General features: G+C 50.7%; 49 protein-coding genes and 17 pseudogenes across 49 annotated transcripts; 32 read left to right on the top strand and 34 right to left on the bottom strand.

Moving 5' to 3' along the window:
- Window positions 1–6352: 6352 nt before the first annotated feature.
- Window positions 6353–8419, bottom strand: SAPIO_CDS6764 (putative dihydroxy-acid dehydratase, mitochondrial; the record flags this gene model as incomplete). Its single annotated transcript, XM_016788784.1, has 5 exons — window positions 6353–7809; window positions 7876–7983; window positions 8037–8044; window positions 8103–8200; window positions 8264–8419. 5 exons carry the CDS (start codon window positions 8417–8419, stop codon window positions 6353–6355), a joined length of 1827 nt encoding a protein of 608 aa, XP_016641583.1.
- A 1563-nt stretch (window positions 8420–9982) lies between these two features.
- On the top strand, window positions 9983–11400 carry SAPIO_CDS6763 (uncharacterized protein; the record flags this gene model as incomplete). Its single annotated transcript, XM_016788783.1, has 4 exons — window positions 9983–10082; window positions 10140–10638; window positions 10861–11003; window positions 11102–11400. 4 exons carry the CDS (start codon window positions 9983–9985, stop codon window positions 11398–11400), a joined length of 1041 nt encoding a protein of 346 aa, XP_016641582.1.
- Window positions 11401–13976: 2576 nt separating this feature from the next.
- SAPIO_CDS6762 (uncharacterized protein) lies at window positions 13977–16436 on the top strand (the record flags this gene model as incomplete). The annotated part of the gene is made up of 4 exons (XM_016788782.1): window positions 13977–14082; window positions 14175–14197; window positions 14400–14504; window positions 14778–16436. 4 exons carry the CDS (start codon window positions 13977–13979, stop codon window positions 16434–16436), a joined length of 1893 nt encoding a protein of 630 aa, XP_016641581.1.
- A 370-nt stretch (window positions 16437–16806) lies between these two features.
- Window positions 16807–18617, bottom strand: SAPIO_CDS6761 (Retinal dehydrogenase; the record flags this gene model as incomplete). Its single annotated transcript, XM_016788781.1, has 6 exons — window positions 16807–17006; window positions 17091–17475; window positions 17543–17585; window positions 17649–17968; window positions 18063–18518; window positions 18579–18617. The coding sequence occupies 6 exons, from the start codon at window positions 18615–18617 to the stop codon at window positions 16807–16809; spliced, it is 1443 nt and encodes a 480-aa protein (XP_016641580.1).
- An 898-nt stretch (window positions 18618–19515) lies between these two features.
- On the top strand, window positions 19516–21381 carry SAPIO_CDS6760 (uncharacterized protein; the record flags this gene model as incomplete). Its single annotated transcript, XM_016788780.1, has 6 exons — window positions 19516–19694; window positions 19784–20082; window positions 20160–20518; window positions 20587–20729; window positions 20797–21200; window positions 21257–21381. 6 exons carry the CDS (start codon window positions 19516–19518, stop codon window positions 21379–21381), a joined length of 1509 nt encoding a protein of 502 aa, XP_016641579.1.
- Window positions 21382–23910: 2529 nt separating this feature from the next.
- SAPIO_CDS6759 lies at window positions 23911–25257 on the bottom strand (annotated as a pseudogene; the record flags this gene model as incomplete).
- Window positions 25258–26143: 886 nt separating this feature from the next.
- On the top strand, window positions 26144–28268 carry SAPIO_CDS6758 (uncharacterized protein; the record flags this gene model as incomplete). Its single annotated transcript, XM_016788779.1, has 5 exons — window positions 26144–26188; window positions 26501–26518; window positions 26576–26758; window positions 27037–27434; window positions 27530–28268. The coding sequence occupies 5 exons, from the start codon at window positions 26144–26146 to the stop codon at window positions 28266–28268; spliced, it is 1383 nt and encodes a 460-aa protein (XP_016641578.1).
- A 12391-nt stretch (window positions 28269–40659) lies between these two features.
- On the bottom strand, window positions 40660–42064 carry SAPIO_CDS6757 (uncharacterized protein; the record flags this gene model as incomplete). The annotated part of the gene is made up of 2 exons (XM_016788778.1): window positions 40660–41244; window positions 41297–42064. 2 exons carry the CDS (start codon window positions 42062–42064, stop codon window positions 40660–40662), a joined length of 1353 nt encoding a protein of 450 aa, XP_016641577.1.
- An 857-nt stretch (window positions 42065–42921) lies between these two features.
- Window positions 42922–45003, top strand: SAPIO_CDS6756 (annotated as a pseudogene; the record flags this gene model as incomplete).
- Window positions 45004–46315: 1312 nt separating this feature from the next.
- On the top strand, window positions 46316–47233 carry SAPIO_CDS6755 (annotated as a pseudogene; the record flags this gene model as incomplete).
- A 2958-nt stretch (window positions 47234–50191) lies between these two features.
- SAPIO_CDS6754 (Alcohol dehydrogenase) lies at window positions 50192–52243 on the bottom strand (the record flags this gene model as incomplete). Its single annotated transcript, XM_016788777.1, has 3 exons — window positions 50192–51633; window positions 51724–52106; window positions 52176–52243. 3 exons carry the CDS (start codon window positions 52241–52243, stop codon window positions 50192–50194), a joined length of 1893 nt encoding a protein of 630 aa, XP_016641576.1.
- Window positions 52244–56374: 4131 nt separating this feature from the next.
- On the bottom strand, window positions 56375–56858 carry SAPIO_CDS6753 (uncharacterized protein; the record flags this gene model as incomplete). Its single annotated transcript, XM_016788776.1, has 3 exons — window positions 56375–56589; window positions 56664–56779; window positions 56845–56858. 3 exons carry the CDS (start codon window positions 56856–56858, stop codon window positions 56375–56377), a joined length of 345 nt encoding a protein of 114 aa, XP_016641575.1.
- Window positions 56859–59742: 2884 nt separating this feature from the next.
- Window positions 59743–61041, bottom strand: SAPIO_CDS6752 (annotated as a pseudogene; the record flags this gene model as incomplete).
- Window positions 61042–61687: 646 nt separating this feature from the next.
- On the top strand, window positions 61688–62818 carry SAPIO_CDS6751 (putative Aldose-1-epimerase; the record flags this gene model as incomplete). The annotated part of the gene is made up of 2 exons (XM_016788775.1): window positions 61688–62226; window positions 62299–62818. 2 exons carry the CDS (start codon window positions 61688–61690, stop codon window positions 62816–62818), a joined length of 1059 nt encoding a protein of 352 aa, XP_016641574.1.
- An 865-nt stretch (window positions 62819–63683) lies between these two features.
- SAPIO_CDS6750 (uncharacterized protein) lies at window positions 63684–65874 on the top strand (the record flags this gene model as incomplete). Its single annotated transcript, XM_016788774.1, has 7 exons — window positions 63684–63907; window positions 63968–64385; window positions 64468–64900; window positions 65033–65187; window positions 65286–65597; window positions 65653–65749; window positions 65813–65874. 7 exons carry the CDS (start codon window positions 63684–63686, stop codon window positions 65872–65874), a joined length of 1701 nt encoding a protein of 566 aa, XP_016641573.1.
- A 918-nt stretch (window positions 65875–66792) lies between these two features.
- SAPIO_CDS6749 lies at window positions 66793–67995 on the bottom strand (annotated as a pseudogene; the record flags this gene model as incomplete).
- Window positions 67996–68944: 949 nt separating this feature from the next.
- On the top strand, window positions 68945–70913 carry SAPIO_CDS6748 (uncharacterized protein; the record flags this gene model as incomplete). The annotated part of the gene is made up of 6 exons (XM_016788773.1): window positions 68945–68987; window positions 69206–69454; window positions 69508–69660; window positions 69734–69999; window positions 70057–70154; window positions 70214–70913. The coding sequence occupies 6 exons, from the start codon at window positions 68945–68947 to the stop codon at window positions 70911–70913; spliced, it is 1509 nt and encodes a 502-aa protein (XP_016641572.1).
- Window positions 70914–75599: 4686 nt separating this feature from the next.
- SAPIO_CDS6747 (uncharacterized protein) lies at window positions 75600–78681 on the bottom strand (the record flags this gene model as incomplete). The annotated part of the gene is made up of 4 exons (XM_016788772.1): window positions 75600–77731; window positions 77855–77908; window positions 77973–78379; window positions 78452–78681. The coding sequence occupies 4 exons, from the start codon at window positions 78679–78681 to the stop codon at window positions 75600–75602; spliced, it is 2823 nt and encodes a 940-aa protein (XP_016641571.1).
- A 3914-nt stretch (window positions 78682–82595) lies between these two features.
- On the bottom strand, window positions 82596–83826 carry SAPIO_CDS6746 (uncharacterized protein; the record flags this gene model as incomplete). Its single annotated transcript, XM_016788771.1, has 4 exons — window positions 82596–82777; window positions 82851–83085; window positions 83181–83353; window positions 83442–83826. The coding sequence occupies 4 exons, from the start codon at window positions 83824–83826 to the stop codon at window positions 82596–82598; spliced, it is 975 nt and encodes a 324-aa protein (XP_016641570.1).
- Window positions 83827–84860: 1034 nt separating this feature from the next.
- On the top strand, window positions 84861–86921 carry SAPIO_CDS6745 (Uncharacterized protein; the record flags this gene model as incomplete). The annotated part of the gene is made up of 4 exons (XM_016788770.1): window positions 84861–85253; window positions 85317–85558; window positions 85651–86267; window positions 86344–86921. 4 exons carry the CDS (start codon window positions 84861–84863, stop codon window positions 86919–86921), a joined length of 1830 nt encoding a protein of 609 aa, XP_016641569.1.
- Window positions 86922–87423: 502 nt separating this feature from the next.
- On the bottom strand, window positions 87424–89863 carry SAPIO_CDS6744 (Uncharacterized protein; the record flags this gene model as incomplete). The annotated part of the gene is made up of 4 exons (XM_016788769.1): window positions 87424–88461; window positions 88526–88665; window positions 88737–89601; window positions 89750–89863. The coding sequence occupies 4 exons, from the start codon at window positions 89861–89863 to the stop codon at window positions 87424–87426; spliced, it is 2157 nt and encodes a 718-aa protein (XP_016641568.1).
- A 1181-nt stretch (window positions 89864–91044) lies between these two features.
- Window positions 91045–92880, bottom strand: SAPIO_CDS6743 (Uncharacterized protein; the record flags this gene model as incomplete). Its single annotated transcript, XM_016788768.1, has 5 exons — window positions 91045–91071; window positions 91133–92035; window positions 92100–92118; window positions 92220–92539; window positions 92623–92880. The coding sequence occupies 5 exons, from the start codon at window positions 92878–92880 to the stop codon at window positions 91045–91047; spliced, it is 1527 nt and encodes a 508-aa protein (XP_016641567.1).
- Window positions 92881–93530: 650 nt separating this feature from the next.
- Window positions 93531–94852, top strand: SAPIO_CDS6742 (Uncharacterized protein; the record flags this gene model as incomplete). Its single annotated transcript, XM_016788767.1, has 3 exons — window positions 93531–93887; window positions 93964–94121; window positions 94252–94852. 3 exons carry the CDS (start codon window positions 93531–93533, stop codon window positions 94850–94852), a joined length of 1116 nt encoding a protein of 371 aa, XP_016641566.1.
- Window positions 94853–95752: 900 nt separating this feature from the next.
- SAPIO_CDS6741 (2-oxo-Delta(3)-4,5,5-trimethylcyclopentenylacetyl-CoAmonooxygenase) lies at window positions 95753–97649 on the top strand (the record flags this gene model as incomplete). Its single annotated transcript, XM_016788766.1, has 4 exons — window positions 95753–95985; window positions 96066–97063; window positions 97135–97278; window positions 97330–97649. 4 exons carry the CDS (start codon window positions 95753–95755, stop codon window positions 97647–97649), a joined length of 1695 nt encoding a protein of 564 aa, XP_016641565.1.
- A 392-nt stretch (window positions 97650–98041) lies between these two features.
- On the bottom strand, window positions 98042–99157 carry SAPIO_CDS6740 (uncharacterized protein; the record flags this gene model as incomplete). The annotated part of the gene is made up of 2 exons (XM_016788765.1): window positions 98042–98204; window positions 98265–99157. 2 exons carry the CDS (start codon window positions 99155–99157, stop codon window positions 98042–98044), a joined length of 1056 nt encoding a protein of 351 aa, XP_016641564.1.
- Window positions 99158–99899: 742 nt separating this feature from the next.
- Window positions 99900–100819, top strand: SAPIO_CDS6739 (2-(S)-hydroxypropyl-CoM dehydrogenase; the record flags this gene model as incomplete). Its single annotated transcript, XM_016788764.1, has 2 exons — window positions 99900–100520; window positions 100586–100819. The coding sequence occupies 2 exons, from the start codon at window positions 99900–99902 to the stop codon at window positions 100817–100819; spliced, it is 855 nt and encodes a 284-aa protein (XP_016641563.1).
- Window positions 100820–101424: 605 nt separating this feature from the next.
- Window positions 101425–102879, bottom strand: SAPIO_CDS6738 (uncharacterized protein; the record flags this gene model as incomplete). The annotated part of the gene is made up of 7 exons (XM_016788763.1): window positions 101425–101690; window positions 101751–102098; window positions 102168–102342; window positions 102403–102468; window positions 102540–102610; window positions 102673–102742; window positions 102817–102879. 7 exons carry the CDS (start codon window positions 102877–102879, stop codon window positions 101425–101427), a joined length of 1059 nt encoding a protein of 352 aa, XP_016641562.1.
- Window positions 102880–103567: 688 nt separating this feature from the next.
- Window positions 103568–105697, top strand: SAPIO_CDS6737 (Uncharacterized protein; the record flags this gene model as incomplete). The annotated part of the gene is made up of 7 exons (XM_016788762.1): window positions 103568–103610; window positions 103671–103906; window positions 103974–104342; window positions 104400–104657; window positions 104724–104886; window positions 104964–105298; window positions 105365–105697. The coding sequence occupies 7 exons, from the start codon at window positions 103568–103570 to the stop codon at window positions 105695–105697; spliced, it is 1737 nt and encodes a 578-aa protein (XP_016641561.1).
- Window positions 105698–109115: 3418 nt separating this feature from the next.
- On the top strand, window positions 109116–109408 carry SAPIO_CDS6736 (uncharacterized protein; the record flags this gene model as incomplete). The annotated part of the gene is made up of 2 exons (XM_016788761.1): window positions 109116–109283; window positions 109349–109408. The coding sequence occupies 2 exons, from the start codon at window positions 109116–109118 to the stop codon at window positions 109406–109408; spliced, it is 228 nt and encodes a 75-aa protein (XP_016641560.1).
- A 2404-nt stretch (window positions 109409–111812) lies between these two features.
- SAPIO_CDS6735 (Cyanide hydratase) lies at window positions 111813–113345 on the bottom strand (the record flags this gene model as incomplete). Its single annotated transcript, XM_016788760.1, has 7 exons — window positions 111813–112097; window positions 112194–112755; window positions 112816–112925; window positions 112990–113021; window positions 113089–113182; window positions 113236–113253; window positions 113310–113345. 7 exons carry the CDS (start codon window positions 113343–113345, stop codon window positions 111813–111815), a joined length of 1137 nt encoding a protein of 378 aa, XP_016641559.1.
- A 5339-nt stretch (window positions 113346–118684) lies between these two features.
- Window positions 118685–120130, bottom strand: SAPIO_CDS6734 (uncharacterized protein; the record flags this gene model as incomplete). Its single annotated transcript, XM_016788759.1, has 3 exons — window positions 118685–118752; window positions 118862–119815; window positions 119980–120130. The coding sequence occupies 3 exons, from the start codon at window positions 120128–120130 to the stop codon at window positions 118685–118687; spliced, it is 1173 nt and encodes a 390-aa protein (XP_016641558.1).
- Window positions 120131–121196: 1066 nt separating this feature from the next.
- On the bottom strand, window positions 121197–122062 carry SAPIO_CDS6733 (uncharacterized protein; the record flags this gene model as incomplete). Its single annotated transcript, XM_016788758.1, has 3 exons — window positions 121197–121514; window positions 121593–121849; window positions 121915–122062. The coding sequence occupies 3 exons, from the start codon at window positions 122060–122062 to the stop codon at window positions 121197–121199; spliced, it is 723 nt and encodes a 240-aa protein (XP_016641557.1).
- A 737-nt stretch (window positions 122063–122799) lies between these two features.
- Window positions 122800–124834, top strand: SAPIO_CDS6732 (uncharacterized protein; the record flags this gene model as incomplete). Its single annotated transcript, XM_016788757.1, has 4 exons — window positions 122800–123059; window positions 123131–123363; window positions 123426–123622; window positions 123689–124834. The coding sequence occupies 4 exons, from the start codon at window positions 122800–122802 to the stop codon at window positions 124832–124834; spliced, it is 1836 nt and encodes a 611-aa protein (XP_016641556.1).
- Window positions 124835–125667: 833 nt separating this feature from the next.
- SAPIO_CDS6731 (uncharacterized protein) lies at window positions 125668–127873 on the bottom strand (the record flags this gene model as incomplete). The annotated part of the gene is made up of 12 exons (XM_016788756.1): window positions 125668–125769; window positions 125841–125964; window positions 126045–126080; window positions 126160–126328; window positions 126386–126541; window positions 126606–126848; window positions 126908–126961; window positions 127024–127202; window positions 127280–127371; window positions 127431–127517; window positions 127577–127652; window positions 127722–127873. 12 exons carry the CDS (start codon window positions 127871–127873, stop codon window positions 125668–125670), a joined length of 1470 nt encoding a protein of 489 aa, XP_016641555.1.
- A 2875-nt stretch (window positions 127874–130748) lies between these two features.
- SAPIO_CDS6730 (uncharacterized protein) lies at window positions 130749–133086 on the bottom strand (the record flags this gene model as incomplete). The annotated part of the gene is made up of 3 exons (XM_016788755.1): window positions 130749–131617; window positions 132619–132744; window positions 132810–133086. The coding sequence occupies 3 exons, from the start codon at window positions 133084–133086 to the stop codon at window positions 130749–130751; spliced, it is 1272 nt and encodes a 423-aa protein (XP_016641554.1).
- Window positions 133087–133869: 783 nt separating this feature from the next.
- SAPIO_CDS6729 (uncharacterized protein) lies at window positions 133870–135372 on the bottom strand (the record flags this gene model as incomplete). Its single annotated transcript, XM_016788754.1, has 6 exons — window positions 133870–134151; window positions 134201–134326; window positions 134393–134685; window positions 134756–135078; window positions 135129–135169; window positions 135226–135372. The coding sequence occupies 6 exons, from the start codon at window positions 135370–135372 to the stop codon at window positions 133870–133872; spliced, it is 1212 nt and encodes a 403-aa protein (XP_016641553.1).
- Window positions 135373–137071: 1699 nt separating this feature from the next.
- On the bottom strand, window positions 137072–140882 carry SAPIO_CDS6728 (L-aminoadipate-semialdehyde dehydrogenase large subunit; the record flags this gene model as incomplete). Its single annotated transcript, XM_016788753.1, has 5 exons — window positions 137072–137824; window positions 137889–139438; window positions 139571–140043; window positions 140100–140195; window positions 140251–140882. 5 exons carry the CDS (start codon window positions 140880–140882, stop codon window positions 137072–137074), a joined length of 3504 nt encoding a protein of 1167 aa, XP_016641552.1.
- Window positions 140883–142380: 1498 nt separating this feature from the next.
- Window positions 142381–144171, bottom strand: SAPIO_CDS6727 (uncharacterized protein; the record flags this gene model as incomplete). The annotated part of the gene is made up of 10 exons (XM_016788752.1): window positions 142381–142414; window positions 142482–142564; window positions 142640–142976; window positions 143062–143271; window positions 143360–143400; window positions 143461–143527; window positions 143614–143655; window positions 143746–143841; window positions 143912–143946; window positions 144043–144171. The coding sequence occupies 10 exons, from the start codon at window positions 144169–144171 to the stop codon at window positions 142381–142383; spliced, it is 1074 nt and encodes a 357-aa protein (XP_016641551.1).
- Window positions 144172–145662: 1491 nt separating this feature from the next.
- SAPIO_CDS6726 (uncharacterized protein) lies at window positions 145663–146755 on the top strand (the record flags this gene model as incomplete). The annotated part of the gene is made up of 3 exons (XM_016788751.1): window positions 145663–145717; window positions 145789–146372; window positions 146426–146755. The coding sequence occupies 3 exons, from the start codon at window positions 145663–145665 to the stop codon at window positions 146753–146755; spliced, it is 969 nt and encodes a 322-aa protein (XP_016641550.1).
- Window positions 146756–151033: 4278 nt separating this feature from the next.
- SAPIO_CDS6725 lies at window positions 151034–151894 on the bottom strand (annotated as a pseudogene; the record flags this gene model as incomplete).
- Window positions 151895–152874: 980 nt separating this feature from the next.
- SAPIO_CDS6724 lies at window positions 152875–154461 on the top strand (annotated as a pseudogene; the record flags this gene model as incomplete).
- A 1283-nt stretch (window positions 154462–155744) lies between these two features.
- Window positions 155745–156401, bottom strand: SAPIO_CDS6723 (annotated as a pseudogene; the record flags this gene model as incomplete).
- A 677-nt stretch (window positions 156402–157078) lies between these two features.
- SAPIO_CDS6722 (Nrps-like protein) lies at window positions 157079–161125 on the bottom strand (the record flags this gene model as incomplete). The annotated part of the gene is made up of 5 exons (XM_016788750.1): window positions 157079–157309; window positions 157415–158806; window positions 158876–159872; window positions 159961–160357; window positions 160447–161125. The coding sequence occupies 5 exons, from the start codon at window positions 161123–161125 to the stop codon at window positions 157079–157081; spliced, it is 3696 nt and encodes a 1231-aa protein (XP_016641549.1).
- A 740-nt stretch (window positions 161126–161865) lies between these two features.
- On the top strand, window positions 161866–163025 carry SAPIO_CDS6721 (uncharacterized protein; the record flags this gene model as incomplete). The annotated part of the gene is made up of 2 exons (XM_016788749.1): window positions 161866–162200; window positions 162389–163025. The coding sequence occupies 2 exons, from the start codon at window positions 161866–161868 to the stop codon at window positions 163023–163025; spliced, it is 972 nt and encodes a 323-aa protein (XP_016641548.1).
- A 219-nt stretch (window positions 163026–163244) lies between these two features.
- Window positions 163245–166070, bottom strand: SAPIO_CDS6720 (Fungal specific transcription factor domain-containing protein; the record flags this gene model as incomplete). Its single annotated transcript, XM_016788748.1, has 3 exons — window positions 163245–163295; window positions 163370–164282; window positions 164392–166070. 3 exons carry the CDS (start codon window positions 166068–166070, stop codon window positions 163245–163247), a joined length of 2643 nt encoding a protein of 880 aa, XP_016641547.1.
- A 648-nt stretch (window positions 166071–166718) lies between these two features.
- SAPIO_CDS6719 lies at window positions 166719–168620 on the bottom strand (annotated as a pseudogene; the record flags this gene model as incomplete).
- Window positions 168621–169999: 1379 nt separating this feature from the next.
- On the top strand, window positions 170000–171863 carry SAPIO_CDS6718 (putative MFS alpha-glucoside transporter; the record flags this gene model as incomplete). The annotated part of the gene is made up of 4 exons (XM_016788747.1): window positions 170000–170180; window positions 170343–171344; window positions 171428–171680; window positions 171737–171863. 4 exons carry the CDS (start codon window positions 170000–170002, stop codon window positions 171861–171863), a joined length of 1563 nt encoding a protein of 520 aa, XP_016641546.1.
- Window positions 171864–172461: 598 nt separating this feature from the next.
- SAPIO_CDS6717 (uncharacterized protein) lies at window positions 172462–173576 on the bottom strand (the record flags this gene model as incomplete). Its single annotated transcript, XM_016788746.1, has 3 exons — window positions 172462–172509; window positions 172580–173082; window positions 173174–173576. The coding sequence occupies 3 exons, from the start codon at window positions 173574–173576 to the stop codon at window positions 172462–172464; spliced, it is 954 nt and encodes a 317-aa protein (XP_016641545.1).
- A 681-nt stretch (window positions 173577–174257) lies between these two features.
- On the top strand, window positions 174258–175199 carry SAPIO_CDS6716 (annotated as a pseudogene; the record flags this gene model as incomplete).
- A 177-nt stretch (window positions 175200–175376) lies between these two features.
- SAPIO_CDS6715 (Bacterial alpha-l-rhamnosidase domain protein) lies at window positions 175377–178196 on the bottom strand (the record flags this gene model as incomplete). The annotated part of the gene is made up of 2 exons (XM_016788745.1): window positions 175377–176282; window positions 176397–178196. 2 exons carry the CDS (start codon window positions 178194–178196, stop codon window positions 175377–175379), a joined length of 2706 nt encoding a protein of 901 aa, XP_016641544.1.
- A 578-nt stretch (window positions 178197–178774) lies between these two features.
- Window positions 178775–180384, top strand: SAPIO_CDS6714 (Beta-glucosidase 1B; the record flags this gene model as incomplete). Its single annotated transcript, XM_016788744.1, has 2 exons — window positions 178775–180158; window positions 180236–180384. The coding sequence occupies 2 exons, from the start codon at window positions 178775–178777 to the stop codon at window positions 180382–180384; spliced, it is 1533 nt and encodes a 510-aa protein (XP_016641543.1).
- A 3201-nt stretch (window positions 180385–183585) lies between these two features.
- Window positions 183586–185073, bottom strand: SAPIO_CDS6713 (annotated as a pseudogene; the record flags this gene model as incomplete).
- Window positions 185074–187487: 2414 nt separating this feature from the next.
- SAPIO_CDS6712 (uncharacterized protein) lies at window positions 187488–190027 on the top strand (the record flags this gene model as incomplete). Its single annotated transcript, XM_016788743.1, has 3 exons — window positions 187488–187558; window positions 187614–189621; window positions 189842–190027. 3 exons carry the CDS (start codon window positions 187488–187490, stop codon window positions 190025–190027), a joined length of 2265 nt encoding a protein of 754 aa, XP_016641542.1.
- A 468-nt stretch (window positions 190028–190495) lies between these two features.
- SAPIO_CDS6711 (uncharacterized protein) lies at window positions 190496–192195 on the bottom strand (the record flags this gene model as incomplete). Its single annotated transcript, XM_016788742.1, has 6 exons — window positions 190496–190834; window positions 190921–191191; window positions 191288–191478; window positions 191681–191843; window positions 191912–192049; window positions 192119–192195. The coding sequence occupies 6 exons, from the start codon at window positions 192193–192195 to the stop codon at window positions 190496–190498; spliced, it is 1179 nt and encodes a 392-aa protein (XP_016641541.1).
- Window positions 192196–193833: 1638 nt separating this feature from the next.
- Window positions 193834–199449, bottom strand: SAPIO_CDS6710 (uncharacterized protein; the record flags this gene model as incomplete). The annotated part of the gene is made up of 5 exons (XM_016788741.1): window positions 193834–194183; window positions 194747–194811; window positions 195551–195581; window positions 195726–196789; window positions 196856–199449. The coding sequence occupies 5 exons, from the start codon at window positions 199447–199449 to the stop codon at window positions 193834–193836; spliced, it is 4104 nt and encodes a 1367-aa protein (XP_016641540.1).
- Window positions 199450–200634: 1185 nt separating this feature from the next.
- On the top strand, window positions 200635–202530 carry SAPIO_CDS6709 (annotated as a pseudogene; the record flags this gene model as incomplete).
- A 260-nt stretch (window positions 202531–202790) lies between these two features.
- SAPIO_CDS6708 lies at window positions 202791–203279 on the top strand (annotated as a pseudogene; the record flags this gene model as incomplete).
- A 2007-nt stretch (window positions 203280–205286) lies between these two features.
- Window positions 205287–206093, top strand: SAPIO_CDS6707 (uncharacterized protein; the record flags this gene model as incomplete). The annotated part of the gene is made up of 2 exons (XM_016788740.1): window positions 205287–205603; window positions 205679–206093. 2 exons carry the CDS (start codon window positions 205287–205289, stop codon window positions 206091–206093), a joined length of 732 nt encoding a protein of 243 aa, XP_016641539.1.
- Window positions 206094–207469: 1376 nt separating this feature from the next.
- Window positions 207470–208322, top strand: SAPIO_CDS6706 (uncharacterized protein; the record flags this gene model as incomplete). The annotated part of the gene is made up of 3 exons (XM_016788739.1): window positions 207470–207592; window positions 207678–207808; window positions 207893–208322. 3 exons carry the CDS (start codon window positions 207470–207472, stop codon window positions 208320–208322), a joined length of 684 nt encoding a protein of 227 aa, XP_016641538.1.
- Window positions 208323–208845: 523 nt separating this feature from the next.
- Window positions 208846–209526, top strand: SAPIO_CDS6705 (annotated as a pseudogene; the record flags this gene model as incomplete).
- A 1856-nt stretch (window positions 209527–211382) lies between these two features.
- On the top strand, window positions 211383–212060 carry SAPIO_CDS6704 (annotated as a pseudogene; the record flags this gene model as incomplete).
- Window positions 212061–213488: 1428 nt separating this feature from the next.
- Window positions 213489–215336, top strand: SAPIO_CDS6703 (annotated as a pseudogene; the record flags this gene model as incomplete).
- Window positions 215337–215351: 15 nt separating this feature from the next.
- SAPIO_CDS6702 lies at window positions 215352–216074 on the top strand (annotated as a pseudogene; the record flags this gene model as incomplete).
- Window positions 216075–219093: 3019 nt separating this feature from the next.
- Window positions 219094–220708, bottom strand: SAPIO_CDS6701 (uncharacterized protein; the record flags this gene model as incomplete). The annotated part of the gene is made up of 4 exons (XM_016788738.1): window positions 219094–219529; window positions 219617–220292; window positions 220400–220535; window positions 220598–220708. The coding sequence occupies 4 exons, from the start codon at window positions 220706–220708 to the stop codon at window positions 219094–219096; spliced, it is 1359 nt and encodes a 452-aa protein (XP_016641537.1).
- A 3265-nt stretch (window positions 220709–223973) lies between these two features.
- Window positions 223974–226999, bottom strand: SAPIO_CDS6700 (uncharacterized protein; the record flags this gene model as incomplete). The annotated part of the gene is made up of 4 exons (XM_016788737.1): window positions 223974–224027; window positions 224222–224289; window positions 224354–224605; window positions 225307–226999. The coding sequence occupies 4 exons, from the start codon at window positions 226997–226999 to the stop codon at window positions 223974–223976; spliced, it is 2067 nt and encodes a 688-aa protein (XP_016641536.1).
- A 7645-nt stretch (window positions 227000–234644) lies between these two features.
- Window positions 234645–236086, top strand: SAPIO_CDS6699 (uncharacterized protein; the record flags this gene model as incomplete). Its single annotated transcript, XM_016788736.1, has 4 exons — window positions 234645–235100; window positions 235152–235193; window positions 235352–235840; window positions 235892–236086. The coding sequence occupies 4 exons, from the start codon at window positions 234645–234647 to the stop codon at window positions 236084–236086; spliced, it is 1182 nt and encodes a 393-aa protein (XP_016641535.1).
- Between the last annotated feature and the right edge of the window lie 247 nt (window positions 236087–236333).

Here is a 236333-nt window from a genome sequence, read left to right as displayed (position 1 = left end):
TATTATTAATTTTTCTAGTAATAGTAATATAGAAGTATATAGTTTTAATACTTATAACTCTACCTTTATATTTAACTAGTATTCTATTATATATATTTAGAATATAAAGCTAGTTTTTTATAATCTATAGGAATTTTAACTTATTAATAATTTTTAATAAAATAAAGTTTCCTTATACTTTACTATTTACTAAAGCTATTAACTTTTAGCTATCATGACATAGCTACGACTAGGTCATGAGGAAGCGGTGTAGTATTATAGAATAAAAGATTATATGATAAAGGAGTTAGATGGGACCAAGTCTGACTGATCAGTCGAATAGAGGATCGACAGAATAGTCGCACCTACGACCGACCGACTGGTCGATCAAAGGTGTAGCTAACCTTAAGGAGAGCTTAAAAGGGAAATGTCTATATAAACTATAGTTTGCTCTATGTATCTAGTTTGTTTTTCAAGACTCTCTAGTAGTTAATTTAAGTATAACTATACCCTTATACTTAAATATGTACTTCTTACCTATATCTTATAAATACTGCTTAACTACTTTACTCTACTATTAATAGATAATATTTTAATCTTATTACTAGTTATATCTATTTAATATTGTTAATAAGCTAGTATTAGAATTATAATATAGGTTAGTATTTTAGAGGGTATAATATAGTTAGTTAATTTATCTTTATAAGTTAATTAAATTACTTTCTATATCTATATTTCTTTCTATCTATATAAGATCTCTTTTACTAATATTTCTTTTTACTTCTTTTTATACCTATTCTCCTTATATAGCTATTTTAGACTAATACTATTTTCTTTTTATTTAGACTTTTTATTAGTAGTCTTCTTATCCTTTATTATATAATTAGTAACCTATTAGTAGTTCTAAAGTATTTTTCTAGGTCTTAGTAGTTTATTAGTATAAGCTTTTTAGTTTATCTTTATTTAAGCTAAATTATTAAATAGGTCTAGTATATAAGGTTGTCTTCCCTCTAGTTTTTACTAATTCTTCTAGCTCTAACTTATATATAGGTTATTATAGTAAATATAGTATTTAGTAATAATATTAGTATACTTCTTTATAGTATTACTTATAGGATAAGTCTTCTAACTTTAGAATTTTAAACTTTCCTAGTAGTTTTTATTAGGTTTTTTTAATATAGTTCTTTATTTCTAGGATTTTAGTAATTTCTTCCTATTATATTATTTTAAAAGTTTAAGGTTTCTTAGGATATTATCTAGCTTTATTTTTTTTATTTTAGTAGGTGGTATAGTTATTATTATAATATATAGTCTATAATAGAGATTTATAATTAGTTGTACTAGTTCCTAGTTATTAAGCTTTTCCTTTAAATATTAGCTTCTAAATTTTCTTTTTATTAGGTTTTTTATAGCCTGGCTTGGGCTTGTACTTTATTTAGTATTCTTATATAAAATATCTATACTTTCTATATAGGAAGTACTTACTAATTTTATCTTTAAATAACTTAAAAATAATATTCTTTTTACTAGTTCCTAGTTCTATAGGTTTTAAGTAGGTTCCCTATAAGGTATTATTATTACTTCTCTTCTATTTAATATTAATAGAAGCTTATAGTTTATAGGTTTTTATTATAGTATTATAATTATACTTCTATTATCAGCATTTATATAGTTAGTTATTAATCTTAATAATACTTTCTATATACTTAGCTAATTATACTAGTTTTTTAAACTTATAGAATTTATTTTTAATTTCTTCTTTAAGCTTATTATAAAAATAGATTATTAAGGGTTTATCTCCTTAGTTAAAGTATATAGTAATTTATTTAAATTTAATAATATATTTAGCTATAGATCTTTTTTAGTTTAACTTTTTAAGTTGTCAAATTATAGCTTATTATTTATTAGGTTCTTTAAAAGCTTTTTTAAGGGCTTCTTTAAATATTTTATAGTTATTAAAGATTTTAATAATCTTAGCTTATTATCTAATTTCGTTGTTTTCTAAGTAATCTTGAAAAGTTAGTTTAAACTAGGTAAGTATTTAGGTAGATATAACTAGTAATAGGATTAAGGTATTATCTATTAGTAGTAGAGTAAGATAGTTAAGTAGTATTTATAAAATATAAGTAAGAAGTATATATTTAAGTATAGGGGTATAGTTATATTTAAATTAACTATTAGAGAGTCTTAAAAGATAAATTAGATATATAGAATAAACTATAGCTTATATAGATATTTCTCTTCTAAACTCTCCTATATAGGTTAGTTCTTAAGTTAATTAATTAATTACTTAGGTTTATAATTAATTAGTTACTTATTAAGTTAATTAATTAGTTACTTCTTAGTAAAAGCAACTATATAACTTATAATTCTACTATGCTACACCGCTTCCTCGTGACCTGGTCGCGGCTACATTGTAATATTTAAAGGCTATATAATAACTAATTAGTAAATTAGTAAATTATTTTTCTTATTTTTAGTTTATTCTTTTTATTAAGCTTTTAATCTTCTTCTTAAAAATTTCTTAAAACTTTATTAATTTCTTTTTAATACTAGTTCTAGTACCTTTTATAAAATTAATCTATTCTCCTAGGTCATTAATTTATTATTAAAATTCTATTTAAAGGTCTTTACTATAGAATATTATTTCTAATTAATTAGCTTATTTTTAAATATTAAAAATAACTTTCTATTATTTTTAGACTTATAAATTAATTTCTTAAAGGGTATAATATAGTTAGTTAATCTATCCTTATAAATTAATTAAGTTACTTTTTATATCTATATTTTATTTTATTTATATAAAATTCCTTTTATTAATACCCCCTTTTACTTCTTTCTATACTTATTCTCTTTATATAGCTACTTTAGATTAATATTATTTTCTTTTTAATTAAACTCTTTATTAGTAGTCCTTCTATCTTTTATTATAAAGTTAGTAGCCTATTAGTAACTTTAGGGTATTTTTCTATATCTTAATAGTTTATTAATATAAGCTTCCTAGCTTATCTTTATTTAAGCTAAATTATTAGATAGGCTTAGTATATAGGGTTATCTTTTTTTTAGTTTTTATAAGTTTTTTTAATTTTAACTTATATATAGGTTATTATAGTAAGTATAATATATAGTAATAGTATTAGTATACTTCTTTATAGTACTATTTATAGAATAGGTCTTCTAGTATTAAGGTTTTAAACTTTCTTAATAATTTTTATTAGATTTTTTTAATATAGTTTTTAATTTTTAGAATTTTAGTAATTTTTTTTATTATATTATTTTAAAAGTTTAGAATTTCTTAAAGTATTATCTAGCTCTATCTTTTTTACTTTAGTAAATAATATAGTTATTATTATAATATATAATCTATAATAGGGATTTATAATTAACTATACTAGTTCCTAATTATTAAGCTTTTCCTTTAAATACTAGTTTCTAAGTTTTCTTTCTATTAAGTTTCTTATAACCTGGCTTAAGCTTATACTTTATTTAGTATTCTTATATAAAATATCTATATTTTCTATATAGAAAATATTTACTAATCTTATCTTTAAATAACTTAAAAATAATATTCTTATTACTAATTTCTAGTTTTATAAGTTTAAAATAAATTCTCTATAAGGTATTATTATTACTTTTTTTCTACTTTATATTAATAAAGGTTTAGGGTTTATAAGCTTTTATTATAATACTCTAGCTTTATTTCTACTATTAATATTTATATAATTAGTTATTAATCTTAATAGTACTTTCTATATACTTAGCTAATTATATTAGTCTTTTAAGTTTATAAAATTTATTTTTAACTTTCTCTTTAAGTCTATTATAGAAGTAGGTTATTAGGGGATTATCTCCTTAGTTAAAATATATAATAATCTACTTAAACTTAGTTATATATTTAGTAGTAGATCCTTTTTAGCTTAGCTTTTTAAGTTATTAAATTATAGTTTACTATTTATTAAGCTCTTTAAAAGCTTTTTTAAGGGCTTCTTTAAATATTTTATAGTTATTAAAGATTTTAATAATCTTAGCTTATTATCTAATTTCGTTGTTTTCTAAGTAATCTTGAAAAGTTAGTTTAAACTAGGTAAGTATATTATCTATAAGGTACTAAGCTACTATAGTAACTTTATTAGCTTTAGTATAGAACTAGTTTTTGTAATATTATAGGAAAGTTTTTATCTAGGTTAAGAACCTTTATAGTTTCTACTAGTTCTTTTTATACTTATTAGGTATAGTAATCTTAAGTTTAGGTATTATAGGTATATTTAATATAGGGAGGGTACTACCTCCTTTAGCTATAATATTAGTATTTAACTATTAGATTATCTACTCTAGCTAAATAATTTATTATTTTGTAAGGATATACTGTGTATAGCTCGAGGAAAGGCCAGTGTCACTTAGAATCGTGTTCAACCAAAAGTCAATTGAATATGTAAACTTCAACTTGCTTCCTGGATTCCTTGTGTACTGCGTGAGCCCCCTTTTCTCCGACCACGCTCCGACTGGGCTCCGCAGCTGAGTCATCCTGGCAGCAAGTCCCGTGATACAGTGTGCTCTCGCTTGTGCCTTACATATTTAATCTAGAGGTTAATATTTTACTACTAAATAGTAAAGCTTTTAATATCTTTTAACTTATTCTATTATCTACTTATAGTACTGTAAATCTCCTAGATATCTTTTCTATACTTATCTTCATTATTAAAGTTATTGTTAACCTCTATAGTAGATGTAGTTACTTTATATATTTCAATTTCATTATCTAACTTAAAAGGTGTCTTTTCCTTTATAGGTATTATAATTTTTAGATATTAATACTACTTAATAAAGTTACTTACTAAATAAAAGTAGTTAATATATTATAATCCTAATATTAGAGACTAAAATATTAGGTAGGTATAGCTAGTATTAGGGTTATAGGTGCCTGTTATGAAGTAAGTAAGGTAGTTAAGTAGTATTTATAAGATATTAGTAAGAAGTATATATTTAAGTGTAGGGGTATAGTTGTATTTAAATTGACTACTAGAGAGTTTTAAAAGATAAATTAGATATATAGTAGAACTTGTAGTTTATATAGATATTTCCCCTCTAAGCTCTCCCTTAGTTAGTTGCACTCCTACTTGACTAATTAGTTAATTGGAGGTTTGATTGTTCTATTAGATTTTTGTTTGACTGACTAGTTGGACTTGGTCCTGTCTGACTCCTCTGTTATGTGATCCTTTATTTTGCTGTGCTACACTGCTTCCTTGTGACCTGGTCGCGGCTATGTCGTGACAAGAGACACCGGCGGCCCGCAGAACGATCTCATTCAGAGGACAGCAACTAGCAAGACTGCTTAGGAAACTTTGGCTAATGAATTGTTAGACGCGCTTCGAGATCGCAATTCAAATGGCTATATTGTGATGATTGCCTACTTACAAGGCTGTCTCTTATTAAGGCTTGTGCTGTAGGACTTTATAAGGGATGATCAGTATCGGGACGCAATGGCAAAACGACTAAGAGTCTTCACTTTCGGGAATCCGAGCATCGACTGGATGGCTATGAGCTACGAAAACAAGATCCCTATCTGCGACCGCGTTAACTATACTGAGCATTTCGCGAACCAGAAGGATTTTGTTGTAAAGCTTGGAGTGCTAAGGACAGGTCGGGAGGAAGACCTACAATCGGCCGGCTATACGCACGAAAAATCGTCGGTGTTCGTTAACACCTCTGAGGACTGGGTAGGTTATATGTTTGGGACCCAATACAGTCTTAGATCGGAAGAGTATGATAATGGAGAAAGGTCTAAGTTGTTGGCATGTGTTGGTGGGAGGCCTATGGAATGACAGGGCCGATGCATCAACCCTCCTATTCGTTAACTCAAAACCGAAGGACAGGCTCTTAAACCTGTTTCAGTTCCATCCTCTGTTTTCTTTTTGTATGCCGTGTTGCGGCTAGGCTGCACTGGTCCATCTCATTATCATCAGGAAGAAATTTATCTACATGACCATAGTACTTGATATAGCGGAGGCGTACCGAATACGAATGGAAGATGGAGGTTGCCGTCCACTACATGATTAGGCTAATATGTGACGGATGGGAATGTAAGGCAAGTGCCTCTCTTCTCCAGCTTGATATTAAAGGCGCCTTCGATGGAGTCAACTATACTCGGTTGCTTGATATGCCACGGCAACGAAGCTTCCCTGTGTGGCGCGCAGCCACCGTACAGGGTGGGCAGGTAACCTAGGTTAAACCTAGAATCTGGAGAGTTTGCCAAGGGTTACGGAAAATGGTGTACGTAAGTGAGACACGCCAATCATTAATGGTGATCTAGTCACTGCAGATATGCTTCGTATCACTTATCTTGCTACATCTATTTCTTAGTCGTTGACCCCTTTTACCAAGAATCAGTAACAGCCCCATGACTAGCATCTCCAACTAAGCATGCATACTTCGCGAGAACACCCCTCTTCGGTCTCCTCTCCGGCGCTTTCCAGCTCTGCGCCCTCCTCAGCAGCTCCTCTGCACTCACGTCCATGTCAATGCGATTCTTCACGGCATCAATTGTCACCACATCACCATCCTGCACCAGTGCAATCGGTCCGCCCACCTCTGCCTCGGGGGTGACGTGGCCCACGATGAACCCGTGCGAAGCGCCGCTGTAGCGTCCGTCGGTTACGAGGGCCACGTTGGTTAGTTGCGCACCCATTATCGCTGCTGACGCGCGCAGCTGTTCTGGCATACCGGGGCCGCCTTTGGGGCCCTCATAGCGCACGATGAGGACTAGGTTGCCGTCCTCGCGTTTGATTTCGCCCTTGGAGAGCGCCTCGTCGAGTTCATGTTCCTTGTTAAATACTCTAGCCTTGCCGGTGAAACTCAGCCCTTCCTTGCCTGTGATCTTGGCCACGGCACCGCCAGGCGCGAAGTTCCCCTTGAGGATGCGAATGTGCCCACTCGCCTTGATAGGATCTTCTAAGGGGCGGATTATCTGCTGGCCAGGATCTAGGCTTGGCCAGCTTGCAACGTTCTCTGCGAGCGTCTTTCCAGTAATAGTCATGATGTCGCCGTTGAGGACGTTTTTGGCAATCAGCATCTTGATAATGGACGGTGTGCCGCCAACTTTGTATAGGTCTTCCATGTAGTATTTCCCGCTAGGGGCGAGGTCTGCTAGGTAGGGCGTACGATCACTTATACGCTGGACATCGTCAAGAGTCAGGGGTACATCTGCCGTGTTAGCCATAGCGAGGAAATGTAGGACGCCGTTTGTCGAGCCGCCGAGGATCATGGTTAGGGTTAGGGCGTTCTCGAAGGCTGCACGTGTCATGATGTCTCTCGGTCGAAGGTCCTTTTCCATTGTAGTGCGAATCACCTCGGCGGCTTGTTCGCATTCTCTTGCCTTCTCGGGGGATTCAGCAGGAAATGAAGATGAGCCAGGCAGACTCAAACCCATAGCTTCAATAGCAGTAGCCATTGTATTGGCAGTATACATCCCACCACATGCACCAGCCCCAGGACAAGCGTGTCGTATAATATCCTCCATGACATCCTCACTCTCCCTCCCGTTTGCCCCCGGGTTTGTCTTTGCATTCAGACGGCCGTAGGCGAGCGCTCCGGAAGCCTCGTAGCAGGTACTGATGTTGATGTGATTCTCCAGGAGTGATGAGTGACCTTTGCGGATGGTGCCGCCGTAAATCATGATGAAGGGCCGGTTGTGGCGGGCGGCGGCCATGACGACGCCGGGCATATTCTTATCACAGCCGGGAATACTGATATTCGCGTCGTGATGCTGCGCGCACGTTACGGACTCGATGGAGTCGGCTATGAGTTCACGGGTTTGGAGAGAGAAGCGCATGCCTGGTTTCATTAGCATCTTGCTCTTTCAGGGAAGACGATATATCAATAGGAAGGGGAGGAGTTAACCTTCGCCGCCCATGGTGATGGCGTCGGACACACCGACTGTGTTGAACTGCCACGCGATCATATTCTCCCTCTCTAGGGCTTTCTTGACGATGCGTCCGAGATCGAGGACTGAGATATGTGAGCCAAGTATTCATGACGATCTTATTAAGTGCGTCACCTACGATGAGTGCTGTTTCATCTTTGTTAGCACGCTAGAGTTCTCAAATGTTGGAGAAAAAAAAACCCACTTGCAAGGATTGCCCTCCCACCAGACTGTGGCAACGCCAATTTGAGGTGCATTCTTCATTATTTCCCGGTTCGGCACACCGGCTCCGTAAAGCATGGCCTGAGCCCAATATCAGCTGAAGATCTTGAACGATTCGAAGCTGAAATGGGTGACTGTTCGTACCTGAGCGCCGGGGTAATCATGTCCTCTTGTAATCTTTGTCGACCATCGGTTCAGAGGGCCACCCGGCGGCAGGCATGGGAATTGGATGTAGTCACTCGATGCCTTGGGGTCCTGAGTAGGGGCCGGCTGGCCGTTTGTGGGCTGTTGGTCCGCCATTATGGATCCGAGTAGTCGCAAGTTCGCGTTGCGGTTGTATTTGTAGAAGGAAGAAAGAACGTCGTCAAGATAGTGAGGTGTTTTACGGTGAGATTACGGCGCATCTGTATTCGCTTGCCACTGTCTGCTTCAAGTCAGTACCGTTGGTTCAGAAGGTAGTTATAGTTCGAGATATGGGAACGAGTTTGATGGCCAGTGACGGGTGGCAAGATTTCACCTTAGAATTCCTTCATTCAACTTGGGATAGTTGAATAAGAATAGAGCTGGTGAAAGCTTCGACTGTATGCAGACTTTATGGTAACAAGGCAAGTTGCGCAGAACATATGTGCTATAGGTCAAACATGGCAGAGAAGTGTTCTTGGACAGGCATATACATTGTGCAGCTAGCGTCCCAGTTCGGCCATTAAAGGCGATGGACTGCCGTGTGATATTCGTCATCCACGTGGCTAGAGGATATAGGATACTTGGACTGTATCATTTCTTGAATCTGGTGGCGAGAGACTCCGCTACTGGCCTCATCTCCTACAGTCTAGCAACACGAGGAGTTGAAGCCAGAGTGTACTGGATTAGTGAACTTATAGACGAATCCAACAAATGACGAGCTAGTGACGAAAACAGCGAGCGAGATGTATAACTGGAAGGACGACTTCAAGGAAGCCGAACCCTAGAAGTGGCTGGATCACTCTCCAGAAACAGATCGAGAAGACGGCCGCCCATTATCTGATTCTCTAGGAATGATCATAGTGCCCCACTTGAATGATAGTTATGACACAGATCTGGAGAAAAGTAGCTGCGAAATGGAGCAATCACGAGGTCGCTAGTCGTAAGACTTACGTGCCGGGATTGCAAGCTATCCCGGGAACCGAGCATTAGCTCGACATCAAACCGGGCTTGTCACTCGATGATCTGCAAACCCCGCAATCCTGAGGTCCCCCCACAACCAAACTTACCGTAATTGCGGAGATCCTGGGGGGTTTCTCTGATAGAATTTCCCGAAACGCAGATTCGGAGCGCCCAAAAGGATCCCGCAGTCCGGAAGTCAATTTGCCTAGCGATTGAATTGTGGGGATTCTGGGGTTTCGCCTGTGTCGCTTGACAGAAATTTCCTAAAATGGATATTTGGGGCGCCGAGAAAACTCTCTCAAATAGGATATTTCAGACGCCAACACTAATGCCTGCCTTGTGGAGCCCGAGCACATCGTTTTTGAGAGAAGAGCGGATCCTTGGGAGGGTCCTCGGAAACTGTTTCCATCCTTGCAGGGTAGGCCTGAACTTCAAGTTGTCATCAAACACAGCTAGTCCCGTCTGAAGCGCGCTCTCTTATGGTCACCGGCATATTTTGGATTGGGAAAGCTGTTCACGTACCTCGGCCGCTACTATGGAAGGCTTCCCCACGTACTTACTATTTATTTAAAAGGAGGAGGGGAAAAGAACAATCCTCTGACTTCTGATGCTCAAACTGCCTCCTGGATTGACGTCGACGAGTAAGAACTAAGAACCGAAGAGCCACTTGCCTCCCCTTCTGTCGCAACCACCCATTGATCCGGCCCAACACCATTGATGATGTCTGTCGATATTCCGAGGCAAGGATGGGCCGGTGTTGTCGTCAACGAGGGCCCGGACTTCACTGTTGAAGTTCAGAAGCTCGACGTTCCAGAGCCCAGTAAGTGCGCTACTAGATCTCGATCAGGACACCCAAAGAGCTCTAACCCATGTCCAGAGGATGATGAGCTCCTTGTGCGGCTCAATGTTACTGGTTTATGCATGTCTGATGTCCACTACATGCTAAACGACTGGGTAGCGCCCAAAATGTCTGAATATGGCGTTAGGTGTGCTGGCCATGAGGGAGCCGGTGTTGTTGTCAAGGTTGGCATAAAGTGTCAGGACTTGTGGAAAGTCGGAGATCGTGTTGGAATCAAGCCGTTTCTTGATGTCTGCCACAATTGCGAACAGTGCTGGAATGGTCGTGAAAATTATTGTGTGAAGCCTAACTACACTGGCCTGATGTCGCCTGGCACATACCAGCAATATCTGGTAACACCGGCTATCTACACAACCCGAATCCCTGACGGAGTTCCTGATGAGGTGGCTGGCCCAATTATGTGCTCAGCATCGACAATGCATCGTGCTCTTATTGATTCAGGTTTAAAGCCTGGTAACTGGGTTGTGTTCCCAGGTGGAGGTGGTGGAGTTGGTATTCAAGGCATTCAGCTTGCAAAGTAAGTGTCTTTCCCTTGAATTGTTCGCATCTGTTAAAGGAGAAAAAACAAGGAATGCTAGGGAAACATTAAGAGTTATCTTATTATACCTACTACAGAGTCTTAGATAGACTCGTGGCCGGCTATTTACAGACCTCATGTAGCCGCTGTCTAGAGTTCGGCGAGGAAATCGACTGATGTGGAATAAGAGGTATATAATTTTATAGCTAATAACATATCTAGGGCTATGGGAATGCGGCCGATCGCGATTGATGGCGGGGAAGCCAAGAAGAACCTGTGCCTTAGTATGGGTGCCGAAGCTTTCGTCGATTTTAAAGAGACTACTGAAGTTGTAGCCGAGGTCATCAAAATTGCTGATGGAATCGGTGCGCATGGTGTTTTGGTGACTGCGTACCAAGCATACAAAGGCAAGTCTGTACCAATCCCTTACAAGTGAAACAGGCTAACAAGCCGCCCTCCCCAGACGCTATAAAGTTCGTGGGTGACAGAATAGGGGCCAAGATCATGTGTATTGCTCTCCCTCCAGCCGGCGAGGTCCAACTCAGCAGCGAACCGAGTACGTGGGTGTTCAAGAACTTGCATGTCATTGGCACGCTCGTAGGCACGATGCAGGATACTGCCGCTTGCCTTGATTACGCTAAACGCGGGTTACTGAAGGGAATTTCTGAAGTACGAGGAAGGTCCCAGTGGGCTGAGAGCGTGCAACAGCTGAGGAGGGGTGAGGTTGCGGGACGTGTTGTGATAGACTTCAATAGGGAATAAGGGATGGCTCTAGGGTCTTGTCAGTCGTTGGCTTATAAGAGCAGCAACGATACAAGGTTGGCAGAAAGCAATTCGCATGTAGAGTACCTTTCGTGTCCACAGCCCCTGCTGAAGACAAACTCGCGGACGTCTGAGGCTCTTCAGTCATCAAAACCTGCTTCTCTAAGTATCTCATAGAGGAGCACCACAGTTTAATATTCCTCTCATCCAGACTTCCTCCGCGATTTCCCGTGCTTGACAGTAGGTGTATATGAGGGCCGTAAAGTCAATACAATACCGCTCTTGCAAACTCAGATGGTTTATATCGTGGTTCAAGACTCTAGAGGTCTGTGCTTCCGCTTCTTGTCCTACGAAGCGCCTGGGACCGTCTTCGCTCACGGGTTGCTTCCGTCGTTTGGCGAATATGCATGGCTCTTAAGATCAGGGACTCGGCGAGAGACACTACACAGGTTTAATATAGTTCTATAACATTTCATTCTAGACCAATCCACAACACGAACCAGGGACATAGAGCCGCTGCAACAAACCGCAGCCAGTGATTCAAGTGTATATAAAACGATAAAATGACGCGTAACAAGCTGAACTTTACAGGGATACGCAGTGACAAGGAGTCATAGAGCTGCATCTGCCACCTTCTCTGACTGCGAGGAAGAATGCTGGGCAGAATGTAAAGTCGCGTATTGTCACGCCGGTAGTCATCATAGGCGAGAACAAAATAAAGTGATATAATAAACCCGACCTGCTTGATGCCGACGAAAACACCTATTCTCATTCTCTTAGTGGTCACTTGAGAGAGAGAGAGAGAGAGAGAGAGAGTGCGTGTGAGTGTGAGAAAGAGAAGCAGAAAAAGAAAGGGGCGAGTCAATACCTATTTCTATCTCTCTTCCGCCTCTTCCGCGCGTGGAATTTAACGTAGCCACTATGTCTAGACAATGTAGATATCAATCAACCAGCGCCTTCTATAGCGGAGTCAGACAGCGTCGAGGAGCACATTCACCGACTTTATCGATGAGGCTCGGACGTATTTAAATATATTTTAAATAGGGGGGTTTTCTAGTGGTATTCTTTGAAAGGAAATTAGAAAAGTCTATCAGAGAATAGAGGAAACAGAACTTTGAGGTTGTGCTTTATGTAGTTACTATTGTAGCTAGCAAGGTTTATATAGGGCATAATGTTATGGCCTGGCCACGATTTCGGCCACGCCAGAGCGGTGAGACACAGCGGAATGTCACGGCCACAGATGGCCCAGACCTGAGGCCAGGTAGTCAAGCCCGGCAGAAAAGGAATCACGGGAAGGATAGGTCACCCACACTCACGGTGATCCACAAGTGATCCAAATCGAGCAGAATCACGGTGAGCTAAAGTGATCTAGGGAGAGCTTGGAAGGGAAACGCTGCGGCTTCTACCATGTGTCTAGTTTGTATTCCAAGACTCTCTAGGAGTCAATTCAAGTACAACTACACCCCTACACTTGAATACACACTTCTTACCCATATCTTGGTGAATACTGCGTGATTGCCTCACTTACTTCATAAGAGGCGCCCTTTGACACTACACCAGTTGTATCCACCTGATACCATCAACGGGCTAGTGTTAGGATCGTAACAATCTAGAGAGTATGGTTTATACTGTTACTGCTATGGGCTGTGAGGTCTATTAGGAGGATGAAGATAGTAGACGTTGCCGAGTTGAGATATGTTGTGATTAAGTCTCAGTTTAGTTCTACATGTTCTATATACGACGAACCTTATCGCTTACGCTTCTATCATGGCCTGTACGATCTACCGTTCCACTTGCTCAGGCCTTCTCGAGCCGGAATAAACTTTACTTACGCTTACTGCCGGTTTAAGGAGGGTTACCGAGGATACTACAGTAATTTAAGACCCGCAGGCTACTGCCACCCAGGACGGAACCACGAGTGAGAGGCTGCCATTCGACAGCTCCGCGTAAGAAATGCGCAATACGCAATGAAGACCACACAGGCAGCTAGATATTTAAAGAAGGAACTCATACGGATCCTCCTCGGAGCCTCTACAAAACCACTAAGACCCCTTCTAGATAAGCCACCCGGAGCGACAGAGCGAGTGTGTTTGTGTGTGCGTCTGTGTATATGTGTACTAGATTATACGTCTTGCCGTTGTTACCGGGAAGCATATCTAAAGCTCTGAGTAGACTTTGTTCTAAATGCTATCCCACATAAATTTGATTCTCGAGTGTCGATCCAAGGAACCGGTAGCTTTTACCATGCGATTATTCTTGAACCTCGACAGGGGACCTTACCAGATCCGGTGCTTGATGCGGGGCTTCGCTAACAGTTTAATTTCAAAAATGACCTGGTTTTTGGTCGGTAAGTCGGCATCGGGTGGAGAGAGCTTCGCCAGATTGCCACTATTGGCTCTGATCATGCCTCCTTTAGCTTAGCTCCGCGACTCTGTCCCCAGATTCCCCGCATTCCCCAGCTTTACCCCAGTTCCAAGCATGAACTACCACAAGCTGCACTGAGCAGCGATCTGCATGATGCCTTTTCTTGCTCTCCTCGACTCTGCTTTCACATCATACAAGAATCGTCAGCTTTGATGCTCTTCCGGAACACCATACCACTTTCATCGAGACATATTTGGTCATGCCATCACCAATTCGTGAAGATCCTCCAACCACTTCAGCAACGCGAGGCCGATCCGGGTGCTTAAACTGTCGCAAGCGAAAAAAGAAATGTGACCAATCGCAAGCTGCCTCCCCCAACCTCTGTTTTCCGTCTTCTAACATCTCCAAAGGCGACGAAAGGAAGCCATCTTGCGTGAGATGCCAAAGGCACGACGACGACTGTCAATGGCAACCCGATTTCGCTTTTCGGATCGGCGGCGTCGATGCGCAGCATCCTTCCATGCTACAATCGTGCTCGCGAAAGAGGCTATCATATGCGGATTTGAAGGAAAGCTCATCGGCCGGCTAGTAGTACGAATTCCATAAAAATGCTAACGGATTTAACTGTACATTAGATCGTGGATGTGACGTTTGGCCCCGGAGGCCCGAAAAGAACGCGGCGACATCTTGTCCAGGTGGACCCGACTACCGACTCCGATGATGCTGGGTTCGGTGTGGAGGTAATTCAGTCAGAAGTCGAGCACCGCGATACAGAGGATTCGCCTTTAGCAAGAGAAAGTTCACCATTTTCTCTGACCCAAGGCGAATGTCAGCCTACCAGAATTTTTCCATCAGTCGAACAGCAAGCGCCTATTGACAGCAACAGTGACGAGACAAGACAAAGTCGGAGCGCAGTACGATTCAATGTATTATTAAACGACATATCCACCGAGTTTAGGTCTCCCGTGGTCCCAGCCCAACCCACCCTTGGTGATAACAAAAGTCACCAACAGAATAGTGCGACCCCTGAGCAGAGTTCATCATTCTTGAGCACCGTGCTCGAACAACGTGCGCTTCCAGGGTCGAGAAATGCAACGAAATCAATATCTCTGCCCGATGAGGCCAGTCCTGCGAGTCGTGAATCCCTCGATCTGGAGGTTTTGGACTATCTCGCTTCTAACCCCTTCAATCTGGATCTCCTGGCTGAAAATCCCTCTCCCAAACATGCAGTCGCTTCGGAGGACATGAACACGACTCGAGTAATGCATGGATTCCCTCCCGTAACTCCTGAATCTGCCGCTGGAAGCTCTCCCGATCTCTACATGGCATACTGCCACGACCCCGCGTACAAAGAGCTCCACTCTAGCTTCCACGATCACATGGTGAAGACTGCGAGAAACATAGCTTTAACACGTCAGGGGACCCCGGAAACGTTCCCCAGCACGTTGGAGAAGAGTCCAGAGCAGCCACCTGGGAGCCAGGCAAGTGGACGGGACTTTTCTCACGGTCCCTCGGGCGGCCGAAGCCGGTTGGTCAACTTCCACATGACCGAAGAGCGCTACGTCGAGCTTTGGCAGAATTACCTCGACGAAATTGCGCCCTGGCTGGACATGTTCGATAACGCAAATAACTGGCGCACAACGGTAGCTCACATGGCACAACGTGAAGACTGTCTTCAATACTCACTTCTTGCTCTCTCCGCACGCCAGCAGGAGCGGAAGAACCCTGGAAAGCCGCACACCGAAAGCTTGAATCTGTACCAGGAGGCCATCAGACTCATAATGGTGAAACTCCCTACGCTGCGCACCGAGATTATCGCGGCATGTGTATTGCTCTGCGTACTCGAGATGATGTGTTCGTCGCCGCGCGCATGGGGAAAACACTTGGACGGTTGTGCCATGCTACTTGAGGCTGCAGGCGTCAATGGCGTCGTGGGCGGAGTGAGGGAAGCTCTTTTCTGGACCTTTGCCCGGATGGATGTTTACAAGGCCCTCATTGCAGACACCATCACGACTTTCCCGACGAATCGTTGGTTTATCTCGGCCGACTCCATGTCTGCCGCTGTTCGCCTATTCAAGGGCAAATCGGGAAGCGACAGCTACGCCAACTATGCTGTGTTCCTCTGCGCCGGCGTGGTGAACATCTTGTCCAACAACGGATCGCCCCGTGCCCTGTCTGACCGCAACAGCTATGCGACCTTTGTCTCTCGCTGGAAAGCAATGTATGACCTCCTTGAGGGCTGGTATAACGACAGACCAGAAGAGATGAGGCCGTTGATGTACGTCCCGTCCTCGAAGGGAGAGACGAATTCGCCCTTCAGCACGATTTTGTACAGCACACCGCCCGGTATAAGTAGCAATCAAATGTATCACGCCTCAATGATTCTACTGCTGCAAGATAAACCCAAGGAAATCGTCATCCCCAAATCGCGCAAGTCCATGTTGTGGCACGCCCGGCAGATATGCGGAATCTCTTTGTCGAACAGCGATCATGGGGCGTTGATCAACGCGCTGCAGCCCATCTGGATAGCGGGGAGGTTAATGTCCCATCATTCCGAGCACAAGGCCATCTTGGATACCTTGAAGTATATTGAAGAGACAACGGGCTGGGCGACTTCATGGCGGGCAAAGGATCTTAAAGAATTCTGGGGAGTTTGTGACGAGGAGCTTTGAGTTAATACGCGAATTTCTGTCGCCATTTACGAGGCGCTTACTTGTGCTTTTTTACATGGGGCAAACAGATCTAATTCGGTCCCGTTTCTGTTGCTTCAGGAAGTCCCCGAACACTAGCGACCTTGTTCCATTTTTTTTTTCTTTTTCTTGGAGCTGATGACGATTTATATTAATGGTCGAGGACATCAAATTCTGACCTATGTACCGCTATATTGCAAATCCTCCGAACGATAACTGTAACCTTCAGTTTCCTGTCGGTGATATAACGCACTCCAAGTCGGCTATGATCAATGCTTACGAGGCATGGATACTTTTTTTTCAAACGATCCGTCAGCATGAGGCTCCCTGGGATATTGACAAGAGGTGGTCCTTACCTGATCTGAATTGTCTTGGTTTGGATATACTCATTGAGACCTTCCAATCCACCCTCTCTGCCGTAGCCCGACTGCTTTACGCCGCCAAAAGGCGTGTCAGGAGCAGGGAAATACCAGTCATTAATCGCAACGGTCCCGGCCTCGATCTCCCTGCTTACGCGGAGCGCTCGGTTGATATTGTTGGTGTAGACGCATGCTTTTCAAGCGTTTTGTTAGAAAGACGTGTAGAGACAACAACCACTGATTTGATTTAGAGTGTGTCCAAAGGATGAGAACTTACCCGACAATCCAAAGACGGTATCATTAGCCAGCTTGATGGCATCCTCTTCCGTCTTGAAGGTCTGCACGGTGACGACAGGTCCGAAAACTTCCTCTCTCACAATCCTCGAATGTCCTGGGGTGTTCTTGAAGATTGTAGGTTCAACGAATAGGCCCACATTGCCCCGTTGCACGCCTCCGGTCACGAGTTCTCCGTCTTTCTTTCCGACCTCGAAGAACTCCATGACGCGATCGAATTGGGCTTTATCCGCGAGGGGGCCGACCTGGGTGTTCTTGTCCGTGGGGTCACCGATAGCGCCGCTCTTGCTGACGGTCTCGAAGGAGGTTTTTAGAAGGTCGATGAAGTTGTCGGCGATGCTTTCTTGGACGAAAACGCGTGATGCCATCTAGTTATCACCGCGTTCGATTAGACTTTATAGTGAACGCTACTGAAGGAATGAAAGGGCAACGTACTGCGCAAATTTGACCGGTATTCGCGAGGATACCATCCCGAGATCTGACTTTAAATTAGATGTGTTTTTTTCCTATCGGTTATTATTAATAGTGGTTCCAGACTTACCTTGCAACGGCAAGTTCAAGGTCGGCGTCTTCGAAGATGACAGATGGAGATTTGCCGCCTAGCTCGAGAGATACACGCTTCAAATTGCTCTTCGCGGCGTATTCCTGGATCTTGCGTCCGGTCGCCGTACTTCCTGTGAAACCGATCTGACGGATCTCCATGTGCGAGGCCAGTAGCTGACCGGTTTTCCCACCACCGTTGACGATGTTGATAGTGCCAGGAGGAAAGCATTCCTTGATGAGCGGCCCCAGGGCAAGAGACCCAAGCGGGGCTTTTTCGGATGGCTTGAAGATGAAGGTATTTCCGGCAGCCAGCGCGGGCTAATTAAACACGTCGCGAGATAGTATTAGCCAAAAGAACCAACCTCTTGTGTCGACAAAAATGCTCTGTAATATCCAAGGCCAGGACACTCACAGCTGCTTTCCAAGCGAAAAGAATGGCAGAGACATTCCAAGCGCCGATGCCAGCACAAACGCCAATCGGCTCTTTCTGAATGATCTTGTATCTGCCAGTCGAAGTCGGGTACGCGGCCTCGCCGAGGATCTTGTCGGCCAAGCCAGCGTAGTACGTGAACAGGTCGGCGCCCTGCTTGTAACCGCCGCTTTGCATCGCGACAGCAGATCCCATGGCCCGGGTCTCTAAAAGTCCCAGCTCGTCTGACTTTTCGCGGATCAAGTCGGCGAACTTGAGCATGGCTTTCGCTCGATCAGTCGGGTCCATCCTTCCCCAGGAACTCTTGAATGCTTTCTGTGCGGCGTCTACGGCGGCATCGACATCTGCCTCGCCTGCTGAATGAATCTTGTCGGATACGAGAGTGCCATCTGCGGGATTATACACTGACAGGAACTCGCCGGACTTTGCGTCCACGAACTAAAGGAGAACGAGGTTTGCGTTAACGAACTGCCAGCGAGCAGCAACGAAAATACCTACCTCATTATTGATGAATAATTGTGTCTCGAAGGTGGCCATTATTATGGTGATGGTTCTTAATCACAATTTTCTATAAAAAATATGGAAGTCGCTTGAAGCGTATATTCTCTCAAACAGTTGACAGTCGTCTCAAGCACGTCTCTCCTGATCGCACGTAAACAAGCACAGGATTTGACAACTTCCTGCAGTACATTCCCTTCTACTTTATCTTTTCAGTGTCCCCTCTTTTCTCCCCTCTTTTCTCTCCCCTTTACCCCATGCCGGGGTCCCGAGCTAGAACTTCGTGGAGCTTCGGATTTTGCGAGCGCGCCCGCGGAAACCCACCTTCCCCGCACGATCCGGGGTTTAGTGTTTCTAGTTCTCACGGGAGATAGAAGGCGCTACGAATCTCCGTTTACAGGAATTCTAAATTGCCGTTTCTGGCTAGTGTACCGCCGGCCAGAGAACAACCCTGCCTCAAAAACCACCGTGCTGTGCTTCGAGGCCATTGGGCCGAGGTCTCCATCCCCCGTATTAACTACAATTGGTAATTGATTCGGGACAGATCCAGGGCCCACTTACATCTCTTAGTCGCACCCGAAACGATGCTTAGCTCGGGGACGAGACCGGGGGTAACTTCATTGACAGTCTCGCTTGCCTTTTGAGGCTTGAGCACTCTCGGCAACTAACCCCGCCAAAGGTTCCAAGGGTCTGTCGACTGTGGTTTGATGGATCACCCGCCCCTTGCCCTACCCCCGGGACAACCCCGGACAACTCCAGAATCCTTCGTCTAGATCTGGTAAGATGTAAGGATGGATTGAATCGATGAGATAGATTTATACGGCATGATCTCTGCTGTCCCTTTTTCAGCTCGACAGCGGCTCACTTCGTTTACGAACCTGTAGAGGGCACAATTTCTCAACCCAATAGCCAAAACGCCAATTCACATCTAGCAGCCATGGCCATCAAACTTCGTGGCCCGGCGTTGTACCGGCTGATGAAAATCGTCAGCGGCCTGTCATTCTGCATGTATGGCTACGACGCCGGTGTGTTAGGTGGCATGCTCCTCCACAAGCCTTTTCAAGATGCCATGGGTAATCCGACCGGTGTCTGGATCTATCCCATGATTGTCGCATCGTAAGTCTTCGCGGACACACACCTATTGGCAGACAGACAGCTTCCGGCCTAGTCTTAGACGAACACATTCCACTGATAACCTAGCACAGGTACGATCTCGCGGCGTTTGTCACGTCCATCGTGATTGCGACCTTCACGATGAGGATTGGGCGCCGAGGCACCATCATCATGGGTAACGTTGTGGCTGTCTTTGGAGCTATCTTGCAGGCAAGCTCCTACAGCGTCCCTCAGATGATTGTGGGAAGACTCTTGACCGGTTTCGCCATTGGATCCATCTCCAGCTCTGTGCCGACCTATCTGAATGAATGTGGTAGCAAGATCCACGACCGTGGTCCCGCTAATGCAATCAATGCCATGTTCTTGATGGGAGGCGTGCCTCTTGCGTATTGTACGTTCCAAGAGCCTTCTCGGACGGCTTCCCTCGCCTCTGCCCCCATTTAACAACGCTTCTAACGTGAGGTCAAGGGATCGACTACGGCTTCGTTCACTGGGGACACCAGGCCAGTTGGCGCCTTCCTGTCATTCTGCAGTGCTGCTTCGCGATCCCTGCAGGCTTGACCATGTTCTTCCTCCCCGATACGCCTCGATGGTACTACGCCCGAAATAGGGTGGAAGAAGGTGATGCTGCACTCGCCCAGCTCTACGACGAGGACATCGATTCCCCGGCAGTTCAGGAAACGAAGAGGAACATTATGGCCGCTATTGAAATTGAGCTGGAAGCCAACTCGAGCATCTCGTGGCATCAATTCCTGACCCTTGGCATCGTGGATAATACAAAGCTGAAAATCATCCGGCGTCTTGTTATCTGCTTCTGGCTTCCTATGGTGAGTAATTTAGTGGTTACCCTTTCACCCTCTACTCCTAAGAGACATTTTCTCTGACAGTAGAGCAGCTCGGAGAATGGCAGGGAATCAGTTTGCTTGCCTACTTTGCACCGGTAATTCTGAGCGGCATCGGAACGTCGCCAGGCACTGTTGCTGTTATCTCAGGCGTCCTCAGCACTTGCATGTTCCTGGGCACAGTCCCGCTCTACTGGTGCGTATACCGAGGTCGACCGCGTCCACTACTTTGTTTGAATGAGCTTACTGACCCCTCTGCACAGGACCATTGAAAAATTCGGCCGTAGGTCGACCATGCTGTATAGCGCCATAGTCTCGTCGCTGCTCTACATCGTCTTCATTGTCCTGGTGGCAGTAGGCGGCCGAGGAGAGCAATGGGCGTCGGTCGTGATGCTGTTCCTCATCGTACCTGTCCTGTCCTACGGTTGGCAGGCGAACAAGTTCCTCTACAGTAGCGAAATCTCACCGCTTGAGTATCGACATATTGGTGGCGCGTTCTTCTCCAGCGGCGAATGGTTGATGGTATTCATCACTGTTTTCGCCTCGCCGATTGGCTTGGATACGTGTGGTTGGCCGTTCTGGTTCTTCATCCTGGCAGGCAACATCTTGTCCGTCATCTTTGTCTGGTTGCTTTGTCCAGAGACGGCTGGCAAAACGCTCGAACAAGGTAGGTCGAGGTCTTCTCCAAGTATGACAGAGGTTCAGAAAGTTAACGGAAAACAGTGGACTATTTGTTCATTGGCAAAGGCTTCGCAGGATTGCGAAGGGATGGCGACCACGATATCGGCCAACCTGAGAAGAAGCTGGAGCATACTCACGTTGAGGACCGAGAGGAATCCGGTGAATGAACTCCTACCAGGAAAGAACATAATCCGGAAGGTGAAGGATGCTATAGTGCACCGGAGCGCTTTTTTTTTTTCTTCTCTTGAGATTGGCGTATGTTCATTGGACTTAATGTAGTGGATGTAGTATCCACCCAAATCGCGGCCAAAAAGGTCGGGCGCCAAGCAAGACGCCAGGCCCTGACTCTATCGAGTGTTGATTATGATGAAGCCCCAGGACGAAATCGATCTTCGCCGGACCAATCACGAGGTGTTTTACACTGTATTCAATTTTACAGTTCTTAATTCCCAGAATTTGCAAGCATCCAGTATGATATACCAACCTCTTCAAGAAGAGGCACCAATGTTAGCGGCCATGTTTCCCTACGGCGCGTCGGACGAGCAGCGGGTACGACCGCTGAACTCGGTGTCGTGTTACGCCCAGATCCTAACATGGCTTAGTGTCTGTAACTGGGGTTGATGTTTGCAGGAGTCAAGGATGCAACTGAGTGGAGGCGTAAGACATGGTGTCTCTTCAATAATGAAATGAAGACTTAGATCGAAAGCTGCCTAGGTAGAGACAGTGAGTTCTAATTTAAGGAAACTATTTTTCTTATTATTCATCCCGCTGGGCGATCGTTGCCCTGGATCACGCTGGATCTGGGTTTGTCGGCCATTGAGTCTCTTCTTCGGCGGTCAGCCGGGCGGTCGTCCTCGCGGAGCAGCTTGTTGAGCAATTGAAGGTGGCTGTAAATATATGGTGGCGATCTTGTGGATGGATGGCCAGGTCGGCGTTTTTTGCGTTGCCAATAGGCCGGTTAAGGTAACACTTAATGAGGTAGACAGCGGCAACTTGACTAAACGATTACTTTGCCCTCGTGGCGTCGTCGTCGTGAGCTGAGGTAGTGCCACGAAAGCCTAGGCTGTGGGGAGGATCCATAATTTCACTTCAAGCCTAGACCTCCAGAGAACCGGCCGGTCTCCAGTGCAGTGCTTCGATCAATGCAGCTCACCCACTACAGATGCACGCCAAGACGAGCGTATAGGATACCATAGTAGCTAGATACATGTCGTGCCACGGAAGAAGTTCTAGGTTGACGTGAGAGAGTTCCCTTTTTTGGAAAGGAGGGCAAGATGTATGCTTGGGAACGTTCCTGACCTTTCCAACCCATCACGCGTGTCTTCCCTTCTACGGCTGAGACAGGGTAGTATCGGACCTGGCCTCTTCAGTATCAGACTCTCGAATTCAGCATCGTTGCTGTATCAAAATGTTTGAATGCGGCTGAGCTGCAATGATATCCTTGGCCGGCCAACCCAACCGAGGGCTCATGAAATCTCATGGCTCTCGTTAGCTCTCCAAGAAAATCATTTAACCCACTTGCGGTTTGCCGGTTCCTGGCATCTGGTCGACTACTCAGAGGGCGGAGTCCCATCTTCTTGTCGAATTATCAGTCGTGGGTACTTTTTTCATCAGACTCTGGTGATAGAATTGCGTATACTAAAGGTATATCTCCGGCCTGGTCTGCGGCCTTTATGCCCAGACCTGTCCGCACTAGGTATGTGATAAGATGTTTAACGCTAGCGGCGACGGCGATGTGAAGCGCCATAACTCCATCTCTTAGAAAAGGTGAAGCGCCACGTTCCATCGGAAGCTTGGCAGTGAAAACCTGCCAATGGCGAATAGAAAAGAGCCATGTATTGACGACTTGTTCTATCTAAAAAGGCGCGGAAAGTGTTGCCCTTTTATTTCCACATGGGTCCACCATTTCCGACTTGTTTTCACTAACCTTTTCCAAGACAGTTTCACTGCTGTAGATCAGTTTACTAAAAGCGTAATGGCTGTAATGCACCAGGTAGCTCTCCTTCAGGCAGGGAATGCCTCGGTCCGCAAGGCCAACGAGGCACTAAGCAAGCGCCGACGAGCTGCTAGAACACGCCTAAGACTCGGAGGATCACTTATTATACAAAGGATCACTTATTATACAAGAGGAAAAGGGTCTAGTGGATCAGAAGGCTAAAAGTGGGGAGGCAGTGCAACAAACGCCGCCGGATAGTAGTGATACAGGGGGTCTCGCAAGAGCAGTGCTATAGCGCATGCGGCAAGCCTGGGCATAACGCACGCACTTGCCAGGAGGCCGCAGAATCATCTGATTTAGCTGTTTCTGATGTAATTATAGTTAGTTCCTGGTGTTTTTAATAATTGAGGATAGTTATTATAGAGTAGTGGGAGATGGGTCACTCACTTGTCTGGGTCGCTCGCTTATCATGTACGTTAAGGGCTGATTAAAGAATGGCTTGAGCCTGCGTGGGCAATTATAGCATGAAGAGTGGTATTGACGGGAATACTGCAGGGAAAGCTTGACATTTGTAGGATATTGTATACTTAGTATAGAATAGTCCTGCCGCCTGATATTCCAATAGGGATGCCGACATGCCCCCGTTTTCCGGCCGTATGGCGTTAAATAGATACACACGCACACCCTAGTAGAATAGTTATCCCTGAGGGTAGGATCGATTCCCCATCCACGCTATGCTACCCTCCATCGCGAAGGCTTCTTAGTCCTCGTCGTCACTCCACTCTCCCTCGTCAGACAGATCGTCAAATTCTGCATCTTCTTCTTTCGCCCTTTCCCAAGCTTCCCTCGACTCTAGTGTGTACCGCTCGGAGGGCCGCTCAGACCAGGGACCCAGGTATGAGGCGTTCTCGACGGCCCAATCAAGGTATCCCCAGATCCGGTTCACACTCACATCGGCCAGCATTTCCTCAAACGTCCGATGGCCGGCAGCGCATGGCCTTGATGCATCCTCCTCCAACATGTCCTTAATCTCGTTCTCCGAGTCTCGTGCCGCACACGCTCGCGCGTCATTCAATAGATCCAGAATACCCTCCGTCTCCCACCAGGCAGCGTACGAGTGCTGCAGCGCCATCGCCACTTCCTCCCAGGAGCCACTCGAGGTGTACTCTGGCTTGTCGGAAAGCGCCTCATCTGGATCAAAGAGGCGGAACATGAAACCGTGGTTGAGCTTATTAATGGTCGCGCCGAGCAGGCGGATCTGGCTCAGGATCGTCTTCTCGGTCCGAGAGAGCGACTGAGAGGACTCTCTCAGGAATCGGGCGGACAGGGGACTCCGGATCACCGCCGACCCGAATTGTTCCCACAGATCCAAGGGGACCGATCTTAGGGCAAGGATCTTGCGGGTAACTTTGAGGTTGCGAATGTCCACCAGCAGCTTCAGTTTCAGCAGCAGAATAGCAACAACGTGGTTGAAATCTGGGTATTTGTCGAAAAAGTGCTCGTTCTCGAGGACGTCTGCTCCGTGGAGGTCAAGGTACGGCAAGGTGGTATCACCCCAGTCATAACGGCCGTCTGGGTCACAAGTCGCCCACCACTTGATGAAGTCATAACACTCCTGGTCAAGATCGAGTCGGAGCATGATCGCCGGCACAATGTCTCGAAGCGCCAAGTTGTCGCTGCGGCAGAGCCTCAGCAGGTCCCACATGTGTTCATAGGCCTCCTGGACACCATCGAGCGTGCCTAGCCGAAGCAAATTCCCTCCAGCCAGCGCGAGCCGCGCACGCATATAGTCGCGAGTGCTCCAGATGCCCCAGAAGCGGCCGACGCTCGTCTCGAACGCATTGGCGGGGGTCATGATGTCCGGCTCGGCGTTGCGAACGCGGTGTTCCTCCTCGGCGAGCTTGTCTCGCGCTTTCTTGATCTTGTTGCACGCGCCTTTGTGTTGGGCTCGGTGGGCGATTTGGTGCTCACGGCCGCAGTAGCGCACCGCGCGGCAGCCGCCGCATCGGAGGAGAGACGAGTCTGTTGCTGAGCACTGCGCGCAGCGATGGCGCAATGGCCCAACTGGCCCTTTAAACGCACTTTGGATGTCGGGCACCTCGGCCATGTCTGTTGTTGCTGATTGTTCACCGGGATGTCGAGAAATGTCGGTCAGTCGACGCGGGACAGAAATGGTCACAAAACAAAACCCAGCCTAGTCCGGTTAGGGTGGGGCGGCAGGTTGAGCAAAATCGGCAGAACCTATTAAGTCGTCACCCTAGTCAATTGGCCACCGCCTCAACTGGGCCACACTTTCACACTACCTGGATCCAGCTTCTATCCAGCCTCTGGCATGTGCTTTACCACCTTGAAGCAGGAGCAAGTAAATCGAAAGATGAACTCAACGCTGCAATTGTGCTAGGAAAGTGGGTTGCCTGGGATGATGATATTGGGAAGGAGTAATCATCTCACTATCATCCTCATGTCCTTCCCACAGGATAGCCCTTTCCCTCTCCTCCAGCCTCAGCCATGTGCTGTCATGTGCTTTTCCCCTTAAGGCAGGAGTGATACTCAATGATTCAGGATTTTGATTTTGTTTGGGATGATTTGTGCCTCAATGTTTGCAAAACAATTCACAATTAATAAGCCATTGGTGCTACGTACTGTGTGGTCTGTCCATAAAAAGGATGCCTCCCTCCAACTTCTCAGTCCCCTAAACTCATTCCTCAATCCCTCCTTTCCTTGGCAACTCACTGTGTTGTTTTCATTTTCTCTCTCTCTCTCTCTATATATATATATATATATATTCTAACAGACGGCCCTATGTGGGCATCCGTATCGTGTTCCCAAGGTCGACTAGCGCGGACGTCTCGGTCTTTGACGCGGAGGGTCATCTGAGCGCCGCACTTACAATCGAGATTCGACTACACGCTGGCACATGGGCGTCGACGGCCGAGGTAATATCTCCCGAACTGGAGAAGAAATTGCCTAAGCCCGAAGGCAAGACGAACCCAATGTGTCTCCTACGGTTCAAACTCAAGGGTGGCGAAACCGCGTCCGTTGACGGCATTGGGCTTCCATTTGTTGCAGAATGTGAAGACGACAACCTCATTGTGAACTGTGGTCATCCTCTGGATGGCGTCTAGACACTTCGGGAGTTGAGTGCCTGAAAAGAACTTGTAGTTCTCTTCAGGGGCCGCAGGATGATGACCGGGGGGAAAACAAATTTTGCTGAGGACTTCCCGGATCCAATCCAGCCTGTATTCTCATACAGCACAGGGTAAGCCTGTATCGGATTTTTCTCTTACTTCATCGTCGGTCTCTATTTCCTGTTAATTCGTTAATTTTCTAACCCCCTTCTTTCCTTTTAGACCTTGGAGTATGCCCCGGTACGCAAGCGAGGTTCCTGCAAATGTGAAAGCCCTTCCTTTTACGCTCTCCTACAGGTTGACAGCCACCGTGACTACATGGCGAGCGTCGCGCAAGGAGTGGTGCAGGATGCTTTCCAGTTGGCAGAGGATGCCAGGGCCATTCGACAGAGAAATGTCGTATGCCTATTCTTGCTCGCCAGCGACAAGCCCGACGACCTGGCTCAGGAGTTGACTGTCCTTGTGTGGCACGGTTTTACGGTATGTGGTTTTGTAGATTATTCCTGTTCTTTCGCTTTCGATTTTTTCTAACTGTGGCGTAGGAACGAGACGAGTTTTAGCCGTCTCTTTCACGCCTCTTGTCGCCGGACTCCCGCATTGCCTTCACCTTTGATCTGCCACCTCCGGATGCCAAGTATGATGATTCCGAAGAAGGGACCAAAGACAGGGACTTCTAGGAGGCGAGACAAGTTCCTATGGAGGACGAGTGAAAGGGCGGTAATTGTGATTGGGCCCTGAGGATCCATTGCCCCCGGCAGAAGGATATTAACTCCATCGCCCTCAACCGCCCCATCCGAGCTTACGACGACTTCAACGCTGGCCAGATGGTCGGGTACGACGGTAATAAATATCGCCTGAAGCTCGATGCTGGTTTGCATGTAGCTCCACGTCGAGCTGAGGCTGTCCATGCCGCGTTGGAGGAGAGCGACCCCCTTGATGAGCACAAGCACAACATCAAGAAGGAGTTCCAAGCCGGCGCCGGATTCCGATCCCTGCCGGGCAATCACGCCTTGGCAAGTGGTCCTGGTGGAGATGGCGTCGAATCTGCCATGACCTCCTTCGCCGATATGGCTTTGGCTGCCCCTCCCGCTCCTACCTCTGCCTCTCCCGTTCCTCCCTCTCTTTCCCCCCTCTCTATCCCTCGAGATTGCTGGAGGTTGGCATCGTCGACCCTGTGAACCGCAAAATTAGGGGAGCAGTTGGGAAAATGGTCAGCGACAAAGCGCGCCTCCCATTTTTGGCGTATCTCAGAGCTACTCGCCTCGGCATTGTGGGAATTATCGGCTTCGCTAGGTCTGGAAAGACCCAACTCCTAGCTCTAACGGCCAGACTCTATATGGCACAACCGGAGATCAGCAAACTAGCCTGCAGTGCCCCCACTCATGTTGCTACGAGCAACTTTGCCGCCAGCCTACACCATTTAGGTGTAGAGATCGCCAAGGAAACAAATACTCCTTTCCCGCTCGTCGTGCGTGGCTACGCCATCAAGACCGAGATTGCGGCATTCATTAAGATCGCAGCAGGTCAATCCCGAGGTGCAGAGGCGGAGGAGGACATTATCGATGCCTACAAGGCTCGCAGCAGGTGGTCGTTGAACCTCTCACCTTGTGAGTGGCTCCTCAAAGTCGTCGGAGCCAAAGGTTTCTCCGTCGCTGCCTCCGACCCCGAAGCCCTACGGCCTCTCCAACGTCCTATTGAAACCGACCGCAAGTTTGAAGGCCTTCGCCAGTTTGTAGCTGGCAAGATCTCATTTGCCGAGGTTGGAGACTACACTCCGAACGATGTGCACGCGGAAACCGCCCGCCAGATGGTGCGACGCCTCCTTGAGGACATCGTCATGGCCGCCGACGCCGTGTGTGCCACACCTTTCGGCTTGAGTCAGGCCCCATACGCGCAGTCCAACCGCGAAGTGGCCAAGGCTGTAGTTCTGGACGAGGCTGGGTCCATGCCGCAGGCAGACGCGCTTCTTGTTTGGGGCGGCGGCTGCTGATCTTGTATCATAGCCGGTGATCCTAAGAAGTCATGAACTTCGGCAGGAACCGTGACGGAAATTTAGGCAATATGTTCTATTATTTGGCCAAGGTTTCACAGCTGGAGCATGTGATGAAGATGAGTTGGCCTTTGTTTTGTACACGATGATTGTGGGAAGGTACAATCAAGCGGGCTGGGAAGTGGCGTCCGATTTAAACGGGCTGGATCACCCTGTTACCTTGAGGAAAAAAAAAAAAAAAAAAAAAATAAAGTCTTCTTGTTGTCAAGTCCTTCCGTGCTTGCCGTTATTTCCTTCCGTGGTAAATGGGGCGTCCCTTCCCTTCGTGGTTGCGTAATTCTCGAATGATTCACAGCGAAGCGGCGAAAGGGGAAAATCAATGTCCTCAACGCGACAGGATCTAACAAGAAACCATCCCTCCGACACACCCAACCTAGTCCCGTCCGATACCGCATTCCTGTCGGCATTTATCGATCAAACAACCATGCAGGCTTTTATATCATAGTCGTCCTCTATCAACACCGCGATCGAAGCCCTTCAGGACAGCGCAACCAACCGACCAGGAGGAATAAGTCCGCCGCTCATTTGCGTTGATGAGTGTGATGAGTCGAGCTCCGCCACAGGAGGACCTCGTGTCCGCGTATGAGCGCGCTGAAATCCCAGACTGGAAGAACATCGCAGCGAACCCTCACATGCCCGAATTTCAACTGAAGCCGCCCTAGATAATCGACGCCACCTGGATGCTCGACATGGAGCAGGGACCCCTGAAGGGTACTGCGGGCACCTTCCTCGCCGAAACCTCCAATTGTACTGATTCATGGCTTGTGATCAATCCGATCCTCAAATACAAAAAGGCTCGAATCCTCTCTCTAGAACGCTCCCCTCTTTGTTCTTTTCTCATTCATCTTAAACCCGGATAACCAACTCGATGCGCTCTTCTGTGGACGTAAATCGCGCTCATCTAAGTCCGGCCTCGAAGAGCTAGACTTGTCGATCCGTTCCGCGGCACGTCCGACACGATCAGTCCATGGCTACAACATCAATACAACTGTCTCCTTCAGCCTTCACAGTAACGACAATACAATGAATTCTCTTCGTCGAGTTGTCCCGGCACGCAAGCAGTCCCTGCCACCCACGGTGCCTGCAGCATTAACAGTGTATCGTCCCGATCTTCAAAGCAACAATAATTCGTCGGTTGTATCGCAGTCACAGAAATTGGTACGATCGTTGCACCTACAGAGCCAGAGGGATCGGTACCACTCGGGACCAATAAGACGGCCAGTCCACGCCTCCGTACCCCGGCAACTTTCGTACGGAGGGTCACAAGATCGATGGCAGAGAATGCAATCGAGCCTGAACCCACACCAAACAAGCCTCAACTCAGCAGGGTAGGCTCCTTGAGGAGCAGCTCCCGTTGGAGATGCTCCGTCCATTCTCTCCCAGACGAATGCGGTAAACGCCCGCAGCCGGAGGCAAGCGAAATGGAAGATGTACAACGTCTAACTTTCGTGCGGGGAGTCACGAAATCGATGGCAAGGAATGAAGTCAAGCCCAAGCCTAAGCTATGCAGACAGAGCCACACCGGAGCCGAAGCCGCGTTTTTCTAAATCTGGGCCAGAGAGCTAGACTTGTCCACCCATTCCCCGACGCGTCCGACCTACAGACGAGACTTTCCACATGGCCATGAGATCATTCCAACGTCCAGCCACAGGAGCCTCTGCGGCTTTTATGCCATAATCACGAGCTTGCAACCACAACACCCTGTGGCGCCAAAGCCGACAGCGGATGAACTCCGTGAAATGGCTGAAAGCGACGCGATGAAGGACATCGTGGAACTCATTAAACTCGCCAGCGAATACCAGTGAAAGATCCGTCGTAGAATGGATCGACTTCCCACATTGGCGGAAACATCAGTTGGTCGAAAGATTAGCCCGGGAGAACGGACGGTATCGGGTCAATTTCACAGAGATAGTCAATTACTCGTACTCTCTTGAGGAGACTCTGGCCCGGAGGGCCTGGTTGAATCAGGATGAGGTGGATGCCGGATTCATCTTTGCGACCTTGGGACTGTCTAACATTACCATTGCCCCACTGTACTGCCAACTTCGACCAGATGACCCCTCCTATTCGGCAGGTGTCAAGTTCACGGCTCAAGTAGGAAGGCGGGAGAAATCGTACCGAGCCCTATGGGCGGGAGGTGAAAGAGCCTGGCACACTCGATACCTGGTTTCCTGCCTGCACTTCGATGACCCGGCCCATTGGACTACCATGATCTGGGACCGACCACGAGGAGAGCACTTCCGATTTCCTGGCAGATCACCTGGCTGTCATGACACAGGAGTAGGGTCGGAATGCCTGGCTCAATACTATCCATTCCATCCGGAGAGATGCTCAACTCCAACTGATCTTGGGCTCGGGGACAATCACGACCACCACTACGACTGTCTTGATTCATAACGACGACGCAGCGGATCGAGCCAGTAACACCCTGGGCCGTTACTCCAGGATGGCGCGGAAGGCTCCTCAAGTGATTGCGGATACTGCTTTCACCCGTGAGCATCGGAAGGAACTTTCAGGCGATTTCTGGCAAGACAAGTCCTGGTCGAGTCAGCGCCTGCTCCAGGCCTAACCACAGGATCGCTGTCGTAGCTGACAGCGCAACTAAGTGGGACAAGAGTAAGGTCCGGGAGCGTTTGAAGAGTACAAGAGTCATTCACCAGATTGCTGGGGCCTTACCGGATAATATCAACGATCTGTCCCTGAATAGGATCCTTTCTATTTTCGTGTATTCCCACCCCAAACTTGCCCCGCGCCCTGACCGTGACTACAGGGTCGAGGTAATTCGAGTGTTAAACCCCGCGGTTCGCCTCCAAAATAGGACCTACAAGCCATTGGGAGGAACTAGCGCCAACGGTTCTGCTAGCTTCCGGTAATTGAACCCCAATTGCCGCCCCTTACGATCGAGATGAGGCCTTGGTAACATGCGAAAAGTTGGCTGACACCTTAAACCGATAACGAAGACACCATCTCAAGCGGCGGAAAACTCGGAACACTGCAGAATTGTACGTTTCGAGCTCTGGTCGTCGATGCTCGCATGCTAGTACGCTGCCTATCAAGCCCATCGAGCGCCCTTGGCCATCGTTTGAAAACCGGCCTAAATCTATGGACACTGCGGCATCTAGATCTAGAAACATTGGAGGGTGGTGTGATGACTATCGCGTCCGCAGCCAGAGCACCAGACCCAGGAGATATCGTGTTCTATACAAATGAACTGAAAAGGCAGTGCTCATGGGGCGTCTTTCTGACCCAAGATCCTTTGATAAGGCACAGATGGCAAGATTTCGGGATATCATCTGGAGAACAAGAGATCAGTGTGTTGGGGGTCTCCTTTCCGCCACCTTCGGCGCCTGGAAAACCTGCACCATTTGTGTTGGACCCGGACAGACAGCTCGCAAGAGCATCCCAGGAACGCTACCATGGCCGAAAATCGAGTCTTTGGGTCTGCCCTAGATCAACTCACCCTACAACACTGAGGGCTTTCGAGATGTATGGGGTCGGAAGACATTCTCGACACGTGGATGCTTCTTGCAAAGGCTGCGGATAAAATAAACGCAAGAGTCGTTGCAGGGGAGCATTCACCCAACTTTTGTGATTGCGTGGGCGAGTGCACGCTTCAGCATCCATACAGCATGTGTGGTGTGGACAGATCACGCACTTCCGTGACGACTTACCGGGACGAAGACCGAACATGCCTGATCTGCCCGACGCAGGACAGTTGTTAGCTTCCCGTAATATCAGCGTAGATGCCATCTTCCTTTCACGCTTGACAACAAACGCAAGACCGCAATTCACTGGGCAGATAATATTGCCCTAGTTCTGGAATTGCCCTCAATTAGGGGAAGCATACGCATCTCCCAATCTTCTTCCGAGGGCTTGGAGATTGTTTTCGGATCTCCCAGGGACCCGCGTGGGAAAACCACTTAGTCTATTTGTCGGCCAGGGTAAATAATCAATATACCGACCGGATCCTCTTGGGCCCAAGGGCAAAAGCCGACTGGGCTTGACTGTCAGCACTGCGCAGTTACAGTATTACTACAAGGCAAATCGGTACGCTCTTCATTGTCCGGGACACCAACATCCTTCGACTTCAGACCAACAAATATGCCAACAATCCAAGAGAAAAAACTATCAATTGTCTCTGGAATGGGCCTCGGGGAGACTACACCCTGGCAGGCCAATCTCGCCTGATGCAGCGATCCCAAGAACCCCCAATAATCCCCGAAGTAAAATGCGTTGGTTAATAGAAGGCCGAGGGAAGGTCAGACCGCTACGGATCGAAGCTGAGCCCCGGCTTCATACTTCACTTTGAGGAAAACTACCCGCATGTCGCGGGCGCCATAAGTGACGCCGTAAAGAGGCATATACTCATAATACCTTGCATTTGCTGGCCTAGGTTCCAATAGCCGCTGTGAGGAAGGAAAATGCTAACTGCCTGTTAGGAGGATGACAAGCATGCAGGCAATCACTAATAACTGGGGTGCAGATGTGGAGGCCTTTCTAACTGCCTTTGTGAATGAGTTGCCAACCTTCTGGCAGGCTGCACATGCGCTCTCCCGCGACTGCCGCGACTTCGGCACTGAGCAAGGCGCCTTATGCACCTCATATACAAATCGGTGTGCTTTAGCTATCTCGGGTTGTAGCGTAACCGCCCACGTCACGACCGGGGATGTCTTGGTAGCAAGAAAGCTCCTAAAGTTGGAGGAATACCTGCTGTCAGCCCACGGGGCAGCCTGCGAGGCTGTAAGCAACAAGCTGACCGGCCTCATCTTATAAGGGGGCCCTATTTGCGACATCCCCATCACAGCAGATAGGGTCATCGTGAACGCCGCCCTATGTAGAAACGCCCCTGCTAGGTATGCCTCCCTTTCCCAAGTTTTCCATACAAACAGATTGCCTCAGTTACACCTTGAAGGCCCTGCTCCACATTGGATCTCAAATTTCAAGTGCGTGGACTTTAGCCACAACTACACCCGGTTCTCATAGTACCACCCCCAACCATCCCCGCCGCCATACCCAGGAAGCCCCAAACCCAATCCTGATACCGCCGAGGTTAGGGTAGTCACCTTCAGATCCCGCCCACCATCCGCCTCTCCGAAATACCCCTGCAGGCCAAACCCCCCTTGCAAGTCGAATCCCCCCCTCACACACACCCAGGGCCCAGTTACCCACACAAGGAGAATCAACTGTTACGCCTGGCCAGAAGAGGACATGGCCCAGCCCTCAGCCGTCTTCACCTAACCAGGGCATCCCAAGCAGCAGAAAGAGGGGAAGGAAGTGGAGGAGGAGGGGCAGGAGGAAGAGGTGGGAGGCCAGAAGCAGCAAGCTACCCACCAAGCCCTCACACCCCACAATACCAAATACCAGAGCTGCTAGCTATATAGTCGGTTTGCCTTATCCACCATAGTTAAGGAACTCGAGGACAGAAGTAGCTAGCCTCATAAGCCCAAGAAAATCCAGTTTAGTAACAGCAGCCCAGCAACCTTTATCACCATCACCGCCAACCATGGAGAGTTCTGCCATCACCATCTACACCACACAAGCAGCTACTTCCTTATGCAGACAAAACTCAGCTCCAAGAACCTCAAGTCTGACATTCTCGAGTACAGCACTACAATCAAGTCAGGGCAGGAGGTGCAATTCCACATAAGCTGCAGCTCGGGCTTCTGCAGCTCCGAGCTTTCCCTCCCCTCCCTGACAGGCCTTGACCTACTTAAGATGTTCATCAACCCCCTAGCTGACAGGCCTAGCGGATGTGCAGGGCGAGTAGGTGATGAGTGGGAACCTTATGCTTGCCGATACCTTTAAGTATTATTGGTATGAGCCTGATGCATGTGGCTCTCCCTCCGACCACGCCTGGAACCTGGCTAGCTATCCGTGGCACCTTGTTGGAGAACCATAATACTGGACAGGTGTTCAACTAATAGCAAGACGTGGCTGTCCTTACTTCCAGTGCCCGACCACAACGCCGGACAGTTGGAGGTGGAAGATGGCTTCAGGCGTTTTGTGTGATCGGCACCATCGGATGAAGATTCGCTGCAACGCAAAACACGTTACGGTGGACAGTACAGAACACCGTTTTCTTTTTCTGGGGAGTGTCTTCTAGTGCTGTGTGCGTCTGATGGGATAGCAAGGAACGACTCCGAAGAAGAAGGGGCTTCAAAGAAACCCGCCTCACTGGTGAACTAGTAAGGAATGTCCCCCAAACTTTCGCCAAAAGCGCATCGGGTACGTGGTTCCAGATGCTGGAGTTATGTGGATGTAATTACCTACTAACCTCGATCCTAGGTCCACGGGCAACAGATAGTAACAGGGTGGCCTCTCATGCCGCAGCGTCTTCAAGTCAGAGCGGCTCGGCGACTGGAGAGATGAGGACAACAACATTTTAGTCGAAACTTGCACGAGCAAATTATTTTGAAGTTCGATTTCGAAGAGTTCCGCCACTCGTCACTCAAAGCAATCACCACCGGTGTCCGTACCATATGCCGATGGAATTTGCGAGCTCAAGGTTGGAGATTGGACCGTATGACGCGAGGCTGGAATGGGACTGAACTCTGTGAGACAGGGGAACTTCTGGATCTTGTAAGGAGATGGTGAGATGAAAAATGACGAAAACACCGGTAGGAATACGGATAACCGCACAAGTTGAAAGGGAACAATTGGGCCGTTTGTTTGTTTCCTCTGGTAGAATTTAGACCTTACAATAATAATACAATTTCGTCATTTTCTTCATAGCCATGCATGGTAATTCAACCGTCACACGAGCAAAGCAGGAGTGAATGGCTCTGGCGACAACCTTGAGAAGCCATACCGTTATTCCCGCTCATTCTATCTCCATTGACCGGTGTCATTTGCCTGTCACAGCAAGTCTCCACGGGGCACTATTACGTCTTCGGGATCAACTTATTGAACGTGTCATATGGATACACGCCATTTGCATCGACCAAGGCAACACTAAAGAACGTGGACATCAAGTCCAGTCCATGGCAGAGATCTACTGTATTAAAGCGAACCGAGTAATTGTATGGCTCGGAGAAGCGACAACCGATAGCGATCGAGCTCTGAAGGATATACGCATCGCTGCGGACGAGGAGTCCAAAAGCCCTCAAATAACGAGACGAACCAGCAAGCAATTTTCGCGCTGCTTCAACGACCATGGTTTCGGCGCATCTGGGTAAGGGCGCAGACTCAGTCCAATCAGCGGCAGATATTGACATTCGGTGCAGGTGCTTCAGGAGATTGCCGCCGCTCAGCATGTCGCAATCATGTGTGGTTCGATGAAGATTGACGGATACGCTTTCTGCTTAGGGTTGCCATTAGAGCTCTCCCACGTCTAAGTTACCTTCCATTCGGCCTGCCTTGGGGGCGGCCATCTCGGCCGCCAACAGCAAAATTCGTCAGCTACCTCACCCACCACTGCCGGTAGTATGGCTTGGTGAGGCTGGCTTTACATGACAACACGCATTAGTCCCATTTAGCGGTTTTCTTAGTCCTGGCTCCTGAATTTGGTAAAGTATGTCATGGTCCTAGCTGGAAAGGAGGTGTACGCGCCAGCTACAGTCAGTGCCAAGGTCTCCTGTCACACCGAAGAGGTCTAATGGAGCTAGGAAATGCTGGAGGGTAGTCTGAGCATGGATTTCAAGGTTTCTCCATACGGTATTTGCCGCTTCAATGCTCATCATCGACAGTAGCACAAAACGTCAGAATGAAGTGATGGTTTAACATTTCTTTGCCTCCCCGTCTCCGCTCCTCCAATAGGGAGTTGTGTTTCCACCCTTTGGGCCTCCCCGCTAAAGCCCACTTGAAGTCCCCTCCCCATCCACCCATCCATAAGCCTTCCCATCCAGTCGACGTGGCTCTATAATATGTAATGGCCCAGAATCAGACCTCTGGCCGGGAACGAACATCTATCCAACGCGTTACCTCCATTTCAATCTTCATGCGGACCGAAATGACGTTGGTCCTGGAGGGGGCTTTCTGCTACTGTCCTGTTGCTTAATATAAAGGGATAGACACGTCATGCTGAAACCTAAGTTGATCTTAAAGTGCCCCAAGGCGGACTACACTAACCTGTCATCTCAACTATTTTAGTTCGAATATCCCCAGCCCTTATTAACAATTTTTTGACATCTTTACAACTCTTATCCTCATTATGTCGAAGCCGTGCATTCCTACATCTCCTCATCCTATTCCCGACGAAGAGGTTATCTCTGACGTATATAACCTCCCCGTCCTCTCTTTTGATGGCAAGTCTAGTCTATTTGGCGAATTAGTCGCTGCAAGAGATGATGTTCTCAATGTTGTCGTGATATTCAGTAAGTCCTTTACTTAAGACCTCGACGTTTGGGAAGGTGATATTTAATGAATAATTTAGTTCGCCACTTCTTCTGCTCCTGCGATCAAGATTATATCCGTTCCATAGCGCTGTACTTTACCCCGACTGTCCTCTCTACTCTACCCATTGGGTCGTCTAGACTCATTATCATCGGTTGCGGCGACCCGTCCCTCATCCTCCCTTATGCTGCAGAAACCTCCTGCGAACTCCCAATATTCACAGATCCTACTGGCCGCATATACGAAAGGCTCCAGATGAAAAAAAACTTAACTATCTCCCGAAGACCATCTTATGAGAAACAGTCCTTACTCAGTCTCATCATTAGAAGCGTGAACCAAATGGTTAGGAGCGGGTATGGTGCCTTTAAAGGAGGAGACTTTCGCCAGAATGGTGGTGAGTGGATTTTTAGAGAGGGAAGGTGTGTATGGGTGCATAGGATGGAAACAACGGCAGATCATTTAACAGCGGAGGAATTAGTAAAAGTTCTGTCGGGAGATAAATACTAGCGCCCTGCGACTTGAGAGGCGAAGCCAGGCGGTGCCGGATTTATCAAGACACCGCGGAGAATCTTTTGTAGGATACAAGGTGTCACAAGTCGAGAGGACGCTAATAAATCGGAATAAGTAAATAAGGATGATATATTTGACTGTGTCGAGCTCGTTCCATGGAGGAGCAATGTGGAATCTATATGTAGGGCCTATGTATGCTTGGTATCTTTTGGGAAAATACAAGTTACATTCCCTCCACGACGGTGGCGTGCGGCCGTCATCACTCCATAAACCTAAGCTTCGAGTTCCCAGTGAAGAGGGAGTGGCGCAAGGTGGTAGATAGACGGATGTACGCCCCAACCAAAGGTATGACAATCTTCCGTATATCAAGTCTCAGCCGAAGATTGCCAATGAGCGAGGAGAAGCTCAAAAAGGGCCAGACCCCCGTTCCCAGCAGCGTACGATAGTGGGGTCCGGCCGTTACAGCTTCTTCTTCTACGGCCAACGTTGATTCTGATGCGAATATAGTAGAAGATTATATACTCCATGAAGTGCGTCTCACAAAATCGGGAATATTATCGCACTCCTCTTCACTACTATGCTCTGAGAAAGGCTGGCTACCGTATTTGAGCACTAGATGACCGGCGAAGCGCAAGAAGAGATCGAAGTGCTCAAAGGGCCAAAGAGGAGAGTTAAAAGGTTCCTTAACGAGGAGATAGACGGAAACCAGCACTGGACAGCTGGGTGGTGGATACTATGAGTTGGGAACTATCGATGTGTTTGAAGAGAGTGCCAACCTTGTATGTGTTCAGCTGCATGCTCCTCCCCACTCCGCCGGTTGTCGATTATGTCTGCAGCCACTCTAACAGGATGAGCACTTTCTGCTGCATTACTCGCCATGCTCTTTAGTGGCTTTTGTGATAGGAAATTATATTGAAACTACATGGTTAAAGATTTTGCAACAAATGTAAGGTCAGGACATGCAACCTATAATAGGGGTTGGGATTTCCAACTATTATCGAAGCCAGGCTGATTTCCTTGTAGGGTGCAAGCCAACAGGTCTTCAGTTTATTCACTAACCACAATGGGCGAATTATGTGCCCTCAAATATGAGACTGGGCTGCTCCCTGCATCAGCTTCCCCGAAGTCTGCCTCGCCTGTGTGTGCCGTATGAGCTCAGGATTCATGCATATGCATCCCCTTCCATGCTGGAGGGATCAATGAGGCATTCGAAGGGAGTTTATGTCAATGAGATGGCCTCAGTTGGTTCCAGCGGACCACAGAAGCCCCGGGGGCAATGATGAATCCAAAAGCATGCTGCTTGGACATGGATCCATTCGCAGAGAGGGCGGCGTCTCGGCTTAGACTTTGGTGAGTGACCAGCTAAATAAGCAGCTAACCAATCCCTAAATGAAAGCCAGATATTAGTAAAGCTCCCTACTGCCCTCCATATCAGTGCGCGCTGCGAGAATTGGGTGCCTACTTCTTCACATTCACCCTTCTCATCACCATCGTTTTCCACATGCCATTTCCTTCAGATTGCTTTGCGATCATTCACGAGTGTTGAAAGTTCATGAGGATCGCCCGTTCAGAGATATGACCGGCTTTCAGGAGCTGCAGGAGATGGCCTAAAGATGCCTAGAGATACGGAGAATAGGAAGAGAAAAGCTGGCTTGGGAGATTGTGAGGCTACGAGGACCTAGTTGATAGATCGAGGACTAGCTCTCCTAGTGACAATGTAGTTTCTGTCGCAGATATTTATACAGGCAAGTAAAGTAACTGGCAATAGAAGAAGTTGGGGACAGTTGTTGACTCCTAGCGCCTTGATAATATTTCCCTGGGTTCATCAAAGTGGAAGATAACTCCAGAGGTTGCTATGTATGGTGATTTAAGTGTCAAACGAGCAAAGGTGGAGTAAACAAATATAATACTTCCAGAAGCTTGGTATCTTGTTGATGGTCCAATAGCTAAGCACTTACGGCGTCTCGAAACCTGCTCGCCCTCTTCATAGCTGAACCTCAGAGTTGGTCTAGGTGCAGAGTACGCTAGCCCTAGGCAAATTCTGTAAGGTGCGCTGTTTCGGATGGAGAGCTGCCCTGTAAGGGCTACTGAGATGGAGGTCCTCTGATTGGATGGTAGTTGTGGTGGATATATCTCCAGTTGCTGCAGTAAGCCTTGAGGGGACAGGGGTTGATGTTGGTGAGAGAGATGGATGGATCGATTGGATGCTGCGTTCTGGGAATAAGAGGGCTGCACTGGGTTCTGGCCTGCGGCGGAGGCATGGGCGTTAGACTATCGCTAACATACATCTTGTACCCAACAAGCAGGTCCTTGCACTTTGTCCAGGCCTAGGTCTTCCCACGATTCCAGCTCTCGATATTTGCAACCGTAACTCCGAATCATTTACTTAAGATATCATAATTGTCTCTATTAGAGATGAGGTGTGTAGTGCAGGTGCTGTCTGGGTTTGGTTTTGGCGGGTCTGGTTTAGGCTCTTCATAAGGGTCCCCAGCAGAGCAGCATATATTGTCCCCGGCCTGGATAGTGGCGTATAGGTTAGGCTTGGGGTTGTGTTTCTCGATATCAGCTGCCGAGATCCCACACCTTTCGGCAATGCTCCAACACCCTTCACCGGACACCGCCTGGGTGTAACGGCAGGTGGCGCGTTTGTCGAAAAAGGAGTTGAGTCGACTGGATGCCCCTACATATCTGGGGGATATAGAGGCTGTACCATTGCTTCCGATATTAGTCCCATTCCCTTTCCCCCCAACTGTATTGGAATCATCATGTATCTCAAACACACCGACACCAGCTAGTCCGTCGAAATACAACCGAAAGTGCAAATACGGAACCGTATTTTTTTTTTCTCCCACTGGATGTATCGCGGGTAAGATTCCAATAACAGGTCTCAATGAGACTTGAAGAAACAGAAACAGAACCTCACGAGGAAGGGGACGAAGAAACTACTGGTTGGCTGAAACACCAAAGGATGAACATAAACACAGGGAGTGGATATGCGTTCAGGCAAAACTACAAAGAAACTCGCTGTAGTGGAGAATATTTCGCCTGATCGGGAATGTTCGAGACATGAAAGTAGAAAGAATCTGGACTTGGGCTCGGGGCGGTGATGAATGGGCGAGATGCCAATCGATGTATGGCTCTGAAATACATGGCTTAGAACTGAGTGAAGGAATTTCCCTTTTGCACGGCCGTCTGAGCCATTCGCCGCTTGACCAGGCCATGAAGCTCTCGCCCAATTACGTTCCCGCCATCATTCGAGAGGAGTAGATGGCAGACGAGGTGGTCGCCGTAGGTTACACTGGGTATTTGGGTGAACTAAACATTAAATGAGCTAAAATACATGCAATTACTTGTTCCTCTCTCTTCCAGACTTGATAGTACATTGTAACTGGGGGCCAGCCCCTGTCCTTGGCGATTACCCCTTGCCCTACGAATTCAGCCGACACAAGAGGACCAGTGTGCTTTCAAAGGGTCGTCGTGGGCTTTCGCATCATAGATCAAGGCATAGTGGTAGCATTTGCGCGGCGGAAGGACGGTTCTCCGGGTTTACTTGCGCCATCGGGGCAATTTTGCCAACTTCGGTAACCTTCGAGGCCTGTTGAATAAGGTTTATGATGTCGTCATCAACTATGTCCCGGTTCGACTTCTCGCGGAATCCGTCAACGTTCAGGGTCCATAGCATCGTCACAAACAGCGACCACACATCGACTTTAGGGGTCTGCCGGTGACTGCCAGAAGTAATCTCGGGAGCCCGGTAGAGCGGCGTTCCCACGCGTCCGAAGGCAAATTCGGTGTGGCTGGCAAAGCCGAAGTCCCCGAGCTGAAAGCAAGGGTGTGTGCTTTGGTTGGGTGGGCGAACGTAAAGGATATTGTCGGGCTTCACATCACGGTGGACGATGCCCTGTCCCGCAAGAAATGCGAGGGCCTCAAGCATGTGCCTGCTAAGAATCTCGGCAAGGAATTGGGTACATCCGTCCTTCACCAATTGCGTCAAGGTGCCGTCTTTGAGACCCATGAATATCTTGGGATGAGGCCCGTGGCGGTCTTCGGACGAAATGTAGTCGACGATCCGCGGCTGGAACACCAACATTAGTATATAGGAATGAAAACTATGAATCCTCACTTACGTGGCGCATCTTGGAGAGAATTTCAATTTCACCCGTCAAGATTTTCCACTGCTCCGTAGTTGTCACGGGGCGCTTGAAGACCTTGACGGCCATCAATTTACCGGTGTCCCAGTTGAAGGCTGAATGCACGCTTCCGTATTGTCCGGCACCAAGAATCTCTCCCATTTGATATCGTAATTTCGGCTCGGGAACGTGCGTGTGAATCCTGGTCTGGCGCTGAGATGGCAAGACGGTATCAGCCTCAGCTGCCGTCCGTGCAAGGCGTGGGTTTTCTTGGCGAGTAGCGGCTTGTCCGTTCTTGACCATCTCCCTCATGGCCTCAGCAGGATTCTCAACGTACCACCTTAGTCTGAACCGGACGTAGTCTTGCTGGCGACCACCCATGCCGATGGTAATGTCCATGGTGGTTGGCAGAGCGAGCCTGCGAGGTCGTCCACTGACGAATTGAGCCACATTATCCCCGAAGACCTGAGAGGTCTGCCCATGCGACCTATCGTAAAACATGACAAAGCTGGATGTCCCTTCTAACTCAAAGGAGCACTGGATCTTGGCGATCATGGAGCCTTCCACAAACACATCGCCGTTACGACCCAAAGTTGCGAGAGTCATGTCAGCGCCGGACATGGAGCGAACCCGCCCGACGTCAAGAACATACGTGCCAGCATCAAAGCGCATAAGATGTCGGTTCGACACATGCATGACGACGTCCGTTGCTCGTTGATTAGCGGGCACAAGGGAAAAGAGGGTCCAAGGGTCGCGCTGAGACATGGTGAAATTAGGTGAGGTATCGGAGTAAGAAGACGAACGACCGGAACACGGGAATACGCATAAGCTGAGGGATGGGTGAGTGTGATTCTTAGGAGATCTCGAAACAAGGCAAATCTGTGTCATCCATCCATGAAGCACGCACAGCAAGGGGACCTCTAAATATACAACATCTGGATAGATTGAAATCTAAAGGAATCAGGAGGTGAGATACGCGGCGGCATTGCTCTATTCCTTCTCTAGAGTTCTCATTGCTTCTGGCTAAGAGGATATTTGAAACTCTACAAAGTATCATTAGATGGTGGTCGTCGACGGCCGTGAAAGAAGATGTTCTTGTTTGAATATGTGATTTTATGATACCTAAGGATTATGGATCTTCGGAGGTCTTCTATTTGATCTCTCCATGGCCATGAATGCGATGGGGTGGTAACAGCTAAGAGGCCAAGAGAAGGGAGGCTGTAGATAGGTGTCACAGGTAGCTATTCAATTGAACGGAGGAAAGTGGCAGGGCATTCGAAACAGGGCAGACGTCGACTGGAGGATGTAAAAGGGCTAAACCCTTCATCGGGTCAGAACCCACAGGAGGCCGTTTTCTCTTTGTCTTTCGTTGTCTCTCTCCTGGCGGAAAAAGGGGGGAGGGGGAAGGCAATTGGATAAGAGCATGGAGGAAACAGACTACCACACAAGGAATGCACTGGTCCGCATTGGAAAGGCCGTGGAATGGGGCTCGTCCGGAAACAGATTGTCTCTAATGTCCAATGCAAGGATGTAGCAAAATACCAGGTTAGCTGAAAGTAGCTGTTGAAACTGCGGCTGAGTGAGGGGGCAGGATGCAAACAAAGGATGAAAGAGCCCGAGCCATGGATGAGGAGGTTAGGTGGTGGGTATGTAATGCTACATGCGGGAAAATAACAAAGAAAATAACAAAGAAATTCGTTAGCAAGGGGAAATATTCTACTCGGTCAGGAAGGGGTCCATCATGACACAAGACACGCGGGAGGTATGGGGAATTCCGATTCCGCGTCGCGTGATGGGCTCAATGTTGTGACTTATCTCCCTGGCGGAATCCAAGCTTGAGGCTCATCTCGATGTGGTCGAAACTAGGGATGCAACTGTCCGCTGACCCATAAACGCCAACCAAAACCGCAATAATACACAACCACAGTTTCAGCACGTAAAGGGAGAAAACTCGCCATCACCATCCGCGGCGTTCCATTCCATTCCGCCCTTCTCTCCCTTGTTCAGTCGGCTCCCCACCTTCTTACAAGTCCTGCTTCTACTTTGTTCAACGACAGAGCTCCCTCTATGGCCGAGTCAATTGAAGGCGATGGGCTAACACTGCTCCATAGAGCGCTTGATCCACTCGCAGACAACGCGGAACTGCTTGAGCGCATTCGCAGCAGACGCTGGAGCCATTCCCCGCCGGCGAACAAATATTTCCTGTCAGGGACCACCACTGCATCCGAGGCTTCTGAACAGATGACGGAAGAAGAGCGGCTCCGCGACAAGAGGAAATTTCACCTCATCGGAGAACGGAGCGCGTCGTATCCCTCTCAGCAATTCGACAAGCAAGTCCTCGACGAGGCGCAACGTATCCAAAGAGAAATTTACGAAATTCACGGATATTCTCTACCGGCCGATGAGCCCATCCTCCTGTTCGGCCGGGACGCCACAAAGCGAGCGAGGGAGAATGTCAAAAAATGTTGGGTCGAGCAAGGTATCTGGAACGAAAAGTGGAAGCAGATACACCCGCTTAAGCTGGACATCCCATCTGGGCCGTGGAAGCATGAAGAACTGCTGGACACTGAATCCGAATCCGAAGGCAACAATCCTCTCCCTTCCTCGAGGATAGCAGAAGAGAAACCAGGACAACCGAAGAGTGCCGAAGAGCTGCGTCTAGCTGGGGAACGGCGTGCGATACGTGAACGCGAGCGAGAAGCGTCCCGGCCATTCCACCAGTTTATATATCAGGTTTCACGACAACGCGAACGAATTCAAAGGGAATTAGTTCCCGAAGAAGCCGCTGCGATTAACACGATGGCCTACGAAATCGTGAGGAAAACTTGGGTGGAAAGGGGACTTTGGAGTAGGAAGTGGGGAGTTCTTCCCGGGATGTCGTGGAAACATGAGCAACCGATCGACGAGATGTTGGCGCAGGAGATGGGGCCCGATACACCCCCTCAAGAGAGGCTGCTCGAGGAGGGGAAGAGTGGCCGCGGGCTGAGAGAATCAACTCCCGACCCTACTGACCCTATCGAGAAGGCATTTGGGTCTGTTTCGCCCCCACGATTCAGCCGCAGTCCGAAGTCATTCCGATCCTGTAAGATCTATTCCCTGTCCTCCACGTCCTGTCCGCAGTCCCCTCAAGCAAGGGGGAGACAGTGTGCTCGGTCTCCAGTCAGTCAAAGACCCCAACAAGACGAAACAGCGCCATTTCCGGACGATAGACGGGATCAACAAACGCCAGGCGCGGCCCTAGGGCCAGCCCACCCAGTGAAGATATCCGAGGCGCCATCCGGAAGGAAACGAGGTCTGTTTGGTCTGTTTGGGCCAGAGGGAAATGTCTCCAAGTTGCCCTCTCCTAATACGCCTCAACCAGATCCAGCAGACTTGAAGTCAAGCTTTGGTGCCTTGGCTATGCTACCAGTAGGCCACTCGACCTTCCAGACACGGCCGAGCGTGGGCGCCGAGGTTCCGGAACTTCCTTCGCCATCGTCCGTAACTTCAGCTGCTTCCGCACCGCGGCGGATAAGCAAACGGTTACAAGAGAAGAAAGAGAAAGTAGCGCCCAATGCCAATGCGGTTAATGCTTTAGCAGACTCGCTGCCTAGGCCGGCCGCCGCCCCAACCCCGAGGAGGAGATTGAAGCTATCAGGTTCTGCAAAACCCCGTGGAGCGTCCAAAAGACAGCACCGGAATACCGGGCGCCGAGGCCAAAGTAACACGAGGGCTTCACATTTGTAGACGCACATCTATCAGCTGTTTTAGGAGGCAAAGGTAGGCTATCGTTTATATAGGGAGAGGGAGTAGGGTAGAGAGAGTGTCACAACTGTCAATGACGCAGCCATCGGACTTGGCCCTTCAATAAATGTCAGTATCGTCGCGCGGATGTGAGGGAGGCCAGGGATTAACGAGGCTCTAGATTGTACAAGTATTTCAGTCCTACGGTAATTGCCACCTCTTTGCTTAGAGAATATGTCAAGATCGAGGAAATTCAAGATCTTGTTGACCTTGGGATTAGTCGCTTGGGAGTTTCGTTCTTGTTGAAGCTTTGAACTCAGCGAGGGCTGAGAGATCAGCTAACCTGCGAGTATGAGTTGACGAGAGCAGATTTAAGACGCTGTAGAGCTTCACGCTATTTCTATAAAGAAGGATTACGCCCACTAGGAATTATCCTAGACCATTTACAGTTTATTCCGAATTTATGAAATCTGTAATACTGGAGGGGAAGACTCGATCATTCCTTCTATAAACGGTGTCCTTGATTTTCCTTAGTTATAGAAGAATGTTACGATCCTAACACTGGTTTGGGGTATATCAGGTGGGCACAACTGGTGTTGGGGTCGAACGTGCCTGTTATGAAGTAAGCGAGGCAGTCAGGCAGTATTCACAAGATATTGGTGAGAAGTGCCTATTCAAGTGTAGGAGTGTAGTTGTTCTTGAAGTGACTACTGGAGAGTCTTGAAAGACAAACTAGATACATGGTAGAACTCGTAGTTTCTATAGACGTTTCCCTTCCAAGCTCTCTAAGGTGATCGGAGTTCTTTCCTGACTGATCGGAACCGATCGTTTGGTGATCGTTGTGATCACAGGGGTGATCGCCACCGATCACTTCCCTGTCGCCCGTCAGCCGGCCGCATGCAACCGTCCTGCTATTCCTTTTTCTGCCGTGTCTTACCGCTTTTTGGGCCTGCATAAAGGTCGGCCCGTGACAAGGGCGCGGACGAGACCCTCTATATTCTGCGAGCTATGGCCGTATGTGCTTGCATTAGATGCTGGACGTCCACAAACCTCGGTCCCGGTCCAGGTCAGTCGCTGTGGGCGGGGCCACAAAAATTCCTGCATTTCGCTTGGGTCTCCTCGTCTACGTCGTAGCCATGTCTGGCCGAAAGCGTGGGGGACTATGGGCTTCGTGCCCAACTGGGTTCTTACAAAGTGCCCTTCATCTGTGCTTCTTCGTTCTCCACTCTCTCTTCCCATCAATTTCCCGAACCAGCTCTTCGAACGAACGGAGCGAGCCTACCATCAGCAAAAATGCCCGAGCTTTGTGATGTTAGCTACTCGCGCGACGAGTGCATCGCCGCTATCCACAATTACTACCAGTTCCTCACTAAGATGTATCTCGACGAATCCATGGTTATATACCCACCACCAGAGGGGTGGCCGTTTGATGCTGAGGCCCTCCGAGAGTTGGGCAAGTCAGGCGAGGTTATAGCGCTTCTTCGCCACCTGCCGTACATACGCGAAGGTCCCGACGCTTCCCACGCAGAGGCGGCATCCCACTGCTGGTTTGCCGACTGGCAAGACTTGGCCCAGCGTCTAATCGGGGGGCATATTAGTGGTGAGGATATCAGATTAATGTCTGAGGGATCTGATCGCTATAAACTTGTACCTCCCTATGTCGTCAGTTTGACATGTGGCGGTCGCGATAATACTATTTTTCTACTCGATACCAAACGAGGGACTGTAGTATGGTGCGAATGCCCTCAAGAAGTTTGGCAAAACCCCACGCGGGAGGGCATCGTGGATTTCCCCTTTGGCTACGAAGACACAGACGAAGATGAAGACGAAGACGAAGACGAAGACCAGGACAAGGAAGAGAATGAAAAAGGAGAGAAAAAAGAAGAGAGCAATGAGGACAGCGATGAGGACAGCGATGAGGACAGCCATGGCGACAAACCTGATAAGATGGAATGGCTTGGGTGTACCAAAGCCTGGGCCGTGGCCGACTTCTTCAACCTTCTCCAGGATTTGCTCCGCGACCTCAAGTTCATACCAATCAACCCACTCAGTGTGAAGGACGTTTTCAGCATATATCATCCCAGCTTCCGTGGCATGCTACCCATGGCTCAGGCAATCTACCGCCAGCACGGATGGCCGGATCTCCAATCCTTTCAGAAACAAAAGTGTCTTGAGGCCATTTCGAAAGCAATGAAGGAGCGGTTTCCTTGATCGTATCATCTACTGATTTTGTTCTGCATACGAAGACCGTACGCAGGGGTGGGTGCAGTGGGACATGTTGGAGCTGGAGCAAGGGTCTCGGCATGGTGGGATGGGATGGGCCTAGTATTACTAGTCCAGGGTCCAGGAGGCACATAACACTTCCCCATTAGTTAGTGATATTCGGTAGTTTATCCTTTTCTGCTGGGTCTCACCGCCCTGGGGCCCCAATGAAGGTCGGCCCGTGACATAAACAAACACAACACTTTTAGAAGCCTGGTATCTTGTTGATGGTACAATAGTCAAGCACTCACGGCGTCTCGAAACCTGCTCACCCTCTTCCTGGCTGAACCTCAGAGTTGGTCCAGGTGCAGAGCAGGCTAGACCTGGGCAAGCCCTATAAGGTGCGCCGTTTCGGATGGAGACCCGCCCCGTAAAGGCCACTGAGATGGAGGTCCTCTAATTGGACGGCAGTTGTGGTTGACATATCGATGAGCGAGCCATTGTTCTTGTCACCGGGTGGTTAAACATATATTTGGCTGGATGCATCGTCCCGATGCCATCCGTTGGAACCCCCCTTTTCTGACATCCCCATTTTGTGACCGCCCCAAATCCCTCAATATAAGTTTATTTCGTCTTTGTGTCCGGCAAGCACGGCCGAGACCACACTCGAGATCAAATCAGGGAATATGTACGTTCGCGGAAGTTGTATACAGCTTGACTCGTCTCTTGACCTCAGCCTTGCCTTATTTCGATTAACCTCACTTTCCCTTAGAGATTTGCGGTCGGCAGGTTAGACATATAGATGTCGAGAAACAAGCGCAGGGCATCCAATCGAGCGTTCTATTTGAGCAAATTAGTGAAACACTGAAGAGATGATCTCCTCTTTTTAGGGGTTTTATACCAAGCGTATCAAGACCACGACTAATTTTTCTAAGCTTGACTTATTGTGCATGGGTTGGAGGAAGTCATAGGGCTCCCTGGAACATACAAAGCCGGCCATTCTGCACTCTAGAATGCCTCTTGGGATTAGCATGTGGCGGGCCTATAGATAAGAACTGTCCAAACTCTGACGATCACGGACCAGAGCATATTTATCGGCACGAGTTCCTCACCCTCATTCGAAATCAACTCGCCACGGATGGAGGCCGTGATGTGGATTGCGCGCCACTGCACCGATCTGGAGCACTGGGGTCCCTTTTCAAGGTGCGACTATCGAAGTGCGGATACACGCTCGTTGCCAAAGGCGTAGAAGGTGTCGACTATGCCCGCCAGCAGCACGAGAACAAGATCTACGACCGACTCCAGGCTATTCAGGGAAAGCATGTCCCGGTATGTCTCGGCAGTATAGACTTTAGTCCTACCGTACTATTACAACAGTGGCGTTTACAAGCACTTCATGTTTATGAGCTGGGCTGGCGGCCTTTGTTCGATTGCTCCAAGGTCCACCAGGCAGCGGCCTCGTTAAAGAGGTAACCAGGATATTCAAGACAGTACACAGGCAAGGCGTTTTTCGTCGTGATGCGGAGGCATGCAACATCCTGTACGATGCACACCGTGGTACTTTTATGGTCGTGGATTTCGAGCGTGCGGAGTTCCGCGGCCGCCAGACTCTCGGCGCCATAGGCTCGAATACCCAAAATCGAAAGAGGAAACGCGGGGTAGCTCTGAAACGAGAAGGACGATTTTGCGCGAGAACTGGGCTCTGCCCTGAAGAATGTCTCCAGGTTTGCCACACACTAGTAAATCATCCGCTCTATAAGCTTTTCATGCACCTATGGCGATTATCGACGTGTTGATGCTAACACAAGTTGGTTGATAGATGCGGCAATGATCCTGTAGACCAAAGTTTGAGCGTATTAGAGCCACTTGTTCTACTGCGTGTGTCCTCCGCTGTTGAATACGGCATGAAGTGTGTTGGTTCGGCGTGTTTGATGCTCAGGAAGTGCCCGGATAGCCCAAGTTCTTATCGGAGGGTTGGGCTCAGAACGGCAAAAAACCAGATATTCGAGGATGCCGAAGAATACGAGATCCGCATTCAATGAAATATGTAAAGTAACACTGAAGTCTCTAATATTGATTCCTCTCTCTAGAGTCGAAGAAATAGCGAAGACCTCTGCATTTCTTTCGATGCACATAGACGAGTAGTTCAAGCACGGAAAAACATGCATCGCTTGAATAGGGGGGTTGGCCCGTTCGCTTCCTCGAAGGATTCTCTTTAAGTCTGTATCACAACGGCCATACGGGTCTCAACTGACATTCCCTTTCTTATGGCTGCCGCAAAGAAAAGGTGTGCTGGGGAAGAACTAGTAAGAGAAATATTGGAGGCCGCGAACCCAAACCAAGAGTATTACCTCAAAGACGCGAATGTGCTCGTGCATGCCGCACACCGACAATACTTCCACCTTCCACCAGGTCGAAATAACCTCAAAACTATCTCAAATCTCTCAAACCAACACTCCTCCGACTCAGGCATCCTCATCAACAGCTCATACTACCATATAATACATCTGAACCAAAAGATACTGACTTTCAAGTTTCCTTATCTCCGTCTACTTCCGGCTTTCACGAAGCATGCTGGCAGCGTGTTATATGTGGACAGACGTAAGAGATCAGCTTTTCGGTTCTCAGTCATTTACTCTAATCCTTTAGTAATGCCTCAGTCGGCTTCCAGCGGTGCCGGTGCACATGCACGTGCGTCCCGCTTCATGCAAACGGAGGTTTCGATGAAAGAAGAATCGCAAGATTAGCTCTCTATTAGAGCATATTTCGGCCATTTGTACCCTTGCTCCCTTGTATCTTATTACCCAGCTATTGGCGGTTTAATCATGGGCTCGTCATTTGATGCCCATCTCACCGTTTCCCCCGTCCATTTCCGGTCGTTCGTTATTATTACCATGGATGCGATGCGATATTTTACAACCTTTGTTCGATTAAGAGACTTTGATTATTATCAATTACCTGATTAAATTAGAACCCCAATATTACATCTGCCGCCTTTTCACTAATCATATACACGGGCACCGCAATATAGAACCCGGGGATTTTTGGGAAAACCGAAGCATCGACGACACGTAGACCGTCCGTTCCCCTCACGCGAAACTTAGAGTCCAAGACTGCCATGGGATCACCATCTTTTCCAATGGGACATGTACAACTTGCGTGGTGGCCCCAGGCTTCATTCTTGACAAACTGTGAAAGCCCTGCGCCACTGACCTTCGATCCAGGCCAGACCTCGTCGAATCCACCAGTAAGTGGAAGGACGTTGTTAAGCATCTTCCGCGAGAGCTCCATTCCTTCGACAAGAGCTTTGACATCCTTGGCCGCGTCAGCCTCGTCACTAAAGGAATTAAAGTCGATCTGAGGCATGTCCCGGGGATCGGTGGATCGAAGGGTGATATTTCCCGCACGATTTCGCGTGTGGGCTTTTAGGACGATCCACGTCCAGTGACGGGCATCAACAGTACCGTCTACCGAATACCCTGGATAATAACCAGGAAAGCCGACAGGAGCACCGGCGATGAAGATGTCTGGGTCCCCCTCGGCGACGGATGACTTTTTGACTACGCCCAAAGAGACGCCGTTGGATGCATAAATTCCCCGTCCATTAGCACCGCTCTGCCACGATTTAAGGCAAGGGTCATCGGCAGAGCGGAAGAAGGTACAATCCTCTGTAATCTGGAAGTCTGTCGGCGTCTTGCCAATAACAGATGTTTCATATCTATCTTGGAGATTTGTGCCGACCCCAGGAAGGTCAACAACGATGGGGATGCCCAACGCGGACAATTCCTCTACTGGTCCAACGCCACTGAGTTTGAGAAGCTGGGGGGTATTGAAGGAGCCAGCTGAGACGATGACCTCGGCCGAGACGTTTACGCTCCCCGGTTGCCCTACGGAGGAGCCTTGGAAGCGAGGGTCTGCTTTGTAGAGACTTTGGCCAACGAGAAAGTCCACGCCCACTGCACGAGGTTTCGCGCCGCTGTTGTCGAATCGGATCTTGGTCACCAGCGTGTTGAGTTTTATGTCGAGGTGGTATTTCCTCGAGCCGTCGGGGTTTACGGCATTTGCGGTACTGAGAATGATATCCCGAGGCCCAACGCGCACGCCATTCGCGACGGAGATGGGGACTTGGTAGAGGCCTTCCGCAGAGTCACGGCCATTCGTGTCGACGTTCAAATCACGTAAAAGCACCTGGCCAAGCCCAGCGACTGTAGACAAGATTGCCCCAAGGAGGTTTTTACCCATCGACGAAGCAGCCGAGAGGATCACGGTGAGAAGTTTGATGTCTTTGATGATGAGTCCAAGGTCCGTTACGGTCGTGGTCAGCCAGCCGTTAAAGCCGTGGCCGATAATACCGTTAGGGAGATACGACGCCTTCTCCAGTCGTACGAAATACTTGCGCATGTTTGAGGCTGACCAAGTATTGTCTCCGGTTAGGCTGGCGATGCCATCCCAATCACTTCGATGGGGATAGACAGATATCAAAGCATTGTGTGACCCACATCCACCGAGTGTCCCTGCACGAGGGTACAGGACGCCCAGTGGGGTCGCCCCGGACGGAGGGTCAAGGCCAACATACAAATCTCCGTTATCCTTCCGGTATGTCATTTTTGAATCCTTCTTCTGCACGGAGAGGTCGCTAAAGTGGTTGACGTAGTAGTCCCACCGCATCGGCTCGTACTCGGTCGATTGCAAGTTGAGCGCAGGCACTTGGTAGGGTATCGATTCTCCTTGGTCGTCGCCCGCTTCGACTAGCAAGACCTTCTTGCCAGCAATGGCAAGCCTGGCGGCCAAGGGACCTCCGCCCGGGCCGGAGCCAACCACAACATAGTCGTAGACGCTGGGGTTGTTGTCGGTCTGCCGTGTCGCATGGGGCGCTTTCGATCTAAATAAACCCTAGTCAGTTGACGCGACGCGAGATAGGTATGGATCTGCATTGTCACGTCGTACTTACACAGACGCTGCCGAAGCTGAGTAGAAACTACTCAAGAATAGCAGGAGGGAAACAAGCTGCGGATACATCTTAAGCACCACTCCAAGAAATCGGCTCTGACCTAGGAGCTCACATTATTTTGTGCATGTTGTCTGTCGACTCCAGGACCTTTTTAAAAGGTTCTACACGCAGAGCATCGCCGAGCCCTATTAACCCCGCGAAAACACCCATTGCTACCCTTTCGGCTCTACGAACCGAATTGGATACGGGCTCGAATTAAGCGATATTTCCATATCTAATGCGACTGCTAGTTTACGGAGGACAGGGCGAGTTTGAGCAAGTGAGTGGCATGACACCACCACTACAGGATGGAGGAGGAAGGCGATGTAGTCGCTGCATTGCCAAGGAGATTTCAATCTCCGAAATTCTAGCACAAAGAATGTAACAATAGATTGAGGGGGTCAAGAAGTGGCACAAAACCTGCCATCTGCACGTGGCACCGGACCCTATTAATCTATGGAACTGCTCTTATTGACTGCGGGTGTTGCGTCCCACCTACACTTTCTAGAGGGGGCCTGAGCGTAAGTTCGGGCTGCTCTGTGTGGCAAAATTCGGTTTCCAATGGCGGAAGGACGGAGTGTAGTTTAGATTATAAATCTGTGTGCGTTCTTCGTGATCTAGATCTAGATCCCAGGGTCGGACTTTTGTCTGACCATTATGCAGTGCTTGGTAGAGTGGGGCATGTATTGTCGCAATTCCCATAACGACCGGAGAAAATAGCCCGATTTGGACGGTCCTGGAAGTCGAAATACGGGTCGCAGGTCTGAGAGAAGGAGCAAAAACCGAGCCTTACCCACTTTTGAAACGAGTTCTCGGCACATTTTCCAAAAAGGAGCTGTTGGAGGCTAGCTCAATCAATTATTTCCAAGGCAATACTTCGTAAACTCGGTGACATCCAGGAGTAAGCCAGGGCTATGTACATATACCACCTGAAGACGACCTAGCTTCCCACGTTGGTCCCCGTTCTTCGCTCGCTTCTACGTCTCGTACACTTTTTTTCTTCAAAATCGCTACTGCCGTGTCAGAATGCTTGGAACATGACTATTTGTACTTCAGTATTTATACTTTCTCCTTGGCTTACCAGAGTTGGAGTGGGTGGGTATGTCTAGTAGATGAGACGTCAAACTAGTGCAATAGGTGGATGGGCGATCTTGAAGTAATCCAGCTCGTCCGTCCCTCTCGCCAGGGGCATATATGTATGGCAGAAAACTCGCATGGTAGATCCAGAAACTCCCCCCTTCCATCTCCTCAACCGGGGAGCCGGAGATTTGTATTTTCGCCCGACCCGACATCACAATGTCCGCGCAGTGGGTCTGCTTCTTCGTATGGGTCTGGGCAGTTGCTTCCAGAATAGCCACCGCGCGTGCCCAGGACCTAGCCACAGTTGCAATTCTACAGCTTGTGCCTGATTGCGCAGTAAGTGAGCTTGATGATTTTTTTCGCGTCCTGGGTTGACATTCCGCTGAAACCGGTCCAAGACCCCCTGCATACTAGACGCATTCACGGAGGGCAATTGCACATTGACCAATCTGTCAAGTTGTGTATGCCCCAACATATCGTTGCAGGCCGGCGTATCCGAGTGCGTACAACAACATTGTCCATTTAACGATCAAGTTGGTATGAACCCCTTCCATTTTCGGAATTACGAAGCAACTTTGAACCCCGAGTCCTCAGCTGATATATATAATCCATTACCGAAATAGCTGTTGCAGAAATTTCAAACCAGCTTTGTGAAGGCTATCCTATTGAGTCGAGAGAAGGGGAGGTTATCAACACAGCCATCGCTTGTGCTGCCATAACCTTTCCTATTGTCTTACTGCGATGTATATCACGGTTTATCGTAACACGCCGGCTCTGGTGGGATGACTGGGCCGCTGTTGGCGTTACTGTACCATCTCTCTATCCCCCTTTTCTTGTTCGGGGTTAGCTTCTTATTCCTGTGCTGACACACGTTTTCCAGATCTTTCTCGCAGCACTCTTTGGTCTACAGATCGAGAGTAAGCCTTTAACCCCCTTACCCTAACGCGGGGCCCTCCATTCAAGGAGCATAACCACTAATACAAATGTGAACAACCTCAGGTGCTCAGCTTGGATTTGGCCTTCACTATTGGAATACTAATCCCGCCAATGGCCAAACGATTCGACAGGTCAGTAGAGCAATCACAACTCTTATTAACTCCTTACCTGTAATTCTGTTAGTTATGTTGACAGAGTGATGATCCAGATGTTTTATGCAAACCAGATGCTCTATATTTTCATACAAGTAACTGCCAAAGGCTCGTTGCTTGCTTTCTACTTGCGTGTCTTTACCGGCCGCAAATTCCGCATCACAGTTTGGGCGGCTCTTGTATTCCTCATCGGCCACGGCGCTATCTTCCTCGGCTTAGTCATTTTCCAGTGCCTTCCCATCGCTGCTGTGTGGGATCAGACACTATCGAAAAAATGTTTAGATCTCACCGCTATAGGATATGCTGGCGCTGTGTTCAGTATCGTCGAAGATTTGGCCATATTGATCATGCCGATTTCTGAGCTTGTAAAGCTGCAACTTAACTTGAGGAAGAGGCTTGCTCTCATATTCTTGTTCAGTCTTGGATCATTGTAAGTCAGCCTACTTCTATACTACATGTGAAAGCTTCAAAATATGTAGCGGCTGCTAAACAAATATGTCCAGTGCATGTGTGACAGGTATGGTACGCCTGAAGTACATCGTCAGCTTTGCCAATTCACTTGATACAACTTGTAAGTTACAACTCTGCAGTAACGTGCTGGTCTTGTGTCTGACATCGCTGGTGTGAGGAAAGGGGATAATGTGAGCGTTGTCATATGGTCAATGATAGAGCTCTCATGTGCCTTGATTTGTGCTAGTCTTCCTGCTCTACGAGCCCTCCTACAAAAAGTGCCGGGGTTCCTGAGTTCAGGAAGGAAAACCACTGCAGTAAATACTGGAAGCGCAGTGTTAGACTTTAGTGGCAGGTCTCGAGACAGAAGTTCAGCAGGCGATTTAATACCGCTGAAGACATATCATGAGATAAGCGATAAGAAAGTAACTATATAAACAAAAGAAGAAAAAATAGTTAACTGATTCCACATTCTTCTGCATTCATGGAATGTACGGAGTTTTATTGAAGATTCGGCTCGAGACCTCTGTGATGACATCTGCTCCCCAGCCTTTTTCCCTCCACGGAAAGAGCGGATCACTGCAGATCGCGGTTATTACTCGGCTCCTTTGGCTGCCTGATATGGCGCTCGGAAACCTATGCAGCATCTAGCCAGTCTGCTCCTGCAGTTAGTTGTCGTCGGCATTGCGGGGCATGACCTGCTCCCTAGATGATAGGGTGTCTGGTGCTGGGGAGGCCTTTCCTGGCTGGTGTACTATTTCGAAGTGAAGTTGTACTGGCTCATCATCTCCTACCATCACATCTGTCTCTTAAAGAGCTGCTGGCGAGTAGTAAAGTATATGAGGTTCTTGTAACCTATCAAGATAGTAAAGTGTTCTACAGATCTCAGTTCACCCCACTGCTGCTCTAGGCACTATATAACTGCTAGTAGCTCCTTATTGTAAAATGGGGTAGTTTGCCTTAGCAGGAAGCATCTTCTTTGACGTGTAGGTGACTGGTCTGAGTCTACCTGTCTTATCTTTTTATATTAGGGTTCTTTCTGTAGTATATCCTAAGGAATCTGCTTCTACTACTGTCTCCTTATCAGGGTCTAAGTGTGTTAGAACAGGGGCTCTAATAAGTCTCAACTTCAGCTCGTCGAACACTTGCTGGCAGGCCAGGGACTATGTAAGATGATTTCACGGGAGGTCCTGAGGGCGGGCAACCGTGTGGAGAGCCACCTCCGGTCGGGTGTTAGTCTGGCTCTGTCTACCTGACGGAGTGTTGTAGCTGTCAATAAAAAGTGTTGTATATGAGTGTTAAAAAATTATGGTAATAGGATTGAAGTTTAACCCCGAAGGAACCCAACTCTGAGAAATAGTCCAATTCGGGCGTGGCTCTAGTTATGAGCCGATAACGAACGGACAAAATCTCGAGAACAAGAATTGAAAACCATCTCACAACCGCCCCGTCTATATAATTGATACGCCTCAGCCAACCTACCAACCTCCTCCCCGTGCCCCCTTCTCCTATTTTGCCTTGCTAGTGCCAGCCATCGTTTTCTCAGTTCAGATGCTCCCCGAGGAAGTCAGTGATGACCTTGTAGGCGCCCGTCGCGTTGTGATGAAAATTGAAGTTATGGCTCGCGTTGGGGTGCAGGTACGGAATAAACGGCTGAGCATTCCTATAAAACGTTGATGCCGGTTCGTCGAAGATGCCCTCGCATTCGCCATCACAGACGATGTAGTCTTGCTTTCCAGTAATTGTGAGGGCAGGGCCTGTGAAGTTACTAGCATCTACCATTAAGAAAAATTAGTGACCGAATAACGAGATAAAAGGGCTTGATACTTACCAAAGTTTCCTCCGTTGCCGAGCGGGAAAGTGAAGAATTCGGTGAAGCCAAAGGGTTGCTTAGCCTTCTCGGCAAATACAGCGGCTTCTTCATCATAATAGGGCTGCTTGAAATACCTATGGTGCACTGTAAGTCCTGCAAAAGTGGGTAGATAGCCAATATTTCAAATGCATCATCTCACCCGGACCGGTCCATATTCTTTCTATCGAAAGGAAATAGGGCCTTTTGTCAAGGACCACCATCAGCCTGATGTTGCAGTTCACATGCAGGCTTCCAATATTTGAAGTGAATCACTTGACCCGGATCGTGTTCCTTCTATCGAGAGCCAACGGTTTTTCCCAAGAGAAGCAGCCTATGGATTGACTTTCCACGGAGACTGGACCTAATTAGATTGACTGCCTTTGAGTCTGAAGAGCCCAAAACGTATGTGCTCGATTTGGTTGCATATTGAGTTGAGAGCCCACTTTTGATGGAGAGCGAATCATATCAAGGTCCATCTAAATGAATCTTCCCCATTGAGCAAGGAAGAAAAGTCTTGCGTTCGAAACGTATTGGGCCTGGCTCGGTGGGAAAAAAATGAGGACTCGGCGATGTGGATTTGGGGGGTTGTCCAATGTTGGGGCGAGACCAAGAGGGGATGTCCCATCCCTTCTCGAATCAAAAGGCGAGCCCCGGAAACGAGGTTTGTGGCACCCGAGTAACTGGAGAACGTCGCATTTGCCATGCGCAGTGAGATGGGATGATATCAGCTGCAGTCAGCAAGTCAGCGCGGTCCGCTGCTTGTGATCTGACTCCTAACCTAATCCGGCGTCCTACCCGGGTGTCCTAGCTATATTACGAAAAGATTGCTAAGGCACCAAGTTAAAAATAATGGCGAGTGAAAAAGGAAAAGAAACCGGCGGCGATTGCGAACGTCAGGAGCTGAAATCCGAGCCTGTCGTCTTCAGCCTTCCACAGCAGACGGCCGAGACGTCTTGCCGAGATCACGGGTGGCTTCACGAAGATAGATCTCACGTAAGAACGGGATTGCCCACCGGAAGACGGATGGGATCAATGCTTGATTCGGCTAAGCCTGTAAGCTCGAACCGACGCAAGCTGCATATCCTCGGCCGTACCCTTATAAGGACTGCAACGCAAGGCCATCCTTTCAAGCCACACATGCATCATGATACGACTGAATAAAGAAGGACAATACTTTCATAGAAATGCCTGGGGCCCGACGTCTATGATGGTAGAAAGCAACTTGCGGAGAAGGCGGTACATCCTACAGCAATTGTCACCCGAGGTGAGATTTGCTCTTACAGTAGAAACCAACAGAAGGCTCAATCTAAATGACAAGATCTGTGTTTACGAGTCGCCTAGGACGCCGAAATTTTGGATGGGTGATTTGTAGGGAGTTACTGCAGAGTACCAGGCCCACATGAAGGTGTTCCTTTCGGTCTCTCAGATCAGCGACCAGAGACTTCTTCTATCTTTTTGGGTGTGATTGTGCCCTAACCGTCCGTCTTCTTACTGACGTGTTATTCCTGTTCTTCTGGGACCTCTATTCCCCGTTTTCAGCATTGTTTTCCATTGATCAACGAAGTCCGCGTCTGTCAGTTCTTGCAGGAGCATTGCAGCGGCCCTGGCAAGGGCTGGTTTTCGATCAGTGGCCACTTACTTGTCTCTTTCATACGTGTGATGTTGCGGTCAGAGCTGCACTGATCAGTCTCAATGGGATTGGGAGTTGTGAAAAATCACGTTTCGTACGATTGATACAGATACTACTACGCCCTTACTCACGTCTGGTCAACGTCAGGATATCAATCGGTATCTAGAGATATTCCGCAACCGTGGTACTGACAAAGACAAATAGGGAATATGCACCAAAGTTAGAGATATCTGGGTATCGTAGGGTTTTCATTCAACAGCTTGTGTATCGGGAAAGAAGCAAGCGACCTCGGGCCCATTTTACCTCGACAGCTTCGGTCAATTAAGCATGCCTGGAGTCCAACGGAGTCCCTGGGCCAATCCTCACGAGAATGTCCATAGGAAATATTTTGATGGCCAACTCAATGGGCCGGGTATCTCGAAGAGTGTGGATTTTGTAATTGTCGAGAATTCCGAAATCTAGGGATTGATAGACTCGGGGAAAGCTCGCTGAGGAGGCAATCTTCAGACCTGATTGGAATGCCAGGCGGTTGATCCCAAGTCTGGAAGCCGTGATATCTGTTGTAATTACTTGTATAGCATTAATTCATCGGTCCTAGGTACAATAACGTCAACTCACTTCTCTGGAAGTCAAGTCCTGAGATATATCATCTGACTTCTCTTCCAATCATGTTCTGTCCGAGGAACAATGTTTGCCAGCGGCGAATCCGACAGCGAAAAGGAGAATCCCGACGCTTGGACATCAGGTTTATTTGTGACCTGTCAAGTTATCAGCCAAATAGAGGAACAACATTGGGTCATATGTGGAAGTGAGTCGATGTCGATGAAATAGTCCAAGAATTCCTCCGATTCCGGCTCGTATAATCCCAATTCCGTTATTTCCCAAAGAGCTACACAGCAATTAAAAAGTTACCCCGTGCCCCGTACTCTCCGTGTACCTGGGTGCGACGACACTCAGAGTGTCGGGGCGCAACGTTGAGGAAACCTCCACAGCCACCTTTTTAAGTTCTCACTACTCGCATCTCGTAATGATTCTGAGCAGCCCCCCCCCCCCCCCCCCCCCCCCCCCCAAAAAAAAAAAAAAAAAAAAAAAAAAAATTCCCCGCGCCGGTTTTCATGACCGTCGGGTCCTCTTTTTCAGGGGTCGGGTGTATAATTTTCAAGCCTCACTGGCATCTCCATGGTCCCACGCAGGAGAAGTCATGTTATAGTCCATCTTGGGAGCGGCGCATAACTGCTAACCGGTTGGATGAAAAGAGATAAATGTGGTCGGTTTGTCTAGCCAAAAGCACAGACTGATATGGTCGGGCCTGGGCCTAAACAACTTTGGCAGGCAGCACAATAATATTTCAAATGGCGATAGTACCATTATTTGTACGTCTGTCTAGATACGCTAATATACAAGAGAATGAACGTTCAAGCCTGGCTCTTATTGAAGATAGCCAAGCCACTTCGGTTGCAAAGAAATCATGGTGTCCAACATCTCCTCGGCTGCATGGACATTGTCGACAACGGGGTCAACAAGAAGCGCCTGAAGAGCGACTTTCTTGGACTTGGTTAAGATGGCCTCTGTCGTAAGGTCGTTGACGGCAACCTGAAGCCGAAGGAGTCCTGCAAATCCCTTGGGGTAGTGGTCAAACCCGATGCCGTGGACACCATCCTTGTCAATGGTGGCAGGGACTTCAACTGGCTGGTTTTGCGGTAGGTCCTTAATGAAGCCATCGTTGGGGATGTTGACAGACATCTCAAAGTGGCCATCGTTGGTGATGATACCTTCAATGATGGGAACCACACGCCAGTACTCCTCCACCGGTGTACCCTTCGCAACACGACCTAGCGCATCGTCCCGATTCGAAGACATTTCTGATTTGTAGCTATTATAGAACTCCATGATGCCCCGGTGATCAACAGCACTCTGGGCCCACTGTATGTACTCGCCAAAGTGGCTATCGGTAGTGATGGGTAGGTAGTCGAAGCGCTTAAGAATTTCCTGGAAGAGCTTGCGCTCACCGACATAGCCGAATGTCGATGGTGCCTTTGTGAAATAGGCGGGCGCCTTCTCCCTGATATCGGGGTATGCGTCTTTACAAGTGTCCTTGTATTTGGCCTCGACCAGGATACTGAAGTGGTTAAAGCCACCGGCTTTGAGATCGAGGTTCTCGATAGGAGTGTTGAGCATGATGGGCAGGTGCTCAACGAGAGAAACGACTTCGTGGCAGATTCCGGTGCACTTGAGCTTGGGGAACTTGGTGTTGATGGCGTGCATGATGCGAACCATAGGGTTGCTGAGGTTGATAACTTGGGCGTCCGGCGTTATTCGGTTGATCTTGTCGCAAATGTCCAAGATGGGGGGAATGATACGCATTGCGTGGAAGAAGCCACCAGGGCCGCCGTTCTCGCCGTAGACCTGCTTGAAGCCATACTGCAGGGGGATTTTCCAATCCTGCTCCCACAAGGTATGCCGGTCCCCCACTTCAATGGAAATGACGACAAACTGAGCGCCGACCAAGGCTTCGTCGAGACTGACGGTAGCCTCAACGGTAAAAGGGAGGCTGTTGTCCTTGATGTAATTCTGGGCAACATCCGCAACGAACTTGACAGCTTCGGGATTGATGTCATTGAGGACGATGGTGCTTCCTTGAAGGGGTTTTGACTTGAGGATGTCGCCGACAGCGCCGAGGCCGAACATGGCGCTACCGGCGCCGACAAGGACAATCCTAGAGGCCATGCTGGCGATGTGCGAATAGGCGGAAACAAGGTGATTTGAGAGATGTGTATGTCAATTGTAGAGGAGTTGAAGGGAAGGCATATCCTGGCCGAGAATGCGCTCCAAACTGACTTTTATGTAGCAGATGAGTGGGCCCGTTCTTGCATCGTGTCTGACGTACTGGTCCACGCACTGCTGACTCTCATGCCCGCAAATTCGTGACCGGAAGTGTTGAACTCTGGGTGAACATGGCCGGGGGGGCTAGGCTTGAGGACGAGAATGTGACTGGGGCTATCTTAGCCCTCCAATCGGAATCGTCGGTAACGGGCCCGGCGACTCAGACCGCTTCGGCGACTGAAACCCGCTAAACTGCTAAACTGCTAAACTCGTCTGGTTGTAAAATTACCTGCAAAACTGCAAAACTGCAAAACTGCAAAACTGCTAAACTGCAGAATTATAGACTGCGTGCAGTTTTACTACCAATATAACGATCTGCTAATCGTTCGCGTTACTTTGATTGGTGCAGCCGACGGCTGGGCGGATTGAGGACGTTCTGCGTCCTCTTCGCGAATTTGATACAAGACTGCCAGAGCCAAAGGGCGTGCAAACCCTTGGCAGGATCCCCCCATCCTCCGGCTAGGTAAGCCAGAGCTAGAAGTTTGATACAATGACGTCCTCCGACAGCTTCGCACCTTTCAGGTTCCTCCGCACGGGAGCCATCATCCAGTCTTGGCGCGTCGGCGGTCTCAACATCGTGCTCGGCTTTCCCACAGAAGACGTCTACGAGACACACAACGAGTTTTATTTTGGCGCCACCCTGGGTCGCGTTGCCAACCGTATCAAGGGCGCCATGCTCACCAATTTGAATGGAGCCCAGACATACTCGCTCCCTGAGAACGAGGGGCCAAACATTCTCCACGGGGGCAACAAAAGCTGGGGGAAGCGCAAGTGGGATGGGCCTAACAGAGTCGAGGTGAGGAAGATTGAAGGCCTCTTCGACGTCAAGGGGGAACAAAGTCTGCAGTTCTCCCTCCTGAGCGAGGACGGGGACGAAGGCTTCCCCGGGTCGGTGGACGCGCGCGTCACGTATACGGCCGGCTGGCAAACAACCGAACGTGGTGAGCAGGTGAGCGTGCTTCAACTAGAGTACGAGGCCGAGCTTGCTGGGGATGCTGAAGAAACAGTTATAAACATGACAAATCATTCGTGAGGCTCCCGAGGACTCACCCCTTTCCCCAAATTATACATGACGAGTCAACTGTTGAGACCAATGGGCAGTTACTTCAACCTTACGGGGGCGTCCACCATCACCGGAACCCAAGTTACGCTATGCAGCGCCCAGCACCTCCCTAAAGACGCAGAGAACATCCCCGTTTCAGGCCCGGAGCCCTTCCCCGCCATCAAAGCAAACGAGGCGTTTATTCTTTCCGACACGGCGCCAGTTGTTGACCACTGCTTCGTTATCAACGAAGCTCCTGAGACGATCCCCTTGGACACGCGCTGCTTACCTCTACAAAACATGGCGCAGACCTACCACCCGGAGTCGGGCATCCACGTAGAAGTCTGGGGCACGGATCCGGCGTTCCAGTTCTACACCGGAGAGAACACCAACGTCCCCGCAGTGGCGGGCATGGGGGCAAGAGGTCCGCGGAGCGCGTTTTGCGTAGAACCATCGCGCTATGTTAATGCGCCGGAGGTGGATGAGTGGAGGGGAATGGTTCTCATGAAGAAAGGACAGCGGTATGGGAGCCGCATCGTTTACCGGGGCTGGGTGGATAAGGATGGTCGCCAAACCTAGGCTAGGGATGGACAGTGAATACGGATCTAACCTATTTGGTGCAAGAGTGTCTCTATCTTAAATATATGTAAAAGGAATTCTAGAATTATTGAGGGTATTTACAGAAGGCACAGGCAGGATCCAAGTCCTGCGAGTCCGGCAGCTTATGTAGTGAGCGAAGCGCACAAATCGAGACATATGAGGTAGGGGTGGAGGAACTGCAAGCTTGAAATCATCCATATACCTGCTGGATGCGGTATAGCTTTATATAAAACAAGAGGGACTCCCCTATTAGCGTATATGCTGATCACTTTGGAGTAGCTGAGAATGAGAGGAGAGTAAACCCATCCTAATATGTCAATAACAATAATTATTCGTGGTAGTTCAGGTTGGAGAACACGGGGGTGTCGGAGACCACCTAACCAAACCAAAGCACGTGATGGCGAGCGGCCTAATCATCCTTAAATTGCTCAACACCATTGTGCAGCAATCATCGCCGACACCAGAGGGGACTTCTCTAGTCACGGGCGGGCCAAGAAAACCCAGCTTGAACTCGTGTACGATGTACCATGGCGGACCCGGAAGAGCCTCACGCGGAAGAACCTCACGCATCTACGAAGAGGAGGCGAATAACAGTCAGCCCACTCACCCTTCATCCCCTCCATCCCCTCCATCCCCTCCATCCCTTCCATCCGGTCGAGTACTAACTGCAGGTATTAGAGAGCCTGTGACAGATGCCACCGCTGCTGTCTCAAGGTATAGGTGAACTCCAGATTGACGCATGAATCCTACAGCCCACTAACTCTAGCAGTGCTCGCCGAGCTCGACGCCGCAGACGTGCCAACCCTGCGCTTCCTACGGCGTAGAGTGCACTTATAATCGTCCGATGAAACGTCGCGGCGTATGCCTCATAGAGCCCTACCTCGTCGTCTGTATCATCCTGCTGACTGGCCCGCAGCCGTCTGCAAAGCTCCAAACCTGGACTGCTGCCTGCACACCCGCGGAGCCTGCATCGCAAGCCGTGTCGGCAGCCTGGGAGTACCCTGAGATTGCCGATCCGTCCGTCATTGAGACTCTCGTAAACGTCTACCACAACGTCGTCCATCCTATGTACGAGACCCTATAATCCCCAACGAACCATAGCCCCGCAGTTACTAAAACAGCTTCTAGTCTCCTCTACTTCCATTGGCCAACCTTTCTAGCCAGCATCCGTTCCAAACGTTACATGCATGATCGCACCTTTTACGTCTTGACAATGGCCGTTTGTGCGACGGCTTCCACGCGTATCCACAACAGCGCCTCTATTGGTACACCGCCCGGTGTCTCCCGCGCCGCAGCCCCGTCATCTAAGGCGTTCTATCAAGCTTGTCTCGACGCACTCCCATCGCTGATTATGGAGACAGCCGACTTTGACTTGATGCGCACAGAGGCCCTGCTTGGGATGCTCTGCCTGGAATATAACGACATACGTGGCTGTTACGCGCACCAGCATCGGTACTTGGCTATGTGTTCTGAGATGGGCTTTCACGATGAGAAGCGATGGCCGCCTAATCTTTCTGAGATCGACATACAGGAGCGACGTCGCCTTGTGAGCTCCCTACAGCCCGGCACCAGCCCTTGCTATAATCTACCGGGGAGGAGTTTCCTCTACTAACCCTCTTTTATCGTAGTTCTGGCAGCAATACCATTTTGATATATACTTGGCCACAATTTTCGAGTCCCCGATACGGCACCGCAGCGAGACTCAATGCTACGTATTATACCCAGCAGAAGTGTTTGACGACGAGGACATCTCTGCCAGTGAGGTCACCATACGCCCTCCCGAAGAATACGTATCTTTTATCCGCGGGTGGAATTTTGTCACCGATCTTTATCGCATACTCGAGCGTGTCAATGAGCGCACACGAACACGGCAGCTAAAGGATGGCCATCCAGGCGGGCCAGTCAGCCAACTTTTTGCGAGAACGAGCTCCCCAAACGACAGCCCGAGCGCAAAGGATGTCTTGGCCCTGGCACAGGAGCTCTACGACAAGCTGCCCCCCATGTTCAAGCAGGCGAATCCCATATCGGGGAATCTGCGCGAGGACAGATATGGTTACCAGTGTCGGTTCTTGATTTCTCTCTCTCTCTCTCTTTTTTTTTTTTTTTTTTTTTTCGGGGGGGGGGGGGGGGGGGTTTGCTTTGCCGTCTCTCTGGCGCCGCGGATGGACTTTGAAAGCTGACTTTCAGCGATAGCCGCCAATATCGTTATCACAATGACAACGGTCGAGATTGTTCTGGCGGGATGTGAGGAGCAGAATGTTTCGAAACTGTGCGCCATGGCTGGCGAGCTTCTTGATCAGCTGTCCACCATCCCGACTGCATACATACAGTCCACTTCCTCCGCCATGGTAAGTCTGCCTGGGACATGCAGTCATGTGTCATGTACTAGGCGAGAATGAAACCGGGTGACGGACAAGGCGGGCGAGAAAACTCACACTGTTTACAGATACACCACCTAGCTGGAGTAGGGCATGTCCTCGGTCGTGTAGTCAATGCACCACTTTCGCAGTGGAGGTACATCCAGATCCGATCTACTCTTCTCGCCATGGCCGACCTTGTGAGCAGCTTGGAGACGGCGATTCGATCCACCGTCGGCATAGCCCCCAGGCTGCGCGACCATGTGAAGCGCATCGACTGCTACATGGCCGATGCTGCTAGGACGGGGAAGGACGAGCACATTCTGCATAGTGCGCTGCCGCCGGATTCATCATCCAATACGTCATTAAACCACATCCAAGGTCATGGTCAAGACACAGCGGTACGTCCAGCATCACCAAACTAGTCTCGAGTTGAAAACCACTAACGATACCCAGTGCGAGAAGGGTTCTAACTTGCCCGCCAGCTCCAAGCCTCCCCTAGACCCTGCCATGCCGCCACAGTCCTCAGATAGGTCGATTTCTACCGTAGATGGTCAGTCAGCTTTTATCCTGTCGCCGGAGGATTCTTTTCATTTTCAACTCCCTCATGACTTAGTTATGGATTGGCCTTTTGATTTTGGCCAGGGACCTGTATTTAATTTCCTTGGCTTCGACTAATCTCATACCCTGTCCGTCTGCGAGACTGCTCAGTGTCAGCACTTGTTCGCAGTCTCTATTTTCTTTGCTCTATCCCACTCAGCCTTTGCATCATTCGTTAAACACGAACCACAGCCATCCATCCAAGGTTTCTATGCCAACGCCACCAGATCGCTTCTTCTGATTCCTGGCAGCTATGTGGACCAGTAGATCCTAGAATTATGTGGTGCCCCAACTCTGGCCATCTGGTACGAAAAAAAAAAAAACCGACTCCCATCGTCGTTCTGGAACTATTCCCGACATAGGCCCCAGAGTGTAGCTTGATGTAGCTTGACTCGGCTACACAGCTCTCTTGAAGACAAGACCAGTACTCGGCTTAGTAGTTACATTTCTTCGTGACTCCACGGTGTAAAGAGATGATCCCGGCCCGGGTGATTCAAGGCAGCTTGTATGCCATTTCCTAACTAGTAGATGTGAACTGACGCTGTCAATACCAACCACTCAAGCCATTGTATGATTGCACTGTCAGTTGCTTCATTCCATGTCACACTCTCCCTAGACCTTTTTGGCCCATCAGCATTCCATGAGCATTTTCTTCTTGTTTGCTGAGCTATAATGACACACTCCCTTGGTCCCCTCACATCCTCCTCGTCATTTTAAGAGACATTCCTGTTTACACCGAGCTGGTAGAGCTTGCAATAATTTTCATGTACACAGAGGATAACCAGTCGCTTTAGACTTAAACTCTCTCTTCACCTAGACTAATGTACGAAGTGGAGCAAGTTGTAGGAGCTGAAAGAAACGCTGCCAAATAGAGGAGCAGGACCAGAGCAGCCGCCACCATCTCCACAGGTTCGAAGAAGCTTCTGTTAACCCGGCATGCCCAATGACTCAAACCACTTTACGCGTTCCTTTTCATTCCATATGGATGAGTTCGTATCACTCGATAGTGTGGGCGAGATACGTCATCGCTATTGTCTCGTTGAGTTCTTGGCCCAGGCCCGGAGCGTCAGGGATCTGGAACCGGCCATTCTTTGGTTGATAATCATTGACGCACAGCTCCCGAATGCACGGCTTCAAGGCAAAAGTATGGTGTTCGTGGATAATGAAGTTGGGGATTACGGCCTCTAGGTGCAGAGACGCCGCGGTCGAAACGGGGCCGCCGCAGACGTGAACTTGCACGGTTGCATCGTACATGTTGGCAAGGTCGCATATCTTCTTGCCCTCGGTAATTCCACCTGCAAGGCAGAGGTCGGGCTGGACAACGGCCAAAGCCTGCTTCTCCAACAGCTCTCGATATCCCCACCTCGTATAGGACCGCTCCCCCGTAGCCACAGGCAATGTAGTCTTGTCAGCAATTTTTGCGAGGCTGTTCGGATTCATAGGGTTGACAGGTTCTTCGTAGAAGTAGATGTTGTATGGCTCGAGAGCCCGGCCGAACTGGATAGCGGCGTTAGTACCCAGGTTGGAGTGGATTTCGCAGATGATGTCCACATCCGGTCCGACGGCCTCGCGGATGGCGGCGATTCGCTCAACGCCCTTTTGTGTCTCGCCGTGGCTCAGCAGACCAAAATAGTCCCGCTTGAGCCCCGTATCAGGCATCAGAGACCCGTCGCGTCCAACCTGCAGAGGGTCGACTTTGATGGCATCGTAGCCCTCGGCCAGCGCCAGCCGGGCGGCTTCAGCATAATGCGAGGCTTCAGTGGCCAGCAGGCGCTTGTCGCCCCAGCCAAACTGGATTTGGCTGGCGTAGGTGCGCAGGCTGTCGTTGGTCTTCCCCCCGAGCAGCTGATAGATTGGGGCCTTCAGCACCTTGCCCCGGATATCCCACAGAGCGATGTCGTATGCGCTGATGCCGCCGTAGACCACAGGCCCGCCACCCATGCCCCAGTAGGTCCGGCGGTACATGTCCTCCCAGATGGCTTCCACGTTCATGGGGTCTTTGCCTAGGACGAACCGAGCGAGGTCACGCAGCATACCCACAGCCGCTTTAGCACCAGCACCGTAGGCGAGCCCAATCTCTCCCAGGCCAGATATGCCCTCATCCGTGTGAACTCTGACCATGACAGGGTTGAACGCCGGCATGGAAGGATCACGACGGTTCACTTCGCAATCGAAGATCTCGATCTTGGTAACTTTCATGATGGTCTGGCTTGAACACACTTTCCCAACTCGAAACTGCGCGGTGTCGAAGCAGGCTGTAGACTGCGTGGTCAAAGAAGGGTAATGGTTGTCCCGTCCGTCTCGAGTTAAACGAGAAGCAAAGGGGCCGGGAAGAAACTAAAAGATGCCGCCGGATGAATAAGCGGCTAATCCAGAGGCTAGAACAATCTGCGAAGTAAGTACATGGAGGCGAGTCAGTGTTCGCAGGACTTGTCACCCAGCAGCTTTTCCAGGTTGCAAACCATCACCAGGTGTCCGGTCTGTCTACCTCAATGGGCTTTGCAGTTTAGCAAAATTTAGCCGGGAGTACGCTAACGACTTGGTAAACCCGGTTAGTTACCTTAGCTCTGCTCACTGCTAACGGCGAAAACTGGCGCAGGAGGTTTCCGGGTTCAATTTTGCAGTTTATCAAGACGGCGAAGACCGCATTAATTACTAGCCAATACTTATTCTGGTTAGTAGACTTCTGGGGTATGGGGAAGATCCGGGGACAACGAGGGGCACAGGCGGGGTACAGGCGGGGTACAGGGAAGAAACGCCGAACGACATCCTATATTGTCTGCATTGTGGTGATGTTGTGGGCCGTTAGCGTTGTTTGAATGCTCTTTCTTTCACAACAATATCGGTGGTAGACGGACGCACCTCAGCCAGGCTCACCTTCGACAGCCTGGTTTGTTCGCCGACCCTACATTAGCCACATTAGCACCCTGGACCCTGACCAACACATAGCGTCGCAGTCCCCGTCCCCATACCGAACCGAGTACATGGATCGTTTTGCAAGCTAAGTTACGTTCAAGTTGCTGTCAGTGATCCAATGCCAGCCTCTCAATGCTCTCGAGCTATAAAGCAGCCGGATGCCCCTTACCCACATTTTGTTTGATCATGTTTCCTCTTTGCATCTTGTTTTCTCCTAGTTGCAGCTTGCACAATGGCTGGAGGCAGAACGCAAGCGTCTTTCGCCGAGTTTCCTAGTGAGTTACGGTGGTTCTCCAGACAAATGGCCGCAAGTTAGCTGAGCTGATCACGTTGTCCTCATCTGCTCAGACAACACCAACAAAAAATGGTGGAAAGACCCGGGCCTCCGCAAGAACGTCTTTTACGGCCTAGGGTGCATGTTTTGCCCTTTATATCTCGGATGCAAGTGTGACGAGCCCCCTAGCTTGAAGCCGCAGCTGACCGTTCTGGCTAGATGACCAGTCTTTGCTTATCGGCCTCCAAGCACTACCTGCATGGAATGAGTATTTCGACCATCCCAGAGGCACTTTACTGGGTCTGGTCACCGCCGCCATCATGTTCCCCGGCATTGTCGCCGGCTTTCCGGCCGCGTGGATCTGTATGCACTGGGGTCACCGATGGTGCGTCATGATCGGCTGCATCCTCACCATAATTGGCGCCATATGGATCGCCTTGGCCCCGAACATGACTCATTTCATCGTTGGTAAGTTGGCGCTTCTACGATGACTTGCCAAGCTCACCCATCTACCTTTGTAGCTCGTGTTATTGTCGGTACCGGAGGTGCTGTCTCCAAAATTGCGGCACCCGCCCTTCTCCAGGAGAGCATGCATCCAAGGCTTCGTGCTCCCATAGGCAATATGTACTTTGGTTTCTACTACGTTGGCTCTATACTTAGTGCAGCCATGTCCAGTAAGTCTTACACCCTCTGGCAATGTGTTGAAGTCTTCTACCATACTTTCTCCAATCTAACAATCCGCTCAAGTTGGTAGTCTCTACATCAAAGGCAACTGGAGTTGGCGCCTCCCATGTTTGGTAATGGTGGTTCCCCCCGCCGTCATCATCGCGATTATTTATCCGGCCCCAGAATCTCCCCGATTTCTGGTCAGCAAGAGGAGAAATGGCGAAGCCTTGGATATGCTGGCGCGTTATCATGCTAACGGGGACTCTAATGATGCCCTTGTCAGGTGGGAGCTACGTGAGATTGAGTTTGCACTCGAGGAGGAAGAGCATAATAACAAGTCTTCATATGTAAGTCGGATTGGCGGTGCCAAACCTTGAGCCTGATTTTTTGACCACGTCGTCTAGTTGGACTTCCTCAAAACCAAAGGCAACCGCAAGCGTCTTGCTGTCTCCATTGCCGTCGCCCTTGGTTGCAATTGGGTTGGCAACGGCATCGTATCCTAGTTAGTGTGCACAGAGCTCCTTTAACCCGCATATCCAGTTCTAATCGGTTGAGCCATAGCTATCTTGTTCCTGTTCTGAGATCCGTTGGCGTCAGCGAGCCAGCCAAAATGCTCTCCATAAACCTCGGCCTAGCCGTTTGGAATTTGATCCTCGCCGAATGGGCCGGTATAAATATCGATAGATTCGGTCGCCGTCCACTTCTCCTCACATCCACTATCGGCATGATTATCTCATACTCTTTCGTCATGGGCTTCTCGGCCGGATTCGCCGAGTCCAACCGCAAAAGTCTCGGCATTGCCGCTATTCCCTTCCTATTCTTCTTCTTCGGCTTCTATGACATTGCCTGGACACCCCTTAACTACTCGTACGTCGTCGAGATTATGCCATTCCATCTTCGAACCAAGGGACTCGCAATCTACAACTTCGTCCAGCTTATTGGAAACTCCTTTAATCAATTCGTCAACCCGATTGCTCTTGACGCTATTGCTTGGAGGTACTACGCGGTGTACATTGGCGTCGATCTAGTCTACGTTTTCCTCATCTACTTTTTCTTTCCCGAAACCAAGAAGCTCTCGATTGAAGAGGTTGCCCTCATCTTTGATTATGACATCAAGGATGCGCACAAGAACGCGGCTGCCAATTTTGAGACTCGGATGTGCGCCGATACGACGGCCAAGAATATAGAACTGGACATCCAGGACAAGCCCGATCACATTGAGTCTCATGGAAAGGGCATCGGTCAAGAGGTTAAGGGCTGAAAAGTAGTGTCGAATTAGATGTTAGATAGAGCTGAACTGGTGTGAGAGAGCCGAATACTGGGAATCTTCCTGAAAGTGGCCCAATAATACTTCGTGTCTCGAAGGAAACACTACTATTTGCTAAAGCGCCGGGGTTACGTTGAAAAGATACGAGTAATTTTTACCATCATGGCCCAGGATTTTCTCAACTTGCATTTTGGGTCTTATGGTCGGTCTGGTTAGTGATTGTTCGGATAAGGGCGAGCTCTTTGTTCGTGGCGTTATAGAACCAAGCGGTTTCCGGAGCGTCCGGCATCGCGAAGCTGACGAGAACACTCCCAAACCAACAGTTACAGTGCCTTAGGTAAGGAAGATATATTTCAAGGGCGAAGTCCCGTTCGGCGTTTCTTCAAGCGTGGAAAACAATCGCGGACGCCCCGAACACGCACTCCCACTGCTAGCAGCAACAGACCAGTCCTCGGGAAGTTCGACGGCGACGATCTCTAGAAACAGTGTTCATGATTCACGAGATGAATAGAACAAAGATCCAGTGAGAGCGGGCTTGCCCAATCCCGTGGGTTGCCAGGATGACGGTCTTAGACTTTCTAGTCAAGTTCTTTGGGGAGCAAAACGATATGCAGCAATCTTGTAAGTGGCTGTCACGACGGTGGAGTCGCCAATGATCGATGGGGTGTCGGGGGTCTGGCGAATGGTGGCAGTGGCAAGGAAGTCGACGAGGTCATAATCGGTCTCCCACCTAGGCAGGGCGAACTCGATCACGCTCGGAGAGACTGACACGGGGATTGTGAACTCCACGCAGTCAGCAGTGGGGGGGTTAATATTAGACCTTGGCCGGGTGGTCGTCGTGCCCACCATGCCCGCCTTTACATGCGAGTGTGAGAGGGAGAGGTGCTGTCAATACCCAGAGGCTGAGAGTAGCGAAGTGGTTGAGGATTCCCATGTTGTTTGTTCAGAGAAACTAGAAAAGAAGAAGAGAAACGGGAAAAACAAAGATAAACGGGCGAATGTCTTCACAGTGACCTGGAGACTCAAGTCTGGCTGGTGAAAGTGAGTTGAGGACTCTGACATGGCTTTCTTTTCTTTGTCGACGAGTCCAAGTCTGACTTATATAGTCGTCTAGTCATCACTCCAGAGTAAGATGAGCCGTCACTCTCAGGGTCAGCGTCATTGAAAGAGATGTTAGAAATGGCCATCTCGTACAGCCTCCATGTTGTTTCTCGCGCTTTCAGCGTGGTATTTTGCGAACTGACTGCCCCACAGCCCAGGAGAGGTTGACGATGAGGCCGCGCCGGATTTGACAGCATACCCCGTAAAACACAACATTCTTGGCGCTCTTCGGCTCACGGGGGTGAAGCCCCATCGCGCATTGTATTCAAATTTCGTGTGCTACCAATAAAAACTTCTCCGCAAGCTTTGGCTTACTTGCTGCAGGCCGCTGGTGCCCATCGGGGAAAAAGGTAAGAGGACGCTAACCTCTTTCGAGAAGAGAATGCGAGGTACATGTAGCTAGGGCTGAGGTGACAAGGTGTGTGGGCCGCAGGATTCATTGGCTCCCAGGTTGGTGAGATCTTCGCCAACAAAGACACCGGCATGTTAGATGGATTAATTGCGAGGGGAAAGACGAGGTGAGGAAGAATATCCACGAAACTTCCTCCAAAAAAATCTCCAGCGGTAGTACAATCCGAGGTGCAGCACATAAATTAGACGTAAAGCTCGTGAGCTATGGCTGGAGTCGCAGGAGGATCCAAAGGCTGTCGGACGTGCCTCAAACGCCGAGTGAAATGTGGTAGGTCATGTTGTTTCTAGACCCGGGGCTGTGTCTCGCTTGCTCACAAACTGCCGCTCTCCAGACGAGCAGCGCCCTTCTTGTGGACGCTGCGCGAAAGCAGGTTACGAGTGCCTGGGGTACGAGCGAAAATTCCAAATATTGAATCATACTTTCCCCGGCGATAAAAGCAAAGGCGGTAAAAAAAATGACGTGGAAGCCGGCCGAAGTCCCTTCCCAGGAGGCGCTCACCATACCCCTTGTGCTCAGCCCTAATGCTAGCTTCGAGACCCCAGCCAATGCCGGAGAGGGTTCGGTGCCACAGTCGCTAAGTCTCATTGCTTTTAAGGATGTCATGGAGTTTAGCTATCTCCTGGATAATTTCGTTTGGCGTACTTTTGCTTGGCCGTGGTTCCAAATGTCGGCCCAGGGCAAATTTGGCCAGCTCTCACTGGACGCCTGCTAGGCTTTTGCCCAGACCGTTTTCGGCAAGCACCACCACCAAGAGAGCATTGAGACCCAGGGTCTCATGACCTATGGTCTAGCTGTCGGGGGTCTCTCCCAGGAACTAAACAATCTGGATAGAGACTCCACTCTCGAAATATCCCTAATACGACCTTTCTTGTAAGCTTATGTGAATGGATAGATGCATCAGAAGACATTGATTGGCCAATCGGTTGGACATAATTCTTCTTTCAGGACAAGAAATGCAAGATGCAGCAGTGCTGGAATGGTTGACCCCCTCGTAGGGATTTTGAGGGATCACAATAACACAGCCTGAGATCGATTCGTAGAATCTACGGATCTTACAGCTAGCATTATTTTACTGAGATCATAAAACCGCAAAGTAATTAATATTTATTTGCCGTCCACGCACCCATCTTGGCCGTTCGGTCGTTCATTTTTCATAAAATCCCCAACAGAAACGCAGGTGAAAAGTGCGCACACCGATGGCCATTTTCGGATTCAAAGCTGAGCTCTGGTATCGTCAGGGCTGAGCATGACTAAGCACCGCTGAGCGAGAGCTGAGCAAGGCTGAGAGGGGTGAGCAAAGTAAACCGGCCGGACTACATTTGGGAACACGGGAGCCCAAAACAAAGCCAAGGCACAGTGCCTCATTTTTGACCACCCTAGCGATTCTTACCAATTTCGTTAGCATGAAGAAAAGCTGGCCAGGGATATTTTTGCGGACCTAGTTTCGGGCACACATCATAGGATCGCGCTGGTATTACAGAGACCGGGGTTGAAAAAAAAATCTATATAGCTAACAAGTACGATAAATCTCAAGGCTTCTGGTATCGGTATACTGAATATTCATAGGGAAAATAGAGAGGCATTATAATTGTTTATGGAGCCATGCCGTATCGTAAGGATACGAAAATAACTGGTTAAATAGACTAAATGGAACTCCGACGAAGATTGATGGCAGCCCATGACAGCTGAATCTAGAACATAGCCATTTTACCGGCACTTCCGGAGCAAATGGTAATTTTCTACGTGGCCATGGTTAAACTAACGGTGTGGGCACGGGGAATAGATCATCACGGTGTCGGCGTCTGTGGCTTGGGAGCCTACGCCTCCAGAGGAAGGGGATGAGGCAGACCAACGGAGTCGTAGTTGAGACTCGGACTGCCCCGGTAGGGGCCCAAGAAGAGGATGATACAGTTTTAGCTGCCACTTTCAACCCAGTCTATTCGCTAATCGCCCGATATTATGCCGCCATGCATGCTCGCGAATACAACAGTGAGTCATTGCTAGACGCCAGAGTTGCAACAGGCTAGGCGCAAGAGAAATTTGCTTACCACTCTCGACTAGCCTGATGACCAGAATGTTATCGGCCTCTTCGCATGGCCTCGATGAGAATCCTGTGGTCCCTATCATGCGATAAGCCCTGCCACGGTGAAATTCTCTAGCCCATAATCGGCGTCAAATCTAGTTTACCTGTTTCTACGATATCCCCGCATATTTGCTACACATAAACTAGACACTCTGAATGCATTCAGGAACGCCAATCCCGAGCCATCTGATTCTTCTCCAAGACGTGCTGCTCGACTTCACTTTGCAGCCGTCTCGCGATATGACTCTTGAGGATACGAAAGCACTCGCAATATGGCATGACAAGACGGGAATGTTGAGCAAGAAGCAGATCTAAACTGGGCTCTGGACGAGTTCTACGACAAGCACGCTATCAAAGAGAGCATGGAGGCTGGCTTCAAGAAACACCCCAGGACGGATACGAAGTAGGAGTCGGATGAGGCTAGCTAGATGGCCAAGTGAGGTTAGCCCCTAAGAAGTCGCTCGAAAGCTTGATTGCAGGCAGCTCAGTTTCCATCGAAGTTCACTCGAGCTGACTGATGCGCTGGGTTCGATACAGGATGGACATTGGACCCGGCTTCGGGATCGGCATTGGGAAATTTGAGTTGACAGTGAAATGGATATTGGAATCGGTCGACATGATGTAATGACAGTTTCCATATTCCTAGTTGAAAGTTAAAGCACTCGTTGCGAGACTGCTTCTCTTTCTGGCTGCGCGTCTCCCTATTCGCCCTAGCTTTCGTCAGATGCCAGTACAGCGTCCGCTTCTGCGACTCCCGACTTCTCATCTATCAACCTCAAAAGGGCGTGCTTATTCGGTAGCCGAGAACGATCGACCCAATCTCTCACAGAGAGTGTTGAACTCGGCAATGGCTGACGCAACCTCTTGCCACCGCATGTTTCCTCCCACCGCTGCTTTACTGATCCATACGGATAACGGTCGACTCTCAGTCGAGTTCCCATGTTTACCGCCACGTCCAGCTCTAGCGGTTTCCCACTATCAGGGTTCATCTCCATGGTATATGCCAACCACGCATCATCTGCACCGGTCAGAATCTCCCTTCCATCTTCAATTTTGAGCGTCAGGTACAGATCTGCGCCGTTTCTTATGAAGCATTCCAGCACCAACCTACCTCGTACTGCTCAAAATGGTCGCGTGGGAGATAATCATCAGAACTAGTATCTCCCTCTGCCGAATCCAGTTCGAGGCTGGTTTGGGACTGCTCATCATCAGAAGCGGTACCTCCTTCTGATGGTTCCAGAGTGAGACTTCTTTCGGATTGCCCATCATAATACCTAGGATTACCCTCCTCAAAATCGCCGCATGCGGCAGCCACAGCAGCCCACCAACAGAGAAAATGCTGCCAGAGGGACAATCGCTGGTTTCCGGCAGCAATGCGGACGATGCCGAACTCGCCGCCGAACGCCAGGCGAGTCAGGAAGTTTGGAGACAGAATTTGCTGTTTGAAAAGATGTTCCAAGAAATAGAGGCCTGCGGCTTTCAAAGCAGTTTCGTTAACGTCCGATTCGCGACCCCAAATTCGGCCGATGCCGGTTGCTATCGCATAGTATGAAAGCATGGCGAGGGCGTCAGATTCTATAGGCATTTCGTAGAGGCGTGATATCCTCCATAGTGGATACTCTAGTCGCCCTGAGCACAGTTCGGTGAAGAGAGGTGAGATCACGGCGGTCGAGTAGTCTTCTCGATCATCAACTTCTTCGTCGTATGGCCTCCATGGCACCGCCGAGCTCTCGGTATCAGACTTGTCGTCCTTCTTTCTCCAGTATATGCTGTCATTGACACACTCTCGGGGCATTCCGTCGCAATAATCTATCGATATATGTTGAACTCGCGAGGTGTGGCAGATTTCATAGTGTGAGTATGGCAGGATTTCGAACTGATCGCGTAGCTCTTTAGTCGGGAGTTCCAGGTATTTTTCCCAGGAAAGATTGATTCGAAATGCGGTCTTGTTGGAAATCAACGCGCGGCTCATCATTGCGCTCACGGAGAGTTGGGGAATGGTATCAAGAGATTTAAGGAAGCCAAAAGGCGGCGCGTCGAGCTGTTGCTGTCGTCGTAGTTCGAGGAGGCATGCAACCAGTTTTGAGTGACGGCTGAGAATCCCCTCTTCCACCTTCATTACTTCAACATCTTTATTCCCATTCTGTCGTTCTGTATCCCACCAATATTGCTTTATGCTCGCGAGTTTTAGTTGGGACAGCGCTTCCAGGTTGTTGAAAGACTCGTCGTGCATTTTGACCAGAACCTTCTTCTGCTGGAAAAAGTCCCGTACGGAACGATGGATGAAGTCGAGGTCTGTGTCGATATTTGCTTCCACAAGTCCTCTGCAGACGCCTCTTAGTTGCCTCCTAGCACGAACTTCGCTCTCTTTGACTGACTCGTAACCCTGCCCTGGAAATCTCTCACTTTCAGCAAACCGTAGGTCGGATTCGTAGTCCTCAAGGAAGTAGAAATCGCTCAAGTTTAGCCATAACTGCATCTTTTTGACCTTTTGGATCTTATCCAGGAAAAGGAGAAGGGAGACGGTGTGGCTCGCCATCCGGCGATGTCGCATTCCAAGGGTATCCAGAATTCGTTGGAATAGTTCGTCCAGCTCGATCGGGAGTGACTGAATCTCAGCTAATAGCTGAGAAAACCTAGCCCCATCATCTGACTGTTTACGAATATTTTGAACAACTAGGACAACCCAGAGGAACACACCCTCTGCCTTCGTGGTGATAGATGAGGCGAGTTGTCGGCATTCATTCTGCGTTCCGACATGTTGCAGATTTCCCTGAACATATTCCTCCATATCTGCTCTTGTCAGCTTGTGAAGATAGAGCCTGATGTCCTCAGAGAATAAATCCATGAACGGGTTCTCCATACGACTCGACACGCATATCTTAAAGCTACTGGAGGCGCTATTGGCCACATCTAATAGGGTATGTACCATCTCGCGACGGTCGATGGAGGTGGTCGCCTGATATTCGTCGAGACCATCGATAAAGAAGCTGAAATAGCATCCACCAAGGGTTTCGCAATTGCGCTGCTTCGCTAGACGTTCGAAAGCACACTTAATTTCCTCGTCAAGTATCTCGAATGCTGAATGAACCTTCTGCTGTGAAAGAGCCTTAACCCACTGATCCGGGAGAAGAAACTGTATGAGACCTGGGCTTGCTGTTAAGATTTGGTAGAGTAGAGTTCGGTAGAGGCCCATCAAAGACTTCTGTCGAGGATCTGAGCCAAGGGAATAAAAGAAGAAGTATGCTATTATTAGTCTTCGCCCTCCTTTAGCTCCTGAAAAAGTCGTCAGCTAATAAAAAAATATAGTAAGACACTTCCTCTATAGGTTGGACTTACTCATCCACTTCTCGAGCTCTATTCTAGTCCGCTCATGCGTACATAGCTTCTTCACTAGTATAGGTCAGTCTTCAGGGAAGTCGTAAATATAACAAAGGCATAAGGTATTTTCACTTACTTAGTGTAGACTTCCCCGAGCCGAGCTTCCCACATATGTGGAAAATACCGTCTCCTGATGATAGCCACTGGGTGAACTTGGTAGCCTCTGGAGACTTGCCGCTGAGGTCCAAAATCCATTCGAATGTGTCTTTAAAAGGTTTATCGATGCTCTGGTAGCGATAGGATATATCATCGAAGCCTCCCTTGATCCCTCTTAGGATTCGATCTTGGGCGACCTCATTTAGTGTGTCCTGCCCGACATGTAGCAAGGTTTTCAACTGGTTCAAGATTTGATTGCTGATGGAGTTGTCCCTCATGGCTGTCATGTTTTGTAAAGTCTGTCTTAGTTGGGTGATGGAGAGCTCGAGTCGAGTCAACTTTGCTCCATCTTCTTTATATGTGGCTAGTAGTGCCTTGAGATTTTCACTTGCATCGTTGAGTTAGTCACTATATTCTTTAGATGACCTTGTAATCCGTTAAGGTACACAAGGTACTTACCTCGACAAGGTGGAGACGTGGAAATGAAGCTGATCGCGGCATCTTTGAAGCTGCTGCTCCAGATCTCTGATCTTCGGCTCCACCAATAATGTTTTCAGGGCCGCAAGGCTGCTCCGAGCCTTGGATTTGCGCCGTTTGGGCCTAAGGCTTTGCAGCTCCTCTCTGATGTCATTTGATAGCCTGTTGCACTCCTGAGCTAGAGTGACAAGAGCTCTGTCCTCTTCGGCCATGGCAGACTGGTTTGGAGGACTTAATCGCTTCAATATAACAGCCATGCTATCGGCCAGCTTCAAACGCATCTCCGTCTCTTCTGAAGACCCTTCGGCCGAATTGTAAAGCGCCCATGATAGTTTCAGAATCTTCCCCGCCGCATCGACGAATGTGAGAATCCCCGAACAAAGGGTCCATTGTCGACAGAGAGTGAGGGAACGAATTCTTGAAACAGAAGAGCTTCACTTATGAAATTGTGCACAGCTGAGTGGACTAGACTTTGGCAGATGTAAATCTCTGTCTTGACTTGTGCTGAGTGTGCCTTGTGCGTGTCGGCTTTGAATGGTTCAACGACAGAGACCTCCACGATCATTGCGGCGGAATGCGGGCGTTATGGTCTGTCGCTAGCCGCCTGCATGTTCTCGGGCGCTAAAGCACGTGACAAACCTCTTTTCGATAACGTGATTTCACGTACGCGCCGGCCACGTGGTCGCACGGGCCAGTGTTAAGATTTGCACAGACATTTTGCTGCCGCACTAACAGCAAAATTCCCGTCTTAGTTCCACTGCTAATCTTACTTGATGCAGCAACCTTAACGTTGACTACGGGACCATACCGTCGCGCGTGATTGGCGGGTGAGCTCCAGCAGACTGCAGATATTCGTCCGGATCCCCGTTAGATCTCGCGACTCTGATAAACATGGTCTAAGCCACTCGACCCGCAAACTCTGCCGAGAATGACCGTTTCTCGCATATTACATAACCAATTACTTCGTATGTCAGAAACGCTAGGACTGACGGCTGCTAGCAGCCGTCAAAAACGGCCCGCCTCGAGTGGTCGTAGGGCAGACCATTTAAGGACACGCACCGAGAGCGCCGGATCAGAACAATCGGAGTCGCAGCAGTCATGATCAACAACCTCAGAGACACGGAATAATAGACACTTTTGAGCCCTCAATTGGCTGCAGTATATCTTTCAGCTGCCAATTGAGGGCTCAAAAGTGTCTATTAGGGTAGGGAAGTGGGAAGTGGGAGAAGATCTTCTACCCGATAAATAACTTTGTTAGAAGGAAAGATTAGGATACTAATAACATAGCTAAAATGGGATGGGACGACTCAGGATAGAAAGGGAAACTAGCGTACTTATAAGAACGTACGGTACCAAGGCATATAGAGAGAAGGGCAGTATAGGTATTCTGTTTTGCCCCTTGGGGCGTATATGCATGGCCCCCGGGAGGTGGCCGTTATCAGCTCCCTCGGTTATAGTTCAAGCAATTCGCACTCTGTGGCGCTAGCCGGATTAGCGCCGGAGCAGGGTCAACATTGGCCGAGCACGGGGCGACTAGCGCCAGAGCAAGTTTCCGCAAAGAGGTGAAGCGATACGTGATTCCCCTAGGTGCAAGCGGTCGAGATTCGGGCTAGGAAACATTCCATTCCGGCATCAAATACCGGGCAGCAATCGGGCAGCGCGCAGTAACTGTAATTCTCGGCCGAGGTAAGCCGAGTGCCAAAGTCAGGCTCAGCCTATAATATTACGATCCCATTACAGAGACCGTTCGTTAAATATTGAATTACGTAGAGGCATTACGATCGTTCATGAGCCATATCGCATCTTGAGAATACTAGGAAAACGGATTAAATAAACTAAAGAAAGCTCAAGTAAAAAATCATGGCGGCCCACGATAGCTAAATCTAGGGTAGAAACCATTACAGGTTAGAAAATATCTTAGAATAGAGAACGTCATAGTGCAAAGCTGTCCCTAGAATAAGAAATATCGTAGTGTGTTGGTGCGTAGGGCGATGGGCTGCGGCGCCGCCACATTGCGGATCGGTGCCGCCACGAAAGCCCGAAGTGCCGCATATCCAACCCTCATTTACATATAAAAGGCAAAGGCCGCTCTAGTTTCGTGGAATAGATCTCAATGAAGAATAACAGCGTAGAAGAAGGCGAAGGGCGACGTTGCGGCAGCGGGCAATCAGTCGTTCCCTGTCGGAGCACTGCCGCGAAGGTTATTCTTTTACTATTCTTTTCTCAATATTACCTCTTTTTATCTTAAAATTTCTTTCCTTTTTCTTGGATGTGACGTCTCACGATGCAGACTCCGACAGATCGTTGACTTCCCGATGTCCTACTTGACCACTAGACCATTCTGACGACCATTGGAGCATTTCTTCTTTGCGGCGTGGCTCCCAGCCACTGCCAGTTATTCCAGTGAGCGGGCGACGCAGACCTGTTTGTGTTGTTGGGTTGTGCTGCTCGGCTCCGACAAAGTAGGCGAAAGAACATGCCGGCGACTTGCAATATGCTAGACTGGGGGAGAAACCAGAAATCGCTGTCGTCGAGTGAGCCGACTTTATGATCGCTCCGCGTCACTGCAAATCCTGTGAGACTCACGACCACGATAGCAAGCGTGACAGTCACCATTAGGGTGGTAGGGTCGTACTGTGGAGCATATCAGCGCCTCGGTCCTTTAGGTATGCAGCTGCCCGGGGAGATAATGGACGAAGGTGCCTACTAACTTTGCGATAGGGGTCGCCTGTATCGGTGGTATCAATTGCATGAAGTGTCTCTTGCAGCGCGATGGGTTGATTTCGAGCTGTGACAGCCTTGAGTTCGGAGGCCGGAGCAGGACGCCGAAGGCGAGTTGGCTCAGCATGAGTACGTCTTCCGGTTTCAAATCCAGTCGTGCTACCGCTGGTTTTTTCAAGAATTTCCTTCTACAGCCGACGAACTGCACTTGTCTTCCCTTCGCGTATATAAGCGGCATGAAGATACCAATGATGCCCAGAAGACAATATGCCCAATTCTCTTCGTGAGTGGTCTGGCGTGCCGTCGCCCATCTGAACCGCTCCTCGGTATCCAACCGAGAAAGGTCCCGCCCCCTCAGGGCTAGAATCGCGATCCCGGTGATTTTGTGGATCTATTGCTCGAGAGACCTCTTGTCGCCAAGCGCCGGCCGTCCTGTGTGAGGAACTCGACTGATGCCGGTGCTAGAAGCTCTTGTAACGTCCAGCCCCGCGTGAACCATCTGTGCGCTCGAAAGGCTGGGCCCCATGCGAGCCCCGCGTGCTAGCTTTTCTCGTAGCTGGCAACCGAGATATCCGATAAGTATACGTAGCACGCTGCATTCTGGTACTAGCGGAACATAGAATTGATCGCCGTTGAGAGCTCGTTGTTATTCAATTTGTCGATGCAGCATGTATCCACCCAGAAATAATGTAGGCCGTCGTGTCTCCCTTGTTCTGCGCAAAACCGGATCTTCGTGTAGCCGATCCTATCCTGTTCAGCACCATCGACCAAGTCTCTGAATTGTGACCTCTTCCGTATCCGGGCCCCTGCTCCTGCTTCTTTGTTTTGTATCTCTGCAATCCCTTCTGTTGGCCAGATCGCCCTGCTCCGTTCCAACAGCAGACCGGCAACAAGCCCGTATAGCTCAGTGGTAGAGCGCATCACTAGTACGACCTAGTGCAATGATGAGGTCCCTGGTTCGATCCCAGGTGTGGGCATTTTTTTGTTCGTTTCTTTTTCCTTTTTCTTTTTTGGCCAGGGCTTGGCTAACGTTCTAATACGGTTAAATAATATATGCGTGTATTGAATCAATACGGTCTGTCCCATTGTGGTCTCCTCCGTGACAAGAGGAGGGAGCTAGGACAATTTGAATCGGCGAAAAGGCTGAAAAGTGGAAACTGGCGCCCAGAACGTCTAAGATTGCCCTCTCCAGACCAGAACCAGTCTCTTCATCATTCCAACGAGGCGAAGCGGATTTTCCACCAGACATGCTTCAGGAAACGGCAGAGTCCTACAGTCCCCGTCCCGGTGGGTGGCCCCGGTGATAGGTCATCTCCGTTGACAGGCACGGCATTTTTCTGTAGGCACAATCAAACACGCCGGAGCTTGAGAGGATTTTGCAAATCTCAAATTCCCAAGGTTGATTTTAATCTTCTTTATATACACGGACCTTGTAGTCGTCAAGCCACTTGTCCTCGATGATGACGAGCTGCGACTCTTGAGTCTTTTTCATATACGCATCCTCCGGGGTGTCTCGGTAGTCTTCCCTGTCAACATCCATGAATCCCTCCTTGGCCACTGAGCGAGGGGTGATCATAAGCGATCGTCCTAGACTAGGTGTCAGTGACTGGCTCTGTAGGGGCATAAAAACTCATTGTTCCAAGACTTATTGAGGTCTTACCGTTGATGGACTTGTCAGTGGAAATCCTCAACATGCAGCCGGCAACATCAATTTGCTCTCCGAATTCGACTCCACGGTCAATCAACCACTTCTCGTACTCTGCGGTACGAATGGCGCTCTTAATCCAGCACGGGGCGACGTAGTTGATGCGAATGCCCTGTTCCCAGCTGGACCGGCGGACGGTTTTCATGAAGCCCCTGAGACCATGCTTGGTGGCAGTATACTCCCAGTTTCCCTGCAACAGACACTTTGTGTGAGAATGGGAGCTCCGAGGCGACATGATAATGCAACGTAGATACAAAATAAGAGGCATGGGGGAAGTAGACATACTGGAGAGTCGATGTAGGCAACCATGCTTCCCGTGATGATGAAGCATCGGTCTCTCTCTTCAGTGTCGGGCTGCTTCCTAAAGTAGTGTACCGCAAGCCTCCACGTGTAGAACGTCCCGTCAATGTTCACCCTGACGATGTTGAGGTTTGGTTTGGTGGGCTCTCCGTTGGGATCTACACAAGAGTTCATACGTGTGAGTAACCCATTCAGGACCGCTCGCAATCGCATCAAATCTGAGCATGCGGCACTGAGGAGACTCACCGTCTAGATTCCACAAGCTATCGCCAGAGCTGCGGCTTATGCCCGCATTGGCGATCACTATATCAACGCTATTACTGGGACTCTTCGTCTTGGCAGTCTCAAACATGACCTTCTGCTGGTCCCAGTCCCGAATGTCACACTTGACAAAGACGCATCGAGGTTCGCTGGTGCTGGCATTCAGCTCGGCCTCGATCGCCTTTCCACGGGCCGCGTTGAGATCGGCAAACGTCACAAAGGCGCCGGCTGCTGCGAACTCCCGGACGCAGACCTCGCCCATGCCATTGGCGCCGCCGGTGATGATGACGGACTTGCCCCGGACTTTTTCGAGATTGGGGGGGATGGTGTGGTCGATGGGACCTGTGTAGGTGTAGCGTGGAAGAGGCATGATGGTGATGGTGATGATGGGCGAGATGGCGAAATGGTACGATTGGGGATGAAATGGTACGACAATGATGATATCACCTTGGTTCTTTCTCCTACTCTTATTACCGTGATTCTTTACCTGCCGAGGAACCCCGGATTCCGGATATCATCGTTGTTTTACCAATTCAATTCCCAGAAATCCTGCACGCCCATGCGTATGTGTTGCCGTATTCGCACGTCTGCAGCACCACCATCCCCCTCCGTCGGTAAACCTCCACCAGGATCATTCTCTTACCCCGCATGCAATTTCCACTGCTTCGGGGCTTTAGTCGGCGGCTTGATTGACGCTAGTGATAGTCTTGAGACGGATCGGTGGCGTATCTGCGTCCCCGCACGCTAACGTCGATGAAGGGTTCATGCTTGCTTTTCGCTGGCCGTGGCCGGTAATCCCAATTAGGATTGCCACGTCTCGGTAAAGAATTCCTACTCTCCGCTCCAACTCCAACCTCCACACTCTCTTGGACCCTGGGCCCAAGCGGCTTCTTCGGGTCCTGTCTTGTCCCTTGGGCGGCGCAATGTAGTTTACCGTTCACTGTGGAGAAGGCAACACTATCTCTTGCCAACCAGAGAGATTGGGACAGCTCCAATCGACTAGCTCAGCTCGGTCCAAGGTTAAGCCCACCCGGCATTGTGTTATTGAGCAAACGACACATTGCCGGTGGCAGGCAAGAGCGGAGCATCCCCAAATGATACCAATCGTAAGACTGTCCAAGATTCTCCAATATTACGATACATTGAAAAGCCGACGTGCAAAGGGAAACTTGATTCCTTGCCATTATTAATATTCGAGATTTTGTTGATTCTCTGAGGCTTTGGAGACTTACCTTTACGTGCTCGCATTCAACTACTTATCCAATTTAATCCTACTTCTCTCAGCCTCGCCAACGCCTGTACTCCACCTGGTCTCTGTGGTACTCCTCACAAGCAGTCATCAAGAACTGGTAAACGCACTCATTACCTCGTCACCCCTTCTCGCCTCTCACCCTATCTCTCATCATGACCGCCCCCGTCGATCCACCGGTGTTGGAAAAGCCAACAGCCCTACTCAACGGCAATGACCTCTCACGTGTACCCGCAACAGAGCTACCCGAGCTCGCCAACGGCTTCGATGCCCTCAGGCAAGCCGCCGCGGCAGCTGCCTCGAACGGCCGCGTCACGGACCCCTTCAAGCTGAACCCCGAGTTCGCGTACACCCCCAAGAAAGTCAAGGTCATCACCATCGGCGCCGGGTTCTCCGGTCTCTTGATCGCGCACAAGTTCCAGCACCGCTTCCCAGAGATGCGGGATATCGTCGAACACACGATATTCGAAGCTCGCTCTGATGTTGGTGGGACTTGGCTTGCGAACAACTACCCCGGGGTGCAGTGTGACGTCCCTGCCCACATCTACGTAAGTGATTTTAAGGCGCTGAGTCGAGTCGTTGAGCTCTGAATCAACGCTGATAATCTCCAGGCCTTCCCTTTCGATCCTAACCCCGACTGGGAGAGGTTCTACGCCAGCGGTGCCGACATCCTCAACTACATCAAGCACACGGTAAAGAAGTGGAGTCTAGATCGCGACCTCCAACTCAACACGAGAGTCGTCGGGGCCTGGTGGCAAGATGACTTGGGCCAGTGGAAGGTCAGGGTGGAGAAGGACGGCCAGCAGCGCGACGAGTTCTGCCACGTTTTAATTTCGTCTCAAGGTGTCCTGGTGTAAGTCTCATCCCGTTCACTGCCTTTACTAACCTCGACAAATCGCATTGTTCCCTGTAGCTTACAAATTTATTCTCTCTCTCCCTTTGTAGCCACGAGAACTGGCCCGACATCCCAGGTCTTCGCGATTTCAAGGGCCACATCACCCACTCCGCCAGATGGGACCACAGCTACGACTACTCCAACAAGAGGATCGCCGTGATTGGCAACGGTTCCTCCGGCATCCAGATTGTCCCCCAGATGGTGAAGCTCCCCGGCACGGAGGTAACCAACTTCATCAGAGGCCCCTCGTGGGTGTACTATCGTGCGCCGCCCTCCAAGCACTTGGGTCGTGACGACGCCGACCCGAACCCGAGATATACCGACGAAGAGAGGAAGCGATTCCATGATCCCGACTACCACCTCCAACACCGCAAGGGTATCATCCACAGGACGAACAAGTCCTTTTACATCTTCGTCAAGGGCCAGAATAACGAGGAGGGCATGAAGCTCGCGGCGGACCAGATGGCTGAGAAACTCAACCACGATCCCGTCTTGTGCGAGAAGCTCATCCCGAAGTGGGAGCTTGGGTGCCGTCGGATTACACCCGGCCCTGGATATCTTGAGTCTTTCCTCAAGCCGAACTGCCACCTCACGAACAGCGGCATTACGAAGATCACTGAGAACGCTGTCCACACGGCCGATGGGAAGGTCCACGAGGTCGATGTCAGTAAGTACAGCCCCTAAAACCCCCACCTCACTGGCAGGAACTATGTTGGAACCACGTTTGGCTAACCCCAGTGCAGTCGTCTGCGCCACTGGTTTCGACGTCTCCCATCGTCCCCGCTTCCCCATCGTAGGCCTCAACAACGTCGACCTCCAAAAAGCCTGGGCCGAAGACCCCGAGTCCTACATCTCCGTCGCCGTCCCCAACATGCCCAACTACTTCATGATGATGGGCCCCAATTGCCTCGGCGGCCACGGCTCCCTGGTCGAGTCCCTTAACTGGACCGGCGACTACTTCGTCAAGTGGATCAAGAAGATGGCCACCGAGGATATCAAGTACGTCGTGCCCAAGCAGGATAAGGTCGACGACTTTATCAGGTACTGCGATGAGATTCACAAGACGCTCGTTTGGACTGGTTCTTGTAAGAGTTGGTATAAGAGAAATCGTGTCGATGGGCGTGTTACTGCTCTTTTTGGTGGGAGCGCTCATCTTTTTAATCGCATGCTGAGTGACATCCGCGGTGAGGATTTCGAAATCAAGTATAATACTGCAAACTCTTTCAGGTTTATGGGCAATGGATTTACGGAGTACGAGATGGATCCCGACAGCGATTTGGCGTGGTATGTCGAGAAGGCCGAGACTTTGGAATTGCAGTAAAGTTGCTGGCCTTGTTTGGTAAGACTACTTTGCGTCCGTCAAGTTTGTTTTGATCTGTCTATCTTGTTTCTTTATTTTTGTATATGTTTTCATTTCCTTTTCCTTTTCCTTTTCCTTCTCCTTCCCTTTAGTTTTAGAATCATGAGCAAAACGTAAGATACAATAAAGCTAGACTGGAATACACTTAAAGTCTAAATGTGTCAATGTTCGGGTCAAGCTTAGAAACTCACTCCGAATTTTCTCGCGTCATTTGGTTTTGGGCAAGTTTAAGACGCTGTTCACTGAATCACTTCATACGCTTTCTCCAAGTAGTCTGATCACACAAATCATCCTGATGAGGCATTGATCTGAGTCCGCGAATCAAGTCAACTAGGCCTTTTACGGTACGATGAGTCTCTTCATCGAATTATTAATATCATAAAATATGTCTTCAATATCAAGCCTGCCATTCCCAGACAAATCCTACCATGCATACTATACAGATTTAAAAAAAGAAACCCAATCATAACGAAAAGTTCATGTCCGAAAAGTCAAGGGGATACTCAGCGCTAAAGTTAAGAAGATCCTGATACTGCGTCAATAAAGTCTCGTGGAAGAGATAGTCTTCGGGAAGAGGGAGGAGGCATCTCGTAGCAGCCCCTTGCTCCTTGTCAGCAAGAAGACATTCGGCAATACGACTCGTCGAGCGAGTGACGAACGGAAAGAGAAGCGTCCAGTCAAACTCGCCGACGTGAGCGGCCATTGTCGACACCTCGGGTTCGCCCTGGGCATGGCTGGCTACAGCTGGTTCAAAGTTGACTCCAGATTGCGTGGGCGGGATCCCCCTCCCTCCTCCGATACCAGCACCATTCTCATTCATAACGTTGTCCGGGGACAATTTCCTGAGACGCTCGAATCCCGTGCTGATGATATGAGCCGACGCCCACATGCTCTTCAGCTGGTCCATGGCGCACTCCAAGACATCCAGCCCCTCCTCTGCCTCCTGGGCAAACTGCTCAATCTTGCACGCCTGGAGCAAAGGGATGAACGCCGTACCGCTATACCAACAAGTGATGGCCATCAAAAACCGCGCGTTCCCCCGCGACAGAATATCCCTCAATATCCTCGCAATGCAGGACGCCGCTAAGATGGCCGGCGGGAGGGCCTGCGGCAGGTCATTGGCGGACCTCTTTAAGTGCAAGATGATGATGGTGGTGAGGTATGGGAGGTGCAGTTGGTGGACGTCTCGGTCGAATGAGGCGGTGCGTCCGGAGCCGATGGGGAGCTGGAGCTCAGGCGGCAGAGAGTGGACCCAGTCGACTAGTTCTTGGTGCAGATGGACGGGGAAGGGCTGGGTTGCCAGGTGAGATGTCCGTGAGAGCACTTTGGCGACTTTGCCGATAATGGCGCAGAGCCGGACCCAATAGATAAAAATCTTGCCCTTGTGCTGGGAGATGGGATCGCTGGCGAAATCTGACGGTTGGGGTTCCTCGATGTTACAGTCGTCCGGGTCGATGATGCACGGCTTGCTTTGGCATAGGGCTGTGAGACGTTCGCGGGCCTTGGGCGGCCAGGCACGTTAGAATATTATGAAAACAGGACAAGAGAGTACAGTTGTCACTCACAAATGCAGTCCACCAAATCCTTCGGCGGAGACTAATATTCAGTTTACCTCGTAGGGGATGGTTTAGGCCGGGTTCCCGATGGATGTTCATCTGCTGTGCGTGGCGTATTATCATGGAAGTCCAATACCAAGACGCATGCCCTAAGTTCGCCTTAGCCACGTTACTTCGATCCTCATATTCGGCGAATCTAATTGAGGAGGAAGACACTCACGATGAACCGTCGCGGGCGGCTTCGGGGCCCACCAATAGAAGAGAGCCAACGCCTTGAGCGTCATCAAGCCGTCAACCTCTTCATCGTTATAAAATATGTTCCTGGCCCGCTTATAGTACGTTTCCGGACCTGCATGACGCACCAACGGCGGCTGAATATGGCTCGCGGCTAAGGCGAGCGCGTTGGCAAGGAGAGGCGACCGCGCCAGCTCCTCGGGTAAGGTGTCTCTGTCGAGGACCGGACACCACGCGTAGCAGTACTCCCAGTACGTCTCGGCGAAGCTTTGCAGCAACTCTTGTTGGTGAGGGTGCGAAAAGCGCCGCCTCGCCTCGAGAGTGGCTTCGAGTTCGGTTTGGTCGGCGTACAGCTGGTTCTCTGGACCGTACACTTGGAGAAATCCCGTGTCTACGTCGCCGAGGTGACTGCGGCCTTGGCCTTCGCTGGGGGATGTACCTGAAACTGGTGGGCAGGGTCCATGAGGTACATGCGCGTGAGAAGAGTCGGGTACGCCCTGTATGACAGCGGTGCGGTGAACGGGGCCCGAGACGGCGACACCATTGGGGGATGGCATGGCTTGTGGTTGTTGGTTAGAGGGCGGCAGCTCGATTACGTCCAGGACGGTGGTATTGTCGGGTGAAGGAAGGCCGGCATTCTTTTCTCGGGCTTCCTGGACGGCGTTGATACCGGACGAGGCACATGTACTTGACGACGGAGAAATGGCCCTTCTTGGGCGCTCGCGATCACGACGCCCGTCGTAGGCCGTGCTGCTGTAGCGCCTCTTGCCACGATTCGACGGGCGAAGTCGACATTCGCGGTCTGGATTGTCGCAGTTGGAACATTTCTCGTGGCCGTGGGCATTCCGACTCTGCAGGGCGATATCACGATTAGCAAACGCCTGCGATATGAGACGATGAAGAGGAAGAAGACGATGAAGAGGAAGAAGACGATGAAGAGGATGATGATGGTGGTAGTGGAGATGGATAATAGGTGGGTGAATGAGGTGCGAAGCTTACCTGCAAGTCGCATTTTATCTTCTTGGAGTGGCAGAAGACGCAGACTACCTCTGCTCGCTTCCGCTTGACCTGGCGACCATTAAAATGATGCCAGTCCCCGACCACGTCGGTCATGGCGATTAAGGAATCTGAAATATTATACAAAAAGCCGAAACCGGGGGACGTTAAAGATCATTCCAGAGGAAGATCTCGCGGTAACCCGTCGTGACGCACGATTGATCGCGTTGTTCCTGATCTCTGGGGAAAGGTGGGCGTGTAGCAGAGATGCCGAGAGTTGTGGGGATGAGCAGTTTCAGGAGGAAGGAATTTGGGGACTGGTAAAGGCTCGGCTCCTCTATTGGAGGGGGTAATTATCAGAGTCAACTCACCAAGACCCTTCGGCACTCCACCTGGTCCAGGTGGGCACTGCGAGGATGCTACAATTGGATGCTCATCGGTGCTAGTTTCCCAAATTGGTCTTTCACGTGGAAACGCGAAAATGCGGGGTCACTAGCGCGATGCAACTGTGGAGATTTTTGTGGAGATTGGTGTGGGGTAGATTTTGGAGATTTTCCAATCGGCAGCTTCAAATCGTCCCTCAAAATCCTGGATTGGAGACTGCGAAGGAACGAAGCAACTGGAGGTTCCTCCCCGTTGCAGACTTTTATATCTCCACCCCATTCCGACTTTGTCAGCGGTCACCTAAGATACCAGTACCTTGTCGAAATGATCCTCCGTGTGAGGATGCACTATCGTACTTCGTACTGTATGGTTGATCAATACATACGAAGTAGTATCTTTGATTGTCCCAACTTTGGTACCGAGCTGCAAGCTGCGCTCAAACCCAACATGCATGCCTCAACTCCAGCTGATATTGACTTTGGAGTGGGCGGCTACGGACAGGACGAACACATTGAAGCGAATTTGGCATCGTTGGCGCCAATTCGCCTTCCATCACAAGTACGAAAAGAACGGGACAGCCGTGGCCGAATATGAGCTCGCAGCTCAGGGCATGTTGGAATTCACTGAATCTGAGGACCGAGGGTCTACTAGCTACATATTTTATTAGACGATAGCTCGGGGCTCATTAAGCCAACACTATCCAAAGTAAGTATTAACATCAATGGCATCCCCCAGCACTCGTTCCTTGGAGTGTATGCCCCATCGGATCCGCAACGAAATGGGCACATCATCACACGTAGTTCCTCTATGAGTCACCGCAGACGTGAGAAATTCCGTAGAGACGCGCAAAAGAATCAATATCAAAAAAAAAAAAAAAGCGTTCCGTACAAATCTCCCGAAACCGCGATCACAGATCATAGAATATAGCGGAATTGGGGATTCTATGGACATAGACGTTAGTGAGTTGTAAATCAGAGACCGGGAAGTTTGAGCGGCAATTACCTTGATATCAGTGAGATCGTCCTCGTACGCGTTATCGAAAGCCTCAGAAGTACCCGCCTCGTCGCGGCTCTTGTTGCTCCACACACAGAGGAGACGGTAGAGACCCGCAAGGAGGCCAGCGACGATGGAAGTCACGACGACCACGATGAATCCGGGAGCATATCGGGGCGCATCCTTGGGCTTGAAGACCAAGGGGCCGACAAAGTTACCCAGACAGTAACCGATGTACATGCCTGAAGAGGCGATGGACCTCTTGGTGTATCCGGCAGTGTTGGCGATTTGCAAACCCATAAGAACCGCGTATCCAGAGCCCACAGTTGGTAAGATGTAGATGGCGAATAAAAGACCTCCCGTCGCACTCATGGGCAAAAGCCAGAGGAGGAGGGCGGCAAGAGTAGTTCCCGCCTGAGCGAACATGACCAGGTAGGCCCGGTTGTTCTTGTACTTGTAGGCCAGGAAAGGGAGGATGAGCTGCATGGTACCGGCGTACGCACCGGCGGGCATGAAGAGCAAGAGCGACTTGAGCCCGCTGAAGCCCATGCCCTTGATGATGAGAGGTGCAAACGTCGAAATCGGACCGTTGGCGATCATGGACAGGAAGGCGATCGAGAAGGTCACCCAGAACTTGAGGTCGAGAAGAAGCTCCTTGATCTGCGCCCCCTTCCAGTGCTTGTTACGAACACCAGAGTTATTTGTGCGAAGACGCGCTACCATGATGTATCGTTCGCGCTCGGTGAAGCCCTTGGCTCGGACGGGATCCGGTGGGAGAACGAAGTACAGAGCGAGACCCCAGGCCATCGTGAGGCCGGCGGCGAAATAATACATGTATCTCCAGGACGAGACACCGCCGTTGACGAGACCGAATCCGTAGTTGATCAATGGAGAGAAAATTGAGACGTAGCCCTTTTGAGCGGTGAGGGGTATTAGTATGATTGCTCTTATTTTATTACAGACAAGGTGACCTCACCGTGCAGCAGTACCAGATGCTATGAGAAGAGAAAAGCCGCGAGGAGAATTTGTCAGCTAAACCGTCCCATTGATGATGTTGATGCCCAGGAGAAGGAAATATTGACGGGACCAAACTCACCCCATGCGCATAGCTTGTTCATTTTTCTTGTAAAAGCTGCCCACGATGAGCATGAACATAGGGCTAATACCACTCTCGAGGACACCCAGCATAAATCTCTGGGCGTAAATGCCTTGGTAGTTTTTGCACACCGTCGTGAGGATGAGCGTGAGACCCCAGACGGTCACGGTGAACGAAGCGACGCGCTCAATCGGGAAGCGCTGGGCGAAAACCATGATGGGATACGCGCCGAGGATGAAGCCGAGATAGAAAATGGAAGCGGTCCACGAGTAGCGGTCGCCCGTGAGGAGACCCAAGTCTTCGCGTATACCGAAAAGCGCCTGTAATCAAGGAGCCGTTAGTAGTGAACTTTACTAGAATAAACCCGCGTAAGTTGATTCCTCATGCTGGGGAGAATACACACCGCTTGGGACAGCATAGCCTTGTCGTAGTATTGAAGGCCGTACGTCAGACAAAGAACAGGCATGAGCCTCCAGTCGATCTTGCGAGTCAACTTCTTCTCTTCCTGTGTCGTCCATTCCTTCTCCCCCATGTAAGTTTCTAGGACCTTCAACGCCTCGTCCTGGTGAACGGTGTCGATGACTTGCGTCACCTGCTTGACACCACCTTCGGAGGCATTTTCAGCCTGTTGAAGAGAAGCGTTCTTCTCGGAGTCGGACATGATTCAACAGCAAAAGGGTCTGGTCCTTTCACGTCAAGTGTGAAAAGGAAATGTAAAAAAAACTAGTTGATGAAGATCAAGATCACAAAATCTCAATACCGGCAGTACGGGACCGAACGAGACTTTTATGCAGTTGAAGCTGTCACCGACCCCATGGGGATGATCGCTCCTGCCGCTGTGGGGATCGAGGTAGCCGGGTTAAACGGGATGGAAAGATTGGGTTTCTGGTTGCAATGCATTTTGAGCTAGTGTTAGGATTGTGAGAGTGTCGACGAAAAGGGAATTACCGGTCAAGGTTGCCGAGATGAGCTAGTTAATTATTAGGGGATGAATCATAGAATGTAGGCTGGGGCGAGCTTAGACTTTTTCCAGCCACGCGCTAGAGGAGCAGACGCCCTTGTCTTCACCGATGCACGAGGACGCATCGAGCAGTCCTGAATCCTGGCTCCGAACATGGGTCGTTCGTGTTAACGACAACCAAAATTATTAGAGAAGCACCGCCGCGGCGGAAATCATTGATTAAGGGCCTCGACACGCAGCTAGGCGATGTGTCCGGACATTTCCTAAACGCAAGCTCTATTGAACCAAAGGAGCCACAGCATACTATTCATTGACACTTTGACCATACAACGAAGATCGAACTATTCGCCATGTCCCAATCCAACTCCATTGTCCAGTTACCCGAAGGTCGAGAGACTATCGTGGTCAAGGTCATCAACCCCGTGAACTTTGGCCCGGCGATCCTGGAGCGATTCATGGCGCCTCCGGTTCCTGGCCTCGAAACGTTCAAAGACTCACCCTCTTTTTCATTCCTCTTAGAGCACCCTTCGGGACGAAAGTTGGTGTTTGACTTGGGCATTCGCAAGGATTACAGCAACTACGCGCCTTCAATCGTGGAATACTTGCCGACGACCAACTACGATATCCAAGTTACCAAGAATGTGGCTGATATTCTCGCCGAGAATGGAATACCTGCCAAGGACATCGAGGCAGTCATATGGAGGCAAGTAGCTCATGACGTGCAGAAGGAAAAGCTCGAAGCTACTTGGAGCTCCTTGATCGAAATCTCAAATAGGAAACCAGCTAACGCGCCTGGGTAGTCACTGGCATTGGGACCATATCGGAGATCCCTCCACATTTCCTGCATCTACCGACCTAGTGGTTGGCCCCGGATTTAAGGACGCCATGCTTCCCGGGGCCCCGACAAACCCCAGATCTCCAATAAAGGAGGCCGACTACGCGTGAGCTACTACCCCCACACCCACTCACTACTTCGTACATGCCGAACTCAGCCTTTGGCTGTTCCCCCGCATGCGCGTAGAATCCCCAAACTGAAAGACTAAAAAAAAAATTGCCATCGATTTCTTTTAGAGACCGAAACCTTCGTGAGATTACCTTTGAAGGTCTGGGTACAAGCCAGATCGGTCAGTTCCGCGCCTTCGACTACTTCGGCGACGGTTCGTTCTACCTTCTGGATAGCCCCGGCCACGCCTTGGGACATCTATGCGGCCTTGCACGAACCACAAAGGGCCCGGGACCAGACACGTTTGTCCTTCTTGGAGGAGACGTCTGCCACTATGCCGGCATCCTGAGGCCGTCCAAGCACCTCCCTGTGCCGGACTGCATCACACCCCACCCATGCCATCACCCCAACAGCGGAATCTCCCTATGCCCAGGTGGAGCGTGGGAGGAACTCCAGAGATCTCGTGGTAGGGAATCCACGGATACTCTCTACGACATCACATTTGGACACGATATTCCGCTGGCCACGAAGACAGTGGGTCATCTCCAGGAGTTTGACTGCAATGAGAATGTGTTCGTGATTATTGCGCACGACTCTACTGTGAGGGATGGAGTGCCGCATTTCCCCGAGAGCATAAATGACTGGAAGGAGAAGGGATTTGGCAAGGGGCTGAAGTGGGCGTTCTTTCGAGACCTGAAGAACTACTGGACCTCGAAGGGACTAAACTAGTACTGGAGGTACACCCATTGACAGAGTTAGCTGGGAAGAATTAATAATGATACTTGTTTTTTGCCCCCTTAGAAACAGAGTCTATTTCGTAAAATACTGAAGGGACCGAGTAGGCGGTGTTGAAATTGCTTGTCTATGCTTGTTCTGGCCCCGCGCAGATTCAGATAGGGCATTGATAGGTTCCCACTTGGCAAGAATCAAACTTTAATCGCATTGAGAATTTTTCTCTGCCGATCCAACTACAAGCTGCAGGTGTCATTGCAATGTGCGTTGCAAACGTGTCAATGGTACATCGGAGGATGTCAAAGTGGGGCGTCGCCGCCCGTCGACTCGGCAAACCGAATCGGTCCTAGCGGCGCCCCGGCGTCGGTTGGAGTAATGTTCGGCATCTCCGCAAAACAGTCTCCAGCCATCTTCCGGCTACCCATTCCGGGTAAGGTCCGTGGCTTTTAGCGCTTCCCCGGTTTCTTAATTACCCCACAATATACGAAGGAGAGTGGAGAGCTCGATGATAACGGCTCAGTCCAATCCCGGTTACTGAGTCAGGGCCCCTTGTCTGTCTTCCTTGGCGCCCCCATCGGCAAAGGGTAAGACGGCACCCTTTTCCTCTGGCTTTCTCCGCCTTCGCCAACGCGATGTCGACGACGGATAACCAAGTGAGATATTTGGAGGAAGGCCTTATGGAGCCTCTTGAGCAGTGATATATCTGTGAATTTGTTCCTGAGAAATACACCCAGCTTCCATGCAAGTCGTTGTATCCTCACTCCCCATAGCCTCCCTCTTCAAACCCTTTACTTCCTAATCACCAGCGTCTACACCCTTACCTTACTAGCATACCTCTCACGTAATTTCGCGGACCCCTGCCCCGTTTGTTTATTTGGTTTCATCCCCATTTTGGCCATGATCTCCTCTGATTCTCACAACGGGCACGCCAATGGCGTAAACGGCCATGCCAACGGCGCGTCCAGTTCTCTCGCAGCTGCCTTCTCAGCAGCTAATGCTGGGCTTGACTATGAAGTGCTCATCATCGGTGCTGGCCTTAGCGGCATCTTCTCCATGTACCGGATGAGGGAGCTGGGTCTGCGGGCAAAGATCCTCGAGGCCGGTTCTGGCGAGGGCGGTACCTGGTTCTGGTAAGGATTGGGCCCTTTGGATTTTTTTTAAACAACTCTTATCATTCTAGTCCAACTCGAAAACTAACTTTGTCCCCCAGGAACCGCTACCCCGGTGCAAGGTTTGACTCTGAGAGTTACTCTTACATTTTCTCCTTCTCTCAAGAGGTGCTTGATGAATGGGACTGGGAAGAACATTTTGCCCCTCAACCAGAGACTCTCAGGTACATCCAGTACCTCACCAAGAAGTTCGACCTCAAGAAGCACATGCAATTCAACACAAAGATACAATCGGCCCATTGGCAGACGGACAGCAATTCCTGGCTCTTGACGGATCAGAATGGCCAGACTTACACTTGCCGCTACCTCATCACCGCCATGGGCATCCTCAACGAGCCTACTCTTCCCAACATCCCAGGAGTAAATGACTACAAGGGTGAGGCCTGGCACACGGCAAGGTGGCCCGAGAACTCCTCGGCCAGCCTCGAAGGCAAGCGTGTCGGCATCATTGGAACGGGTGCCACCGCCATCCAGACCATCCAGGCCATCGCCGACAAGGTGGGCAGCCTAACCGTCTTCCAGCGCACCGCCAATTGGACGGCCCCTTTGCGGAATTCCAAAATCACCAAAGAGGAAATGGCGGAGATCCGCAAGCGGTACGCCACCATCTTCAAGCAGTGTCTCGAGTCGTACTCTTGCTTCATCCACGTCACAGACCCCACGAGCGTCTTCGACATGTCTGAGGAAGAGCGCCTCAATCATTGGGAGAAGCTTTACAATACACCCGGGTTCGCCAAGGTCCTCAGCATCTCTTCCGACATTTACACCGACAAGGCTGCCAATGACCTTTACAGTGCTTTTTACGCGGACAAGATTCGCCAGCGCGTCAAGGACCCCAAGGTCGCTGAGAAGCTGATTCCCAAGAACCACGGCTTTGGAACGAGACGCGTTCCCCTGGAGAGCGGCTACTATGAAGTCTTCAACCAGGAGAACGTCAAGCTCGTTGACATCAGAGAGAATCCCATTGAGAAGATTGTGGCTACTGGTGTGCAAACGCGGGACGAGCTCTACGAGGTAGACATTCTCATCTATGCCACGGGTAAGTCATGTCGTGGGGGGCCGGCCTTTTTTTTTAGCACCAATTAACCATCGGGACAGGTTTCGACGCAGTAACCGGTTCCTTCCGAGCCGTCGATTTCCAGGGTGTTAACGGCACAAAGCTCAACGATGTTTGGAGTGAGGGTATCCGCACCTTCCTAGGCTTGACCGTCGCTTCCCTGCCGAACATGTTCATGGTAATGGGACCTCACCAAAGTAAGTAGGCAGGAAACTTGAAAGCTTCATAGCTAGCTGCTAACTGTGGAGTGTTCGGCAATATACCAAGAAGCGTAGAATACGCCGTCGAGTGGGTGGCCCGGTATCTCAGGTATGCACGCGATCACAACATCCAGTATATCGAGGCCACCGAGGCGGGCATGGACTTGTGGACGGAGCATGTCCACGAGTGCGGAAAGGGTCTGCTTGCGAACGACGTAGACTCCTGGATGACGGGAGTCAACTTGAACTTGGCGCATAAACAGAAGAGGTCCATGACGAGATACAATGGGCCTGCTCCCGGGTACAGGAAGCGATGTGATGATGTTGCGGCTAGGAATTACTCTGATTTCGTCCTTAAGCAAGGGTAGACGCGGTGAATTTTTGGATCGGGGACGATGTATTGTTAGCTTGTTCATTTGTGGTTCATTGTCTTTTGAATGAACAAAGTCGAAAGCATGATTTCCTTTAATATAATAGAGACTGAAGTTATTAGACCAGCTTTTGAAGATCATGTGTGATAAGGAGCACCTTCCGCCATAATTTGGAAGGGTATGGGGCACGGAATTACCCGAACCGGATCCGACCCGATTACAGAACAACGCACCGATGTACTCCGGTTCAGCACTCCTTCCGACCTTGCAGCAAACATTGACACCATCTCAACTCCTCATAGACACTCGGATCGGCTCGTAGCATGGAGATCAATTACAATGAGGGCGCATGTAGCTATCTAGGATGGCGTCGTCCATGGACAGGATGTCTATTCCTTCACTTCAAATTCGTACGACCCAGAAGGGTTGGATAGAACCCACTTGATGCCGTCCTCCATAACCTTATCCCATCTCGCAGCGGCAGAAAGATTTGCGCCATAACGTCGGAAACCGTGAGGCAGCCCCTTGAAGACGTTGATGTCCGTCGGGACTCTGGCATAATGGGTTAGTTGATATTGGACAAGCTACCATATGGTGAGAAGAGATTCTTACCCAGCATCTGTTAACAGTTTAGCATAAAGCAACCCTTCATCTCTCAATGGATCCCGACCAGCTATGCCAAATACAGTCGGAGGGAGGCCCTTTACCTGATCCAAGGTGGCATTTCCGGGGTTGAGTTTCAAATCATAGACTTGAGGATTCTCAATCTTCAAAAGGTCCGTGAACGTTTTGCATCTATCGATTGGCAAAATCGGAGCGTCTTTACATTCCTCATAAGAGGAAACAGATGGATCCTTCAGCTTCTTCAGCTGCGGCTCGTAGCAGTACATGTTAACGACGCACGGTATCATCAGAATTTGCCCGCGTAGCTGCGGGCATGAGACGGCGGCTTTGCCCAGTTTCTGCTGGAGAACTAGAGATGCAGAAATATGTGCGCCCGCCGAGATTCCCCCAATCAATATTTGCTGGCTATCCGTCCCTAGCTCCTTGATGTTCTTGTGAACCCATTCCAATGCGTCCTCTGCATCGTCCCAAGCGGTGGGATAGACGTACTCGGGGGTATGGCGGTAATTCAAGTTGAGGACGATCACTTGGGCACCGATGGCGATACAGGAACAGATACCATCTTCCGAGGCCAGAGTTCCGAATAAATACCCACCTCCATGAAGGTGGATGTACAGCGGCAGGACCTTATCTTCGTCGATAGAGACAGGACGATATGTTCGGCCCTCAATAGTCTCGCCGTCTCTTGTTGGGATGGCGAAGTCTCTAGTACGGACTTGAGGCCCTAGTGTTTTCATACCTTCCGCTGCCAAATTCTCTCTCGTTGCGTTCACCAACCGCCGCGATTCGAGGAGAGAATTGGCTTGGGATGGTTGTGGGAGCGATGCCTCGATTGCAGGCCACTCATCACTCACACCACCATAGCGAGAGAAATCGGCCATCTTGCGGATTGGGGGGTTAACGGGTGAGTTTGGAGTAGAAGATGAAGTTCTATCTTTCGTCTGGTTCTAGGCGAGCAATTGCCTGTGATGCTGCGGCGTGGAGGTGTCTGCAATACAGAGACCTCCGCACACTTTGATCGTGAGGTGTCTCAGTTCTCATTGCCAATTAAACGGTGGGTTCCGGTGGCCTGGCCCGAGAACAGGACTTCAACGGCCCTCAGGGATTCCCCATGCACCAACTGTCTTCGTCAGCTAATCCGAGCCGAGGCTCATCCTTACAAGGTGCACTACGCAATACCAGATTATATCCCAGACACTGATTATCGCTTCCCCGCCGAAGATTTGAGGATGAGAGCCGAACTGGAATTAGCGTTCCCAATCTGGCAACTTACCCCGCATTTTCCCTGCTCCGCTGTCCTTGTGCCCCAAGTCCTGCATCCTCCCTCCTTCGGCACCCCCCGGCAAGGTTCCCCGGCATCACTAAGAAGCCGCAACCGCAACCCTAGTTCTCGGCTACTCTCGTCTGGTTTGCCATCTCCACGAGTGGAGAAGCTGCAAGTACGGAACTGGATATTATCAATCACCGACCACTATCAAATGCATAGTCTGCCGAGAAGGAGGGTGAACATATTAAAAGCGATGGTTTGAGTAACAATCCAATATTACACGGAACTGAAATAAGTTTGAGAAACACGACTGCCGCTTACTCTATCCCCTGCCGCCATCTCCCCCGCCTAAAAAAATGTCCCTCCATCTCTCACCTGACCCCCCCTCACGCTCCCTCAAGGGAAAAGTGGCCATCGTCACCGGCGCCGGTTGTGCCGGTGATGGCATCGGTAACGGTCGCGCCATCTCCATCCTATTGGCCGATGATGGATGCGACGTCGTCTGCCTGGACATGGATCTCACATGGGCCACCAAGACCGCTGAGATGGCCAGCAGTAAGCCAGGCCGTGGCAGGGCTATCCCATTCCGTGGAGACGTCACTTCCGCCAAAGACTGCGAGGATGTCGTCAATTTTGCGCTGTCTCAGTTTGGCCGATTAGATATCCTCATCAACAATGTGGGTATCGCTGGTGCTCCTGGGACTGCTGTCGAGGTAGATATGGACAAGTGGGCCAAGAGCCTCGACGTCAACGTTTCGAGTATGGTTTTGATGGCCAAGTATGCCGTGCCGGCTATGGCTAGGAACGAAGGTGAGAACAAAGGCAGCATCATCAATATGGGCAGCGTCGCGGGGCTCAAAGGGGGAACACCTCACCTGCTTTATCCCACGGCTAAGGGCGCGGTCGTCAACATGACGCGCGCCATGGCGGCTCATCATGCCAAGGACGGAATTCGCGTAAATTGTGTCTGTCCAGGAGTAAGTTGGCTCAACCCTACATATCCCTCGCAATTCCCATTTCACGCAACTAATTCTTGCTCCAGATGCTGTACACTCCCATGATGTACGAAAAGGGAATGACGGAGGAAGCAAGGGCAGCAAGGAAGGCGCGCAGCCTTCTTGGAACCGAGGGAACTGGTTGGGATTGTGCAACAGCGGTTGTGTTCTTAGCTGGTCCGCACGCACGGTGGATCACCGGCGCCATATTGCCGGTCGATGCCGGAACAACGGCGGCGGTGGGAATCGGCATGCCCGCCGGTACGAGTGTTAATAGTTAAAAAGATATTGAAGTTGTGTGATTAAATTCAAGCTACGTCATTAACGGGTTAATTATGCCTGCTTTGTCGATGCACCTCATGCCAGCCGATACACTGGGTATCTGTAAAGGTGGCCGTGTTACAGAGTGAATGGGAGTTGTACGTGTAGGTCTAGGGCAGGTGTAGGATTGAAGTGTCACTAATCGCGAACTCACATTCTTCTAATATAGGAAGCCAAGCCCTTCTCATATATTCTATTATTACCCGATAGTGGTCTTGAGAAGTCCTCCAGCAGAGCTTTCATTTCTTCTTCTTTTCTTACCCAATCTTAGCATACGTTCTCCCCAGTTTGCTCAGCCCCTGTAGGTCTCTGCCAACAGTCTCATATTGGCCTCCCCTCAACTCTCGTGTGAACTTGTACCATGACAGACAGACTGATACATCAGGTATCGAGCCTTAGCACGCTCTACCAGATTCCCTGATGAGTGACTCTCAAGATCCCACGGGTTCCCTATTCATAATCAATACTGTTTGGGCAGGCATCACTAGCGCGTTGAAATGCGAATAGGCGAGAATAGCAATTCACTAGAACACAATATTGAATGATCCAACTTAGCGACCCAATATTACTCGTATTGAGTCAAGGCCATCCGGCCAGTAAATTGCCCTTCACATAGCGACTTGAGAATAGTAGGAAAGTCCCGCAGTTTGCCCTCCTGCACCTGAGGCTGGATTACCTTCCTCTGGATGAGATCAAGGACCTGCTCTAGGTCCCGGACCTGGCCGCCGTAGGAGAAGATATAGCTTAACCTCTTCCGAGTCCCAACCTTCATGCGGATGGTGTTCTCAGGGTTCAAACTTCCAATACAGAGGAGCTTACCACCTCGCCTCACTGAAAGCCATGTGTTAACTGAGAGCGTGTGGATTCAACGGCATAGAGATGTGAACTTACCGATATCTTGTGCATCGTGGAAAGTCTGATGAGTTCCTACAAAGTCCAAGACAGTGTCGATCTTCAAGTCATTTTCTTCAACAAACTCAACAGGCGACTTTCCGATAGGAACGATATCACTCCTAGGGACACCGAGCTTAGCGGCCTCCTCAAGGCACTCCTGCCTAATATCACACACGATAATTCGAGCTCCGATATCGAGGACCACTTGGAGGGCATTAAAGCCGAGCCCTCCAAGGCCAAAGAGGAAGACGGTCTCATGCTTTTTGACCTCGCCTCTCCTGGTGATGGCATGAAAAGCCGTGTTCACTGCATCTGTTGCCACGGCGGCTTGAGCAGGGGTCACACCTGCACAACGTGTCAGAGAACCGAAATGAAGTAAATGCTAGAAGATACGTAGAATTAAACTTTGCCTACCTTCGGGGACCAGGACGGCACCGCGGATATCAAGTGCTGCGTACGGGGCGTAAAATCCATCCTGACCGATACCAGAGTGATGGCCACGCTCGCAAATTTGGTGCAGATCCCGAGAGCATTCTGGACAGTCCTCCTGGCCGCACCCAGGCACACCGTGGAGAGCGACGATATCTCCCTGCTCTCCTCTTAGACCAGTTGCTGAAATGGTTAGGGTTTATTCGATGGTTGAACTCACGAGCTTGAACTTTGTTTCTCCAACCTGATCACCAATTTGGATAATCTTGCCGCATCCTTCATGTCCCTAGCATAATCAATGTTAGAATTGCGAAGTCCGACCGAGGGCCCGAGACGAGTGAGGAGGGTCCAGCATACGAGAATGTATTTTTCCTGGAACCAGCCAGCCTGCTTCTCGAGCGTGAGAAGGGAGTGGTCGCTGCGGCAAACTATAATAAAACATCACCGTCATTATTGATGCCATCAGCAAGATTGATTGTTCAAGAATTACCTCCAGATGCCAACATCTTGCATAACATCCCCTTGGGAGGACATCGGGGAACCGGAACCTCCTCCCAAACCTGCTCCTGTGTTAGCTACATTTCCAGGCCTTTCTCAGACGTCTCGTCTTCAAGCAGATAGACTGCGGGCTTACTGGCTCCGGGTTTCCCCTGTGCTTTCTCCAAGCGAACATGGTCTTTGGAAGTTCGGTCGTCATTTTCTTGTGCAATCCCTTCGAGCCGTCACGATGTTATGCAAAGTTGTAGAAATATTGCCAAGCTATTGAAAGTCAAAATAGACTGGTCCAATAGTTGGAGACAGCATGGAGAATTGTTAAATACAACACCCCAGATAGTCTCGCCTGAAACTAGCCAAACTCTACTGCGAGTCACATGCACCCCAGGAACAGTCTCTCGGGCTCAATCTGGGGATATGATTGTTGAAGCCATACCCCCGACGCTAGTGTCCTCTTGCCGAAGACTCCAGGACCTGAACTTGCGTTCGAACTTGGACCCCTCGCCAAAGGCCGCTAAAAGATCTGGTGCATAATTCGTTATCTCCGGGTCTGGGGGTTTGCGCGTGTAAACTCGGCTTCCCACCGGGCCGCCGGTATTCCGCTTCGGGGAAAGCCATTCTGTAATTAACTCCAAATATTTTCCCCACACACTCAGCACCGAAACTAGCTGCTGGGATCCCGAAGAATGAAAGGAGCTCGGGCCATCGTGATGATGTGCTGCAAGAGAGGTTGGGAAATGTCCAAGATGGACACAACACATTCAGTTGGTGAGCCTCAACTCTCTTTTAAACCACCAAGATAATACACAGGATTGGCGATTGCAACCAACCAGATCCTGTGCAAGGAGATACATACCTAGTATTCTCTTCTGCTTGTACCTCCACCCAATATGGTCTTCACTCCTCCGTCCTGGGTGCCCCAGCTCCCAATTGGTATGCATTTGTCGATGAAAAAGGCAAGAAAGAAATTCTCAAAGCTAACTGCTCTGTTAGACCCCCCGGACTCCCTAACGATAGCGGAATTTATGCAACGAGAAGAGTTTGGTCGCCGCCCCTTATCGAGCAGTCGCAATCCCTTCACATGCGGTCTCACCGGACGCACTTACGCGGCGCCCGAGTTCTTCCAAAGAGCAGGATCTTTAGCTCGCGCCTTCGCGAAGAGGCTAGGGTGGTCGCCCAACGAGGCAACTCCCTGGGACAAGATTATTGGTATCTTTTCCTTTAATACGGTAAGTAGAGTTGAATCCTAAGATGATCGTTGGATATTTAACGGCCAAAACTGAAATGATGCCATAGATTGACTACATCACCGTCGCGTATGCTACTCATCGCCTATCCGGAATCGTTACTCCCGCCAACGCGGTCTACTCAACCCAGGAGCTTCAGCATCAGCTAAAGTCGTCCGGAGCAAAGGCCTTGATCACATGCGTTCCTCTTTTGGAGACCGCCCTCCAGGCGGCAGAGGGTGCGGGAATCGCCCACGACAAGATCTTTATCATGGATATCCCGGGCTTTCAGTTGAAGGACGGGAAGTTCACCACCGTTGAGGAGCTTATTATTGAGGGCAATAGCCTGCCGGAACTCGACCCCCTCCGATGGACCAGGGGCCAAGGAGCTCGCCAGACCGCGTTCCTTTGCTATTCCAGTGGCACCTCTGGACTTCCGGTAATATTTTTCATCTTTTTTAGGCCATGTATATTGTAACCGCTGACTTTGTTCCAGAAGGCAGTCATGATTTCCCATCGAAATGTCATTGCCAATATTCTCCAACATGTCACGTACGAGTCCGTAGGACGAAAGTCGAAGCGTGTTGATACCCAGAACGTCCTTTGTTTCCTCCCCTTTTCACACATCTACGCACTGGTCGTGATCGCCCACACCTGCACATGGCGCGGCGATGGAATCATCGTTCTTCCCAAATTCGACTTTACACACTATCTCGAGTCGATTCAGAAGTATAGGGTGAACCAGCTTATTGTCGTACGTCCGGAGGTTAATTACCCAAACGAAAACTTGGGCCTGACGTACTAATTCAAATTGGCAAAGGTCCCTCCTGTCATCATTAGCATGCTCCAGCAGAAGGATATTTGCCGCAAGTACGACCTCAGCAGCGTGCGGTTCGTCTTCAGCGGTGCCGCTCCACTTGGTGAAGAGACGATCGACGAGATAAAAGAGATGTATCCAAATTGGACGATAGCTCAAGCTTATGGTATGCCGTTTCTTGCCGCCGTTTCTTGTTCTTTTCCTTTTTGGTTTTGCTCACCATCCATTCTAACCCAACACTAGGTATGACTGAGACATCCGTCGTCGTAACCGCTCCGAGCGAACATGACATCTTCCCCAGGGCCTCGGGTTCTCTCCTCCCCGGTATCCAAGCAAAACTCATCGACTCCCAAGGCAGTGAAATTACCGCCTACGAAACGCCCGGAGAGCTTCTCATCCAAGGCCCGGCCGTTGTTTTGGGATACTTGCACAATGAGAAGGCCACTGCCGAGACTTTTGTTCACCACCATGATGGTCGGTGGATTCGTACAGGAGACGAAGCTCTCGTGGCAGTCTCACCTGCTGGAAATGAGCAGATTGTTATCGTTGACAGGATTAAGGAACTCATCAAAGTCAAGGTAAGAATATATGCTAAAGCTCTTCCATCCCTCCCCCAGAGTTGCATGCGCTAACCAGTATCGCAGGGTCATCAAGTAGCGCCGGCCGAGCTCGAAGCTCACATCCTCTCTCACCCGGACGTGTCCGACTGCGCTGTAATACAAGTTCCCGATCTCAAATCAGGCGAGGTTCCCAAGGCTTTTGTCGTCAAGGCTCCCCACGCCACCTCGAAGTCCGACGAACTCCTCGCTCAGATCATTACGAAATATGTCGCCGATCACAAGGCTCATTACAAATGGATCAAGGGTGGTGTTGAGTTTTTGGGCGCCATTCCCAAGTCCCCGAGCGGGAAGATTTTGAGACGTGTGTTGAGAGATCAGGATAGGGAGGCTAGGAGGAAGAAGGGAGCCAAGATTTAGTCGGAAGAAGCGGTCTGCCTCTTTTGGTCAGTCATTGTAATTATCGAAGCCTGATATAACTACACAGTGGTTTGAAATGCAATTTATGGCAAGGTTTGATTATTAGGGGCAGGTAGTCCCCAACAATAATTACCTGGTGCTCGACTCTATCCAGAATTATCTCGCAGGCGTAAAATTCATGGTAGGCCGGCACGTCTCTCTGCGTTCCGTGCGGTCCCGGGCCTTCGAAGATTATCAGGTTGAAACTAGAAGGTGTACAAGTTCACCGTTTCACCTATTCTCTCCCCCCGCTCCTCTTTGTCCCCGTTCGATTGTTTTCTATGTCGCGCCAAAGCCATCGCCGCTAACACTTCCAGGTCAAGCTCGGATCGACCACCTGAGCTTACACGGAAAGGGCTACTGTAGACACTCGTTTCTCCTAGGCTTAATCACAGGCTTCCTCGCCCTTGTCGCGGGCCGACCTTTATACAGGCCCAGGGCGGTGGAACCCAGCACAAAAGGGTAAACCACAGAATATCCCCAACCAGTAAGATTAGGACCGACAGGGCCGTTATGTCACGGCCTTAAATGGCCAAGAACTGCGGCCAGGCAGTCAAGCCCAGCAGAAACAAGTAAACCACAGAAGTATAGGAGGCTCATAGAAATCATAGATCACCCACACCTACAGTGATCTATAAGTAATCTTAATCGAGCAGGATCACAGTAAGCTAAAGTTATCTAAAGCTTAGAAGGGAAACGCCTATATAAGTTGTAAAATTCTCTATATATCTAGTTTTAATGCTTGCTCGCGATGCTGCAGCGCACGAGTACAACGGCATAGACCATTCGCTATTGTCGTCAAAAATGGTCTTTGGTCCACCATCGGTGCGAACAGGAATTCCCCTCATCAACCCGCATCCTACGTGGATGTTGGTGATGTTCGCATGGTCTCTTGCCGCACAACAGAGACATATACGGATATAGCGAAAATAATCAGCTTGAGTGATATTCCACAGATTAGGATAGTCGTCAGAGGTCGGTCCCAGCCACAGCGACTTATTCTAGAAAGAGTTTTAAAGTTAAAACGCGGAAGCTGAAATTGGACTTTATTGTAATTCATTGAATTAGTAGAAAGGGAGGGATATTTATAATTCAGCCGGCAGTACCTTGCAGTGCAACCCACCAGCGAGCTCTCCTCTCACGCCTAGTCTGCCCGGAACCCTGTACATCCATAAACCTTAAAGCCTTCACATCAAATAAAACCTCCGCCGTCGTTTGCTTACGAACATCAACCGCTTTCCCAGGCGTCCGGTCGCACCTTTCCGACTCGAAATACTCCAAGCAACAGACATTGGCATTATCCGACCCAAGCGGGTACTGCTCCCACGTATACCCCGTCCCCTTCGGGATAGTCGCTGACTGAAATTCCAGTGCTCCCAAGCGCACGCATGTAGTATTGAGCGTCGTTTCGCCCCCTGCGTTAGTTTCAAAATACTCCGTTGGAAGACCCCAGCCATTGACATTCTTGTCCCAGCTATTGATAGTCAAGTAAGGACTGGCGACGAATAGCCACCCGCAGTCCTTAGTGCCTTTGCGGCTTGGGTTGGGCAGGACGGTGGGCCCTGTTGGCGGGGACGTTGTGCTGCTGGTTGAGCTGGGCGTGTTACAGACCTGTCGGCCCTGGGCATCGTTAGTGCAATCATAGGTGCCGGCCTTGCAGGCCATCGGGAGCTTGACTTCCTAGGGAGCCGCAGCAGCGAGGGAAGCGAAAGCGGCGATGGCAGCAACGGTGAACTTCATTCTGTTGGTAGTCGTTTGGGGGTGGGAAATGAGCTGAGGTGACTGTTTGGTTATTGTTGAGAGAAAATAAGAGGCTTTTTGGGGATTTCTTAGCTAGTTGTAGTGTTGAGAGATGCTGGTGATGAAGTGGAAGTTCACAAGTCTTCTCTATAGGGGGCATAACGGCGTCCTTATATGCGCCTCCAGACCGCATATTCGCAGCCCATCTGGACTTCTCGAACGGCTTCACGCTACCTCTGTGATGGAGACTTAGTTTTGAGTGTAGGAATACGCTCGTTGTTCCCAGTAAAATCCCAGGAGTCGGCTCTTCGTTCGGACACTTTTCCCTTCAGACATTTCCTTCAGACATTTCCTTCAGACATTTCCTTCAGACACTCCTTCCTTCGGCGTGCCTTGTCCGCTCACTTGGGTGTGCAGAGCTCCATGACGGTTCAGTATGATGCATGTGCCGGACCTTCAGCTTAACTCTAATCTAGAGGCCGCGCGAACATGGAGCAGTATCGCGGGACGAGGATGATCCCGAGACAGCACGGTGGGGAAATGCCGTACCCAGAATCCCGCTGGAACCCAGTCACAATGCCAAAAGCGCGAATGTGGAAAGAGATACTTAAGATTTGTCTTTGACGGACGTCCCATGGCTGAGTTAGTGAAGAAGACTGGCGGATCGGAGGAATCGGACCCCCGGCTAATGTGAAGCAGCATGCAGAAGTGTAGAGTTATAGGAAGGGTGACCAACTATGGCTATCTAAGCTTTTTTTTTTTTTTTTTTTTTTTTTTTTTTTTCTTCTTTTAGCTAACTCTCAAACAAAGGAGCGAGGTGTTGATTGAAGAGAAGTGTGAGAGGTTGGCGACGTTTGTGGTAAGATACTATGTCCTGGATTCCGGGCCGTTCCCTGTCTGCCGCACTGCGGGGTGATTAGGTTCGCCGATGCGGCGGGATTCTGGGTACGGTATTTCCCCACCGTGCTGTCTCGGGATCATGCTCGTCCCGCGATACTACTCCATGTTCGCCTGTGTCAGAGAGGCTTCGGCGTCTGTTTATTGAACGAGAGGGTATCTATGAGGAAAAGTGGGTGAGGAGAGACCAAGTCGATCAACAGATGGTCAGCGATGAGTTTAAACAACTCTGGGTGTCGTAGATTCTTACCAAAGCCAATTTAACAACCTAAACCCACCTCGGTCTCCGGAGCAGTTCCTGAAGCGGGCGGTAATCCCGACCACCGTTGGAAAAAAGAAAGATAATGGAAGAAAAGGCGAAGGGTCTCCGATGGCGCAGGAAATGCCCCCAACGACTGACTATGAATTAATTAACGTTTGCGGAAGCTGTAACGTGCCGTTGTTCTGATCGAAGTCACAGATGAGGAGTAGTTTGCGTCATAAGGGACCAGAGTTAGGTACACAGGGCGAGAAGGTTCATGACGAGAGAATTTCGTTGAGAAGATGTCATTTCTTCCGCACGATGAGCTGGCTGTTAGGTCAGATTAGGCTGATGACAGAATCCTCAGGTCTCAAGTGATGTTTGGAAGGATACATAAACTCTCAGGTATAGAGGCAGGCATTCCTCATTGCCATCAAGCAGAGATTGAAGTTTACCATCCCAACAACTAATAAACAACATCGAATAAATAATCTGCGAAGAATGGAAGACCGATCGAACCGAGAGCGAGGCCTCAAGGCCGCCATCCACAACCCCCACATCTCCAAAGAAGCCAAGCAACACGCTCGTGACGCCCTGAAGAACGAGTTTGGCGAAGAGATCAACACCCCCTTCGGGCAGGCCCAACGAGAAGAAGGACCCAGAACATGTGTACGTGCGATCATACGAGGGTTCCCCCCTTGAGCCTCCTTGGAGAAATGAACTAACTGCTAGAGGTAAAGCGCCCAAGGCTTAAAGGCTGCAACCCACAACCCACGGGTTTCAGAGGAGGCTGAGCATGAGGCACAGGAACGATTGGATAAGATGTTATGGTCGGAGTGAATGGGCAATTGGTGGAAGCTTTGCCAATTTCCCAACGCATAAGATCGTAGATCATTAGCGTGCCAGAATTTGGTTCAATGGACTACTATTCTCTTTCGCGTAGGTCGATCTACTACACACCCTCAAGCTACCTCAGAATCGCACGCATCGTGATCCCTTCCTTATATCCCATAATAGCATCAAGCGCCGGCTGAACATACACCTTACCCTCACCCTTCACAAACACAAAATGTTTCCCATCCAATATACTTATATTAGTTCCCTGACTTGCAACAATAGTCTCAGCATTGACGTGAACCGGCGAAAAAGCCTTGAAGCTATCTAGCATAACCTTAGCTCTCCCTGCCATCACCAAGGCCTTTCTTGCAATGCTGTGTGATGAGCTCCGGGCTAAATACTTAACTCAAAACTTTGTTTGCGCCTGGTGAATTATATAGATTCGCCCAGACTTCTTTCTCATCAGGGTCCACTTGCGCTTGGACTGCAAGGCTTGTGTCTTATCTAGGTAGTCCTTGCCATCGTTTATCATGAAACTCTCTTGATTAACATTCATCATAGTCTAAGGGTATACAAAAACTGCTGCCTTTAGCTGGCTGCCGGCGAGGTCTACTGGCATAGCATAAGGAGACAGCAAGGCAGGTGTGCAAGCAACGAGCCAATGAGGTTACTGCTGGCGCTGTCCTCTGCAATAACGATGTCCTTGACCTTTACAGAGCGGGTTTCTAGGAGGTACCCGAAGGCAGTGATGGCTTGGACTAGCTGGACCAGGTACGGATGTCACCTCTGTGAAAGTACAGGACCGTTGGACCCGCCGGCGATGCCAAAGGAGGGATGACAAAGTGGAGTGTTGGTTGAGGGACCTTTAGGTCTGCCTTGAATGCGGTACTGGAATCATTGAGAGCGATGACTTCAACGGAGAGTCCGATTTTGGCGCAGTATCCTTTGATTCCGGCTCCGGTTAGGACACGCCGGAGGTTCCGGCGGCGCATGCCCGCAGGGAAGATGACTCTCTGAATCCAGATGAAGGCCAGAGCTTTATAATCTTATATTTTTAAAGTTCAAGTTAATAAAATCTTTGTAACTTCTAATACTAGAACTTTAAACTAGTTATCTAGTTTATCTAATAAGTTATAAAAAGCTTCTCTTATTTATTTATAAAAATAAGTAACTAGTATTAAACCTTAAAGAATTTAATTATTTAAATACTAAACTTGCTCCGAGAAGATGGAGATAATGGACGAAATATATTGGCGGGCTTTTTACTTTGAATTAGTTCAGCATCTGATTCTTCGACGACATCCGAAGTGAATTGTAAACTGGTGTGCGTGGTGGAGGACACTAATGAGTCGCAACAAGCCATCTCTTCGCTTGCCCTCGACAGTGAGCCACGGGGATATAACTCACCAAATTATCCTTTTCCAGGGTGGGAGCAAGGAGTGTACTAACACGTTTTCTCTTCTCCTCTTCCTAACTTCTTCACTATTACTATGAAGCTGGGAATCTTGGTCAACTGAATATTATACTGATACTTAATTCCATTTGTCTTATTCTGACATCTGTATATAAGCCATGCAGACCTCAGGTACTGTGACATCTCTAGTTTTAGTTTAGAACCTTGGAAAATTGTCATAAACTAACAATTCAAAATCGGGGAGACAGGTATCCCAAGTACTTAGAAGGGAGAGGATTGAGGTTAGGGACACACAGTTGGACTGACCTAGTTTATGACCCCTGAGGTAAGTCCATCTGCATCCCCCTGAGTTTAGTGCCTGGCTACGGCGGACTGGTTTTGAGGGAATGGAAACCCCCGGTCCATCCAAGAGTGGCTGCATAAGTGCGACATTACACGTTGCATTCTGCGTTCTCTCGCAGACTAACGTGTGACTTCGTCGGCTCGTGTTAAGCTCACCAGTGGACTGTTGACCCACCAGCTGAGAAGCTTGGAAGACCGTAGGAAGTACTCTTATGCAACATAAAAGATTGGCTGTTCAGCCTGCCATGTGAGCTCGCTGCATCTCTTTTCATTCCACTTGCATTCCAAGCACATTCCGAGCAAGTTCATGTCACAAAAGCTGACTGTCCCACACTGCCAAGTTAAGAAAAGAATTTTTTTTTTTTTTTTTTTTATTTGTTGTATATCTATATATATATATATATATATATACAATATAAACAATCTTTTATGTTGCTAACAAAATCAAAGAACGAAAGCACTCCTATCTTGGGCAGGATTAGTCCGTCACATGCATCAACAATGCCGGGGTGCCTATTGGGAACGAATTTCAGGACCCAAGATAGAGGGGTTGTGAGAGTTCCGATCAACTCGGACGACATGTGTCAAACAGAGGCCAGCCTACTTTAGATTTTGTCGGCCTGGGGTTGTCCTCCCCTCTGAGGCATCTGTCGGGGTCGAGATGTACCAACGAGACCGGCTTTTTCATTGCGAGGATTCGGGGGGTCGAGGGGCAGGTGGAGGCCGAGTCGCTCACGGGTAGAGTAGGTGGCGATATTCCCATCAGGATCAGCCTCGGTGACCAGTTCCTTGCGGCGGGTGTCGACCAAAAGTCTAATGAGATCGGGACGGCCGTAGTGACCACCGTAGTCGTGAACAGCCTTGGGAATGTGAGTCTCGTTGAGATCAATCTAATAGTGAATTTTGTCAATGATGCTCGATCACCGCGATGATACTAATAATAGAGAGAGGAAAAAGCAGTAGGTTCAGTAACGGCGCGCACTCACATCAGCAATCAACAGGCCATCAAAGTCCTTGTCTGCTTTGGCAACGCAAGTCCCATCGGGCGCATAGATGCGACCCCAGCCGTTGTAGTGCTCCGGGGCAGTCTCGGGCTCCACGCCGGGCGGCGTGTTCTTCTTGATACCGTCCAGGCTGATTCGCTGGAATGGCGCAATCGTCCATGCGTTCGTCTCGATGGCGTATGCCGGAGTAATCAGATCAGCCCATTGCTCTGCGGTATTAGTCGCAGTATCAGGATAAGCCCTCATGGCATCGCCGGGGGCAAGGGGCCAGGCCGCGACGTGGATCTGCTCGCCACAGGAGACGTTCAGGGACTTGAGGAAAGGGTTCATGTTCTCCCAGCAGTGAAGCTGACCAAGGCGGCCAATGTCAGTGTCAGTGACAGACATGAAGGTATCGCCGGAGCCATCTCCGTAGACAAGCTTCTCTACGTGACTAGGCTTGATCTTGCGGCGGTGGTTGATGACATCGCCATTAGGGTCGATCATGACCTGGGCAAGATAGCAAGTGGCATAGTCAATCTCAGAAAAGCCGAGAGAGACGAAGCTATTCGCAAGCTAGATTAGTTTAAGGAGTATAATTTGATTCTTGCACAAGCTGCCTTACATATGATTGTCTCGGGCAGCCTTTCGGATGCGGCGCATTTCGTCAGAGTCGACCCTCATGCTGTTCTCTCGGTAGAGCTTGATCATGGGCAACTGCTGCATGTAGTTGACCTTGGCAATGTCAGATTTGGTAAGAATCTCCCAACTCGATACCTTTTCCCAACACTACACTCACCTTCCACAACCAGTATGGGTATCCAGGAATCCCTAAGTTTGATTAGCAAAGACTCATAACTCATAGCCGTCTCACTCAGAGCTTCGACGAAAAGCTTACATGTCTCAGGGAAGCCGATCAGTTTGCAACCGGCCTTGCCAGCTTCGTTGATCAGGGAAATTGTCTTCTGGACGCCTGCTTCCAGGTCGAACCACTGTCCATTGTGTTAATCTGGGGCTCCACCATTGCGAGCGTTGCATCACTTACAGCAGGCTCACTGACGACCTTGATGGATGTTAGACTGGATTTTCTTACAACACACACAAACGGGTTTAACGTACCGCGGCGGCCTTGTACTTGTGGATGTAAGAAGGCATGTTGGATAAGACTTTGACAAGAATCTTGAGATTCGAAAGCTGTTGGGCGTTTGTAGAGACTGATGTGCAATGTGTAGCAGTGATGATCGAGAGTTGCTTGATGGTTAGGGTCAAGACTGCGATAACTCAAGCATCTTATATAGACGCTTCGTGAACGACATGAACGCTTGAGTTCCCGGAGATGATATCTTCCATCCAACCGAGAGAACCTTCACCTCTTACCGAGGATAAAACTGAGATTCTCGTCAGGGAAGGCTTCACAATGGCGACGCGATCATCCTTTCGGCTACTCAAGAGAGTATCATGATATCAGCGATGTGATTGCGCTAGTCTTACCCCGGTTTCTGAGAAGGTTATTCCCCGCACACGCTCGGTGAAGAGCTTGCCGCTTCATCCGTCCCCTCAAGGTACCCTCTATCCTTGTCTGGCTCCGCCACACCTGTGATGCATCATCTAGCTTAAAACCCCGGCGAACTAGTGTACAATCCCCGAGGATCTTTTGGATCTCGGGGACCACTCCGGTATGGCTCTTTTAGACGTACGATAGTTCCACGTAAGAGACAAACAGACTACTAAGTTTACATACATCCCAGGTTCTAAACGCCACTGACAAAATTCGTTTAGAAGCTGTTTAAGTATCTCGAAGCCTAATTATGGTGGTATGATACTTCAATTCTTTTTGGCAGGGGTTACACTTCGAACTAGCGATTCAGATCCTTGCGGCTCGTATTACATCCTGGAGCTTCTCCGCATCATTGACCAGCTTTCATTGAGCTTGGAGCTATCAGAAGCGTCGATTAAGCTTGGATGCGTTTACTAATTAGTGAACATATCGACATCGACAACTACTGGCCAGGAGTGGACCACTTCGGATCAGCGGATGCATTGTAAATAGGGGCGTATTTGATTTCTGGAGGTCGTCTTCCTTGGAAAGATAAGCTGAACTCTAATTAGAATCCGCCACGGCTTCCTCGTGTTGGCCGGTGAGAATGCATTTTCGGCCGGACTCATTAGAGGCATCGCATGAACGGATTTGAAGTAATGCTACGTTGGTCCCCCGCTCGGCCTCGTCCTAAGGTATTAGAAAAAGATCTTGTTTCCCTTTCTGAGCCAAGTAGGATGTGATGGCAAGGGGTTCAACGCATCCTGATTTTTAGCCTAAGTTATTGGAGGGAGTCCTTCGACAAAAGCTCACGAAAAGAGGTATTCTTGCTTCCGTTGAGAGTGATGGTCTTGCCAGTCTCCGTCAGAGCGCGGCTCTATGTCGAGATTTAGCAATCGCAATCCAACAAGATGGGAACCAAGGCATACCCATGCCCACAAAAACCCTTACCTAGTCATACAATCTCACCGTTTTCAACATCCTTGAGATACTAGCTACACCTAGATTAACTGTCCGTAAAACGATGGCCCATAGCATACTATGGAGCAGTAAATAACAAAAGAAAGAAAAAGAAAAAAAAAAAAACCTTCAGCTCGTTGCGGGATTCCTACTGTAGTAGATGTTTCCATATTTCCATATGTATTTATATCGGCTGGGATTAGGAGACTGAGGAACACAAGCCTCGGAAGCTTTGCAACATTTCCCACTTTTCTAGGCAAATGTTACTCGATATGCAACCATTGATGGACAGTCTATCAACGAGCATCCAGCCCAGCTACTTTTGTAGCCACTGCAACATTGGGGACATTTCCTGGCCTCTGGTAGCCTCTTCTATGGATACTTTTACGCACTGATATTGAGATTAGTGCAAGTAAAACTCCAGGAGAGCAAAGTCTTTCCGGAGCTATGCAAGTACTCGACGTAAACCCCGAACCACCGCCATATACCTTGTCCTTTTACCTCGCTCTTGGTCCCCAACCCCACACCACCCAACCCCTTCTTGGACGTGTGCATCCTGGAGAAGAAAACAATTACGTTGCGACCCCAATACCACCGGGGTGGTTCACTTGGGAGTTATGGGCTCGGGCCAGCGGCTCTGATCAATGCAGGCTGTTACTGTTTGGGAACTATAATCCGCCGAGACTTCGAGGTAGGACTAACGAGGGAACATTTTAGTTTGTCACCATTCCAATCCTGTTACGACCCTAACACTGGCCCGTTGACAGTATGTATCAGGTGGATACAACTGGTGTTGGGGTCGTGTACGAAGTAACTCGGTATCCGCCTCAGTTGCATTGAAAGTCTTGGCGATTTAAATCTCCTAATCGGGTATAGCAAATGCGGGGTTCTTCTAATCCGAGTTGGGAAGTATTATCCGCCAAGAGTATATGAAGGTTGCCGTGAACCCCCGTTGGCAATAACCAACGGATCAACACCGTTATCCATCAACCAACGAAGGAAATATGAAGATTCGACAACGCACCGTATGCAGTGCCTGCAGGTCACGGAAGCTCGGTGTAAGTCGTCTAGGCCCTTGAGTGGCTTATGAAGGCCTGACCAATATTCTAGTGCGATGGTAATCGCCCGGCATGTTCCCAGTGCCTTCATTCGAGAAGGCAGTGCCCCGGATACCAGACTGATCTCATTTTCCGGTCCCCTGTTGTACTCGTGCCTAGCTCTCCTGGACTACGTCGAAGGCGGCAGAATGCAGCAGCTTATCAGCGTCAAGAGGGCCGAAAAAATTCAGGCCTTGGCCAACAACCACGACGGCATACGGACGCGCCAATATTACTACCTCCTCTTCGCATGCTGAGTTGGCCTCTGCGTGACGTCATCTCATTCTGTGTTCAGAATTTCATCCCTGTTCACGAACACCCGTTGCTCTCTGAAGATCCGCAGCGGTTACAGTCTCGGATTTGCGGTGCCTGGGTAGAAGCGCTTCCCAACTTGGCCGTCAGGAGTGACCTTGGACCCCTTTCATTAGCCATTAAGGCGCTTGGGGTTACGATTGCCACCTTAGGCCAGACAACTAGGGCACCAATTCCCGATGCCCTTGAGGCTAAATGTACAGCTCTCAACACTTTGCAGTCTGCTATCCGCAATAATACCATTTCGCCTTCCAATGAGCTGGCTGCTACTATGATATGTTTATTTATATCAGAGGTAAAGTACTTATTCGATATTCCTGTGGTCTTATCCTAGATGCATTATCAATCTAACTTACACTTTTTCCTCTTTGATGTTGGTAGATGCTACTACCCACCTCGGCAATGAGCTCCGTAATCCACGAGAAGGCTATTAGTGATCTAATTCGCCTCAACCATCCCTCTTTCTACTCATCCGGGTTACCATACAAACTCTTCATTGGAATTCGGCCAATGCTTGTAAGTTTGATTACTTCTGTCACTAGTCGTCTTGGCCCAAACTCAGCCTCTCGGAGCCTGCGTCACTAACCGTCACAGATACTTCACGCTTTCGTGAAACGCAAGTCCACATTCCTGGCAGATGATGATTGGAAAAGTGAACCATTTCGTATTTTTCCGGCTATCCCACTCCAGTCCCTTATGAGTAATGCTGCTATGATATCCGCTACTTTTGAAGACCTCGATAAAGCAAAAATCGACCCTCAGAATGGGGACGCTCTAGATTTGATGTCTAGATTTCTCCAGGCCGCGGATCAGCTTGCGCAGTGGGAAAGGACTGAATTTCCTGTTTATCAAAGCCCGCTGTGGTGGCCAGTGACCACAGCTGGTGGTGAGACGTACCTCTGGTTCCAGGACCTGGCAGTAGCCAACTGCACCACCTACTTCTGGGCATTTCGGATTATTTGTCTGACCAACATTAGACAACTAAGAATTGAATTTCCCAGCCTACTGCTGCTAGACATAGATATAGATGGGAAATCCCCAGAGAGCATCGAAGTAACGCAGGAGATTATCCAGCTGTCTAACCAGATTATTCAAAGTATGGAATTTTTGACCCAAGAGGAAATGGGGGTGTACGGAGTTGCTTCAGCTGCACTACCTCTTCAAATTGCCTTCGGGGTCCTTAGCGACATGGGGAGTGATTCAGAAGCGGGGTCCAAACCTTACTTGAAGACGATCAAGAAGATAATAGATAAGGGATATAAGGAATGTCTGCTATATGGGATTCCTACGGAAGAAGTCAAATAAGACTAGGATGACTTTCGCCGTTATGGAGATGTCAACAATAAGTGCAACAAGCCGTAGAAACGCCCATCACCTTTGCAGTCGACCCAGATGTCATGTGTACGGCACATTACACTACGCTGCATACTGCCATCAAACCGGTGAATTCCCCGAAGCCATGACCCAGAGTCCGATCGAGGCAGATGATGCAAGAGACCCACGAGTGTTGCAGCCGACTACTTATACCCTGCTTTCTACACTGGTCTCTAGAAGGGGAAACGGTGTCTCCGCTAGCTTTGTAGCAGTTTCAACGAACAGCGGCTGGACAAACCATGGCGGCGCCAATTCCCGAAGCAATTGTCTAAAGCACAACAGAATAGGGCTAGAATACCCTCGATGCACTGGATAGCCGTTGAACAAAGGCAAAGGCCGGTGCTGCTGCGATGAATCTCCACTCCCGAGAATCTCCGGATCGGTTGCGCAGTGATGTCCGTTTTCCGGGTCTCTCTGCTTTTCCCCGTCTAAGCGTACACCCGCTATCGCCCAAGCCACTACGGCGGCCTGCGAAATGGCGACGAAATGAACCAGGCTAAAGATGTCAGCCGTTCGTTCTCGGTAATCGGCCAGCGCCTGGGACAGGACATTCCAGATTTCGATTGCATGGTAGAGAGCAATTTTTGCACCCAGTGACTGGGCCCAGACGCGTGCCTCTGACACGAAGACCTCTATTGTCCGCGAGAACTGCTTGTGCGGCACACCAATTGACGCCAGAACTTCTTGGAGGTGATCGATGGGGGCTCCGAGGCGCATCTGTGCTAGGTGAAACAACACTTGGCTTCGGAGAAGGGTTCGGGTATCTGATCTTGGGTGTACGGAGAACGACGCTCCCTTCTCCGCTGTTAGCGACACATTCCACTTCCCTAATGCCCATAATACATTATCCAGGTCTGACTGAAGACTCTTCAATCGATACGATATATATCGCTGAGAGGCGTCGCTGAGGCCTCGCGCTGCTGAATCTAAATTCGGTTCGGCTCTGGGTTCAGTGAGACAGGCTTCTCTCTCATCAGGTGTCGAGTAGGTTGGGTAGCGCAGTTCGGTAATGTTCTGGCTCGACGGTTGAGACAATATGTTTACATGTCCGATATGTCCACAGAAGATGAGTGGGCTGCGACACACATTCCAGACCGATCCCTGCAGCCCAAGAAGGACAAGATCGTGCTCCAGGGCTGTCAAATGAGGTAGGTTCTCTCGCGGATCTAAAGTAATGTCCACGAGATGGGCAAATAGGTATTCAGATCGTCCATCTACCCCATCGCTTGCTTCCAGTGACCTTCGTTGCCAATCATGGCCCGTGTAGGTCCACGCTTCATCGCTGCACGGCATCTCTAAGGTCACCTCTCTATGTGAGACAAGAGGCATGGTGTTACGCATCACGCTAAGGTAGGTGTCATAGCGAACAATCCCGTATGCAAGCCTCCTACGCATATTAGCTTCGATCCATTCCATCAACCTCGCGTCGGAGCAGTTGACGTGGGGTCGATAGTTACTGAAGTGCTGGCTTGGGACATAACGGTCATTGAAGAGGTTTAGTCTGCGGCACTGCGAGACCAAGATGCTGTTGATATGATGTGCATGGGAGAATGTCGGGTCCTGGCCAAGTAGGAGCTCGGCTCCCAAGGTAAGGAAGCCAAATAACAAAAACACGGTCATTTTACCCTCGTCTGAGTCTTGTACGACGGTTTTGGCGTAATGCGACCTCAATCGATCGTGAAGCATCCTTCCATACCGAGCAGCTTTTTCGCCGGCGTACATGGCGCCGATGGAGACCATGCTAAGAAAAAGGGTGGGCGAGATGGCGTACGAGTCAAACCCTTGCTCCCAGAAAACAGGGCATTGGGGATGAAAGTGCTCGAAGAAGAGTGACACAAACTGGTCGAGGATGTGTCGAGATTTGAGCCCGGGGTTCGAACCGTGGCCTTCGAGCCCGAAGGCATTTTCGACCTTTCTTGACCCATCGTGACGAGCTTGAATGCGGGCCCTCTGGTCTGGTTTTCCGGGATCCCTGTCTGTCATTGTGGCAAACTCGATATGGCTCTCAATCACAGTGTGCTGGATTTCTATGTCACTGACGGGCTGGAGCGATGGCTCAGTTCGTTCTGATAGGCGTTGAAAAGAGTTGTGTTCTGCCTCCTGGCTCTCTCGAACGGCCAATTCGCTCCTAGCGGGCATGGCATAGGTATGTGCTAGAACAACGTCACGGCTGCTTGTTGGGGTGATCTGCCCGAGGTCCGTCGGCTCGTTTCCGGTGGGAAGGTTTGTCGCTCCTTCCACCACCGGATCCACGCCTATCAACATGCCATCATATATCCATGGCCATTCGGACCAGTCGGCAGAGCTAAACAAGTCGCCGGCCCCAAGCAGACTCTCTAGGCTCTCTAGTCCTTTCAAGGCTTGTCAGCAGACTAGTAGACAGATAAGCTCCTTAGCAAAGGCTGCGAGGGCCGAATCTCAATAAAGGTGTTCATAGGACGAACAGCCGTTATAGGGAAGGCTCTCCAGCCCAATGACAAGAAAAGGAGAGCTAGGTTTGACAACTTACCGGTGACCGATGTTGGAGATAAAAAGAGATCATCTGGAATAGAGTTTTCAACTCTAGCCTCAGGAACTCGTTGGAAGTCAGTCGAGGCGGGCGCTATCACCGGTAGCGGATCCTGCGTAGACTCGGGAGAATGTTGGGGGCTGTAGCCCATCGACGCGGTTGTGCGCACATCATCGTCGTCTTCAACGGTTAACAGTGCTTCTTGGAGGCTCAACCTCACGGATCGCTTGCTCTGAACGCATTGGCGATCGGCGCGCTGGCATGCGGCGCAAGGAATTCCTCCACTGCACTTAATCTTAGCTCTCCTGCAACGGGTGCAGGCGATGGCAGCTCTCTGACGGCCAGCGGTCTCGTTGTGATCTTGAGATTGGTAATGAATCTGACTATGCCGGACAAGAAGGTCCCTGCGATAGAAAATACAACGGCAAATGCTACAAGCGTATTTCTTGTTACGACTGTGAGTGTTTCGGTGTCGAGTGAGGGCGTCTCGGGAGCGGTAGGATCGCCGACAGACTTCGCAGATGTGCGATGTTGGGATACGCGTTGGCCTCTGTGAGTCTTCTGAGGCGGCGCGGGTCGCTTCTTGATTGCCGCTCATCGTATCTTGCTCCCGGTACGGATATTCCATAGGTAGGCGTTGTAAAGCAATCCTTAGCATCCAACAGCTCAGGGGCTTTTTTTTTTTTTTTTTTTTTTTTATTATTATTATTCTTTACGAATTAAGGATGGAAGGATGGGTGCATTGATCATGCGGGCTCCATCTGCCAAGACCTGCTGAACCGATCACCCCAACATTCCGGGACCAGCACCCGGCAATTTGGTACTTGGAAATGCTATGTATTGGACTTAACCCCGCATGTAGGACATTAGTGTTAGATTTAGACCACTACACCAAAAATGAGCGACGTGCCACTCTATAGTGCTTGGTCATAAATCTATTATTTCAACAATTAGTACGAAGTAGTTTAGTATACTTCGTACACAGCGACGAATGTGGACGCAGGTGGACTGACCCATGACGCCTGAGGCCAGCCAGTTTTTTGGGGGGGGGGGTAGGACGCCAAAAAAAAAAAAAAAAAAAGAAGAAAATGAAATTAAAGAACGAAAACAGCAAGCATCTTCAAGAAAGATATCGTCAAAGGCAAGAGCTAGAGAAATAATAGAATTAATAACGCATACGCTTTGCATATTCTACGGGCCAAGCTCAACACTTTCAACTACTTCTTCTCTCGCCCTAGTCTGCCCAGCTCCGGCAGATTTTCTGCTTGCCATCGCTGCCACTCGTCTGCGTACTCGGGCTGATCGCGGAGGTATATCTGGTCCTTACTGACCTCAGCTGTGCACCCGGTCTCGTCGCCGTTGATGAATCGGTCATAACACTTCATTACCGTCTCGATTGGTGTGATAGCTTCGGTTGGAATCAGACTCATTAGTCTCTCTGTTAACCTAGTCGAGATGATTCCAGGGCAGAGACAGTTAATCGTGATGTTCTCGGCCTTAAGTCTCGGTGCCATAGCCCGAACTAGACCCACAACCTGCGTGATGAGACAACCGGCTTAGCGACTTCGAGAATGTAGCACGGACTATAGGGGCTACAGGGACGGTCTTCATACCCCGGATTTGGCTGCTGAGTACAGTGGCACAGACTCGAGTGGATACAGCGCTGATGAGCTCGCCGTCACCGTGATCTTGCCGCCGGGGGCTACGGGGTGTTGTCGAAAGTAATGTAGGGCAAGATATACGGTGTAGATTGCTCCCTTGAGGTCCACGTCGACGGTTTCGAGTATCGGCTTCGGCGGCGCAACCCCTGCCTTCGGTGAGGTAGGAGTGTATATAGAGTGAGTATCGATAATTCCGGCATTCGCTGCGACTATATCGAGAAAGTTAGTCGTCAAACGCTCACGAGCCTTGCATAGAGAGTTTAGCTAATCTTACCGAAGTCAATTCGCTTCCATTTCGCCCATACTGTCTCGAACAAGGAAGCTTGTTGATCATAGTCAGTAACATCCGCCGCCACAAAGACAGCGTCCTCTCCCAGTTCGGCCTCCATCGCCTCTCCACGTTGTTTGTCGACGTCGCTCATCCCGACTCTCCATCCCTGTGAAAGCAGATGTCGGGCCAAGGCGAGGCCCATCCCGCCTGCTGTCTTTCTGTAAGCACTTGCGGAACACATCGTGTCTAGGTCCTGAGAACATGCGTACCAGCCCCAGTGATAATTGCAACCTTGCTTTCGTCCGTCATGTTAAAGGTGTGTGAGTGGGTGAATGACTAGTCTTTGGTAGTAACTGGAAGCAACTGGGAGCGCCTATTACTTCTACGGGGTCTTCGCGTCGGTTCTCTTTAATCAAAAAAGATTCGTCCCTGTGCATACAGTGCCGACCGCCAATAGGCCCGCGCCTTGTAGTCGGCAAATGAAGCCTATGACACCACTTGAGATGACAAGGACTGTGATTCGCCGAGACCCTCCTTTTGGTCTGGGTTCGGCAACCCCTATCTTCCCTCCTCGACGACCACATTACCCGAAGTTAGGAATCGTTGCCGTCCCCACAAAACAACCACCTAAGCCGTGCTGGTGAAAGCGCTAGTGGTCGTGTAGGCTTTACGTCCGCCACGTCCTTCCGAGCTTCGCGTCGTGATGACTGGAGTGGATTTAGAGCTTCTTATTTAAATTACTTCCCTCAAAACCAGCCAAGATTCCCTCAAGAAGCTCTCTCTCCGCTCTAATGAGGAGTTACGATACGTCTCAATCTTATAGTGAACGGTACGCAACAGGCTAGATACACTCTTACCCCGTCGTTTGCATAACAGCTACCCACGAACATGGCACCCTTAGAGCTTCAGTTTCCTAGGAATCGAGAGTTTGCCGGCGGGGACTTACTGGCACAATCCCTCAAATCACTTGGAGTAGACGTGGCGTTTGGCATTCATGGGGGCCATCTCGATTCTTTCTTCATGGGATGTTTCGACAGCGGGATTCGACTTGTTGACACTCGCCATGAAACCGTAGCCGTGCAGGCTGCAGAAGGCTACTCCAAGGTCAAGGGGACTGTTGGAGTGGCCTTCGTCACGGCAAACAGCGGGTGTGTACATACACATCTTGAGCTCCCCATCAAACTTCCCCACCTGCTAATTTGCCTACTTTTCTTCGTAGCTTCTGCAACGGCCTTCCGGGACTAGCCTCGGCGCTAGCAGACCGCAACCCTATTCTCGTCATTACTTCTTCAGCTCCTATGGTTGACACGGAGACAAATGCGATCCAGGGATACATCGATCAGGTGGATGTCGCGAGACGCATGACCAAATACGCCCATAGGGTTCCTCAACCGGAAGAAATCCCTCGATTTGTCGCTCACGCGTATCGCACCGCTCTCTCAGGGGCACCCGGTAAGATATTGTGAAGTCGATAGCATGCATCTCGAGACCCGTACCTGACGTTTAACAACTAGGTCCTGTGTTGCTGGACTTCCCCTGCGACGTTCTTTTCAAGCCGGTGCATCAATGTCGCATACAATGGGGAGCCATCGGGACCCCGATGCCCTATCGTCCAGGGCCAGCCAAGGCGGCCATCAGAGAAGCCGTAGACTTGTGGGAGCAGGCAATCAGGCCAGCGGTTATCATTGGCTCTGGAGGCCGAAACCCAGAGGTATGAGCACTACTCCCACGAACAAGCAGTTCTGGTGGACCAAAGCTGATCCACCCGATGAAACAGGCACATGAGCAATTATCTAAACTTATTGCGGCCACCGGAACTCCCGTCTTCCACGGCGCAAAATACAGAGGGTTTAACTTAGTGGATTCCCGCTTCGACGCTGGTGCAGCAAGAGGCCTTGGAGCTCTCGCTGCTACTGGAAAACCCCGGCCAGACTTGATAATCCTGCTCGCCTGCAGAACTGGGATGTACCTGGGCGGCCGCCAGGGTAGCGTGCTTCCCAAGGAGGGTTGCAAGTATATCCAGGTGGATATTGACGGAGGAGAGATCGGCAGAACACAGCCAATTGACTGTGGCATTGTATCTGACCTCGCCCTGGCCTTAGAGGCTCTAAACGAAGAGATTGAAAAGAGGCCAGCTTTCAAGGCGCCGAATGACTGGCTTGAGCTTGCCGTCAGCGTGCAGCACCGCACACCTCCCATGGAATCGGACCCAGTGGAAATCACCCCAGGACGGATGAACGTGTACCAGGGCGTCAAAAAGGTTCTGTCGTCTTTGGAACCGGGGGCAATCATCTGTCTCGATGGTGGAGAGTCGGCACTCTGGGGAGCTGATCTTGCGCACCATGCAAGGCCTTATTTAGTCCTCGGAGCTTTAGGCTACCTTGTGCTATTGGGCAACGGTTTCGGATACTCGCTGGGTGCCGCGATAGCTGACCCATCCCGCCAAGTGGTCAACATTCAAGGCGATGGATCTGCGGGTTTCCATATATCTGAGATGGATACATACTCCCGCCATGGGCTAAATATCCTGACTGTTGTAGTTAACAACTATGTCTGGGCCATGTCCATCCATGGCCAGGAGCTCTTTTATGGCGATGACCATCCCGCTCGGTGCGTCAGTCAGGAGCTCTTTTATGGCGATGACCATCCCGCTCGGTGCGTCAGTCGGCTAAGCCCGGAGGCACAGTATGATCAGGTGGCATCGGGCTGGGGTGCTACCGCGGTAAAGGTGACAACGCTGGAGGAGATTGAACCAGCGGTCAGGAGTCTTTCGGCTGCCGATGGTCCCGCATGCCTCAACCTTGTTGTTGACGACAAGCCTGTCCACCCAGTGACGAAACTCTACATGAACTCCGATCCAGACCCGATGACTATCAACGTACCTTACTACAGCAAGATCCCACGACCTTTCTACAAGGTTTAGGCAGATAAAAAAAAGAGGTTAGGCATCTTCTCATAGACTTTAGTCCAGGAACGCCTGGAGTTCTTGCCGTTGTGCGAATATATCGTACCATCATATTAGAGAATAAATTAAACAATATCGCCCCGTGAGTTCACGATTCGTGAGTGAAATAAACGATATTCTTGCATAATTGATAATGACGATGAACCTTTTTTTGCCCGTCGTGGGGTTGCTCTTAAACTAGAAGCGGACAACAGAAACGGTGTACGGCAAGTGACTATAGGGTATTTCACTGACCTCAATTATCGAATCGAATATTCTTTAAAAAAACGACGAATGTCATTCTAGCTGACAGGATCGTCGCCAACCCGGAATGGCCTACCGATGTCCCTCAGCAACGATTGTCGCGACGTTTTGCTCCGGTAAGATAATCGCAAAGGGTGACAATTAGCCCAATAATAAAACAAAAGATCCCCCAGTTCCAGCGTCACATGCCAGGAACTACCCCTTACGTCCATTGACGAACCATGCCATCGCGGCGGATTCCCAGCCACTTTGTGTATTCTATCACAGTTCTGGAGATTGCAATGTTAGATGGATTTAGCTATATATTGGCTATGCGGCCGCGTATTCTCGTACTATAGACACGCCGCTTGAAACTTCTTTGACGGCAGGCAGATATCCCTTTGCCATGGTACCCTCTCTTTCTGGAGACAATGCAAAACCACCTCACTGGTATCTCGGGAGCTGCACTCAAGCTTGAGCTTTCCACAGATTAGCTCCAATTGCATTGTGCCGTCTATCCTAGCGGAGATACCTAGATAGCTAGTTATAGCCCCCATTCAACCATGTGTCTAGACAGTAGAGTGAAGATGTTCCACCAACACTGCCTCCTTCTCTGTTTCCTCATCATTTTTTTCAACGTGTTCATCGGCATAGTACAGTTCATCTCGGTCCTAATCAAGCAAATCGGTCAGTTGGAATGCTTTTCGGCAAGAGGCTCGCCGAAATGGAAAGGATTACGCACGCCAAACATAGCTGCGACTTCCTCAAGCGGCACACCCCAGGTGTCCGGAGCAAAAAAATAGATCCAGAGGGACATGAGGATTGCCGGGCAAATAAAACACATATAAAACTTCCAGCCAATGTTCCTGAGTGGTTGCTGTCAGCTTTGGTCTCGCGCTCAAGTTCCCTCCAGAGTCCTCAGTAACAGGGCAGGAATTAAGCTTACTCCAGGGCCGTGGGGGCGGCTTGCAACCACACCACGCTTATTATCAACCTAGCGTCAGTCCATGGTTCATTTTGTTGCGGGGAGGTGTCGAGACTTGTAAAGCTCTTAAACGTACTCCGTGAGCGTGATAGAAGCGACAGCAAGTGCCATTCCTTTAACACGCAAATGCGTGGGGAATATCTCGCCAAGGTAGGGCCACAAGGTGCAGTCCACGCCCCCGTTGAAGGCGGCGAAGAAGATGAACATCATAGAGACGGCGGCACGCAAGCCATGCACATTGTTTGCTGGCACCATCGTGGCTGTCAATGCAGCCAGGACGACAACACAAGTGATACACACACCCTCACTGATCGCCATGAGCTTGTTGCGAGGGACACGATCTACGATCCACACAGCGAATGGGCTCATGACAGTTCCAGCCATAGTGCTGCAGGCATGAAAAATGAACTGCGACTCTTTATCGTAGTGAAGACCTCCATAGATGGAGGGGCCGTAGTCTAACATTTTCGTCAGCGGCCAAAGCCATTGATGCGGATGGGAAGAGACTGGATGCTAGCTTACTGTTGATAACAAGCGCGCCAACCATTTGAGTGGAGGACGCCAGGATGACGGCAATAATTGCCCGTTTCCTATACGACGGTTTAGTAGCGATACGCCGCCAACTGCTGTCTAGTCTGCTATCAATGGCGATCTGGTTGCGGATCTGCTCCAGTTCGATGGTAGCTTCTTCTTCATTGTGCAGCTTGTGTAGCACGGTTGCCGCGTCCTCTGGGCGATCCTTCATGAGCAGATAACGAGGGCTTTCTAGAGTGGCGTGAAGTTATTAGCGATCTCCTAAACCCTCATATAATTTGGATACTTACCGGGGATCCAGTATATCATCAACAAGAGGGCGATCAGCGGGAAGCATTGGACGACTGGCCGACGTGTCAGTGTCGAAGACTCTGCGAATTTAATGGATATTAGGCCAGATGCCTACGTAGTGGAATCCTCCATGCGAGGTTGCTTTTGACGTGAAGGAAGCCGTATCCAAGCCACTGCGAGATACAGTAGCCAATGCTCAAGGAAATACCGTGGGAGACTCCCATAGCACCACGGACAGAAGGCGGGGCGACTTCGGCCATCCAGACTGGAATCACCAATAGGAGGCAGAAAGCACTAAGTTCAACTCGTCAGTCATCCCCGGTCCCCCTCAAAGAACTGATGGGCATGGAGGAGTAGGAGTTGCATTTTACCCAACGCCATTGATAAATCTCATTGCCATGAACATCCCAAAGTGCACGGAGCCGCAGAGGAGAGCACTACTAATGGCCACAGTTGCGGAAGCCTATAACAGTTATCGCTGGTCAGACATATCCTGCAAAACGTGAGGCACTGTCGACCTACCAGTGCGATACCCATCTTCCTACCCCATTTGTCCGCGATCGGAGTGATGAGGAAACATCCTATGAAGCCACCGGCCATGTAGAGTCCCTGTGGTTCATGATCAGAATTATGCAGAGTGTAAACATATTATATCGTCGACGTCTCACAGTTGTTGCCGCCTTTAGAGGGGTACCATTTCGTCGGGTATCGAGTTCGAAATAGGAAATAAAGTAAGGTTGTGCCCTGACCTTTGTTAGCCTTGAGCTTTGTTCACGCTCGCAGAGTCGCAGTGGGCAAGAGTCCAGCACCTACATAGTAGTACCCATGATAGACGCGCTGCATCCGTATCCGAGAGAGCCTAAGCTCATCGCTATAATCATCATGACATTGAACCATCGAAACTGCCTGGTCTTGGAATGTTCGATCTGGATATCTGGATCCGCACTAGCGTGACGGGTTCTCATGGCTGCGGTGGAGTTGAAAGGTCCGGTTCTAAATGAGGCGACCATGAACGACAATGAATGAAAGGAGTTAAAATCCTCGACAATGGACGCAGCATGCCATGTTCGACTTGACGAGCATCGGCCGACGCCTTATGTAGTTGGCCCCTTAATTATTTTTGGTAATTCGTGCGGCAGTCAGTTGAAAGCTTAGATTAGAATCCGGGGTACTCCACAACCACTTTTGCCATCTCCACGGCCTCCCCACCCCACATGGCGTCTAGGTTCGTCTCCCACCTACCACAATTATCCGACCCTCCACGACCACATCTCCCGGGTCCACCCCTTACACCTGCCTACCACCATATCCGAGGGAAAGAGTCTCCTAGTTAAGACTAAGATCTAAGCCCTTGATAATGTCAAAAGCAGCTAGATAAGAAAGAAAACCACTCCGTCGACGCCACTTCTATTTGGCGTCTTCTCATTCTTTTCCCTTACCATCGGATCAAATCACTTCTCACAATGCGTGCGCTTCGATTTCACGGCCCTAAGGACTTTCGAGTCGACGAGATTCCCGAGCCAAAATGCGAGCCAGGATGGGTTAAGATCAAGATTTCCTGGTGTGGCGTTTGTGGTACAGGTAAGACATAAAAGCTGCTATTTCATATTTGTGGTACAACCCGAAAAGGCATTTTTTCTAAAGGACCAAAAACAAAAAGACATTCACGAGTATATGAACGGTCCACGTCTAGTGCCAACAACGCCTCACCCCGTGACTGGAGAGGTCCTCCCTTGCACGTTAGGTAGGTCTCCCCCATCCAAAAGTATGCATGCCATCCGGGGGTAGGATGATATCCTAATAGGACATGTCTTGTTCGCAGGCCACGAGATGTCCGGGACGGTCATTGAGACCGGGGAAGGAGTCACCGGTTACGCGCCCGGTGACCGAGTTGTGGTTGAGAGCGTCGTCTATGATGACTCCTGTTATGCCTGTAGGCAGCATGCTCCAGGGCTATGCCACCAGCGAGTCTTCGTTGGTTACACCGGCTACGGGGGCGGATTTGCCCATTATATCTGTGCGCAGCCGAAGTCAATCCACAAGTTACCGGACAGCATCTCAATGGAAGTTGGTGCGTTGATAGAGCCGCTGGCAGTTGCATGGCATGGAGTGAAGGTCAGCCAGATCAAGCAAGGTCAATCAGCATTGATAATAGGCGGGGGTGAGTCTCCATTAACGCTTGAACTACCTGAAGCTTCCTGACAAGAGGCAAATTCGGAACAGGACCCATCGGGCTAGCCGTCTTGTTGTGTCTTCAGGCCCATGGGGTGAAAGTCATCCTCGTGTCTGAAATGTCGGCAACGCGAGCGTCCTTTGCAACATCTCTAGGAGCCACTGCGACATTTGACCCACTCGCCGATGACGTCGTTGCATCGAGTCTGCGTTGGTGCGATGGTCTGGGCGTTGATGTGGTGTTTGACTGCGCCGGTGTCCAACAGTCGGTAGATACGGCATTCTCGGCAGTGCGAGTCCGCGGCACAATTGTCAACCTAGCGATGTGGAAGTCGAAGCCTGTAGTGAACGTAAATTTGTTTCTCTCGAAACAGATGGCCTGGGTTGGGTCTTCTGTTTATTCACAGGGTGACTACCAGGAAGTTATTGATGCTATTGCTTCAGGTATGTTCTCCTATGTTTACTTTACTTGCAGTCACGCTAAGGTGCTGTTCTAGGCCAGATTGTAGCTCCAGAACGCTTAATCACTGCAAAGATTGGGCTAGACGAGGCGGTCGTCAAAGGCTTCGAGAGGCTCGTCGCCAGAAATAATACAGACATCAAGATACTTATATCGCCAAAGGAAATAATAGTATAAAGTAGAGCTATATATCTCAGGGGTTATTATGAGAGTAGACATGTCACATAGTGAAGCAGTAGAACAGGCCAACTCTAAAGTCACGGTAAGCTAGGTATAATATAGTAAACTCACTAATTACTACCATCTTCCGCGCCCGCTAGCAACACGCAAGGTCCACGTACGACTGGGCGGTAGTGTCACGGCCACAAATGGCCAAGACCTGCGGACCAGGCAGTCAGGCCCAGCAGAAAAGGGGAAACTACGAAATAACGGGAGGATCACGGGAAACATGGATCACCCGTACTCACAGTGATCTACGAGTGATCCAAGTCAAGCAGGATCACGGCGAGCCAGGGTGATCCAGGGAGAGCTTGGAAGGGAAACGTCCACATAAGCTACAGCTTCCACCATATATCTAGTTTATCTTTCAAGACTCTCTAGTAGTCAATTCAAGTACAACTACACCACTACATTTGAATACACACTTCTTACTAATGTCTTATGAATTACTACTTGACTGCCTCGCTTCATAACAGGCAACCCTTGAACCTAACACCAGTTGTAATTATCCACTTGATACTGTTAACGAGCTAGTGTTAGGATCGTAACACTTTACTCCTATTGGTCTCTGGTGGAGTGATGGGCCTGCCTGTTAGTTCTGTTGGTTCTATCTCCACTGGTTGGTGATACTCTGTGGTTTATCCTTTTCTGCTGGGTTTCACTGCCCTGAGCCTGTATAAAGGTCGGCCTGTGATATACACTTGCTGACACTTTAGAAGCACTCGACTCTCTGGGCCGACTACAAAGGACGAGGCCCCTTTTCGGGGACTCCTTGTGTTGGATCCTATTTCTGGGGGCTTACCTTGTGAGCCCCCGTTTTGGGACCTTTTTTTCAACTTATTTAGAGTAGCTTGAGTAACTATGTTGAAAGCTTTCTCGGGTGTTTTAATTGAACATTCTTACACTTCCCCGAAGCTGGTCTTCGCGAGTCTCGTGAGTGTTCTATATCCACGACTACCTCCAATACAACTAGCCCTCATACTAGGGCACTATCCAGACTGTTTGACCAGGTTGTGATAACTCCCATCATAACCCATAGCTTGAAACAGCCTTATGGTTCTCGGTTCCTGCTTATGACACATAAAGATGTCATGTTCTCTCAGGTATCTGCTGATCTTTTCGTAGACCTCGTCGCCTTTGTCCTTAAGAACCTTCACTTCAAGCTCCATCAGGTGAAAGGGACCCACCTGTACATCGTCAAATACGGCCCTGTGGGAGGAGATGTTCAGACGCCACTTAGGATTCGGGTTAGGTCCAAAACCGACAAGATCCCCCCAAGTGACACTTTGGCAACGTTCAGCGAACCGAATTTGCTCGTCAGTCCAGAGCTCCTTTCTCCCACCTAGGAGCGACTGTATCTGACAAGTAAAGTCCGTATCATTGCCATACCGATCCCAGACGCAAAGGAATCTCTCTGATGTGTCCAATGCCGCTCTATTGAAATTTGCTTCGACTATTGGAGCCTCCAAGTCATCCGACATTTTTGAGTTGAAATGAACTTTAACGGCTGAAAGCTCCTCGCCACGTCTAGTTTTTGTGCGGAACATGAGCCCGCCCCAGGAGTAGGATGGAGGATCGATGTCGTAGTAAGTGATAGGAGTCGTTTTATACGGCTCGCGGGTACCGTCTTCGCCGAGCTTCTGGAGTACAGTCTGGGGGTCTGCATCGCATATGGACCATTGCAGGTTGGCTTTGATTTGCTTGCCCAACGGGCAGAGCGCGAATAGAGTGAAGGCAAGGATCAGGTGGCACTGCATGGTTGTTACTGCCAGGGAGACTGAACCCCGAGAATCGGGAGTGAAAAACTTTTGGCGAACAATGTCAGGCGGATCAGCAGGATGTAATAGAAAATGTTCAGCTGGTTGGTGCGCCCACATAAATTAGTATGACCAGTGGATGCTCCAGTGAGAGAAACTCAGAACAATACACATATGCACGCATGCCCCCTGCACATCCAGATGGTAACATATATATCTGTCAGGGTCGAGTAATTGCAGAGATTCCCCGGAAGAGTGAGCGCTGGAGCACGCGACCAAATACCTGATTGTCGTGAACCACCGTGTGAGTATCAAGCTAGACATGTACACTTGACCATCAGATGATTTAGCACTCCGGGACGCGTTGACGAGGGCGACATAACAGTGCCTATTCATGTGATTTATCTGGAATGACGAATACGTCGCGTCTGGATAACGTACATGGCATATGCGTAAAAATGTGTAAAAAGTTCAGAAGCTGTATTTCGGCGAGAGGAGGGTAGATTGAGGGTTCCTGTTTAGCTCGTGACCTTTCTGATCAAACCTCATCTCTCGGGGAGGGCGTCGGAGGGTTGGAAAACTCATGGTTGTCTGTTATCTCTCCCTTGACTCAATTCCCTTTTCCCTCTCTCGCTCTAGATGCATCGTCGTGTCAATGTCATGCCTCTGCTCTGTCCGGACGTTCTCCTCCCTCCGTCTTCTTCCTCCTCGCGCACACTACGTTACAAGCTTTTAAACCCCGGATAGGATCCAATATTAGTAGAGGGGACGACTAGATATAATAACACTTAACTAGTCACTAGGACTTTCAAGGGGAACCGTCTGTTTCTCTTAGGTGGTCTACTGTCGCGGCTTGCTAGTTGAGGTTGTAGTACACACAGTCTCTTTAGCATTTCATGGGGGCAGAACCCGCGTTAGAGAACTAGGGATTATTAATACTGGTGCCTTTGGCTGCCCAGGTCTAACCTATATCACTATGTGCTCAAGATTCCCTAGTCAGAATGGATTTCATGCTGGGAGCAGGCGTCTTATATCTATTTCGCTTGGGGTGGCCTGATGCCTGGAATGTTGCGGAGATTATAGAGTTTCGCCACATACTTACCTAGGCTCAGTTGCATTATAGGCCGGAACTCGTATCGGTTGCGGCGCTTGTGATCATGCTTCTTAACAATCTTGAGGGAGCCGATGTATTTGATATTACCGTACTTTTTCAACTTGCGGGATTTTGCTAATAATGCTGTCGGATTCTGTCTCGAGGGCACGGAGACGGGAGGCGGAAGGTAGAGATCTCACCCTTCTTGGGAGTAGCATTTATCGTCAGAGGGCTCGGCGTGTGCAAGCTCCTTGAGCTTGTCAAAGGTGGAATCGATGCGCTACTTAAAGGCCATTGCCGCGTTGCTCCTGGAATCTCGGTCAGCTTTTCGATCTGCGTGAAGATCTCGTCGCAGAAGCGGTTCTCATCATCCTCGGAGCGGTCCTCGCGCAGCGCGCTCTTGAACTTCGCGTAGTCGATGTACTTATCTTTCCATGGCGTATAAACGCACTCACGGACGGTCCCGCCGAAATACATGTCGGGCGAGTCTCGTCCTACGCAGTGGAGTCGTGGAGTCGGCCTTGGAGGCGAGACAATGACAGATGCTAATGTTCTCCTTGTTCTGTCTATGTGACTTCGGCTATATATTAAGAGTGCCTCGTCCGAAGAGATTTAGGGCTAAGTTTGGACTTCATCAAGAAGACAAAGTCACAGGTCAAGCAATCTCAGCCGACCTCGGCATCGTCGCCCACTGATGGAGATATCCTCATAAGTTGAGCGCCATCAAGCGCTGGGTTTTGTATTATGCGCTCGCAAAGCCTGTCTAACGGGTTCTCCGTTCCAACAACTCAGTGATATGCGACGAACGCTCATTCGCGGATTGGGCGTGCCCACGTGCCTGTGAATATGTACCAGCCTGAATCACCGTACATCCCACATCCTATCATGGCTCCCTGATGGCTGGTGTGTCAGCGCAAGGTCTCCGTTTCCCTTGACAGTACAATGATGAAACCCAGCGAGCTTTGCTGCTAAGGATCGCATTGCGTTGCCATCGAGCGGCTAAGGTCCTGCCACAACCGGTGTCACCGTTAATTTAAATAGTTACACTGCCCAAAGTATACAATATAAAGAAAGAAATTTCAGAGTAAAAGACAGGATATGTGAGGTGGGCGCCTATAGAATGCAACATTTAAGCGTCGGCAAGAAGGCAGACTTAAGTATCGCCCTGTGCTTCAATCCACATCGTAATATTAACATGTCCGCCTCAACAAACCACTAAGCTAACGACTCAACAGCTAATTTATTCTGCCCCTCATTCCCTCATGCTAAACCCTCCGATGACTCGTTGGCTTCAGACCATTTGGTTGTTGTCTCCGGGACAGTTGTGCAGAGACTGTTAGCCGGATCACCGATAACAGCCTCACAATCGCTTACCCTGGAGGACGGGAAGCGGGGAGGAATCGGCTTCCTAACGTGGGTTAGGCTGATACCGTCCGTGACGGGGAATGGCCTGGGAAAGAGCAGATTGCGCCAGTTGGATAGCGAGGACTCGTTCACGCCATATACTATGGCGTCAACGAAGCCTTGAAGAACGATGCATGCCTTGAAGCGTGTCAGTTGGTATTTCTCCGCCACTAGGTAAAGGGCTCACCTTATCCACTGTCTGCAACGCAAACGGCGCCGGTACGCCCTTGGAAGACTGATATATGCGGACAGCGGTGGGCAGTATCCAGATCAGCATGTATACGATTGGGTACATGAGCATCAGACGAGCGAGCTAGGACCGACAAGTCAGCGGTCCACACTTCTCGTGTGCGTACGCCGGTCTTAAAACAAGACTTACCATCTTCAACTTTAAGTTGGTTTTCTGGTGTTTCCGTTGTCGTCCCGCGCCGTTTGAGCTGGTATTGTTCATAACTCCCGACCTTGGCCCAGGTTGCATCGCAGCATATAGAGTCCTTGAGCCAGAGGATGTCGGATCTTCCGACGAGTACTCGGGCGGGAACTGAAACCGGCCGTGTGCGCGGCATAGAATGAAGGCCAGATGCGAATACATGCCCAGCATGGCACCGATAACGACCCAACGGGGCACAAAGTTGACCAGGAGACGGACTTTATCGGACGTGAACCAGCACCCTATAGAAGTCCGGATCTGTCAGCATCGTATGCGTGGGGCACGATGGGGGTAGAGGTGGACGAGGCCTACACGCGCCGATGTCTCCGTAGCCAGCGAGCACCAAGCCGAGGGATGCCCACACAATCGAGAAGACCCACGGAAGCGCCATCAAGAGCCAACGCTGATTCTGGACATAGCAGGACAGTCTCCTGAAGTCGGCGAGGATGAAGTATGTGCAGAGGGCGATCGTCAAGACCCAGTAATCTGTCTGAACGACGAAGACCTGCGTCATGAAGCCGTTAAAGCTGCAGAAGCCAGCTTGGTCTGGGTGCCTGATGAGACGACCGCTCACGTTCATCGAGGACGAAAGGAGGAAGTTAAGCGCCATGGCGCAGTCGCTGATTGCAAGGCCACTTCCACACGGGGTTAGACGCGCCAACATTGTCGAGGAAGGAAGACGTACAGGATGAGGTAGTGCCTGAAAGACCGCATCGACTTGAAGCACTATGAAGTCTCATGAGCTACAAGTGAGAGTAAATCACAGTCGGGAACAAACCTACAGCGAAGCTGAGTATAATCCATCCCCCTCCCAGAATAGACAGGATAGATACAGTAAGGATCACGATGCTTTGAATGCGGATCTCACTTTCCGTCTCGGGTGCGGCCAAAGCGTGCTGTCTCGGTAGCGGGATCAGGAGGGACCGCATTTTGCCCCAAAGAGTGATGGATTCGCATATCCATGACTGCTCCTTGCAATTGTTTACGAGGAAGATGTGGGGATTTATGGTTCATCATTCGATATCACCTACCAATATACGCGCATCCGATAAACCTTCCTCAACAGGTCCGAGGAGATGTCCCTTTTGATAGCTGAATAAAATGTGCCTACTTGGGGGCGTAGGATTTGATATCGATTTAATATAGAGGTGTTAAGCACCAGAGGTTTCAAGTCCAGTTGATCTTTGGCCACATAGAAGAACGAAGAAAACCAATAATATAAAGGTCCAGGGATCCTTATCAACAACCGGCGCACCCGCTTCTCTATGGCTGCCGGAATTAATAGCCCCCGATGTAGTCCACGTGGGGGTCATCGATGTCCTAGAGATAGCAGTGTTCCATCCTGGGTTTGGAAGAGCTGAGACTCCCTTAATATAGGCAGGAGGTCTCGAGGGAAGCAGGTGTAGAGGAGTGTTCCGCGGAAATGAGAAATTCGGCCGAGCGCCAGGTCGTTGATAAGGATCCTAGAGGTCAGCCCCACGACCAGGATCCCTGTCGCGGGAATTGCCGAGTCATTTGTGAAGCATTAAATATGCTGGACTCGTGTTTACATAAGCTAAGCGTCTCCTGGTAAGGGGTAGGTACACCCGCTGGGAAGGTGCATTTGAATGTCGCATGTCTTTGCGCATTGTGGTGTCTTGTCGTCTGTTTCTAGAAACCCACTTGGAAACGAAGTAAATTCATACAGGAAAGCAGAGAATCGCATGTCTGCCAAGTCCCGTGCTAATGGCAAAAGGGATTCTGACCGTTGTGAGCACGGAGTACTCTATCTAATACATTGATGCTGAGAACTTTGCGAGACTGGGATTTGGATAAGGTCAGCGGACAGGGAGAATATAGCGGTTCACTCCGGCCAACTCGGACGTAATGGGAGAATGTACCGTGTCGGAACCGGAGCTCGTCATACTGGAAACTGGTTCAAGTAACCATAAGTTAATAGGAGTAAAACGAGCATATTTTAGCGTTAGGTACGCTACGTCACTTCCTGTACTCAAGGCGCTCAGGGCGACGACATCGAAGGCGGATCAGTCTTAGGACATCGTAATACTCGAAAACGGGTCTGGGCCGAACAGTTGTGGATTTCGTGCCAACGGGACAGGGAGTCATTGCACCATTGCAGAAGAGAATAGCTTCATATTCGCTGAACTGCTGCGCCTCTATAAGAGCTCGATGTTACAATCCTAACACTATCCCGTTGACTGGTATCAGGTAGATACGACTAGTGTAGGACTGAGGTAGTTGTCTGTAGACAGATAAGCGAGGCAGTCAAACAGTATTCACAAGATATTCGTAAGAAGTGCATATTCAAGTGGAGTGGTGTAGTTGTACTTGAATTGACTACTGGACACTTTCAAAGTTGATGGATTACCCCCCGAAAGGGATGGTGACAAGTCACATCTCACAAAGAATCCGACCTTGGTCATTGAGGGGAAGGGGAAAAGGGGTGTCTAAAGATTTCATATATTGCCTGTAACAATGCGGTATCATAGACACAAATGAGACAGCTACCTTGTAAATTCAAAGGGTCTCTAATGCCTACCATTTTACTTTTGCCTAGGCTCTCCGATCTATCAGAACATGCTTTTTCTATTATTGTCTAGACTTTGAGTTTGTCGCCGTTCCCTCTCCTCACGCTCCACCACCACGCCCTCCAACACCCCATTTCGCCTGCGCCTCGACAACCCCAGCCTTGATAGCCGGCAGCTCCCTACCCCGTCCAGTTGGCCACGCGAGGAAGTTGGTTTCGGCGAGGTACCTTAAGAAGCGACCAACAGCTTCCCTACTAATACCCTCCCCAGCACTCTCATCAACACCTGTCCACCGGTCTGCATCGGCCTTAAGGACAGCAACAGCATTGCGATCATCTAGTTCCGGCGCGCGTGTGGTTGCGGGGAGATTGTTCGTCGCCATGTGGAAAAGAGGCATTAGAGCGCTCTGTTCCTCGTCTTTCTGGACGGAACCTGCGGAGACAAAGGTCTCGAGCTGGGCCTTCCAGTGGTCGTAATCCACCTCGGGAACATCGTAGCCGTAGTAGCTCAGGATGGAGAGATACTCGTTCATGCGTAGGCGAGGATGGGCAGTGACGTGGATGACGTGGACACCGACGTCGTCGCTGCCGCTGTGGCTGTTTTCCGTTTCGGCCGGGATGGGGTTCAAGCTAGCTGCGACGACGACGGTGGAGACGTGACCTACAGGCACGGCGTTGATAGTGTTGATAATTCGCGGCCGGCTAGACAGCTGGATACAGCCCTTGAGCATGCGGATAAGAAAGTCGTCGCTGTTGCAGACACCGGTGGCAGCGTCTCCGAGGATATAGCCGGGTCGGACGACAGATCCGAGGAGACCGCGTCTGCCAGCCTCGCGGACCAGCTGTTCAGATACCTGTGGTCCATCATCAGAATGGATGTTACGCAATGCAGAAAAGGGTCTGTGAAGGCGAACTTACCCATTTGGACTGGCCGTATCCGGTGCCGAGACCAGTGCGACTGCCCATCATGTCATCTGCTTCCATGACAGCGCCTTGCCCAGTGCTGGTCTGCTCTTGTGACAGGTTAATATAGTGATCCGTGTCTAGAACGCTTGTCGAGCTAATGAATGAGAAAAGCTTAGGTTTGCCCTGGTTACAAAGCCGCAGGGAATCGATTGTTGACAGAACATTGCTACGCTCGAGATGCTTATACTGCTTCACCCAGTGGACGAGGGCGCCGTTATGGATAACCACATCGGCAGTGTCGCCAAGCATCTTCCACGTGTCGTCATCAAGTCCAAGACGCGGCTGCGTCAGGTCACCAACGACTGCACTGAGCCTAGTGGTCCAAGAATCCTGCCATACGCTGTATCCACGGAGTGACTTCTGGAGCCGCTCGAGGGCGGCCGGGACTCCCTTCGTTCCACGGACGTGGGCGATCACGTGTACGTTCTCACGCTCGAGCAAGTCCTTGACGATGAAAGAGCCCAGGAAGCCCGTCGCGCCGGTCACAAAGACGGTCGTCTTGCCTGCCGGTGAGAGTGCCGCAGGGTCCGCCGTCTGATACTTGGCATCGAGGCTACCGAGCAGGTTGTCCAGTGACTGAGCATATGCAGCTTCGCCGTATTCTGCCGCGCTCGAATCGTCCTTGCCCTCACGCTGGCGGTCAATCTGTGTGCTGAGAGCCCTAAGGGATGAGTTCGAGTACAGTGAGCTGATGGACACATTGGTCCCCAGGTTCTTGCGGATATTGAGAAGAAGCTGCTGGGCCAGCAGACTGTGCCCACCACTTTCAAAGAAATCAGACTCGGGATGCAGAGTCTTGGCATTCAAACCATTGATAAGTGTTGCCCACTGCTCCGCCATTTCCTTTTCGGTGATGCTGAGCGTTTCCCATCTCTTCAGATCCTCCTCTGAAGCCTCTTCCGAGATCAGGGCCGCATCCGGGAAGGGCAGGTTTGGGCCGTCAACCTTGCCGTTGGGGTTCAAAGGCATCTTCTTCAGGAAGATGAAATAAGTCGGGACAGCGTGAACTGGCAATCGAGACTTGAGGTGATCCCGAACCTCCGTTTGCATTGGCCGGTAGCGCTTAGAATACACGATGACGGGTCCGATCTCGGTACCTTGGTCCTCAGTTTCTTCAAGGCTGCGTTCTGCTAGCCACTTGAGCCACTCTTGGTGTTCAGGCACAATGTAGCTGACCAGTGTTGGCTCTTCGTTCCGATCTCTCCGAAGCAGCGTCTTGCACTCGCGGACTAAATGGTGTCCTCTCAAGTTGCTGTCGATCTCATTGAGCTCGATGCGGAAGCCACGAATTTTGACTTGATCATCGGCTCTGCCGGTAACTGCGCAATTACCAGAATCGTCCAAGAAATACCCCAAGTCGCCGGTCCTGTAGATTCTGTCTCGTGGGCCTTTGTAATACTTTCTCCAGGGCTCATTGGCGTGATCGGCGACTTTGTTGTCAGCATCAACCCACTTCTGGTTGTCGACGAACCAGTTGTCGAGGAACTTTTCCTTGGTTTTCCCTGGGTCATTTAGATACCCGTAACCTCGAATATTAGCATGACTCTATCAGGGAAAAAAAAAAAAAAAAAAAAAAAAAAAAAAAAGGGGGAGACTTATCTCGGCTAAGCCTGCTGCTCTCAACATAATCTCACCGATCTCACCGACGCCGCAAAGCTTGGTTGGATCCTCCCGGTTGACTACGAGGAGCTGGACGTTCTCGATGCCCTTTCCAGCAGGAACAATATCGCCAAATTTATCTAATGCGTTCGGATCTTCGGCGCGGCTCTTGATGTGGTAGTATGATACGCTGCGGTTCGTCTCAGTGGTACCATACGCAGCGCAGATGTCCGCGTTGGGCGCCAGTTTACGGAGCGCAGCGCAATCCTTCTTGGTCAGAATATCACCAACGTAGAGAACCCACTTCAATGAAGGGAACTCCGCCTTGGCACCGCCGCACAAGATTTGGCCCATCGCGGGCGTCAAATGGACCGCGTTGGGTTTGTGATCACGGAACCACTCGGCTAGCCTTTCGTGGGCGATATTCTCGCGAGCAGGGCAAATTAGCTCCCCGCCCATGAAAATCGGACTGAAGATGTCTCGCTGGATGGGATCATGGCTTATGCCACTATCATTGGTTTAGCAGAGCTTGTGACGGGCATCATCATCTTTGATATGGTTTACCTTAGACAAGCGAACTTTGTGTCCGAGGTCCAGTTGAAAGTTTTGGCCATCCACGGGAAGTACTTGGCTAAGCTGTAATGTCTGCTCAACACGCCCCTGGAAATAATCAGCTAATGTCGTCCGAACTTTAGAGAGTTGCTGGATCTCGTACTTGGGTGTGGATGTAGTGCCACTGGTAAAGCTCAGGATACTTGTTGAGTCCGGTCCCACCAGGACATCTGGCGGCGCTGATGCTTTGCTTTCAGTGTCGGTAAAGACTTCCTTTCCGTCAACCTCACCACCAGTAAGATGGCCATCATCGCTCATCCGTAGCTCGGGTACTCGTATCTTGAGAGATAGTTCCTCGTCAATGTACTTCTGGACACGCGGCGCGAAAGGACCATTCTCGTCCCTGGCTCTGCCAATCGTGATCAGGGCCTTCGGTTGTGAGACTTCAAGGTAGATCTGTTGTCTCGCCGGGGGGTACGCGGGGTCTAGGACAGTAATAGTAGCACCGGCGGCAAGGGTTCCCATGAAGGCGATGACGAGTTCGACGGAACGGTAAGCAAAGATCATGACGACATCGCCATTGGTGATGCCAGCTTCGTGGAGCTGGTTGGCCAAGATGTTGGACGCCTCATAAATCTGCTTGTAGGTGAATCTCCTCTCGGGCGTGGTGGAGGAGGCCGTTTCCGTGACGCACGGCGCGTCGGGATTCTTCAAAGCATTCTTGTGAAATATCTCGTGGATGGCGCCGATGTAGCCACTCCAGTCGAGGTCGATGGTGGGATCGGGAAGCCCCATGACGGCAGCAATCTGGCAAGATTTATACTGAGTGGGGAGGCGCCTCGTATCGGATGTGTTCCTGGAGCATAGTCCAAGCTAGTATCCTGAAAAGAGCCGTGTCCCTTGAGAAAGGTAAACCACAACGACGGACTCGAGAAGGAAAAGAATTCTGCCGCACTGCGATCTTCGGAGGAGGGGCAGGCGTAATTTTTCATGTTGCTTCCTATTACGGTAGGCGGTCACTAGCAACTCTCGTAGCGATGGGACAGAAAGTTTTACCAAGTTTTGCTCCGAGGTTCTACCGTCAGAGTCTTCTTGGCCTCTGATTGGCTGGGCGAGGGTTGACGTGACCCAAACAAGTCATGACTCGCAACTAGTCTGGAGAGGAATTCTAGAGGCAACTTTGAACCTTGTCCGGGGTTCTAGTACTATACAGCCCGAAGCACAGGGAATTAATCTATACGAAGGTACTAGGCCTAACCATGAAATTTTGTTTAACAGCAGGTCAGAAGGCGCTACCCATGCCCCGCCTTCCTCCAGTCGTCGCTTTTGATTCAGCCGTGGAATTGCTACGAAGTACGAAGTAGTGATCTCTTGTTCAGCTCGCGCACTGTCCAGCCACCACTATCAGCCCAGAACCTGACTGTCGTCCAAAATAGACGCGACCACTTACTGTAACTTTTTCCTTCCCATAAGATCCACTGCCCCCCCAACCCAGGACCCCGCCATATCTTGGTGAACCCCCGTAAGATTACAATGCAGCCCGCAAATGATCGTCCAAAGTTACTGCGCCCAGAACGACTCCAATCTAGCCTGATGGAGGCTTGATGGGCCTGTAGCCGTCCCTTGTATACTGAAGCAGTGTGTTGACGCCACCTTTGCCTTGGTCGGGAGAGAAACCGATCCTATGTACAGTGCTGTTTGAAAACTGGATCGACACGGAAGAGCCTGGAGACGTAGGACCTCCCCTGTCAATCCCATTTGGGACGCAAAGTTCTCTCCCCCGCGAGTGTTGAGAGGGAGCTGCCTTCTCTCACTTAATAGGTAGATATAATCGATGCGCCCATTGAATGCGAAGGTAACTTCGAGACATTGATGAAGCGGTGTAATGCATAAAAAGAAGGGAGAGCCAGTCGTGTTGAGGAAGATCACTCGAGTTTGGGTTTTCCGAATATCGCTTCTTTCGGCACGAACCTGCCCGAGCGGATGATTGCCAGATCAAACCCGTGATCTTGAATCCGATAAGTGTTTTTCCAGTGAGACCACTTGGAACTGTTCACTAAATTTCCAAGACACAGCAAATATATTGAAATCAAAGAGCTATCATTCGTTTCTTTCATTATCATCACATCATCCATGCGGCAAGTTCAAAATCGATGGCGCGGCCAGTGTCGACAATGCAAAAATCAACCGGAGGAAGCCGAAGAGCCCATCAGATCTTGAATGACCACAATATTGAAGCCATCTGATTTCCTAATGGCCGGAGACAATTATGTTTCCCTGCGCTTGAATTGACCTACTCTAATGGCTTCTGTCCGCCGACAACCATCCTATAGTCGAGGACATTAATAAGTAACTGTTACATAACAGGTAAGGACAAGCGCGGGTTAACCTTACATCTCGATGTACGAGTGAACCCTAGGATCAGTTATTTCCGACCGAGCATCGACGAGGTACAGCTGTGCCTCTTCAAATGTCCACTGTCACCACCGAGGTTGTTAGTGTCTATTAGCAACTCTGGCAAGATGAAATGGAGTGAACAGGGAGTAGTTTACCCCCAGAAGGTCTGTTAAGCCGCGGATCGAAAATCCTTCGAGGCCTTGCAGAAGAAACTGGCGATTCCAGAGTCCCCATTTCTTCAGAATCGGGTCCTTTGGCCACGTCCCGATTGGAATCTTCAACGTGCGTTCATGGATATTCTTGAATTCGGCCTCTCGAATTAGTTCCCGGCCGGTTTCGCTGATGCTGAACGTCTTGCCCGTGTGTTCGCCAAATTGCCGGAATATCTCTGCCCACCTCACTAGGGGACCCCCAGGCCGAAGCGTATTGTCGTCTGATCGAGCGACACTTGACAGCTCGACATGTTCGATCCACCCTCCAGGTTTTAGGTGTCTTTGATCGGATAGATGTCAGTGGCCAGTATTCGATGTATTACCAGGGCGCGCTTATGGCGGTTGGCGACGAGGGTTAAACATACCGCATAATCTTCTTATAGAAGCCGACCCAGTCAGGAATACAACCCGTCATATATCGAATATGAATGAAGTCAAAATGATTTTCGGGGAATGTCCAGTCTTTAGTAACATTGTCGACCTCGAATTTACAGTTGGGTGGAATGAAGCTTGGTTGGATTGGGGACAGGTCGACGCCAATGACCTCGGAGGCTGGATTCTCGTCTGCGAAGTCGCTGTTCGGTTTCCTCCGTTAGCGGTCCGAGTATTGTACTTGAAGTTGGTTAAAAATAGGAATGGAATGCCGGCCGGGAAGACACCTACATGGCCCACGCTCCCGTTCCGCAACCGACATCAAGAACTCGCTGGAAGAATAAATTAGACAAGGAAAAAGAGTCCGGCATATAGCAGTTCACGGCACCCACCTGAATATTGTCTCCGATCGGAGTTACGTATAGTTTGTTGTCGAGAACAATTCGGTACATTTCGTGCCTATGATTAGTTAGACATGCTAATACAACTTGGTAGGTTGAGGAGCAATTCGTGCGATGTTTGCCGTGGGAGGCTCAGATACATACATTAAGTCCTCTGCATCCTGTTGCCTCTCGTCATTGGGACCCCTGAATAGCCGAGTCATCAGTAGTCATCCCAAGAAACGGAAGTAAAGCTCCTCCCTAGGAAAAAAGAGGAGTTGAGCGGCGAAAAAATACCAGTAGGCGCCATCTTGGTAGGCGTGATATCGTCGCCCATTCTCCCACTTGAAATCTAAGATGGAAGACCGGAGCGATGTAGTGTCCGTCACCGTTCTAGCCATTTATTAGCAAAGAGCTCAATAACTTGGAAAACATGAGCCCCAGCGTGTCGCGTCAGACTTACGATTGGGCGTAGACGGATGAGGCATCCTCGAGGTCCTAGTTATCACAGAAGCGTCATGTTTGAGTATGGGCATGAATACAACTCAAAAACCGCGGAGCCACTCTGGTTGATATTTACAAGAGGGGTTTAACTTCGATTACGGCGCCTGCATCGCCTAATAGATCCCGAGGAGGAGATGCTGGCCCAGGGGTGGGGGACGTCGACTTCGGCGATGACTTTGGCGGTGACTCCGGCGACTTTGGCGCCTTTGGGCTACTCATCTTGAAAAAGCTTGGCTATTTGTTGCCTGCTTGATAGGTATGAGGTTGAGAAGAGGAGGAGAGCAGAGAGATGAGCAGAGGGGAGAGGATATTTCCGGGGAAAGTGCTGCCTTCCTGACTGTGGCGCTCGAAAGAGCAGGGTCTGGAGCCAAGAAAGGAGACTAATAATACAACCTTGCAAGATAAAATCAGCATACATATGCAGGCGTTGTTGAGTTCAAGCACACGAACAAGCCAATCAGTTTTGATCTACCACTGGTCCATTTCGTAAGGGCAAATAGGATTCATCAGCCCACATTATTCCTCGATATATCATTTTCTCCTGGGTTAACGTGTTGGTTCTTCCCGCAAGCTAGTCGTCGGCTTCCAGGGTCTCCCCGTGTTGCCTCGGAAGCCATTCCATAAGCACGTTAGTGTAGCAATGGAATATGCATGCCCAGACCGCGGAAGCACCAAAATGGGACGTTGGCGGGTCTCGTTTTCTGACGTGCCACGACACTAACCCCGAGGTAGCATCCCTTCCCCTCATTCCCTGCGAGTCCCTCTCGAAAAGGTCCAATCAATAATAGAGGTTGAGGTTCTCGCTTGGTGGCCATCCTCGTTTGGTCGTTTCCTGCCGTCGGCAGCGAAAACGACAGAGAAAACGAACGAGCAAGCCGTTGCATCGGCGATTATGACTACAAATCCATGTCCTCTAGCTCGCTGCGTTCGGTGACATCGGGTTTTAGCTACATGAACCAACAGGAGAGGAAGGAGACGTACAACGTCATTTTGATATGGATATTGATATTCCTCTTGACCCGACAGGGTGGCATTGTTTAGTTTATCTTTGCACTCTCTATTCTTCCGCTATGCACCTAATTTTCGTCCAATTACTCCATTTCTTCTTGTTTTCTTCTGCATTGCCTCTTCCGTCTACGCTTGTATGGGCTTGTTCATCAGTTGTTTCATCCTGGCCAACAGTAGTAGCCAACGAGCCGTTTTTCTGGAAGGCCTCGAGCTTCGACCGAAGGGAATTTTCGGTACAGCAGTAGTTTGGAATTACAGTATACTCGTAACAGTAGTTCCTCGACTGAGCCTCCGAGATGTAGAGCTAAGGCTTGATTTGCTCCAAGGACTTCGCCGAATTTTGACGTTCTTGCCAGTATGCAATTTCAAAAGCATTCGCACTGCAGTGATGCGTGGCTAAGGAATTATAAACTTCTTATTCGAGATAGATCATGTTGTACATTTTCTTTGAGTATCTGAGAGGGATATCGCTGCTGCGTTTGACTGAATATTCGACAGCGCAGGGTTTCCGGCCTCTGGCTTAATACTGTACGTAGGGGCGTTACCGCTCCATTGAGGAGAGGGGGTTCTGCAGCATTGGATCAATTGATGATTGGGGAGTTCTTCAGATCCTATAAAGGAAAACGTCGGGCGCCAGTTGCAAATCTTCTTCATTTATGCATCAACTCATCCCCTCCCGAACCCCTACCCTAACTCCTAGCCATGTCAGCCTACGCGTTAAAAAACCGTATTGCCGTTATAACCGGTGGCGGTTCTGGTGAGGGATACTAATACGATCCATCCAATCCTACGTTTGGTCAGGTCACTCATTTGGTGTACTACAAATAGGCATCAATCTTGCTTTAACCCGACAGCTTCTCGAAGCAGGATGTTCTGTTGTCGTCGCCGACGTGAGCCTCCGCCCCGAGGCCGAGACCGCAATTGACGAATATCCCCACCCAGCATCGGAAGCGGGTCGAGCCTCCGCCGTCTTCTGCAAGACAGACATATCCGACTGGACGCAAATCACAGCGTCATGGGAGACAGCACTCGAGAAATTCGGCAGGATCGACATCGTCGTCAACGGTGCAGGAATTTACGAGCCCCCATCCAGTTCCTTTTGGAACCCGCCGGGCATCTCGCCCCTCGCTCAGGACCCCGAAGACGCCAAAGTAGGCCAATACAAGACCTTTGCTGTCAATACCGTTGGCTCAATCAGGCTGGCCCAGATCGCCATCGACTATTGGCAGCAGCACCCTGCTGTCCAAGGAAACCTCCTGTGGGTTGCTAGCATGGGTGGTTACATGCATTCTATGCAAACTCCGCTCTACTTTGCAAGCAAAGCCGCCATTGTCAGCATGGTCAAATCCCTGGCCGGGTTGAGAAAAGCTCTCGGTATCCGCAATGCGGCCGTCTGCCCAGCGGGGGTCTTCGTACGTCCACCCTACTTGATTTTTCTCCTCCTCAATCTAGCTAATGTTTACAGACACCCATCTTCGAGCAAGAGTACTGTCGAGACAGACTACGACCCGGCGACGTGGCATTATCACCAAAAGACTGTGCCGACTTGATGATGCGTGTCTTGCAGGAGCCACAATACGGTGATGGGAACATTGTAGAGATTATGATGGTTGGGACAAAAGAGGAGCAGTCGATCAGCGTGCGAGAAGTTGGATTGGAGGCTTTGTATCCGACCGTAAGGCCAATCGATCAAGGGACGCGCGCTATGGCGGAGGAACTCAAGTTCTTCGAGAAGGTATCAAAGGAAGGAATGCGCACAGGGGCAGGGTCCACAAGTCAGTCAGAAAGCAAATGATAATGGGGATAATACGAGGACGACTAGTGGACGATGGATGAAGAGCGTGGCGTTTCCTATCTTTTGAGCCCTGATCATCATTGACGAAGTTGACTCCGCATCCGCTGAAATAGAACCTCGGCTTTCTCAGCAGTTGCCGTGGTTGCCCACGTCTCTCGCGAAGTTTATTGCATGGTCAAATGCCTCCTTGATAGCAGGCGGGAAATCGGCCAAGAAGTCGAGCATCCATGGTGCTTTTGAGGTCACACGTATGATCTTGTCTTCAAACTTGTGGCAAGATATCAACAGCTTTATCCAGGCTGGTTGGGTCGCTATTCTAGCATCTGTGGTTGGCCCTGTAGTCCCTGTGTGCCTAAACTGCTCCCGGGAAGCTAAATGACAAGTCTGCCTGAACTGCCTAAACCTTCTTTGGCGGCAACCATAGATGCCAGCAATGCATTAGCTACAATTGTAGTCGGTCGACCCGTTTAGATGATACGTGTCGACCAAGGTAACGGCGCGCGTATTGGAAAGTTCATCCTTTGACCCTTCCAGCCGAATGACTTGGAGGCCGCGATCGACGCTGAGGCGGAATTACATCTCCTTAACGTCTTGAAAGCTCATGCGTATCTTCTCTGCCACTGTGTCCGACTCCATTGCCATGTTCTTAAGTGGATTGATCGTTTGGCGAGTCTGGAAAGAGAATGGTGTTAAAGACGACGGTTCCAACGATCACAAGCTAGCAGGAAAAGGCCCCGTTCTTACAGCTCTGGATCAGATCAGACCTCCCGGAGACGTCCGAGGAAGGCGGATATAATTAATCTGCCAAGCGTGTGGGAGGAAGGGTCATGTCCTCGAAAACTGCTGGGTGCCTTCCCTCAGAAGCATCCGAGTAGCTACAGACAGCCCCCAAAGTGGAAGGTCGACACTCTCCTAAAGAGAGTCAAGAGAGATGACAGGCTGCGGAAGGAACTAGAAAGGATCAAGGAGGAAAATGACAATTGACTGACTGTCACTGCCAGCCCACTGACGAACCTGGTGTGGACTGTGAACCTCGCCGAGCCGCCATCAGGAGAGCCAACTTCTTCCCAGCCAAGGAACACGCTTCGAAGCAGGTACATAATATGCTCTCTATCACTCTATCGTTTCATCGATTCGGGCGTTACCCTGGGATAAAAGGAATATGTTTTCGTCCGTGATAGCAACCCTCGTCTCAGCAGACTGCAACTAAGGGAGCGTGCCAAAATGGATGGTACGGAATGCAGATTAGCTTGAGATCCAGACTGGAATCCTGGTATATCTGGCTGTGAAAGAATTTTACCTCTATTTTGCAAGTCAACCAAGGCGTCACCAGAGCCCCCTCGTCCGAGATGACCGCCCGTGTCCTCGTCGACCCCGTCTGCAAAGCCTAGAACAACGGAGCCGCAGCTTCCCTCCTACAGCTAGACCTCCAGAGTGAGTTCAACATAGTCCATCATGGACGACCTGTCCACACGCTCCAGCGCCTAGACCTCCCCGAGTGGCTATTGCCAATGGACCACCCACTACCTATAAGCGAAGTCTAGCGTCGCCGCTTCCGGCCTACTTTACGGTGGCTGGAATAGGGGGATCAGGAACCAGATGGAAAGGATGGGGGACGCCGGCCGTAACATTTTTAGCTGGGGCTCTCCCATCGAACGCGAGCATGATCCAGCGGTCAAAGAGACCTGAACTTACTAGATGCTGCCGGCGCAATCCCCAAGGCCTGCCGAGCCCTTGAAAAGGCAAAAAAGACGTGATAAAGGGGCGTCCAGGACAGTTAAGAGGATGCCAAGGGTAGTGGGTCATGTCACCTGTTGTCTGATCAGGCAAGAAAGAAACCGATGATGCCGAAAGCAGCCGCGAAGCTCGCAACACCTGCAACGACTAGACGCCGGATGGCGTTTTTTTCCGGGCAGTCCTCAGGTGGGAGCAAGCCTCTGCACAATCTGGCATGCCCTCCGGCAGATATACTCGCGGCTGCAGCTGTATCGATCTTAACCTGGCAGGGGTTTATAGTCGGAGTCGGAGTCGGAGACTCTAACACTGTGCAAGTAGACCCCGACTTGGAAATTTTGCGTGTTTGATCAGTTGCCGTGATGGAAACTCCGGGTTGGGCGGTGCATTTCTCCGTCGCAGCCACGAGGTCGACTTCTTGCCCGCCTTGCTTGATATTAAAGTCGAGAGAGAACTCGGGGTTATTGGCCAGGGATGTGATTTCATCGCTGCTCTCATTACAGCTTACCTACGAAGTATGAGTGAATAGCTGATAACGGCCCTCAGTGCTAAGGTTCTCGGAGTAGTATACAAAGTAGGGTTCATTGGAGAAAACGTTATCATCGTACAGGGTGTCCCCGTCAGCCGTAACCGCCGAGAGGCTGCTAATGGACGAGCAGAAATTGAGCATGAGGTGTTTGGCTAGCTTGGCATTTTGCAGTGCATAGACGACGGGAAACTGTTCCGTCGGGCGCGTATGTCTCGTTGGCGCGAGGGAAGACTACATCGATTTCCAGCACACCGGCAGCATTGACGACGACCGCCTCAGGGTAGACTAATAAGCCCACGAGGGACCAAATAATATAGGAGACGAGATTCATGGTCTGTTGTTGTTGTTGTTAGTGTTGCTAGTGTTGCTAGTACTGCTCCTGCTAGTTGTAGATATGCGAATGAAGTTATTGATAATAAAGATAATGATAGTGGTGATACTAACGGTAGCGGCTGTTAGGAATTGAGGGACCAGAAGGGGCACTAGGGATCTTGAGACGCAATTAGGGACTGACACTGCGAGCGCGTAAGGTCAATGAATGTCGACGGATCGGGTGGAGGGAGAGAACCACGGAAGGCTGAGGTGTGGCGTACTGATCAACAGTTCTATCTGCAGACTGCCACAGTTGGGCCAGTTCTACCCCACACGGATCAGACTAATCCCCCCATCTGCATCACCGCATCTCAAATCGACTCCATCGTGTAAATTACTACCTCGGCGGACCTCAAAATGGAGCGAACCATGGCCCATGGGATCAGTCGGGTACCACCTAGATTACTTACCCAACGCAATTAAACGTGCCACAAACCACTGTCGTACGAACCACTTCAATCGTTGCTGCCCTTTTGTGAACCAACACGCCACGCTTGGGTGCCCTAATAGGATTATATCGTAGTATCATGTATGTAAGTTCAATTAGATTAGGGTTAGCCGGCTCGGTCCGATTGGCATCATGCCGCTTTCCCCGTTTACCTGACAGCTTTTCGAGGGGCCTTAGGTCAGTTTAGTAGATTTTAGTTTATGTCAAGGACCAACACCTCTACATCGATTGATCACTCTACTTTGGTAAAGCCTGAGCCACACACCGGGGAAACTCACCGTCCTCTCGCCCACTAACTTTAAGGGAACCTACTAAAGTACACTAAGTACACTAATCAACAGAGGAAAGTTCGGTGGTGGCATCCACCGGAGGAACTCGCTAAAGGAGAGAACTGTGTAGCATCTGAGTGTGGAGGTAGTGGCCACAAACAGCAGCTACTACTGGTGGCGGGGATAGTCTTCCATCATGCTCCGGGCAATCGAATTTTGATCGATCGAATGTTTTTGTAGCAATCAAGATATCAATATTGATCATCAAGCCTCGACCGCACCAGTACAGATTACATGTACTACTTACCATTCTCCTTCTCATCTCGTCCTAGGACCAATACGTAGAGAAGAGGTAAGCTACAGGCTGCCAGAGCCGCCAGATCCCTAGACAAAGCCCAGCGTCATACAAGGAGTGGCAGGGTCTAGGATGTCCCAATAGGCGAGGCAGCTTATTAAACAATGGATGACACCTTGGCGGGGACCCCGGAGTCGAGAACGGCGGTCGGCTTCCTTTCACACAAATCTCCACATATGCCCACATGGGATTTGAAGAAGATAATGTCTACAGTTGCGGATTCTGCGGCTCAAAGGGGAACTGCGACTAGAATAGGTATATCACATAAGGATGTCGCCCCATGACAAGAAAAGAGTAGGCAAAAGATCTACTGAAAGTAGACTTGAAATTTAAGAATGGTGGTCGTGGTGATGATGGTCCCTGAGAAAAGAGAATGGGAGTTGGCCTCATTGTCAATCCACAGGCCTTGGTCCGAGACAGCCCATACCATATATTTGAGCTACACCACCCACTGTATTTTTAGAGGCATTCCTCATGTTTCCATGTTATTTACCATCGCAGTCTTCATACTCTGCACCAATACGATCATAAATGCAAAACCACAGATTTCTTAAACTGTAAACCGAAGTGTCTAGGTCAGGGCCTCTTTCAACGAATCTGCCACCAGCTTGTAGGTGTATTCTTTGTTTTCCCACTCTGGTGTATTTGGCTTGCACCCTTTGCCAAAACCATGCGGCATGTCTTCAAGGCAAACAGCCTGTACCTGACGGCCCGCACCCTCAAGCTTATCCGCCAAAACATCCATCTCGGGTTTCAGTATATCTCCGGAACAGGCCACCATGACAACCCTTTCGGGAAATAAATTGGGGTCTGCGTATAGAGGCGACACCCTCGGGTCTTTGCGCGAGACATGCGGCGGAAGATACGAATCAAAAAAGATGTCCAGGACCCAAGCCGGTATAGGTTTGACAGGGCGGGGAACGGTCTTGGCTTTGCTTTCCGTCGCCAGATCCGAGCCCGAGTAAATGGTGACAACGGCTTTGATGTCGAGTTTCGGGTAGTTTGCGCGTAGCGAAGACGCCGCAACTTGAGCCAGAACGCCGCCGGAGCTGAAACCGGAGAGGGCGATCCGTGATACATCCATAGTTGCCTGCTGCTCCGAAACCCAAGCCAAGACGTCCTCTACGTCTTGGATTGGTGCCGGGTAGGGATTCTCGGGGGCCTTTCTGTAATCAACGTCGAGGACCAGCATTCCGTTCGTCTGGGCGAGGTAGTAGCAGTACTCGTGATCGAGGGAGAGCGCGTAGTTGACGTAGCCGCTCCCGTGCCAATTGATCAGGACGGGCAGGGAGGAAGCCGGGGAGTCAGGGGAGTAGTCGTCGGGGTAATAAAGCCACGCGTCGATTGATCGGCCTGCATCACGAGATGGGATCTGGAGGTTCTTTCTCTTAACGTCGTCCGGAGGGTGGAGAAGCGGGCCTTGCACCCGCATTGTCACAATTCGAAAGAGGGCAACCCAAATCCGAAGTCTCAGGCGCTGGAGAAAATCGGTGACACCCATCCTCAGGCGTGGAGGTCCTCAACTCATCATGCACTATTGGTGATGGCTCGTGGGCGTGTTTGGAGTGTGGTGGGAGGATCTTCTAACTGATGGTGTGTATCAAACATGAAATCGCATTGTTAGAGGTGCTGGATGATGGAGACAATTATATCTTTGTATAATTATGGTTCGGTGTTGCACAAACTCAGATTGCCGTGCGACATGGAGGAGTGCGAAGGATTTCGAGGCGTGGCCTAATTGGGTCGCCGAAGCTCCGGCATAAAAAAGGCTGTCTTCGGCGAGCCATAAACGGCAATGGCTGACAACACCCCAAGCCATGACCAGGTGGGCCCGTTGCAAGACTAATACAAATATTAACGATTATTACCTTTGTATCGATTGATCACCTATAAGGCCCGGCCGAATGACTCACGTGGTCCGGGTCATTGTGGAAGTTGAAGGTCTACGAAGGTACTTTGGCGACTAAGCTCATTGTTGAAGCGCGGGACCCTCTCTTTCACAATCTAAGGGAGACAAAGGTACATAGGTATGCATATATTGCGTCGGGAATGGGAGCCGCCATGGAGATCACGAAGTTCAATTGTACAAAGTACCTGCGTACTCAATTATTACATAATATGTGAGCCAGTTCTGCCGATGCATGTGCCGAAGTTGAAGCGTGGTATGGGTATGGTATTCTCTTGTTTCCTCTCACCAATTTCAGCCCCATCCACATCAGTCCAATACTCCGGGTCCTCGCCCCATTTGTCCTGACTAATACCCGAATATGGTACGATGCCTCCGACATCGTCATCACCATTGCGTCCACTTGCATCTGAGCTCTACTTTTCCTATCCCCTAAACCAATATCATCAACTATAAGCTCTTAGCTCTCCTTACCCCTCTCTCAAGCGCATGCTAAAAAATCCACTATGAGCAGGCGCCGAATCCTGCTCACTACTCTCTTCGCAGGATTCTTTGCCATCCTGGCTATGCTCTACAGCCGTCTGATCAACCCCCAAATCTTTAGGACGCCTGCATCATTCTTCAAGTTCGGAACAACCACCGCATCTATATCTACAGCTACTACCATGGCTCAAGTCCCTCAGAACAACCCTGTGATAGTTGTGGGCTCCGGTATCGCCGGACTATGCGCCTCATATGAAGCTCTCCGTGCAGGCGCTTCCGTGCGCATGCTCGATCGCGCCCCGAAGCCGGGCGGTAACAGCATCAAAGCTTCATCTGGTATCAACGGCGCGGGATCGCGCTTCCAAAAGGCCCAGGGGATCGCTGTTGACGACTCCTTCAAGAGCGACACCGTGAGGTCGGCGGGGAGGAGGTACAAGGAATGGGAGGAGACGAAGAAGGGAGGTGTAGATAGGGGTGCCCTTGTGGATAGGTTGACGAGCCATTCCGCAGCTTCGGTGGAATGGCTTGTTGATGAGGTGGGTGTCGAGTTAAGTGTTGTGGCTTTATTAGGAGGTCACACAGTTGCCCGGACGCACAGGGGCGCAGGCAAGTTGCCACCTGGCGCCGCCATAGTGACGGGACTTTTGAATAAAGTGAAGGAGGATCCGAATTTCGAGCTCAAGAGTGCTGCGGAAGTTACCAAATTCGAGCAAGCAGAGGACGGCACTGTCCAGGGAGTCGAGTTTACCCAAGATGGAGAGACCCACCACCTCGAGGGCCCCGTAGTATTCGCAACGGGAGGCTTCGCCGGCGATGCCAATGGTCAACTGGCACAGTACAGGCCCGACCTCAAGGGGATGCCCGCAACAGCCGAGGCTCGGCCGGGAACACACGCGCTCCTCAGCTCTGTCGGCGCTGCCCTCATCGACATGGACAGTGTGCAAATCCACCCGACAGGCTTCGTCGACCCCGCGGCGCCGGGTTCGTTTTCTAAGTTCCTCGCGGCCGAGATGCTCCGCGGCGAGGGCGGCATTCTCCTGGATCCTTCCGGCAAGCGCTTCATCGATGAGCTTCAGACGCGCGATCGCTTGAGCGAGGCTATCATGGCTCTCCCCCCATCGTCGGAAAAGGACATCCGCCAATGGAACCTCACCATCCTCCTCGACCCTGGGGCGGCCGAGGCGGCGAGCGGACATTTGGGTTTCTACACGTGGAAGGGTCTGATGCAGAAGAAGAAGGTCAAGGACCTAGACCAGGCCACGATTCAATCCATTGACGAATACGCCGATATCGTGGCGAACAAGCGTGCCGATCCGTTTGGTCGCAAGGACTTTGGACACTGGAAGCTCGTGCCGGGTGAGGCGAACCGAGAGGAGGATGTCGTCGTTGGGAGGATCACGCCGGTCGTGCATTTCACCATGGGAGGAGTGGCGTTTAATGATAGGGCGCAGGTGTTGAAGGAGGGCGAGGAGCCGATTAAGGGGCTGTTTGCTGCCGGTGAAGTTACAGGGGGTTTGCACGGGGATAACCGTTTGGGAGGGTCGTCGCTGTTGGATTGTGTTGTTTTTGGGAGGATAGCAGGAAAGGAGGCGGCTAAGTTGGTTGCTTGAGATTTATATAGACATGAGAGATAGCTGGAGAGTACACAGGTAGGATAGGGTCTTATTCAGTCATAGATGGGTTTATAATAAGAACCATTCTTCACATTTACATTCAGACATCGGAGCGGAGCTTGTTTGACCATTCCTTCATCTACGAGGGTATGGATATAACTATCCGTATCCAAGTAATAAAGCCTAAAAAGGCGTCTCAACAAAATCTTTCTGTGTTCTTTTTTTTCTTTTCATTTCAGATTTTCTTTTCAATGCCATTTTGGCTCAAGTGGTAACGACTGAAGGCTCACTGGCCCAATCGATACAGCTAATGCTTCAGCTACTACTCTCTTGTAGCTTGCTTCTTTCCGTTCCGCGAACCATTCTTAGGACTTTTCCTCAAGCGTCTCTGGGTTGGAAGCTGTATGACTGCCTGAGGTGCCCCGGGGCACGTATGACGAGTCCCTTGACGATACACAGCTCGACATCCACGCTTAGTGCACTGAACTTGCGTACGAGCTACAGCCATTGTGACGAGTATGTCTCTTAGTCTTATGGTTGAGCAGGGTGATATCGATATGATTGCGTTTCCAGGTGATGAGCGATTCGTAGTGAAGTTTCTCAGTAAGAGAGAGTTGTCGATAGTAGAGTTGTTTGAGGGTCAAAAGCTCTGCTTGTGTTTGATGGTGAAGAATAGGGACACTAACATCGAAATAGTCTCCAGTTATATACACGCTTTTTCGGAGGAGAGAGCATATTCTTTTCAATTTTCCATCCCAGGACTGAGTCCTGACCCCTGACCTGATCTTTGTCCATGTTAGGGTTTTCGGGGAACCGTACCATTCGCTCGGCGCTTTGTTGTTAAAGTCATGGTTTGTTTGAGGCATGAATCGCCTCGGACATCGCGATAATTAACATCGAATACCCATGCACGTTGGGGTGGCATATGAAGTGAAAAGAGAGATCGAACCGGGCACTCGTGGTTTCATTCGGCGGAAGTCTGATCTGTCACAAAACTTGACTCCCACCCTCTTAAAATCGAGCTCCATTTCTTTGTTTAGAACAGTGGAGAGGGAAGCTGCTCGATGTTCCATCATCACAACAAAATTGATGCCGAGAGGAATGAATGGACGCCACTCGAGAACCCTGGCAAGAGGAGCGGTCTGGAATAAAGCATATGAGGAGATAAATTGGGACTGATTTCAATTCGATTAGTACCGAGAATCTTCTGAAGGGAGCCCTTGATTGTTCTCGTCAATGGCAGCTTCGGAAGCCTCGAAGAACACGGCGAGTAGATACATTTAGTAAAGATAGCCATATCTGTAACCAGAGGATCTTTGGCAAACACCTCGCTTGCAGCCTTCGCAGAACTCCGTTTCGTGCGGATCGGTCGCTTTCCCACTATATGGCGGCCGCGGCACGGGGATATCGGCCCACACTCGAAGCCGGTACACAACGCGTTCCGCATACGAATCTTCATCCACTTTGAATACACCAAGGGCGTTGCAGGCCTTGCAGCGCTGGTTGAATATCACTGCATTGTATTTGTTTCCCGGGTAACTCCTGATCACAATGGCCACGATGTTGCTGCTCCATCCCCATTTAGGGCACGTCTTGCTGGGGCACTTGAACTTTCCCATGATGTTGGTTTGATACTTGTTCCGGAGCCCTTGGTTCGTGTCCTTCTCGTGGAATTTTAGTCCTTCCAGGTCGTTGCCTAGGAGCGATATGATCTTTTCGTGTAGCTCTGGGTACATAAATGACGGCTTCGATTTCTTTGCGTTTACTCCGGTCGCTTCTTCGCTTCTCTGCTGCGTGGTTGGGCTCTTCTTCTTCTTGGTGGACGGTGCGCCCTGATTTGGAGTCTCTGCTTGAGTGCCGGTCTTTTCCACGGTCTCAGTCTTTCCCTTCTTCTTCCGGGTAACTTGCTCCGTTCTCGGTGCCCGGGTTGACTCCATCACGAGGCTCGTTCGGGTTCGTATTATTCAAAGAGGTCTCATGTAATAAATTCACCGGAGGTGGGCTGATCCTTTTGGAATCTTGGGGGGGAGGGGAGAGGAGTAACTGAACAGGCTAGAAGAAAAAAAGAAAAGGGGAAAGTCGAAGTGAATGGGGGGATTGGGGTCTTGGGTTCTCGGGTCCCTGGGTTGGCCTGCTGCATATTATCGACTGTTGGTCGTGACGCGGTTGGCGCTGGGGTGTGCAGCGACCCGTCATATTTCATATTTCAAGGCCAATGAAACGCCGATGCCCGCGCCACAAATGCAAGGTCGGGTATCGCTGTTGCTCGACGAGTTGACTACTCTCTCACCCATCTTCATGAAAGGTACCGCACAACCGAGGGTTATTACCGCCGAGACCAGTGATAGATTGTGGTCTAGTAAGCTTATCTCTTTAAGTTTTGTTTCTTTATTCTTTATCGATTGGAATCTTTTCGTTTTATGATCTTGCCATGGGCGAAAGTTCCTCGAATCCTTTGGGCGAAGAACGGATGCACTAGTGTCAGAGAGTGAGACGGCGAATGGAGGATACCGAGAAGATTGACAAGAGGAAAGATGAAGCACTTATATTTTCCCAAAGCAGACGAGAATGAGAGAGGGAAAGAAAATATCTTCAGTCGTTCTATCTTCTATCTCTATTTCACCAAGAGCGGTGACCTCTTAACTTCCAACCCACATGCATGCTGTAGAGTCCACATAGCTTCATCCAGCACCGCAGCAGCTGGACTTCCCGCATCAATGGGAAAAATATCCGTCTCATCAAGCTGGGGAGCTTCGTACGTGGAGACCTGGCTGTCAACCATCTCCGGTCCCATGTAATGATTTTGTCTCCGCTTCACTCTCTCCACGAGGAGATCGGGCTCGCACTGAAGGTCCAGGAAGCATAGCTGTGTCGTCTCATGTTCATCATTGTGAATTATGCGAGCCCTGAATATGTCCCTGTAACAACGTTTGAGTGCCGAGCAGCTCACAACAACCTGGGGGTAGTTTCGGTCCCGGACGACCTGGAGAGAGTGTTCGATGACGCGCTCCAGCCATGATGCCCTATCCTCGTCATCTAGCGGGATCCCTTGCGACATTTTCTTCACAGCGTCCCGGCTATGAAGAGAATCACCCTCGACGTACGGAACGTTGAAAGTTTTGGCAAGGGACGTAGCGAGCGTCGACTTACCGCTTCCACAGGGGCCGGCGACCACAATAATAGATTTGGTCGTTTCCATTGGTACAGCTGCGGCATTCCACGCCGAGCTTCGGAAATGATGCACGATTTTGATGATAAGATCCCGTTCGAGGCCGATAGCACCGCAGAGCGTCGGGGATAGCGAACATGCATTTCCCGTCGCGTAGGCCTTGGACGGAGAAAAATCGGTCTTGTCGTACTTGGAAGCGAAAAAATCCACTAGTTTGATGGGTGGGTTCCGTGCCGGGTCCGAGTCCGACGCGCGGAGGCGCTTGACCCATTCCTGGGGTTCGACTTGCTCGAATTCAAGACCGGCGCTGCGAAGGGCGGGGATCAAGTCGTCGACCCAGCTAAATGTGCGTGGGTTTGTAACGTTACAGAAGACGGAGCCAGCTTCCGAGGTAGCAATCTCCGTTACCGACTTTGCGACGATGTCGACGGGTAACCAGCTGGGCGTCTCATGGAGCCTGGGCAGGGCGCCGATGGTGGTTGCCGTCTGCAGCATCATGGGTATGGCCTCGCTTGCTGACCAGATGCCGTTCTGCGTGTCGCCTATTATTTGTCCAACGCGGAGGACGCGGACGGGTACACCACTTGTCCTACCCGCTCGCTCGCATATGTGTTCCGCCACGTATTTGGACCTCGCATAACCGATCTGCTGCGGCCACTCTAAGTCGGGGGCTGTTTCAGGGATAGGAAGGACCGTGGACCGCGCGACGGCGCTCACGGACGAGCAAAAGTTGAAAGACGGCACGCGAGGGAAAGGTGTCGACGACGCCGGAACGGCAGCGGTGGTGGCGTAGGCGCCAGCTTTACATAGTCGGATGAGATTCGCGACGCCAGCGATGTCGCTCTTCTCGAAGGTGGAGAGCTGCAAATTGAAATTGACAGACCAGGCGCAATGAATGACGGCACTAAGATGCGATGCAATCTCCTCATACGTGCTCGAGTCCAGCCCCAAGTCGTCTCGGGAGAGATCGCAGGGAAGTGCGACTAGTTTGCGGCGCTCTGTGAGGGCAAGAGTATGGTAAATCCTTCGGTGGATCAGGTTTTTCTTGATCCTCGGGAGAGCGTCGGTGGGGGACTTGGCGCGGACGAGACAGTAGACACGATCGACTTTAGGATCGCGGGAAAGCTGCGAGGCTATGTGTGCGCCGAGGGACCCGGTGACACCGGTGACGACCTGCATGGATTTATCATTAGAAAACCAAGATCTCTTGTGAAGAGGGAGGAAAAGGGAGCAACAACGTACAAAGGCGTTGGGTTTCCTAGGCTGACCGCTAAGCCTGGTGCTGTACTTGATGATGAGCTCCCGCATCTGTGTCTCGACAGGGACGTCGTTGTCTTCCTGTGAGCCCGTGCCAGTACGAAGACTATAGAGGAAATCGCTAAGTCTGTTTACGGACGGATGCTCAAACACGACAGTCTGGCCCAGCTTATTATTCCCCATATCGACTGACTTGAGAATCTGACTTCTCGTGTGAATGGCCTGGAGAGAGTCGAGACCCAACGTAAACACATCCACGTCATCGTCGAATTGTTCAAGTTGGGGGAGAAAACGAGACAGTGTCGCTCGTAGGAACTGCCTCAACTCATCCTGCGACATTACCTTTGCATCACCGCGGCCGACATCTCCATCATCGTAGGCCTTATCAATCTCTTTTGCGAACGCCTTGTAAAAGGCCTGGCGTATCACGCTTCCTTTATCCGTCTGCGGATACTTGATCCCGACGGGAAGTAGCACGACCATATCCTTGGGTATCCGCGCGTAGGCCTCCGAAGCGCTGTTGGCAGCCTCGATAACGGGCCATATCTCGGACATGATTTCCTGTTCGGATTTCCCCGCCAGCGCAGGCGAGGGGATCACGCAGATGCCCAAGTACGGCCGGCCCGCGCCGAAGACGACAGCCTCGGCGACGTTCCTGTTGGAGCGTACGGATCCCTCGAGGCTCACGGGGTTGAACTTTTCGCCGTTGACGAGAACGATTGTGTCGTCGAGACGCGCGACGTACCTCCACGCGCGCGGAATCGTCGGGTGAGGCTCGAATAGGTCCTTGGTCGCGTAAGATCCGTCCGGCTGGTTCGAGGCTACCTTGGCGGGCCAGCCGGGGAGCACGCAGCACTCGAAGAGCTGGGGCCCTCGCGGAATCCATCTGAGGTAAGGCGAGAGCTTCTCGCTTTCGCGGACGTAGTTCCACGCCTTGTCGCTTTTGGGGCGAAATGAGGTCATGAGTTGGCCGACCTCGGTCCTTCTCAGGCGTTAGTTCTTTTGTCCATAACAACCGGTACTCCAAGTCATGGTTTCTCAAGGTTTGGAGGATGGTCGAGGCCACTCACGCTCCATAATGGCCAACCAGGTTCACTCCCTCATTGACTAATTTGTCACCCAGGTCATCTGGGCACGCCGATCCACCATACATGACGACCTTCAAGCGCCGGAGGAGGGCGATACCCTCATTGGTTTCAGAGAGCACTTTCAAAGCATAAGGCACGCCGTAGAATATATCAAAGTCGTACTTGGATAGTATAGCTGCCAGGTACTCCTGGGTTAGGGGTAGATCGGCATTGTAGAGAGCGATGGTTTTGACGGAGTGGAGGGCGCGGAACATGTTGCAGATGCCGTGGTTGTGGAAGAGAGGCAGGGTTATGAAAGCCTTCATGTTCGTATGGATGGCATAGTTGGGTAGCGCGGATTTGTGAGTCTGGTATATGGGCTTTGGAAGGCCCGTTGAGCCTAGGAATCGGGGTTGGTATTGTCAGCTTTTGCCGTGTTTCTTTCTTTTTCTATCGCCACACATTTCCCGTTGATAGATAAGTGCTCACCGCTAGAATGGATGATGAAGACATGATGGCCAGCTTCAATTGCGGGATCAAGATGTCGGCAGAGCGCCGTATCGGCGTAAACATCGACGGGGAAGTTGTATTTCGCCCCTCCAGCAATTTCCAGGACACCAAACTCTGACATGGAGGCCCCCGCCGCCGCGGCGACGTCGGCATATCTTTGATCATACAAGAAAAACTTGGCGCCGGTAGTTCGGATAAGCGAGTCGACGGCCTCCTGTGATATTCTTGTCGACAGGAGAAGCGCTGTATGGCCGAGCTTCGTGAGAGCCAGCAAGGTGACGAGGTAGTCCAGATTCGAAGGCCCCATGACCACCACAACGGTGGGTTTCGTCTGCGAACACGAGCGTACGGGGATATGAGTAGCGTACTGCACTGCGACGCGGTATGCGAAGGCATCGAGCTGCTGCATCGTGTAGTCCACATATTCGACACCGGAGGAAGGGTACGAAACAACGATACTATCGGCATGCGTGTGAGCGCGGCTGCGCACGAGTTGGTCGACCGTCTGGATTTCACTCTCGTCGTCTCTCTGAGCACCTTTGGACTTGGAGGTCTCGTTGGTCGCTGGAAGGACCTGCGGCAGGGCCAACTCGAGCGCGCGGATGGACGACATGGCTGTCCCGGGCGGTGCTGTAACGAGGGATGGCAGGGGTACCATGTTGGGCGTTCTGTTAGGTGATGATGAATAGAGGGTAAGAATAAGAAAAGGAAGGCGGCTCTGGGCAGGACATGCTAAGGCACTTTACTCAAGACGCATTCATTTCTAGGGCGCGCGAATCCCGTTTCACGAAAACAGGGGACAAACGGATCTGGGTGCGTATCTTAGCTGACTGTAGACATTCCGTCGGAAGATGATAAAGGATCAGAATTGGACACAAAACATCTGGTCTCCACCCATGTTCATTCGTCATTGGGGCGAAGTTTGGCGATCTAGGGCTCCATTCGTCCCCGGCGATTCCTATCTTCTTTGCCCTTGCTTTTCCTTGCTAAGTTTTACTTCCCGTCTTGCTGCTCATTCCTCCCTTGCTCCAATTTCAGGCCGGCAGTTGTCCGCATGTCTGGCCCCCCCATTGGATCGGAAAAGAATCCGGCCGCCAGAAATGAGTCCCGCCGGATAAGCCCGCCGGATAATACAACCTCACCTCTCGGGTTTGTCTCTGCCGAGCTCATGTTTGTCTTGTCCGATCGGGAATCTGGTGCGGACGTGATGTTGCATTAATTTTGTATTTCCCAACTTTCTTGCTCGAGGTATAATGTGATAGTGGTCGATTGACCAGATTGCTTGTTCGTGCATCTTCTGATCCCGGCGTCGTTCGTGTTACGACATCGCGGTTCCCACCAACACACACACACACACACACGCACAGAGCTCGTCGACGCCAGCTATATCCTAGCACGATGCCTCTCCCAACGCATTTCACCCTCAATACGGGGGCCAAGATACCTGCTGTGGGCTTCGGAACCTGGCAGGCTCCCGTAGACCAGATTGAAGAAGCTGTCAGCATCGCCCTACGCTCCGGTTATAGGCACATCGACTGCGCCGCCATTTACCGCAATGAAACCGGCGTCGGCGCCGGCATCCTCAAGTCCGGGGTACCTCGTTCGGATCTCTTCATCACGGGGAAGCTCTGGAACACCAAGCACAGGCCCGAGGATGTCGAGCCGGCGCTGGACCAAACGCTGCGCGATCTAGGCACGGACTATCTAGACTTGTACCTAATGCACTGGCCTGTGTAAGTATTACCACGGTCCATGATGGAGTGCTTATCCCATACGTGCTCTTTTGTTATTGCTCCCTTGCTGGTCACCATAAATCATCCCTTCATCACTAGCATCATACACATCTTGCCTTGTATAAACATACATCAATATCGTTACTGTGTTAAAATCAGTGATCTAACCATCTTACAAATGTATACAGTGCCTTCAGAGCCGGCGACAACCCCTTCCCACTCGACTCGGACGGTGTATTCGTTCTCGAGGATATCGACCCTGCGGTAACTTACACCGCCATGGAGGAGCTCCTATCCACAGGCAAAGTCAAGGCCATCGGTGTATCCAATTTCAACAAGCGCCGTCTAGAAGGCCTCCTCTCCAAGACCAAGGTAGTCCCGGCCGTCAACCAGATCGAAGTCCACCCTTACCTCCAGCAGACTGAACTTTTCGACTTTTGTCGGGGCAAAGGCATCCAGGTCGTCGCCTACTCCCCACTTGGAAACAATCAAACCGGGGAGCCCCGCACCGTCGACGATCCTCTCGTGGCCGAACTCGGCACCCGAACGGGTCTGGACAAAGGCCAACTCCTCTATTCCTGGGGCGTCCAGCGCGGCCACGTCGTGCTTCCCAAGAGCGTCACGCCCAGCCGCATCGAGACCAACCTCAAGGCCCAAGAGCTTCCCCCGGACGTGTATCAGGCTCTCACGGGGCTTGAAAGACACAAGAGATATAACTGGCAGTCACGATGGGGCTTCGATATCTTTGAGGAGGTCGGTGAGGAGGAGATCAAAAAGATTGTGCGAGATTCCGCCAAGGGGAACATTGAGAAATGGGGTAAATAGCGTCGTTGAATAAATGGTAAAAGTTGGATCCGGATAGAGCAACGAGATTGTTTTTCTTAGAAGCAAAACGATAATAGTGACATTCACCTTGATAGATACAATCGAAAAAGAACGGGGCATATTCTAAAAGCTGGGCGTCGTAAGAGAAAGCTGATCAACATCGAACCGGGCCCTATACCCTATAGTCGGCTGGATCCGTATGCATCTATGTTAATGATATTATACCCCAGGCGGCGTATCGTTGCAAGATTCGAAGATAGGTCCGAATGCCTGTAAAGACGGGTTCATTTTGTTATTCATCTAAAGTAGAGAGTAATCATACCGTGCCGAGAGAGAAAACTTACCGACGAGTCGAACTCAAGCCAGTCCGTAGCCTGCCATTCGTCCAAGACGGTCGGTCCTGGTTGAAAAGATGACGTTGTGTCCGCCAGGGCGGCTTGTAGCATATAATCCGGACCCGCTATTTCCGCGCCAGTTTCAGGCCCGTCGAATGTGGACGCGGGATAGGTCGGCCCTTGCCCGTGCCCTGCGATCCCTGGGTCTTCTTGTAGCCGAGGGTCAATGATAATGGAGGACGATCGAGGCGTTGAGCCGCCTCCGTGGCCATAACCACTTCCCATCCCGTTTTCGTGCACGGTCGTGGCCGCGGGTCGTGGAGAGGTTGCCCTAGAAAGGGTACCCATGGCTTCACGACGAAACTCGGCTAGAATGACGGCGTACCTCCGGCTGGGCGAGTTGGTGGCCGTAGCGTTGGCGAGGTGCCGGTGACACCGACCGGCCAATTCGATCAGCCGCCTGTGGTCCGCTATGTCACCTAGGGACAACCGCTTCCTCTTATGCTGAATCTCCCAGACGTAGGTGACCAGCAGGGCGCAAAAGGTGATGTAATGCGTCCACCAGAAGGCGTGGAAAATCGGACCGTCCTTGGCCATCCCGTCGACTATCTCGAACACCACCCTCGCGGCATTTATGCACTCGGCGACGGGGCCTCGATTGCTGGCCGTGGGGTCACCGAGCAGAAACAGCCGGTTTGCGTGCATGATGGCGTGCGAATACGCGAGCCGTAGCACGGTGGCCTGGCGGCGAAGGCTCGGGATCAGGCTTGAAAGACGCACGGTGCCGAGATGCGCGGGGAGACTGGCTTGCCAGGCGTGCAGCTTCTCGCTGAGGCGGAGGGAGGCGTCGATACGTTCCTGTTCGGAGATGGGTTTGATGGAGTAGACTTGCTTTGAGATTTGGCCAATGATTTGGGCGACTCTTGGTTGTTTATCAGGGTTAGTATCTTTCTTTTGCCACTTGTTTCACTCCCTTTCTATCGGGATAGTAAAAGGTCGGACACAGAGAGAGAGAGAGAGAGAGAACTCACTTTGCATGATATACGAGAGCTTCGATAAGACTGTCTGCCGCCCCCTCGCCAAATTCATCCCTTGCATCAATAGGACCCTTGGTAGTCATGTACTCGTCGTTGATGCTCGCGGGAAACTCCTGGTCGATATCGTCATCGTGGTAGTGTCGCGGCCTACCGAATATGACGCTGAGGTGGCCGTCGATAATGTACGCCGCCCAGAAAAGCCGAATAGCGCACTGCGATTGGATATAGTCAGCCTTCGCGGCTGCCACGCGGCGGTTCCGGCCACCGCGCCTATGCAGCCCGAGGACGCCGACGATCTGGGTTAGGTTTCCGAAGACGTACCACGCGCGGTTCATTCTCGACGTGGTGAGGAGGTAGAGCACCAGGATGAGGTGGGCTTGCGCGAGCTCGAGACGTGGGATGCCGGTTTCGGTGTCGACGAGACGCATTGCCATGCCGAAGAGCTCATCGGGGTGAGCCTCCGGGTTGGTTGTCGTATTATTGTTATTACGTGACAGGTAGTGAGAGGGGGTATTGGTGGCGGTGGCGGCTATTGGCCGACGCAGCTTTTCCAGATGGGTCGCAGAGATGGCGAGGACGACGAGGACGATAGCAGCGCGAGACTTTCCGATGTTGTTCCATATGGGTTTACCCTCGTGGAGGTTAGCCTCGAGGGTGTCTAGCCATGCCTCGGTTGTTCCTCTGTGTAGGAAGCGGTAGGTAGCGATGCAAACGTCAAAATAGAGCTGCACTAGCTCCCGCGTATACGAGTGATCAGGCAGGACGATATTGCCTAAGTCGGGATTACGCTCGGACTGAAATTCAGTCGTGTTGGCGCTTGTGCTGAGTGGCTTATCACCGGCAAACATCCACGGCTGGTGCCCGGGGGTCTGATCGAGCGGGGAAAGTGGGCCTTGGTCTGCATTATCCTTCTCACGGCCCTTTTGTTTGGAGAGACGTTTCCAGGCGCGATGGAGAAAAGTGACTGTCGAGGTGGGATCGAAGACTTGACCTTGTATCTCTTCCGTGCCTAGATCCGGAGACTGTCGAGATGATGTGTTCCTTTCACCGCGAGGCTTCGGGGCTGCTGTTTCGTCTGACTGTTCGTCTTGGTCGGGTGCCTGTCCGTGTTCAATGGACGTCATGGTCGTAGACGTAGTGTTGGAAGCAAGCACGGGTAACGATACAGCGGACGTATCAGCGGCGACGGCGGAGGGAGGAGGCTGCAGGTGAAACGAGCCCTCGCTCGTGTGTGGTGGAGGTATTATGTCTGAGGACTTGCTCCTCCGAGTCGGAGGGGTATTCCTTTGCTCCTCGCGATGCACGGGGTAGGCCGGCGTCGCATATATCATGGCTGTGGTGGATGGCGGGGGGGTTGGGGGTCTACCCCGAGAATACTTGGCATCGTAAAGACATACGTGCCCCTTGGCGACACACTTGTCGCAGGGGATCATGCCATCACACTTGGATTTGCGCGCTTTGCAGAGATCGCATGCTCGGCTCACCTTGGCAGGTTTCCTCCGCCGCACGGCCGACGCCGGCGTAGATGTTTCCTGGCACGGAGGTAACGGCCGCTTAGCCGGTAATGGGTGAGACGGTGGACGGCGGCCTTCTAGCCTACCGCCGTGTACCGGCACCGTCGGTGTCATCGGGGAATAGAACCCGTCCCACGGTGGTCCAGCAGGCTCAAACATGGGTGGGACTTTCTTTCTCTTCTCGGGTTTCTTTCCCGGTTTTCCCCTCACTCCTCTCGGATATAGCTGCTATGTTTGTATGCTTGGATAGGGGTGTCAATGTCGCGAGTTCGCTGGAGGTGAGAAAGAGTCAGGGAGGGCGGATAAAAGTGATTATCCGGCGTAATAGTTGTCGAATTTTCAGTATCTGCAATGAGCGAGAAAGGTGGAAATGGAATTTTACGCCGGAAAATGATTCAACATATGAACGGAAAAAATAATTGGAAAAAAAGGGGGGGCCTGGTAAGAACACACCAGGGGTAGGGGTTGGATCTCTCCAGTTACTGTTCGGGTTAGACTCGAACAAAATGGGGTTGTGTGGAGGGAAGGATTAGTGAATGCAACCTTCTCCACAGAATCTAAGAAATACCTCGCCTGTTATCGTAGATGTATTATTCCGAGACTATTTGAGTTTACAGGACTTCTTGAAGAGCTGCATGGGAGAATGCTTAGAGGATTATTGGACGAAATAGACTGAATTAATCAAAAAGATAGGCACTACTTGATATTTCCCTGGAAACCCAACATCCCGACCTCGAGACATTCCCGCCAGTCCATCCCGAATGATAAAGGTCCTCCTCGTCTAGACTAGTAGCATCTTCGCAGGCTCTAAGTGCCGTTGGCAGGCTGCTTATAGACAACACCATCAATGGTTGTAGTAAGCGATCCGGTAGCGTTGAAAATGTTCACCATGACATCTATCGTGAGGTGGAAACCATCCGGGCTCGTCTTCTTAGTCGCGCTCACCACGCCCGTCTGCGTAATGTCCGAGAACCAGTGTACAATCTGATTCCACGGATTCGAGCCATCGAGGTCACGCGTAAACTCCTCCCATCCATTGACCACGTAGCCCTCCTCATCGCAAAAGTCGGAATACGCCACCGAAACGGTGCGGATGGCGCCGGCATGGTTGGCGTCCTCGGTGAAGTTGACCGCGGCGGAGCCCGAGACTCTGCCAAACAGCTTGTACTGTCCAGGTTTCGGGCCAGCCTGGGAGGGGACGGCAGTGCCGGGCGGGAAGGGGGTTGCCCAGGGGATCTCGTCGGGGACCTGGAACACGGGCTTGGCGGCTTTGGGTTTGCGGCTGGTGAGGTCGGCTACCATGACGCGATACTCGCGACCGCCCTGGGCTGTCGACTCGGGGCACGGGAGCGGGTTTACGCCGCCGCAGCTGGGAGAGACGACTAGAGCTTGGTAATACACGATGCGCGTGGAGTCGTGGGAGAAGGCCGGATCGGCTCTTCCGTTCCAGTTGGGGTCGTTGACGCTACCTGGGCTTCCATCCCCGCCAGCATTTACCTGCTGGCCAAAGTAGTCGCCCCTGTCGCCGTACCCGTCGATGAGGATGGGTTGGAAAAATCGGCGGGGCCCGTTGTTGCGCGTCGACGACGCCGCGGCTACCGCGAGTACGTCGATCATGGGAGGGAGCCAGCGCATGCCGGACATCCACATCTGGCGGTTCGATCCGCGCGTGTCCATAGCGACGATCCATTCGTCATCGTGGGAGACGGCGGCTGGGTCCACATACTCCGGATGGCTCGTCAAGCGGCGTACCTTGCCGGTGACGAGATGCACCGCCATGAGGTCGATGTTGTTGGCCTCCCATGGGCTGCCAATATAGATAACCTCCGCGCCGGATCCGGAGAACCCGCGGAGCTCGCCGACGGTAATAGCATCACGGTTACTTTTGACCACGCCGTCGTCCGTCGTTTCAATCGGTAGTTTGCCGTTCGGCTGCCTCAAGAGGTTCACGTTTACGAGGTCGTACCGCGGCACAAGGGGTTCGCCGACGGTAGGATTCTCATTGAACTTGAGACGACCGAAGAAGGCGTTCTGCCCGCCGTCGGCGGTAAAAGAACTCCATCCCATGTGGATGTCGTCGGGATGCAGCCGCATCTCTCGTGGTACCCCACCAGGCCCAGAACCGTCTGCGGACACAGGCCAGTGGATCGGGTAGATCTTTGTGGTCTCGGGCTCGCACTCATGCACGGGAACACCACCGCAGTCGATGACATTATGACCCCAGAGGATCTTGTCGCCGCTGCGGAACACGTGCGGGTAATCGCGCTGAGGGTCGAGGCCGCGGGCGTTCTCCTCGGGCACGCCACAGGTTATACATTTCCACGAGTCGCCGTTGGGGAAAGTTGTGTGGTCGGCCTTGACGAGGATCAGCTGCTCGCCCGAGTAGATGCTGCGCGGATCAGGCGCAGCCGGAGCGCCGACGAAGTTGACGTTGACAACGACGTGCTTCCCCTCGGGATCAAAATCGCCCGCCTGGAATTCGTTCTCGCCAAGAGTTCCAAAGTCCTTGCGGATGCATCCGGTATTATTGGGATTGACCTCCTCCGTGCATGCCCCTACATCATTGCTAGGGCCGACGGGGGGCAGGGTGAGTTCAAAGATTTCGATGAGCTCGGGCTGCGGCGGCGGCGGCGGTGCGGCGGCCGAGGCTACACGGGATGCCCCGAGAACAGCGGCGCTCACCGAAAGAACAGGGGCAGAGAGACGCATTTTAGGGGGAAGTTCCGGATCTCACTCCGGGGCGGTTTACTATCAGAGGGGTTGACTGTGACACGGTGTCTTGAGACAGGGAACTTGAGGCTTGGATGGAGCAGGGAGGGAACAGCTTGAGCTGGGAGGAGTAAACCATATCGTCACAGAGGGAAGATGCCTTTCTTTAAATGCTGGATTCTTACTTTTTCTCCTCCTTCTCTTTCCTCTCCGAGGACGAACGCTCTAGAGGACACGGCAGAAACTTCAGTTTGGTTGATCGTGTAAAATGCAGCTAGTGCCGAGTCTGGAAATTACCCAGTCTTGGAGACGGGGCATAAAGCCCCTCTCGCGCCGATCTTCACCAGGTCATGATGCCGCTTCCACTAGCACTTGTTCCATAACGCATTCTCGCCGGTCATTCCGCGGACCCGTCGCTGGAAGATAATCCCGAGGGTGAGAATGAGGAATGAGGGGGAGAAAACTGCTAAAGGAATGAAAGGGAATCATAGCAGAAGCTTGGTACGATGCCACCGCGAAAAAAAAAAAAAAAAAAAAAAAAAAAAAAAAAATCTATCTGGATAGCCCTTGACGTATCGGACCAAGAATAGATGTCCCGAATTCTCCCTCGATTCCAAACCTCTAATTTCCGATCACATCGACTTTACGTGTATGCGACGCGTGCTTCGGTATCTCGTCCAGTTCTGTGCATCGCCGAACATCAGGGATCTTTAGTCTCATGGAGACAAAGTATGAAGCATCACCACAGTTCCGTCCCAGGCGAACCTTGAACGCCCACCGAAATGAGCAAGTTCTGGCACGAGACGTGCCAAAGCACCCTCGGAAACCTTTTCATGTGGTAGGCTGGGGAAAGGGAGGGTCGCTTTTCGAGTCCTAGTTCATGAGGATGTAGCATTCATTTTCCCCATCTAATGATCACCTCTCGAATACGCGTATTCTCCCTTGCCCCTGTCACCTTCTCCGCCCCCGTCTTCGGGACTGCATGTTTGGGGTAATGACCGGATAACCGACCGCTTATGGTTAGCTTCCCCGTGGGGAAGACGTCGGAAATGCGGGGCCCCGGAAATGGAAAATCCAGGCGTGATTTCCTTTCCCCAACCTCCCCTTGTCCTACCCTCCCATTGTGGCTCGTCTGGTCGGAAAACGGGCAATCATGCACCGACATCTAGTCGCCATCACTCACGCCACTTGTTCTCCATCCGGGTCAAAAGTTGCGGTGTTGGTTCGCCAGGAAGGGGGGGGGAGAGAGGGGGTCATCACTGGGATACAAAATATCGGCGAAGTCTCCTCCTAGTTCATGCCTTGTTGCTTCGAGTTGTGCCCCAACGCGCGCCTCCCGGCATTCATCATCCGCAAAATTCCGAACCCAAACACTCGCGATGACTTCTGAGTCTAAGGAAACCGGGGCGAAACAGCCCCCATCCGCCACTTTCATCGAGGATGCCCGCGGCGATGACAGGGAGGCCAAAGACGTGATCGTCGATGCGGCCAGCCAAGGTCAGGCTGTCACCGGCTACGAGAGGTTGACGCCCTGGGAAACGATCAAGACTTTCAAAGTCTGTACTGCGGTTTGCTTCGCTGCGGCCTTCAGCGCGGCCACGGACGGATACCAAATCGGGCAAGTCTTCAATTACTCCATAATTTTTTCTCCCACGGGACCGGACCGCCAGTGAAAAACTAACCATGGTTGTAGGATGAACTCGGGCATTGTCGCCAACAAAGGTTTTGTCAGGCAGTTCGCTACCGAATCCAACGATGACGGCTCCCCCGCCCTAGCCTCACCCATTCTGGCAGGCTGGAGCTCTATCCAGTCCGTCGGCCAGATCATCGGCATGGTTGGCTTGTCCTTCATCTCCAGCCGATTCGGTCGCAAGGTTGCCATGTTCAGCTACTGGTCCATCCTCGCCGCTAGCGTCCTCGCCGAGAGTCTTGCCCGCCGGTGGGAGGTTTGGCTGGTAGCCAAGTTGCTCGCTGGTATCGGCGTCGGCTGCATGCAGACTACGCTTCCCACTTATATCTCCGAAGTGGCGCCCGTGCGGATTCGCGGCGGCCTGCTCATGCTTTACAGCTTCTGGTGGACCGTCGGGACTTTCTTCGCCTACATCGCCATGCAGACCATGAACAGAAAAATGCCGACTCATTACCTCGAACCCATCTACACCCAATGGGCCCAGATCGGCCTCATGCTGTTCATTTATCTGTTCCTACCCGAATCTCCCGCTTGGTGCGTCACGCGCGGCGACACGGCCGGCGCTCGAAAGGCCTTGCTGAAGCTCAATTCAGACGTCAAGGACTACAACGTTGACCGACAGATAGAAGTTCTAGTCTTGAATATCGAACACGAGAAAGCCATCGCCATTGAGCAAAAGAGGGAGCATTGGTACGCCATCTTCCGTGGGGTGGACGGCTTGCGGACCGTCATTGCTCTCTGGACGAACCTCTCCCAACAGTTCCTAGGTCTCGCCCTCTTCTCCACCTTTGGTACATACTTCTTCCAACAGGCCGGTCTTTCCGATCCGTTTTCGATCAAGTGCATCACGTCTTCCATCAACATTGCCACCAACATCGTCATTGTCGGTCTTGCAGATATCATTGGTCGCCGTCGTATTGCCTGTTATTCCACGACACTCATGTGGCTCGCCTGCATTCTCATCGGCATACTCGGCGTCGCACCCAAGGTGAAAGCCACTAATTATCTTTTGGTGCTCTTTACCTGCTTCTGGAGTAAGTTTGCTTCAATCAAGACGACGAAAAATTTAAAATAAAAGTTGCCGATCACAGGGCTAACGCGAAATCACTACTCATAGATATGGGCCTCACCGCAAACGGCGCGGCCGGCTGGGGTTTCATCGGCGAAATCTCGTCTCAGCGCCTTCGTCCGTATACCGCCGGTTTTGGCGCCGCGACCACGTGCGTTGCCGGTATCGCAATGGGACAGCTTACACCTTTCATGGTGAACAGGAACGAATGGAACTGGGGCCTCAAGACCGGGTGGTTCTACGGAGGCGTCGGTCTAATCTTCGCCTCGGGCATGTGGTTCCTCATCCCCGAAACCGCCGGGTTAGTTTACATGTTTCCATCATTTTTATCCATCTCTACTAACCAAAATCATCTAGGCGATCTGCTGCCGAGCTTGACGAGCTCTTCCATCGCAAGATTAAGCCCTGGCGTTTCCACAAGACCGAAACCGCTACCCAGCGCCTCGTCAGAATTGAAAAGGAGGAGGCGGTGACAAAGTCATAAATCACCCCGTCTATTTATATTTCGAGCTGTAGGCTGCCATAAGGAAATCAAGGTGGGCTTGGTAAAGGATGAGAAGTAGGGGTTAATTTAGCTGCATTGTTGCTTCCAAGTCCATAAAAGCTATAATGAAATTGTATTCGTGGTGACATCGAGACTCTCGTAAACGCGATAGTGTCAGAAAAGAAGATACAACCTAGCCGGGAATCCTACCCTGTGATTGATTCCCGCATAAGGCAACCCATGCTTCTATGAACTGCGACACTGAATAATTTATTTTACCTGGCACATTTTACTGTTCGACGAAAGTTTTATACTTGTGAATCCAACGACAGAACTATAAACGTTTTCTATTTTTCAATTTTATATATATAGATATAGGATTATTCCCATAGGTCCATTCTGGTTCTAAGTCTTTCCTAGAATCGGAATGTATTAGCCATTCTTCTTCAGAATCTCCTCGGTCATTGAGCTTACAGCCGTCAAGGACTAGCAAGTCAGGGTCGAGCACTATTTTTGTGGATATACAGAGAGATCTACTCAAGGATCCACAGCTAAAACAGAAAGCCTCATGTATAGATGGCACGGCCTGATCGTGCTATCAAAGAATTGCGACACCATTTGGTGGACTGGCTACGCCACCCGGAACCTGAATATGGCTGGTCAGCTTTCACATCCGCAATCCAAGTCGGCTTCTCGAGCCTCTATCCCAAACGCACCTTGAGTGGCACGCTGCTAAAGAAGAATGACCACCGCTGCTGTCTTCGGCACTCAACGCTGAGGGCTTCCAGGTCGAACAGCTCCCCAAGCGGCATCCCCCACCCGGCAAGGAGCCATTCGTGCAAATGGAACTTTCGGTCCTGGCAGGGCCATGCCTCGAAGCTCGGCTGGTCGCCGGCGGCCGCGGAGAAGCTCCTGCTCCATAACCAACGAAGCATCTCTTCGGACGACTCTAATCCGATAGCGGGCGGGTTGGGAAGGCTGGCTATGGAGGCACGTTGCTCGTCCGAGAGTTGTCTGAGGGCGCGGAGCCAGCCCGTGCGGACTAGGAGGATGTCTCCCGGCTTTAGCTCCGTGGCTTGGCTAGCGGCCACTTCTTCTAGGGTGGAAGCTGTGAGAGACACCGTTTCGAGAGGGGAAACTGAGATACCCTTGTCATCTGCCCAGGAGGCATAGTCAAGAAGCACACCACGTCCAGTGATACCGCCATTTTCCACCCAGACTGTTATTTAGAGTTTTTTAACATTTTCATGTTTAGATACAAGGTACAGATACGGATGTAAAGTGGAGGAGTGGGCGAGGCCGCAGCATACCGCTGATTCCGTTTATTTTAGTGCCAGTAATGTCGTCGGGTGTTCGCCCATTATAATATAGCTTCGCATCCTGGTACCCGTAGTGCCGGAAACCATCCCACTGCGTGCTCGCCTGCGTGTTGAAGCACAAGGTATCGTCGTTCACGGTACGTGGCGCCTTGTTCTTTATTGTCTGCCGGAACGGAGCGCGGCCGAAGCTGGGAGTTTTCATAAAGTCCAGTGGCAAATCCGTCGACACCCGCACCCCGCCCTTGATCTCACCGGCCGCACGCACGACCAGTTCGGGGGTCAAAAGGTTGAGGGTACCGCACTCGTCGGAGTCGCCGTAGAGGCCCCAGGCATTTCCCGGAGGACCATCTTTGCGGAGCGGGAGTGCGTCAAAAGATGGCCTTTTCGACGACATGGTGAACGCGGGAGCGCAGATCCGACGCCAGCTCTAGGTTTGGTCTTTTTTCTGATATTAGAAACGAGATGTGGCAATTAACCGTTCATTTTCTCATTACTGAGTGACCGGCGTGAGTGGTCTTGGTGAATGCGCCTCTCACTCTCTCGCCACACTACCAATGCTGGTCTTTTCCCAAAGTCTCCCCGAATCTTAGAGGGGTCGAGATGTAGTGCGGTTACCCAATTCTGATCCTCGTCGGATTCTTTTCCGCCAGCCAGCTTCAAATTCGTATCGGATATCCGTCGCTCGCTTGCTCTCTTCTACCGACATGGGTCTAACCCAAAGTGGATAATGGGGGTGTGCAGAACTCGGGAACCCTTCTGGAATTGGCGTCGTCTTGAGTGTGGCCCGGGAAGCCACTTCAACCCTTTCATGAGCGTTTCGTGCGAGGAAGGATCTTTCCGATGGGGAAATTTTTGTCGTGACCCCCCAGAGCTCGTTCGTGGGTTGGGTGGCTTAAATTGTTTTGACGTAGATCAGGCCCTTCGCTTGAAGTATTCAGAGGAGACCGACGGCCTTGCGTTTGTTCAAACTATTCCCATTGATACTCGGTATTATTACACGCAAGCACGCATTGCTCGGAAATAGGCATAGCTATCGCCATTTTTCGAAGAGGACGACAAGCATTATCTATTCACAATGGAACACAAGGAGCAGAGATCCTTGCATCTCGTCGGTACACATGTAACGCATTCCGTCGCGTACAGAATGCACAACTACATCGCCGAGTCTCTCGGGCTGCCTTGGACTTTCTGCAATACCACGTGCCCGACCCTTGACGATGTGCTCACCCTCTTGGCTGAGCCGACAGTCGCCGGCCTGGTGGTGACGATGCCGTACAAGAACACAATCATGGAACGCGTGGACGAGTTGGATGAGCTCGCTTCCACCGTGGGAGCATGCAATTGCGTCTACTACAAGAAGGGGAAGGACTCTGCCGCAACGGCGAGGATATCGTGCGGCTCCAACACCGACTGGAACGGAATAGTCGACTCCCTCCTCGGGAAGCAGGCCGTCGGTAGGCCTCGGCCGAGCCCTCAGTCGCCCGGTTGCGCAGTCGTCGTCGGGGCGGGCGGGGCCAGTCGAGCAGCTGTGTACTCCCTAGCCGTGCATCTACACTGCGATACCATCTACATCATAAATCGAGACGCTGCTGAGGTCGCGGCCCTCGTAGCCGACTCGAAAAAGCTCGCGAACCCGCCTCGTCTTATCCGCCTGGAGACCGCTGAAGAAGCCCGAAAACTACCCGTCACGCCGTACTACGTTGTCGGTACTGTACCGGACTTTGAGCCGCAGACTGAAGAGGAGAAAAGGGCGGCGGCGACACTTGATGCTGTACTGGATGCGCCGGAGAAGGGCGTGCTGCTGGACCTGTGCTTCAAACCGCGCTGGACTAGGATGATGAAGGCCGGGGAAAGAAAAGGCTGGCAGTGCGTCGAGGGGATACACGTCATCGGGCACCAGGTAATTGAGCAATGGCGTTTGTGGGTGGGGGATAAGGCGATCGAAAAATCGGATCGCAAAGGAGCGTGGGCGGCGTTGATGAAAGCTGCGGAAGAGAGCAAGGAGATCAACTTTTAGAAGGGACAATGGGATTTACGGTTCGGTTTCATATAGATTGATTACGGCCTAGAATATATAAAACGAACTTGAATTCTCTCATTTTCAGTATCGCATCCAGCGAGAAGATGGCATGGATAAGTTGTTCCTACTGAACCAATTGAACCGCAATTATCTGGCTTTTTCTTCGTGTTTTCATCAGGACTTGGGAGGAAGAGCGGGTATCGGCCACTCATAATCCCTCCTAATGGGCGTGCGAAACGACCAATTACCAGCACCTACCACCTCGGCATGTTCCCCGTCCTCGCTTGGGAGGACAACCTCGGCCGTTGTGCCATACGGGACAGAAACGTCCAGTTCCAACGTCTCGACGCCGGTCGACGCGACTGACGTTTTCCACGAGCACGATATAGTGCCATTTGGCGTGAGATGTGATGCCGAGGCCGAGGTAAACTCGGCCCCGATCGCCGGGGCCACGCGGCACCGTGTCCACCCCGGCTCGACTCTCTGCAGTCCCGCCAATCTCTCGTACATAAACTTGGCGACGGCGCCAAACGCATAGTGGTTGAAAGACGTCATCTCTCCCGGGTTGATCGATCCGTCCGGCAACATACTATCCCATCTCTCCCACATCGTTGTAGCGCCCATCGTGACGGGGTACAGCCACGAGGGGCACTCCTTCTCCAGCAGCATGGCATATGCCACATTGACGTGGCCGGTGGCCGCTAGCGCCTCGCACAAGAACGGAGTCCCCGCGAACCCCGTCGCGATGCGAAGGTTGTTCTTGCGCACGAGCTCCACGAGACGCTCGCCCGCTCGGGCTCTCTGTTCGGGCTTCAGAATGTTGAAGCAGATGGCTACGGCATACGTAGCTTGCGTGTCGGATACGATCCGACCGTTTTTCGTCACGTACTCGTCGTGGAACTCGTCCCTCGCCGCCTCGGATTCCTGGGTGAAATGACGGCTTTCAGATTCTTTTCCGAGGAGGGCCGAGATCTTGGCCATGAGGTCGAGGCTCTGGATGAGAAACATGTTGGCCATCATCTTGTTGTCCGTGTGGGACTTCCATGGCTGGTCCGGAGGTGCGGCTGGATCAAGCCAATCCTACAATGAAAATTGAGTTAGGAAGCTGATAATTAGAGAACAAGGAAAAAAAAAATTAGATAAAGGAAGGAAAAGGACCGGAATATTTTGTTTCTCCAAGATGGATCTACTTACTGCGAGCTGGAATGGCCTGGGATCCCACAAGTGCGTAGCACCAGTCTTGTTCTTAGGGATGACATTCATCCAGGTCATCATACTGCGGTACTGTTGCGCTAGAATAGCAACGTCTCCCGTCTCTTGGTACAGCGTCCATGGTGCGATGACGGTGACGTCGTGCCAAATGGCGCAGGGCACCTTGCGGCACCATTTCTGGTCCGCCAATGTACTGTTGGGGCTGACCATGGGCGGCACTCCATTCAGGATCGTTTGTTCGATTTCGAGATCAATGAGCCAGTTGCGCAGCATCCCGTGACAGTGATAGATGAGGACGGCGGTAGACACGAAGAGCGCAATGTCGCCAGTCCAACCGAGGCGCTCGTCTCTCTGCGGGCAATCTGTCGGAACGTAAAAGAAATTACCGCGCATGCCCCAGACAACGTTTTCGTAGAGCTTGTTCAGCAGATCATCGGAGCAGGCAAAGGACCCGGCAGGGCGCATGTCGGTATGGCAGACGACGGCTTCGATCGAATTTGTATCCAGATCACCGGGCCACCCGTCGACTTGGACGTACCGAAACCCGTGAAAGGTAAAGCGCGGTTCGTAAGTTTCTCCGGCCGGGTCGCCGCGAGCAGTGTACTCGTCGACGGCTTTACAGTCGCGTAGGGGACGAGTGCCAAGCTCTCCATTCTCCAGCACTTCTGCGTGGGACAACGTGATCTTGTGGCCTTTCGGTGCCCTGACATTTTTCAAGCGCACATTGCCAACGAGGTTTTGTCCAAAGTCGATGATCCTTTTGCCCGAGGGAGTGACGATAACAGGGCCAGCGGGCTTCAAGACTTGTACGCGTCGGACGGGCTCGCCGTAGCCGGCTACCAGTGTGATGGAATCGGGAATTGGCGGCATAACGGTCACAGGTGCCCACTTGGTCTCGTCGATGGACTTTTCCTCCAACGTGGGCGTCGACCATGCAGGGATCTCCAAAGTCGCGTTGTACTTTTCCCCGTCGTAGATCTCAGCCAATCGCACGGGCCCTTGTGCGGTTCGCCAGGACTCGTCAGTTCCTGCGACCTGGACCGTCCCGTCCACGTATGTGACTTCGAGCTGCGCCATGATGGCGGGATGCGGGCCCCAGATGTTTCGGTGGCCCCCTTCCCAACCGAGGCGACCGCAAAACCAGCCCTCCGCGAGGCGAATCCCCAAGCAGTTGACTCCGAGGGTAATGTTGGCCGTGACATCGTAGGTTTGATATTGGATTCGGCCGCTATAGGTGGTCCAGCCCGGCGCGAGGAACTGGTCACCGACGATACGGCCGTTAATCTCCGCCTCGTATACGCCCTGGGCAGTCACATACAACCGGGCTTTCTCTACGGATCCCGAAACGTGAAATCCCTTTCGGAAAAGGTCTTCGGGGTTGGGGCCGGGGAGTTCGGCGGCCCAAGGGGCGGTGATGCGTTGGCAGACCCAGTCATCCCGAGAAAGAAGGCCGATTTCGAGATGGCTAGCTTCGCTCCAGTTTCCGAACACATGATGCTCGTCTTTAATGCGGATGCGCACCGATATTCTTTGGCGGGAGTGTAGCTTATTATTAGGAAACGGCCAGGGAACAAGATGAGACGACGAAGAGTCGACGGTCGCGGTGGAGAGTGAAACATCCGATCCTAGTCCGTACTCGCGGAGTTCCACTTCGTAGCCGGTTTGCACGAAGTTTTTGGGGGCATCAACAATTTTCCATGAAAGCCGAGGCGCCGTTTCCTGAACTCCAGTTGTATTCGCCGGCAGGTAATGTTCAAACTCAACTCCCGCAATTGACGCCATCGTAACGGAACAGCAAAGGCAGATGTCAAAGTGCAAGACGACCAGTGCAGAAAAATTCAAGAATAAACATCAAGACACAAGGAAAAGGTGGACGTGATGTAAATTCAGTCGATTCGCTTCATGGAGGGTTTCGCCCTTAACTTTCTCGGATAGAGAGAAGCCATGCCCTAGCGAAGTCAACCCCACGGCCAACCGGCTACCCCAACCGAGCTAGAGTGCGGGGCGTCGGTGGTATATGTGCCGAGAGCCAAGGTCACTAACTAACAGGCGCAAACAGGGCTTGTTGATAAAAAATCCGTCGAGCTAGTGCGACGGCGGAGAAGTTCGTTTAGACCCCGCCCGCCCTAGGCATCTGTCCCGGATATGCGACAGCATGCTTCAGCGGAGAGACTTGCTGCTCATATTTCATGTCGTGGAATTATCGAGAGAATAAGCCAAAGGCCAACAGCAGCTTCTGTTCTAATTGTATTTTATTTTATTTTATATCTTTGAATCAAGAAAGATCCAGAGATTGCTGAAGGTTCATCAACATATAGTATACTCCTACATATCAGCGAGACTGGAAATCTTTCGGCACCATGGCGCAAGAGGCTTCCATGTTCTCAGCCAACGATCTAGTCGCCGCCAACCACAGCTCTCTTGCGGGCGGCGACCTTGAGGTTAAGGAACTCCCCCTTCCGCTCGACTTTGACTGGGGTGCTGCCACGGCCGCGTACCAGATCGAGGGCGGTGCCAGTCAGGATGGCAAGGGAAAGTCCATTTGGGACACGTACACCCACCTTGAACCTTCTCGCACCAACGGCCAAAACGCCGACGTCGCGTGCGACCACTACAACCTCATGCCCCAGGACGTCGAGCTCATGTCGTCTCTAGAAATGGGCGTCTACCGTTTCTCTATCTCCTGGTCGCGCATCATCCCCCTCGGTGGCCGTGACGACCCGGTCAACGAGCAGGGGATCGCCTTCTACAGCAATCTCATCGACCAGCTTCTCGCCCGGAACATCGAGCCCGTCGTCACCCTGTACCACTGGGACGTCCCGCAGGCGCTTTACGACCGCTACGGTGCCCTACTCAACACCGATGAGTTCAGGGCCGATTTCGAGCGTTACGCTCGTCTCTGCTTCAGCCATTTCGGCGACCGCGTCAAGAAATGGGTCACCTTCAACGAGCCGTACATCATCGCCATCTTCGGCCATCTCAACGGCACCCTCGCCCCCGGCCACTGCGCCGAACGCGGCAACAACACCAAGAACGAGCCCTGGCGCGTAGGCCACACCCTTATCCTCTCCCACGCCTCCGTTGTGCAAATTTATGCGTCAGAGTTCCGTCCCACCCAGAAAGGCTCCATCTCCATCGTGCTCAACGGCCATTTCTACGAGCCTTTTGACACTTCGAATCCCGCAGATGTTGAGGCGGCGGAGACGAGGATGATCTTTTATATTGGTTGGTTCGGAGATACCATCTTCCTCGGCAAGGATTACCCCCCCGAGATGCGCGAGTACCTCGGGGCTCGTCTTCCACAGTTCACGGAAGACGAACGTGAGCTCCTCCGCAGAACTGCCCCTATCAATGCCTTTTACGGAATGAACCACTACTCTACCAAATACGCTCGGGCTCTGCCTGATCCGCCGGCGGAAGACGACTGGACGCGCAACATCGAGGAGGGCTCCGTCAACAGCAAAGGCGAGGAGATTGGGCCTGCATCTGCAATGGCGTGGCTCCGTATTGCACCCGAGGGGTTCAGGAAACTGATGAACTGGGTGTGGAACCGCTATCGCCTCCCTATCATCATAACCGAGAACGGTTGCCCCTGCCCCGGCGAAGACGACGTGGAACGCGCCAAGGACGACTCGTTTCGGCAACGGTACATTGGATTGTACCTCGATGCCATCTCACGTGCCATCTACGAGGACGGGGTCAAAGTACAGGGCTACTATGTGTGGAGTTTGATGGATAACTTTGGTATACTTGGAAATATCACCCTTCCGGTCCTCAAGCTGCATTCGATATTCCGAGAAACTGATATGGATTTCCCCCAGAATGGTCGGCTGGTTTCGGTCCTCGCTTCGGCGTTGTTCACGTTGACTATGAAACTCTTGTCAGAACCCCTAAGAACTCGGCGTATTATCTGAGGGACACTTTTAAGCGGCGTCGAACTGTGGTCGGTTCGCAGAAGCAGGCTACATAGGTTTATCGAGGCGCCATGCGAGCTTGCGCTCAATAGGACCGGTGTTGAATGTGGTAACTTATATTTTGTTGCCCAGGCTGGACCGTCAGAAAGGAGCTAAGACGTTGACTATCAGGATATGGAGTTGACTACAAGCGTAAAATATGGGCTGCGAAGAGAAACTGGAAAGATGAAAAAGACGAAGGTAGAAGAAGCAGCAAGTATTAGGAGACTCAAGCCGGGCTACGAAGTCAAGGGCTACATCTCTAGGGCTACCTTGCGGAAAAGTTTGCCTGTTTTATTTCAGAAGTATACGCCGTCGTATAGCACCACCCGGTATTTAAACTCGATCTGATTTTCATTGTTAGTACTGGCTGAATATGGAGTGAGCAAGCCTGATCAAGGTGTTTCTGATAATAGAACTTTTGGAGGATAAGCTATACATACGTAAAGAAATAGCGAGTATAACCCCCTCCACGGACTGAAAGATTCCTAGACTTGTACGAGTCCGAGGAATGTCGGCACTGATTTCGAGAAGCTAATGAGGCCACTGTCGCAAAGTTACCGACGAGCCCCTTGAGGGACTCAAGGGCATGTCCCCCTCAGCTGGCGACCGTTAGATTTTGCTACCATTCAGGCATGGAGGGATGACCGGTTGAACGGCTTGGTTAATCACGTGGAACTTGGAGTTGGTCTTGCCGAAGAACCTGTCAGAAACATGGTAGAAGCTCAATTTCGAGCTCGACCAGCTTCAACCGCCTCGGAGACTACACACCAGATACGCCGCAGAATTTGCGGCTTAGGGTATTACAAGGTCATGAGCCGAAGGCCTCGAGGTCCAAGTAATGCCAGATCTTCACCTCGTGACGCCTCGATTTCGGCTCAAGGATTCGGAATTCGTCATCCATCCCCGTTCCCTTTACCTTACTCTTCTCAGCAATATCGGAAACTTGTACGATGACCAGCTCTTCCAGTTCCTAGAGACCCAGTTTCTTCAGTTTGAAATCGTCTCCTGTGTCATCGACACTCATGAGCCGTACTAGATTGACGGTGCTTCGCCGGAGAGCGGATTCACTTTCCCCGTGGCGGTAGCGAGAATGAAGACTCCTGAAGGTTTGATCCGCGCGAGGAGGAACGAAGATACTAATATTCGTAGAAACTGAAATAAGTGTGTCGAAACGCCCGCACCTTGTTGACCGCGCGACTCGTCCAGCAGGGTTCCTTCCCCATGTTTGCTCACGAAGGCTGTCCGTATGTTGCGGCCATCTTTGAGATGGCCGGGATCATGCGCCGCGGGGAGGGTCGTCCGGAAATAGTGGGAGAATATCATTATGCGACAGCTTGGTTCCGATCGGGCGATGGTCTCTGCTTCATGGTTGAGCCATGTCAGGTCTCGGAGGTGGCTCGCGTTGTGGGAATCGACAGTCCAGTCAGAAATACGGGAGAAATCGAAATGGAAAAGGATATGGTGGATTCCTGGGGCTCGGCAATGGCGGAGAAGACCGTGCACCCGAGGATAGTTATCGTGGTAGATGGGATGGCATGTCGTATCACGTTCGATCAAGCAGTATCAGTACGAACTCGCCTAGTCGGGACCTCCGACTTTGTGGACGGCAATAGGAAATGAATCGTGGGCAAAACATCGAGAGTATGGGCGTGAGGATACTTACCACCTTAACCCTGATAAAGTTGTCCTCATCTAAGTCCCGAGAATCTGGATTCCATGCGCTATGCCATCGAACCGGCAAGTGTGTTGAGAATGCAGTGAACTACTCCACGGTGGACCATATCATCCACTACCTGCTTGCGGACCAAAACTCTTTTATCAATCGTTTCGGACTCTTTCGGTTCACAGAGATGGCCATAGTACGAAAGGAATACCTAAAATATCTTGATACAACAAGAAAGTAATGAAACATCTGCGCCAGAGGATGCGATTAAGGACACGTGGCAGGAGCCCGTGTATGATGGGACTGAGAGGGACAAGGACCCGGAGCTGTTGTAGGAGAATAATATAGTGGATTTGATACTAGGGGTGAAGAGACGAGGATTTCGGTGGATTGGGAGGTGAAGTAAGTTGATGGGGACTTTGTAAGATTAATTTGTTATAGTCTAGAGTAACAATCTAAAAATTTGATAGTTATAGATTTGCTTGATAGTCCATAGGACTTTGCCCATTGGAATCTCCTGTCAGGCGGCGACATTACTTGATTAGCTTGCTCTTGCTTCTATCGGAATCACCTAGATCTTTCATGTTGAAAACTGCCGGGAGCTACTGCATCCTTGGGGCAGAGGTGAATGCAGGGGCTGAAACCAGGTCAGAAAAGCTTAAGATGGACTTTGAGTACCCGTGATTTAAAAAGTGATGTTTACTTTCTGGTTAAAAGCTTTTAGGACGGAGGATTCGGAGGTAGAGGTTGAAGATAATTGTATATAGATGATAAATAGAGCGAAGATGATGCTAGAAGGTGACGTCTAAGCAAATCACACGACATTCTCGTCGTTTTCATGGCTTTATTCCGCGCTTCGTTGCCCGTTGTTCGTCTGATCAGTCACACGTGAAGCATTAGTTTCATGCGTTCACTTCTCTTCTAGGGCCTGGACATCCTTGACACGATACCTCGTCTCTCTTTCTCTGTTTAAGTCCATAGTCTGTGCTTATCCGGTACTTCTACGCTCTATGATGGACAGATGAAGATGCAGATGACGCCGGTTTCTTCCTGTCCGGTAGGTCTCGTTGGGATGCGGAGGATGGGGACTGACGAATATGCTCTTCATCCCCATCTCCTCGAACTGGTTTGAGCAGCGACTTTTGTCGTGTGGTCCTTATTGTGTAGACAATACACGGCCGCTGTCTAACGGAGGAATGCCAGAGCCGTGATACGCTAATGGGTTTTGATACGATAGACCTGTCGCTCAAGCTGGCCGGCGACGACAAAGTTCCTACAATGACAACGATAGATCACAGTTACAGAGAAAGGCAAAAAGAAGAGAGCCGTGTTCAGGATCTACTCTCAACGTCGTGTAACGATTTTGAGGTGGAGGAGAGAAAATTACCGAATCAAAAGCCTATCACATCTAAGAGGCCCAAGGTTGAGGATGCCGCCAGATATTGGAAGTCATCATCATCGATAACAGCCGCTGTCATCTCCGGAGGCAAATAAACTTGTGGTAATATTAGGCGTAAAACTTCAGCTAAACATAGAATCTCCGCGTCCTCCCTCAAACACCGGCCAAGGTCTCCTTCCACAACATCTGGCGGTACCTTTGCGATTCTCCAAGCTCGATCGCAGCACGCAAAGTATCAAGGCACTTCTCCTTGCTGTACCCGGTCAAGATACTAGAATCGAGATTGATCCTCGCCATGGCGTTCCTTCTCGACTTGCTGTGCCTGTACTTGTCCAGAGCCCTCAGCACATGTTTCTCGCTGAGGTGCATGTTGTCCTTTTTCTTGTGCATCCAGAACAGGGACTCGTGGATCAACGCGACACCGACGACGACAGTTAGAAGCATCTCGGCGGTGAGGCCGGCGGTCATTGCGCCGCCGATATTCATGAGAAGGCCGGCCTTGAACCCCGCCCACCCAGCGACCGAGGTATCGAAACAGGCTTCGTAGAACTTGTGGCGGGTCGACCTGCGCTCGAAAATGCCGAGAGGCTCGGCCGGGATGTTCCAGAGACTCGAGATGAGGAGGTACACCTTCTTGAAGGCTAAGCTGATACTCACGGCCGAGATGCCGGGCAAGATGGGGACCATGCCCCAGCCCTGGACCATCCAGAATGCCTCGAGTCCCTTGTCGAGGGACTGCTGCAGTTTCGAGTCAGCGTCTACCCTCTGCGCGACGGTGAGAAGCATCTTGAGTCCCTCGCTGGTAAGGATGTCGCGCGTGTCCGCGAGGAGCTTGTCGAGGTCGCCGGAGCCTGCCGTGGCGAGACTCGGTTTGTGCTTGCTCCCCAGCGGCGGAAGCGACGTCCTCCTCATGGTGACGCAGTTACTGTATCCCACGAGCTGCTGAAGCGGGGCGACCAGCTTCTCCTCGTAGTAGTTGGCGGCGCGGCTGTGGGCCATCTCCCGCAGCTGCTTCCTCGTGTACTGGTCATCGTCCATGAACTCGTCGTCGACCTCGCCGAGCTTCTTGTGCACGAGTCTGTCGTACTGGGTGAAGACGACGACGACGGGGATCCTTCCGACGCCAATGCGGCGGAAGAAGTGGACCTCGGAGGACTGGAAGGGGCGGTTGTCGTCGCAGTTGATAGTACCAGATGCAGTGGATCTGGTCCTTGAGCTGGGGCTGGTTCCGGCGGAAGGCGATGAACTTTCCACCTCGAGCATGGTGTCTCCCGAGCCGGCCTCGAAGCCGCCCGAGTCGTGGAATATGATGGAGTCGTTGATCTGGGGGAACGTAATCTCCTTCCACACGGCTTCCATGCCCGTCTTGAGGTCGCTGTACGGCACGTCGAACACGCGGCTGCAAATGGTCGACTTCCCCGCCCCCGTCTTGCCGATGACGAGGATGCGGAACCGGGGGCACCCGCGCATGGCCGTGTTGATGTGCTGCTGCACCGTCGTCTTGGCCGACTCCGCGGGCGGGGTCGTCGGCGACGGCGTGCGCTCGTAGGATTGATCCGAGGGCCCACCGCCCGCGTGCTTGGGAGCCATGTCGACGGCTACGATCTTGTCCGTATCAGTCATGTGTTCTCGTCTAAACATTGCAAAGGCTTTGATGTTAAGATAGCGAAAATGGTTGAAAGATGGCCAAAAAAAAGGGAGGGGAGTTGTCCGAGCGGGAAAAAGAGTAGACCTCCCATCTTTTCGACTGGCAGGCTCCAGCCTGGTCCCGCCCACAGGCCAGTCACATACACGGGGTATCGAGCTCAGGGAGGGGGTGCGCGTCGGGCATTCTCGCAGAGATACAGGAGGTGGTAGCACGACACATTTCCTTCCCTCCCCTCCCCCCCCCTCTAATACTACTACAATACTTAGTACTGCAAAACCACTATCACAGCGCGGTGATTCGAGGAGACTTGTCACGCTGCCCAGTCGATTGGTCTTTTGTCGAGGGGCGCCCACCAGAGCGGTGCATGAGTGGCTGCTAATAATCGCTGATATTGAACGCCTTTTGGGGCTATCGCATTTCAGCTTCCAATGATCAACCATACACAAGGTCCCAAAGTGGAAGAAGGTCCACTCCTAACAGTTTGCATGACTTTGTTTTCAAGCTGTGAAGCATCGGCTAGGGTCAATCGATGAATAGGAGAACCCCGTTGGCGAAGCTTTCGTTCGCATGCTCCAGCTGTTGCGAATCATCGAGGGCTGGGTGTGCAAGCCTCCCTGTTTTTACGAAATGTATTTTTTTTGGATTTGAGGGCCAGTTGAGAGCACGAGCAACGCTTCATCTCACTGGCGAGTTCATATCATGGCGGCACGTGATAATACAGAAATGGAAAGAGTGCCAGACATCAAGGTGACCTGACTACCATAGGTACGGAGTACCAAACCTTGCCAAGGTACTTCGTACGCCCAGTCAAGATGTTCTATCCTGGATTTTGCTAGGACAGTCTTGATTGACCGCGAGTGACGATAAACGTCAAAATATCACCAGACACCCAGTTGTCCCAGCGGTCAAGGCGATCAACGTGACGAAATAGATAAATACGTACTTTGATAGTATTACTTGAGGATGCAGCACGCCACACCAAGAGAAGATGGCTAACGGGGGGAAATGGAGGTAGATGAGCATGGTGGCATTTGTGGCTAGGTTAACGCGCTTGCCGCGGACAGTAGCATCGTACGCAAGTTGCCGGACGCCATACTCACCCACACTCTTATGCCGGGCCTGGACGCAGAGACGGTCAAGTCAATCGCGGCGGAGAAGGAAGATGTTACCTTGAAGCGGGAGAAGAAGGAGCGGGAACTGCGGGATCTTTACGAGGCTCGCAAAACGCTTGGTAAGTTCTCGGTGGGTGGGTGAGGGCTACGCAAGTGATTCAGATTGTTAATTGGAGCCTGGGCTTGGACGGAGGACGTTATTGTGCTCGAAAGCAAGAGATAAGGGAGCGCTAGAGGATACTTTTACAAACATCGATTGGATTCGCGCGTCCTCAATTCCGTGTCGCAGCGGCTACTGGTCCCAAAGGACTGAAAACAACGCGTACGATGTTCGCCTCAAGCACGATAGCGAGGGCCACCGGGGCCATTCGTTTGTAGGGGGAATGAACGATTATCCTATTTTTCTTCTCCTGTTCCGGTTGTAATACAAAGATCTGAGAGATGGCTACGCGACGCCAATCCATGTTAAACAAAGACTCAAGTCTCTAAATGGGCCTGGTAGGCTTCGACTCTATCCTGATAACGGCTGCCATGCGTCACGCAACGGTCAGCGAAAAGAGCCAAATTTTCCCGGTCCAAAAAAGTTTACCATGGGGTGAGGGCAGCAAGCACGATTCCGAAGGATGCTCTCCTCCCCGGCAAGGTATACCAAATGGCTCATTTGTTGGCGGCTCCCGGAAACATGATGGAGCGCTGTAGTGGAAGGCCAGTACATCATGCGCCTAAGAATTTGAGTGCCATTTCTCGCTCTCTTTCTTCAACCCCGCCCCATATGAACCAGGCAAAGTTCGATCCCAAGCAAGGAAAGGGAAGTATCCGATGACCCGGGCGACGTGTACTTTGTAAGAGGGCGTACCAAGATGAATCAGACAAGCACGTCTGACCAATTGGTTATTAATTATAATAGTGCCAGTATAGAATCAATATAGCTGAGGGTGTGAAGGATCATGTCCTGCCGTCCACGGTGACTAAGGGTCTTACAAAAGCCTGCATTAGCTGGCTTGGCGAAACTTGGCGGTTGCATCTCGCGGACATAGGATGTTCCTCCCTCGTTCCTCGTTCGTCGTTCGGAGGTGAGAGGGTTCAGGCTTGACGAATTTTGACGAAGGAACGACACCAGACCGATCCATACCGACTTCATAGTCGGAGGACATAATTATGTTGATTTCCTTCTTTATAAGGTCGGCTGCATGATTCTTCTTGGATCGTGGACTCTCAGATCTCGACCATCATCCCCCAGAAGAAGATACCAGCCATAAGCTGGCCACGGACGATTGACCCGATATTAAATCACAATGAGACCTCCCTCCCTATTGTCGATTCTACTTTTGCCTTGCTTGTCGTACGGAATCAAGCAAGTCCTCATGTAAGGCTTCCCATTACCCTTTGCACGATAGACTTTGCCTAACGCAAACCGACAGGGCTTCCGACCAACTGAGCAAGTGGGAGTGGCTCGAAGAACAATTGTCTCCAGAGGCCCTGGAATGGGTCAGCCACGAGAACAACCTCACGACCGACGCGCTCGATGCACTTCCAAACGCCGAGGCCCTACGGGACGAAATCGTGGCTCTCGCCGACAGCGACGCGCGAAATCCTGATTTCTGGATGGCCGGCCAGCTCTTCCGGCTGCAAAAGAACGCCACCAACCAAAATGGTATCCTGGAGAGGGCCGACAGAAAGCTCGACGGCTCCGTGGACGAATGGGTGCAGGTTATCGACATCCGGGAACTGGGGAAAGCAGAGGGCAAGGAATTCGACTTTTACAGCTACAACCTCAACAGCGCCGTGCTCGGCCCGGACGGCTCGCGCTTGCTGCTCCAGCTGACCAACGCGGGCTCGGAACTGGTGGAATTCCGCGAGGTCGACGTCGAGACGGGAGAAATCGTGGCTGACGGTTTCCGCACCGATCCTGGCCGCACGACGGCGGCGTGGTTGGGCGTCGATCACGTCCTCATCGCCCACGCCCTGACGGGAGGTCCCACCAACGCCATCGGCTGGCCTACCACGGCGTACATATGGGAACGTGGGACGCCCCTCGAAGACGCTGCGCCCGTTCACGCGGGCCTGATGACCGACGCGCTTTACGTCACCGCCAACTTTGGGACGGGAAGCAGCCATCGAGGGCTGATCAGGCGATACGTGGACTTTTCCACCCTCATCCACTACATTGTCTCGCTGGACGGCAGCGTCGAAGAGGTCCCGCTGCCAACGGCAATCTCCATGACCCCCCCTGACATACAAACCGGCCGCCACCTCGTCGTGTCGCTGGCGCAAGCATCAACCGTCAATGGCACCGAATTCCCGATCGGCACAGTCCTAGCCTATGACTTGGAAGCAGCCGGTGGGCCGTCGGAATCCAGGATAACCATCGTACACGTTCCCGAAGAGAACGAGTTCAATCCGGACCTCGTCCTCGACGGGATGAGAGCTAGCCACTCACGGGTGTACCTTACCACTACCCTGAACGGGGCCGAGCGCCGCCTGGTTCTGGAATACGACAGCCCGTCGTGGAGGCTCGTTCGGACCACGCCGACAGGCGACGGCCTACACGCCGCTGTGATCGCATCGGACCGATATACCGACGACGTGGTCGTATCCGAGGGTGGGTACCTCCAGCCAGCGAGATTTTGGCTCGAAAATGTGGATGTGGAGGACGAGCATACACTCCATGAGCAGGCAGCCGTATTCAACGGCGACGATTTCGTGGCCACCAGAGGCGTGGCTGAAAGCAAAGACGTCACGCTGATCGACTACCTGCTCCTGTCTCCCGTCAAATCAAGCTACCCGGCCGGAGAGCTCCCGTTGCTGATGACAGGCTACGGCGGGTTCGGCATCACAGTGACGACGGGCTACCTCAACTTCTTCGTGGGCGGGGTGTCCATCGTGCCGTGGTTCGAAAGGGGGGGCGCCCTAGCAGTCGCGTACATCCGCGGGGGCAGCGAGCGCGGCGAGGCGTGGCACCAAGCCGCCGTGCGGGAGAACCGGCAGAGGTCTTACGACGACTTCGCCGCGGTGGCGGAGAAGCTCGTGGCGGACGGGCTCACGACGCCGGCGCGCATGGGGGTGTTCGGGTCGTCCCACGGCGGGCTCTTGGCGGCGGTGATGGGAACACAGAGGCCGGATCTCTTCGGCGCGGTGGTGGCCGATGTGCCCCTCACCGATATGCTGCGGTACCACCTCATCGGTTCCGGGGCGGTGTGGGCGCAGGAGTACGGCCACCCGGACGAGCCGGAGATGGAGGCCGTCCTCCGGGCGTATTCGCCCCTGCACAACGTCCGAAGAGGGGTGGACTACCCGGCGTTCTTCGCGTCCATTTCTACGACGGACGATCGCGTGGGCGCGGGACACGCCAGGAAGCTGATTGCGAGGCTGAAGGAGGTGGACGCGAGGGATGCGTTTCTCTACGAGGATCGGTCGGGTGGGCATGGGGTGAGCGATTCGTTTAGGAATGCGGCTCTCTTGGCGAGGCGATTGACTTTCTTTATGCATCACCAGGCAGTCTAGATAGGTCTAGTACAGAGCACAACTCTTAGGCTACAGTCTGCTTGATCATAAAGGATTAGAAAAAATTTTCTGGTTCATTGAGTGAACCCCGCTATGTACCAGTCAATCTTTCACAGACGACGATTCCTCTGCCGTCTTGCGCTAGAGCGATCCCACCGAGGGCATGCCGGGCCGGAACCACGTGCGCAAGTCGCGAATCGCTCCGGTGCAGCAGCGGCAGGCTGCACGTGCGGACAACAGCAATTTGAGGATCAAGATCGAGCTGGATCTTGAGATGCATCTGAATCTGTATGCCACAGTCAAGGGCGACCTGACCATCGGCTTGATGTGAGTTTTTGAGGCCCTTCTCTTGCCTATCCGACAGTTGTGTTCCTAACGGATTTTTTTTTACGCAGTGCTTGATACTCTAAACATTTTTTTTTGTGTCCCTTTCTACTCCTTTTTTCAGCTGCGGAGACAAGGTTAAACGATGTCCGCATCTGGGAAAAATCTTCAATCCATCACGATGTGATAGTTGGACATCTAGGTTTTCCCAGAGAATTAGCAGCCAAAATACCTTCCTTCGTAAACCCACCAAACCACACACACCCCCTTTTTCTGGTTCCCTAGATAAGATGTTGTATCATTGAAGTTCTCTACATTCATTCGTCTAGGTTCAGACAGGACGGTAATTTCCTCGCCAGCTCAAACTACGACGGCATCGCTACTGAAATCCCCCTCATTTTCCACCACATTCTGTCCGTTCCGGAGAGAAAAAAAAAGGGGGGGGGGAAGGGGGGGGATATTCTCCCATAAACTTTCAAACATAAATATAGCAAAAATTACCACCCGTCGTCCCAACCACATCCGCAAGCTCCCTCAACGTCCACGGCTCGCCCAGCCACCCGAAATCAACCGCATCTGTATCAAGGTACTCTTCGTAGTCGAAACCCGCCTCTCCGGGCCTGTACGGATACGCCGAGACGTACCGCTCGAACAGGGTGGTGGCCCAGTCCATGGGCGCCACACCGTCAGGCTCCGGGCCCGGGACGAGGGTCATGCGCGTCTCGGGCTCCTGCATCTGCCAGATCCACCAGATCCGGTCGACCATGCCGTGGTGGAGGTAGAATGCCGGGTCACCCGGGGAGACGTATGGGTCCTGTTGGATTCCATGTCAGATTACTTTATTCTTCTTCTTCCGCGATAGACAGATGAGACTTTGGCGTCTTCCTCGCTTCTACTTACAGCCCCTGGGTCTCCGCTGATCGTGTAGTGACCCCCGATGTGAACCCCCCAGTCCTTTTGCGCACCCATGCACATCAACCTGTTGTGGAACGCGTCAATGGTGCTGGATTCCGTAATCAGCTCATAGGAATGCTGCGCTGTGGTGACCGCGGCCGCGTGTTTGTTGATGTCCCGCCGTAAGCAACGGGGGTTGTGGCCGAGGCCGTTCGGCTGCGGGTTGGGAGGTACGTCTGGAGACGTCGGCACGACAGGGCCGAGGTTGACAACCATGCTAATCATCAATTAGCTGATACTATATGGGATCATGGAGCAAGGTCGCCTGTCGCGGTATCATGGTTCTTGTGCATCCGCGCTTCTCCTCACTTACTCTTTGAATGGTCCGTCCGTGACGCACCCGCCAGCCCCAGCCGCAGGAAGCACATTGAGTGGCGGCGCAAACCCAGGGAACCTGGCATCCGGGAATTCACTTGGCGCACCATTGCTGCCGAGACTCGCTGAGCTCCCGCCGAAGAGGGGAGAGCTTACCGGATCGTCGGCGTAGCGGCCCCAGTTCCAGTACTATCACGATCAGCCAATGTGCTTAGAGGCTATTCGGTTTCCGTGGAGCAATGTGGTTGAGGTAATATGCTTACCGGCTGGTACCCAGTATAACCGCACTCCTCTCGTAGGGTCCTTTCGTAGAGATAGGTGTAAAGGCGGTGAGCGGGAAGGAGTGCATCGTCAAACGAGAGTATAAGCCATATGGGACAGTCCGACGAACCGGCGAGTGTAGTGTATCAATGTATAGCATATGGATAGCGATGAAATCATCGTATCGAGTTTTGGCTCCGGGCGCCGCGCCTTCAGGAGCTTTGGACGGTGAGGACTGTAGGCATAGCACAGCTTCGACGTATTCCTCCCGCTCGGCGACGGTGAGATCGGACCTTTTCGTGCAAGGATATGGTCATTAGCGTGGGACAACAGTCATCGTAAGGAATTAGCACGACACTACCATTCCATGCGCTTCACTGCCGTCTCGAGCGTGCAGTTGGACGGAGCAGGATTGTTTCCCATGTAGGCGGCGAGCCGTTCCAGCCCCTCATCCTGAAGCTGGTCGACGATGTCAACGGGGTAGACGTTTGTCTCTCTTCTTCAATTCGGACACTCGCGTGTTAGCTTCGAGGTTTTGACTTGGCCCACGTCTTGATAGGTTCTTTACCTCCAGGGATTACCGGCCTCGGTAGCTCCGAGGAGGAACACACCGAAGAGAGCAAGATGCACTAATGTGGAAGCCATATTTTTTTGGTCGCCAGGGGGTTTGAAACAACTAGGAGAAAGTGCCCTACGAACAAGGGGAAATCTAGTGAACCTGCTGGGGAAGATATCCAGTGTTGCTATATGCCTATCTGTTCGTCCACATTCTGTGGACCGCCTTCCAAGCATGCGTTCGCCTTGAATTAATGTATTGTTTTCCATGCAATCTACCAGCCGTGGTAACCCTATATCCTTTGATCCTTGAATGCGACCCTGCGTCGTTCTCGTTTACATACGCAATCTAAAGCTTGAGGGATACGAAGACGGCCGCGCCAACACAGATGGTGGGAGCAACGCTCCCGGATATTTCACACCGACTGCTGTGGTCGCTCAAAGTGTTAGAGTGCGCGGCCGTGGTACATTCGCTCCCGCCGTTCCATTTTGCCCTCATGGTATTAGATGCAGCGGCGAACCATCTATCTGCCTTTTTTCTGGCCGCGCAGCCCTACCAGCGCCAAGGGAAGCTTTTTATAGGTACTACCGATTGGCTCTCTGCGATTTAATATACTGCTTACCTGCGACTGTATAGAGTTATTTAATTCCGTGCGGCACAGCAGGCTTGGAGGAAGGTCAAAGTGAGGAAATACGCACGCTCGTCAAACGCCGGCTCGCAAAGGGATGGACCCGGCTAGATTCCCGACGAAAGTACTTTTGATGTCGTTGCTGATGGTGACAAGGGACCATTCAAGACTACATATAGGAGGCATACATGTATCAATACTATCGGAAAATGAATACAGGACAAGGGACCCGCACTTGATATGAGTTCTTGCACATGCCTGCAGTGAATGGAGGCTGTTGGGTTTGGAAGGAAGCCATCTGTCATTGGAGGACAAGGCTAATTTACTTCTCGAACTGCATGGCCAAGGTGCATATCTGCTTACTGCTTACAAGGCTGCATCTTTATTATTACTGGGGCACAGGGTAGAGGGTTCACTTACTACAGTGGCACCAAATGCACTATAGATTGAGGCTAAATAGAAGTGTCTAAATCGTATCTTCGTTGAGAAATCTATAGGTAGCCCCTACTGCGTGCGTGCCTCTGGAGCTTTGAACCCTCATCAGCTCGCTTCCTTGGTCATTCGTTCGTGTCAACTTGAAAACCCCCGGCCGTACTGAGTTAGAAAGAAAAGAAAAAGAAAAAGAAAAAGAAAAAGAAAAAGAAAAAGAAAAAGAAAAAGAAAGGTGCGGCCCGCCATCAACAAAAAAGGGTCCGTGCAAGAGGTCATGCTGAAGCTGACTGAAATCGAGCAGATTAATACGCAAAGACGGACCTTCTTCTCGCCTTAAGGCATCTTCCCAATACCCCCGCTGACGTGCCCAACCTAGCCTACATGGACCTCCTCTTGTTTGGTATTAATGTCCTCAACACACATCCCTTCTTCCAGTAGCCCAGCATTCCCATCACCATGTCCCAAGGCATCACTACTACCCCTATCGCTAAATAGGTCGTCATAACTGAGTTTGTACACTCACACTAGTACAACTACATCTGTGAGTTGCAGATAAAGCGGGAAATGGCAACTGTGCAATCCTTTATGGGCGAGGGGTCTTATCCGTTGTAGCTCGTACTAAAGAAGCCAACAGCCCACCATCAGCCAGACTCGGACTAGAAGTAGCTTAGGACGAAATGTGGTTAAGAGTACAGGACAGGAAGAAATTATCCATCAAGTATTCTGCGAACCCGATCACATCAGATCGGATCCGCTCTTCTTGGGTGTCAGGGATGGCATCAGCTACATCGTTGTCCAAATCTAGACTGAGAGCCTGGAAGAAAGCCCTGAGGATAGTATCCAGAGATTCATCAGGGACCGCATATTCATAGGTTAGCTTGATAAGAAGTGGTCGGTTATAGGTGGTGTTGTCAAATCCATGCTGGGGCTCGTCAAAATGGCTGAGGATATGGTAATAGAACCGGCCACGCGCATTGGCGCGCTGGGTTTCTGATAGGGACAGAGGCGTGGAGAAGTCTAATATGGCCTTAAGGGATGCTTAGTGTCAATGATGAGCCATCCTGTGATGGGGTTTTGATGGAGGTGTTAGATTTACTCAACAATCAGGCTAATGCTTCTTAGTTGTAAAAGTTAACAGATCCTATGCAGATTATAAGATGGATGACTAGCAAATTACCTGCACACAACCCATACTGCACCGCGCACTGAGATGTTGATCGTCTTTATCTGATCTCGTGAAATCAAACGTACTTTTCACAATTGTATTCTTCGGGTGACTACGTTTTAGCCTAGCCCCTGCGTATAGCCAAAAGGAAAGATCAAAACTTCCACACTCGTATTCTGGATACTTGCAGCTGCGATCTGTTCGAAATAATAATGAATGGCGTTTTGAAAGAAATCAAGTGATGAAAAAAAGAGTAGGAAAATAGAGGGTCAACTCAATAGCCCCGAGAGATAATAAAAATCACAAAAGCAAGTCGAACATGGTCAGTATGAGGGTCAAAATCACGACCTTGGCATTTACTTGATAAACCGGGTAGTTTATTAGTACCACACTCTAACCAACTGAGCTAACCGACCGTGGTGACCAGCGTTCTTGGCAGCACCAATCTCGCCTTCTCTGCCGTAGCGCATCGAAGCGGTGCTATAGTCACAATACTCCTCTCAGACTCGATTCGTGCGTATACCATGGCCTGCGCTGGATCCGGGACCGACTCCGATCAGTATTCGAAAGTCGCCCCGGGTGAGCAGACCGGGGTCTGAAACTAAGGTGCTGCATCTTGGATCAGGCGATATTAGCATAAGTAAGGGAAATTAGCGCCAAAGTCACTAAAAGATTTAATCCATAAACTATAGACTATACCGGAATGTCTAGCTGAAAGAGGTTATAGCGATCAGATCTGCCTCGACCTTTTCAACAGTCGTAGCCTTCATGTCCGAGCGCCATGCAGCCTGGCAAGGTATTGAATGTAGAAAGCGCGACGTACGCCACATGGACACTATCCCGTCGGACTTGATGGGTGTTGCTTTGGATAAAGGCCACACCAGATGATATAATCCACAGTAGCCCTTGGGATCCATCAAATGATGTCAGGGAGAACACGAGCAAGTGTCTATCCGAGAAGTACGGATCAAAGGAACAGATTTACGTACCTTTACAATACTAAAACAAAGATGTATCGCGTCCTTAAACCGGGAATTTTGTTTATATACATCACATACCGCCAGCCGCATTTCATGAAGGCCCTCCTACTTTGTAATGGCACCAGCTGGAATCTCAAGTCGGATGTTCTTGAGGGTCAGGGCTCCTTCTCATATTATAGATTCACCTTGACGAAAGCGACATCTTGCCAGGCCCTACGATTCGTTACTCTAGCACATACGTGACACTGGTCTCCGTGATTTCTGATGGCCCTATTCGTAGTGCAAAACAACATGAAGACACTCCGCTATCTGCCATCAAACCAAGGCCCCAAATCCGCTAGTCATCCTCGTATAAAATCGCCAGCCCTTGAGCCAACGCAAACAAGCTATAGAAGTACATACCAGCATTCATACCTATAGCCCCGACCAACTTGATCTTGTCCGGGACGGGATCCATCTGGCACCACGCAAAATACCCGGCAATGTTGCCAAACATGTTGTAAACGAAGCTCAGATGGACCGACTCCGGTCTCTTCTTCGCTACAATGTACCCTCTCAGCGTCACGGCCGTCCACGCAAGGGAGATTAGCGTGTCGAGCATCGGCGATATATAGCCCTGCCAGTACGCTTTCGGCTGCATCCCGAACGTGCCGTCCGCTTTGAGCACGATCTTGCCGGGCGCGTCTCGGATGTCGTCCCACGGGACGAGGTCGAGGAACGTCTTGAGCCACGACGTCATCGCGATGGCCCCGTTCCCGTATGTCCAGCTGTCGGGCTTCCAGTCCTTGGCAAACGACGTCGCGTTGGGCGCGATCACGCCCAGGTAGAATACCGTCGTGATGATGTCCACCGAGCGGCCGAGCGGGTCGGTCTCGCGCGCCTCGTTGTTCGGACTCATTTTCTCTCGGCCCTTGCGCGAGATCACCTGGATTGTCTTGAACCGTACAAAAACTTGGCCGCATACGGACGCACATAGGGCTAGGGCGAAGTCGGTGCGGTCTATGGCGTCTTTGAGGTGCTTGTCCGCTCGCTTTTTCAGCTCTTCGTGCGGTATCTCCACTAGGAAGCGGGTCTTCTGTTCCACTCCCCTCTTTTCCATGGGTTGCTGCGCGGAAATATTATCCGCACGAGTGTCAACTGAAATGAGGTCGTGAGTAGCTACTATGGACGCCTGGGTTGCCATCCTCTGGCGCTCTTCCTCCACGTAGTAGTATTTCCCCGGCCACATGTGTGTTCTCAGCTCGGATAGGGTCTTTGACGCGATGATCTTGTGCGTGCGCGGCTCGTCGGGAAACGGAGCGTCGCCGCCGGTGAAGATTTTGCAGAGAACGGTGGCGGGACACGCAATCACCAGGCACACGACGTCAATGTAAGTCAAGTCGCTCCCGACGAACTCTTTGTACATGGGTGAGATGACGGGAATCTTGATCTTCGCGTTCATGATGTTTACCACCCCTGAAATCAGGAGTCGGAAGAGCCTAAGGGCATCTGGGGTTATCATCATGCTTCCAATCTCTGGTGTTAGTCGCTCGGGTCTAACTTACCTGATGAGCTTGTTGATGGCGTTTCCTGCCGTATCCACGAATACATCCGCGAAAATCGCTGCGAGCGCTATCAGGACCTCTACGGGCTCCATGGTGCCCATGTTGTCTATGATGTCTTTGATATCCTCCGCCGAAGTTTTGAAAACGTCAACCTGCTCTTCGACCAGGTCGATCAAGTTCTGCAGCAGCTCTGCCACTTGGGATACAGCCACGTTCTGTATGGCGGTTTGGTCGTCGTCCCCGAAAAGCGACGTGGTCGCGTTCATGAGATGGTAAGAAAAGAAGTTGGCTTTTGGGTTCCTCTCCACGCCCGCCTGCCTTCTTTCCCTCTGCAGCTGCGCCGTAGATTTGCTCTTCCGACCGATTCCGTCCTTGAAGGGCTGGATATTATCGGAGAGGTCGGTGAAGAACTCATGGGCTCGGTCTTCGAGATCCTGGATCCCCTCGATCATGCTGTTCGCCGTCGAGTTGAAAATAGCTTTGAACACGTCCTTGGTCCTCTTGATGTCCGACCACGGGAGAAAAATGTCGAGAAAGGCCGTCTTGATCGTCTCCCACGTGGCTTTGACCCATTCGAGAGCCTGGTCGAGCAGCGGACCGATCTCGTCTTTGATCAGGAGGCCTAGCTCGATGAAGGTGTCTTTGATACTGACCAACACCTTCCAGGCTCCGTTACCCAGACGCACAAAGTCCATCTTGATCACTTCGAGGCCCTGCATCAGCGAGCTCAGGATGCCACCTGATTTTACCTTCTTGGTGGATCGGTGCTGGGGTGCGTTGGGAGTTAGATTATGCAGTTGTGGACCTGCGGGAGAAATGGTCAAGCCAAAACCACCCGAGTTTGCTGGTGTTTCGGTCGCCGTCTGGAGAACAGAGGCGGTCGCAGAAGACGTAATAGAAGCGGGCAGCTCGTTTCTCACATGACTGAGCTTCTGAATAACTTCCGCAGCGGAGTCTTTGTCGCCGGCCGGCACGTCCCCTCGAACCAAACCCTCGAACTTGTCAAAATCGCTCCCCGTCTTAATAGTTGAGAGCTTGTGCATGGCAGGTGCTAGCGGGTCGATGAGCGCTTCGATATCTGGGTCTCCTGGAACTTGCACGCGGAAACAGACTCCAGACGCCAGTGACTTAGCTTCTTGGATCACGGTCAATACTCCCGATCCGTCAGTATTGACGGGGAGCGGCTCCCCGGGTTTCAACACAGTGTACAAGTCGTTTGCCTGGAACGTCGTTGCCTTATCCGATATCAGATGTACGGGCAAGTCTGCCGCGGGCAGACCATCCTTTGTGATAGTAATCTGGCTTGTAAAAGCATCGAATGATGAGACGGCCTCCACCTCGGTAGGCGGGAGCAGGATAGTCCGCGAGGACCAGGCAAGGGTTGTAGGGTCCTGGGATAGCTGCTGCATTTTGCCGCCCGCGAGATGGCAGAAGACGATATTGGCCTCTCCGACAGCCTTGTTGATGTAAAATGCAAAAGATTCCACTTGGCTGGCGATGGGAAGAGGCATCGACCATGCCGAGGGGGTTGCCTCGCTGCCAGAAGGACAGGTCATGTAGACGAGCTTGCCTTGGGTGTTGAGAGACCAGACGGCCGTTGTGTTGCCGACGGTAGAGGCGTGCAGGGATAGAACTTTGCCTAGGATATTTTGACCACCAAGGGTTGATGGCACGACCAGGACCGGAACGGATTGGTCCTTTTGATTATTCTCTGTGTAGAGATAAAGGCCTCCGGCTGCTGCCAGGAACAGGTTTGTATTGCCGGCTTTGTTCAAGGCCGATGCGATGGCGGTCGGGTCCTGCGGCGTGACCAATCGAGATGGCCTGGGTGGGACGAGCGAAGTACGACTGACGTACTGCGGGAGATAGACCAGCTGCTTGGCCGTGCCGACTGTGCCGAATGTGAAGATCCCAGGGGCCGAGTCCGTCGGCCGGCGACCCAGCGCTGCGGTCACCGAGCCAGCGCCGACGTCGATAGGCAGCGTGTGTCGGTTCCACTGCGGCGACGAGCCATCCTTGAGGTCGATATAGTACCGATCAAGCAACTTGAGGGGGTCGTTAACTCGACGGAGGATATCGACGAAGCAGTTCTGAACCGGCGTCGAGCCCGTCTTTGGCGGCAGATTCATAAGGTAGACGCCTTCAATCTTTAAGGGACTGGGCGGCTCGTGCGCCGTAGAATTGAAGCGGGCTGGCACCCACTGGACGCCATCTTCCCAGGCCTCCTCGGTATGCACGTTGCCGAGCGAGACGTACAGGAAGTCGTCCCTGCCCACCGTGACTACCAGAGCAAGGTCATACGCGAGCGTCTTCTTGTTCTGAGACAGGTCAAAGGACTTGGCCCGGACCGAAGCGCCATTATGAAAGGCGGATAGGCCGTTAGAGAGGTTGCGGCGAGTCCAGCCCGTGGAGGAGCTGGCGATCTCGCGCGTGAGATAGAAGATCCCGTCGGTGCCGATGGAGAAGAAGAGGGCGGAGCCGGTGGGGGTTTGTAGAGTTTCAAAGGCAATCTCGGGCGAAAGAACGACAGCATGCTTCTTGTTCTCGAGAAGCTCCGTCTCGACGAAGATCTCCACGCTATTGCCGCTCGTCATGGCTTGTTGCAAGGGGAAGTTCAAGGTATCAGCGAAGGAAGTGTTTGAGAGAGGGATACGATGTTTTCCAGGAGACAATACCAGTTTTGAAGTTAAAAGGAATTAGCAAAGTGAAGGGGCTCGGGATCGGGAAGGCAATGGTGGATCAGGATCAAGGTGTGTTTATGGACATTTTGATACGATAGGAATAAAAGTCGACCATGTCCTTCTTAGCTAGCCACATCTAGACCGCGCAGGGTATATTTCGGCCCTACTCGATGAATAGAAGTTGACGACATCTTGCTTCGATAATTCAAAATATCAGATTCACGACTTCATTGGCGCTGTCGGGCATGCATCACCTTCGCCATGGTCAGATGTATCCCACTCCGAGAGACGTGTGGTAGAATCTGACAAACATTTTCAGTGCACGGCTTGACCGAAGCGTGTCATTTTGCCAAGCTTCATTGTTGGGGATTTGATGGGGGTAATCCTCTTCAGGATGCTCCAGCTTGGATGTACAGCCGTGATGCGACGTTGCAGTATTGATGTCGGCCTGCCCCGATGGGGGGATAGCAGACTTAATTGGGCAAACTGGACTGCCAGGCATACACAAAAGCGTCTCCTATATAGCATGGCGAACACTATGATGCGGGGGATTGAAAGGAGTCAAGGATATGACACGAGCCACTCAGAATATTCGAGTGACATTCCTTGATCTCACCGTTATGCCCCGTCCGTGTTGGTCACGATGCCCGATACCAGCTGCACCTGGGCCAGAGTCGCATCGAGTGATGATACGGATCTCACTGCATCTATTTCTCTACACTGATGGTGTCTCAGCTGTCATCGCCAAGGCGATATTTCCGAAAGAGGTTCGGTGGGATTGGTGAAATTACATCAATCACCTCCTAGGTGTGTGTAGTCGTCAGATTTCAACATCTCGAAGGAATGCTTGATTATGGTCGCCGATAAGAGTCGACGGGATGTTGAACCTGGGCTCCCTCTTGTCGATAACTTGTGTTCGATGATAGGAGTAAAGGTGTCGGGACCACCGTTGATATGACATAAATATCCTCTCAAGACAATGGCTGAGAAAGTGGGCATTCATTGTATCCTCCTACTATAAACCCTTTTCATCAGATATCTAACACCTTTTTATTTTTTCAAAGCTTCACCTTCTTCCACACCAGTATCCTCTCCAATATGGACAAAATTCAGCGTCTGCCAGGTTCAGGCTTCCCAGTGCAGCCCCCAAAAACCACCTTGTCGCGTCCGCCTTCGAATCTCTCAGCTCTTGGCTACGACTACGTCGTCGCCGTAACTCAGGAGAGTATCAACGTCACCATGGCCGATTATCTCTCGACTTTGGGCGAGGATCCGCACAATAAGCCCATCTACCTCATCTACGTGCGCGACCGGATGCAACCCCAAGCAACCCCAAAGCTCACTTCCTACGATGAGTTCAAGGCACTTGCCAATGCCGACCCGTTCGATATCCCGCTCGAGGGTCGGACGGAAGAAGAAGAAGAGGCCGTGATGCGGCTCTTCAAGCTGGGGTTCGTCACGGGCATTAAAGCGCGCCTGGGGAAACCACCTCACGAAGAGACGCCTGACACGGTCAAGTTGAACTCGTACGCGTCCAAGGTTACTTTCCAGCTTTTGTGTTCCGAGTTCCGCTTCGTTCGCGCGGACTTCGACCCCTTCCAGCTGCGCGTGACTTTTACCGGCGATGCGCAGGAGCTTCACGATGAGCCGTGGATCGTGCGGGCAAACGTCGATCTGCGTCTCAGAACACTAGAGGGCGAAGATGAGGCCAAGTTCGCCCGTTTGAGCCCCGAGGTCAAGAGAAGGGTTAAGAGCTTCGACTCCAACGTCTATGGCGTGCAGCAGCTCCTGTTCAATCTCACCCAGGCGACACTTCACTCGTCGGTCGAGTTTGTCCACAGGACAGACTTTGTAGACGACATCATCCGGCGCTATTTCGTGGAGCACTACTTTGCGGAGATGCAAAGACTCGGTGAGCCCATTCTCGGGTCGGCCGTGCTTAAGCTGGCTACGACGAAGACGAGCGTACCGACGCCGACGATGACGCTGACGGACATGGATATCAGCGTGACGCCGTACAAGGTCGTGGAGAACACGGACCCGATGCCTACCGAGGAAGAACGACCGCGGCTCTCGACCCTCAACTACCTCTGCGCTGCGGACAACAATCACTTGCCGACCACGAACCCAGCCATCACCTGGAACTGGGTGCCCACGGTCAACCACATCAAGAACCACGACGGCGTCATCTCCATCAACAGAAACACGCTAACGAACCACTTCCGCAAGAACCTGGAGACATACGTCCGGACGCAAATGTTCAAGCCCAAGGTCACCGTCTCGGTCAAAAAAACCGCCATCGGCACGCCTCTCGTCGACGCCGTGTACAAGCTAAGCCTGGATCCCGGCCAGCAGCCCAACATCACCACGCCCGCCACGGGGCCCACGGTGCTCAAATTTGACTACGGCGCCGAGAGCTTCGACCACGCCGGAAGCAACGGCAGCTTGGGCAGCCTGCGTGTGGCGACGTACTACAGCTGCGAAGTCACGTTCCAGGATACCAGGATCTATGTCAAGCAGGAGAAGTATGTCAACGTGCGGATCTCCAAGTTCCTCGACGACCAGGGCGGCAACGTCGTAGCCGTGGCGCTGACCGAGGTGTACGATCTCGCCGTCGACCAGTGGGGCCGCCTGGTGAGTGAGCGCAGGGAGTACTTGGACCCAACGCGCGAGACCGAGATTCAGCGCGCCCATGCCTTCTTCGACACCTTTAGCAAGATCAACCACATTATTACGCAGATCACTAACACGGCTCAGACCACGGTAGGTACGAAAGTGCCTACCGTACCTGTAGAGATTGTGCGAGACTATGTGTTTCCCGGAGGGAACGTATTTACGTTCAAGGATGTGGCCTTTTCGCAGTATCAGGACTTGATGTTGTACATCACGTATGTGAATCCAGATCCCGCTGTCGTGGAGGAGACCGAGCACATAGAGGTGCCCGTGGAAGAGCTGGAAGGGATTCAAATCGTTCCGCTTCCCGTCAAGCAATGATCCAAAGGCTGGTCTAGTACGGCGTGGGTCGATACATAGTTAGTGTAGTTTCTCTTGACAATGAATTCGCTGCCTTGCATGATGAAGGATAACTGGCCAACTACTTTTCCCTAAATTGAACAGGCGTTCGCAGTCTATTGATGGAATAAGAGAAATTTGGAAAATCCATTACAAATGACTAGTTCTCCCGGGCATACGTCGGCGCACTGCGCATCATCCAGGATAGTGCAGAATCGACTGGGGGCATCGAATCAGCCAAGATGCACTCGTACTACGGCAACTGCTACATCTGCCTCGCCGCCACTAGCGTAGCCGACCATGACGGCGGGTACAGCGTGCGCAAGCTTAGGGTCAAGCACAAAGGCAGGGACCACCAGAATAACGCACAGCGTCTTCGTCCGCCCCAAGGTCCCGCACATCATCCACAGGACGGCCTACCCGGACAAGCAGTTCTTCCCCCTCCTCACCTGAGTGTGGGTGTCCAGGAGAGACGGCTGAGCCCGCAAATCCTGCAGCTCGCCAAGGGAGATCCCCACGGGCGGATTTTAAGCGGGTTTCTCACGGTGGAAGGAACGCTTCCGCCTTCGAGATGGAGCCGCAAGACCTCGTGGAGGGGCACCTACTTTTGGCTGGACGATGTGGTGACGCGGAAGCTCTTCGGGCTCATCAAGGAAAAAGGGCTGATGTGGTGGAGGGATTGGGCGGACGGAGCGGCCCACACGTTGGACCCGGCGATGAAGTGCATTTGATACCGCTGGCGAAACGGGCGGTGGTGGGGTAGGCGGATAGTGTGGAGTTTCGCTTCAGGTTCAATCCTGGGTTCACGGTTACGGAGACGGTGAATTCTCGTGTTGAGGCGGGTGGGTGCCGGGGGGTAAAAAACAGGAGCGTGTTTATGAGAGGGTTGGGTGGGCGTCGTATTCTGAGGCCGGAGGAGGGCCGGATCTTAGGCATGGGCAGAAGACTGTGTTCAAGTTTGAGTGACGAGAGGTATGGCTTTGGCGAGATACTCCAATAGGAGTTCCTGCTTCCCCAGGAAGATAGTTTGCAGGGGAAGCAGGCGCTCCTAGAAGATCCATAATTACACAACTGATAATTAGACATATGTCAAGCTCCTCATTAACTGGTTTTAGAGAGCTTATATCTATGAAGAAGAGGAGATTGTATACATCAAAGAGGATCGGCCTCATGAAGAGGTTGTCAAAATACGCAGCGCCTGGAGTGGTTGAGACCGTAGTATATTAGATTTTATCTTGGAAAGAGGCCCGATTATATACTGGATGATGTTATAGTAGACATGGTGAGTATAGCATTAGTGTAGATAGGTAATAACATATTTAATAATGCTTCCATATGTTAGTTATTGTCATCGTATATAATATAGAGGGGATTAATTTATAGGTATAGGATTCCAACAACCCCTGTGGGATATCGATGAGTTGTATGGGAAGTTCTATGTTGACATTGGCAGGGCAAGAGGCGTGGCTTGAGGCGAACTTGCACAGCTAGCAGCTGCACATGTGGGCGGCTGTTGACTGTCCTTGCTCATGCTCACATGTTCCCCGTATCCAAAGGGATCTAGTAGGTCTAGCCATTGGGTATATTCTATGCCGTTCTCTCGCTTTGCTGGTTTCGCGTCGGCGAGAGCATGCAACTGGCCGTCGACGTCACGGGGAGGGATGTGAGGGTAGACCTCTCACGCATGCTGTACACCATCCGAACTGTAGTTCACGCAGATGGGGTAGTTTCGCTCTTTCAGATGCTGATGGTTTCCGACAGGCCCATGACCTCCTGGATCATCCGTTTCTTCAATGCCTAAATGGAAGCTAGGATCAGGTTGCAGTAGGGGAAGGTCGCCGCTGTGCTGGCGAACTCGGCTGCCAGGGCGTAGAGCCGCTACGAGATGTAGTCGCTGTTGGTTTCATAATAGAAATAGAATTTTGATATGTACCTCCAAAGGCGTAGGTCCTTGCATACGTCGCGTCGCGGTAGGTCGACTGGGTTGCCTGGCGAGCCGCCCGCTGTCGAGGCCTCGTTCATCGCGACTTACCTTGGTAGTGGCGATTGGGTTAGAAGTTGTTTCAAGTCAATCAACGCGGGGTTTAAGGCCGAGTTCTTTGTTATCACTACTAGGTGAACAAATCATAGTCATGGCTATGCTCAAGTTGGCTCGGATCTCGCGAGCAGCTGAGCGACTTAGTCCACTCTTCCGTTCTGTACAGCTAAACGAGAGAAGGCAAACTGCCCAATAAATATCAACTCCAGCTCCAAAAGCATCCTGATATGGCTTAGTGCCTCTACCCCATTCGGTGTGGTCACTAAGTCCCATCCATCAATATTTGCTTTTGCTCCACCTGTTTAGGTTCTGGGGTCAGCCGTTGATTTCCCGTACAATACGGGGTCCGTATAGAACCTGGGTTGCTTAAAGCGGTGGTGGCTCTCAGCTCCTTTCACGGCTGAGATCCCTCGCTTCGCTTCGCAGACCAGAAACGTCCAATCAAGCCTCGCCGTGGTGCGCGGAACCAATTTAAAATTAGATGCTTATTTTTATCTACCAGGTTCCACACCCACCCCTCCTCGTTTGTTTTGGCTGTGCTTTCGTCGTCATAACTTTGAATCTTTTGATCTTTTTTCCCTCACCTTTCACGAACTCCCAACGAGAGAAACAGAAAATTCGTGTCTCATTTGTCCTTTTGAGTCGCGCGTCCTCTTGGAGCTGCCGAAGAAAACCTCTCCGGTCACGACGATTCGCGACAATGGAGCGGCCGATCAAGGTCATCCAAGCCCCGGCGAGAGTCATGTGGATCTCAAAGACGGTCCTCCGCTCCCTCTCCCTGATCTTGGGCATCGCGCTCCTCGGTGTCGTCGCTGCCATCGCCGCCACCTCTTACGACGATGACGATTATTATTACTACTCCTACGGCGATTCCTTCCTCTGGCTTACCCTGGCAACTGGTGTCGCCCTTACGGGCCTGCTTTGCGCTGGGTCCTTCTGCGCCATCGGCTATGACGACGAAGGAACGGGCAGCGCGGCGCGTCGCAACGCCCTTGTCGCCCTGGGAGTCATAATCACGTACGTCTTTGTTTTCTCCTCTCTTCCCTGCAAGGTTTTTGGTGCCCGCACATCCAGCTAACGCCAATCCGCCAGTATCGTGCACTTCGTGCTGTTCGTCATCGCCTGCTGGGAAACCAGTGTCCGGAACCGCGCCATCCGCATCATCGTCGGTCGTGATGGCGTGCCGCTCAAGGGCTCCGAAAACGCCTCCACGTTCTATCAGGCCCAGCAGGTCCAGCTTGGCATCGCCGCCCCGCCCAATGGTCAGCAGGCTCACCTTGCTGCTGCCCCAGCTGTCACTATCTTCCCCCCTGTGCTGTTTCACCAGGTACCTCCCATGCAGAACTACTCGATTTCGACTCCCGCAAGTCGCCCGGTGGGATCCGATCTCCAAGTTGTATCTCAGCCGGGCCCCGCCCATTCCCCTTCCGAGATTTCTAACGCCGGCCCTTTACCTATTCACTCTTCTCCAACTCATCCTCCCGCGAATAACCCTCCTCAGGCGTAATGTTTTTAGATGTTGGAGTATTGACGCTCTTTATCAAAGCCTTGACCTACCAAACATTCGAGTCAATGTAGCAGGCAGAGCTTCTGGACTCTTTGAATTTGGCGTATGGCCGAGGAGTTCTACGTAATAAACAGATAACAATGATGCCTCTCCCTCCCTGATCACTTATATCCGATCAGACGGAGCTTGCATGACTCAGTAAGTCTACGCAACGCGGGGCCACGGTTGTGCGCCTGGTATCTGTTCCGGGGGGTGGGTGACCCACGGAACATTGCAGGCTTCCTTGGGGCGAACTATTGTCAACTTCTAGTTCAGGCCACCGACAACTGAAGTGATATTCGATAGAATTCAACTTGCCGTGATTGGTTGGATGTGTGGTTGGTTTAGGCCTCCTAGAAGAGCCAGAGGCTGTACCTTCAATGCAGAATCACAATATTGATCACAATCCGCCTCAGCTTTGGAATTCCACTTCTGGCAATTCTAGCTCCGCACGCACACCCTTTCATGCCGCACAGCTGTGGAACCGACATTTTACCGATTGCGTGCGCGTTGCAGACCGAGCGAAGGAGCAGGGATTAAGCTGGAGGAAGATGCGAGAGTAAAGGAATTGTTAGATACAGCGCTGGGAGAACCCTGGCTTGTACCCAGTTTTTTTTTTTAGCTTTTTTTTTTATTCCTTTTTTTTTTTTTTTTTTTTTTTTGGTAAAATGCGAGATTAGCTACCTTCAAAGTACCCATTTATAGCCCATGCAGATGATATTTTCACAAAATTTTCCGCTCTCTACATCATGTCCCCAACCTATAGTAATCCATACTGTTACATAGATCATTGATCAATATTAAAATAAGGCTGCTAGCAGCTAGTTATGCTTGACCTTCTAACAATAGTTTTATGGCAAATAACTATTTGAGACCAGAAGGTCGCCACCACACTATATGCGTAGGTTGACACTGGACACTTGTATTAAATACCTAACACACCTAGCTGTATCCTACATTTCAGTTTCACGCCAGTCTTGGTCTATAACAATCCGTAAGAAACATTACCTTGATATTACTGCGACCTAAGAGAACCAGAAACAAAAGCTGTTACCTATCGCCAAACGCCGCGCAGGTAGCCTTTGCAGGATCCCCATGTAAAAGCCAAGACCAGGATACAACCAACGCCCTCGTAAGCATCGGTGCTTGGCATCTTGGCATCCTGCACATCCAAGCTGGGGAAACAAACCTCAAAAAAGAACAACACCCAACCTCAATAATCTCCCCCGATGAAGCGGGGTTTTTGCACTCTTCCGTCTCCCTTTGCTTTTCATGCGCGCGTAAAAGCGCCCACCGCTTGAAGACACGCTCCAAACACATCAAAACTCTCCGCCACCATGAATTTTCACGCCTTGTTCCTCGCAGCTTGGAGTTGCCAGGTCGCGCTGGCCCAGGATAGCGTGACCGTGTCGATGGCCTGGGAACATGGACTTGGCTGGATCGCCTCCAGTCTGTCCGAGGTAAGAAACACATCATTCTCAGAACGACTTCCAAAATCTTTCATCGCAGCAATGTCCCTGACCAACGTGCGCACTTTACCTCTAGATGGGCGGTGGCACCTACTATTCGATTGGGTGTCCGGAGACTGCCACGGCGGATGTATGCAGCACCCTCACGCCGTTTACGCTCACGCAAAACACCCGCCGCGCCAGACACACGGAATATGACGGCACCGTGTGAGTCTCTCGAGTTCCCAAATGCGATTCTCCCTCGACGCCTTAGCATCTGCGTCGCTAACCTGACATTCTACCTGCTCTTAGAACGTACGTCCACTTCTGCCAGTGGTCTCCCGCTGCCACCCCCGGCTGCGGCGTGTCCGACAACCTGCGCACGACATGGGAGACCTTCTTCATGACCGCCGACGGCTACAAGAATACGCAGACCGTGCTCCCGCTCGTCACCGACGCCAAGTTCTTCACCCCTGCTTCGCTCACTGCGGAGCCGAGCATAACGGCGACAGAACCGCCCGCGAGGCCGACCGCTGCGCCGCCTCCGGCCGTACCCGACGATGATACCGATGCCGACGATGACCAGGATGAGGATGATTTATATGATGAAGATTCGTTTCTAGGAAGAGGCTTTCCTCTCGGGAATGGGGGCTCGGGAGAGGGTGCAGCGAGGAGTCTGCAAGGCAGTATCGCTTGGGCGTTAGGGGCCCTAGCTGGCGCGGTTGGGTTTGTGGTCGCCTGATCGGCCTGGGGTGATGTCCGATGGTGGGAGGATAGTTGGCGTCTGAGGCTTAATTTACACTTTGCGTGTCGTGTATTGCCGGGTCACGATACTCTACTGAAAGGCGAAACTTCCCAATCAGGCTGAAGAAGAGCAGAAATAGAACATTGGTGGCAGATCCAACGGGAATGTAACATTACTTGCATCGCGACCTGGGAAAATCACTTAGTGGAGTGGATTTTGGGTTTGATTGAAGAATGTTGCGCAAAAGTCACCCGAAGTACCTTTGCTAATCAATACCGTCTTTGGAGACTTTAGTGGGACGCCTAGCTGTACGTAATCAAACGTAATCAAACGAGTGTCGGGCTCTCCAAAATTAGCATGAGGCAGTCGCGTCGCCCCAACGCGTTTTGGCCTTCATCACATCGTTGATTGAGCACACATTTATCACACCACCAAGGGATGAGGCCGGCCTCATCTTCTAGAGTCATATCCCCTTTTCTACGTGTATAGAAAGCACACCATCTACTCCATTTTCTCAAAGATGCCCGCCATTACAAGAGCGACAACGAGGGCAACAGCCCGCCGTGCTGCCCGACCTACTCCCATCAAGAAATCTACTCCCACAAAATCTACAGCAAAGAAATCCACCACAACCACGACAACCGCCTCTCCCGGAACAGATGCCTCTCCCTCTGCAGCCTGGCAACCACCCAAGACCCGAAAAACTAGCAAAGAACGCTCCATCAGCCGCCCCGGCGATGTCATCACGAAGACCATGAAAAACTCGCTATCAAAATCGGGAGAAGTCACCAAGGTGCTCAACAGGGGACCCGATGGCCTTCCCGTGCGCGACGTGCTCGGGTACAAACTCAGCTACAAAAAGGTGCTAGCAGCCACGAGACCCCGGAGCAAGCCCAGGCTCAACCCCGGTTCGAAAAAGTACGAGCAGATGCTGAAGCAGGAGGAGGACAAGGAGCGCCGGCGAATGGAGATCATGGGCGTGCCGAAAGAGAAGTCGTTGCTCGGCTTGGCCGACAGCATCTTCCAAGGCCAGGTAGCCGCCGACCTCGACATCCCCTATCACACCGTCGACATGGCGGCGTTTGAGGAGTGGCATCGGCGCGGGTTTAAAATTGACCCGAAGCGGTGGCAGGAACCCTTGACTGAGAATGAACGGGACCGGCTCGATGTCCTTTCGGTGGGGTCCGTTTTCAGGGAGTGAATTTAACAGGAGTGGATGATGTATGAGTCTTTCAAAATACTGCACCTCTACTTTGTGACTAAATGGCCGTGAACTCCTACCTATCACCGTCATTCAACACTGTTTGGAATGCATCGATACTAGCTTGTTCTTGACCCAGAGACCCGATGTGAAGTGAAGAGTATCAGATATAAGTCCGGATATGTACCTATTTCGCTTTCCACCAATACAGTACTTAGAAGGAGTTTAAAGCATCGGTTCAATTAACTCCCGCTCTGACAAGAGGATCCTGGTTCAAGTTGAAGAGTTGAAGGCCCCATGACTGCAAGGCGGTGGGTATTACCAGAGTCTCCTAACGCTGGCTTTTCGAAAGATTATTCTATAAAACTTGAGTATCCGCGTTCAGACGTTTAACGTGGTTGAACCATTACAGGATGAAGGGAATGGGCGTCGGCCTGTCGCCCTTATCGAATGCGATGACGGCCCCTTCACAGTTGAAGTTCCTGGATCTACACCCTCGATCCGGCATTCGTCTTCACCAGTCTCGACTCGGAAGAATTCCGCCTGGCTGAGCTCCTCCCGGGAGCATTCTCATCCCCGATCCACTGCAGTATCCAGACCTACAAGCTCGATGCATTCAATCTTCCTCCGTTCCGAGCGCTCTCGTACACTCGAGTAGATTCAGAGGATGACCAGCTTATTGTGGGTGGCCAGCGGATGCCCCAGGATGCAGAGCGACGGTGACAATACGAGTTCCGACATCCCGTCTACTCCCAGGAGAGAAGGTTTCCTGTGTCAACAAGCTTGAGAGATTCCCTCCGAAAAATTCGAGATAAATACTTACCCGTGAAAGTTTGGATCGATGCCCTTTGTATCAATATGGAAGAAGATGCAGAGCGGGAGTGCCACGTCGCCATGACTCACCGCATCTACCACCGCGCCATTGACAGGATTCTCTGGCTTGGAGACAAGGATGAGGACACGGACAAAGCCATCAACGCCGTCGAGCGTGTGTCTGAATCTCGAGTGCGGGGTGGACAGGTTCCCAAATTGGATCGCTCCGAGATCGAGTCTGTGCTACGTCTGTTACAGAGACCTGTGTTCAGACGGATCTGGTGCATGATTGAAGCCGGGATGTCCTAGAAGCCAGTTGTCCTTCATTTCGCGTCCCGGAGTTTTCCGACCCGGCGCTCTTTGGGGAAAGAACTTCCAACCGAGCAGCTCAAGCGGTAGTACCGTGATCAGTGGCCAAGCTGTCATTGGAGCTCTTAGAAGGTTAGAAAATCGCAATTTTTTTTTCTTTTTCCTCTACCGTCCTCTTCGCCTCTATTTTTCGTCCCTTCTGCCCCATCCACAAAAGGTTACCTTTCAAGTCTAGAAAGATTAATCCTATCCTGGCCTAATTGACTTTGTCTGGCCGTGCAACAATCCTCCCGCTTCGGGTCCTGGCAGGTCTTTTGACTGGTCAGCATTTATAACCTCAGCCGATGGGAATCCGGGGCGCGGTTCAATGCGGGTTAATGAGTGGCTCGCCCAACGAAACCTTACTGCGAATTTGATGTCGACGAAGGTGGTGAAAAGCGGCAGATTTCTAATTAGCGTGTTTCTGGTGGAGAATCGACAACAATGAATGGTCGGGGACTTGGATGGTGGCCCGGGGAAAAACCTTGATCCAGCTTGATCTCATTGACTCAGCGCTACGTTGAGCTACGCCTTCTCCTCTTTTCCCCCAGTGAAAAATGCGCATTTTAGCCCGGATTTCGGTGCTCCGTTTCCATCACCTTGGGGCAACCAAAACTGCTGCCCGTACATCCTTTCGATTCTGCTCTTCCCATAGCCATTCTTACGACGGATACAAAAAGGCCAAACGCGTCACGATGGGCGAAGGAGGCAGTCAAGATATCGTCAGCTACCTCCAACAGAGCCACAGCCGTGTTTTCGACAATAATCGCGCGTGGGCGGCCAGCAAGCGCAAGAAGGATCCGGAGTTCTTCAACAAGCTTTGCGAAGGCCAGAAACCTGAATATCTCTGGATAGGATGCAGCGATTCCCGGATTCCCGCCGAGCTGATCACCGGCCTTGAGCCCGGCGAGGCCTTCATCCACCGCAATATTGCCAATCTAGTCTGCAACATCGACCTCAACTCTATGGCAGTCATCGAGTATGCTGTGAGGCATCTCAAAGTCAAGCATATTGTCGTCTGTGGCCATTATGGCTGCGGAGGAGTCGAGGCTGCCTTGACACCCAAGGATCTTGGAATTCTCAATCCATGGCTGAGAAATATCCGCGACGTCTACAGACTGTACGAAACCGAGCTCGACGCTATCAAGGATGACCAGAAGAGATTCGATCGGCTAGTCGAGCTCAACGTCATAGAGCAGTGCAAGAACGTTATCAAGACCGCCAGCGTGCAAGAGTCCTACGCTAAAAACCAGTATCCTGTCGTGCACGGATGGGTCTTTGACTTCCGCGATGGCCTGCTTAAGGATCTGAAAATCGACCACGAGGCCATGCTCCGCGACATTCAAAAAATTTACAACCTTATGGAGCCATGATCTGTTGGGGAGGTTCCTCGAATCCCCCCGCCCCCCCCAAAAGCACCGACCCCAACTCAATATTAGACTACGCAGCCCATTGCCATCACCTTGAAAGCAACCCCAAGGATTTCAAATCTCCAAACTCCTGTAAAGATTGTTCCTTCCCCGGTTCCATTGATAATATTGGCCTCCCTCGGAGAGTTGAGTCGTGAGTCTGCCAACCTTTGTGCGATCTCCAGCAGCTTGGAGGAACATCTGTGGGACTAGTAAATCATGAGTTTGCTTAATATTAAATCACGAGGCTACTGTCTGTGCCACCCGTGACACGAATTAGTTGCATGTGTCTCGTCTATTGCTTGCCCTCCCTTTCATTAGTTAAATTAGTCCGAAGAACTGGAGTGTCAGCTCTTCATTGACCGGTGCAGTGTGCCCGGCATCCTGGGCACATGTTTGGTTAGGCGGCATAGGGGTTGCCGACGGAGCCCCTACGAAACAGGCATGCGCAGTCCCCGAATAAGCCGATCCGGCCTCGAACAGATTTGCGTTGTGAATTTGTGATACCACAAGGAAGTTTGTCATGAAGTTGAGGGCAGCCGAGCTGGCATTGTCAAGTTCGTGCGAATTCACGTGAATTGACCAGTTGACGCGAAGAAGGCACGAAGTAAACTAGTTCCCGGCCCACTCCAAGTATGACTGGGTTCACCCGTTCCTAAATTGTTCCAGGCCAAACAGGCCTCGAGCAGGGACTATTAGATACTGTAGCACTAGGTAATAGAGCGGCTCGAAGCTTACGCTAGCTCTCGGAGAGTGTAGAGGTACATACAGTGCGTACAATTGTAGCGTCTGATCAAGTCAGTCTACACTCCACAGCGAAACACCACTGCCAAGGGAAGAGTAAACTAGGCGGTTTGACTGGTTTGACTGGGGCTTTGAGTACGTCCTTTAATCTCTTATAGCGCTTGTCCATTGCCGTCGCTCCTGCCTGACCAGACCGTCCCCTAGGGGCGCTCCTCCAGGTCATTGGTCCCTTGGTTCTGCCGCGCCAGACCGCTCTCTATTTCGTGATGTGCTAAAATCACATACTCATTGCATGTTAGATGAGCGTGGGAATCATCTCGTCAGCAAGCCTCACCAATCCCTTACTAATTATGATAGCGCCACGGGCGATGGCACACGTCCAGTCACACGAGCCCCGCACTTCTAGTCTTTCAGTAGTCCAGCCTGACGCGAATGTACCCAAACCTTACCAACTCAGTATCTCAAGTCCACCCTCGGTCTACAGAGCTAAATTTACTGTGGCCATGGCAGTTTTGGGAGGCACAGCTCCTAACTAGTTACAGCCCTATAGCGGACACCGACTACAGCACGTACGGATACAACCGTCGATTTTCATGCCTCCCCACTTGATCCACCCCTACTTACTCAGGTCATCTGCAAGACCTCAAAATGCACCTAATCAACGTCAAGACACGCAAGTTAGAGGAGGTCCTCGACTACGAAGCTCCACCGTACGCCATACTATCGCACACTTGGGGAGATGACTGCGAGGAGCTCACTTTCCGTGACGTTGAAGAGGGAAGAATCGATAAGCCCGGCATCGGGTCAGTCAAGTTCCAGGGAAGCTGTCGACAAGCCGAGAAAGATGGCCTCGCCTACGTGTGGATTGATACCTGCTGTATTGATAAAACCAACCTAGTGGAGCTCAGCGAGGCTATCAATTCCATGTTTCGATGGTATAAGCGTGCTTCTCTTTGCTATGCTTATCTGCCTGACGTTCCTAGTTGCGACAAGCCCCGGAAGCCTGGATCCAAGTTTCGGAAAAGCCGATGGTTCGGGAGGGGATGGACCTTGCAAGAACTTCTTGCGCCGAAAGAATTACGGTTTTACAGCTCTACATGGGACTACCTAGGGAACAAGGGAGCCATGGGGGGCATCATCCGGAAAATCACTGGTGTGCCTCATCAATTCCTGCTGGGGTTTACTGAGCTGCATGATGCGAGCGTTGCCCAGCGCATGTCGTGGGCTGCGCGAAGAGATACCAAAAGAAAGGAAGACCTCGCATACTGTCTTTTGGGAATATTCGGGGTGACTATGCCGATGGTATATGGCGAGGGTAGTGACCAGGCTTTCTTCCGGCTGCAGGAACAGGTTATGAAGAAAACGAGAGACCATTCCATCCTGGCGTGGGGCTATAGTATCCAATCACCCATCAGTAACCCCGGCCAAGCCATACCTGGGAGAATTCTGGCGGCCTCCCCATCAGATTTCGCAAATTCCTGGCAGATTGTCTCCCGCGAACAATCCACCACGCTGTTTAACTCGGTCGATATCCTTAGTGGCAGTCTTCGACTTCACTTATCATTGCTTACTACTCCTGCTGGCGAAACACTCGGGCTGCTGAATTGTGGGCCCCTGAACGATATACAGCAGGTAGTTGGGATTCCTCTTATCAAAGTGGCATCAGGGTCAGAGGAGTATTTCAGACCAAAGGGATGTCATGCAGTGCTGCAGCCGATGACTGGGCGTGATATTTCGCCCAGTCTTACCTACATCAAGATTGACAGCCAAAGCGAGAAGGCTGTGGATGCGAATCAACAATACTGGTTCTACGATACTGAGGAATTTGCCGACCTTGGCCTAGATTTGGTTGATGTAGCACCTCAGGCCAACTGGGACCGAGAGCGGGCTGTGATTATATCGACAGCCCCATCATCTAGTGGTGCTATTTCTCAGATACTAGCTCGATTCCGCTATAGCGAGGAAGATTCCCAAGATTTTGTGATAATGCTTGAGTTCAAGCAGCAAGGCATTCCCATAAAGGCTCAGTGCTACATTATGATATGCTGCAGAGACACGACACTTCTGGAGCTGGCCGAAAATCTTGAATACGTAGCGCAAAAATCATCAGGGGCAAATAGCGCTAGCAATGGACTACTACACCTGAGTATAGCATTAAGGCCCGATCTACACCAGCCGATTTTTTCCGTTGAGCCAGAAGCACTGCCCCGTCCGCCAGATGTTACTATCGATATAACCACAGAGTTGCAAAAGCCAGATCTAATGCTGGAGCTCGTGGGGATACTGGAAGAAAAGAAGCAAAATGATGCTGAAGAGGAGAGGTTGAACCTGGGAGTGGATGGCAGAAGTCAGCGGCTAAAGAAGTTGAAAATCGACTTGAAGAGTGTAGAGAATGAACTGAGGAAACTTGAAGAAGAGAGGAGTGCTTTACTTATGGAGGAGAGTAATGAGTCTGAAGAATTACGTCGTCTTGGTGAAAGGCAAGTAGAGCTCTAAGAAAAACAGGAGGATATGTCTAAACGCTGGTCGCAAGCTTGGAAGCGGTGGGACAAACTCTGGCCTGCAAATAGGGATGAAGACGATTACAAGTTACAAAGGATGGACAGTGGGAAGCTGCTTCTATGGGCTGTTGAGAAGGACGATGTTGAAATGGTTGAACTACTTATTAGCAGGGGTGCCAACATTGCTGTCACAAATAAGGACGGATGGACGCCATTAATTGCAGCCTCAAGCAGGGGGTATATCGATATGGTAAGATTGCTCCTAGAGAAGGGTGCTGATGTTAATGCCACTGATAAAGACTCTCGCACAGCATTCTGGCATGCTAGATTAGGCGGACACGAGTCTAATATACAGATGCTCATGGAGAACAGTGCCATTACCATATGGCAACTACAACAGACGCTCAACGGCCACAGCAACGTTGTCTATTTGGTTGCCTTCTCACCCGACTCGAAAGTCCTCGTATCAGCATCGTTGGATAAGACGGTACGACTCTGGGATCCAGCAAACAGGACAGTTACAACAGACGCTCAGCAGCAACTATGTCTGGTCGGTTGCCTTCTCACCAGACTCGAAAGTCCTCGCATTAGCTGCATCGGAGGATACAACAGTACCACTCTGGGATCTGGCAACAGGACGGCGGCGACGGACACTCCACGGCCACAGCGCTTATGTCTTTTGGGTTGCCTTTTCACCCAACTCGAAAGTCATAGTATCAGCATCGATGGATAAGACGGTGCGACTCTGGGATCCAGTAACAGGACAGCTACGACAGACACTCAACAGCCACAGTAACCATATCAATTCGGTTGCCTTCTCACCCAACTCGAAAGTCCTCATATCAGTATCAGTAAATAAGATAGTACAACTCTGGGATCCAGCAACAGGACAGCTACAACAGACACTCAACAGCGACTATGTCTATTCAATTACCTTCTCACCTGACTCGAAATTCCTTGCATTAGCATCGGAAGATAAGGCAGTACAACTCTGGAACCTAGTAACAGGACGGCTACAACAGACACTCAACAGCCACAGGGGCCATATCAATTCAGTTGCCTTCTCACCTGACTCGAAAGTCCTCGCATTAGCATCCCGGGATATGACTGTGCGACTCTGGATCTGCTAATAGGATAGTGTAATGGGGAAGAAGGTGACAGCGGTGGAAATGGTGCAGTTCTCTCATGGGACCGCAAGAATTGAGGCGGAGAAATATTGTTCCTTACCATGGGCCAGGGGCATTGTTATTTCTTTTCTTTTCTTTTCTTTTCTTTCCTCTCTTAAGAGGAATAATAACAACTTCCTTAAAGTTCCTCAAGTGATCAGTTGTCAGTCTTTCTTTTAATTGACTTCCTTTTACTAATTTCTCATGGATCATCCTGTGTGGTGACTCTAGACAGGTCTTCTATTGTTTTGTATGCCCAAGTGTCCTCTATTTGACACTTACATGTTTCTTGACTTCCCCCTATTTGGAAGTCTCCTTTCTTCATGATCTGGCTCTATTTCCATTCATCAACTATTTCGACGTCCCATTACCATTTCTGCAAGGAGAACTGCAGCAGCTTCTTGCGGGAACCATTTAGACCATTTGACAGTCTGTTTCTTTTGTTTCATTTCTGTGGTGACCGGGCAGGCTGCACTGCTCCGTTTCAGTGATACCCCTGATATACATACTTGCTGGTTCCAGAGGACTTGGGCAGGGCGGCCCATAGGAGTATAAGGCCACAGCTGGTATCGGCACTTTGCGGGGAGGCCTCCCAAACGTTTGTGACCGACAGTAGAAGGCGCAGGCTCGAGATCCCGCGATGCGGATAACGGCGCCGCCAGCCCAACTGCTGTTGCCTGGTCTTGTGCTAGGGCCGTGCACATTCGGCTGTTCGAAGTATAAAGAGGCGCCAATCTCCGGTCGACTCCAGCCAACAACTTCTCCCTTTACATATACCGGCTTCCTGGCTACTTTACGACCGACCCTGCCGACACCTGTGATGCTAGACTCAACAGAGGCCTTTTATTGAGGGTCCACGGGATGCTACTATTGTCGGGCAGCCAGATCACCAACCTATCGACTATCACGGGCCCAGCATACAACAAGAAAGCCACACGTTGCGGCTCCACGATCCTTACCACTCCTCCCTTCCCTCCGGGGCAATATGTCATACCCAGACTATATGCCTGAAATGGATCGTAAAAGCCGGTTGAAGGGAGAAAGTATTGCTGTAGATATTCTACACAAACGTATCTTGTTAGAGTGCACTGTCTGCGGAGGGAAGGGAGCTCAAGTACTCGGATTGAGCAAAGCCCACCCGGAGGAATAGGAAATATCACATGCTTAAAAGTCGATGCCAGCGCGTAGCTGCGTGTGATGAGCGGTAGCTAGTGGTGTATCTTGTATTTCGTGTTCAAGAAAGCCAAATGGCCAAGTTGCCTCACAACTTGGCTCTATGATGTGAGCTGCGGATGGCAAAACCGGCAAGAGCGGCGAGGAGCGGAAGGGGGAAGGCGCTAAGTATTAAAAAAATGTCTCAGCGACAAAAACAGGAGCGACACTGGTGATAGTCAACGGCGTATCCGATCAAGAGACGACCAAAATAACTAGTATAAAAGCTCTAGTTAGAATGCATTTTATGCCGCATCTTGCCTTGGAAATTAGTCGCTTACGCAGGGCAGCGCCCGCCATCAACGCGCCACTGATTACTCCAAATATGCATCCGAATGCAATCGCCTTGCGACGACCGAAGGTATCGCTAGTATAGCCAACCGAAGCACTACGCAGCCATGCTGAACTTTACAGTCAGCACCAAAGTTATTGACCCTCACGAATAGATTTATACTTCCTGCCTGATAGACCGAGACAATGGCTCCTTTCAGCGGGGTATCGGGATTGCCGAAGTGGCTTAGGAAAGACTTGAGAGCCAAACTGGACGTGATGATACCAGGGTCGCTACAGAGGTGTATGTTAGGTTAGCCGCGTGTTTCAGGAAGTCGGAGGGAAGGAGATAGATGAAAGCAAGCGCATAGTATCCGTAGAGAAAGACTCCGATTCCTAGCAGGAAAGAGGTGAGGAAAGGTTTCGTAAACCAGCCGACTTCCTTCATTGTTGCGTTGTATTAGGGTCAGAAATTTGATTGATGGATTCAACTCTGTACTGCTACCATTCTCCTATAACATAATTCCTCGATCGGAGAAACACGCCGAGGTCATCAAGAAGAAGTGTGTCGAGGCCTTGGAGCAGCTCAAGACCTACACTGTGGTTACAAGCAATATTTCCTAAGTATCCAACCCCGAATGCACAATGGTGAAAGGGAAGCGAGCGCTTTGTAGATAAAACCCGATAATTATGTTGACGTACATTTGCACTTAGCCTGGGGTACATGTGGTTGAGCCCTGTGTGTTCTTCGCTGATGGATGACAGTGATTCCTGTCTAGATTGGATATAGCCTACGCCTTGAGTGACATTTCAAACACTACGTACGATTCATGACCTTCGAGTTCGGTGCGGAATGACGATTTCGAAACCACCAGGGTCAACTCTTCGTGGACATGGTTGGTGTGTAACACCAACTAGTAGTACGACCGCTATTGCGCCAGGATAGTCATAACCATGATCTATTTAATGTAGGGCTGATCTAACATTAGAGTATGAGTCACCATCCAACATCCATATGTTTCTTCAGCGTACGTTAAGTCCACCTAATAATAATCTTACCAACCATCCGCCACCATCATCCAAACGCCCAACACCCAACACATCTTAGGGGTCTATCCCTGACGACGCATCGCTCGTTGTCGGCCTCACCGACAAATCTCGCATCTGAACCAAACTCGACTCATCGCTGTATTGTATATCAAAAGTCTTCTTACACAAAATCGCACGGTCGGGTGGCTGTGTTCCTTTAGGTGACTGTCCATTGAACGTGGCCACGGCATGGCTAGTCGTTACCTTGCTGGCTTGGTTTTGGTATCCGGCTCCGTATCCAGCCCCGTAACCGGTGCGGACAGTCGACTCTTGGAAGATTGTAAAGACACGAGCTAGGGCAAGGCGGAGAGTCGGCATGCAGGCGCACATGATCCCTATGTTAATCTCGATGACGGACCATTTAGTAATAGGCGCATTATCCCAGGTCGGATTGCGAGAGTTCGCGTATGTTACGCACGAATGCAGACGGAGGATACTGACGATGGTGACACTGAAAGTGAAGAGATCTAGAGTTAGAATAGTAGTGGGGGGGCAGGGGTGCGCAGCATTCATTCGTGCTTGGGAACGATTGGCTTACAAGGTGCCGACGAAGAACATTAAGGCGATGCCAACCTTCCTCTTCCAATGCAGTTTAATTTTAGGTAGTTGGCTTAGCGGGATGGCGAGCATCCATATATCCAGCACAATGCTGATGATCGCATTAGCCCACGCCAGAGCATTGATATTGATGCATTTGCCCTGCCCCTCGCCATCCCATTTCGTCCAGAAGTAGCTGATCGGGGTGCAAGGGAAAATAGCGGCGATAACGAAGGCTACCCCAACCAGCACATTTAGGGTCTGTGTCACCCAGAGGACTTGTCGAATGCGCGTGTCCGGAAAGATACGGAGGTAGAAGAACAGGATCGACACTTTCAGTAGAGCGAGCTCTGCAAAGTACAAGATCTCCATGATGTAAAAGAACTTGCCGAATCGCGTTATCATGTCGAATGGCAGGGTCCAGATGTCCCGCCCGACGCCATTCGCTCCAGTGCCATGGACGACAATGGCTCTATTCGGTGCGCCAACAATAGCAGTGAGGACGATGAACCAGTCGTCTAGAGACAGCCCCATCTTCGCCACGAAGTGTTTGAATATGATTCGCCCGGCGACCAGGACTCCAGCGATTGTGCTGAGAATGGTAGTGAGGTCCTTGATAGCCCGTGATGTATCCCGTACGGGCGCATTGCAAATGGTTTGGGTGACATTTTTCGCATCTTACGTATATGCATCGATCATTAGCGATATTGCATCGGTGATGGAGGCAAGGGAAAAAAAAAAAAAAAAAAAAAAAAAAAAAAAGGAGAGGGAAGTCCACGCTTACGGAGGGACCCCTTCACCGTGCACGAGGAGAGCACACAGTTTGTGATGGCATCCTGAAGATCGGAGTTGGTGCATAGGCACGGCGTATCATCGATGGTGCAAGGCGAATTGGCGATGGAGGTCTTGAGACAATCGATCTGTAGACAAGGGTGGGTTAGAAGAGAGACACAAAGAGGGCAAAGGGTATGTGTCTCCATACCGCACAGTCGGGAAGGGAGCCGAGGGCAGACGAGAGGCCCTGGCAGAGCGTTACTGGGACGCAACTGAGCAGCAGGGCCGCCGCTGGGGCAAGTACGTGTCGTAATCTCATGGTGGGGGGGATCTCCGTCGTCTGTTGTCCAGCATCACGAGGCAGCAAGCCGCTGGAACCGAGGGGGAAAAGATTGGAGGATGCAGGGGCTCACTGGATCTGCTCTTCTTATCAGGTCCAACAACGGGGGAAAAAAAAAAAAAAAAAAAAAAAAAAAAAAAAGAAGAGAGGGAAAAAATGGGCATGTAAGAGAAGAAATATGTAGATCGAAAAGGGACATCGCATGTCGACACCTTGTAAATTAGATCAAGCCACTGGGGCGGTTTTCCTGCTCCTCCGGCATCAGTGGATATTTGGATCGAGAACGCGGGGAAACGTTACGCCACATGGACAGGGGCATCGAACTGTTGTCAGGAACGGATATGCTTTAAGTCGACCTACTTGTTACCAACAACGGTTAGGATTTTCCATGCTTCACAAAACCGAGTTAGGCTCGTCCATCTTAATTTGTTTAAAATTTTTTGGCCCATGTCAGGAGATCGAGTCTTGCTCGGAGGTGTGGAGGAGAGTTTGTTCAGCAGCATTCGTTGGACCATTCGGACACTGATGTGAGCCACTAAGGGCAAGGACTGGCCGATTAAACTTTGATATGTTAATCCGCTTGAATACCACCTCAGTATTGTCGAGTCTGTCCGTTTTGACAAAGGTACATCTAGAGGAGCGTGGAGTAGGGTTCACTCATGGGGATTCCTCACAATGAAGTACGAGGTAGTGGAGTGTAGGGGATACGGGTGAACGTAAAATGCATCGATGGCATCAATGATCAGTGTCGTCAAGTCCTGCTCCTGCCAAGAGATCTTCTTGCATCTTCCATATTTTCTAGCTTATCCCCTGTTGGCAATCATCCATCGTCGATCATTCTGAATATTCCACATCGTGATTAAGAGAAAAAAAAAAATCGAACACTAGAGACTAGTTTAAAAGAGGGGCGATTAACGATGTGTGAAGTCTCATGCATTTTCCTCTTTTAAGAGCGCCATCGGCTGATTTCCTAGAGAAGGTTACGTTCTGGGTAAGGCCAGGCCTGAAGGTCTTCGTCCTGATTCGCCCCCTGGACTCGAGCAGCTGGGGTATTCGAAGTGTGTGAGTGGGCCAGGCCAATGCACTAACAGGCAGTTAGCACCAATGTCTTCGACTTGCTCGTCAGCCCTGACAATTGAACCGAGTGAGCCAATCAAGACTCTACGTAGAGGATAGACCGCCAGGGTGTTGTGGATGGAAATGCGCAACTGTGGATTGTAGTTTATGTACGACAACGCCCGATCAACGCTGCTGGAGCAAGTGCCTGCAAGTGCGAAAATAAGGGGAAACGCCACTTGACATGTCATGGCTCTCTCAGGAGTGAGGGCAAGAAGGGGTCCGTGCCCTTGGCCCTAGCTATCCGCACGCAGCGCAGGAAGCGATTCCTTCGACTTTCGTCGGGGGATCATATCACCTGAGGAGCGGGACCCAACAGAGGGAGTCGCAGCAACCTGTTCTCCAGTCTAAGGGAAGAGTTTATTATGCGCTATCCCGTATGAAGCATGGCCGTGAGCCCCCGGGGATAGGGAGCCAGCATCCAGATGGCTTAATTGAGAGTGAGGAAGAAAAGAACCTCTTTTGGGCAATGGAGCGCGGAGGCGACAAGGCTAAATTCCGGGGTAGCAGGTTGCAAGCTGCAGATCGACGGTAGCACTTGTGGGGCTCGCTGTCGATGCAGGTCGACACTCAGACCCGTCTCCTTTTCTGCCCCCATGTTCTTGCACCACCCGACGAGAGTAATGCCGAGATTCTCTCGAACTACTGGCCTCCGAAGTCCCTTCCCTCACACGGGGGCTTCAAAGCTTGCACCTGCAATACGCTCTCCTATGTAGTCATGATTGATTAGAATATGGGCCGCATTGCTAGGGTTTATCGAGCCCAGCTACAAAGATCCAGAAAGCTATTCCCCCGTCTAGTCAGCGACACACCTCGTCACCTTTCTCCAGGCAACACTGGATTGATATTAAGACCTACCTTACTAGGGCCATATCCCTGGCCACCGTGCCTTGCTTTCCACTCAGCTCGCCCACTTCGTAGAATTCCGGAACTGAAGATGCGCAGGGAACGTCCACCCCCTTGCCAAAGGGATCCAATTGGCCACCTGCTGCCGAACAATTGCCGCTTAAATTCCGCCGCCGCCAGTCCAGGTGGACTATTGTACACCTCGGAACATCGTGGTTACGTCCGGGAGGTGCTACCGGGCACACGAAACTGACCAGAAATACGATTACAGTAAGCTAGCTTTATTGTGTCACATCCGAACGCAGGGTTGGTTCAACAATAGAGGAGGGAAGCGGACGTTGCATCATGGAAGCTAGGACTAGCCACAGTCGCCAATTTATACATGATAGAATGAATTCTCACGAAAACTACACAACACGGGCAGGCCAGCCCTTCTTTCGTGTTCTCCTTTCTCGGTCCTGTTTAGAATTAAACTGTCGTGAAGCAGTCTTTATGCAAACGCTTCGGCCTAGAAGGCTCTGTCCCAGCAATTCGTTCCCACGCCTTCTAGTCCTTCTAGCCCTTTACTGGCAGGAAGGTTAAGGTTAAATCTCGAAGTGGCTTGACATGTGCGGAAACGACGCTCTAATAGTGAAACGTTCGCTGGCCCACGAATAGACCCTAGAGCACGGGCTAAGTGCTTTGAGCCATTTTCTATGGCGTAGGAGCCAATAAAAGGAGCCTCAGAGTAGCTTAATGAGGCTAAGTGAGCTTTCACTTACATTGCGCTCCGGTCACGCGGCGGCGGGCTAACAACGTTTCCGGTCAATTGTAAATCAAACTTAGGAATAGCCATTAAGTGGGTTTCCGTCGTGTTTGCGCATGAAACTACGAGAACTATTGACACAGGAAGTCCGTGTAGCCGCGATAGAACTCTGTCGGCGCCGAGTCGCGGATCGACTTGTTTTAAAAGCTGTCGAATTCGTAATCCCAGTTCGTGAGATACCTTGCGTTGCAAAGTTTTCGCAGTGACCGACACGCTAGTTTCAACTCTAATTCCATTTCCCACTGGAATACACATAGCATAAGGCATTGTAAACACGGCGACGTTGCTCTCCTTAGTTGTGAAGCGTGAAGCAGTAGCGCTTCTCTCGGGAGAGACGTCTTCTAAGGTTCAGATCCGGAGAAGTACATAGAGAGGCAGCCGCACCCATGCTCTCGAGCTAGAGGAGGCCGGCGTGGCGGAGCACGACATCAGAGCGGAACAAGAGGACACGACAAGAAGGAAGACCGAAGTGGTTACCTAAGGAGGCGTATCCAGGCCAGGAGATATCAAGATAACCACCTGCCTGGTGGCCTGGGCAATTATCAGGGGGCTGTCACAGTTCTTGTATTGTAATGGTTCCTGCAAGGCCAGGGCCCTAAAGCAAAGAAAGCAAGAAATGGAGATGTCTATCTGGACAGTCATGAGATTGCCGACAGTCCTCCTTATCAAGCCCGTTGGTGGGGAGCGGACCCTATTGGGCGATCTAGGTGCTCGCTTTGACTTACGAGGGCGGCGATGAGACCCATGGACCTAACACCAGTCGCCAAGGTTAGAGTTGGGGGAGAGGGACACCCTGTGGGGTATATGGTGAGGTTTGTCGAATAAATTCTGGCCCAGGAAAGTCCCTGTGGACCTACGGGGGATGCTGAAGCTCTTGAGAAAGCGGGCGAACTGGGATTGAAACTCGACGCTGTTAGATGTACTGGGAGTACCAGTGCGGCAGGTGGCGTTAAAGGTTTGTTGGAGTGCCCGTAGATTAGCCTCGCAGGCAGCGCCTACAACCTCGTTTCCGATTGTTGACATAGTCGTCGCGGACAGGAGATCATAGGGCGCCACAGCAATAGGCGTTCTGCCGGAGAAGATAAGGGCTTGGGAGTTTAATCGGTGAGCTCTCATGTAGGAGATTAGCAGCACGACTTAGGTGTGGAGGCCCTTCGTCATATGCCACTCATCCACTGCTATCAGTCCAGGTGAGAACGCCCATGGTAGGTCGACCGTTACTTTAGTCTTTCGCTTCTGCATGGCAAAGTCTACCTTGGACGAGTAGCGCGCCTTCAAGTTTGCGATCATAGTAGTGGGCGCGACAAGTAAGATGGTGGAAGACTGTGTAACGCTGACAATTGATGTCCTAGGCTCTGAAAATGTGTCTATTAGCTCTTTTCTTACTTGCCTATGGGGGGTGCTTTGCAGGGCGCTTTAGGGGTTTGCAGAGTGCTTTTAGAATACCTTTTCAGGGCATTTGGGGAGGCTTGTGCATCCTACGATAACGGGCCTCAGGGGACCATTCTCTTGAATAATTAACTACTTATCAACCTTAGCTTTACTCTACGGTTTTCCACCGCCGAGATATTTACATAGAGAGTCTCTTCGAAAGTAGTTTATATCCTTTTAGCTGTAGGTACGCCTAACTGCCGTGGTAATACTTCGTACTAGTCTCTCCTTTAAACGAACTAATTCTCTCGGCGTATATTACCGAGCGCCTGGGATAAAAGGCCTGCAGTACTCCTCGCCATATCGGACTTCTTCCCTAAGAACCAAAGCGCCTTAATGCAATCCATACATCGCTTCAAACTCTCTTCACACGCCTCACTTTCATATCCCGGATCTGTCACCCTCGCCTGCCACAAGTCTTGTGCTCGTGCAATATGAATAGCTCCTGCTTTCGTGAAGCCTCTAATAATGAGCATGGTCCATGGCTCGGTGAGAATCGTGCACTTGTTGACGGCAAAATGGAAGTCGGGTGGCGGCATGGACTGGGGCTGGGACTGGGACTGAGGTGTGGTGGTGTTGCAGTGCGTCGAGTCGGTTGCCTCCGATGGCACGGAAACTTTGGCTAGGTCGGATATCTCATTGGCGCTAGCTTTCCGGATTCTCTCCGCCACACTAATCTGTATACGGGTTTGGCTGGCTTCTGTACTACCCAACTGGTTCTTGTCAACAAAGTCAAGTAGGTCAGCAAAGATGAAGGCTGCCAAATGCCAGTGCGACGATAAGCAAAATGACCAGCTCTGGATTCGGGGCGGTACAGAGGGGAAATCTCGGACGAGGTCCTTAAAGAACGGCCCGTACGTCGTGTTCCAGTATCGGTAGAGCAACACGGTACCCTGGATAATGCCCTCTATGGATTCGGGGCAGTCCCCCCTTCGAATCGCGTTCTGCAACCATGAAACGTGCCGGTGGAGTAAGACCTTAACTGAGCAAGATCGGGTTACGGCCTCGGCAGCGGCTTCGTAAGAGCATGGCCAGTGTGGCATATACATTGGCCTCTCGGGATCGTCCTGGATGAAAAGCGGCGTCGACCATCGTCGAATGGATAGGCCGCTCTCGCTGGATCTCGGTGAGGTGTTATCGGTTGACGTGTCGGTAGAAGCAGATGCGTTACAGTGCTGAGAGTCCTCATCCGCCACAACAACCGGTCTCTCGTGCGTTGACGAAGAGACGGTATCGAACATAACAGCAAGCCAATATACTAGACCCACGGTCTTTTCATGCTGCTGTTCATCCGTACTTAGTGAATCTGCTGTCTGTCTGCTCTCTTCGCTCACTTGACCACCAGTTGTTAAGCCTCGTCGTTGAGCATCCCAGCGGAACTTTATTGCATGTGCCTTGCGAGCCGCGTTCTCCATGTGAGTAGGGGTACCATCTTTGGCTATGACAGCGTCAAGTCTTGCCGCCAGGGAGGTAGTGTCGTTATTGGCCCCACGGACATCTCGCGGCCGAGTTTCGAAACGGTCCATGGGCTCGATATCTTCGAAATCCCATGGTTTTTGGCAAAGTCCGAAAATAAGCTCGGCACAGGCAACCCTGAAGCACTCTATGCCAGACGTGTTTTTCAGCGCCTCCTTCGCCTGCTCCCATAACGAAATTTGGATGTTGCGATCAAACTCTTGCACCAAGTCATCCGCATTTAGCCCCTCCGACGCTGGCGCGTATTGCTCCCGTTCACGACGACTGCCCTGAGCCCATTGACTGGTAAAGGCCATGATGGCGAGGTGTAATGACTTGGTAGCCGCTTGGTTCTCCCTCGCAGTTAGCCGAATCAAACCTACCGAGCGAGCATATCGGTCGAACCGGATAACACGGGAGTATATTCTGTTGGACCAGGTAGTGCCCTGCTCTTCCGCCATCCATCGGGGGGATCGGCCCTGCGTCACTCGCATGCTGCGCTTATCCGTGTATGGACATGTTTCTTCGGCTATCCAGCAAGAAAGACTCTGTTCTAATACATCGTGATAGATGCGGAACAAGTTCTGTGAGATCGTGTCGTTATTCGATCGCGACATGATTGTGTCGTTGAGTGCGTAAAATGAGAACGAGTGGGCTTGCGTTTCCTGCCACGCACTGGATCGTCGACTAAATGGGTTTCGTGAAGAGATACACGAAACGCCTCCCTGCTCCTCGTCATCTCGATCCTGATTTATATGAGTGTTTTCTGAGCCCCACGATGAGCCAGGGAAGCCAACACTCTGACCTGGAGCCAGCTTTATCTCCCACCCGGGGGACGCGCAGGATCCCATATCAATGGCGCCAGACTTTTCAGTAATTTGGGATAGGAGAAGCTCTGGCATTTCGAACTGGAGCGGTTGACGATCTTCTAAGGGAAAACAAGAGTTTGGTGTGAAGGCGGCCAAGAGGTCGGGATCGAGTCCAACTTCAGGAAACTTGCCTAGCCATGAGTGAGAGGCGCCTTCGTGGAAACTAGGTTGATTCTGTAATACAAGAGTCTGGGTCATGTCGGGTATGCTCGCCATTGTTGAGTCGGTGTCTATTCGTATGTTGGACGCGATTCTCTCGACCGGTCGATCAATCGAGCCTGACCTCCCCTGACGCTTGGCTTGTCTCTCGCGGACCGTTAAAGGCCTGCGATTCTCGATACCGCTTTGGCGTCGCCTTTGTTGTGCCGACTGAAGCTGTGTATGTGCCCAGGAGTATGTACATTGCTTCCCCGTTCTGATACAATAAGCACATGGCTGGGATAGATTCTCCAACTCTAAAGAAAGCACGAGCTGTTCGTAAGTCTTTTCCCAGATAGCTTCCTGAGGAACCGGACTTACCGCCAATAGGAAAGACGTTAGAGCAACCCCGTTTTGACCGCCGACATTGATCACAAGACCGATTCTGACGACGCATGGCCTCTTAGCTACACGACCTAAGTGGTAAGAGGTAGAAAACTCCCCGCAGAGAATTATTCTATGGTAAAGGAATGGTAGGATAAAACTGTTGAGCCGTCCAAGAATACCACGTCGACCACGCTGTCTCGTCAATGCAGATGTAAAATGGGGGTTAGGCAGCAGATGTTCGACAAGACATGTACAGGGCTTCAAGGTTCTTATCATCAGAGGCGGGAGACCTATCCATATGTAAGCTTGACCACTTCCCCACTCGGTACTAACCCATAGTCCGGTCCACCGGAGCTTATTTCCCCGCATTTCATGGGGGCTGGGGGCGGGGGAACGGATTTCGCTATTGGATGGGCCGTCGAATGGCTGCACGCTAGAGTCTATTCGTATGTCACATTGCAGATCCATGCAGGTTGTCTGATGCTTTAAACCCTGCAAAATTCCTACATCTTATTTCAGAAGTATCTTTTCAGTTATTCTATATACAAAAGATACATACAGGATTCAACTCTGTAAATCCTAAAAATTGATAAGCCTACTAACAATTTTTCACCTCCCCCTTTTTTCGAACGTCCTTACTGTTACGATCCTATGTAAGGTACAAACGAGAGCGCACTGGGCACGGGACTTGCCGCCAGAATGACTCAGCTGCGGAGCCCGGTCGGAGAAAAAGAGGTTCTCGCAGTCCACAAGTCAGTCTCAGGGCAAGTTGAAGTTTTGATCATCAATTGCATCAATTGACTTTCGGTTGAACACGCTTCTTAGTGACATTGGTCTTTCCTCGAGCCATACACAGTATGTCCTTACATCCTAACACTAGCCTGTTGACGGTATCAGGTGGATACAACTAGTGAGAGGCTCGTAGGTTGTCCATTATGAAGTAAGCGAGGCAGTCAAGCAGTATTCACAATGATACAGGTGAGAAGTGCGTATTCAGGTGTAGGGATGTAGTGAAACGGAGCAGTGCAGCCTGCCCGCTCACTACAAGAATGAAATAAAAAGGAAACTCGTGGTCAATTGGTCTAGTCAAATCCTGCCAGAACCTGCTGCAAACCCCCACACGGGAATAGACAGATGTCGGTCCCGTTGATCAATGGGAATGACACAAGAACCATGTAAAAAGGAGCTCTCTGAATAGGGAAAAGTCGAGAAACAAGTATCTAATATAGGACACTTGGGCACACAAAACAAGGGTCGAAACAGCTTGGAATCACTATACAGGATGATTTATAAGAACTAGGCAAAAGAAATTAATTGAACTAAAAGATTATTGCTTAATTAAGTTCCTCCATCCTCCTGTTCTTCTCTCGAGATGAGAGGAAAAGAAAAGAAATAGCCATGCCCTAGTCTATAGTAAGGGATAATGTTCTTCTGCTCTCCCCCCTAGGAGAACTACACTTCCTTCACCGCTGTCACCTTTTTCCCCATCACAGTAGTTGTACTTGAATTAACTACTAAAGAGTCTGGAAAGACAAACTAGATATATGGTGGCCGACCTTTATGCAGGCCCAGGGCGGTGAAACCCGGCAGAAAAAGGTAAACCACCGACAGGACTGAAGGACAGTCCACCACGGTCCTACATGGAGGACCGAGCCAGAAGGAATCGGTCCAGGGAGAGAGCTTAGAAGGGAAACGTCTATATAAGCTACGGCTTCTACCATGTATCTAGTTTGCCTTTCAAGACTCTCCAGTAGTCAATTCAAGTACAACTACACCCCTACACTCGGCACCACCGGGAGCGACTTTTCAAAAAAGAAGAAGAAAAGAGAGAAAAAATAAAATCATGTGCCGGAAGCGATTGGAGCGATCGGAATTGACCTTTGGTGCTGGTTGTAGGCGGAAACCATTGTGTGCACAGTTGGTTTTTCTGCCGACAATTGATTTTTATTCGACTTTGGCTGTGGGGAAAAACAAGACATGCCAGATGCGACCTAAGCTCGGTATTTGGGCTCTTAGCAACGTGCAAGAGCTTCTTCAATAAAACTCCTCCCTAGATGCCTAATCTTACGCCTTCCCACGGCCAAAGTCGAATAAGGAGACAGATATAACAACGCCACGTATTATGGGCATTGATAATCTGCTCCAATAAATGAAAGACGCCCGGCTGCCGAGGGCTCCTCAATTTAGGCTTGGGCAGCATTGTTTCAAGAGGTCGAGGTGACACAAACTGGGAATATGTCAGCCCTCCCGATTTCACCCTGTGGAATGAAACTATGATGTATTCGGAAAAGACGTTCCCAAAGGGGAAAGCGTTTCCTCAAATTAATGGGCTCGGCAGATGTTCGGCTAAACTTTCAGCCAATTAGGGTGGGAGTTAACACAGCCTTTACATCCATTATTTGGGGTTACATGGTGTTCCTATCTCTTTTCGGACACTAGATTAGAAATTTGCCAGACCCTTTGCGGGTTGGATTATAATGCCACTGCCACCCTCCATTCAACTACAAAACGGTTTCTTCTTTAATTCCGTTGGCAAGGACTAGCCACGTTAGATTACCCCGCTTCTGGTGCCCGAGCACAAGGCCGAGGAGAGAGATCCGGTTGATCGTCGAAGCTGTTTTCGTGACCATGGACCGCGATCACGTACAGTTCTTAGATGGCCTCCTTTTGCTTTAAGCTCTTGGCTATTCGAATACTGAGTTACGCGCTTCACCAACTGTGTCAAAAATATTTTACCGTCCTTCGTCTATTACCGCTAATCAATACTGGAGCTGGACCCCTTTTTACTCGTCAAAATTATTCCTCTGATCCACCCTTCGGGGCGGATCTCGAGAAACCACGGATCGGCATAAGAGTAGGTCATTTCACCTATAAACTAACCCTTTCTCGAGTTAGCTAACATTATGGAGTATGTCGGGCTTACCCGTACAGGCTCAGTGGAGCCTTGATTCAACCTCTGATGCAATTTACTCGTAGCGAGGGGGGTCTTCCTTGCTGCAAGCAGTGACAATGTCCAACCTCTCGCTCTCCTAGCGTGTGAGCGATTCGGAGCCACGCTGCCCATTAGCCCCTTAGCTTATAAAAAGATTGAGGAATGTGTTATTCCAACTCCTGAGCCTGCGGTTATAAAGTTCTTGAAGGGAATAGTGGGCTATTCCCCTCATGAAGTTCGATTTCTGGGACTTGCAGTTCCCCTCGTCACAACACTTGACACCCTCGAGTCTGCAAAAGCCGTTCTTAGTATGATGCGGAGTTCGGCATTCGACCCAACTACAATCCCTACTATACGGGAGTTGAAGCACTTGTTGGCAAGCCTAGACGCGAGGTGCTACAAATGCGGCTTTGCAGACCTGATTGTTGATTCGCAGGGCCTACTACGCGATAAAGCACTCCCACACGCCCTTAGAGCACAACGTGAGCAATATACACAGGCAGAGGCCTTTCTGGATTCGGCTCCATCACCTGAAATGTTATGCAGTCTAGTCGACACTTTTCGTCAACTGGCGCGGATGGGCGAATCCAGTGTAATTGGGGCAACGATAAAGGTAGGCTCTGCTGCCGCCTGGATTATCGCCTTTATTACGTGGACTCTTGGTGCGCCTCCATCAATACACACTGACGATGGGCAAATACTTCACCAAGAGACTCACTCCCAAGTTACCACATTAGTGCCCATCTCCAGAGAGGGCTTAAAGAGAGGGATGGAGATTCAAATCCACCATAGCATTGGAAATCCTACTCAGCCCCCTGGACCGCCATCGACAAGACTTTGGAGTGGAATGGCTTCCGTTGAGTACTATGGTGAATGGCTTCTCCGGAACCAAGGCCTCGATGGTGACAATCGCCGTATGCTCCACGAAGCCCTTACTTACGCAATTCCCCAAGTCCTATTCCAGCTAGAACTGGCCGACCTCAGCTCATTAGGTCAGCCCTCATGGCTTCAGCAACAGTACAGCTCTGCTAATAATGTTCTGGGTCCCCGCCGAATCAGGCCATTGCCAGGTATCGGCAGGATCATGGATGTCTACAGCCAAATGCTTGGCACACGTGGCCAGCCGCATCTGGCGTTTCTGGAAGGGGGTATGCTGATTACCAACCTCCCTCTAGTTGGTGGTTATGTCAAGACTCTGAAAGAGAGATGTACATGCTCTAAGTGCCATCCGCCTCCCCTGGGCAACTGTCACGGCACGGAGTGTCCACAGGGCTGCAGCAGGCCGAAGGGAGCACTGGAATCACCCCAGAATGACGGAACCAGCATGGAAAACAGTCGTCATCTAAATTGGAAGAGTATGACGTGGAAAATAGGCTAACTAGAGCATGCCTATAGAGCTACAGGTGCACTGAACCTAAGGTGTAAGACAAGGCTAAGATAGGGTTAGACTAGGTAAACTAAGAGGGAAACTTTCAGTGCAAAGGGAGAGATCAGGGGAAGGTCATCTGAGGAGCTAGGGAGGATATAAGAGGGAGGATTCTAGAGGAAAAGGAAGAGAGGAGGAATTAGCGATTAGTGACTCTTTCATACCAACCTACACTTGGCCTTCGCTAGTTCTACTGCTCCCCTTCACTCTGTGGCACGACCTACTCTTTACAGCAACACTGATACTTCTTACACTCGGTGCTCTGCTCATTCGCTATACTAAGCTATTGCCCATATTATGATGGATATCTTCGCGTTATCGCTCTTCGACTCGGCGCAGCCCCCGCTTATAAAGCTTTCGACCCATCGCAATACTCTATCTAATGACCTCTCTCAGGGAATTCAAGAGATCCTGGAGACTGGCGCTACGGAAAATGGCAACGCTTATACAATCCTCTCATGGGCTAGATTCATGGTTGGTCATGTCTTCGAGGACGAGGATATAGACTACGTTATAATAGTTGATAAAGGTCAAGCTGTCTTTCCAACGATATTCGAGTCTTATCGCATTGAGAAAAACGGATACCTCTGCCTTACAGCATTGCCAGGTACCCTCAATTATCAGGGCGACACCTACAACACCGTAACGGCGCATCTATTCCCCGAGGACCAGGGCAGTACCGGACAACACAGCCACACAGATCACAGCCCACCGATTTATCCAATTGTTTCCGTGCCTTTGAATCTTTTCTCAAAGTACAAGGTTTCCTGGAAGATACATATTCAGAGTGACACCGAGCTCCGTTCAGAGTTAACTGTTCGCTCAAATGAAGGCATTATTTCTGGAGGGGAGAATCCGACTATTCTACTCGAATTCCTAGATCAGGCGTTCATGTTGGAAGGATGCCCACACGACAGCCGCGCGCAACTCGCACCTCCGGATACGTTTTGCGCTTACAGCTCACCCTTTGGTGACCATTCGGCGGCCTGCAATTCTACATCCTTTGTTGACGTCGTCGCAGTGGACAGAGCAGATGATCTTCGGTTCTTTTCCCTTCGAGGGTCAGAGTCTGATTCTCCGGTTGTCTTTAGACGGGATGCATGTATCGCATGTTGCCTCGCTTTTTGCCGGAACGCTGGTGGCCATATTCTCATTTTATAATTGTCATGGGCCGACCTTTATGCGGGCCCAGAGCGGTGAGACACGGTAGAAAAACAATGGCAGGACGGCTGCTTGCAGCCGCCCGACAGACGACAGGAAAGCGATCGTCGAAAAGGTTGCGTAGTGATCGTCACGATCGCACCTACGATCACAACGATCAGGGAAGGTGATCGCAGAGGAAGCTCAGCGATCACCCTAGAGAACTTAGAAAGGAAACGTCTATATAAACTACGGGTTCTACTATATATCTAGTTTGTCTTTTATTATAGGCCGACTTTTATTATAGGCCCAAAGCAGTAAGACATAGTAGAAAAATAATAGAAGGACGGCTGCTTGCGGCTGCCCGACGATAATAGTGTGACGGGGAAAAAGGTGACAACGGCGAAAAGGGTGACGTTCTCAAGATTCCGCGAGAATGGGGGCGGAAGAATATTGTTCCTTACCATGGGCCATGACCATGGTTATTTCTTTTCTTTTCTTTTCCTCCCTCTTGAGAGGGGACAAGTTCCTCAACAAGTTTCTTAAGTTCTTTAGAGATGACAGACTTTAGTTCTTCTTTCAATTGACTTCATTATTATCATTTCTCATGGATCATCTTGTGTGGTGACTCCGGACAGTTCTTCTATTGTTTGGTGTGTCTAAGTGTCCCCTATTTGACACTTTCATGATCTCTGGCTTCCCCCTATTTGGAAGCCTCCTTTGGTTGTGAAACGGCCCTATTCCTATTGATTAACCATTCCGACGTTCCATTTCCATTCCTGCAAGCAGAACTGTAGCACTTCTTGCGGGAACTATTCTTGACCATTTGACCAACTGTTTCTTTTCTTGTTTCGTTCTTACGGTGTGCGGGCAGGCTGCACTGCTCCGTCACACTATAGTAGTCAAAAGGGGCTTTTGTCTCTAAATTAAAAAAAAAAAAAAAGTATAAATAAATAAGTCTCCTAATATTAAGAAAAAGAAGTTTATAAAAATTAGCTTTTTATTAAATAAACTATAAAAAAATAATAAAAAAATAATAATAATTTTAAAAAAAAAAAAGAAAATAAATAAATAAAAAAATAAATAAATAAATAAAAATAAATAAAAATAAATAAATATAAAAATAAAAAAAAATAAAAAAAAATAAAGTAAAATAGTAATAATAGATACTACTTTATAAAATTAATATAAATAATATCCTCTTATACTTTATATTACTAGGAGCCACCGCCACCAGATCCCATCACACATTTTATCCATGGCTCAGCCCACCACAGTTTTCACTTCCCCTCCTCATTTCTTTTTAACTCTCTATCAACTATCAACCTCAACAACAGCCCTTTCTCGACAACACCCAGCGGCCACAAATCATGTCAACATCAGACCAACCTGCGCCACCTTCGACGGCCCAATGGGGCCCCATCTCCTTCCACGGAATGCGACTCGTCTGGTCCCTCCAGGACCCTCTAGAGTCGGCCATCTCCGTCATGCCCGAGAATTTGGACCCCGAAGCACCACGCGAACCGTACTTCCAACAGTCCTCCACCGGCTCAAACTGGCATCGCATATCGCAGGAAGTGCTCATTGAAAGCACAGTGGCGTCTGTCACTGTCGAGTCCGCCGATCTAAGCAACTGGCCGTCGGGTTGGTGGCTGTGTCACATGGAACACGCCGACGCCGACGACGACGACGAGAACTCGGGAGACGAAAACTCGAGCAACGGGCCTTGCCCAGCTTATAGCGAGCTCCCCCCGCGCGAGTACGATACACTGGTCGTCGAGGCATCGGATAAGCCTTATGTTACAATACACGACTACATTACGACAGTGCATCCGTGGCTCATGAGCCTCTGACAAGACATTCTCGAGGCACGCAAGGTGGGGGAGGATGAGCCGCCGAACCCGGACACCAAGTTGATGGTGTGTCCTGGTGCCCCCCACTCTGTGAGAACTGACACCGAGGAACATTGGAAGCGTGAGATNATCACACATTTTATCCATGGCTCAGCCCACCACAGTTTTCACTTCCCCTCCTCATTTCTTTTTAACTCTCTATCAACTATCAACCTCAACAACAGCCCTTTCTCGACAACACCCAGCGGCCACAAATCATGTCAACATCAGACCAACCTGCGCCACCTTCGACGGCCCAATGGGGCCCCATCTCCTTCCACGGAATGCGACTCGTCTGGTCCCTCCAGGACCCTCTAGAGTCGGCCATCTCCGTCATGCCCGAGAATTTGGACCCCGAAGCACCACGCGAACCGTACTTCCAACAGTCCTCCACCGGCTCAAACTGGCATCGCATATCGCAGGAAGTGCTCATTGAAAGCACAGTGGCGTCTGTCACTGTCGAGTCCGCCGATCTAAGCAACTGGCCGTCGGGTTGGTGGCTGTGTCACATGGAACACGCCGACGCCGACGACGACGACGAGAACTCGGGAGACGAAAACTCGAGCAACGGGCCTTGCCCAGCTTATAGCGAGCTCCCCCCGCGCGAGTACGATACACTGGTCGTCGAGGCATCGGATAAGCCTTATGTTACAATACACGACTACATTACGACAGTGCATCCGTGGCTCATGAGCCTCTGACAAGACATTCTCGAGGCACGCAAGGTGGGGGAGGATGAGCCGCCGAACCCGGACACCAAGTTGATGGTGTGTCCTGGTGCCCCCCACTCTGTGAGAACTGACACCGAGGAACATTGGAAGCGTGAGATGAAGAACCATTACGACCGCCTCAATCGAGCAGAGACTCCATTTGATAACGCCAGGCCGAAGGGCCAGAAGCGAAAACGCGACAATGACTGAGGATAGACACAGGGAGCACAAAGCATGGAGAAAAGATGGACGATGGACGATGCGACATAGGGAAGCGGGGAGTAAATATTAATACTAAAAGCTTACCATAACATTCAGCAACAGAGAGGGCCATCCATACGCATACTTTGCAGCCAAGACTATACTACAACGACCTTGTAGTATCAACGTCCTCTAAACCCGCAAATTCCCATCTACGCGAAGTTAGGGTCCCTGACAAGCTTGATGATGATGTCGG

This window comes from Scedosporium apiospermum, assembly GCF_000732125.1.
Source record: "Scedosporium apiospermum strain IHEM 14462 chromosome Unknown SEQ_SAPIO_0107, whole genome shotgun sequence".
Classification (NCBI taxonomy): domain Eukaryota; kingdom Fungi; phylum Ascomycota; class Sordariomycetes; order Microascales; family Microascaceae; genus Scedosporium; species Scedosporium apiospermum.
The sequence above is the reverse complement of the archived record's forward strand: the minus strand, read 5'-3'. Positions and strand labels throughout refer to the sequence as shown.